Genomic DNA, 288,358 nt, shown 5'->3' with positions numbered 1-288,358 from the left:
TCGGCCCCTGGCCAGAGCCAGATAAAAATCCCTAGGGGACTTTTATGTAGCAGTCTTCTTCATTCACCCTGCTTGCAAAGAAACTGTTCACTGTGAACTTGGACTTGTGAGTCTGCCTCCTGTCTACTAGGCTGCTCTGGGGCCACCGCCACTCTGGGATTTAAGAAGCTGCCTGGTGTGGTTCACAACATCCAAATGCACCTTGCAGTCCACAAAATACCCTCCCATTGATTCTTGCCTCTGAATCTCAGGGCAGCTCAGCTAAGCAGAAGATATAAAATTGTAGGGGTCAGAGCACAGGCACAGGGTCCCCTATGCTCCCAGGATGTCATAGAGAATCAGCAGTGGGGGATCTGGACCCCCTAAGTCTCACTTCACTGCTGGTTCCCTCAGAGATCCAGAAAAGGGTTTTCCTCCCTTATTTTTTGAGGAGCCATGAGCTGTTCATATCCATTTAGCATCTCTTCTTTTCCTTAGGGAATTACCCCTGTTTTTGATGGTGCTATCATGGTTATCAAGAGGTGGGCTCAGAGTCTCCACAACTGAGCCAGAGCCTTTCTTCCCACATAATGTATCCTGAATAGGTGACATCTACATGGAAACTGAGATTACAGGCTTTTCCGCTATTTACCCAAAAAGGAGAGTTGGATTCTTTCTGCGATCAAGATCCCCAAATGTCCCCGGTGTTGTCTTTTCTGAGGACAGGAAGTCATATTTTGCTTAACTTAGCTGAACTATGCCAACCTAAAGATTCAACTTCATTAATGCCATTAATCAACTGCACTGGGGGAGGAGAAAACTTTGAATGTTAAGTCCTAGAAAAGCAAACAAACAAACTTTAGTTTCTGGGAAAGGTGTCAAAAATCATTTTTTTGTAGGCAGGAAGATACTTTCTAAGATCTGTCTATGTGTGCAAACTTGGCCTGGAGTCAACAATCTAAGTTTATTCAGGTCCTACAGCATCAGCAGAAAAGGCTTCACAAATCTGTCAGGGAATAGTAACACTTTTCAGACAGTCACTTGTGGAAGTGCAAATAGTCATTAAACATCTTTGTTGACTAGTCAGATCTAAAGAAGCTTCTGAGCTGAGAATGCTCAGGATATTTTAAATAACTACCTTGCCAAGCATTTTCAAAAACACATCATGCTCTCTGAATTCTATTTGGCCCACAAGATTGGCATAGGCCCAGTTTCTCTTCCTTTGCTCTTGGAAATCTTCCCCTTCTTCCCAGTGCTAGTGGTAAGCCAAATGAGAACCCAAGAAAATGTATGTTTGTTTCCTCTAAACTCAGTCCATCACTGGGGCTGTCACTTCTTCCTGGCCTTCCTTATATCACAGCAGGTTCCAGAAAAGGAGACAATATCTATTATTTATCCTATAGCACACATTTATATCTGAGTTACCTATCCCAGGGTAGTAGGAGGCTCACTTTCAGATATTTGCCAGCAGATGAAGGAAACAGGAGGGCTGGTGTTGACACAAAGGAGGTTATACTTCTTACTTATAGCCAAGGCTGATGTCACCTTCAGAACTCTGAGAACATATCTGAGTGAAGCCATCACAATCTCTTCACATGCAAAGATCCTTATCCCTACTCCCCACCCCAAAAAGAGAAAAAGCAAGAGCATGTTAATTTATTTTTATTGCCAGGTTTTCTCCAGACCTACTCTAGTTTTTTGTTTTGTTTTGTTTTGTTTTTGCAGAAGACACAGTTGCTTTCACGGCAAGAGCAGAGAAGTTCAAATCACAGATGAGAGGAGCAGATATCAGCAGACTTGGGTTCTGGTCCTTCTTTTCCTCTATGCAGCAAACCACTCATGCCCATGAGCCCCATGCTCCTCACCCTTCAAAGGCATATACACACATGTCATTACCAATCTAAAGAAGTAGGGTAACCACCAGATGATTCCAGGAACATTTTCCGTTTGGTGACTACAAGTTCTGATCACAGCAGGGGAGAAAAAATAATTTTCCCTCTACCCTTCTAAGTTCCTAACTGAGACTACCCAGTTGTAAAAAGACAGACTAACAGGAGAAAACCAAATTTAATTATGTATATATGTACAAGAGCCCCATAAAGATATGAGTCTCAAAGAAGTGACCAGAGCAGGAAGCTTTCATACCTTTTGAACAAATAAACAATGAACTTGTGAAGAATTAACAGGGCAAAAGGGCTTGAGCTAGGGACAGTAAAATGGTGAAGAAGTAATAAGATTTGTTTATATAGCCTTCCTCAGACCTAAATTCCCTGTGTCTAGTGAGAAGGAGGCCTTCTACATTACTGCTGCAGGAAGATTACCTTTCACATGGGAAATTTATCTCCTGCTTTCAGAGTGTCCTTAGTGTACCAGCTGTTTCTCAAATACCTTTAATTCAAAATAATCAATATTCCAAAGTGGCATATTTTGGGGGAAGCCATTCTGAACCCCTACATCACCAATTCCAAGGTATAAGGGTTTTTCTTCCACACCAAGCAATTCTCAGACACCAGTTGGGTGTCCTACAATTCAACTCAATTCTGACACTATCTACCTGGAGATAGCATCAGATTCTGCATTTTAAGCGTTCAGTTCTACAAGAGTGCCCCCTGTTTCAGAGACAATCACAAATCCAGGTTATTTCCTGTCCTTCTCACTGACTGGCCATAAATCAGAAATTCCCACAAACCCCATTTTGAGTTAAATTAGTTTGTTAGAGCAGTTCACACGATTCAGAGGAACATTTTACTTACTGTATTACCAGTTTATTACAAAAGGACATACCTCAGGAACAGCCAGATGGAAGAGAGGAATAGGGCAAGGTATGGGGAAGGGGCACAGAGCTTCAGGCCCTCCCCAAGTGTGCCACTCTTGCCAAATCTCCATGTTTTTGACAATGAGGAAGTTCTCTAAAACCCATTCTTTTGTATTTTTATGGCGGTATTATTATATAGCCATGATTGATGAAATTATTGTGAATTAGCAATCACAAATTCATTGCCCTCATCACTTAGAAAATTTCAAGGGTTTTAGAAGCTCTGTGCCAGAAAAGGGGACAAAGACCACATACATATTTCTTATTACAAATCACAATATCACAGATACTGACTCATCAAAAGCACTGTCTTGAGGCAAAATTTTAAAGGCAAACATTTTGACTTTGCTTGCCCTGCAATAGTCTTAAGGCCCCTGAAATCACATTGTCCTATATGACCTCATGCTGAGACATGATAATAAAGTGAGGGGGGAGGGGAAAGAGCAGTGGGAATCACCGTGCTGTGGATGAGAAGAGCAGGCTCCGGGTTCATCTCCACCACCAACTCCAAGACCTTGGCCAAGTCACTTGCCTTCTCACTTTAGTGCTGCATGTCCAAGTTGAAAAGATTGGAAATGAAGAAAGCTAAGATCCCTTCAACCACGACCATTCTGCCCCACACTGTCTACACTCCACAGGCAAATGCCTCTTTTTTCTGTGATGGCCATGCCTGGCTGGCCTGTGAAAAATGGGAATACAGCAAAACAAAGCAAATAAAAATCACCCCTGGCAGTGCCTGCGAATTATATGCAATTATTTTGCACAAGAAACAAAAAGCTAACCATTTTCTACATTAACGGTGCTGAGACATATTAAGAGGCACTCATGGGTACCTCAGGTTCTTTTAAGTTGAGGATTAGGACAAACGTTAAAGATAATAATTCATTCATGGGCAACGGTTGGGAAGGGCAGGAGTAGTTGCAGGTGGGGAGTGCCTGGAATAGGAACTATCTATAGCTCACCAAATTATCTCTAAAAAATAATAATAATCTGAAGAGGGTAGGTGGCTTTGATATTTTAATCCTTATTTTGAAATTTTTAAGAATTGACTTTAGTGATTTTGGGGTACAGAACTCAAACCAGTCTAGTAACATGTCAGGTGTGTAGTGGGCTGACTGGTGGCTCCAAAAAGATATGTCCACATCCTCATCTCCAGAGCCTGTGATTATTACCTTAGATGGCAAAAGAGTGAATATTACTGTATTATGACAGAAGATGTGGTTAAATGAAGAATATTGAGAAAAGAAGCCTGTCCTGGTTATTTGGGTGGGCCCTGAATGCAGTCACATATATGTTCAGAAGAAAGAGGCAGGTGGAGTTTTGAGACATACACACTACTATGAACTGAATATTTGTATCCTTCCCCAAATTCTTATGTTGAAATCTTAACTCCCAATGTGATAATTTTAGGAGGTGGGGGCCACTGGGAGATGATTAGGTCATGAAGGTAAAGGCCTCAGGAATGGGATTAGTGCCCTTATATAAGAGACTCCAGAGAGCTCTCTCACCCCTTCCACTGGGTGAAGACTCAGCAAGAAAAAGACTGTCTATGAACCTGGAATGAGTCCTCACTAGACACCAAGTCTGCTTTGAAGAAGAAAGAAAGAAAGAAAAAGATTCCCTTTAGAGCCTTCAGAGGGAGCACAGCCCTCTCCACACCTCGATTTCAGACTTCTGACCTCTTGAAAACTGAAAGAATAAATTTGTTATTTGAAGCCACTTAGTCATGTAATTTGTTACAGCAGCCCTAGGAAATGAATACAGGTAGCAAAGGTGCTTTAAGAAAGAGATAGTAATTATTCATAAATATCAGCAAAATAGCTTAAGTAGAATAATATTTGACTTATATTATCGCTTGATCAGTTATCTTAGAATTATAAATGTATACAAATTTCAAAATTTTAATAGACACATAAATCAATGGAACAAAATTAAAGAGCCTAGAAAAAAAAACTCATGCTTATATGGTCAATTAATCTACTGCAAAAGAGGCAAGAACATACAATGAGAAAAAGACTTCTTTTGGTGCTGAGAAAACTGGACAGCTACATGCAAAAGAATAAACTGGATCACTTTCTTACACCATGCACAAAAATAAACTCAAAATGAGTTCAGGACCTCTGGGTGAGGCCTGATTCCATAAAAATTTTAGAAGAAAACATAGGCAATAATCTCTGACATCAAATTTAGCAACATTTTTCTAGATATGTCTCCTCAGGCAAGGAAACAAAAGCAAAAATAAACTATTAGGACTATACCAAAATAAAAACTTTTGTACAGTGAAGGAAACCATCAATCAAATGAAAAGGCAACCTACTGAATGGGAAGAAGATATTTGCAAATGATATATCTGATAAGGGGTTAATATCCCAAATATATAAAGAACTTCTACAACTCAACACCAGAAAAACAAACAATCTGATTAAAAAATGGGCAGAGGACCTGAATAGACATTTTTCCAAAGAAGGCATGCAGATGACCAACAGACACATGAAAAGAGGTTCAACATCACTAATCATCAGGGAAATGCGAATCAAAACCACAATGAGATATCACCTCACACCTGTCAGAATGGTTAGAAACAAAAAGAAATGACAAGTGTTGGCGAGGATATGGAGAAAAGGGAACTTTGGAGCACAGTTGGTGGGGGTGTAAATTGGTGCAGCCACAATGGAAAACAATATGGAGATTCCTCAAAACAATAAAAGTAGCAATACCCATATGATCCAGTAATTCTAGTACTGGGTATTTACCCAAAGAAAACAAAAACATTAATTCGAAAAGATATATGCACCCCAGTTTATTACAGCGTTATTTACAGTAGCCAAGATATGGAAGCAACCTAAGTGTCTATTGATAGATGACTGGATAAAGAAGATACACACACACACACACACACACACAGCAGAATGTTATTCAGCCATAAAATTGAATGAGATCTTCCCATTTGCAACAACATGAATAGACCCAGAGGAAATTATGCTAAGTGAAATTAGTCAGACAGAGAAAGACAAATACCATTATTTCACTTACATGTAGAATCTAAAAAACAAAACAAATGAACAAAACCAGCAGAAACAGACCTATAAATACAGGGAACAAACTGGTGGTTGTCAAAGTGGGGAAGAATGGGCAAAATGAGTGAAAAAGAATGGAAGGTACAGGTTTCCCATTATGGCATGAATAAGTCATAGGAATGAAAGCTACAGCATAGGGAATATAGTCAACGGTATTGTAATTGTGTTGTATGGTAACAGGTGGTGGCTACCTGAGCATAGCATAATGTATAGAGTTCTGGAATTACTGTGTCGTACACCTGAAACTAATGTCACATTGTGTGTCAACTATACTTTAATCAAAATAAAAATTTATTTAATGAAAATAAAATCTCAAAATTTTGAGAAGCTGAAGAGATCACTTAACTTTCTACACACTCTTTTTTTCCCAAGATTGATTTATTTATTCTGGAGAGATGTGTATGAGTGTGGGAAGGGTCAGAGGGAGGAAGAGACTCTCAAGTACATGCACCCTGAGCATACAGCCGGATGGGGAGGGGAGGGCACTCGATCTCAGGACCCTGAGATCATGATCTGAGCTGGAACCAAGAGTCAGACCCATGACTGACTGAATCCCCCAGGCGCCCCTCTACACACACTCTTTAAGAGTCTGAAAGATGAGTTCTGTTTCAAATGCCATCTGATTAATGTCACCTAATGCAGCATTCATTCTAAAATAACTTGGAAGATACTAGGGAAAAAAAAAATCGCCCAAGTCTAAGGCTAACAGATAATCTATTGTCAGAATCTGGGATCTCTTTTATCAGATGTTTGAAGTATCTAGAATTTCAAAGCTAAATGCTTGACCCCATTAGTAAGCATGGGAGAATAGGACAGCCCCAAGAAATTTAAAATTTCAAATAAGATATAGAAAAAGGCCGAAGAAGTGTTTATGAAATGAATGTAATGTAAATGTTTCCATCCACCCTAGCTATGCACTACTTACAAGAGACGTAGTTAATACATAATGGCGTGTAATAGTTAAAAGAAAATAGACTGAAAACAAACATATGCACACATGCACATACCTCACACACCAGGCAAGTATAACCAAAAGAAAATTGATGTCGCTCCTACAATTACAAATAAGATAGGCTTTGCTGGGGAAAAAAAAAAAATCATTATTAGTAGTAAAGTTAATCACTACTCAATAATAAAAAAGAACAATTCACCATGAAGACTTAACAATTTTGAACATACATGTACCTAAGTATATATGTTCCAAATATATGAAGTAAAACTTGCAGAATTATAAAAAAATAATAACAAATGCCCTGCTGTGGTCAGATGTTTCATACAATGCTCTCCGTAATTGCTAAATCAAGCAGACAAATGATTACTAAAACTGAACGTTGGACAACACAATGGACACGTTTTCTCTAAGTCATAGGAATGAATTCCTGAGGCTAAAAAAATCTTTCCAAAGATATGTACAGTATTTACAAATTTGTTGATGCACGATGCCAATATTCTATCAACAACATTCTCTGACCACAGTACATTCTCTGAAGAAGAAGAAACAGATAAAAGATGACCCCAAAATGCTTATATTGAGAAGTCAAAAAACTCTTTTCCAAATAATCCATGGGCAATTGAAAAAATAATGGAAATTGGAAAATAGCAATACATATAAAACTTGTGGGATGAAGCTTGCAAAGTATCAGAGGAAAATACACTTAAATACATATACTTTTAAAAAGATTTCATTTATTTATTCGACAGAGACACAGTGAGAGAGGGAGAACACAAGCAGGGAGAGCGGGAGAGGGAGAAGCAGGCTTCCCGCGGAGTAGGGAGCCCGATGCGGGGCTCGATCCCGGGTCCTTGGGATCATGACCTGAGCCGAAGGCAGACGCTTAACGACTGAGCCACCCAGGTGCCCCACACTTAAATACATATTTAATGAAAGAAAAATCATTGAAACTATGAGCAAAGCATCCAATTTTGAAAAGAATATCAGTGTAAACCCTAAGGAAATAGAAAGAAAAATAATAATAAAGATAAGGCAAAAAAATAATTAAAGAGGCAACAAAAAAATATAAGAAAGTCTGGTTCTTTGAAAAGACTAAGTTGAAAAAATCATAAAGCTGACTTAGAAACAGTAGAGAGGGTAAAATAAGGAATCAGAAATGAAAGGGCAAGAGTATAGGTAGAATAGACAGTTTTCCAAAATACAAAACAATGCGGGGCGCCTGGGTGGCTCAGTCGGTTAAGTGTCTGCCTTCGGCTCAGGTCATGATCCCAGGGTCCTGGGCTCGAGCCCCGCATCAGCTCCCTGCTCAGCGGGGAGCCTGCTGCTCCCCCTGCTTGTGCTCTCTCTCTGTCAAATAAATAAATAAAATCTTTAAAAAAAATACAAAGCAATAATATGAAATTTTTATGCCAGAAAAATCTTTCTTGTCCACAATAGCCAAACTGTGGAAAGAGCCAAGATGTCCATCGACAGATGAATGGATAAAGAAGATGTGGTATATATACAATGGAATATTATGCAGCCATCAAAAGGAATGAGATCTTGCCATTTGCAACGATGTGGATGGAACTGGAGGGTGTTATACTGAGCGAAATAAGTGAATCAGAGAAAGACAGGTATCATATGATCTCACTGATATGAGGAATTCTTTATCTCAGGAAACAAACTGAGGGTTGCTGGAGTGGTGGGGGGTGGGAGGGATGGGGTGGCTGGGTGATATACTTTGGGGAGGGTATGTGCTATGGTGAGCACTGTGGATTGTGCAAGACTGTTGAATCATAGATCTGTACCTCTGAAACAAATAATACAATATAGGTTTAAAAAAAAAAGAAGAAGATAGCAGGAGGGGAAGAATGAAGGGGGGGAAATTGGAGGGGGAGACGAACCATGAGAGATGATGGACTCTGAGAAACAAACTGAGGGTTCTAGAGGGGAGGGGGGTGGGGGGATGGGTTAGCCTGATGATGGGTATTAAAGAGGGCACGTTCTGCGTGAAGCACTGGGTGTTATGCACAAACAATGAATCACAGAACACTACATCAAAAACTAATGATGTAATGTATGGTGATTAACATAACAATAAAAAATTAAAAAAAAAAGAAGCAGAAACAATGCCCAGACCTTTCTGAGGTCAACATAATTTGCATGAGATAAGGGATTCAGCACAAATCACCAGTAGACAGAAAATATTTTCTAGGAATAGGCAATATGCACTTCCAAGTGTCAAAGGAAAAGACTTCTAGATATTTGTGTTTACTCCTTTTTGTTTGTATTTTCATGTTTTTCATGAACTACAAGATTTACTATTATATAACTTAACACATAATAATATGTTTGGCTTTATATTAGAGTTATTTTTTTAAGTCCTTTAAATCTGATTTTCCACAATGGAATTCTTCTGTGAGTAATCACTGATGTCCGTGAATGACAAACACTATGAATGGTGTCACAGAATCCAACAAGTGTGCTGAATGTTTGGAACATAAATCATATGTCAAGTTTTTATGCTAATTCTGAAAGATTTTTTTAAATTAAATATTAGCAATGACACAAATTTATTATGTCTATTTAAGTCATCCATTGAGGAGGGGGAAAATTATTTCTAATTGCAATTTGATTCATTATGACAGGGCTTTTGTTTCACAGGAAACAATGGGACGTTTTAAAAAAGAGCATTCTTGAAAATTCAGTCAAAACAATATTTGTCCTAATATTTTATATAAGCTATTTTCAGAGTTTTCACTTAAATGGAAGTATCAGTAAAATATAGAAATTTAAAAAAAGAAAAATCTTTCTTGTATTGAGTGTATGCATTTATATGAGAAAGGATTTTATAATCATGATACTAGAAACAAGTTTTTTTTTAAAGATTTTATTTATTCATTTGAGACACAGAGATACAGAGAGAGAGAGAGAGCATGAGCAGGGGAGAAGCAGAGGGAGAGGAAGAAGCAGGCTCCCTGCCAAGCCGGGAGCCAAACGTGGGGCTCAATCCCAGGACCCTGGGATCATGACCTGAGCCGAAGGCAGACGCTTAACCATCTGAGCCACCCAGGTGCCCCTAGAAAAGCAATTAATCAAAGTGAAAAAATATAAAACTAAAACTTACCTTGTAAGTTAAAATAATAATTCAAAAATGTTTTAAATTTTTAGAAAACTAGGAAATGTTTTGACAAATATGTCAGATAAATGTTAATATATTAAATGTTCAAAGAATTCTTTCTAATAGATAATAGGTAAACATCCCAGTGGAAAATAGAAAAGATTTGACTACGTAATTCAGAGGAGTAGAAACCAAATGGCCATTGGAATTTTTTCTGATTCATCCTTGGCTCACTGGTAACCAAATAACCCCAAAACATAGCAACAGCAACAAAAAGACCTGAGAAACATTTTGCTCCCAGCACAACCATAAATCTACAGATAACATAAGACATATCTAAGCATTGGTATAAAGGTGCACTCTCATCTAGTGCTGGCAAGAACTTAATTTGATATATTTCCAGATAGCACCTCAAAAATATATAGGAAACACTTAAAATATGTGCATTCTTTAGAATCAGCAATGCTAGTCCTAAAACTTACCCTATGAGAAAAGTCATGGGTTTGCATAAAGCCTTATTTCTGGGAATATTCATGCTTAAAATAGAGAAAGTTGGTAACAAACTAAATATCTAACAATGGGAAAAACAAAACTTTGCAACCATTGAAAATGGTGCTGTAATGTCACAAAGATGTAAACAAATAGACCAACAGAAGAGAAAATAGTGTTCAGAAAGACTCATACAAACAGAGCCACCTGAGTAAATCAGCAAAGATATTACTGAAATTCAGTGGGAGAAAAGATGAACTTTTCAATGAATCATATAAAAGCAATTGAATATTTGTATGGAAAAATGAACTTTGATCTTTTAACTTATACTGCAGACAAAAATTAGTTTGTGGTGGATCATAGAACTAAAGGTAAATGGTAAAAAAAAAAAAATCAAGCTTCTAGGACAAAACAGACAAATGGCTTCATGACCTTGTGGTAGCAAAACAGGACACTGTCCTGGTAAGCAGGAGGCTAAAAGCTTTAACCAAAAAAGAAAAAGAATTGATAAATTGGACTTTATTAATTTAAAGCCTTCTACTCATCAAAAAACATCACTTCACAAAAAAGGTGCTTTACAGAAGAGGATTCCCACACAACTAGTAAGCTACAAAACATATTTGACAACATTACTCATCAGATATGTACACACTAAAACCAAAGCTTGTGTTCATGTATGTGTATATACCTGTGTCAATATATGTTTAAAATAAGCATACAAAAAAGACTGGAAAATTTTAGAAGTGGTATCTGTTTGGGGGGATTACAAGTAATTTTTATTATCTTCTCTGTGCTTTTATAATTTTCTACAATGAGCATATATTCCTTTTATAATCAGGAAAAAGTATTATTAACAAAACGCTTAATGCAGGCATGTTGGTTCTTGCTGTTTCTTAGCAGAAGGACAACATCAGTACGCTCCCTGAGAATTTGTAGTGTATTAGTTTTGACAGCTGTGTAACACCTGGAGCAGTTGCATACAACCTGAATGAATCTCTTCAAGGCAATTGATGTAGAAGTTATATTAAGAGAGGAAAGACAAAGAGTCATCCAGAAAAAACTTTTTAATTGGCATCATGAAATAGTCTCTGCAGGGATTATTTGCCAAGCCAGGATTTTTCATCGAACGTTAGGTCAAAGTCATTAAATCAGAGCCAGGAAAGTATATAAATTATAGTGGAATGTTTGTCCAGCCTGCTAAATCATATTTGCCTCTGTCATTAACTTGTAGAGTATCCTTAGGTAAATTCATACAACTTGATTTCTCATTCATTAAATGGGGAAAATAATCTCTAGATGAGAGGTCTGCTGCAGTTTTCCACTTGGCTGTCACTGACCTAAACTGTACTCCTCCTGCCTCAAAAGATCCACGGTGGGGCACACACCCAGATCTCCAAACGACTACAGTTTATTTCATGCTTGGGCCCCTTTACAAGCCACATCACAGATAAGTCATTATGTGAAAAGTCATTATGTGAACACGTTTGCAATGGAATTTAGATTTAAAAATCCACAATCTGTGATTAATCTGATCAGTTGGTACAGAACAAGTAGGTGAGATGTTAACTCTGGATGTTAGATCTTGCTGTATGTTCACCATTATTTTTCTTTGTCCCAACACATGGAAGCATTCAGCTATGTGAATCTGCTTCAAATTGCAAGCTCTTTCTTTCAGAGAAAGTCCTGTGTTCTATAAAATTATTCCAGATAGCACTTACATTAATTGTAAAATATGTATACACACACACACACACACACACACACACACACACTGTGATGCTTAACTTTATGTATCAACTTGACTGGGTCACAGGAGGCCCAGATATCTGGTCACACATTATTCTGGATGTGTCTGTGTCTGTAATGTTGTTTCTGGATGAGATTAACTTTGGAATCAGTAGATTGAGTAAATCAGATTGCTTTCCCTCATGTGCATGATCCTCATCCAATCAGTTGAAGGCCTGAGTAGAATAAAAAGCTTGAATAATAGGAAACTCCTTCTACCTGACTGCCTTTTTTGTTTTTTAATGCTTTTTTAAGTAGGCTCCCTGTGCAACATGGAGCCCAATATGGGGTGTGAACTCACGGGACTTGAACTCACAACCCTGAGATCAAGACCTGAGCTGAGATCAAGAGTCGGAAACTTAACCGACTGAGCCACCCGGGTACTCCTCTACCTGACTGCCTTTGAACTAGGACATGAATTTTTTTCCTGCTTTCGGACTCAAACTGAAACACTGGCTTGTTGCAGGTCTCAGGCCTGCCAGCTTTCGAACTGGAACTATACCATCGGCTCTCCTGGTTCTAGGTCTTTGGACTTCAGATTGGAACTATATACCTCCATCTCTCCTGAGTCTCTGGCACACCAACTACAGATCTTGGCACTCCATGATCACGTGATCTGATTCTATATAATAAATAAATACATCTGAGAGTAATGATCTTGACCATCTTTCATATATTTACTGGTTCTTTGGATATCCCCTTTTGTGAAATGATGCCTTTTAACAAACAGAAGTTTTTAACTTTAATAAAACCAATTTGCCAATTTTTCTCTTTGTGGTTAAAGATTTTATTGTCCTGATTAAGAAAGTCTTGCCTACCACAGCCCACCACAAGATCATTTATTATATATACATATATATTTTTTTTAAGATTTTATTTATTTATTTGACAGAGAAAGACAGCGAGAGAGGGAACACAAGCAGGGGGAGCTGGAGAGGGAGAAGCAGGCCCCCCCACTGAGCAGGGAACCCCATGTGGGGCTCAATCCCAGGACCCCGGGATCATGACCTGAGCTGAAGTTAGACACTTAATGACTGAGACACCCAGGCGCCCCTATATATGTTTTTTAAGATTTTATTTTTTTACTTATTTGAGAGAGAGAAAACACAAGTAGGGGGAGGAGCAGAAGGAGAGGGACAAGCAGACTCTGCACTGAGCATGGAGCCTGACATGGGGCTCAGTGTCATGACCCTGAGATCATGATCTGAGCAGAAATCAAGAGTAGGATGCTTAACCAACTGAACCACCCAGGTGCCTATATATATATATATATACTTTATATCAATATAAAATTTCAAATCATTATGATAACTTAAATACTAGTTTCTGGATCTGTCCAGGAAAGAGGTGGTTTTTTAATTTATTCACTTGACATGTTTTAATACTATAACTGCTAAAAATGATTGTAAATTAGCTATGTGAATATACTAAAAACTTCAGAGAATGTGTCTATAATTATTGGACCTATTGTAGATTAGTTTTCTCAAAGAAATCATTCATATAAATAAGATTTTTGTGAATGTCTTCAACATGATTATCTTTATTTACATCCTTTGCTGGTTCCTCTTCATTTCCCTGAATTCTAAATGTTGGAGTCGCCCATGCTCTGTCCTTGGACCAATTGTTTTCTCTGCCTATACTCAGCCCCTGGATGACTATATCCAATTTTATATACAATTCAAATTAACACGTTTTACTATCCAGCGTGTATTTCATGAACCCAGACATTTCCTTGGACATTCCCACTTATAAGTCTCATGGACATCTCAAAATTATTAAGATTGAGTCAACACTGAGCTTCTGATATTTGCACACTGCCTTTCCACCTTCTCAGTCACTGGCAGTTCCAGTCTCCCAGTTGCTTCTTTTTCCCTGATATCCTATCTATAAATAAATGCCATCAACTCTACGTACAAAATATATTCAGAAGCCTAGCACATCTGTTGCTGTGACACTAGTCCAAACTACCATAATCTCTTGTTTAGAATATTGCAATAGCCTCCTACCTGGTCTGCTTATTTTTTCCCCTTTCACCATTCAGACAACTCTCAAGAGAATAGTTAGGTAAATACTGTCTAAATGTAAATCAGATCATGTCATTCCTCTGCTCCAGACCTCTGGTGCTTTTAATCACATTCAGGGAAAGAGTAAAATTCTTTACAATACTTACAAATCTGTATTGGTCTGTGGTCACTGAGAAGCAGATCTCAAGATGGAATTAAAAGTGTAAGGATAACCCTGAGTGATATCAGCAAGATGGGAGATGAGGAAGCCCCAGACCATTATTCCCTCATGGAAACATTAAATACACAACTAGAAACTGAGTAAAGTAGCTTTATCACAATAACAGAAATCAGTCATAGAATTTACAGCAACTAAGCAAATGTAAAATCACAGAAAAAAAAACAAAACACATTCAAAATGGCAGGAAATTTCATGATGTATACACCTACCTCTTCCCTGGTGTAGTGCAGTTTGGGGGAAGCAATGACCTAGTCCCCAGCCCCTGTCCGTGAAATGAATTTACAATGTTTTAACCTGCATGTGGGCTGCCTGTGGGATTGGTCTCAGTATTGTCTAACTCAGAGTCCAGACAGCAAAAAGTGGCTTGGATCTTAGGCTAGAATAACCTGCAGTAAACAGCAGACATGGCTCATGAAAATTACAAGAGTGCAGCAGACCTACAGATACCCAGAGCAAAGATCACTGATTGAGGAATACAATAGAACAGCTAAGACTCCGAGAAGAAGCAGTGGGGGGGCTCTTCGGGAAATTAAGATGTTTAAATGCAACTGCATATACAGAAGAATGGAAGTGGGGGAGACCCACCCCAAGGAAAATGCATGACCAGTTTATGTGATGACAACCATAAACTTTACACTGGGCTGATAACCAATCTGGGAGAGGTAGCTGTTCCTTCTTCAAATTCCCAATTTTATTTTTATTTTATTTATTTATTATTTATTTATTTATTTATTTATTTATTTTAGAGATAGAGAGCATGTGAGTGGTCAGGGAGGGGCAGAGGGAGAGAAACAGAGAGAATCTCAAGCAGTCTCTGTGCTCAACGCAGAGCCTGATGTGGGACTCGATCTCACGACACTGAGATAATGACCTGAGCTGAAATCAAGAGTCAGATGCTTAACCAACTGAGCCCCCAGGTGCCCCTGAGCCCAATTTTCAACAAAAGATCACAAAGCATATAAAGAAACAAGAAAATATTACCCTTTCAAAAGAACAAAATAAATCCCCAGAATCTGTCCCTGAAGAAACAGGCATCAGACTTACTTGACAAAGACTTTTAAAAACTATCTTAAATATGCTCAAAGAGCTCAAGGAAAACACAAACAAAACCTAAGAGAAATCAGAAAACAAAATATAAATGAAAAAAGAACGAGAAATTCTGTAGCTGAAAAATACAATAAGTGAATTGAAAAATTTTCTAGAGGGGTTCCTAACAGACTCAAATAGGCAGAAGAAAGAATCCATGAACTGGAACATAAGTCATTTAAAATTATTGAGTCTGAGGAACTAAAAGAAAAGAAAGAATAGTGAAAAGCCCAAGGGCTTAATGTGACCAAATGAGATATATTCTTGGAATGCAAGGATGGTTCAACATACAAAAATCAAAATAACATACCACATCAATAGAATGAAGGGAAAAACCACATGGTTATCTCAATTGATACCAAAATTTTAACATCTTTCCATCTTTAACACTTTACCAAACTGAGAATAAAAGGAAACTATCTCAACATAACGAAGGCCATATATGGAAAAACTCACAGAAATCATATGCAATGGCAAAAGACTGAAAGGTTTTCTCCTAAGATCATGAACAAGTCAAGGATGCCCACTCTTACCATTTCTGTTCAACATATTGAAAAATGGACAAAGGACTTAAATAAGCATTTCTCCAGAAAAGATATACAGATTGCCAAAAAGCACCAAATGAGATTCTCAACATCTCTAATTATTAGGGAACTAGAAATCAAAATCAAAATGACATTAATTGCAGCAATTAAGAGGACCATTATCAAAAAATAAAACAGGGGGCACTTGACTGGCTCAGCTGGTAGAACATGTGACTTCTGATCTTGGGGTCATGAGTTCGAGCCCCACATTGGGTGTTGAGATTACTTAAAAATAAGATCTTTAACAAACAAATAAATAAGTAAATAAAATAAACAGAAAATAGCAGGTGTTGGTGAGGATGTTGAGAAATTAGAACACTTATGTGTTGGTAGTGGTGCAACCCCATGGAAAACAGCTTGGTTGTTCCTCAAAATATGAAGTAGATTTACCTTGTGACCCAGCAATTCTGCTTCTGGGTTATATACTCAAAAGAATTGACAGCAGGAATTTGCACAGAGATTCACTCATACAGATTGAACACCCATGTTCATAGCAACAGGTTTCACAATAGCCAAAAAATGGAAGTGACACAGGTATCCATCAATGGGTGAGTGGATAAACAAAATGTGGCATTTACATACAATGGAATATTATTTAACCCTGAAAAAAGAATGGAATTCTTACACATGCTACAACATGGATGAACCTTGAAGACGTTATGTTAAGTGAAATAAGCCAGTCACAAATGGACCAATACTTGATAATCCCACTTATTTGAGGTAACTAGAGTAGTCCAATTTATGAAGACAGCAGGTAGAATGGTTATTGTCAGTGGCTAGGGAGGTGAGGGAAGAATAGGGCATTTTTGTTTAATTTCATTTTGGGCAGATGAAAAAAGTTTTCATGATAGTGGTGATGGTTGCACAACTATGTGAATATACTTAACTTAAAACCTGCTGAAATGGTAAATTTTATGATTTGTGTCCTTTTTCACAATAAGAAATTATCTTGGAAAAACAAAGTGCAAATATTTTATTAGGAGAAATGTCTGTGAGGGGAAAAGAAGAGGGAACTGGGAGATGTTGAGATAATTATTAGACCACAAAGCAAGTCTGACTCTCAGGAAAGGAGATAGGAAAAGAAGACTGAGTGGAAGCATCCTAGACCTCCATTCAATCTAAGGAAGTTCCAGCAAGTCCATGAGCCACAGTCAACCATCAGAGGAGTCTGTTTTCTCCTAGAAACCGGTCTACTTTAGTGTCATTGAACTATTGGTGTTAGCTGGGGAAGGGAGTTGCCCTAGAAAGTGTCAATGGGTTTCAGAACACAGCAGCTGGTGCCCTTGGTCAATGACACTCTTTGTAGTTGGCAGTTAGTGAGACATATTCTAACTGACATCTCGAAGGCCCCAATCTACCTCTTGACCCCCACTTGACCCCTTGCATCATGTGTTCCAGCCACATTGGCCTTGCCAATCCTTGAAAGCACTAAGCATATTCCCACTGTAGAGCCTTTGCCCATGTTACCATCCCTAAATGCTCTTCTCTCAAATATCTATATGATTTGTTCCTTCACTTACTTCAGATTATCAAATATCAATTGTTACTCAAATATCACTTTCCCAATGAAGCTTGCTCTGGTCACCCTATGTAAAATTTTAACACCCTTCCACTAACCCCCATACACATACACATACACATACTTTCTATCTCTCTCTTCCACCTTATTTTTTTTTTCCTTAGCACTTGTCACTATAACACATACTATACTCATTTATTTATCTTGTTTATTTCCTGGTTTTCTTACTATAATGTAAATTTTATTTTAGCAGGGGCATTGATTTTCTCGGTTATTGTTATTTATTCAGCAAGTAGAATAATGCATAGAAAATATTAAGCATTCAATAAATATTTGCTGAATGAAACATTTAACACAGAGAAGAAAAAAATTGAGAAATATTAATCAATTTACTGCTAATGTGCAAATGAGTCATTACAAAACATCCAGAAGGACATCTTCTCGGCAACATTTAATTCACAGTTAGTCCAAATTTCCATGTGTACTTGGAAGGAAGAAACATCATGAAAAATTCACTATCCAAACATTTCTCAAGTTTAGAATGATTTTCACGAGAAAAATACAAGGAAGCTTTCAAAGATAAAAATTATAAAACAAAATAGTCATCATCAAAGGGCACCATAACCAGTTCTGTGACTCTTCTGGGTCAAGAATGGGACAATTTGTGCCTCAAAAATGTTAGTGAAAACAATTGATTTAAACACATCGAACTTCTTAAAATACCCACAGTCCTGGGGTGCCTGGGTGGCTCAGTCGGTTAAGTGTCTGACTTCAGCTCAGGTCATGATCTCGGGGTCCTGGGATTGAGCCCTGCACCAGGCTCTGTGCTCAGCAGGGAGTCTGCTTCTCCCTCTACCCCTCCCCCTGCTTGTGCTTTCTTTCTCTCAAATAAATAAATAAAAATAACCACAGTTCTTAATGATAAAAAGAAAAAGTCAAAAAAGGGCAACATCAAAAACAAAAACAAAAACCTGCCCTTTGGGACACGAGTAGGAAAACCAGGGTGCCAACTTTTTATTGTGGAGATTGGCAATTAAAATACAAAGATTTGTCACTTATCCTAATTTTGGGATAATCAAGTTGCTTTAGTTGATAAGGAAATGTCTTTCTTTTCAGAGAACATTCAGCGAATGAATGAAGAAATATAATAATTTATACAGTTCATCATTTTGGAAGCCATAGTGAAATATTTAATTCAATCAAACACCATCAGTGAGTGAAACAGAGAAGAAATTGATAGGAAACTTAAAGCACACGTCATGCTATCCCCCACTGAAACAAAGAGTAGATCGTAGCATCACTAAAGGTAGAACAGACATTTTTGTGCTTCCTGTTGTGATGCAATACAAAACATACAACACCACTTATGAAGTATTCTGGCCAAGAAAGCAGAACCTGAATCTCATCAAGCTCTAAAGCTAACTTCCATTTACAGGAAAACATTAGAAATAGAGGAACAGGGACAAGTGAGATGACACCACCAGGAAAATCAGACAAATCCAGAAGGTGGGACAGTCTACAAGACAACTGACCTGGCTTCTGAATCAAGTAAACAGCATGCAAAAACATGACGGGAGATTGTTCTGGATATTTTTTTAACTTAATCACACTAGACAACAAAATAAAATGGGTAGACTTCTTTTTGGATCCTGACTCAAATGAACTAAATACAAAAATATACTTTTTGAGAGGCACCTGGGTGGCTCAGTCAGTTAGGCATCCAACTTTTGATTTCGGCTCCTTTAGTGATTTCAGGCTTGTGGAATCAAGCCCCGTGTTGGGCTCCTCAGTGGAGAATCTACTGGAGGCTCTCTCTCTCTCTCCCTCTCAGATAAATAAATAAATCTTAAAATAAAATACTTTTTGAGACAATTGAAGAAATCTGATTATTGTCTGGTTATCAGAAGTCACCAAAGAATTATTATTATTATTATTATTATTATTATTAATGTTGCTGGATATGAACAATGTCATTGTAGTTAGGTGAGAATATGTCCATATTTTTAGACCCATATTGAAATATGGAAGAAAGAATGATGCATATTTAATTACATTTAAATGACTTCAGGAAAGAGGAAAATAGATTAATCCAATGGGGCAAAATCACAATAATTATTGAATATACATAATGAATGTATGTGGTTTATTTTCTTATTCTCTCCTTTTTGCATATGTTTGGAAAATTTAATGAAAAAATTAAAAAGAATGGATTATCCTATTTAATTCTAATGAATGAGAGTTTATAGTGAGTCATAATAGCCACAATTAAATCATCCTCTTAACTAAATTATGCTACAATAGTATCCTAAAATATCTATTCATTTAACGAGAGGGAAAATATAGCATGAAACTATTTAACCTTAAATCAAATATTTGGAAGGTCTGACATCCATTAACTCAATGTATGTTTGTTGAACCCTTACTATGGTTGCATAGTTTTAGATGCTAGGAATATAGTGATGAACAAAATTAAGTCCCTTTTCTCTTGGATCTACACACTAGTAAGAGATATACAGACAAATAAATGATCATAGTAATCCCGAAGTAATAACTACCATGAAGAAGATTAAAGCCAGAAAACAGGATAGAGGGACGGGACAGCAGGAGTGGAAGACTTCTGAGATGAGGTGGACAGGAAAGGAATTTCTGAAAAGGTGATGCGTGAGCTGAAATCTAAATTGTACTAGGTACATATATTAAAAAGATCTAGGCAATGAAGCAGGGTGGGAAGAAGAGCAAGTATAAGAGTCCTGCACTGTAAAAGAGCTAGATGTGTATGAAGAAGAGTGTAAATAAAGAAGAGGAAGAAGCAGGGGGAAGGGTAAGAGAACATCAGGGGTCAAGTAGGGAACAAAATATGTGGAGCCTTGCCAGCCATGGTAAGAAGTTTAGATTTTATTCAAAATGTAATGACAAATCATTTAAGAATCTGAAGCAAGAAAATGACATGATTAGATTTAATATTTTTAAAATATATAGCTTCCTAGATTTAGAATTTGTGCATCTGAGTTCATAACAAGATTGGCCTAAAACTTTCTTTTCTCATTTCGTCCTTGAATGTTTTGGTGTCAAAGTTATATTAGCATAATAAAATGAAGGAGAGAACATTCCTTCATTTTTTATCCTCTGGAACATTTTGTATAAGACTAGAATTATCTGCTCTTGAACAATTTATAAAACGTTGCCTGTAAAGCTATCCGATCCTGATGTTAGTTTATGCACAGATTTATGTTTTAATTTATTTAGTAGCTTAGCTATATGTTTCTTCATGTTTTCTAGTTGCTGAGTTGAATTTGGTAAGTTATATTTTTCTGAGAACATACATATTTCTTTCAGAGTTTTATTTTTTTAAAAGGTTTTATTTTTACTTATTTGACAGAGAGAGAGAGCACAAGCACAAACAGGGGGAGGGGCAGAGGGAGAAGCAGACTCCCCGCTGAGCAGGGCGCCCGATGCGGGGTTCGATCCCAGGACCCTGGGATCATGACCTGAGTCAAAGGCAGACTCTTAACCGACTGAGCCACCCAGGCACCCCACTTTCAGAGTTTTAAAACATATTTACATAGCCTTACATTTCTGAAAAAAATTGAGTAAAAGTCAGTTTTACCTCTTAACCGAAACAACTGTTAATTGTTGGAAAAATATAAACAAAGTCTTGAACACGTCGGAAAACAGACAACAAAAAACAGTACCCCTGAGAGACGGAAAGTAAGATGGACACTGCAATTGACTAGTTTATGCCCCTGGAAGATTTTCCAGGCTGCAGCCCAGGGTGGGAAATCCCAAGTGGGGCATGGAAGACTCCCAGATTTGGAAGAGAGCTGAGTGCACAGTGGCACAAGTTCACAGGCAGAGTACCAGAGATGAGGGAGCGGGCGCAGAGGACCCCTAGTGGAGTGAAAATCAGTATAAACATGTGAGAAAACTATCCTAGGCTGAAGAAAGAATGACTTGAAACGATTAAAAAGAACAGTTCTCCCAGGGCTCAGAATAGTGCCTTGTCCTAACAGCCAGTCAGGAACACCTCATAATTCATGGGGCTTTAAGCAGGGCATTCATAAGAATCTTGCTTCCATAGTGGAAAATAACTAGATCCAGATTAAACACCGCTCTGGTCCTACCTAATAAGCAAGAACCAAAAGAATCAAACAGTGTCCATGGAACCTAACTATATACCAAAATAAACCTCAAGAATTTTTATGGGAATGCAAATATATCCAAGCATAAAAGAAGCTAAAATTCACAATGTTTGGTATCCAATCAAAATTTATTAAGTAGGCAAAGAAACAGGAAAATATGACCCATGGTGAGGGGGGAAAATCAATCAATTAAAGTCAACACAGTATTTATACAGATGTTAGAATTAGCAGATAAGGACATGAGAACAGTTATTATAACCATATTCTGTATGTTCAGAAAGTTAGAGGAGAGAGTGAACATATTAAGTAAAGACGCAGAAGATAAAAAACGATATGAATCAATGAAGTAAAAAAACTGGTATTTTGCAAATATCAGTAAAAACAATAACCGTCTAACCCAGTGATTCTCATTTGGAGGTGATTTTGCCCTCCAGGGGCATGTGGTAATTTCTGAGTGGCACATTACTGAGTGCCACAACTCAGAATTGCTGGCATCTAGAAGGTAAAGGCCAGGAATGCTGCTAAACATCCTACAGGAAAGCCCCCATAACAAAATTATCCAGCTCAAAATGTCAATAATGCTGAGGTTGAGGCTGAGCAGAAAGAGAGAGAGAAAACACAAATTATCAGTATCAGATATGAGAGAGATGACCCCATTATAAGTTTTACATATATTAAAAGTACAATAAGGGGCACTTGGGTGGCTCAGTCAGATTAAGCATCTGACTCTTGATTTTGGCTCAGGTCATGATCTCAGGGTCATGGGACTGAGCCCCGTGTTGGGCGCTATGCTGGGCATGGAGCCTGCTCAAGATTCTCTCTTTCCCTCTCCCTGCCCCTCCCTCCCTCTAAAAAAGGTACAATAAGCTAATGCTATAAATAACTGTATGCAAATAAGTTTGAAAATTCCGGGGCGCCTGGGTGGCTCAGTTGGTTGAGCATCCACCTTTGACTCGGGTCATGATCTCAGGGTCCTGGGTTGGAGACCCGCGGAGGGCTCTCTGCTCAGCAGGGAGCCTACTTCTCTTTCTCCTCCCCACTCTTGCTCTCTCTCGCTCTCTGTCTCTTTCAAATAAATAAAATCTACAAAAATAAATAAATAAAAAAGAAGAGAAAATTCAGGCAAACTTGATACATTTATTGAAAAACATAAATTACCAAAGCTCACTCAAGAAGAAATAGATTACTAAGTCACCATATATCTATTAGAGAAAATGAATTTGTACATTAAAAAACATAAGCACAAGGAAAACTTCAAAATCAGATGGCTTTCCTTATGAATTCTACCAAACATTTGAAGAATAAATAATATTAATTCTACAAAAATATTTCTCAAAAATTGAAGCAGAGCAACTACTCCCCAAATCATCCTATGAGACCAGCACTAACCAAAACCAATGAATTATTTAAAACAACAACAACATATATTGGTCCTTGATAAAAGACGTATAAAAGACATCTATGAAAACCTATAGCTAACATATACTTAATGATAAAACAAGTAAATCCTTTCTCACTAAGATGAGGAACAAGGCAAGAATGCCCACTATTCAACATCTATTCAACATTGTACTGGAAGATGTAGGCAGTGCAATAAGGGAAGAAAAAGACCCGGACTGCCATTCCCACCCAGCAGAAATTAAGAGCCTCCCACTCATAGAGCTACAGAGGCTGAGTGAGGAATCTTGGCTTCTACCATCTGGTAGTAACAAGTAGACATCTCCTTCCTTCCCTAGCCAGACCAGTGCCAGAAGAAGCCAATTAAAACAGATGGTTTAAATAAGATCCAGAGTCTCATAACATAATACCTAAAATATCCTTGTTTTAACTGAAAAATCACTTTCATATCTAGGACCAGAAAGATATCAAACTAAATGAAAAAACACAATCAACAGATGTCGATACTAAGATGACAGACGTAATAAAATTATGTGATGAAGATTTTAAAGTACATATGATAAAAACTTAAATGAGCAATTTGAACGGACTCAAAACAACGGAAAAAACAGAAATTCACAGCAAAGAAATAAACAAAGAATCAAATAGAAATTTCAGAACAACCAAAATAAAGAATTCACTGGAAGGACTCAATAACAGAATGGAGGAGACGGAGGAAATAGTGAACTAGAGCTTAGAGCAATAGAAATTAACCAGTCTAAAACAACAGAGAGAATGGAAAAGAAGAACAGAGCTTAAGGGACCTGTGGGAATAAAACAAAAATTGAACCTTTATGTCATTAGAATCCCGAATGAGAGGAGAAAGAGGACAAATGTAGAAAAGCATTCAGAGAAGTAAGAGGTGAAAATTATCAGAATTTGGCAAAAAACTTAAACCTATAGATTCAAGAAATGAGCTGTCAACCTAAAAAAAAAAAAAAACAAACAAAAAAACGAATTAGCCAGTTATTTTATTAGCAAAATGAGTTTATTTGGGAATAGCTGAGGAACTGCATTTTGAGACCAGCACACTATGGCAAAAACATAGAGGAGTCTGAAGAGACAAAGGGAAAGTCAACATTCGCTTTTAGGAGGAAATTGAGGAGAGTTGTTTTGAACAAAATTCATTGAGAAGAACGTGAGTTTGAGGTCCTGGCAATTTCTTACTGGCTGTAAGTGGTAGTTGGCGTATTGTTGCTGAGTCAAGGAGGGAATCTTCCTTCTTCCTGCTGGTTATGTAGGCTGTAAAAATTGTGTATGTGTGAGAGCTGCCCTTTCAGGGCTTCCCAGCTTCATGACAGATGAGATTTCCTTAACTTGTTTTCACATTTCTCCCTTTTGATCAAGATCTGTCCTTGCAAGTTCCACTGATCAAGAGTTAGGTTTTCCACATTTAGGGATCTTGTCCCTCGGCGCCAGGAAGGACACTTCCTGTCATGTCCCATGTTGCAGAGAAAGTACACAGAATGGAAACTGTTGGGGCTACATTTGAGTAACAGGAAAGGGTAGGAAGGAGAATTCTCAGGCATTGTCCCCCTAAGTTCTATATCCTTTCGAGGTTGTAAGCGTTGGAGAAAGCCCTCAAAGCACTAGGTTGTCTTTCCACTTTGTTGGTAGTGTCCTTTGATGCACAAAATTTTAAATTTTGATAAAGTCCAATTTATCTCTTTTTTACACTATCACTTGTGGTTTTGGAGTCATTTCTAAGAAACCACTGTTTAACTTGAACTCACGAATATTTACTCCTATGTTTTCTCTTAAGAGTTTTATATTTTAGCTTTCAAATTTGGGTTTATGATCCATTTTGAGTTAATTTTGTATATGGTATGAGGGAGGAGTCTAACTTCATTCTTTTTCATGTGTCTATCTGGCTGTCCCAGTACCATTTGTTGTAAAGACTATTATTTCCTCCATTGTAGTGTCTTGGCACTTTTTTTTCAGTGCAGGTTCCACACCCAGGGTGGAGCCCAAAGCAGGTCTTGAACTCATGACCCTGAGATTAAGACCTGAGCTGAGATCGAAAGTCAGATGCTTCACCAACTGAGCCACCCAAGTGTCTGGTGTCTTGACACTCTCGCTGAAAATCAATGGACCATAAATGTTAGGATTTATTCCTGGATTCTTAATTCTGTCCCACTGAACTATAAGTCTATCCTTACACCAGGACCACACTGTCTTACTTACTATAGCTTTGTAATAAGTTTTCAAACCAGGAAATATGAGTCTTCCAACTTTTTCTTCTTTTTCAAGATTGTTTTGACTATTCTGGGTCTGTTGCATTTCTATATGAATTTTAGGATCAGTTTTTCAATTTCTGCATACATAGCAATTGGCATTTGAATAGCCACTGCATTGACTCTGCAGATAAGTTTGAGTAGTATTGCCATCTTAACAATTTTTTTATTTTATTTTATTTTATTTATTTGAGAGAGAAAGAGAGAGAACGAGCAGGGAGGGTGGAGGGGCAGAGGGAGAGGGAGAAGCAGGCTCCCAGCTGAGTAGGGAGCCCCACGTGGGGCTTGATCCCAGGACCCTGAGCCGAAGGCAGACTCTCAGCTGACTGAGCCCACCCAGGCACTCTGCCATCTTAACAATTTTAAGTCTTCTGATCAATGAACATGGAATGTCTTATCATTTACTTAGGTCTTTAATTTCTTTCAACAATTTTTTTTAGTTTTTAGTAAAAGCTTTGTATTTCCTTTGTTAAATTTATTACTAAGTATTTTATTATTTTGATGTTATTGTGAATAGAATTGTTTTCTTATTTTTATTTTTGGATTGTTCATTGCTAGTGTATATAAATACAACTGATTTTTGTATATTAATCTTGTATTCTGCAGCCCTGATAAGCTCATTTATTGATCCTAATAAATTTTTGTGGATTCTTTAGGAGTTTTGATGTACAATCTGGAAATAGAGATCATTATATTTCTTCCTTTCTAATCAAGATGTCTTTTATAAGAAAAAGAAAACCTCAGAGGTCAGACTTGTGATTACCAGAAACAGAGGGTGGGGAGAGAAGGAAATAGAAGTTGGTCAAAAGATACTAGGGATATGATGTACAACATGATGACTACAGGTAACACTGCTGTGTGACATATAGAAAAGTTATTAAGAGAGTAAATTCTAAGAGTTCTCATTACAAGGAGATTTTTTTCTATTTTTTCTTTTTTTTCCTTTTATTATATCTATATGAGATGAAATTTAGTTGAACCTATTGTAGTAATCATTTCACAGTATATGTAACTCAAACTAATATAGTGCTAATATAAATATATAAATATAAATAAATATATAATATTATATAATATATAATAAATATAAATAAATATAAATATATTTATAAATATAAATATATTTATAAATATATAAATATATAAATATAAATAAATATAAATATAAATATAGTGCTAACTCAAACTAATATATGCCCTAAACAAATATAGCAATGTATGTCAATTATTTTTCAATAAAAATGGTGGGGGGGTGGAAATGTGCTTTTTATTTCTTTTTCCTGTATAATTACCCTGGCTAGAACCTTCAGTACAATGTTGGAAAAAAACAGTGAGAGTAGACATTCTCATCATGTCCCTGCTTAGGGGAAATCAGTCAGTTTTTCAGCATTATGATGCTAGCTATGGTCTGTTCATAGAAATCTTTCATCAAGTTGAGGATGTCATCTTATATTCCTAGTTTATTTATTGTTTATACAACAAAAAATGTGGATATTGTCTAAGACCTTTTCTGTATTATGGAGACTACCATGTCATTTTGTGTTTTATGCTGTTAATATGAATTCTCATACAGATTAATTTTCATATGTTAAACCAACCTTGCAGTACTGAGATAAATCCTATTTGATCGTGGCATATAATCATTTTTATGTTGTTGGATTCAGTTTGCTAAGATTTTGCTGAGGATTTTTGCATCTATCTTCATAAAGGATATTGGTGTGGAGTTTTCTTGTGATGTCTTTTGGTATCAAGTCATACTGAAGTCACAGAATGAGTTGAGAGGTATTATCGCCTCTTCTTTTTTGGGAGAAAATTTGTGAAACCATTGGTGTTAGTTATCCTTTCTATGTCCGTTAGGTTTTACTAGTGAAACCATCTTGACCTGGCTTTTACTAATTCAATCGCTTTACTTGCTATAGTTCTGTTCAGATTTTGTATTTCCTCTAGGTCAGTTTTAGTAGCATGTGTCTTTCTAGGAATTTTCCTTTCATTTAGGCGATGTAATTCATTGTCATACTGTTCATAGAATTCCTTTATATTCCCTTTTATTCCCATAAAATCAATAGTAATGACGCTTGTTTGATTTCCGAAATTAATATGAGTCTTTTCTCTTTTTTCTTATTCAGTATAGCTAAAAGATTGTTAATTTTGTTGTTCTTTTTTAAAAAAAAAAAACAGCTTTTCTTTCATTGACTTTCTTCATTGTGTTTCTTTCTCTATTTCATTTATTTCCACTCCAATTTTTATTATTTCCTTCCACGTGCCTACTTTGAATTTAGTTTGCTCTTATTTTCAGGTTTCTTAAAATAGAATGTTAGCTTATTCATTTCAGATCTTTTTAAAAACTTTTATTGTGATAAAAATATCTAACATTAAATGTACCCTCTTAACCATTTTTAAGTCTACAGTTCAGTAATGTTAAGCATATCTACAATGTTGTGCAACAGATCTCTGGAACTTTTACATCTTGCCACACTGAAACTCTATACTCGCTAAACACTAATAAACACTTCACCCTTCCCCAGGCATTGGCAATCATCTCTATACTTTCTGTTTCTGTGATTTTGACTGTTTTAGAAACTTCAGATGACTGGAATCACACGGTATTTTTCCTTTTGCAACTGGCTCATTTCACTTAGCTTAATGTCCTCAAGATTCATCCGTGTTATAGCATATGACAGGATTTCCATCTTTTTTAAAGCCACCTAATACTCCATTGTGTGGACCACATCTTCTTTATCCATTCATCCACTGATGGACATTTTGGTCGTTTCTACCTCTTGACTATTGTGAATAATGCTGCAGTGAACATGAGTGTGCAAATATCTTGCTGAAAGTCTGTTTTAAATCCTTTTGAGTATATAGTCAGAAGTTGGACTACTGAATGTTACGGTAATTCTATTTTTAATTTTCTGAGGAATTTCCATACTGTTTTCCATGTGGCAGCATCACTTTATATTCCTATCAGCAGTGCACAAGGGTTCTAATTTCTTTACCTCCTTACCAACATTTTTTGCTTTCCTTTCTTGTAATAGTGGCCATCCTGATGGGTATGAGGTGATATCTCAATGTGCTTTTGAGTTGCATTTTTCTAATGATTAATGACATTGAGCATATTTTCATGTGATTACTGACCATTTGTATGTCTTCTTTGGAGAAATGTCTATTCAAGTCCTTTGTCCATTTTTAATCTGGTTATTTGTTTTTTTTGTGTTGTATTTTAATTGTAAAGTTCCTTCTATATTTTGGATATTAATCCCTTATCCGATATATGTAATTAGCAATATTTTCTCCTCCATTTTATATTTTTTCTCTTATTCTATAACAGTGATCTACCCAGTAGCAATGATCACACTTAGCCCCCAAGATGTGATCTTAAAATATCATTTTCTATTAAAAAAAGTCAAAACTTCTTGAAGAAATTAATTCCAGGACTTGGGCAAGAAACATACAAAACAAGCCTAGTGTATCTTGTCATAGCAAGTAAGCTATCAAAGAGTGCTGGAGTATTATCAGAAAGACACAAGAGGAACTTGAAGAGGCTTCCACCAACCAAAGGTGGACAGGGTGAACATCAGTAAGGATAAAAAGAGTAAAATATTTTAAATGGTCCGTGAATAAGAAAATTTATCTCTCTGAAAAAAAAATACACTGATTTAGGAAAAATGATGAAAACCATATTTTGTGTTCTTAAATATGCTGGCATGGTTTCTGGGATTCTAAAGTAATTACTTTCACCTAATCTAAAGTGCAAGTTAAGGGGTGCTTGGGTGACTCAGTCATTTAAGTGTCTGACTCTTGGTCTCAGCTCAGGTCTTGATCTCAGGGTCGTGAGCTCAAGCCCTGCATAGGCCCCACACTGGGCATGAAACCCTACTTTAAAAAATTAATTAATTAATTAATTAATTAAAGTGCAAGTTAAATATATGAGTTTGTAATAATGCTTTAAGAATTTGACTACCAGGCACTTGGGTGGCTCAGATGGTTAAGCGTCTGTCTTTACCTCAGGTCGTGATCCCGGAGTCGTGGAATCGAGTCCCGCATCGGGCTCCCTGCTCCTTTGGAGCCTGCTTCTCCCTCTGCCCCCCTCTCTCTCTGTCTCTCATGAATAAATAAATAAAAATCTATAAAAAAAAGAATTTGACTACCTCTGAAGGATGGTAGGGAATTAACTCATTATTTTGTAAACTTTTTTTTTTAAAGAAAAAAATCAAGCATTTCTCCTGACTTTCCTATAGATGGTATACTGGATATTGCTGAGTGCATCTACATAAGTATTGTAAGAATTCACTCTGTCCTTTGTATTGCCTATAAACTGATATTTAGAGCTATGACCTTGATCATATTTGAAATGGTCGGGTTTGAAATTTTTGGTCATATTGCCTGATAATCGGAAATACTATCAGGACAAAGACCCAATTTTTTCAACAAACACAATGAACAAGTAAAAGATGATGATAGAGGGGGAACTTTAGATTAAAAGAGACTTAAATAACATTTTTTAAAAAGATTTTACTTTTAAGTAATCTCTGCACCTAATGTGGGGCTTGAACTTACAACCCCAAGATCAAGAGTCACATGCTCTACCGACTGAGCCGGTCAGGCTCAGTAACATATTTAAAAAAAAAAAAACAGACAAAACTAAACTTTTTTTTTTGTTTAAAGACACCCAATGGGGTGGGACAACTATAAAGTGAAGCAAGGACATGATTTTTATATTACTTGGATAAGTCTCTGTCTTCCTGCCAGAGGGACGAGGCATGTGGTAGGGTATTGGATGGCTGGTCAACTTCTATCCCTTGACCTGTATGGTAGTTATAAGTGTTTGCTTTATAATTATTTTTATTATATATATATGTACATATATATACATATAATGTGGTTTATGTATCTGTGCTATATTTTAAAGTGAAAATTAGAAAAATTGGTCAGGACAGTGATTAATTTTGAAGGCAGGGTTTAAAGAGGGCATGTAGATTCTGAGAACATGGTGGCACTCTCTTTTGGGTCCAAGTGGTAGTTACATAGGTGTGTGTAAAAATCTGCCAAAATAAACATCCATGATTTGTTCACTCTTCTAGATGTATGTTTTACTTCAATAATAAAAGTTATTTTTAAAAATAAAAGGAAGAAAGCACAAGAGTCTTCCTTAGCCACTACTTAATTTAGCCTTCATTTTTTATTTTAGGAAATGTTGCCTTTTGGTCTCATCTGTGTCATGGGAGAAATACATAATTTCATACTCGATTTAGAAGGCATCCAGATGCTGTTACATTATTTAGTTGGCCCTGTGTGGAAGTGTTGCTTAAAGAGAGATTTTGAGTGCCAGAAATTTCTTTGCAATATATCATGTTAAACACCAATGATTTGTGTTCTAAATTTTGCCTAATGCTTTTTGTAGTATTTGAATTCTCATTGTAAACCATGAGAGCTATCTGCAGGGAATCAAGGCCTTTCCTGTTTCCCATTTCCTTCATTTGGGGAGATAACATCACGGTATATATAGAGAGGACCCAGTTATTTCCAAATCCATAGATTCAGCGGGGCTGGGAAATGTCAAATCAGCACCTGAATAAATAAAACACTAGCCCATTAGTGCAAGCTTATGTGACCTGTCAGCATCATTAGGCTTTCCTGTGCACGGGAAGCCAGCTGGTATAAGGCCTTTAATAATGATGGCATCTCTCAAGAGAGCCTAACAAATCCAGGCTTTGCTTTTTGAATAAGCATTCTGATGTTTACTTTCCAGGCAAGAGTCTCACTTCATCTTCGGGTTGCTGTAATTCAAACCTTGCCCTCCTAGGAGTCTTCCCGCCCTGCTGTGAATGGATGCACCCAACTAGATTCCATAGTGGAACTCAATTTGCACAGACCTCACTAACACACACAATGACCCAGCAGTCAGACTCTTCACCAGGCTTTACATCCTTGACGTTGGTATTTGAAAGGCAATCTCTGCAAGGACCCCCTTTGTTTGAGAGAGTAAACTCGTTAGTTTTACAATACAAGCTCACGCAGTGAATATTAATGTTTAAGAGTGCAAAGTTAAGGAGCATGGACTTGGACCCAGACTGTCCAGATTCAAATCCCTTGCCACTTACTAGCTGTGTAACCTTGGGCAAGTTACTAAAACTTTCTGGCCCTCAGTTTACTCATCTGTGAATGGGCAGCATGATCTCTGTCACATAGCATTCAGGAGAGAATTAAATAGTATTAATATGCCTATAGCTCATAAAACAACACATTTAATAAGCACTCCAAGTGTTTTGATTATTATTATTAGCTGTGTGAGTTTGCACAAGAAACCTGACCTCTCAGTGTTTCCTTATCGATAAAATGAAAATAATAAAAATAGTACTTACTTTTTAGGGTTGTAATAAATATTTAGTTAATTAATTCATGTATAGTATGTAGTAAATTGCCTACAACATAGTAGGCATTCAATGAATGTTAGCTATTATTATGTGATCTTTTCTCTTTTCTTACCTATAGAAATGCAGATATGAAGCTGGGCTGAATATAATTCATGTCACACGTTTACCAATTTTCAGGAGAAAATTATTGATTCCTTAACATAATCTATTTAACATAATTCATGTTTCAGATTACAAAGGAAATCTATTTTTATAATAGTACATTTGTAAAATAACAGAAAAAATAAAATTTCCATAATCTCACTACTCAATTATATGTATTGTACATATTATGTATATATATATTTTTAATTATGTTATGTTAATCACCATACATTACATCATTAGTTTTTTTTTAAAGATTTTATTTATTTATTTGAGAGAGAGCATGAGAGGGGGGAGGGTCAGAGGGAGAAGCAGACACCCCACTGAGCAGGGAACCCGATGCGGGACTCGATCCTGGGACTCCAGGATCATGACCTGAGCCGAAGACAGTCGCTTAACCAACGGAGCCACCCAGGCGCCCACATCATTAGTTTTTGATGTAGTGTTCCATGATTCATTGTTTGCATATAACACCCAGTGCTCCATGCAGTACGTGCCCTCTTTAGTACCCATCACCAGGCTAACACAGCCCCCCACCCCACTCCCCTCTAGAACGCTCAGTTTGTTTCTCAGAGTCCATAGTCTCTCATGGTTCGTCTCTCCCTCCAATTTTCCCCCCTTCATGCTTTCCTTCCTGTTATCTTCTTCTTCTTCTTCTTTTTTTTTTTTTAACATATAATGTATTATTTGTTTCAGAGGTACAGGTCTGTGATTCAACAGTCTTACACAATTCACAGCGCTCACCATAGCACATACCCTCCCCAATGTCTATCACCCAGCATATTTTTTTTTTCATTCTGGTCCCTTCTCTACCATATACAAACTATGAGCAGGATAAAAGAAAATCATAATTTTAACACTTGGCCCTTGAATTCCTTTTAAAGGAAAACTGTCTTCCTTTAGCAAAATCCCTTAATAATATCACTTGGGTGGAAAGTGAGACTGTTAGGGCTTTAGAACTGTCAAGGACACAGAAAGGAAGCTAAAGCACTCAGCAATAGGACTGGATAGTAAATCCAAAATACAGAGCAGGCAAAGTAAAGGGAAAAGAGAAGCAAGGCTGAGAAACATAGGGAAAGGGATGAGGGTCTTTAAAGAACAAGAAGATGTGGTAGGATAATTTCCAACCTTTGTGACATAAATAGTATCTATCTTTCCCAAACTAAGTATTCTGTTATCACCAACAAAAGCTTTGTGTGAGTGTGCGTGTGTTTCTGTTTGTCTGTGAGTCCCGAAAATTGAATTCCATGACTGGACCAGTGTGGTGTAGAAATGAGACATCATGCCTGAGTATGGCCAAGACTGACTAATTACTCACAAGTATCCTTCATCTACATTTTTAATAACAGGACTCCTAAGTTTTAGGTGAAGGCAGAGCTACTCAGTTCAAGTCTACATTTCCTGTTCTCTTGCAGCCAGTTATATCCACATGAAAAGTTCTAGCCAGTGAGATGGGAGAGGAATGGCAGATGCTACTTCCTAGCCGGATGATAAATCCTCCAACACACCGTGGAAAAGTCTGTGTATCCATCCAGGACCCTGGGCTTTGACCCAGATGGAATGGATCTGGAGGAGGGGCCCAGTATGTCCTGTACCAGCAAAAAGCAAGTTGTACATGTGACACAGACTTTAAGTGGGCCACACTCTCTAGGTGTCCACTTCATTATAGAACAAGGGGAGAGAGAGAACAATAGATAAAAGAGTTCTGCCCAGAGAATAGAACCGGAGTCTGCCCTAAAAGTCACTCTACTGCTAAGGCAAGGAGCCTTCACAATTGGTTCTGTGAGAATTAATCAGTGCTATGGAGCATTGTTGGCTGGTGTTTACAATTCTTTTCTTTTCTTTTCCAAATAAGGATTTTATTGCAGTTGTCCTTGACCTAGCCTACCATTTCAATGTGCATCTTTAGGAAGGATACAAACCTGTGTTCTTTGTTTTATGAGTGTTGGGGAAGGCAGCCTCATGCATGCAGTCTTTCCACCCACCCCCCCATCTGTTGCATAGGAACTGGCCTTGGGCCTGGAACACTTCCTACCAAGAGATAAAGATCCCACACGGTCTGTGCAGGCTTATCGCCCTGTGTGAGAATATCTTTTCTTGTTTCAGACTCAATAAGTACTCTCTTGTCTCAACTTAAAGCATGTGTGTCAAATGGCACCTGGCCAAGCCCATTGTTATATCTGTCCTCCTTGAGAAGGGAACAGAGTTTCCTCAACTGTGGCATAGGAGGGGTCAGCAGAGGCCAGCTGCCCTGTGTCACTGCTGGGAGAGACCCTCTGGTACACTACTGAACTTAATCTTGCTCTGTCCCCCTTCTAGGTAAGTAAAGCATTGTCTCATTTAGTGTTGTCTTCCTTGGCCACTTCGATACCAAGATGCAATGGGCAGAAGTGTTTGGACCTTCTATTCCTGGTGGTTGGCATGGCAATGATCCTCCACATATTTAGCATCCTTCCCTGGGACTGGTAAGTGGCACATGGTACTCTGCTCCACAGTAGGTCATCAGGTCATGAGAAGCCACAAACTTGATGGAGAAGAATGCATATCAGCTTGAGATCCAAGCTATTCATCCAGAAGAGCCTTTTGAGATGTCTCATCTGAGGAGGTGTGAGTATGTTCATGACATTGAAAGACTGGAGTGCATTAACATTTAGGTATCCGGAAACATCAACAGTGACAGAATGCCAGTTGTTCCCCCACTATATCTATATCCATGTTCCCCTTCTTCCATAGAAATAACTATAACTGGACTCATGTAAGCCAGCTAAAGCTACATTTCCCAGCAAGGTATGGTCATAGGCTATGAGCAGGATCGATATGTGCACTTCCAGAGCGTTTTTTCCAAAACAGTTGGGCATGCACTGCCCTGGCTCTTTATTCCCCCTTTCCAGAAATGCTTGCAAGATGATGAAAACTGAAAGCACTAACCAAATCTCAGGTTTTTATCTCTAGACAAGTGCTTTTCTTACTATCTATGGTGAAGGACAATCTCTCATAGATTGATTCTTTTGAAAAATTTTATAAAATTAAATCTCTAGGAAACATGAAATGAATAAAAAACAAAGACAACCCTCAAATATTTTATTGTTAGATTCCATAATAATAAAATTATATTTCAAAAACTATAGTAATAGCAACATAGAAAAATATAAAAATTTGGCACATTAAAGTTAACAAAAGACATACAAGACTTCTTCATTGGAAAAAATGGAATACTGCTCTGAGATATTAAAGAAGACCCAAAGGGAGCAATATGGTATGTTCATGGATTGGAAAACTCAGTATTCTTAATTTTCCCCAGATGGATTTATAGAGTCAGTGCAATCCTGATTGCTATTCCTGCAGGCAATTTGGTTGCTATTGACAGGTTAATTCTAAAATGTATAATGAAAATTCCTACAGACATGGAAGAGCAAAAGCCATTTTTAAAAGAAGAAAGTTGGATAAAACTATCTGATTTCATGGTTTACTATAGAGGAATAATAATTAAGACAAAAGTTCAAAAATTAAGGTTTTGGTAAAAGAATCGACATAAAGATCACTGAAACAGTATAGTGACTCCAGATATAGATCCACTAATATTTGGTAAATTCGTTTTCCCCAAACATGTCAAAGCAATTCAATGGGTAAAAGGAAAGTCTTTTCTATAGCTGCTACTAGAACTACTGGATATCTGTATTTTTAAAAACTGACCATTAATCCCACTTCACACCATTACAAAAATTAGAAGTGTATCATAAACCTAAATAAAAAAACAAAATTTACAATGTTTGTAGAAGAGAGACAGAGGTGAAAATCTTAGCTAAGACATAAAAACATAGACCGTAAAAAATTAAAAAATGGGGCACCTGAGTGGCTCAGTTGTTAAGCATCTGCCTTCGGCTCAGGTCATGATCCCAGGGTCCTGGGATCGAGTCCCACATCGGGCTCCCTGCTCAGTGGGGAGCCTGCTTCTCCCTCTCCCACTCCCCCTGCTTGTGTTCCCTCTCTCGCTGTGTCTCTCTCTGTCAAATAAATAAATAAAATCTTTAAAAAAATTTTTTTAATTAAAAAATCGTTTTCTTTACAACAGACATCATTAAGACAATAGGAAAACAAGCTGCAGGATGGGAGAAAACATTTACAATACATACCCGACATAAAACTTGTATCAGAATACATAAAAAACTCTTAAAAAAATGCAAACTTCCAGTTATAAAATTAATATATCATGGGGATGAAAAGTATAGCATGGGGAATAGTCAATAATATTGTAATAATTTTATATGGTGGTAGATGGTAATTACACTTATTGTAGTGAGCATTGCATAAGGTATAGAATTGTCAACTCACTGTTGTACACGTGAAACTAATACTAATATAACATTCAATGTCAAGTACAATGAAAAAAGAACTCAGTAATAAAAAGATGAATAACCTAATTTTTCTTTCTTTTTTTTTTTCTTAAAGATTTTGTTTACTTGACAGACAGAGAGAGAGCACAAGCAGGGGGAGCGGCAGGCAGAGAGAGAAGCAGTCTCCCTGCTGAGCAAGGAGCCCGATGCGGGACTTAATCCCAGGACTCTAGAATCATGACCTGAGCCGAAGGCAGATGCTTAACTGACTGAGCCACCCAGGCACCCCATGAATAACGTTATTTTTCAAAAAAGGCTTGAACAGATATCCAAATGGCTGATAAATACACAAGAATATGTTCAACATAACCAGACATCAGGGAAATGCAAACTAAAACCACAATGGAATACATGTATATACTCATTAGAATGGTTAAAAATTAAAAAGATTAACAATACCAAGTGTTGGCAATGATGTGTAGCAACTGGAACTCTAGCACACTGCTGGTGAGAATATAAAATGGTACAACAACTTTGGTAAACATACACCCCCCGTACAACTCAGATGCAGGAGCATGAAGCTAGCTATAGACAATACTTAAAACTGTATTTACAAAAGCAGCAGGTAAGCTGGAGTAGGCCAATGGGCTAGAGTTTGCTGCTATGGTCTAGAACATCTTTTTGTGCCAGAGAGAAAGGAAGTGCCCAAAGAATGAAGAAAACATATCTCAATGACCCAACCTGGGACAATCTGAGCATAAAATAATGATTAAGTAACAGATTAACACTTTGCATAAAATAAGAATCACGAGTCATATGTACATCCATAAGAAAGGAAAACTCTCATTTGTAATAGAAAGTCAATTAATACATGTAGAAGAAATAATGGAATTAGGAAATCAACATTTAGCAGCCACGATAGTAGTAACTGATTAAAGCAAAGAATCACCAATGGACACTAAAACTGGTGGGGTAAATTTTGCTGAAGAATGGGAAATTTACACAAAATACCAAGTACAAAATATTTATCAACTTTACAATAGAGAAACACAGCAGACACAATTTTAACCAAGTGAAAAATGTTAAAAGTGTGTGTCCCCTAATATAATACACTAAGAAGAACACAGAATCACTTTTGTGATATTCCTGAAAATATTATACAACCTGAATGTAATCATGAATAAATATCAGACAAACCAAAACTGAGGAACATTCTACAAAGTAAGTTGCCTACATTTTTCAAAATTGTCAAGGTCAGAAAAGCCAAATGAAGACTGAGGAACAGTTCCAGATTAAATAAAACAACCAAATACAACATGTGATTGTGGATTGGATCCTAAATCTGTATGGGACATTTTGGGGACAGCCAGTGAAATTCGAATGGGATCTGGGGGTTAGAAGTGACTATTGTCTCAGTGTTAATTTCCTGACTTTGATGGCTGCTCTGTGGTTATGCAGGAGGTTGTCCTTGCTTTTAGGAAACATTAACAGGTAATGGCTTCATACCCGTAATTTGTTCCCTAATGACTCAGAAAAAAAGATTATTAATGTATTGTTCTCCTTATTATAGCTGAGTAATTACCCAAAACTTAGTGGCATAGAACAACCGGTTATTATGCTCATGGATTCTGTGGGTCAGGAATTCAGACAGCACACAGCATAGGAGGCTTGTCTCTGCCCCATGAAGTCTGTGACCTCAGCTGAAAGATTTGAGGGCTGTGGGCTAAATCATCACTCCCTTGTCTGGTGGTTGATGTTGGCTGTCAGCCAAGCTGATGCTGATGCTGTTGACTAGAAAATCTCTGTGTGGCCCAGCCATATGTCCTGGGCTTTCTCGCAAAATGACAGTTGGGTCCTAGGGTATCTCAAGAGAGATAACTGGGCCGAAGGTGTATCCTTTTTATGACCTAATCTGAGAAGTCACATAACCTCACTTATGCTGTACTCCATTGTTTACAGCAGTCACACACCCATGCAGGTCAAGAACAGAGGACATAGACTGCTCTTCTTGATGAGGAGTGGCAAGGTTCTAGAAGAGCGTATGGAACAGTGACATATTGCTCTGGCTATTTCACAAAGTCTCACCTGCCATGTCTCTACACTGAGAGAGACAAAGAGAGAATGATAAGACAAATGTGGTGGAATGTTAACCACTGGGCAATATGGGTGAATACAGGAGTGCTTTGTATTAGTCCTATACCTTTTCTGAAGTTATTGTTGTTTCAAAGCTAGAAAATAAATAATAAAATTGTATTTCATTAAGCTAATAATGTTCAACAATGAATTTAAGAAGGCTTGGTTAAGAAATAAAACAATTATTAATACTTATTAATAATATAATAATATAAGTATTAATAATTATTAATTACTAAAAATTTAAAAAATATTTACGTCATTACATTTTCTCAAACTGAAATTTAAATATCACATGTTGTAATAGAGTCCTACTGCCCATAACCTTCACCACACACCATGCATTCTCAACCTCCATAATGCAATATACTCTTTTCGAAAAGACGATCATGCACTTGAAGGGCACAGCAAGGTCAAATCACCATAGAAGTTTCTAAATGCTCACACTCAGTTTCAGGACCTTCCTCTTCATGGACCACAAACACATAGTATGTGGACCACACATGGAGCAGCAACATTCTAAGCTTTATTTCCAGTGTTTTGTAGAAATGGCTGAGCTGTATCTCAATATTACCATTTTTTGAACACATTGTACTTCCTCACCTAATTTGAAGTATCATTACATCATAAACCAAGTTCTCATATAATTGGCCCTTTTCTAGGTCCTATCTTTTATTCCATTGGTCTTCACTACTACCACTTTGTTTTAATTACTATAACTTTAAAAGATGTTTTACTCAGTACTCTTCATTACAAAATTTTTGTAAAATTCTCTCTCCCATTATTCTCTCAGAGGACCTTTAAAATACCACTTCAAGGTGGGAAAGAATCACACTTGTATATTTATGGGAATGAATCAAATGATTAATTGATTTAGAGAAAAGATATTAAATGGTCCCTTCCAGGAACAGAATGTGTCTTTTTATTTATGTTTTTGTATATTTGTATATTTCCTTCAGAAAAGTTTCATAATTTTCAGAGTGCCTGGGTGGCTCATGGGGCCCCTGTGTGGCTCAGTCGGTTAAGCATCCAACTCTTGGTTTCGGTTCAGGTCATGATCTTGGGGTTCTGGAATTGAGCCCCATGTGAGGCTCCCCACTCAGTAGGGAGTCTGAGGATTCTCTCTCTCCCTTTCCCTCTGCCCCTCCCCCCAATTCACATTCTCTCTCTCTCTCAAATAAATAAATCTTTAAAAAAAGAAAAATTTCATAATTTTCTTCTCATAGGGCTATTCATTTTTAGTAGATTTATATTATTCCTGGACATTCAAGAAGGTGCTAACAGATACTGGCAGCATGAATGTGTACGTGTTCATCAAGGTCCTGCTCCAGCCTGAACTGTGACAGTGGTAGGATTCAGACTGTTGGATGCAGAGTTCCGGCAGAAGTAGGGCACTTTATAGTCCAAGAGGTGGTCAGGATATATTCAATGTAGGGACAAAAGGGAGGCGTGAAAAGTTTGGGTTTGTGATGATACCTCAGTCATCAGAGGGAAAGAGCACAATGAAACTATCTAAAACCTAAAAAAAGAGAATATAGTGAGTGAAAATGGGGGAGAAGCTGATTCTACAGTTTATATATGTAAATAAGAAAGCAAGAGCCAGAATACTTTTAGGGAAAAAACAACAACAACAAAGCAGTGAGTAAAGAATTGCCCTACTAAATATTACATGTTTTTTAAACACAAAATTTAAATTATTTTAGTATTAGGACACGAATAAACAGATAAATAGTAGTCCAGATGTTAACCAAAATATATGTGAGAATTTATTCTCCCTCTGCCCCCCCCACCCCCACCTTCACCACACCCCCCCACTCGCACACATGCTCACTCTCTCTCTCTAGAAAAAAAAAAGTATTCATTGCAAGATTGTTTGTTAATAGTAAAAACCCAAAAATAACTCAAGTACTCATCAGTAGAGCAAGGTAAATAAATTATGGTAATCCATAGCGGAATATTGTATGGCATTTTTCACAATGGGAAAGTTTTTTCACAAGGCTTCAGAAAATCTCTGCTATATTAAATGAAAAAAAGCAAAGTGCAGGTACTAGTTCACTAGGTCTACGCTATCAAAGTGCCACAAACTAGGTGGCTTAGAACAACAGAAATGTATCGTCTTATAGTTCTGAAGGCTGGAAGTCCAAAATTAAGGTGTTGGCAGGGCCACGCTCTCTAAAGCCTCAAAAGAAGTCCTTTCTTGCCTCTTTCAGCTTCCATTCTTGGCTGGCCATCCTCGGCCTTCCTTGGCTTGCGGGTGCATTACCCCAGTCTCTGCCTCTGTCATCACACAGAATTCTCCCTCTATGTCTGTGGCCACATTTCCCTCTTCATAGAAGGACACCAATCATATTGGATTAGGGTCCACCCTAATGACCTCATCTTAACTTGATTACATCTACAAACACCCTATTTCCAAATAAGGCCATATTCACAGGTGCTGGAGCTTAGGACTTTAACATATGTTTTGGAGGGATCCAATTTAACCCGTAATTGTCCAGAATAATACACAGTATGCTGCCTTTTGTGTAAGAAAAGGAGATAAAAATACATTGCTGGTTTCTATGAAGAATTTCCAGAAGAATTTAAGTTATATATAATATAATAATAATATCAGAAGCTAATATAAGTGTTTATCCTGGAAAGGAGGAGTAGGGCACATGTAGGCAAGCATGGAAACCAGATTGTATGTTTTCTTATATTGTTATGTTATTTGTTATAACGTGAACATTTTACCTTTCCAAAAAATAAAAACATAATTCAAAAAATCATGATGAGGGGAGCCTGGGTGGCTCAGTTGGTTGAGCGTCAAGCTCTTGATTTCAGTTCAGGTCGTGATCTTGGGATCATGAGATCGAGCCCCACATTGGGTTCTGCTCTCAGCGGGGAGTCTGAGATTCTCTCTCTCTCCCTCTGCCCCTCCTCCACACCCCCCTGCATGCGTGTTAGCTCTCTCTCTTTCTCTAAAATAAACCAATACATCTTTTTAAAAAATCACTATGATATACTGAGAGCTAAAGGCAATGGTACTTTGGGTCCAGGGTAAAGGAGGATGACATAGCATGACTTCAGGGGTGTCAACCGCCATGCCCAAGCACACACCTCAGAGGCATGGGGCCAAAGCAGTGCCCAAAGAATAGACACCAGAAGCCACACTGAACTCCAAGCTCATAGTTCTGATGGGCCCCAGCAGCTTTGGTAGCAGTGAATCAGTAACAATTGAGTCTAAAGTAGGTAATGATTCAATATCAAAAAGAGATGACACCTGGGAGGTACCTTTATGTGACTTTTACATTGCAGAGACCTCATCAACTCGTCAGGGCTGAGAGGATCTCTTTGGGAACACACATGAGACACCCCCTAAAAACTTCCAGAAATAATGTGAAAGGATTTTGAAGGGGGACCAGGGCCTACAACAGAGAAGTAATGTTTGTTTCTCTCATTTATGTGACCCTGGAGTTCAGTCCTACCTCTTAGAGGCTGTGTCACCTTGGGCAAGTTGCTTGTCTTCTCTGTGTCTCAGTGTTGTCACCTACAAAGTAAAGATCTCTTCCAATTTCCTTTTTTGTACTCTTCTTATAGGTGAGTACCCTTGCCCACTTCACATCAGGCGTGGCCATGCCAACTGGCCAATAGAATAAAAGAGGAAGTGATGGGCAACATGTCCGAGCAGAGGTTTTCAGAACTGTTACCTGGCTCAGCCACCTCCTTCCCCTCTGTGATGAGACCAAAATAGGGGCTGACCTTGACCTTGACCTTGATGTCAAAGTGAGGAAGAGCTGCTGAGCTACAGCTGACCCACAGCAACCATGAAATACAAGTGAGAAATGAACCTTTGTTGTAGAAAGCAATGAAATTTGGGTTTGCTTGTTACCACAGTGTTACCTAGCCAATACTGTTTGACAGAGAGCACTTTCTCCCTCCTAGGGTTGTCATGAGAATTAAACGAGTTAATTTATAGAGCATTTATAATCATGGCTGGCAATTATCACCAGATAATTAACATTATCATCAGGCTTGTGTGGTGATAAATGTATGGATGAATGAAAAAATGAGTAAATCTTAATAAAACACTAAATTTTGCATTCACTGTATGCACACTTTACCTACACGATCTCATCTAAAATTTTACATCAGTTATGTGAGGTTGGTCTTTTGAGCTCAGTTTTACAATGAGAAAACTGAGAAGCTTGAGAAGTTAAACACAAAGCTACAGAATAATAATAGAGCTGGTATTCAAACTAGCTATAGTTGTCTCCTCCCACTCTATGACACAGCTCCTCTCTGACCTAGAACAATGTTGAGGAACTCATAAAGTTGTCAACTTTGTGCCATCCCTTAGAATGCACGGTCAACTCTGATCCAGCAAACCCAAGGGACTTGGAATGGTATTCTTCCCCCAGATCACTGCATGAGATTGTCTTCTTTTGTCTCCTTCCTTTTCAGCCCACTCGCTCCCACCTCACCTCTCCTTATCATATCAGCAAGTCCAGAGTTGAATTTTCAGAAATTGAATTGGTAGAAAATGGACCAAATAAAATAAACAGTAGAGCCCATGGCCAGGACTTCCTTGCTCCCCCCACCCCCACCAACCAGTCCAACCAGACTGATCTCAACAGCTGTGTCCCCAACTCCTGCCGCTTGTCCCCACTATTCTCCACAGATCTACTTTGCAGGAACTTCTGCCCTTGAGGAAATGGGAACTGTGACAACATACCAATTCATGCAAGCCCCACTCCCTTCTCAGATGTGGATGGATACCGTGACTCTTAATTGCTCGTCAACTCAAATCCTCACAGTCTTTTCTCCACTAAGTGGTGAGAATGACCCTTACAGACTAATACCAAATCATATTGCTTCCTGACTTCAAAGTTCCAGTGCCTCCTATCACACATGGAATAGATCTAATGTGCTTATCATGTCATATGTAAACTGGCCACTGGATGCCCCTCAATCTGATTTTTCCCTTCCTCTCCCTTTTGTTCTCAACCTATTAGGCACACTGTTTCCTTTGCTGTGCACAAATAAGAAGGAGCACATGAGCGAGTAGTGACTCAGGAGAATAGGTTGCTTAGGAAACAGAAGAGAAATATTTAAAATCTAATTAGTATCCTGATGGAAATCCAAAAGGCTATTGCATCCATAAAACAAGAACAGGTCCCTGTGAAACAAGAATGGAGAGGGCACACAATAAAAGAACAAGGTTTCTCGCAAATTAAAAGCACAAATATCAAAATAAAAGATTTAATAGTTAGGCTAAAAAAGTAAAATAGAGATAAAATCCAAATTAGTGTCCTGAGAGCTAATATTAGAAAAACCTTACAGCAATTAAAGCAAATATACTAAGAAAGATATGAGACCTATAAGATGAATCCAGATGGTCCAGGTCCCATATGGTAGGTATTCCAAAATAGAGAACAGAAAATGAATGGAGGAAATAATCAAAGAAATAATAGAAGAAAAATGTCCTGAGTCAGGGAAAACTGAAGAGACGTGGGTCTTCCAGTTTAAAAGGAGCACTAAGCATGATCTCAGGGTCATGAGATTGAGCCCTGCCTCAGCGTGGAGACCACTTAAGATTCTCTCCCTTTTCCTCTGCCCCTCTTCACCCCAAAAATAATAATAAAAAAAAGGAGCACGAAGAATTAAGCAAGATGAATGGGGGAAAAAGATCTAAACCTAGACACATCCCAGTAAAATTAAAGCGCTTCAAAAAAAAGGAAAGAGAATTTCCCAAAATTTCCCGAAGAGAAAAATAAAAGCTCCTATGAAGAAAAAGCAACCTACAGGTGTCAGATTCCTGATCAGCAACAATGAACGCTACAAGAAAGTGAAATGATAACTTCAAGATTTTGAGAGAAAGTTTGGCACTAAGTATTCTATCCCTGGCCAAACTCTTAACTGAACATAAGAAATGATTATCAACACTCAAACAAGCAAGGACCCAGAAAGCTAACCTCCACGGCATCATTTCTGGAAAAAATTATTTGAGGAGTTATTTTAGCAAAATGAAAAACGATTCCAAGTAAGAACACATATAATCTAAAAAATAGCATAATGCATTCAAAAAAGCAAAGAAGAGATTCTTGGAAAGACTGTATGCAGCTTGCCCTGAAAAAAAGTTGCTCAAATTAAATCAGGAAGTTAGAAGGCTCTTTGAAAAAACAAACATGGAGTTCATTCGGTACATATTTTGAATACAAAACTAAAATTTCACTCTTCTTTCCTGTGAACATGAAAATAATAAAAACAATACAGTCCCCAGTAAAACAAAAGCTGTCCAAGAAAGTCACAGGTCTATATGAGGCAAATTAAAATGTGAACCAATTTTGAGTAGTTGCTGGGTGTGGGGCAGGGGGGATTCCATTGACCTTGAGCCTTGGAATTTTTTTTTCCAAGAGGTACAGTTTTAGGGATATAGAATTGCATTTTCTTTTTTATAAGTCTGATCACCTAGGTTTTTTCTTCAGTGATTAATACCTTCAGAATCATCATATTGGAATCACTGTGTTTAATTTGAGAATTAATCTATAGACATATAGACAAAGCACATGGAAGACTTGATTATAATTATAGAAAAATAATTCTTGACAATAAAAAACTAATGATATCACTGACAAGCCAAGCATAGAAGAGTAGGAGGAAACAATATAGAGTAGGGGGAAAAAATATAAATACAGCCAACTCTTGCATCCTACTTATGGGCAATCAATAAACAATGTCAAAAGTCAATGTCAAGTCAGTTAATTAGAGGAGTAAGGGAATGTTTAGGAGGAAGAGAAGGGAGGTGAGTGTGTTAAATTCAGTATTTATCAACAAGTAAAAATATCAACAGATATTTTTTAAAATTTACCAATCAAGAACTAGAAATATATAAGCATGCTATTTAGAGTTTGGTAGCAAACAAGCAGAAGAACTTAGAACAGATACAATTAAAAATTATTTGGGGGATGATTTGACTTTTTATTTTATGTCCTCTATACCACTTAATATCTTTTTAGTAAGTGTGGTAGACAGAACAGTGATCCCCAAGGATGTCTATTTACTCATCCTTGGAACCTGGGACTATGGTACTCTACATGGCAAAAGGGATTTTGCAGATGTGATTAAGTGACAGATCTTGAGGAGGAAGGGGCCAGGAGCCAAGGAGGCTTCTAGAAGCTGGAAAACATAGCAAAAAGATTCCCCCTTACAGTCTCCAAAAGGAATACAGGTTTGCTGACACCCTGATTTTAGCCCCTAAGATTCATTTTGCACTTCTGACCTGCAAAACTGGAAGAAAATAAGTTTGTGTTGTCTTAAGTCACTCAGTTTGTGGTCATTTGTACAACAGTAACAGGAAACTAACACACTCCGCGTGTATTACTTATACTACTTTAAAAAATTTTTAAAGAAATAGAAACAAACAGATGTAAGCCTGTTGGTGGAGGGAAGGTGGGAAATGGGATGAAATCCCACCCTCTTTCCTTGGTGAAGGCAGGGAAGGCCATGTTTTGATTTTGCATGTATTGGTTTTAAAAGCTTTAACCAGGCTGGAAAAACTGCAGGAAGATTCATTGTCATGGAAACCCAAACACTGGATTAGTAGACATGGTTCTGTTTTAAAAGACTTTCAACCTGAAGAACTTTCTGCCATCTCACCCACCACGGCTGCCCAGGGACGTTGGCCCAGGGACCAAGCTGATGCCTGTGCATAGGGATGTCTCTGAGGAATCTAGGCCCTATGAGGGGGTGATAGCCTCACTCATGGCCTTTTATTTAGAAATTGTGTGGTCATCAGTTAGAAGGCTTGGTGAGAGATCCCAGGACAGTGCCTAGGAGACAGGGGCATAGCACTGTTTCAGCCAGGTAGGCAAGACACCTCCCTTCTTTCATCCCATCTCCTCTCTACCATTCCTCAGGGTGACTTTTTACCCCAGTGCTGGGACTTTACACTTAAGAAGTACATAGCAGGATGACTTCTAAGCACATCACTAATGGATATTGATATAGTGATTTGGAAAGTACCACAACTCTCAGACTTACTGGTGATTACCTAAAAAGGAACTCTTCACCCCTACCCCTTCACTTTGATCACAACTGTGTGCAGGATTTAAAACCACCAGAGATGTCCTTGGTCATCAGTCCAGGAAATCTGGTTGGTGTAACTCAAATGAAACACAATCTTTCTTCCACTGAAAAGTAGGAAAAGAAGGTGGTGACAGGGCAGGTGACAAGCCTAATTGGGAATTTGGAAGTGTACTTAGGGGGAGGTGGGGGACTAAAAGATTGCATTACAGCTCCTTTTTGAAAATTTCTTTATCACAACACTCAACGCCACTTGAAAGGATCTGTGTGTATCTGAGGCCCTGGAGTGTTGATGTTTTTGCTGCACCTGCCAAGTCACTCCTGAAACTGACACTCTTTTTCTCAGCCAATGGAATCATTCTATTAAAAATTGGAATGAATTGACTTTGTGGTGCTTTGGTTCATGGAAGAAATAGTCATTCTTAACAGGAAAAAAACAAAAAACAAAAAACAAAAAACCAACCCCATTTGGCGATTAAGTACCAGGACAAAGACAATGTTTAGTCAAAGAATAGGGAAAATAAAGTATTCAATCTAGGGACAAGAATTTCTCCTTTAGGGGCGCCTGGGTGGCTCAGTCGTTAAGTGTCTGCCTTCCGCTCAGGTCATGATCCCAGCCCCGCATCGGGCTCCCTGCTCCGCGGGAGGCCTGCTTCTCCCTCTTCCACTCCCCCTGCTTGTGTTCCCTCTCTCACTGTGTCTCTCTCTGTCAAATAAATAAAATTTAAAAAAGAAAAAAGAATTTCTCCTTTAAGGGACTGTTATTGTATGATTGAGCCAACATACAAGGTAGCAGGTTGAAAGGACACTGACAGATCAGTATAAATCCATCATGGAGCCCATTCGGCCAGTGAAAAAATTCCCTTCAGGTGATGCCCAAGGATCAGCCCAAGATCTATTAGGTGGTAAGTGGCCGAGCCAGGAATTGAATGTAGATGTCCTGACTCCAAACCAGTGCTGCCTACTTATCAAGCTGCCCAGCTGTCAGAAAGACAGTGATGCAAGCTGTTTGTAAGCGTCTATCACTTCTGCTCACACTTTCTTAGCCAAGCAAGCTACATATCCATGAGGCAGGACATATAAACCTGGGAGTGTAGTGAAAAAATGAGAACAATGATACAATCTATACCATTTCCCTCTGTCCCTTGGGCCCAGCGGTGGTAGCAGCTGTTGATAGTCTGTAAATTAGCTCACCATCCTCCGTTTGGCTCTTCCAACCTCTCGGTCACCAATCTCCTGCACTGGCTCCACTCTGTGTAAATATTCAAGTGGTTTCTGCTTCTTAGTTAGGCCAACAGTATCTGCCACATCCACATTTGAACGCTTTCTGCATTTGAGGATGTCCTAGGCACAGATAACAATGTGTGGTGTGTTTTGTTTTTTTTTAAGTAGTGTATCTGAAAATACCATGCGAGTAATAATCATGACTGTGATCAAACTTGTATCAGTTATAGTTTGGTTCCATTCTGAAAGACAGAAAATCCAAGGCAACAGTGGCATGAACAAGAAAGAACTTGCTCCTGCACATAAAACATGCCTAGAAATAAGTGATCCAAGGATCTGATTTGGTAACGCTGGATTCATCAGGGACCCAGGATGATCCTTTGGCTTCCACTTCATGCTCCAAGACAGACTACAGCAATGACAGAATATTCTGGAACTTAGTTCAGATGGCAGCCTCCTGCCACCCCCTCTTCCAATTATTTTGAAAGTGGCTAATTGCCTATATTAACATTTTTTTTTCTTTTTGGCTTAAAAAATATGTAGACAGACACAACTTCAGTTGGCCGAAACTCCATACCTAACCACAGCTAGCCACAAAAGAGGCTAAGAAACACTGATCTTTATTCTAGGCAGCTATGTGTCCAGGTAAAAAAAAAAAAAAACAGACAAAAAAAAAACAAAAACAGGAGATCTTGTTATTAAAGGAGTAGAGGGAATAGACATCCAGGAAAAACCAGCAATTTCTGGCACCCTCCACAGACATTTTCACGAGTTGATAAATTTTGAGTAACTATTTCTGTATTCAAAGTAGCTATAAACCCCAGGGAAGACAACTATTTTTCCATTTCAATTTGAGAGGAGAGAACCTACTTTTCAGAACCCTGAAAGACATGTGATAAAGAAAGCATGCTATCCTCTGAGTTATAAAAAGAAATGACATATAAACGACAAGTTGAAACAGAAATTTGCTACAAATGCTATTATACTGATATTCACTAAAACTAATGTAGTCAGTGTTTATATAACTTTTTTTTAGAATTTACAATTACTCTCATTAAATCCTCACCAAAAATTTGTAGTCTGCATTATCATCCTCATTTGATAAATGAGAAGGCTGACATTTAAAGAATTTAAGTGATTTTCCCAAGTTTAAAAACAATGTACTAAAATTAGTGTCCTCGGAGTCCAGAGTTCAGAATCTGTGTTCTTTCTTCCGCTGCAGCATGCCTCCCTTTGTGGAATTTGACAAAGCACACATGTCTCCATGTTGGAAGGAGATGAGGATGACTCCCATAAGATCTCTGGGTGACATATAAGGACACTAGAGATCTGAGCTATGTGACCTGCATGACTCACTGAAGAAAAATTCCAGCCCTTTGTTGCAAGTTTGTCTTTCTGTAAACCCAAGGGGGTCATGCCAAAAGCTACACTTTCTTCTAAGTGAAATGTACAGGCAGTGAGGCCTGGCAGCCAAGAATTCTGCCCACATGCTCTGCTTCCTGAGACACTTAGCTGCTACTGAGCATCTTTCTGCCTCAGTTTCCATCAACGCTCCCTAGACTGCTAGACTTCTAGGTGGGGTAGTTTGGGTTTTTAAAAAATAAGCACCACACCCATGTTCATTGCAGCATTCACAACAGCCAAGAGGTGTGATCGATGGATGAATGGATAAAGAAAACGTGGTATATACACACAATAACATATTACGCAGTCTTAAAAAAAGAAAAAATTCTGTCACATGCAAAGACACGGATGACCCTCGAGAACATTATGCTAAGCCAGTCACAAAAGGAAAAATACTATGTGATTCAACTCATATGAAGTATCTAACGTAATCAAAATCATAGAAACAGGAAATAGAAAGGCGGTGACCAAGTGCTGGAGAGAGGAGGGAGGAGGAATTCGTTTTAATGGGTATAGAGTTTCAGTTTTGCAGGATGAGAAAGTTCTAGAGATCTGTTGCACAACAACGTAAATATACCTAACGTGACTGAGCTGTGCACTTAAAAATGATTCAGATAATAAATTTAACGTTATGTGGGTTTTTTTAACCACAATTTTTAAAAAAGAGAAAAAAATTTACAACTAATACACATGTAAGAGGTAGGGTTCTCCAGGCCAGAAGTAGGAGGCTGGCCCAGGAATCATTAGGAACTTGGAGATGCCAATCTAGGCTGTAACTAGGTAACTAAACTATAGCTTTTGGGCGAACCATGTTTTATCAGATTGGAACTCAGCCACTGAGCTTTTCCAGTCTTTACAGCTAGATGGCATTAAATGCTGCCAATGCAAATCTGCAGAGAGGACAGGGAAAGGAGGTCTGTTGAGACAGATTTTTGACTACTCACAGTGCACAACTACCACAGTGCTTTTCATACCAAAGGCACTGGATAAATATTTATACAGTTGAATTAACTGGACTCTAATAGTATCTGGTGTTGACTCTCTTGATTTGAAAGATGATGTCCTCCTAAGAACCAACACACGCTGTCATGGAGTTCCCAACCGTGGGCTTCCAACTGGTCTCAACTCCACATCACTCCAGTTGTTTCTGCAGCTCATGGCTGCGTGCTGACACTGGATCTCCAAATTTTGCTTTTCCTAGGAACTGGATCCTGGGTACGCTTTCCTGACTTTGCTTCTCTCCTCCAAATGGATTTGCTACCAGGCCTGTGTCTCTCTCTACTTTTCCCCTCTGCCTTCCTAGACTCCATCTATTCTATATTTTTCCATTTGTTTCATCTCCTCTCTGTTTTGTGTTTGCAAACCTTGGACACAAAATACCATTCCATTTAGCACAAACCCAGGGATTCATTGGAACATAGTACTAAGTTTTTAAGCATCTCCTTACAACAGCCAGTGAAGGTTTGATAACACGCCTTCTATACAAAATAAGGACCAATAAGCCATTCTTGCCCCCCGATAAAAATACAATGGTGGTGGAACCCTTAGTCTCAGAGCGGGTGCCTTTCAGGGAAAATCTGACCCATCTTCCTGTCTCTCACTTACGGTTATCTGAAAATATCTAAATACAAGTTATCACTGTCAGACACGCAAATTAGCACAAAGGCATATAATGGCCTGAAACCTGATACCCGTTTTTTATTAAAATAGGAAGGACCACCCAAAATAGCCTGCAGACCCTCTTTTTTGCTCTAACAGTGTTTTATAATAATTCATTCCTCTGTGCGAGTTCTTCTGAAGATAATAAGCTGAGACTGAAGTGATGGAAACATATATTCTGGAAGATCTCCCACAAGGGAGATCCCAAGACATAGGCATGTAGCAGACAAAGACAGAATAACAGCCTTGAGGTTGATTTCTGATCAGAAAGTTCTACCCCTGGCTCAGTCAGTCACCACCTATGGGACCTTGGCTAAGTTATTTAGTGACTCTCAAGCTCTGGTCTGTTCGTCTATCCCATGGGGATAAAAATACTACCAGCCTGATAAGAGTTATTAGGACAAGTAAATGAGAAGATCTATGTAAAGCTCTTAGCACAGTAATTCTTTTTTTTTTTTTACAAATATGATTTTTTTTATTTGTCACCATTAAATGTCTGACTTTTAAACAGATTCTTGGACTGGTGGCTCATATCCATCAGCTCGTTCAACTTTAGCACCGGTCTCATCCCCAGTAGCTTTTCCAGAACTACTACCTTCACCATGAAGCTCCATGAGCTTTCCCAATTCAAACTTGGGCTTCTTCAGCATTTTTACTTTTCTAACGAAGACATCAGGAAGTGGACAAATAGACTGACAAGCCTTTTCTATATCTTTTCTGATGCTGTCTGGAATCAATTTATTGACCACTTCTTTCAAGTCACTTGCACCTCTCGGGTCATGATTTCCATCATCTTTTTCCGAATTTGACAGACCTGTTGGTGCTGAGCGTAAGAGGTCTTCCAAATCTGATTATTGCATTTTTTAGTAAAACCAGCACAAAATAGACGAAGCAAATAACCATCGGTAGTCTTGACATCAACATGAGCTTCAATCATGGTCTGCCATGTTTTGACCGTGGAGCACATTTTGTCACAGGTAAGATCCATGCCGTGGAAATTAGTCAGGCAGTTTTTGCCCTGAACATCCTCAGTAATTAGCTTGAATTTTCTAAACGCAACTTCATCATTCTGCAAATCAGCAAGGCTCACTTCAAAAACACGACCCTTGAGGTCATCAGATGCGATTTTGGTTCCTTGGGTTCTTGTGACTAACGTTTTTCCAATATTTCTTATATTGAACATAGCTGGTGCTTTCACATCATACCAATCTTTCTTGGAAAATGGATCAACCACTTTCTTCTTGGCTCCCTTTTTGCCGCCTTTCGTAAGGCGCTTGTTCTTGCCCACAGCCATGGCGCTGCTCAGAGAGCCAAAAGGAGCACAGTAATTCTTAATACAATTTAGGTAAGTGGAAATAGTGAAAGCAATACAAAACACTTGTTCCTGCCATGAGAGCGCAGGTTTTAAAAGAATTCTGAAAATTCAGAACGAATCGGCTATTTGCATAGCTGCAATTTATACTTACAACAGTGGGTGGCACTAGTACCATATCTATAGAGCATGACTCCCCCCCGACTTTTTTTTTTTTTTTTAACAGCATTCCTTTTCAGCTTTCTTTTCCAGGAATAGCAGCATTTCCCCTTGATCTTTTAATTTTTGTTATCCCCATATAGCTTCATAGGCTATTTTCAGTAGCATAGTAAATTATTTCTATTTTAAAATGCAAACACAAATTGCCATGGGCTGATTTCATGAAATTTAAAATTTTATTTTGAAGTTTTGCCCTCTTTCTAATTCATTCCCGAAACTTGATTGTATTGTTCTACTATGGGCATTGAAACAAATATTTTACATCTGTGGACATTGTCAATCCCAAGAAAGTTTCAAGCCCCTTCTTCTAGGATACCATAGGATGTGTTTACTTAGGAGTGTTTGAAGAAAAGACTTTGAGCATGGCAATTAAACTACCAGTGGTTCTGAAATCATCCCTCAGTTGCTTGGTGGATATGCTCATGGTTAATTCAGCAGTGATTATAATTGTATGTTCTTTTTTCTTTTTACTTTTTACATCTTTAAACAATTTTTAAAGATTTATTTATTTATTTGAGAGGGAGAGAGAGAATGAGCGTGGGGGTGGGGGAGGGGGACCGGCAGAGGGAAAGAATCTCAAGCAGACTCCCCGCTGAGTGGGAGCCTGACTCAGGGCTCAATCCCAGGAGATCATGATCTGAGCCGATACCAAGAGTGGGACGCTTAACTGACTGAGTCACCCAGGCACCCCTATAATTATATTTTCCAATTCAATTTGTGTTGCTCTCACAAATACCTTTGTGAATTTTATTTCCTATGCTGTTGCCATTGCAACTAAGTTCAGATCATTCTCTAGCCCAGCCTGGAAGCTACAGGTTGGACCTTATTTTGTGCATCAGGCTTGGACGGTAACATGGCTCGGGGTGCCTTTGCATCACAGGGTTTAAAGATTCTCTAAGTTAACTCGGTCCCTAAGGGTAAGAGGCTCCCCCAGAGCCAACTGTAGGCAAACACACGCTCAGTGCAAAACATATTTGTGCAACCACACCCCAAATTCTTGTTTGCAGTTTGTTCTGTGGTCTGAGCACAAAGGGTGGTGTTAGCAGAGATCAACAACAGGGGCAGGGCTGTCAGCTCACCCTGGGCTGGGAGGTGAACTCTGAGGGTCCTCCTAATGCCTCTTAGGGGAGCAGCACACCAGCCTTGCAGAGTTCAGAATGGCATCCTACAACCCACTGAAAGGCCCATTCTACCCAAGAGAGCCAGCTACAGACAAAATAATAGCAATCGGCCCGACCTATTTAAACTTCTCTGTGACAAGTGAAATCATTTTGAAGTGAAATTCTCTTCTGTGTTTAAAGATGGGTTAAGTTTAGGGGCACCTGGGTGGCTCAGTCGGTCGAGCGTCTGCCTTCGGCTCAGGTCATGATCCCAGGGTCCTGGGATCGAGCCTACATCGGGCTCCCTGCTCGGCGAGGAGTCTGCTTCTCCCTCTACCTGCTGCACCCCCTGCTTGTGTGCCCTCTCTCTCTCTCTCTCTCTCTCTCTCTCTGACAAATAAATAAAGAAAATCTTTAAAAAATAAAAAAATAACGATGATTAAGTTTAAGGGGGGGAACTGAACTTTGCAGAAACTGAAATATCACACATTACCAGGTAGTAGTAAAGAATCCCAGTGTTTGGTTTTTTGTTGTTGTTGGTTTTTTTGTTTTGGTTTTTTTTTGGGGCTGTGAAGTCCCTTACATGTACAGCAAAACAAGGGAAAAGAGTTAAATATATTACATGATAAAATTCTGATTTATTTGAAAATATTCATTGTTGATTCTGTAAACCAGTTATATAATCAGCAACAATAACAATTTGGTCTCAAATTCATGTCTCGCATTTCCTTGCATTGGATAGAGCAATCCTCAATACTGCTCTAACCAAGTGTTACAGCACCTCACTTCTGATTTGGGAATAAAAATGACAGCGCTTAAGTGTGATGCTGTCTGCTAGTTTCCAAGTTGAGGTTATATGTCTTATTCTTTGTTTACTAAGAGTTTGGATTGCAAGCGAATGTTAATTTTAATCAAATGCCTTTTGCATATCCACCCACATGATTGCTTATCCATATTGAATGCTTGATGAGATGCACTAATACTTCATTCTGAATCTCTATTTATAGCTGTATTTGTATGATATTTGCACACATATCAATTTGTATTTTTTTTTCCTCCCACATTTTAACAGGTTGTTCGGCCAGGGTTATGTTGTTTCATACGATAAATCAGGAAGCATTCCATCTTTTCCCATGGAAGAGTTTATATTACATCCTCAACTGATCTCTTCTTGGAATATACAAAAGTATTTGCCTTTATGGCTAGGCCTGCCACGTTTTTTAGATGTAATATTTTGACAGCATTTTCTATGTCTTCTATGCTGTTTGGCCGCCTGGGGTTGTCTATTTCTTGGCTCAATTTTGGTCATTTACATTTTCCCAGTGAATTCTGTTTGTAATTTTTACAATTTATTAAGTAAAAAATAATAGGAATAATCTTATGGAAATTTGCTCCTCTAACTCTGTGGTCCTGTGTCCTTTTGCATTCCTACTTTGCATATTTATGTTTTGTTTTGTTTTGTTTTTTAAGTGGGCTCCAGGCCCAGCATGGAGCCCAACACAGGGCTTGAATTCATGACCCTGAGATCAAGGCCTGAGCTGAGATCAAGAGCCGAACACTTAATCGGACTGAGCCACCCAGGCACTCCTGTTTTTCTTTCATTCTTGGCTGGATTCACTACAGGTTTATTCATTTTATTGGTATGCTTCTACTTAAAATGGCTCACAGAACATTAAGTAAAATACATGGCTGCTGGAATTTTCCTGTTGTTCATATTCTAGGTGAATAGTAGTTTTCTGTCTTCAAAGAACATACTTATTCTGAAGAATACTAATATTTGAACCCAGACAATGAATTACAACAACAGGTTCACAAATAGGAAGACTGAAGTCAAGAGAGGCCCTTTTGGCAAATTAAAGGAGAAATCAAAACACAACTCCCAGGGCCAGCGCCCATTTGGCATGTGAAGTGTGGGCCAAACCCAGTTAACAAGGACATTAGCAGTCAGATCATTTCTAAATGGAGTCGGCCTCCATAAAGAACATAAGTGAGCTTACTTCTCCTGAAAGATTTTTTGCCTCTGTGGTATGAGTGGTTCTGAGAAGCGAACCCTGAGGCATAATTTTATGGGAGGGAAGGGCTTGTTTAAATAAGAACATTATGCCACAGTAACATGACTAAGAAACTATGTAAGTAGAAAGCCTCTGGGCGCCCTCCCCTGATGCAGCTGAGCCAGGTGATTTAGGCAAAGTATGTAGACATTTCTTGTTATCTTGAAAGAAGTGAGCTCGGGAATATTGCCCAAATAGAAGGCAAAACAACCTTGGGATGAAGCCATACCCTGAGATTGCAGACTATTGCTTTAGAATGTTGTCTACATTTTTTTTTAAAGATTTTATTTATTTATTTGACAGAGAGAGACACAGCAAGAGAGGGAACACAAGCAGGGGCAGTGGGAGAGGGAGAAGCAGGCTTCCTGCTGAGCAGGGAACCCGATGTGGGGCTCGATCCCAGGACCCTGGGATCCTGACCTGAGTGGAAGGCAGACACTTAACGACTGAGCCACCCAGGCGCCGCCTGATGTCTACATTTTAACATTAAAGGTTTGTTAAATTGTCATTAATGGGTTTGGCAATCACATATGGGCTTGATTCAAAGAATAGCTTTCAAATGATCCCAACTTAAAATTTTGCTGTCCCAATGAACAATCCCTAAAACTTGGAGTTACTTGTCCTGTGGCACTAACGATTCCATGCTAAATGTAGGTTCTCTCAAGAGAATAAAAAGACTGATGTTCAAAAACCTGAATTCTGAGGCCAAGGACAGTTAAAGACAGCGAATAGCGGTCTCAGTTTTAGTGAACTAATGAATGTGAAAACATTTCAGAATATTACTCATCTACATATCCGAAGGAGATGAGAACAGGATATTGAAGAGATATCTGCACTCCCATGTTCACTGCGGCGTTATTCACAATAGCTGAGATATGGAAACAACCTATCAATGGATGAATGGGAAAAGAAAACTTGGTGTATTTATGCACAGTGGAATATTATTCAGCATGGAAATAGAAGGAAATCCTACCATTTGCAAGAACGTGGGTGGATCTTGAGGGCATAATGCTAAGTGAAATAAGTCAGAGAAAGACCCAATACTGTATGATCTCATATATATGTGGAATCTAAAAAAAAAAAAAGTCAAACGTACGGAAATAGAGAGGAGATTGCTGGTTACCAGGGCCTAGGGTGAGGGGAAATGTTGATCAGAGGGCACAAACTTCCACTTACAAGGTGGATAGATTCTGGAAATCTGATGCATAGCATGGTGATTATAGTTAACAGTACTGTATTATGTACTTGGTACTTCCTAAAAGTAAATCTTAACTGTTTTTACCACATACACAAAGTTGGTGGAAGTGCCAGAGGTGGACCTTATTGTGGTCCTCATCTCGCAATACAGAAGTGTATCAAATCATCACATCACACACCTCAAACGCATGCAATTTGATACATCATTATATTTCAGCAAAACTGAAAAAAAGTTCCTATCAGTCACTGGTTCTACAGTTTCAACACCCTCCTTTCCCTGCCAAGTCTCCCTTCTAGCATTTCTGGAAAAGCCCAGAGGGTATAACTCAGAATTCACACCAATCTGCCCACTTTGCTTTCTTTTCTTCTGCTCTGCCTTTTGCCAGGTGGTATCATCGGTAACTATCTGGTTATGCAAACTTTTTCACAGAGGTTGTCATGTCTCCTGGCACCATGATCTGAGAACACCCATTGTCATTTCCACTAGGATACTCATGAGAATGCCTCCCTTCACTCTTTTCCCCCTCAGCTTAACTGAGAGATAATTCACATATAACATTTTGTAAGTTTAAGGTGTACAACATGTTGATTTGATCCATTCATATATTGCAAAATAATTATCCCCACAGCCAAGGGTAACACACACGTGATGTGATCACATAATTACCATATGCTTTCCTATATAGTTCAGGTGAGAACGTTTAAGACCTACTCCCTTAGCAGCTTTCAAGTATACAATACAGTGTTGTTAGGTATAATCACCATGCTGTACATTAGATCCCCAGAACTTACACAATTCCAACTGTAAGTTTGTACCCTTTGTCCAAGCTTTCCTCACTTCTCCCAACCCCCAGACCCTGGCAACCATGATTATGCTCTCTTTGAATTTGGCTTTTTTTAGATTCCACCTTTAAGTGAGATTATATAATATTTATCTTCCTCTGTTTGACTTATTTCACTTAGCATAACGCCCGAAAGGTCCATCCATATGCTATCACAAATGCCGGTCTTTCTCATGGCCGAACAATATTCTATTGTATGTACACACCACATCTTTATCCACTCATCTTTGGATGGACACTTAGTTGTTTCCATATCTTGGCTGTTGTGAAAAATGGGATAAATGTGCCGCCCCTGTCCGCCTGTAGAAGTCTACTTGTTTAGCGGGTACCAAAGCAGTTGCTTGTGTGCTGTCTTAACAGGGGTTTAGTTATGTTTTTTATTTATAGTTCCTGTCATTCAGAAAAGAGTTCAGAGGGGTTAGGCCAGGAGACCATTCCCCCAAACAGATACTGTTTCCAGAAGTGCCCCAACCTCTAAGGCAACTCCTTCTCTTCAATGACTTCTATTCCAGGAGCTTCTCCCATACTCTTATGCAGCAGACTTTGGGTGGAAAGGTCCTACACTGATGTCTCCCTTGTTACCCTGACCCTTCTCCTGGTGGCACCCCCAGCCTTTCCACTCACTTCAAAAGGTGGCGGTCATGGATTTGAGCAAGGGATTAGCCAACTATGGCCCTCGGGCCAACAACAACACACAACCTGTTTTTGTACAAGCTTCAAGTTAAGAATGTTTTCTACACTTTTAAAATGATTGAAAAAAAAATATTTCATGACATATGAAAATTATATGAGATTCAAATTTCACGTCTACAAATAAAGTTTTATTGGAACACAGCCACACTCGTGTTCACACATTGTCTATGGCTATTTTCCTGCTACAATTACAGAGTGGAGTAGTTGCAACAGAGACCAGATGGTCTGCAAAATCTAAAATATATATATGGGCCCCCTGTAGCAACAGTTCACTGGTTTAGAGCATGGACCCCGGAGCCAGTCTGCTCAGGGTTTGAATTTAGTTCTGCCACTAACTCATTATATGGGCAATATCTTAGCATGTTCTGGGCCACGCTTTCCACATTCGTAAGGGGAGGGATGACAATAGTTTGACTACCTCATTAGTTTGTGTGGGGATTTAACAAGTTGATTTAAAAAAGTGCCAGGTGCAGGCCATGAATATTATTATTGTTACACTACAGCTGGTGACCATGGAAAATCTATCTGGTGTTAAATAAAAATTCTGGATCAAATGTGTGTTTCTTAACTGACCATGACGTAATGGGAAGACAAATCTGCTGACTATGACAGTGTCCTAAACAAAATAGTCGCAGCGTCACTGTTACCAAGGGGCTGCTGAACGAAACTTCGCTTTTGTCCCAAATAAAGGTTAAATTTAGGCATTTAACTTCCTGTTTTCCTATATTATCCAGGAATCTCAGCAACCAAGAAGAAGTGTTCTTTTGTTTATTTTATTTTGGAGAAGGTTGAATAAAATTTTCCGTTTTTTAAAAAAATTCTTTATTTTTATTTCATTTTTATTTCAAAAAATTAAAAAAAATTTTTTTTAATTTGTCAGAGAAAGAGAGAGATGGAGCACAAGCAGGGGGAGCGGCAGGCAGAGGGAGAAGCAGGCTCCCTGCTGAGCAAGAAGCCCGATGAGGGACTTGATCCCAGAACTCTAGAATCATGACCTGAGCCGGAGGCGGATACTTAACTGAGCCACCTAGGTGTCCCAAAACTTTGCATTTTTTAATGTTCCTCTGTAGTCATTTTCCATTTAAAATATAATTTTATATAGTTTTATTATGGCATATACAATTTATTTTTACTTAAGCTGACATTATAATTTTCCACATTGCTTCTTAGTTCCTATCATCTCTTGTTTTAAAGAGTTTAAGGAAGACAAATTCTCAACACATATAGGAACTTTTCAAGATATGTCTATAAACAAAGTTTTGAAAGCTCAAGTGATGTTCATTGCTTCTCACGTGAATATTGATCCAATTCTCATCAAACTGATGACTTTGAATTGCTTATGTCATTGGTTTCTCCCAAAGGTGATCCTGAAGCACATTTTGATATTGGCAGCAGTGAGCATTCTAGAAACAAAACTAAAAGCTTTTTGCTGCATTCGTGAAGAGGGTGAAAGTGCTTCCCAAGCATAAATCTAGCAGCAATGAGGAATGAGGATAATGACTGGCATTAGAGCACTGACCATTATTTCCCGCTCATCAGAGAAACGGGACCTATAACGTCGCATGGCAGAGGCAAGAACAGACCCAGAGATCCTCACCAGACAAATCATTTGGGGGGCAGAGAGTGGATAGTGATGTGAGTTTGTAGGGTGTATATATATATATATAAAGTGCTTCTAGGGGTGCGGCGGTCTGTTCCTTTGTCCTGTATAGCTCACGGGTCCCGAATGACAATGCATCGCCCAGCACCTGACCTACATACAACCCCCTTGTCCTAAAGCATTTGCCCTTAAAGGGGTGGTTAGAGCCAATTACATTTTTCCTCTTTTTTGGCGGGGTGGGAATTCTGGCAACTACACTCACTCATATGTAGGCTCCAAGAATGAGCTGCTTCTATCTAGGAAAAAAAAAGAGAGAGAGAGAGAGAGCAATGCTTTTTAAGCAGAATCCATAGCTTCTTTCAGAGAAGCAATCGAATCAGCCAGATTGGCAAAATAAACCTGCTAATCAATGGAGGAAGTGAAGCTCTTGCCAGTTATCCTTACATCCATCTATTCTCTTAGGCATTGTAAGGGACAGCCACAATTTTCACGTCAAACTAGCCTCCAAAATCATTTATATTCATTTCTTTCTCTAAGACACCTTCAAACAGAGTATGCTAATGCTGGCATGTGCATAAATGTGTTTGTATTTGTGTTTGTTTTGGAGTTCTGAATATCTCTGGTTGTGGAATATGCTTACTGTTTCTTCTGAAAAGATATCAGAGGAAAAAGAAAGTGATATTTCTGGGAATCATGGTCTTATTCCACCTACCCATCTAGTTGACTCTAATTTTCAGTTTAATTTTAATAAAAGACATTGAATAGCTCTGCTTTTATGATTTAAATGTACTTTCAAATTGGAATTTAACCATCTGATATAACGAAGTGGGTGGACTTCAGTCTTCAGAAGAAAGAGAATAAACATACTGAAAGCTGTAATTAAAATTTTCCATTTGCCTCCAACCCTCTTAATGCAACTATTGTCAAACTTGAAATATCCAGTGCCCAAATTCAAACCTCAAGTTTTACAAAAAGTGGTAGGGGGTGGCAGCTGAAAACATTCCAGAAAAGGCAGATTTTGGTAGAAATGATTTTGGTAGAAATCCATATCCACTGGATGAGCACGAACACCCTGAGGTGTATTGAATTCAGAGTATATCAGTAGAGAACATTGGTCAAACAATTTCCTTAAACAGAGGTGATTAAAATAACTTTGTGAAGCTCCCATTCTATAATGCAAATGTTTCAGCTCCTAATGTTTCAGTGGAGGCATCACTGAGGAAGGTATGACAAAGTAAGTCCTAAAGAAATAAGAAAGGAAAACTTCAATACAGAACAACTTGGATATATCTGCCAGTTACTCAAGCCCCCAACCTTAGAGTCAAACTTGACCCATCTTGTCTATCACACCCAGGGACAAGATCCAAGGTCTCTGGGGCACGGTAAAGATCTTAAGAAAAAAAACACACACACAGAGAGACACACACATTTTCTTTTTCTTTGCAAACTTTCCAAAAACATAAGCTAATGAAAGCGTCCAGAAGCCTCACAGTAAATTCCCCTCTGTGCACACTGCACTTCTGTTGGTTCTGCTTTCAGTGTATGTCAAGAATCCAAACTCTTTTCCATCTCTCCCCCACCATCCTGGACCCAACTACTTTTATTTCTTGCTTGAACTACTGAAATATTACTATGTCTTCCCTTGGGCCTTTATAGTCCATTCAACTCACAGTCAAGCAAATTAGATTGTGTCCTAGGTTGGCTCAAAACCCTCCAACCTTGTCTTCTGTAGTAATATGTAAGTCCTTACTATGCCTTTCAGAGTCCCGCTCTATCTGGCCACCCTGTGCCTCTTGGACCAAGTTTGCTCCTTACTCATCTCTTACCAACCAGGAGTCCTTGTTGTTTTGAGAACCTGTTAATCATGCCCCCAGGCCTCTGCATTTGTCGTTCCTGATGTCCAGAATACTTTCCCCTGGAATCCATACTTCCTTCCGGTCTATACATCAATGTCACTTTCGCAGGCACACAATATAAAACAGCAGCAGCCCGCGCCCCCCAACCCCCAGACATCTTATCCTCCCTGCTTCGGATTTATCTCTACATTCTTAGCCTCATTTGGCATATCTTTATTTGTTTTGTTTTACTCTCCTCTTCCAGACTGTAGGCTCTATGAGGGTAGGGATTTTACTGTATTCACTGCTGTGACCCATTCTTAGAACAGTGCCTGACATCTAATAGGCACATAATTAACATGTGTGGAAAGAAGGAGAGATTATCTAGCCTGGGAAATCAGGTTAATCATGATGTCATTGGCAGAGAAAGAAAAATTATATTCAGGGAGATGGTGGAATGCCTTCTGAAAATGACAGATTCTTAAATTATGGTTACACTCTGTGAGTAAATACCTATTTTTGATGGAGAAGAAAGTAAACCTGAGGAGTAAGTCCTAGAACAGGACCTATTTTTTTAAATTTCAGATCTCGTTTTGCAAAAGTTACCAAAGTTACAATGCACTAATTCTCCAATCAAGTTTCACTCCCTTTTACTACGTGTTTATCTTTCTTTCATGTTCCAAATAGGCAAGGAAAATTTCATAGACTGCAATGACAAAACAATTAATTTCGAGAGGTATTTTCTCAAACCGTGAACATAAATCAGCTGGTCATTTACTCTGAGATTTTACTTCTATGGGTGAGGTAGCAAAACGTCCCTCCCCTCTCCCCCAACTCAGGTGTCTCTAATTCCATCTTCATTCCCGAGGTCTCTCCAGGAGGAAGTGAGTTCCAGGAGAGGTTTCAGAGGGCTCCAAAAAGGAGGAAACTTAATGCGGTTCGAAAGAGCAGTCCCTGCATTTGGCTGTTGGTCAAAACTATACAGACAGTTAAGGAGAGAAGACTAGGATGTGCCCTATTCCCCTCTCCGCAGGGATGCTCTTTAGGCTGCTGGTCTCTTGGAAAAGGGGGGATCTTGGAGGGAAATTTTCCCTGGAGCATAAGGGTCTGCATTTCTCCAGCTGGGGAGGAGTCCCGGTGTTTTGGGGGTACAGGATTTCCAAGTTAAGGCTCTCTAAAGAATTTTTCCCAACGGAGCTCCCCTAGGAAACTGACACTTGAGGAGCACGTCTCCCTCGCATCAGGTCTCTATTTACCCGAAGACAAATGAGCCTGTTTTGAAAGCTATAAACGGTGGCCCTGGGAGATCATGTCTGCCCTGGAGTCTGGCTTCCGGTTCTCTCTGTGTCAGTTAAAGCTCTAGGGGGTGAACGCGGTAGTCAACTGCTCATTCATTCAACAAATATTTATTAAGCGCCCGCTGAGTGCCAGGCACTCGGGGTGCCCGGGGCCAAGAGACAACTTAAGAATTTCTACTCGTTCCCCCAGAGGCGCGGCGCGCAGTGGGAGCGACCCCGCACTCCTCGCCCACCCGCGCGGTCCGCAGCCCGCCTGGGTGTGCCCCGCGCCTCCAGCGCTGCCCTCCCGACGCCCCCCGGGATCCATCCTCGAGGGTTTAATCCGGGTGAGGAAGGCGGGGAAAAACGCCAAACACTGAAAGGAAAAAACCTGAGCCCAGTCGGCCCTGGGAAGCCGCTCCCGGGAAGTGCGCGAGGCGGAGCCGGGCGAGCGCAGAGCCCCGGGGCGGGTGGGAGAGGCCGGGCGCCCGCGGGTCGGGGCGCGGAGGCGGCCCCGGCGGGCGGAGGGCGCGGCCGGCGGGAGGGGCCGGGGCGGTGCCGGGAGGGGCGCGCACGGCGGCGCGGCCGCCGGGCCCAGCAGGTGACCGCGGGCCGGGGCCGAGAGGGAGCGAATCCCGTGCGGGCGGCGCGGCGGGGAGACGGCTCGCGGGGTAGGCGAAGTTTGCTGGAACATGGCGGAGGAGTCCGGGGCGCGCAGGAGCGCAGCGCGGCGGCGGCCGGGGCCCCAGGAGCTGTAGCCGCCGCAGCTGCAGCCGCCACCGCCGGCGCCGCCGCCGCAGTCGCGGCGGGGCGAGGTCGCCGCCATGGCCCGCTGGATCCCGACCAAGAGGCAGAAGTACGGGGTTGGTGAGTGCTAGCCCCACCCCGCCCGCGCCCGGCTGCCGCGAAGTTCGCGGGAGCGGCCCTGCCCTGCGCAAAGTTGGACGGCGGACGCCTGGCCACTGGGTACCCGCGCTTCCCGGCACCGGGTTCGGCTCCCGCTGCCCTCGCGGGCGCAGTCAACACTCAACTCCCGCGACGGCAGTTCCCGGTTGGGGACGTCCCTCCGGGTTTGGGGAATCCGAGTGGCTAAAAGTGCACTCGGGCTCCGGGACTGGTAAGCCGGCTCCCGAACCCAAAGCTCCAGCGCTCCGCAAGGTGGAAATGTCAAAGACGAGCGCTCGCCAGCTATTCATTTGGGGCACCCGGCCCTGGTGCTCGCCTTTCTCCTCCCCATCCTTGTGGTTTCATTGAGTAGTTTATGATCCTCCGCCGTCGGCGGAATGCGGGTGCCGCTCGCGGACCCAGCGCTTTCTGCCTTCCCTCTTCCTGGGTTCTCTCTGAGGTCCCAATGTGAGGGTTTGGGGGTAGAAAGCCGCCCGCCCCCCTTACCTCCCAGGGACTGGGACCCTGCTAACAGTTTTAAACTGATGTGGGAAACTGAAGTCGTGGGGTGGAGGTGATGGAAGAGACAGGAAGTGTGTGACCAGGCAATGGGGGTGGTTGCCCCCGGGGGCTGATTGTGCAGACACGCTCGTTCCTAACGGAGCTTGTTTGAAGGCGCTGTAAGACTGCCTTCTGAGCCCCGAGTTTCATCGTGGGATAACATGAGGATATGTTGTTAAGAAAACTGGGACAGGTCCTGGCCAGGCACTTGGCATTCCCAACAGCGGTACTGGAAGAGCCCCCACCACCCGCGGAGGGATTGGTGTTGTGTTGTTTTGGACCCGAAACGCTGGCTGTGCCTGGTTTGGACCCAGGTGAAAAGCCATGGTCCTTGAACCTTTTATCCAGGAGTGAGGTTGCTGAGGTCTCCTGGAAAGACTGCCATTTGCCAGGCGATTACAGGGGCAAGTAGACTTCCGAGCGGTTCCCTAGAAGAAACACAGTTGTGTGTGTTGAGAATTGTATCACTTGCTCTCAGGTTCATTCATTTGGCCCATTGGTAATTTAATCTTTTATTTTCGTCCTTTCCCTGCCCCCCCCCATTTTTCCTCACCGCTTCAGTTAGTAGGGAGTGGTCGGTCCCTGAACAACTTCTATGCTTCTGCGTTTTCTGACAGTGAAGTCCTTTTTATTTTTTTTTTAAAGATTTTATTTATTTATTCATGAGAGAGAGAGAGAGAGAGGCAGAGGGAGAAGCAGGCTCCCAAGGAGCAGGGAGTCTGATGCGGGACTCGATCCCAGGACGCTGGGATCATGACCTGAGTCGAAGGCAGACGCTTAACCATCTGAGCCACCCAGGCGCCCCCTTTTAAAAGATACTCTTGTTTTTTTTTTTTATCCTCTAAGTGTTTTTCAACTCTAATCACGAGTCAGTTAAAAAAAACCAACAACCAAACCCTTTCACATTTACTATAGTATTCTTAATTATGACCCTTTATGTATGTGTCTGTATATAAGAAATTCCTTGTTTTCCCTCTATTCCAAAAAACTTGTTTCCTCTTAAATTTTATTTAGAATCCTTGCACTCTCCTGTCGCTACAACTCTGAAATAAGTATGTGTTTCTTCTCCCCCAGACTACCTGGTTATAATTTGGTCATGAGGCTTCTCGCAGTTGCCAGTAAGTCGCCAACAGTTATGGAGGTGAAATGGTCTAAGATAGAGGGAATGAATTTCTTTATTTTTGAGCGTTACAGAGTGCTACTAAATTAAAGCATATTTAGCAATGCCTAATCATTAATTACTAACAAAATTATCGGTTTTAATTTTAACGGGATCCAAAACTATTAGGACTTTTGTGTAGTTCATGCAAGCATACCCCCCAAATATGGTTTTAATTGCCACAGTCATAGGGGCAAGTATGACATGTTTTCTTTTTAATATACTTTTTTTTTTCCTGTTCTGGAGTCAGTTTACCCAGTTATTTATCATCAGTCAGAAGTATTTGAATTGCATTTCCAGGGCATCGGTGGTAGAAAAATTGCCCCAGGATATAATTTGGCACACTTATTTTACTAGACACAATAGATTCTGATTAATCTTGGTTTGACAAAAGGACCCACTGTTAGGACAGATTAGCCGAGGAGATAAATCACCATTGTTTATTCCTAAAACTCACTGTTGTTCGGAACACCTCCTCCCTGCTTGGAAGCCTTCCTTGGCCTACAGGGTAAAGTCTAAATTGAGCCCAACTTTCAAGGTTATGAAAATCTTGTTCAACCTGTCTCTACCAACCTTATCTCTCCTGGCTTCTTTCATGAACTCACCAGTGCAGACACTGCCCTTCTTTGCTCTTGTGCAATATGCAGTGGAGGGTCTCTCCTTTGGGAATTTGCTCCGTTGTGCCTGTCCCCTGTCCAGAGTGCCCTCCCACGTCTGCATCTTCCCCAGTCCGGCCTTTTCCTCAGGGCTCAAATCTATTCCCATTGCTTCCCCAGGTTTGGTATGAGCCAGACCTTCCCAAACCTTTATGCCTCTCCTGACAATCATGACATTGTGCCATCCTTTGTTACTTATCCTTTTATTCTTGGGCTCACTCAATCAGAAGGTTATGGTTCTGTATCCCTGTCACAATACCAGATATAGAGCATGCATTCAGTAACTGCTCGTCCTTGGTCTTGAGGTGACACTGTAAAGCCCTAACCTAATTTCTATGATGATTTAAGGCAGCTCCTCTCCCCACATTCCCATTCACCACAATATGATTTGGTTAAATGCGCGAAGTGAGAGCCTTCAGTCTGTCTTTATCTTTGCAAGTTAAAAAAAAAAAAAAAAAAAATGAGATGTGCTGTTGAGAAAATAAGAAAGCATAGAGTAGACAGACTCATTTAAATATAATTAGGAAAATTGGCTTGTTGGACTTTTGGGGGGATAGTTATCACTTGTGAGTGTCTGCTGGTTGGATTGCGTTTCTAGGTGAAGGAAACCATATGATAGACATTTTGAACCATTTTAATGACTCACAGCTACTCTGTGTGAAGGTAGCGCTTTGATCTCAATTTGAATTTTGCTAAGGGAGGCTGGCAGTCTCTACCCTTATATTATCTTGGTGCCATTATTGGCTGCTCCTGACATAGCCTAGATTTTTCTATGGGGACTGAAATGTAATCTGTCTGGGCTTTCTTAGTTCTTAAACATAGCTCTTTTGGCTCAATCTCTAGCATTTGGAAGGGCCTAAGTGACCCATGTGTGTTATCTCTCTATCAAGGGAGAGGACCAATAGATTTGCTTCTTTAAAGTTCTAGTCCATTAGTATCCCTGTGTGAAGTGTTCCATGCCAAGTGCTTAGAAACAAGTGTGCTTCCCAAGCCACTCTTTTCTTCCTTCCTTTTTCTTTTTCTTTCTTCCTTTCTTTCTTCCTTCCTTCCTTCCTTCCTTTCTTTCTTTCTTTCTTTCTTTCTTTCTTTCTTTCTTTCTCTCTTTCTCTCTTTCTCTCTTTCTCTCTTTCTCTCTTTCTCTCTTTCTTTCTTTCTTTCTTTTTCTTTCTCTCTCTCTCTTTCTTTCTTTCTTTCTTTCTTTCTTTCTTTCTTTCTTTCTTTCCCTCTCTCTCTCTTTCTTTCTTTCTTCCTTTCTTTCTTGAAATTTTTCTGTTTGAGGATAGGAGGGTATAATCGCTTTTATTTAGACTTAAAGCAAACTTTAGTGATATATATCCAGGTTACTCTTCTGATGATTTGAAACATTTATGTTTAAGTCTGCACCCAAACAAGCTATTTATATCAATAACAGTCCCTGATTATGTTGATGGTTGATTTTTTTTGCAAAATAATTCATTATTGTTTGTGATCTATATTGTTACAATGCAATAAAAGGTAACGTGGGAGAACCTTTGTTTTCACCATTAGCTCTTCATCTGTTTGGTTCTGCTAGGCCCCATTAATCTGAAAGCATTTAGCTTGGTAGGGTAGTCCCTCAAATGCTGGTGTAAAGATTGAAAGCAGACCCTTGTAGCTCTTTGTTAATAATGCATTCAGGTGTGCTGTGGGTTCCCATCCAGCTCTTGAGGGGAGGGTCTCAGAGAATAACTAGTCCAGTTTCCTTTTAAAGAGAGGAACTTAGTGTCTAAAGAGGTAAAATGAATTGCTTAACGCAAAGTAACCTTTTGAACTCCTTTGAACTCCCTTGGTCATCTGGTTAAGCCGGTGGATCACTTTCTTAGAGTAATGATTTTAACTGCATAAAGTCAACTATGAAGGATTGAAAATGAAACCCAGTTGTACTGAAATACAGCTGTCAAGATATTTTTCAAAATTTGTGATATTGTAATATATGTGCTTATTAATGCACTAGATAACAAGATCTAGTGGCAGGTCTCATAACAACCATGCTTTTGAATTAGTGGTGAGCATATATGATTTTTTTAAGATATCTGCAGTAACCGTGATATGATATGAAAATACCTATGATTTCAGTTTGGTACAAGTGGGGCTTTATTGCCTACAGTCATAATTAAAGTAAATGCTGAGGGTTAGAAAATAGAGATGTATTTTTTTCCCTTTTCAAGTCCATGGATCTCTGAATTTGAACACAGATTAAAAATCTTTGGCTGAAGATCACACAGCTAATTAGTCATGGAACCAGAATAAGCTGTCTACAGGAGTCGTGGTACTGCTAGATATTATACATACAGCTGAAGAAGTCTTTTCCCTAATGTGTTTGTGTTCTAATAACATTGAGGCTAAGAATAAAAGGAATAGAGAATTAGTATTATTATGAATTTACTTTGTGACTGTTTTAAACCCTTTAATTCAGTACGTTCCGGGTACGTGTGGGTGTTTTGGAGATATTTTCAGTGGGTCCATGAGATTAAAACCTTTTTGGCAATAATACTAAGATGTTATTGGCTTGTTTCACTCTACCTGCTCATGAGTATACAATACAGTTTCCCAGAGACTGCATGAAGTGTGATATCGCAGCAGATTGAATGCCGAAGTCGATGGGAGAATCCGGTTGCCTTTCATGAAGGCAGACATTAAACAGATTTACAGAGATGCAAAGCAGTGCCTCTCCTAAGTGTTTTTGTTTGGAAAAATACATATTCATAAAAAAACATTCATTGGGTTTATTATGATTATTTTATTTTTTATTTATTTTTTTAAAAAATATTATTAGAGAGAGTGTGTGTGCAAGCAGGGGGAGGAACAGAGGGAAAGGAACGAGCAGACTCCACACTGAGCGCAGAGCCCGAGGTGGGGCCTGATCCCAGGACCCTGAAGTCATAACCTGAGCTGAAATCAAGAGTTGGTAACCCAACCAACTGAGCTACCCAGGTGCCCCATGATTATTTTATTTTTAAGGTTTTATTTATTTATTTGAGAGAGAGAGAGCATGAGCGGAGGGGGAGGGTGGGAGGGGGCAGAGGGAGAAGAAGACTCCCCGCTGAGCATGGAGCGCACTACGAGGCTCCATCCCAGGACCCAAGATCATGACCTGAGCTGAAGTCAGCTGCTTAACTGACTGAGCCACCCAGCTGCCCCTATTATGGTAATTTTAAATTAGTTAAATAAAAAAGTGTAAAAAAAAAAAAAGTGTAAAATGTCTCAGTTTTATGTTCTAATATGGTAAATAGTGATAGATGTAACCCACATAAACTAAAGCTCTTTGAGATTCTCAGTAACTTTTAAGAGTAAAAAGCGGTTCCAAGACCAAAAAGTTTCAGCTTTGTTTCTTTACCTGTTGTTTAAATAAACTGAGTAATGCTGTAATTCTCATATATTGTCCCCTTTTCCAGATAAGAAAACTGAGGCTCATGGAGGATACATTTTTCACCTATGGCTCTATAGTCTCACTCCCAAGCCAAAACTCTACTCTGTATGTTTCCCCAAACTTCAGTTGTTCATTGTCACCTTGATATCTGCTGTGTCCAGGTGCCCTTGTGAAGCCGCTTCATGTCTGATTCCATACCCATTTGCCTGGTCTGTTTCGTAATTCATCTTCTCTCTATGTTGCTGCCTTTTTTTTTTTTTTTTTTTTTTTTTTTTAGTTTTTATTGAAAACAATTATTGGAAAAGAAAATCCTACATTTCTACCATTAAAGGAGAACCAGCATCACATGCCATAGGAAAAAGCAACTATAAAAATAACACCAACAAAAATAAAACAGTGTACTGGAGTCTGGCTAGAATCCAGTACCTGTCAGGCCATTTCTCATTAAAAAGTGAGGATGATGCCCAACTGAGGCGTTCTCCTTGTTATAATGTAGATCCCTGTGATTGGTGGTAGTTAATATTCTATAAAGTAGCCGGGAACACTGACTTAGGGAATACTAAGCCATTGTTCTTAGGGGAAATTCAAGGTCAGGTTCCTGTGAGCCTCTGGTCATGTTTTCATCAACTGGTCAATACATAACCTTATTTTATGTGTGTTTCTGTGTAAGGTTTAAAGACCTTTAATATACATCATTGATTCACTAGCAGTGAACTCACAGCCTGAACAAAGCACAATGACTCAAGCCTGAACAAAGCTTATCTAACACATGTATTTTCTCCATTAGACAAATCACAGCTTTTTGGGCTAGGAGCACTACACAGGACTTCAGCACGAAGCTCGGGGCCATTTCAAATAGTGAAGTCATTAACAAAAAGTGTAATATGAGAAGAACATGGCAGTACCTTTAAAACTGCAAAAAGGATACTTGTTTGCCATATGAGAACTGAAACAAAAAGAGGGCCTGTCCCCTTGTTGGACCTCAGGTGGAAACTTGCCTGTTATGTTTTGCCCCTCTGCACACATCTGAGAGTGGCCCTGGAAGTACCAGGAATATTCATTTGAGGCTGCAGATGCATTTTAGCGAGTAGGAGAATTCTCAAATACAGAATCTGCAAATAATAAGCATCAACTGTAGTTAGATAAAAAGAGATTTAAAAATCCCTCCTTAGATCCTCCTAAGAACCTAAGGGTACTTGCCCACACCTTGCCTGCCCCACACCTCTCAATGTCTCTCTTTCCCCCTTTATTCTCTTTACATGGTCTGTAATTGTCCTATTTATTTATTTGATTGTGTTTTCTGCTTGTCTCCTGTGCTAGAATGTAAAGTTATGAGGACAGGAACCTTGTCGTTTTCATTAGTGAACCCCAGCCCTGGGAAAAGCACCTGACACGTGGTCAGCACTCAGTAAATACATGATGGAGTAATAAATGAACACTGAACCCATCATCTACCTCAATTTGTCTTGTCTACCATGAGAGGGCATTTTCTCCTGGCTATGAGGTTTACTGCCCTATGTGTCCTTCCAGTGAGGTGCAATCAAAAGCAGTGAGAAGAGGAACATTTAAATAATAAAATAGTTTTAACACATTGCCTAAGCAGAGGATTGTGTGAACACGGTGGGGTGGGAGAGGAATTGAAATCCTAAAGGATGCCTTATTAGATAGGAAAGAAAAATGGGAATAGTCCTCTTCCCCTCCCCCCCTTCCTCCTCCTCCTTCGTTATTTGTGGAGGCTTCGTGGAGGAAGGTGCTTGACCACAGTGGTAAATAGGGTTTAGGAGGTTCTGAGTCACTGCATTAATGCTGTGTTGAGCACATGACTTGGAGAGAAAAGAAGATGAAATCTAATGAAAGAAACAAGCTTTTATTTCAGAGATTTATATATGTATTTATTTATTTATGAGCGAGAGAGAGAGAGGGAGTGCAAGCATGAGGGGAGGAGGGTCAGAGGGAGAATCAGGCTCCCCGCTGAGCAGCGAGCCCCGCTTGGGGCTCGATCCTGGGACTCTGAGATCATGACCTGAGCCAATGGTAGACGCCCAAGATGCCCCGAAACAAGGCTTTTAAATGCATTTGTTCCTTCCTATTACAAAAAATGAGTTGAGATCCCTTATAATAAGCACAGTATATACTGTGTACAGGGTAATTTAAAAAATAGGAGATCACAAGTCATGTGGAGAAGAAAAAGTAATTTAGAGTACTGGCAAGGGGCTTGGCCGCAAAGGGAGGAGTTACTCAAGATTTAGTTTGTCCTTATTCGTAGAAGGCCTTTTGTGGTGGTCATATCTTTCAGCGTGTTAGCTGAAACTTAGCTTGTGGTTTCTCCTCATCCAAATATTAAGAGACAGACCAGTGGAGTTTGGGGGGTAAGGAATCAGATCTCACTGTAATGAATTTTCCCATAAAGGGAAAATTTTCCAACTTCTAGTCTATTCCCAGCAATATTCAATGTGACAACAATTACAACTCTATACATAGAAAATATTTTAGTACTGTCAAAAGAATAAAGAAAGGAACATGGGTCAACCTATTACCACTCATTTAAATTGAGAGTTATAACAGAATTGTAATAGAATTTGACCTGTATCTGTGGCTCAGGAAATTGATTAAGGTCACATAGTCTGTTCTTCACTAAATATTTGAAAGGAGGGAAAAATAGTTTTCTCCCTCATCAAAGAGATAAAATCACCCATGAAATGTCCACTGTCTGTGGGTGTTAAAGGTATGACAAATCCTTTGGGAGTCCTTTGACATTGGTTTATAAGTAGCCCTCCAGCATACCTCAGGAATCGTGGGCTTTTATTTTTAAGTTTAAAAAAGTGCTTTTGAGATCAGGCTAAGAAATGACTTTGAGGCAGAGATTTGGGTGAGCAAGGGAAAGTGGAGGATGGTTGTGTTAATTTTATTTTTGCAAGTGATGTTCAGGCCATGTCCTCTGGGAGCCTGGGCTGGCAGTTGGGACTCAAACGATTGTTTGAATTGCTGGCCACCAGTTCCCAAGCAGGAGACAAAAGTGGCTTTTGTCTTTTACAAAGCTCTGTGCCGTCGCAAAGCTGCTATTGTTCCAGTGGCTTTATATTCATGGATCCACGTTTCCAGATTGTGCCATTTTCTCCTACTTTTCCAACTCCCCTTTAAACTCTGGGACCATCCATGTCAGATGCAGTCGTTGGACCCCTTGGGTACCCTCTCTAAGAATCCTAGGCATCCATTCCTTGTCAAATAACCTAACTTGAGGAAAAGAAATCAGAGCAGCGATTAATTCCCTCTTGAAAATAGCTCTTTTCTGACTCAGCCAAGGTGAGTAAGACTGCATCCTGCTGACTGGTTTGTATGTGTACCTGGGACAGGATGCACTGTACTTTGTACTTTCTATGAGTCTGGAATGATAGGGCTCTCCCTCCCCAGACTTTCCTGCTGGAGACTGGCTGTAAGTCATAAACCTCAGTTATAAAAATCTGACAGTTTTGCCCTTTTGTATAGCAAATCATAAAATATTAAGGGCTAGAGTCTGTCTGTACGCATCCCCTCATACCTAACACCCTCATATATTGGAAAAATATGCCCCAGAGGCATAAAGTGATTAACCAGAGTCACGGGGCTACTAGCAAATTTGTGCTTCAGCCTGTTGTCTTCTAGCTGCTTCCTCTCTCTTTGTAACTGGCCAGAGCAAGTTTCTTTATACATCTACTTAGGGGTCTGACAAGTAATTGCACCCCACACGGTCCTAAAGGGAAAATGCCTGTCTTCCCTGGGTTTTTTCTAGGTGGAGGTTTTGGTATAAGTAAGATCCAGCTATTAAATCATCTTCTCCTCCCTTTTATTGAAATATCATTGACATATAACATGATAGTAGTTTCACATGTATAATGTAAAGTGTCTATAATGTGGAGTGATCACCATGGTAAATCTAGTTAACATCTATCACCACACATCCTTTCAAAGTTTTCCTCGTGTTGAAGACTTTTTTTAAGATTTATTTATTTGTTTTAGAGAGAAAGAGCATGAGTAGGAGGGGCAGAGGGAGAGGAGGGGAGAGAGAGAAAGAATCTCAAGCAGACTTCACGCTAAGCACGGAGCCAAATGCGGCTCGAACCCATGACCCTGTGATCACGACCTGAGCTGAAACCAAGAGTCAGACGGGTAACCAGCTGTACCGCCCAGGAGCCCCAGGATGAGGACTTTTAAAAGCTACTCTCAACTTTCAAATATACAATACAGTATTGTTAACCGTAGTCCTTATTGCTGTATATTACATTCCCCAAGACTTAGTTATTTTAAAGAATTGGAAGTTTGTACCTTTTGATCGCCACCCATCCCCCACCTCTGGTAGCCACCAATCTGTTCTGAGTTCTGTTTTTATGTTTTTTTGTTTAGATTCCACATGTAAGTGATAACATACAGTATTTGTCTTTCTCTGACTTCTTTCACTTAGCATAATGCCCTCAGAGTCCATCCATTTTGTTGTAAATGGCAGGATTTTCTTCTTTTTTTATGGCTGAATAATATTCCTGTGTGTCTGTATCACATTTTCTTTGTCCATTCATCCATCAGTGGACCCTTAGCTTGTTTCCAAATCTTGGCTATTATAAATAATGATGCATTAAACGTGGAGGTGCAGAGATCTTTTCAAGTTAGTGTTCCTTTGAGTAAATACCCAGAAATGGGATTGATGGATTATATGGTAGTTCTATTTTTAATTTTTGAGGAATCTCCATACTGTTTTCCATTCTAGCTGCACTAATTTACATTCCCATCAACAGTACGCAAGACTTCTCTTCTTCTTCACCAATACTTGCTTCTTGTCTTTTTAAATAACATTCTAAAAGATGTGAGGTGCTAGCTCATCGTGGTTTTGATTTGCATTTCCCTGATGATTAGTGATGTTGGGTATCTTGTCATGTGTGTCTGGGGCATCTGTGTATCTTCTTTGGAAAAATGTCTATTCAGATCTTCCCATTTTTAATTTGGATTTTTTTTTTGCTACCGAGTTTATGATTTCTTTATATATTGGATAACGCCTTATCAGATAGATGATTTGCAAATATTTTCTCCCATTTGGTAGGCTGTTTTTCATTTTGTTGGTGGTTTTCTTTGCTGTTCACCTTCCCCTTTTTAAGAGTTCTGGGAAGGAAGAATGTTTGGAGGTTTGAGCCTGCAAAGTAGAAGTTATGCTGTGGGTTCATGGTGGTCATATTTCAGACCTGGTATGGGCCCAGTGGGTCTTTGGTCCCCAGCACCATGGTATTGACATAATGTCAGTCGCAAAATTAATAAGCAGCATGACATTCTTACAACATTACAGGCATGTTTGAGAATGAATCTTACTGTGGTTTACCTAGTGTTGATGGGTGAAAGAGAGGTCATGTATTGATCATAAAGGATTATAATATTGACCTGGAAACGAGAGAATATTGGTCTTAATTTAGACCTCTATTTTGAGCAAAATAATGATGCTCTTTTCAGAACACTTAAGCTAGGAGAATTTTGAGTAAGGCTTCCTGCTGTCGTGGTGGATGCAAGTCCTCTTGCCCTGTTCTGATGGGAAGGGACAGCTTGATACGAGGGAGGCGATGCAGCCTCATCCCAGGCCGAGAGCTACTGTGGACTTCGCTTTGGAGCAGACTCCTCCTAGAACAGGGCTGGCGTCTGTCTACTGGTTTCTGAAGCACTCCAGCCAGGCTTTGAGCTCCCTTATGAACAGGAGCAAATAAACAGGGAAGGCCTGCCTCCCACATCATGACAACATTCATTTTAGTTTTTCCATCTCACAGGATTGTGAGGCACAGTTTCTATGAACTTACATGCTTGTATATCTGTTCTCAATCAGTGGATACTTGAAGCATAGTTACATGTTTATTGTCTTTGAAAAAGGGATCCTAAGTCTCAGAAAATATTGGGAACTTTGGTGTAAGTGAAATTCTAATGTGCTGTGTCTTATAATAATACTGTGTGTGCCATATCATTGTGGTCTGAAAAAATCCAATTAAAATTGGTATAACCTCTGTCAAATATTGATTAAAATAAAAAATGCATATGCCTTTTGACTTACCAACTCCATTTCTATGAGTTTATCCTGCAGATGTACTGGACCCTTACGTAATGCCATAAAAAATGATTCAAATTTGTCTGTGAAAGGTAAAGACTTTTAGAAGAGAGCATAAGAGGGGCATCGGGGTGGCCCAGTTGGATAAGCATCTGACTCTTGATTTGGGCTCAGGTCATGATCTCAGGGGCATGAGATCGAGCCCTGAGTCCGGTTCTGTGCTCAGCGAGGAGTCTGCTTGAGATTCTTTCTCTTCCTCTCCCACTGCCCCTCCCCACCTCTTTCTCTAAGAATAAATAAATACATCTTTTTTAAACAAAAGAGAACATCTTGACCTTGGAGTAGGCAGAGATTCTTAAAAGGGACACAGAAAACACTAATTAAAATAAATATACCAAGTCTATTAAAATTAAGAGCTTCTGTTCATAGAAAGACACTATTAAGAGATTAAAAAGACAACCCACAGAGTGTAAGAAGACATTCCCAGTATACATGTCTGATCAACAGATCGTATTGCAAACATGTAAAGAACTAGAAATCAGTAAGAGAAAAGAATGACCCAATAGAAAAATGAGCAACAGATTTGAATAGACACTTCATAAAAAATGATAATCCAAATGTCCAGTAAGCATGTGGAAAGGGGCTGCTTTCCATTTGTCATCGTGGAGTTGTAAACACAACGGCAGCCTCACCAGAAGAGCTAAATAGAACAAAACCATGGAGGGCGCCTGGGTGACTCAGTCGGTTAAGTGTCTGCCTTCTGCTCAGGTCATGATCCCAGGGATCGAGCCCCACATCAAGTTCCCTGCCCAGTGGGAAGTCTGCTTCTCCCTCTCCCTATACCCCTCACTCCTGCTCGTGCTCTCTCTCTGACAAATAAATAAAATCTTTAAACAAAACAAAACCATGGAATCATTCCAGCTGTTGGTGAGGACATGTGGCCGTAGGAAGTCTCACATGTCGTCAAAGTGTTCATGGGTACAACCATTTTGGAAAGCAGTTTAGTAGTTCCTAAGAAAGTTAGACATGGACCTCCTCTGTGTCTCGACAGTTTAAGGGTTAGGGGAATGACAAGTTTCTACAAAAGTCTTGTGTAGAATGTTCAGGTACACTATTTAAAATAGCCCCTAATTGGAAGCCACACACCTGCCCGTTGGCAGTTGAATGTATGTATAAATCATGGTGTCCCCATCCAGTGAAATACTATAGGGCAGTGAGAATGAAGGATTTACATGTCCTCACAAAAATGCAGTTAAATCTCACAAAAGGCTATGGGAAAGATGGTGAACATAAAAGAGTACCTATTGTTTTATTGAATTTCTATAAATACCAATACAGGCAAAACAAATTGGTTTTTAGAAGTCAGGGTAGTGGTTACTCTAGGTGTCTGCAGGGTGAAAGGTGTGCTGGCAGTGAGGATGAGCAGACCATTTAGGTTACTGGTGTTTGTCCTTTCTTGATCAGGGTGCTGCGTAGCTAGGTGATTCAGTTTATGACAGCTTGGTGCACTGTACATGTATGGTGCGTGCATTTCCTGTATGTATATTACACTGAAAGAAAATTTTAGAAAGGAAGAGTGAGGCAGCTCTCTATACATTGATATGGGCTATTTCCAAGATATATTTGAATGCAAGGGCAAGATGCAAAAAGTGTCTATAGTATTAATTTTGTTAAATGAGTATTTGTGCCATACCCACTGTGTCAGGCACTGTTCAAGGCACTGAATGCAGTTGGCAGAGAAAAGTGTGTGTTTGTGTGTACTTGTAAATGCTAGACCATTTCTGAAAATATACATAAGAAATTGTCCATCAGTTGTTTCTTGGAAGGTGATGGTGGATTAGATGTCAGACGTAGAGAGGTTTTATTGAGTATTTTTGCAGCTTTTAAAGTTTGTGCAATGTGGATTGATTACCAGTTTGAACAAGTAAATAAATTGGACTTAAGGATCCTATGATTATTAATATAATGTGTGACTTAAAGGCAGTAGCTGTTGTAACCTCTGTTTTAGAGGTCTAGCAAATGAAACAGAGTATTTTGGTGGTTTGCCCCAAATCATACAGGATGTCTTGGCTGGGTTAGGCAATTAGGTCTTTGACCCCATCTCTCAAGCTATGCTGACTTTTGCATATTCTAGCAAAAAATCTAACTTTATGTGTCCCCGTATTCTTGAGGACCATCTGTAATTTAGTATATTTTGTTTTCTACGGTTGGGTGAATTACTTATGACACACTCTGTTTCTTTGTTCACAATCAAAAACCAATTCCAAGACTGTTCTTCAGTTAGGGGCAAAATGGAATTTTCATGTTTACACTAGTCTCATCTCTTTATAATCCTAACACTAAAAACTTGTAGAATCACATCTCACTAATTTTAATCTGTTGGCTGTTCTAAGGATCTAGATGACTGTTTTATGGCTGGTAAACCATCAGTCTCTGGCTTTGACTCCTTTATCTGTTCAAAGACAGTAGGTGTGAGGTCAGGGCCTTTTTTTGATAAGGTAATGGACAGTCCCATGGCATACACAAGATTTGGTCTTGCATTACATAATAAAATATTTCACTAACAACACAGAACATCTATATATGATGATTTCTATAGTCTAACAGCTTCGCTCATAGGGTATGCCTTTTAAAAAAAATAAGTCATGTTCTGAGTGAGCAAGTTGATTTGCTCAGTGCCACAAGCTACATGGTAAGCTAACACAGTTACCACTTCCAGTGGCCAAGCCATGCTTAAAATCAGAATCAGATGCAAGAGCCTTTTGCTACAGAGTGAAGTTTTGGAGGGTAACTTCTTGTGGCTCGGAATTTTGAAGTTCACGTCTACTAACTTTTATTACTCTTTGCCTTTGTGAAGTTATATAAGGCTCTAAGCCAAGTGAGAAGGTAGGAATATGATTAGCATACTTCCTGGTACCGCGGACAGTATGGCAATCATTATCTAAAATTTTGCTAGGCAGGAGCCTGCCTGAGAGTATGTTGGCCTGGCAATCAGGTGCTCTTGTTTGTTGAGCAGGGTTGATTATTAAGTAGTTAATGTTGGTTAGCTCTGAACCCATCTTCAGAGGTCCAGACTAGACTCTAGTGTATTTCCAGTGTCAAGGCTCTTATGGCTAGAAATGGCCTGGTCTTGCAAAAATTGTCATAGAAAATATTTGAGTTTCCAGGGGTCTCTGGGTGAGGGACTTCTGTTCTCTGTTTCCTGTAATTTTAGAGTAGCACTCACTCACTGGCTCAGATCAGTCTGGGATCTTAAGAGGTATAAATAAATAATAAATTCACACATAACTGACTGACTAACATGGGTGTTTTGAGTCAGGCCAACTGGAATTCGGATCCCTACTCACCGTGACTAACTTACTGCTCTGAGGAAGTACCTGTTCTCGGAGTACCTGCTACGTTCCAGGGGCTCATGGGCTGTGAGGATTATGTAAGATACGAAATGTGTGGAAAATACATCGAAAGAGTAGGGGTGCTTCCTAAAGGCTGGCTTCCCTCCCTTTGGCTTGATAAAATGCCACAAAGTACATCTTTTCCAGCCTCATCTCGTCATGGACTCACAGACGTTTGTGACCAGTAGCCCACCATTTCTGGCCCTATCACACAGGGTGTCATAGAATCTGAAAATAGGAATCCATTGAGGACAGAATCCTGAATGATTGTCTTGTGGGTCTGTGCGCCTTTCCTAAAGAAGACCGATGCCTACTTGAGTCAAAGAGTTGACTGAATATAGAATACTGTGGAATATTTCAGAAGAACCTTAGATACCTTGGGAGAGGCTAGTACCCAGTTCATGTTGGGTAAGGCAAGGTTTGCAGCTCCAGCTTTTTTTCCAATCCCTCAATAACTTCAGGGAGGTCTTTTTGGAAGCTCACAGATTCAGAAATGGTTTGACTCTGGAAGAATTCCTTTCATGTTTGAGCTCCGATCTAAGCCAAGAGCCTTGGAAATTTTGAATCCATCTGTTATATTTTCTTTCCTGAGTTAGATATGAGCCTGCCTGCTCCGTTCAGGTTTGACAGCAGAACTTATTTCAGAAGCAAATGGCTCACTCCGTGAAGCCGACTGTAATCCCGCCCACTTTCCTTCGGTGGCATTTGGATTCTGATTTAAGGCAGTGACATGAGGACAGATTTCGGACCCGGAAAACAGCCCCTCCTTTGTTGCCCAAAGACCTACATTTGTAAGGATCGGATCCGAGGGTTTTGGGGAGGACCCATGCACATGTGGATTTTTGCTTTCATTTGCTTTCTTTTCTCCCCTTCTTTACTTTTGATTTCTCTTAGATCCCTGGGGGCTAAATTCCAGGTTGAGGAAGCTTTAGCTAATGGTTATAAAATCTTAGGGAAAGTACAGTACTTCTTTGGTCCTATCCTCCTAAAACTGCTCCTATCAAGAAATGACAGATGAAGGAAATACACGTGTTATCTACAGTGAAGCCTGCATTCTCTGTAATATGTCTTTATCTTCTTGCATTTATCAGCAGCCTTGGGTGACAGGGTTTTAGACTTTTGGAAGATTAGAGGGCTTGTTTTCTTGTTGAAATAGGCACTCTACCATGTTCTTTTGTCTGCCTTAGTTCTGAGGTGTCTTTTTTTTTTTTTTTTTACTAGTTTTTAACACCACGTGTTTGGATTAAGCTTTAGGAATGATCCGTCTCATAAAGGTCACTTGTTTTTTATATTCTGGGGCACTTAGAGTTTGGAGGGATGATGGGTAGAATGAAACCCACAGAGAAGGATTGAAACCAGGATTAGGAAGCTGGGTTTGTATTTCAGTCTCTGTTGCAGGTACAATCAAGTGGCTTGACTCTTTTTCTTTCCATTTTCCATCTGTAAAATAGAGATAATATTTTCTGCCACCTTCCACATTCTCCAGAGTGTGAAGAATTTTCAATTTGAATTCAAAAATTTGAAGAATTTCAAATTTTTGAAAATTTCTACAAAATAATTTGATCAGTGCCGGTAAGACCACATACATTGACCAAGAATTTCAAGATCTAAAGTCGATATGCCATTGAACTTTCTGCCTAAAACCTTACTCAGAAGGTGTTGTCTAGGAAAAGCTTTGGGGCAAAGAAGCCCATTTCTTCAGGGCTCTTTTATTCACATGCCAATTGTAATCTCATAGTTTTCCTTTTAACTACTTGGTGGCTTTTATATACTCTTCAGGTTGGTTAAGTGATTCATCACATAATGAACTAATTTTCTCTTGACAGTGAACTTGTGATCTTGTTCATCTGGTTCCTAGTTCTGAGATTTCCCCTAACACTCCGAATCATCTTTCTCAAAGTCTTTTTTTTTTTTTTTTAAAGATTTTATTTATTTATTTGGCAGAGAGAGAGCATAAGCAGGGGAGCGGGAGAGGGAGAAGCAGGCTGTCTGCTGAGCAGGGAGCCCAACTCAGGGCTTGATCCCAGGACCCTGGGATCATGATCTGAGCCAAAGCAGCCGCTTAAACAACTGAGCCACCCAGTCGCCCCATCTTTCTCAAAGTTTTAAAGGGAGATTGGTTTTAATAAGGGGTTGATCAAGTTCAATAGGTGGTTTGAAGTATGAATCTGCTGTTGCTAGGCCAAAATTTAATCCCTATGTTATATCCTTGTTTTTTTTTCCTTCTCCTACAGGTATTTAGATCTAGTGAAAGTAACACACACACAGACCAGATACATGCCTTTAGGTGGCATCTGTGGATGCTTTCATGAATTCTTTTGTTGCTGATTCGGTTGTCAGGGCTCATCTCTGTTGGGGAACTCATGAGTTAGCTGGTCTGGAATGGTAGGTGTGTGAAGGTGAAGGAGAGATGTGTTACTGGCCAACTTGTGGAAATGATTGTTTTGTATTCATTCACCATGTGCTACCAGGTATCCAACTGAGAAGCATAATGCTCAGCCTTTGGAAGGATCTGGAGGAGAAATGGACATAGATCTTGTTCATGGGAAGTTTATAATAAATGAAAGGAGCCAAAGGTATGGAATGAGTAAGTCACGGGTATAAAAGGCATAGCATAGGGGATAGAGCCAATGATATTATGATAGCAATGTAAGGGGACAGCTGGTGGCTACACTTGTGGTGAGCACAGCATGATGTATAAATTTGTCCAGTCACGATGTTGTACACCTGAAATGAATGTTCACATTGTCATCTATACTTAAAAAAAAGCAAAAAGGAAACAGGAAAACCAGATGGAAATTGAGGAAGCTGATTGATAGAAGGGAGCAGCTGTGGAGAGCAGCCCTACAGTCTCTGGGGTGCGGTGTGGGGTGCGGGGGTGGGGTACACCCAGGCCCCAGAGCCCTCCTTGTTCTCAGCAGCTTTCCATTTCCAGGTCCAGAACATCCCTTTTCCTGATGGAACTTGAGTGGGTCTCTGTTCCTTTCAATGCAATGGCCTAACTGAAAAAGTCGATTTGGGACCTCAGAGTTCCTTGCAGAGGAGATTTCTGTAAGCATGGAAAATCAGAGGCGAGGACAGGGCATGTGCTTTTGACTGGAGTTCAAGTATGCCCTGTCCTTTATTTCTCCGCACGCCTCCCGATGGCTTGTGAATATTGGTTTTCATTCCAGCATGGCTGGTTTGGAATCCATGACGTTGAAAGAATAGCCAGTAGGACATGTGGAGGGGGGTGATATTTTGTGGGCACTCACCATGATAGGAAATCATGAGAAAATCGGAGCCGTTGGCAGTAGGGAGAAAAAGAAGTTCTTTATTTGCAGAGGGCATCTGGCGAGCGAGGGGACATGAAGATGCCCTGTACTGCATCGGTATGAAATGCCATTTGAAAGAGGCTTAGGGGCAAATTTGAGCCTTTCACCTCTCTGATGTTCTCTCTCTACACGCAAATTGGTGAATAATTAAATTGTGAGGGAGGGGGAGAGCATGCAGCACTATTTTTGCCCAAGGCTTAGTCATACACACAATGAAGTAGCCGCTCCCAGAGCCCAGGGTCCAGGGTGGCAGTCTGGCATTGTCATGAGGGGGGAGGGTCCTCTCTTTCTAGGGGACATGGGGGGAGGGGTTAAAGAGACTGCTTGGGGGTCAGCAGATGTGTACTCTGCTCACAGCTCCGTCACTAACCAGCTGTTTGGCTGTTCCTAAGCTGCTTCTTTGGGGGCCTCCATGTCCTCATCCATAATAAAAGATTCTGCTGAGAGAATTTTTAACTTTTTGTTTGAGAAATAAAACTCCTTCGAGACCCTAATGAGAACTGGGGATTCTTGCCACAGAAAGTTGTGCATATTGCAAGCAGACAAAATTTCATGTACAGTTTTAGGAAGTTTAGAAATCTTCAGGGACTTACGGACCCCAGATTAAGAAGAACCCCTGCATTTCTATTTCTAAAATTTCCTTTTTCTAAGCCTTGGGATCCTGGAAGGAACTTGGAAAGTCAGCGAGGCCCTTCTTTCTGTCACAATGAGAAATAAGACTCTTCTGAAACACTGCAAACAGAAGGCTTAAACAGCAGGAGAGGCTTGTCGGTTTTCCTCAAAGAATCCATAACCTTCTGGAGTGTGTGTTCTAAGCGGGCAGGAACAGACAGCAAATTTGAAGTATATATAATATAATGGCAGTTTATGTTAAGGGCTATGAGAATATTGGGTAAAGGATTGTAACACCACCGTGAGTGATAGGGGCAGGTGCTGTGGTTGACATAGGGCCGTCAGAGATCACTTCTCTGAGGAGGTGACATTTGGGAGAGAGCTGAAGAAAATAAGGAACGAGGCATGCAAATCTAGGGTAGGAGTGTTCCAGGTAGAGGGCTTGGCACAGTTGAGGAGCAGTAAGGAAGGCCGGCATGGCTGGAGCTGAATGAGGGAAGGAGGCAGGGAGGGAATGGTGGGAGGTAGGTAGAGGGGTTGGCAGAGTTGGGGGGGGGGTAGTTCCATGCCCACTTGAACAACAGTTGTATGTATCTTAATTGACATCTCGTAATAATGGCTATTCAGTAAACCATTCATTCATTGGGTAAGTTTTGTTCATTGTACACAACGTGCAAAGCAATGAGCTGGCTGAGTAGGACGGTGGTTCTCAAACCTGGTATGTGTCAAGAGCACCTAGACCGCTTTCTGAGGCTAAAGGTTCCAGAGCACCAGCCAACAGCCAGAATCTCTAGGGTGTGAGGCCCAGGCCTCTGCTGTGTTTTGTCTGAAAAACTGCCCAGGTGACCCTGATACGCAGTTGCTGGGCCTGCCTTGGCAGTACCACAGGAAGAAGGTAGCCCCATCTTCAGGGCACTTAGAGTGGAGCAGAGGGGACGGGATGATGCTTGAGTTATTGCTTGTACACGGGAGAGTGCAGCATGTCTCATAGGAGAAGCACAAAATGTGCTAAATGGGGTTTCCCAGGAGGAAGTGCATTCTTCCACTGGAGAGGTCAGGGAGGCCCAACCGAAAAAACTAAGCCACTTTCCTCACCTATGCAATGGGGATGACAGCAGAACCTACTGCAGAGGCTTGTAAGGACAAAGTGAATACGTGCCTGAGAGCTTTCCAGACAGGGTCTGGCACATAGTAGGCACTCAGGAAATGTGACCAGTCACTTTAGGTGGGTCTTAAAGAATGGCTAACGTTTTCTACAGTTTATCATCTAGGAAAAATTTTCCTGTAAAGCTTCCATGTAAAGAACCATTCAAAGGGAAGTCACCAAGCTATTATAAAAAAATTAAAAATCTTCACTAGCTATTATAAAAAATAAAAAATCTGGCTGTTAGCTTGATGAATAGTCATAGTTAACAAGGGGATTAAGATTTTCCAAATCCAGATCCATCTGTATGACCTTATACAGGACACATTTTGTTCCTGACTTTGGTGCTTAATCTGATTCATTGAAACTTTCATTGTATCTATGTATTGCTTCATTTGTTGGACCAGCTTTTAAGGACCAGCTGCGGTCCAAGCATTGTGCCCCGTGTAGTGGGCAAGAATGCCACGCCCAAGGCATGGAGGAGCTTGCATTCTAGTAGCAGAAGTAAGAAGTACACATAAAAATCAAACTAAGTTGAGTTTTCATTACGTAGGTACCTCCTAGGAAGGGGACTAAATATGCATCTGCTTACAACATCTGGATCCCATTTCAGTTGGAAAGTCTGTTTTAAAAGGAAATATCCAGATGTGTCATGTGACTGTGACCGATTCATTCAAAGTAGTTTGAGGGCGTCTGAGTTGTTTTGCTTATGTTGGTGCTTGTAAGTGATAGGGTTGAAACCCCCTTTCTGCCGGACTGTAGGATAACCTTGGAAAAGGAAGGCTGTATAAGGCTGGTGTGATTTCCAGCAATATCTAGATGGGACTGACAGAATCCTCTACCTCTTCAGGCATTGCATGTGAATGCTCAGGAAGCAGATTAAGACATTAGTTCTTGGCTCTGTTTAATTGACCCCTGAATTTTGCCTGCCAAAACTCAATGAGGATTAATCTGCTTTTTAGAGAATATTCCCTTGCGATTCAAAGGCCAATTTCTCAATTCCAAGAAGAAGGCACGGTTAATTCTTAGCATGAACTTTGTAGCTTGCCCGCAGTGGTTGTGGGTGGGCGGGTTTGTTTGAAAAGGCCCCCTGACTCTGTTCTTGGTGGAGTGGCAGAGTGTGTGGATTGGAATGAAAGATAGGAAAGCTGAACCCTGGGCTCAGTGGGAGTCTAATCAAGGGAGAAGTTTCCTGTGGATCGGGCCCAGACCCAAGACATGGAGGGGGGCCTCTCTGTTTCCGGCCTGAAATGAAACGGCAGTATGGAAAGGCCTATAGGAAGGCCGAGTGTGTTACAGCACATTCCCTGGGGTAACTCTCTTGTTCAAAGAGCTCTGCTCACCTCCACGTGGTTGTTTGTTTCACACAGAAGTTGCCCCCCCCCCCCCGCCCCCAGAAATGCAGGATTGCAGTAAACAAAGCTGATAATCTCCAGGCTTCTCCCCCTTCTGGCTGGGAGAACGTGTGTAACTTTTACTTTGTAGGACGCCTGCATAGTGCCTCGTTTCTGAAGGCTTTCAAGATGTGGGATGCTGGAGACCTCAGAGGCAGAGTTTGTTTTTACCCTCTTCTGGGCTGTCCTCATGCTATATCAGGGCTTAATTAGAACCATCTGCTAAGTAGCCTTCCGGAAGGAATCAACTTTCTTTGTGAATACCTCCCCCCCCACCCCAAGGAGAAGTAATAACGTAAATTAAATGCATATCCAGAATTGCACTCATTCTAATCCTGACACCGTAAACACATTTATTCGTGAAAGTGACTGCAGTGGAGCTGGGAAAAGTCCCGCTTCTTACTGTGGCCACGGTGAAGGAGGCCCCTTTAGGACGTTCAGAGAAGGGGGCGGGTTGATGCTTTGATAGCAAACCTGCTAGCTGGTTCTGTTTGCTCCCCCACCCACCTCTCTGCTTTTAGAGAACTAATTCTTCCCTTCACATGGCTTGTTCCTCTTTTGATTTTAACCTTGGCTACTCTGCTCATGCTCCCAGCAAGTTTGGTGTATGGCGGGCGTAGCAGGATGAACTGGGACAGCCTATCTGGCCTGTGAGTGGGAAGTGGTTTAGGGTTAAGTAATCTGGGGGTGCGAGTCAGACAGACCGTTTCTGAGCACCTCTGATAAAGGAGAAGTGGCATTTTCACACCTGAACATAGGTTGCATCTGATCCGGTAGTTGTTGATTTCAGTCTCATATTTGTCTCTTCAGTCTCAGTATGTATGACAGTCACTGTTGGTACCTCTAGTTTCGCACAGTGATTCTTGCTCTAGGGGTACTAAGGCAAGCCCTCACTCCAGTTCTGACAACGCCCCCACCTCTGCCCCCCCCCGCCACTGAGTCCCCTGTTCTGCCTGTCTCAGGGCTACTTGGCGAAGGTTTGCTCTGGTCTTATTTATAGCCCACCTTAAATGCCAGTCCCTTGCTTCTCTTTTCATGTGTGGAACTAGGTCAGATCAGTTCAGTGCACACTGGATGAGGGTTATCCTTTCACAAGCCGTACCCTGTGTAAATGTGGGGGGGACAGAGATGAACAGGACGTTGGGTTATGACACGTGGGAGAGGCCCATGTGTCCCAGGCCTGCTGGCTGAGGTAATGGCACGGCACAGAGGACCCGGATGGGGTGCCTTGAGCCAGTGTTCCTAGCCCACCTTGTTTTTAGTCCCCCACTGGCCAACTCCAGGTTTGCTCTTACCAACAGCAAGCTGAGGACTAGAATGAAAGGCATCCTACAATTCTGGCTGGACACATTTCTGCCAAGCATCACCAGACGGCTCTTTTGAAGGAAGTGGCATGATCTGTGAGTGGGGTTATGGGAAAATGTGCAGGTCGTGCAGCCAGGGACATCCTGGGCTCTATGTCTGTGACAGAGTGATTCTCTCCACCACTGGGATATGGTTCTTCAGACCAGGCACTGCCCTAACAATGGTTCAGCTGGCTCTTTGTTTCTATTTCAAAAGCATGGGGGAATTGGGTGACCAGTTTGATTTCAGCTTTAAACCATGGATAAGCTAGAGTGACATGGCAGTCAGCATATTCTGTGGGAATAGAGCACCTTTGAACAAAACGGAGTCAATTTGTGTGAGGCAGGGGTGGGTGTGGGGAGGTTTTTTGTTTGTGTGTCTTGGATTCACAGACACTGAAGAGAGAGAGGTACAGAACTTTCAGATCAAAGTGCAGGAATTGCTTCTCCGTGCCTCTGGACCCCAGCACCTAGCCCACGATCAGGTGCAGAGTCAGGTCTCCACGGAGACTTACATGACGTGTTATGGTGGTAATTCATTTTGAGGGAGAGATGACACTTCTCCAGAATGGCACAGACTGGGGAGGAAGGAATTATTCTTCCCAAAAGCAGGGCAGGAGAACATTTTGCAATCTACCCAATGTCTTGGACTGTTTGTTATTTCTATTTCTGGCAATGTTTCTGACTACGGGATCATTGGAACATAAAGTTTTTTTAAACCTTAATAAAGACCACCTATTAAAGCAATGTTGTTTTATTATTGAAGAATTTACTAATAGAAAGTGACCACTGTTAACTTTGGTAGCACTTCCCCAACTTGGATAGAGTAAAAGTTTATGTGATTTCTATATTAAATAATTAGAAATAACAAATCTCAGGTTTTTCTTAATTTTTTCAAACCCTGGAAACCCTATACTACACACGCACACATACACACAATTCATGTGATGATTGGGAGGGGATTTAAAGAACTATTTTGTGTTTAAATGAGTAATTATACTGATGATCTCTTGACACCTAAATAATGGGCATCTTAAAAAGGAGCAATTGAAATTAGCTGTTTGAATCACCAACCACTTTCGACACGCCCTGATCGGTGGAATTAGCTTGTTTGGGAGTTTTGGGTTCTTCTTTTGATGTCAGCTGATAGCAGCACTGAATATGCCAGATGTCGGGCATGTCCTTCTAGTACCTTTATTCCACTTACCCCGAACGCAGAAATCAAGCCTGAGCTCTTGGGTGGGTTGGCCATCAGGGAATATTATTGCCCAGGCCAACACTTGCAAGAAGGGAGCCATGTCTATGATTTCAAAGAGCCATAAGATAATTTTAGATGGTCCAGTACATGGCATGAGTTTAACATTGAATCGTATAGTGAGGAAACGATTCCTTTTGAAATCTCTTTCAATACCTCTGGTTTCACCAAATAGGAAGTTTTGGTGTAATGTGTTAGTAGTACCTCTCAAGCATTGCAATTTCAATCTCATAGGCCACAGTAGCTCCTAAGACTTTATTTTTTCTTAAATACAAAATTTTACTATTTGTTTTAATTCCAGTATAGTTAACATACAGTTATATTAATTGCAGGTGTACAATATAGTGATTCAGCACTTCCATACAACACCTGGTGCTCATCACAAGTGCACTCCTTAATCCCCATCACCTGTTTCACCCATTTCCCTACCCACCTCCCCTGTGGTAACCATCAGTTTGTTCTCTGTAGTTAAGAGTCTGTTTCTTGGTTTCTCTCTCTCTTTTTCCTTTGTTTGTTTTATTTCTTAAATTCCACAAATAAGTGGGGCACCCGGGAGGCCCAGTTGATTAGGTCGTCCGGCTCTTGATCTTGGCTCAGGTTGTGTTCTCAGGGTTGTGGATTGAGCCCTGTGTCAGACGACACACTGGGTGTGGAGCCCGCTTGGGATTCTCTCTCCCTCTCCCTCTGCCCATCTCCATCCCCTACTCACACTCTCTTTCTCTTTAAAAAAAAAAAATTCCATTTATGAGTGAAATCATACGGTATTTGTCTTTCTCTGACTTATTTTGCTTAGCATTATACTCTTTAGCTCTATGCATGTCATTGCAAATGGCAGAATTTCATTCTTTTTTCTGGCTAAAAAATATTCCATTGTGTGTATGTGTGTGTTTGTATATATAAACACTACATTTTGTTTATCCATTCATCTATCAGTGAACACTTGGGCTGCTTCCATAATTTGGCTGTTGTAAATAATGCTGCTATAAACATAAGGGTTCATGTATCCCTTTGAATTCGTGTTTTTTGTATTTTGCAGGTAAATACCCATTAGTGCTGGATTACTGGATTGTAGTGTAGTTTTTTTTTTAAGATTTTATTTATTTATTTGAGAGAGAGAGCATGAGAGGGGGGAGGGTCAGAGGGAGAAGCAGACTTCCTGCTGAGCAGGGAGTCTGATGCAGGACTGGATCCCGGGACTCCAGGATCATGACCTGAGCTGAAGGCAGTCCCTTAACCAACTGAGCCACCCAGGTGCCCCAGTTTAGTTTTATTTTTAACTTTTTGAGAAACCTCCATACTGTTTTCCAGAGTGGCTGCACCAGCTTGTATTCCTACCAACAGTGTGGGAGGATTCCCCTTTCTCCACATCCTCTCCAACACTTGTTTCTTGTGTTTTTGATTTTAGCCATTCTGACAGGTGTGAGGTGATATCTCATTGTGGTTTTGATTTGCATTTCCCTGATGATGAGTGATGTTGAGCGTCTTTTCATGTGTCTGTTGGCCATCTGTATGTCTTCTTTGGAGAAATGTCTGTTCATGTCTTCTGCCCATTTTTAATTGGGTTATTTGTTTTTTGGGTGTTGAGTTGTATAAGTTTTTCATATATTTTGGATACTGACCCTTCATCGGATATGTCATTTGCAAATATCTTCTCCCATTCAGTAGGTTGCCTTTTGGTTTTGTTGATTGTTTCCTTCACTGTGTAGAAGCTTTTTATTTTGATGTAGTCTTAGTAAATTATTTTTGCTTTTATTTCCCTTGCCTCAGAAGACATAGCTAGAAAAATGTTGCTATGGCTGATGTCAGAGACATTACTGCCTGTGCTGTTTTAGGATTTTTATAGTCTCAGGTCTCACATTTAGGTCTTTAATTCATTGAGTTTATATTTGTGTATGGTGTAAAAAAGTGGTCCAGTTTCATTTTTCTGCATGTTGCTGTCCAGTTTTCCCAGCATTATGTTTTGAAGAGACTTTTTCCCATTGGATATTTTTTCCTGCTTTGTCAAAGATTAATTGACCAAATAATTGTGGGTTTATTTTTGGGTTTTCTATTCTGTTCCACTGATCTATATGTCTGTTTTTGTCCCAGGACCATACTATCTTCATTGCTACAGCTTTGTTATATGACTTGAAGTCTGAAATTGTGATGCCTCCAGTTTTGCTTTTTCGAAATTGCTTTGGGTGGCCAGGGTCTTTGTGGTTCCATATAAATTTTAAGATTGTTTATTCTAGTTCTGTGAAAAATGCTGTTGGTATTTTCATAGGGATTGCATTAAATCTGTAGATTGCTTTGGGTAGTATAGACATTTTTTGAAAAGATTTTATTTATTTATTAGAGAGAGAGAGAGTGAGAACTAGTTCGAGAGTGGGGTGAGGGGCAGAGGGAGAAGCAGACTCCCCACTGAGCGAGAAGTTCAATGTGGGACTCGATCCTGGGACTCCGGGATCATGACCTGAGCCCTGACCTGAAGGCAGACGCTTAACTGACTGAGCCACCCAGGCGCCCGGGGTAGTATAGACACTTTAACAAGATTTGTTCTTCCAATCCATGAGCATGGAATGTCTTTCCATTTCTTTGTGTTAGAAGACTGTACTTCTGATACTTGCACCACTTTTCTGTCTGCTAGATTCTTTTTTCTTTTCTTCTGCTCTAATTTTTGTCTCTTTTCATTTCAGTGTAGGACTCTTCATTTTGGAGAATCTTCCCCAAATGTTTTCTGATCTTTGACCACTTATTCATATATGCAAATGAGAAACTCTGAACTGGCTCTTTCCTTTTTCTTTCTTTTCTTTTCTTTTCCTTTCCTTTCCTTTTTTTCTTTTCTTTTCTCTTTTCTTTTCTTTTTTCTTTTCTTTCCCTTTCTTTTGGAAGACCTTCACATGTCTTCATCTGTAGATATTTCTCTGGGCAGGGCAGTTTAGATTTTCCCAGAAAAGATTTTGCTCTTGGACCTCAGTGGGAGAAGAGGGCTGGGGTCATCAGCACAACTTGATATGTAACCCTCTTTGTCCTGTTTCACCCCAGCCCCTCTCCTTTGCCTGGTGTCCCTGTCATTCCATTTTTACAGAGGAGAAACCTGTTGTCTCCTTTTGGGTGGAGAAGGGATTGCTATCTGGAAGTGTATGGGGGTGGAATGTCATTCATTTATCCGGCCTCTCAAATTTCCCCATCTGGACAACCTACTTCTCCAGTCTCTCTATAATCATTGTCAATCTATCTATATTGCTTTATTTCTACATGTTATTTTTCAAAATCTACACTGTAGCTAGGTATTTATTTTGTTTGCAATTTTTCCAAATGCAACTACATTTTATATTTAAATTCTCGTCTATTGCTCTGTATTTCCAAAAGAATATTTCTAGTAAGTGAAATTACTGGATCAAAGGGTAAGAAGCAATGTGCTTGGGTTGACTATAATTAAAAACAGTATTTCACCTCTCACTATTTTATGTGTAGACAGGGCCTTTGGGATAAGGTGTGATGTAAATAATAATTTAGGATATTCACATTTTAAAGTGAAGCATACTCATTGCAAAGCATTTTCTAGGTTTAAGGATGTTACATTAGTTTGATTTTTAGGTTAGTCTATATAGTCAAGGTATAGTAGAGAATCCTATAGGTTATTTATTTTCTGCAGTGTTACTGTGTCACATGGTTGATATTGTGATGTTCTTTTTCTGTTAATTGTTCTAGCCAGTACACAACTTTGACATTGATTTTTTTTTTAAAGATTTTATTTATTTATTTGAGAGAGAGAGAGAGAGAGAGAGAGAAACAGCATGAGAGGGGAGAGGGTCAGAGGGAGAAGCAGGCTCCCCACTGAGCTGGGAGCCCGATGCGGGACTCGATCCCAGGACTCCGGGATCATGACCTGAGCCGAAGGCAGTCGCTTAACCAACTGAGCCACCCAGGCTCCCCTTTGACATTGATTTTTAAAAGTAATTATGCTATAAAGCCTTATAAATGTGTATTTGTATTTCTTAACTATTTCAGTCATCTAAATGTGATATAGTTCAAGTTTGTTTTCTATTGCTGTCAATATTAAGGAAAACCATAAAGTCATCTATTGTACATTAAAAAAAAAAAAAGAATACATAAAGTAAGTGAAGCTTTTCAAAAGCTTTAGCTGCATTTTGCCAAATCTTAAATCCCAGTGCCACCACTAATGGCTGTCATCATCATCATTGACGATCACCATCACCATCATCATCTCTAGGTGAACACTTGCAGGGACTATTCTAAGCATTTTACATTCCCATTTCATTGAATCCTCACAGCAATCCTGTGCAAAAGTCACAGTTATTAGGCATTTTGGTAGAGGAGAAACTGGAGGCTTAGAGAAATTTAGTAACTAGTAGGTGGTGGAGCTGGGATTCCTATCCAGACCCACCTGGCTGCAGAGTTGGGATGATCCTATCAGCTCACCATTCCCAGGGCTACTCTGTGCTCCTGTTTACCTGAACTTGTCTCTAGGCCATTTGGGAGTGAAGAAATGCCCTCATCGCTCCAACTTAGCAAGGAATGCTGGCTTTTGTTAGGGTCTTTGCTGTTTGGGTGGGGGGGACACTATTTTCTCTCAGGGAAAATTGAGTTGATGTTCTTGCTTGCTTCATGCTACTTGAGTCTACCTTGCAGTGTAGGAAGACTCTCTCAAAGGCCCTGGCACGGGATAGTGCTTTTATTTGGTTTCTAGGGTGGTTGTAGATTTTTCTTTCTTTTAATAATCCTGATATTATTTCAAAAGGGATCTGAAAGGCAGACCTTACCCATGAGGACCCCTACCTTATCACTTATGAATACTTCCCAAGCCCCTTCTTTAAAATAAATGGAAATATAATTCAGTGGGTCACATCATGTTCACTTCTGGGTGGGTGGATATGAGAACTCTTAGGAGACAGGTGGCCTGAATCTCCCCCTGACTCAGACACTCCTTTATCTTCTCAAATACAACTAAAAGAGTGATATGCCCTCCCCCTAGCTGTTTCACAGGAGTTCCCTGAGAATAAGTAAGAAGATCTCTGTCAATTCGCTTTTCCCCCCTCTAATCAGATAGGATGAAGACCAGGAATTGTAATTATTGCCACATTACCACACTGAGGTAGAGATCATTAGAATTCATGCCTTTCTCTCTCATCTCTTGTTGTTTCACTTGTCCCTACCTTTCAGCAGAGGCTCCTGGTGAAACCCACAATGCTCTCGCTTATTTGTAGCAAGCACAGAGCCCAGTCAGCATCAAGGCCGAGGGACATCAGTATTTCCTTTACTATAAGAAGACTTCCCATCTGCAGGAAGGATGGAGTGTTGGAGGAAATTTGCCAAAAAATGTCTTCCACCCTTGGTGCCACTGACCACTACCTGCCCAGCAAACGATATGCTGTGTAACCTGATCCACAGAGAGTATAGCTCACCTGGACTCCTGCCTGCTCTGGGGCCTTTGATCTGGTCAACTGATCGTTTCTATTGAAAGCTCTGGAACTGAGTAAGCTAATTCTTCTATCCCTGGAGGGCTCAGTGGTTTACCCATGGGTCGAGATTTGGAATATGCACACTGGGTCTTCATCCTCCAAACAGGGTACATGTGCTGAAATGTTTTATGATCCAAAAAAAAAAGTGAGTAAGTGAAGGACTTTTAATGAAGCATAAAAAGTGAAATGACAATGAGTGGTAAGAATGGATTGCTATTGTCAAGAGAAGTAATGTCTTAGTCTGCTTGGGCTGTTCTAACAAAACACCATAGACTGGGTGGATTAAACAGTAGGCATTTGTTTGTCACAGTTCTGGAAGTTGGAAAGTCTGAGATCAGGGTACCAGCATGGTTGGATTCTGGTCAGGGCCCTCTTCCTGATTTGCAGATGGCCTCCTTTTGTGTCCTTAGTGGCTAAGGGAGGAGCGAGAGGTCTGGTTCTTCCTCCTCTTATAAGGATAGAAATCCCATCGTGGCAGCCCCAGCCGCATGACCTCATCTAAACCTGATTACCGCTCAGAACCCCATCTCCAAATACCATCATATTGAGGATTAGGGCTTCAGTATATGAATTTGGGGAGAGAGACCAATATTCCTTCCATGACAAGTAACTTCTTTTTAAAAAAATCTTAAAATGCATACTTACATATTAAGATAGATTTAGGTCCATTTTGGGAGATGATTATTTAGATCTCTCAAAAATCTTTAAACAAAATTAAATTTCTCTTAAGTAGTGAGACCCTGTACCTTGGGGGTGAAGTGTGGACATTTGTAGTCTGTTACAGCTGACTCATCATAAGAGAAAGTTTCCCTGATTGTCCTATCTGAATATTACCCCACCCTTGCTTACCCAGCATTACTTTTTATAGCACTTATCACTTTCTGACTTTTTCTGTTTTGTTTCCTGCTCTGTCTCCAGCAACTAGGACAAGACCAAGTTGTACTTGATATGTTGAATGAATGAATGAGGCATTTTTATCTTAAGCATTTTTAAGCTTCCTACATTTATATAATATTCTTGAGTTCTTATTTTTTATAATATCTATATATTAACAAATGTATCTTTTTTACCCTATGATAAATATTATTGGTATATTTTATATCCATAAGAAAAAGAACAAGTGAGTCACTCTGAATCTCATTCCCTTGCAGTTGGAAAAGGTAGAAATGAACTGAGAATAAATCTATCTTCACTAGGAGTGGGAAACTAATTTAAAACAGTGAGGTGGGCAAGAACTTGTAGGGGTTGGCAGGAGGCCCCTCTTGGCAATGGGACACAGATTCATCTTACTTTCCTATAATTCATTAAATATAAAAATAATCTGAAAGGCATCTGTCTGTTTCATAACAAACTAAATAATACAGAGATGAATAAAGAAAAAGTTACTGCCTTCGTTAGCCTCCACCCCCGCCCTGGGACCCCCTGGCACCCTTCTCAGGTAGTCCTACAACTTAACAGTGAAAAAATCCCAAGTCATCCAATTTAAAAAATCCACAAAGGATTTGAATAGATATTTCTCCAAAGATGTACAAATGGCCAACAAGCCCATGAAAAGATGTTCAACATCACTGATCATTTAGAGAAATGCAAATCAAAACAAAATGACATATCACCTTATACCCATTAAGATAGCTACTATATAAAAAAAAACAACAACAAGATTGGCAGGGATATGGAGCAATTAGAACGCTTGTACCCTGTTGTGGGAATGTAAAATGGTGCAGCCACTATGAAAAGCAGTATGGTGGTTCCTCTAAAATTACAAAGAGAATTACCCCTATGATCCAGCAATTCCACTTTTGGGGAAGACCCCAAAGAATTAAAAGCAGGGTCTCTGGGGGCACCTGGGTGCCTCAGTTAAGCATCCAATTCTTAATGTCAGCTCAGGTCATGATCTCAGGGTTAAGAGATCAAGGCCCTCTTGGGGCTCCCCGCTTAGCACAAATCTGCTTGAGATTTTCTCTCTCCTTCTGTCCCCCTGCCCCCATGCACTTTCTCTGTCTCTCATTCTCAAATAAGTAAATCTTAAAAAAAAAAAAAGCAGGGTCTCTAGGAGATATTTGTATATCCGTGTTCATAGCAGCATTATGCACAGTAGCCAAGAAATGAGAAGAAACCAGATGTCCGTCGATGGATGAATGGATAAATAAAATTGTGGTATATACATACAATGAATATTATTCAGCTTTAAAAAGTGAAATTCTGACATATACTACAACATGGATAAACTTAAGGACATTATGCTGATTGAAGTAAGCCAGTCACAAAAAGACAAATGCTGTGGGATTACCTGTATATGAGGTACCTAGAGTAGTCAAATTCATAGAAACAAAGGGGTGCCTGGTTGATGCAGTCCATTGAGTGCCTTACTCTTGGTTTTGGCTGGGGTCGTGATCTCAGGGTCGTGGAATTGAGCCCCATATGGGGCTCTAGGCTCGGCACAAATTCTGCTTGAGATTCTCTTTCCCTCCATTCTGTGCCTCCGGCTCATGGTCTCTCTCTCTCTAAAATAAATAAATACATCTTTAAAAAAAATCATAGAAACAGAAAGTACAATAGTGGTTACCAGGGGCTAGCAGGTAAGGGGAAATGGGGAGTTATTGTTTAATGAATAAAGAGTTTCAGTTTTGCAAGTTGAAAAAATTCTGGGAGTTGGTTGCATAGCAACGTGAAGATATTTAACAGTACTAAACTGTATACTTAAAATAATTAAAATGGTAAATTTAATGTTATGTGTATTTTCCCACAGTTAAATATCTTTTTAAAAAAGTAAAATAAGAAAAGAAGGTAGCTGTGTCATCAACACCTATTTCAGTGCTCAGACAAGCCAGATGTGTGGATAGGCTAATTTTTGCTTCCTGTTTGTTTAAAAAAAAAAAAAGTAGGGGGGATCATATTACACATATTACTCAACAGCTTGCTTTCTTTTTTCTTCCTTTTAAATCCATTTAACAGCATATGATGGGCAAATGTCCAGGTCAGTGAATGTAGATGTGATTCACATGTCTTTCAAAAATGACTAATTATTCATAGGGTATGTGTCTGATGATTTATTTAATGTTTCCTTTTTCTGAACCTTCTGGTTGTTTCCAGTTTGGTTACCACTACAAACAATGCTGCAATAAACACCTCTATTTGAATTTCCTTATACACTGATGCTCTTATTTCTGCTGAATTCCAAAAATAATTGCTAGGTCAAGAATATTGTCAGATTATTTTCTAAAAAATTTTAATAATTCACATTCATACCAGTACTTTATGAGTTGTCAACCTACTGACCGGTTAGTACTAGATATTGTAATCTGCTGGTGGATAACGGTTTGCTATTATTTTTCAGACTTGTAGATGTGAAGTTGAGTATGTTTTTAAAGTGTACTAGCCCTTTACCTTTACTTGTACATGGAGTAAGATAGGGCGTCAAATTTTGTTTCTTTCAGATGAATAGCCAGCACTGTTTATTAGATCATTTTTCCTCACTACATTAAAATGATGTTATTATATTTATTTGTACATTTTCCTAAACCATTTGATGCCATTTATTTTTTTATTTTTGTATCAGTGCTAAACTGCTTTGAGTATATAGAAACTTTATAGATAGTTTTAATGGGTCAAAAGAAAAATCCCTTTTCAAAATGTTATCAGTTCTCAGATATCTTTTCATTCTTATAAACTTTTAAACCATTTTGTTCAGTTAGTTTTTTTAAAAGTCCAGTTGTGATTCTGATCCGTTTATTACATATAATCTGGTGTATGTGTGTTTGTATACCTCCATTTGTTCCTTATGATTAAGGAAACAATATATCCTCATCATTTTCAACCGAACCATAAAGCGCTAGATAATGCCTTCTCTTATCTCTTGAACACGTTAACAATTTATTGTGTGAACTTGCAGATATTTTCTGTGCTTTTGAAACACACATTGAATTACTTAACAAAAATGGGACATGATAGGTAGATAGATAGATAGATGATAGATATTACAGTATACTCTTTTAAGGAAAAATTATGGACATTTTATTAACAACTTTAATACAGGGCGCCTGGGTGGCTCAGTCAGTTAAGCGTCTGCCTTCGGCTCAGGTCATAATATCCGGGTCCTGGGATCGAGCCCCGAGTCCAGCTCCCTGCTCAGTGGGTAGTCTGCTTCTCCCTCTCCCTCTGCCCTGCCCCCTGCTTGTGCACATGTTCTCTCTCTCAAATAAATAAAATCTTAAAAAAAAAAAAAAAACCTCTAGTTCAATACCCATGCATATACATACTTCACTTTTCATACAGACTCTGTAGTATTTCACAGTATGGGTGTACTCTAATTTATTTTAACAATTTTTTTTCTGGTAGATATATTGATTGGGGTGCCTGACTGACTCAGTTGGTAGACTGTGTGACTCTTGATCTTGGGGTTTTGAGTTCGAGCCCCATGTTGGATATGGAGATTACTTAAAAATAAAATTAAAAAAAAATCGAATGATGTATTCTTGCCCCTTCGCTTTTATGAATGTATTAGTTTGCTAGGATGGTCACAGCAAAGTACCAAAGAACTGGGTGGCTTAAACACCAGAAATGTATTGTCTCACAGTTCTGGAGCCTAGTTTGAGATCACGGTGTCGGCAGGGTTGGTTCCTTTGGAGGACTGTGAGGGAACACTGTGTTCCTGGCCTTGGCTTGTAGATGGCCTGCTTCTCCCTGTGTCTTTACACCATTTCCCCCCTGTACATGTCTGTCCATATTTTCCCTTCTTGTAAGAATTCTAGTCATAACGGATTAGAGCCCACTCTAAAGACCTCATTTTAACTTAAGCACTTCTGTAAAGGCTTATCTCCAAATATGGTTAAATTCTGAGGTTCTGGGAGTTAGGACTTAAACATATGAATTGGGGAGGGGACAGATTTTAGTCATTAACAATGAACAATACCACAGTGATTATTCCTGTACATGTACCTTTGTGCATTTAAATAAATACATCATAGACTAAATTCCTGTAAGTGCTATGTCAGAATTGATGTACATTTCTAATATTCATGCATAAAAAGAGTTGTGAATTTTGTTTTCTTTCTGTAAGATTGGTAATTCTCCTTAAAGGTTATGTAGAACTCACCAGGGAAGCCATGTGTGCTTTGAGTTTGGTTTGGGAAAAAGTATTAATGATTCAGTTTCTTTAATAGTACTTCTCGGTTTTTCTAACTCTTCCTGTGTCAATTTTATTAAGTTGTATTTTTCAAAAGAATTTCTGCATTTCATCTAAGTTTTGTTGACACTAGTTTTTAATATCTAACAACTTTTGGTTTTGTTGGTCCTTTTAATTGAATGCATGTTTTTTGTATTATTTAATTTCTGCTCTTCTTTCTATTATTCTCTTCCTTCTACTTCCTTTGAATTTAATTTGCTTTTTTTTTTTTAAAGCTTTGTGATATGGATGATTTGATCATTGATTTTTTTAGTCTTTCTTTTCTAGAACCAAGTGTTGGTTAGGATGTGGAGCAACATGGAACTCTTACTGTTGGGTTGGGTGTGTAATTTGATACAACGACTATTAAAAGCTGTTTGGTGATATTTTTTACTAAAATTGAACATACATATACCATGTGATTCAGCAATTTCATTCCTTTGTAAATATCCTATAGAACTGAGTATCTACACATACTGAAAGACATGTGTGAGGGTGTTTATTTTATAGAAGCATATAGCCGAAGTACCCCAAATTGTAAACAACCCCCGTGTCCATCCAGCATGGATGGATAAATTGTAGATTCACAAAATGGAATACCGTGTAGCATTGAATATGAGCAAACTACTAGTAAAAGCAAGAGCATGAATGAATTGCATGTATATAATGTATCATTCAGATTCTATGTACTGTTCAACCACAGACTCGGGGAACCTATAGTGTCAGGAGAGTGGTTATATTTGAGAAGGAAACTGGGAAGGGTCATGAAGCGAGCTTCTGGAGTACTTACTCCTAATGTTCTATTTCTTCACCTGGGTGCTGGTTACATATACAGGTTCATTTTTTAATAATTAATCAAACTGTATACCTGTGATTGTGTGTCTATTTTACTTCAGTAAAAAGGTCTTTTTAAATGTACTGCATATTTCCTAAATGGCCTCCAAGAAAATGACTCCTTGGTATTCTCACAGTGTTTGAGAGTACCAGTCTCCCACGTTCTTCCAACCTTGAGTATTGCCGTATTTTAAAATATTTCCTAATCTGATAGGAAAAAAATGGATTGCTGCTTTTTTCATTTTACTATTTTTGATGGAGATATTATGCACTTATTGGACACTTTTATTTTGTAATTGCTCCGTGTTCTTTGCTTATTTTTCTCTTGAGTAAAAATCTTCATTTTTCATCATTATTGTTTTATGGCATACAGTTTTCTGTCTTTGCCACGTATATGTTGTAAGTTTTTAAAAGACTCTTTATAAAAGAGTATTTTTAGGTTCACAGCAAAATTGAAAGGAAAGTACAAAGATTTCTCCTCTATCCCTTGCCCACACATGCATATACTCCCCTAATATCAACATCCCTCTGGCATGGTGGTACATTTGTTACAATTGATGAGTGTACATTGACACATCATAATTTCCCCAAGTCCATAGTTAACAGGGTTCACTCTTGTACATTCTACAGGCTTAGACAAATGTATGACCTGTATCTGTCATTACAGTATTATACAAAATAGTTTCATTTTCAAAATCTCCAAATAAAAATCATCTAAAAATACTCTGTGCTCCACCTATTAATCTCTCCACAACTCCTACCCCCAACCCCACCCTCCAACCCCTGGCAACAACTGCTCTTTTTACAGTCCTCATAGTTTTGCCTTTTCTAGAATGTCACATAGTTGGAATCATACAGTATGTAACTTTTTCAGATTGGCTTCTTTCACTTAGTGATATGCATTTGGGGTCCTTCCATGGCTTTCTGTGGCTTGATAGCTCATTTGTCTCTATTGTCTGAACATTCCAGTTTATTCATCTATTCACCTACTAAAGGACATCCTCGTTTGCTTCCAAGTTTTGGCAATTATGAATAAAGTTTCTGTAAACATCCCTGTACATGTTTTTGTGTGGACATAAGTTTTCAATTCATTTGAATAAATACCAAAGAGTGCAATTGCTAGATCATAGGATAAGAGTATTTTTAATTTTATTTTTATTTATTTATTAAATATTTTATTTATTTGACAGAGAGAGAGATAGCGAGAGCAGGAACACAAGCAGGGGGAGTGGGAGAGGGAGAAGCAGACTCCCCGCCGAGCAGGGAGCCCAATGTGGGGCTCGATCCCAGGACCCTGGGTTTATGACCTGAGCTGAAGGTGGATGCTTAACGACTGAGCCACCCAGGCGCCCCAAGTATTTTTAATATTTAAACAAATTGCTAAACTCTCTTCCAAACTGGCTGTACCATTTTGCATTCCCATCAGGAAGTTCCTATGGGAGAAAGTTCCTATTGTTCCACATTCTCACCAACATTTGGTATTGTCATTTTTGGATTCTGGTTATTCTAATAGGTCTGTAGTGGCATCTCATTGTTGTTTTAGTTTGTAGTTCCCTAATGACATATGATGAGTATCTTTTCATATGCTCATTTGTCAGTTACACATGTGTATCTGTTTTTGGTGAGATGTCTGTAAAAATCTTTGACCCCTTTTTTAATTGTGTTGTTTATTTTTCTTATTGTTGAGTTTTGAGTTCTTTGTATATTTGAAATAAAAGTCTTTTATCAAATATGTCTTTTGCCAATAGTTTCTCCCAGTTTGTGGCTTATCTTCTCATTCTCTTGAGAGCATCTTTTGCAGTGCGGAAGTTTTAATTTTAATGAAGTCCAGCTTATCAGTTATTTCTTTCACGGATTGTGCATTTGGTGTTGTATGTAAAAAGTTATGACCAAACCCATGGTCATCTAGATTTCTTCCTACGTTATCCTCTGGGTGTTTTATAGTTTTGCATTTTACACTGAGGTCTAAGATCCATTTTGAATTAATTTTGTGAAGAGTATGAGGTCTGTGTCTAAATTCTTTTTTTTTTGCATGTGGCTGTTCAGGTCTATCACCATTTGTTAAAAAGACTGTCTTTTCTTCATTGTATTGCCTTTGTACCTTTGTCAGAGATAAAGATATATTTTGACAAAGATATATTTGTGTATGTCTGTTTCTGGGCTTTGTTCTGTCCATCTATTTAATATTTTGTTAATACCACACTGTCTTGATGACTATAGTTTTATAGTAAGTCTTGAAGCTGGGTTAGTCTTGCAACTGTGTTCTTTTCCTTCAATATTGTTTTGGCTATTCTGGGTCTTTTGCCTCTCCATATAATCTGTAGAATCAGTTTGTCAATATACACTAAATAACTTGCTGGGATTTTGACTGGGATTGCATTGACTGTAGGTGAATCAAGTTGACCTGACAACTTGATAATACTGAGTTTCTATCCACAAACATGGAATATCTCTCCATTTATTTAGTTCTTCTATTTCTAGTTCTAACTTCAACTCAGTTCTGACACTATCTGCCTGAAGATAGTGTCAGATTCTATAGGTGAAGGGTTCAGTCCTACAAGACTTGTAGGACTTGTGTTACTTGTGTTTCTTATGGTCCTGCTACAAATCAGAGATTCCAGTGACCCCCTCCAAACTTAGAATGCCAATTGCAAGTCTGGGTTGTTACCTGTCCTACTGACTGACTGGATATAAATCAGAGGTTCCCATGACCTCTTCTTTGGGTTTAATTTGTTAGAGTGGCTCAAAGAACTCAGTGAAACATGTTACTTATTGCGTTACCAATTTATTATAAAAGGATATAACTCAGGAACAGCTACATGGAAGAGATACATAAAGCAAGGTATGTGGGGAAGGGTGTGTTCACATGTTCACCAACCTGGAAGCTCTCCAAACTCTGTACTTTGGGGATTTTATGGAGGATTTATCAAGTAGCCTTGATCTATGATTAACTCCATTTTTAGCCTTTCTCCCTTCTCAAGAGAATGGGGGGTTTGGGGCTGGAATTTCCAAGCTTCTGATCATGACTTGGTCTTTCCAGTGACCAGCCCTTATCCAGGAGCCCCCCCAGAGTTACCTCCCTAGAACAAATGGCATGTCAGTCCCACAAAATTACGAGGGTTTCAGGAGCACTGTGTCAGAAATCAAAGTCAACAACCAGTAATAGAACGAAAGATGCTCCCTAATACTCTTATCACCCAGGGAATTCCAAAGTTTTAGGAGCTCTGTGTCATGAAGAAGATGAAGATTAAATATATATATATATATTTATTACTATAAATCTCAGTATCACAAATGGTTACTGGATTTTATCAAATGCTTTTCCTGCATTTATTGATACGATCATACCAGCATGTTGTAATTTTTTTCCGTTTGTGATTGATTTTTCATGTCATTATGGCTTTTTGTTCTATGGGAGCTTAAATTTTTTTCTGACCAAATCTGCAGTCTTTTTTGCTATCTGACCTGGCCATCAACTAAGAAAGGCTTTCTTTTTTTCCAGAGTTATAAATATATTGCCCTGTATTTTTCTTTTAGTACTTTTATGATTTTTATTTTATTAAATCCCTAATCCATCTAAAATTTGTTTCATATATGGTACGAGGGCACATCAAACATTTTTTTCTCTACCCAGGAAGGTGATTATTTTGGCAACACATATTAAATAAATTATTTCTACTCTATCTAACTTAAATCGCCAATTTTATCATTTACCGCTTTCCTATATTTGAGTCTATTTCTGGATTTCACAAATTCTGCTAACTGATCTATCTATTCTAAATAACCACCTTGGTTTCATCATTGTAGCTTTTTTAAAAAACGTGTTGGGGGCAAGTATCCTTTTGTTAATTCTTCATTTTCAAAATATTTTTAATTTGAAGACATTTATTCTTCTAGATAAATTTCATTATAATTTATGTATTAAAATCTTTAAGACTCCATTGGAGTTTTAATTGGAATTTAATTTAGTATACCTTGTATTTAGAGCATTGAGATTTTTGTTGAGAACTAATATTATTATCTTTTCTTACAGGAACTTGATATGTTTCTGTTTACTTGGGTATTCTTTTTGTACTTGAATCTTTTGAACAAAAGGTTTTTTGACTCAAGAATTCTAAACTCAGTTGACCTTGAAGGCTACGATAACTCACAGATGCAAGAGCCAAGAAAGAGTTCTACATACATGCTCAAATTAAATGAATTCCTAGGAGATTGATTGTCGTAGTCCATTTGGGCTGCTGTAACAGAATACCACACACTGGGTAGCTTATAAACAGCAGAAATTTACTGCTCACAGTTTTGGAGGCTGGAAGTCTGAGATTAGAGTACCAGCATGGTCAGGTGAGGGCCGTCTTCCTGGTCAGACTTCTTGTGTGTCCTCATATGGTGGAACTGGCTAGGGAGCTCTGTGGGATCTCATTTACAAGATACTAATCCTCTTCATGAGGGCTCCACCCTCATGACCTAATCACTTCCAGAGGCTCTGCCTGCCAATACTATCACCTTTAGGGGTTAGGATTTCAACATACGAATTTGGGGGGGTGAGCGGCAGATAGAAGCATTCGAACAATAGTAGAGATTTAAGATTTATTCTAGGCGACCTAAAGATCATCCTGAATAATGCAAAAATGAGGAAGTAATGCTATAAAAAGGTTAGTAGTAAATCAGAAATCAATTAGACATAAGACTCCATAGAACTAATTAGTTTAAGTACAGGTACAAAAGAACATGGAGCAGTTATTTTTGTAAAAGCAGGTAAAAAATATAAAAATAATCAATTAACTCTAAAGTTATGTAATAAAGCTGCCAGATGATGAGAAGAAAAACTAAGAAGGGGTGTGGATCTGAGGATGTAGAAGTGTTTTTCTTACATCAGTTGATTAATGTCTGATTAAAGATACTGATAATTAAGAGAAATTCAAGAGTTTTTTCAAAGTGGCAAAGCAATCATGAGTAGAATAAACTTTTTGTGCTTTTTAATTAAAATTTTTAAAAAGCAAGGTATAATTTACATAGAGTAAAATTCATCTTTTTTTAGCACATAGGTCTGTGAATTTTGACAAACTCATTCATTTGTGCCAACTGCCCCTGCCGTAAAAATGTGAACTACTTCTATCAGCCCCCAACTTTTTCCTGTGCTCCTTTCTGGTCAGCTCCCTTCCATCGCTTTAGCCAGTACTGGCCTGTCTTACTCCTCTATAGTTTAGTCTTTTCCAGAATGCTGTGTAAATGGAATCAGACAGTGTAAATATCCTCTGTTGAGTCTAGCTTCTTTCACTTAATATAATGCACTTGGGATTCATTCATATTGTGTGGTTGTTCCTTTTAATTGCTGAGTAGAATTCCAGTGTATGGATGTACCACACTTTGTTTACTTATTCTCTTATTGAAGGACATTTGGGTTGTTTCCAATTTTTGAGAAATACAAATAAAGCCTCTCTATACAGAGAATCACCTTATATTGCCAGGAGGGGAAAAGGGAAACCAGAATCCACAGAGCAAGAGGTAAACAAAACAAAACAAACAAGAATATTTTACAGGAAAAAGAAAGCATAAGATGACAAACATGAGATTCAAATGTGTGTAACAAAAACAATATTGTTGAACTTTCCATTAAATGACAGAGAATTGAAGGGGGAAAATGGCTCTCAGCTTAGGCAACCAACTTTACTCTTTCTGAAATTTCTTGAAAGGTCCTTTCTTGAAAGAACTATCAAGGTAGAGAAAACCTGGAATCAGCCCTATTTGTTAAGGGAGCTATGCACCCTTGGCCCCTTTTCACATATCACATATTCATGTACATGTCACTCTACACGTACATCCCTAACCCGTCCTCCTACCCCAGAGGAACTTTTTTTTTTTTTAACAGTATCACAGCATAGTGTGGGTAAGGAGAAAAAAAAAAAAGAAAAACAGAGACTGTCTACAGTAGGGTACAGATAGCACTTGACTAAAGGACACTATCAGGAACGTTCTTAGTTCCCTTTCGAGGAGATTCAATGAGGGGAAGAAGCTGTTGTAATTTAGATAAATCGAGACAAATCTACATAGGGCCTCTATTGTCACCTCTTCAAGAAGACAGGTGTCAAGAAAGCCATGCCTGATGTGAGCCTCCTTTGCACAGAGCCCCAGGAGGGACCTGGGCAGGTCAATTCACACAGCAAACTCTGAAGTGTGGAATAGATGGAGCATTGTAATCCCTCAAGTGGTAAAACCATCAAAGGCTGGGGTAATCCCAGTTAGTGTGTAGTTGAGCTTTTGTAAGTTTACTTTATGGCTAGGATGTAGTCAAATGGAAGAAAGTAGAGAGGGCTATTTGAGCAAAGGGCGTTACCAAAGAAGACTCAGGAAGGGATGAGCTTTGAAAATTCTTAAAACATATGGCATCAGTAGAAAATAGAGAACCACGGGAAGATTTTTGGGTGTATTGTCAGAAAAGTGCTAGAGTGGCATGATTATGCAGAATAGGGTTGTAATGCCAGTAACAGCTAGTTCTTCCCATGGTAAGTCTTGTCTTAACTTAATCTCCACAACAGCCCTGTGATGTAGTTGTCATTTTTTGTCATGTTTCATACCTGAGGAAAGACTGAGAGCAGAGCAGTCAGCAAAGACCTAAGGGTAGTAACCTGAGTTCTAGATGATGAACAAAGATGAACACAGCCAAGAGTGGAAATGGGGAGCAGTAGGTCTAAGATGACTCTGCAGGTGTCATGTCATTCATGACTCTATGAATAAAGTCTCCAGTCATCTAACTGAAATAGACTGATCTTTGTTTTTTTCTCCTTACCTATACTATGCTCTGATATCATAAAAAATGCCTAATGAGGCAGGGCAGGAGGGTGGGGATGTGAGTGGGGAGTGAAGTGGGCGTGAGAAGGTCGTATGTACAGCTCATCATAAAATGTGTTGCCTTTTGATGGTACATGATTTTGTCCTCTCTTTGTGGTTCACAGCATAGAAGCAAAAGTTGGAATTGTAACACTTTACATTGGAGCAGATGCAAATACCATAGGTCACTGCTTACTGCCTAGTGCATTATATTGAAATAAAATATAACATGCTAATACGGAAGACCAGGAAATATATTTTTCCACTAGCTTTAGAGTGATTTCTATTTTTAAATGCCAAAAAACAAAGAAGCCGAGATTTCTGGTTGGAAAAAAATGTTATTTTGCTATTAACATTTAGATTGTGTTGTAAGGGAAGTTAGATTGTTATATTTTATGAACAATATTTTTTTATGATTATGCATGCCTAAAATTTTAATGCTTTGGGGATAACTTGAAAGGCATGTTGAATTGGAAAAACTTATCTACTCTACTTCTGGCATGTTCAAATGTATGTGAAAAGAAAGTGGAACTTGGGCGAATTTTTTAAAATGTAAAATGATTATAGTGAAATACAGTCCAAAATTTAGATTTTTCTTTTCTAAAATTAAATCAGAGAAATAATATATTCACCTTTCTTCAGACTGCAGGAAGAAACGAGATCGAGATCGAAAGACTTTCCCTATCTTTGCATTGAATTGACTCCAACTAATTGTATCTTTTTAAAAAAGGATTTATTTATTTATTTTAGAGAGTGAGAAAAAAGGGAGTGGGGAGGTCCTGAAGTGTTGGCCTGAACCAGCAGCCTCAGTGCTGCCTAGGGAACGTGTGCAAATGCAAATTCTCAAGCCTGACCTGCTGAATCAGAAACGCTAGATGTAAGGCCCAGCACTCTGTGTTTTAACAATCCCTCCAGGTGACTTTGCTGCATGCTAACACTTTTGATCCACTGGAATAATATATATGAAGGTATATGTTACCCTGTAATAAGTTATGTAAAAGAGGTTTTTTTTTGTCATTATGAATACGCCCCATGTATATGTACGTGTAGATCTATCTGTCTAGCTGATTTTCATTGTTTGAATTAAATATTGAATACATAAAAGAATAGTCGCAACACTTGTGAAGAGTATAAAGAGAAACAGTAATAAACCCTCCTGTGTATCACTGTCCAATGAATTGCAAAAAAAAGGTTCTCTGGCTATTGGCCACATATCCATGCTTCCTCCAAAAAGTCTTAACACTCCAGTCCTAGCTTGGATATAAAAATATTCTGAAATTAGTGTGTTTTATTTCCAGTTTTTTCCTATGGTTTTACCATATATACATGCGTATTTTAAAAACCTAATTCATTTAGTTTTGCAGGATTTTGAATTTTCTCTAAAGCATCATCTTGTGTATATTTCTCCAAAGATTCTTTTTTTATTTGCTCAACATTTTGTTTGTGGTATGTGTGCAAATTTGCATGCATTCATTTTCTTTGTTGTACCTTATGTTTGAATATATCATTTATCTCTCCATTTTCCTTTCAATGGACATTTAGTGGTTCCACTTTTTGCTGCTACAAACACTGCTACTGTGAACATTCTTGTACCTATTTCTTGGTACACTTGTGTAAGAGTTTACCTGGGACACTGGTTTTCAAGCTGTTTCACTGAGAATCTGTGGGAAGAAATGCATATTACATCAGAACCCAGTTTTAGTTTGCTGGTTATAGTGTACAACAATACAATAGATTTCTATATATTGACAGAAATTGAGTCCTGACACCACCTAAACTCATTCATTGTTCTGGTAACTCTTTTGTAAATGCCTTAAGATTTTCTATATAGATGATCATGTTCTTTTCTAATAACATGTTATTTTCTATGTCATCCTTTCCAATTAGTAAACTTTTTATTTCTTTTTTTTTTGCCTTATTACACTAGCTAGAACCACCATCAAAATGCGGAATAGAAGTGATGAGAGCTGATGTCCTTGCCTTGTTTCCAGTATTAGGGAAGCACACTTAATATTTGACAATTTGAAAAAAAAATTTGACAATTTGATATGATATTATCTGTAGGTGTATCTTGTATGCTTTTTATCAGGATGAAGATATTTCTAATTTGCTGACAGTATATTTTTTAATCAGGCGTGGATATCAGATTTTATCAAATGCCTTTTCTGCATCTGTAGAGATGATCATATTTTTTTTTTTCGTCTTAATGTGGTAGATTACACTGATTTTTGAATGGTCCTTGGGCTGGTAAGAGGTATGTTGCTCAGTTTCAAATGTTTTGGGATTTTTAAAATGTCTGTTACTGATTTTTAGTTTAATTCCATTGTAGTCAAAGAATATACTTCGTATGATTTGAATCCTTTAGTTACCTGAGACACGTTTTATTGCCTGATCTTTGTCATTTCTAGGTCTTTTTCTATTGATTCATTTTTCTCATGACTTTAGGTGATATTTTCATCCTTCTTTGGATGCCTGGTAATCTTGAAGTGGATGTCAGACATTGTACATTTTATTTTGTTGGGAGTTTGAATCTTGTTCTGGGATGCAGTTAAATTATGAGGAAACTTTTATTCTTTCCATGTTTGCATTTGATCTTGCTTAGGCAGGACCAGCACAGCCTTTACCTGTGGGCTGGTTGTGTTGCACTACCAAGGCTCTGCTCTTCCAGTACTCAGAGCAGTGGCCACATAGCGCAAGGTTTCTCCATGCTGGTTGTAGAAAACACGAACTGTCCCCAAACCTGGGTGAAGAGTGGGAATTGCTCCTTCTGTTCTTTTCTAGTGGTTCTTTTCCTTGGCCTTGGGTATTTTCTTGGCATGCATGGGCTGACCAGTACTCAGCTGTAGACTCGGGAGGAAACTCCTCTCTGATTTTTTGTCCTGGGTATCTTGGTCACCTGCACCTCCCTGAATTCTCAACTCTGTTTCCTCATCTTAGGGTGACTGCCACATGCTGTTTGTGTTTCTCCTCCCTCTACTTGTGCCTGGAGACTCTTTTCAAGCAGTAACGAGAGGCAATTGTAGACTTACCTCATCTGTTTCTGTCCTCTCGGGCATCCCTCTCCTGCACTGCATGCTGTTTGGTACCTGAAAACCATTAGTCATATTTTGCCTATTTTTTAGATCTTTTAAGACGAGAGAGTTTGTTTGATCCCTGATGTGTTCTCTAATCCACTATAGCCACAGTAGAAGTGAAAAGCATACATAAAATAATTTTTTAGAAACAAATATTCCGAATTCATAATGATATTTCTAATTCACATAGATTAGCCCAGATTTCTTTATCTTTTTTTTTTATTTGTACTTGTCTTCTATGCTGAAATATCTTGGTTCCAAAGACATTACTAAAAATTACTAATTTTTATATTTCGGGCAGAGAGAGAGGGAAAGAGAGAATCTTTTTTTTTAAATTTTTATATTGTTATGTTAATCACCATATATTACATCATTAGTTTTTGATGTAGTGTTCCATGATTCATTGTTTGTGCATAACACCCAGTGCTCCACGCAGAATGTGCCCTCTTTAATACCCATCACCAGGCTAACCCATCCCCCCACCCCCCTCCCCTCTAGAACCCTCAGTTTGTTTTTCAGAGTCCATCGTCTCTCATGGTTTGTTTCCCCCTCCGACTTACTCTCCTTCATTCTTCCCCTTCTGCTATCTTCTTCTTTTTCTTTTTTCTTAACATATGTTGCATTATTTGTTTCAGAAGTACGGATCTGTGATTCAACAGTCTTGCACACTTCACAGTGCTCACCATAGCACATACCCTCCCCAATGTCTATCACCCAGCCACCCCATCCCTCCCACCCCCCACCATTCCAGCAACACTCAGTTTGTTTCCTGAGATTAAGAATTCCTCATATCAGTGAGGTCATATGATACATGTCTTTCTCTGATTGACTTACTTCGCTTAGCATAGTACCCTCTAGTTCCATCTATGTTGTTGCAAATGGCAAGATCTCATTCCTTTTGATGGCCGCATAATATTCCATTGTGTATATATACCACATCTTCTTTATCCATTCATCTGTCGATGGGCATCTTGACTCTTTCCACAGTTTGGCTATTGTGGACATTGCTGCTATAAACATTGGGGTGCACGTACCCCTTCGGATCCCTACCTTTGTATCGGAAAGAGAGTATCTTAAGCAGACTCCACTTCTGAGTGTGGAGCCCAACACAGGGCTCGATCTTACGACCCTGAGATCAGAGCCTGAGCCGAAACCAAGAGTTGGAGGCTTACCCAACTGAACCACCCAGATGCCCCTCATTTTATTCTTATAACAACCCTAAGAGGCAGGTAAAATACCACTTCACAAATGTCATTTTATTGATGAGGACATTGAAGCCTGAAGATTAAATGACTTGTGTGAGCATCCAGGATGGTAGTTTTCTGGCCAAGCTATGGGAAGGATCTTCAGTGGCCTCACTGTAAGCAGGTTTCACCTTCCTGTCACTTTTCAGCTACACACACACACAAACACACTCATGCGCGTGCGTGCGTGGCTTTCAATTTCTCATTTATGAAACAAGGAGATTTGACCAAATGGTTTCCCAGATTTTTTCAGCTTCTGGCCTTTTCCCTAGCTGTCTGCTCTTCTCATTCCCTCTTCCCTCCTGGCCACATACACACACACACTCTGTCTTCTCACTGTGCTGGCAGCAAGACGTGACTGTGGTGGATATAAGATGGAAGGGGCCCAGGGGCGCCTGGGTGGTTCAATTGTTAAGCATCTGCCTTCGGCTCAGGGCATGATCCCAGGGGCCCCGCATCGGGCTCCCTGCTCCGCGGGAGGCCTGCTTTTCCTCTCCCACTCCCCCTGCTTGTGTTCCCTCTCTCGCTTTGTCTCTCTCTGTCAAATAAATAAAATCTTAAAAAAAAGAAAAAAGATGGAAGGGGCCAGGGTTCAGTTCTAGGACCCTTCTGGATGTGGTCCGTGGTGGGAAAGTGACCAGTCAAGCTTGTCCTGGGACACGCCCTGCTGAGATGTAAGCCCAGGTCCCAACCTGCTACTCTTGTTTTCTCATTTTCAGCTTGATGTTTTCGAAGTAATGGGTTTTATAGTCTGGTTGGGGATCATTCCTTTTTCTCAGTGAACTGTGTTTTGTCTCAAATTCATGTATGTATGGAGAAAATAGTCACATTTTTGCCTATCATTTCAGGGTGCTTGTTCCAGATTCCGCAGTAATCTGTGGCTTTTATCTTCAGATTCTCTATTCCTCAGTTGTGATTTCTGTCCATAAGTTAGATGCAGTAAACTGGACACAGTCTTAGATCTGATCATTTTTTATCTCAGATCTATTTAGTTTGTATTTAGTAAGAATGCATACCAAGAAGAACCTGATTCATACCTTATTTTGTTGGGGGGAAGGTGTTCTGGGCTTAGTAGTAAGTCAGGTTTTTTTTACTTCATCATTAAAACCCTGCCTTAGGTGCCCTCAGATTTTTTTCTCTTTTACTTTTTTTTTTTGTAACAAGAAAGAGATCAGTAGAAAAGAATAAAAGCTAATAGAACTGTAGGCATGAGTAATATTAGAATGTGTTTTAATGTTGTATCCAGATTGAGAGTACTATAGTGAGTACATGATTGAGGCATCTTTCTAAATAAAACCTGGTTCCTCAGTTGAATCACTGTAGAAATGCTAGAAGGGACGGCAAGAAAATGGTTAAAGTATTAAAATATTCCCTCACTCTCGTGCTGCTTCTTAGGGGAACTCTGTTCTTAGCTGCCGGCAGTAAAGTGGTGTTGCTGTCCTTAGAGACACCTGCCCTGCATTGCCCAGCAACCTTTACCCTGGAAGGACTGCTGGGCTAGCTTGTTCTGCTTCTCCACACGTCTTCCTGATTTCCAGTCTTCACTGAATGACTTCCACTGGCTTATTGGTGAGGGTGAAAGTGTCCATCTTTGAGGACATGGGTACCACCATGCTCAAAGTGGGGAGCTGGACTGGGCAAGAAAGGGAAGTTGACTGCCATTTTTTCAGTGTCCACCAGGTATTGTTCATGGTCCTAGGGATTCTGCATACATTTTCCTCTTCGGGCTTCACAAAACCTTATGAAGAATGTACTGTTGCCTCCACTTTTTAGATGGGGAAGCTGTGGGAGAAAGCTCCACATGTTTGTAGAATACAGACTTTCCCCCCATAATTGTGACTTGCCTTGTTTCAGCTTTTCTTCTTCAAACATTCCATGTAAATTTAATTTCATATGAATTTAAATGAGATGGCATATAGTAATCACTTGGTAACAGTGAGACAGTAAACTACAGTTGAAATATCTGTGAAATATTTCTCCAGTTAAGGGTATTTATCAATTCTGTCTACAAATAGATATAATCCTTAAAATAGAGATTTCTTAAAGAATTACCAATGAATTGGTCAGTATTCTCCTCAGGAGTCTAGAAAATGAAGTTAAGAATCCCATAAGAGCCTGCTGCTGTGGAGTACTATGGGTGAGAAATATAAGCTCCTGTCCTCATTTGATGGCCCCTGGCCGGGATGGTTCTGAGTAGGGAGGCACCATCATGGTCATCTCATCCTTAAAAGATTAGGTTGGAACCTAAATAGAATGATCAGGGTAAAACCATAGATTTTTACTTCTTGGGGTCAGACCTACTGTTGAATCTGATTCTCTGATCCTTACAGTAGACTGGAATTAAAGAGCAAAAGAAAAAATCCACTTGGCCTTTGGGGACATCATTGCATTAAATCCAGGGCAAAGATCAAGGGTGAGATGTGCCTTTTTTGTTTTGGTAGTTCTAATGGGTGAAAGTAGGTAGATCAAGATAATAATGAAAAAGATGAAGTTTGGTCATCTTTTTAATATTCTGAATAGTAAACAGTTCAAATTGGGACCTTGGTCTGTGTTTGCTGGATCTTTCTTTTGTAGATTCTACCAAATGACTAACAGGAAATGTCATGTTTTAGTTATTCTTCAGGGGGTTGTAATTTGAGGATTCATGAAAGAACCTAACTTATTAGAAAGATTAAATACTAGTAACGCATAGACTTTTCATTGTCGAAACTGATCCTTGTTTTGGGCCCTATTAGTGAATTCTGTTGTCTTATTATTGCATAATCTTAAGACCCCAACTTTCTTTTTACCTCTCTCATATAAGTCTGGTTTAAAAGAAAAGGCCAAATCAAAGGTTTGGTAAAATGCAAACTATTTTACATTTGGAGACATACTGTCTTGTCTACTTGGCTCTGCAAAATTACACTTTCATGACATAAGCAGTAAGCTGCTTAGGGAAAAATTCCAGCAATTCGTCTTTCCCAACCTTGCACATAGCAGCCAGCAAGGCAATTTATAATCAGCAACTCCCTGTTCTTGTTTAATTTCCTCAGACAAAACAAGAGATTGTGGTGGGCCTGCTAGTTCAAAACAGCACAACTTGTTTCTCTTGCTTCTTATCATCACTTCATGAATCAGAGGATGTTTTAGCCAAAGGGACCCTTAGAGTCATCTGATCTGTTGCCTAGTTTACAGATGGGGAACTGAGGCTCAGACTGAGAACTCATTCAAGGTCATGCGTGTGTAAGTGGTATAGTTGAGTCTTCAGTAGTGTTTTGTTTAACCCTCAGAGTTTCCCTTATTTTCCCTTTATCTGTCTTTCTCTGTAATAATTACTCACATTCCAGGAAGAAAGCACCATCCATTGAGAGCTAGCTGTGTGCCTGTTCTTCAAATAGCACCAGACTAGCAGACAACATGATTACCAGTCACTGATTCATATAATAAAGCTTGTGTTTGGAAGTTGGATTTCCATTTTATGAGGGAAATCTTCAGGCAGACACATCCATACTGAGAATCTGTGAGGCTCCTGTCTTTGTTCCCAAGCTGTTCCTTCACCATTCTGGAGCAGCCTTGTCAAATGTGATGAAGGCTTCATCACCAGAGTTAGGAACAGCTTTGCTGCTTATAAAGCTGGATTACTTGGGGCAAGGTGTTTCCCCCTTCTGAATCCGTTTCCTTATTAAATAATGTGGTGCATGGCATGTACTTCTTATAGTTACTGTATTACATATGGAAGTAAAAACATAAAATACAATGGAAATGAGGGGTAGTAGGGAGTGGGAGAGGGAGGGCAATGTTCAAAAGTGCATCATTGGAATGAAGAGATGACAGCTCTGAGTGGTTGGGAATCTTGTTGGTACTTCTGCCCAAAGACATGAAACTGATGAATGTCCCCTTCCTGGTGACTTTACTCCAGTGAAAGGCATTTTTGAAGGGTTGCGCTTCCCATAGGAATCTCTTTGGAAGCTTGGGTTGGAAAGGCAGATTCTGTCTTGTGTAATAAGCAAAAAGTGGCAGGAAAGATGATTTTGATATCTCTTTCATGAGTGGTGGGGAACCACAGCTGCTGCTTCTCAGGAAAACAAAAGTATCTTAAAGTTTGGGGAAGAAGTGGCAAATAACTGAATCGATTGGTAGATTCTATAAAAGTCACCGTTGTGCCTTGAGCATGTTTTTTGGGTTTAATCCAGTGCCTTGAAATGTGAAAGACACAAAAATAACGTGCAACCAGATCCACATGTGTGAGGAATTTACCTTCTGACTGGGGACAGATGATAACCAAGATTATCTGAGATTAACAACCCAAACTGTATTGGAAGGAAAAACTGTCAGATGTCAGAAGAAGCAGATTCATGCAGGGTGATAGGGAGTCAGTAGTTACTTGTCGAATGGAATTGTGAATGTAAGCCTTGGATTGTTATGTAGCAAAAGATGAGCTGTTGTTCCAAGCGGGCATAAACCGTGGGTTGAACACAGAATTTAGGGGACACTGTGAGAGTCTTGACTGGAGCAGAGGGTGGAATTTGGCAGATGATGGAGGCTAAGGTGGATAATTAAGGCCAGGATAATTTTGGAGGATTTAGGAATCTAGGAGTTAAGGAAACATATTGGTTTAAGGTGTGTGTGTGTGTGTGTGTGTGTGTGTGTGTGTGTGTGTGTGTGTGTGCGTGTCTGTGTGTTTATAACAGTCCTTGGTATGTGTTTGTGCTAGGTGCTGCCTTTGAGAGTTTCTGCCTACTTTCCTGCTGACAAGAACGAGGAAGGGATGGAGCTTGGTCATTACACAACACATTGTGACACAGCAACCTCATTACTTCCTGTTTCCATCTGCGAGCAGGGCCACTGGAAGGAACAGACCAGTTCTGTGGGAGTCAGTGAATGGGGACTGGGGGGAAGTCAAGAACATGAGATCTATATTTTCTATGGAAAACCAGACATATACTTAGTGGGCAAAACCATTGAGTCACCCGACTCTCAGATGAAGGAGGAGAACTTCAGTGGAATGGCAGCCGTGGCCCGTGGCCCAGTGGCCAAGAAGAGGTCTAGGAGTCAATGGGGAACTAACTGCTACATCTCAATCCAGTGTAGTTTCTCCGAATCCACTTCATTGGCCCAACCTTGTTCTGAATTCATAGTCTAGTCCAAAAGCTCAACAGTAAATTAATATCAACATAATTTGTCCAGGCTTCTGTGCCAAGACTACAAAAGAACACTCTTTGGGTAAGTCCCTCCAAAAAGAGAGACCACTTAAAAAAGATGTAGCTGGAGGTGTGCTCCTTCCGTTCATGGATAGACTGCGAGGTAAGGAAAAATCTGCAGTCAGGCTGCAGACATAGGGTGAATTGCATGTTCGAGAAAGAGGAGGGAGTACCCACAGTTCACAGTGCGGGGACAACTTTCTTCATTTTTTTAGTGACCCTTGTGTGATCTGGCAGATGGACTGAATGACCATCCTCATGCGCTCATTAGAGCTGCAGATATGGGGAACGTCTTTGTTCCTTGAATCGTCAAGTGAATGGCTAGAACTGAATCTCTGAGGTGGTTCTTTCCTCCTGGAAGGATGCAGATTCCTTATCAAGAGAGTGAGGGTAACAACTAGACCTACTTTAAAAACAAACAAACAAAAAACCCGGCTTTATTGAACTCTAATTTATATACTATAAAATCCACCCCTTTCAAGTATATAGTTCAATGAATGTTAGTAAATTCACAGAGTTGTGTAACCATACCCTCAATCCGGTTTGAGGATGTTTTCACCTCCCTGAAAACCTCCCTCATGACTGCTGTGTTCAGTCGCCCTTCCCTCCTCTCCCCTGCCCAGGCAACCAGTAATCGGCGGTACTATCTCCCATAGATTTGCCTGTTCTGGACATTGCTAATAACTGGAAGCCTAAAATAGGCATTTCACATATGGTTGTCATTTAGCATAATGTCTTTTAAGTTCCCCTATGTTGTAGCATGTGTCCGTATGTCATTCCTTTTTGTTGCTGAGTAGTGTTCCATCGTACGGATATATCCTAGTTTACATATCTATCCATGCATCAGTTGATGAATTGTTTCCACTTTTTGGCTATTGCGAATAATGTTGCTATATTGGTTTCCTATGACTACTGTGACAAATTCCTACAAACTCTAGTGGCTTAAAACAACAGAAATGTATGCTTTCACGGTTCTGAAGACCAGATGTCTAAGGCGAAGGTGTTGACAGCCCACGCTCCTTCTAGAGACTCTGGGGAGAGTTCATTCCTCGCCGCCGCCTCTGGTGGTGATGCCAATCCCTGACGCAGCCTTTTCTTCCATCTCCATGTTGCCTTCTCTTCTATGCATCTCCCCTAAGTCCCTCTGGCCCTCTCTCCCCAGGATACATGTGATTGCCTTTAGGGCCCACCCTGATAATCTAGAAACAGCTCTTCCTCTTAAGATCCTTAATTTACTCAAATGTTTGGCCACACACGGTAGCATTCACAGGTTCCAGAAATTTGATGTGGCTATCTTCTGGGGGGTTATGTTTCTGCCTACCGCAGCGGTTGGGAATATTCACATAAGGTCGCTGCACAGATGTGTTTTCATATCTCTTCATAGGTAACTGGGAATGTCATTGCTGGGCCACAGTGGAAATTTAGGTTTTGCTTTCTAAGAAACTGTCCACCTGTTTTCTGAAGAGGCTGGGCCATTTTACATTCCTGCTCATGATGTCTGAGGGTTCCAGTCTCTCCACATTCTTATCAGTTGTCTGCCTTTTTGAAACTATAGCCATTCTAGTGGGGGCGAAGTGGTAACTCATTGTGGTTTTAATTTGCATTTCCCTGGCAACTAATGATGATAAGTATCTTTTCATGTGTCTTAGCCCGCATATGATTCTTGGTAAAATGTCTCTTCAGAGCTCTTTTTTTTTTTTTAAGATTTTATTTATTTATTTGACAGAGAGAGAGTTAGTGAGAGCAGAAACAAGCAGGGAGAGTGGGAAAGGGAGAAGCAAGGCTTCCCACTGAGCAGAGAGCCCGATGCGGGGCTCGATCCCAGGACCCCGGGATCACGACCCGAGCCGAAGGCAGACGCCCAACTGACTGCGCCACCCAGGCGCCCCTCTCTTCAGAGCTCTTACCCATCTTAAAATTGGGTTGTCATCTTTTTGAATTATAAGACTTAGCCTATTTTTCATAATCTGGCCCAGTCACTGCCAGTCCTAACGATGTGGTGATTGAGGTGACCTTGATGAGGAGGCCTGGGACCATTCAGGTTCCCAGGATGCCTGGAACTGGGATAAGGCAGCCATGTCTGCAGCGTGTCCTGTCAATCCGTTCTTCCCAGGTAGATGAGACTCACGGTGGCCTTTTGACTACCGATTACTATGTCAGAGAAGCAAGGAGATGACTCGTTCTGTGTCTTAGAGATCATAAGCTCGGTGGTGGTGTAGGCTGGCTGTTGCCTGATGAACAAGGGGACTGATCTAAAGAACCCCACAGCATATTCTCATTGTAGCCTGTTTTTTTTCTTTTCTTTGTTTCTTTCTTTCTTTCTTTTTTTAATGGTTAATTTATTTTAGAGATAGAGAATGCTAGCAAGAGCATGAGTAGGGGGAGGGGCAGAGTGAGAGAGAGAACCCTGGAGCAGACTCCCCACTGAGTGTGGAGCCCAATGCGGGGCTCAATCCCAGGACCCTGAGATCATGCCCTGAGCCAAAGGCAGATGCTTAACGACTGAGCCACCCAGGCACCCCTAGCCTGTTTTTTTTTTTTTCTTTCATAACTTGCCACAATTTAGGTAGTTTTTTTCTGTAATATTATACATTGAATATCCTCCTCCCTCTCCTAGATGATTGAAAACCCCTGGGATAAGGACCACATCTGTGTGTTTTGTCACTGTCACCGGTCTCTAACACAGTGTGCAGTAGGCAACCAACCAAATTTTGTCAGATGGAAGAATGACTGGAACATACCAGTCATGGGGGGTCGAGGAGGATGTCCTCTGCTTTGCAGTGGGTGATTCACACGAAAGCATGAAATAGAGGGTTGTTTGTTAAATAAGTAATTCATTAGCCACTGCATGTGCTGCTTAGGGACTTGTATTTTAACTGCCACTGATGCCATTTCCCCCATGTATTTCTCCTTTCCAGCTATCTATAACTACAATGCTTCTCAAGATGTGGAGCTCTCCTTGCAGATTGGAGACACGGTTCACATCCTGGAGATGTATGAGGGTAAGTCTGGATGGCCTTCTGCCAGACGGGGAAGGGGAAAAACGGTGGAAGTTACTTATTAATAAGGCACTTAGAGCAAACATCAATATGCTTTACTTCCTAAAGTCGTGCTAGTAAAAATCCAGGAAGTACTTTAGGTTATACAATTTCCTACCGAGGATGATTTCAAAACAGCCTGTTGAATACAGGAGTGCAAATGTGCCCAGACATCCAAATCTCAAAGTATGTGAGTCGTTGAAGCCCAAGCCCTGGATGCAGAAGGATCCGCCACAGGGCTGGCTTGGGAGGAGCCACGTGGGACACCAGATTGGCTGTCATGCCAAGGGGCACTGCTGATTAAGTGGCTCTTTCTACTCAGCACTAACTGTTGCCAGATTGGGGGAGAAATGAGGGAGAGACCTACTGGTGTTGCTGAGATTCTTTCACAGAATTAGGTCAGGGCTACGGCTGATCCAGAAAGCCCACTAGTATATTCCTTGCAACTAGCTCGGGCCACGGAGGTGGTTCCAGTTAACCTGTTACTGGGCTGTAGAATAGTACTCAGGATTCCTGATCTGTCCGAGAGGGACGAGTCATGTCTGCTTCCACTGCATCCCACCCCACCCCAAGCTTTTAGCTCCAACTCAAACTCTCGGATTCCTAGCAGGACTCTTCCATGTATCCACATTTCTGATTCAGATCCCCAGAGTACAACAAACATGTATCCAGGCCACTGAAGTTGAGGACCAAAGCAAAGACCAACTTTTAGGGCCCATTTATTCTCTCTGAAGATTGAGACAGGAATGAGGTAGGACGCTAGGCAGACTTTCCTCATAGAGTGAGGCTTGTGAGAATCAGGATCTCTAGATTTTCAGGATCTGCACTCCCCCTCACCCCAGTAAATGCTCATGATGGTGGAATGGCAGAGGTGGTCAAGAACCTAATGTGGATTCCTAGGATGGGGAAGAAAAGATGTGAAGCCAGGAGGAAAGGAAGCAAGGTTTGGCCATAGAAAAGCTAAGTCATTCTGCCCAATTGCACAGAAGACTGTTATTCCTGCTGCCTCCCTTTATTTTTAGGCAGAGGGCAGGGGTTTGCTTCTCCCTTCCACACAAATCAAAGTACAATCATGCAGCTCTTAGGGGAAGGGAAAAGGCGGGGGGGCTGTGTGGACTCTTCCGCTACTCTCTCTTTTCTGTTTTCATCCTCACCATCTCAGGTCCAGCCCAACATCAATTCCATGTAGTCCCTGAGTCTCTGAGACGCAAAGGACAATCCACTATCGTCTCGTCTCAGGACTCCTTTGCATATTGAAACCATAGTCCCCTCAATACTTACTAGGTCATACCTCTTTGTTAGGGGTCAGATTAATCCATTCTATTTAGTGTATCTATGGGCACACATTTTTGCATTGTACAGGTGAAAGGTGTATATTCGGTATCTGTAACTCTTCCAAATGGGCTTGAAAAGAATGTTAGGATCATGGGGTGAGAGTTCTAGATGACAATCAGATTCTGATTTCTCCATCTTTTTTTTTTTTTCAAATTTGCTCTATGTTAATGTTTTTCTGCATTTTCCATCACTGAGAGAACCATGTTAAATCTTCTACAGTGCTTGCAGTTTATGGCAGTGATGATTTACAGTGATGTCAGTTTTTTGCTTTATATATTCTCAGACCTGTTTTAGGTACATACAACTTTAACTTTAGTATTGTTATATTAAGCAATTTTAACTTTTAATTCCTGTTTATTACATCTTTTACCATTATTTTTGTCTGTAGCAATGCTTTTTCCTTTAGCCTAGTTTGTCTGAAATTACAGTTAACTCATTGGCAGTCCAGGATTCCAGTTTTTGTTCTCTTGGACTCATGAGGCCATCAGAAATGCTGCCCAGCCATTCAGTACACTTTTTTTAATTCAGCAGGAGCCCCAAGAAGAGAGCAGCCTCGGATGCTGGTTTCATCTTTCTGAGTCTTGTTCTTTTTCAGATCTTTACCTCATAATTCCCATTTTACCATGTTAGATTTTCAGTATGTGTGCACGTGTGTGTATGTGTTTGTGTGTGTTGTGTTGTCAAGTTTTTCTAAGTGTACTGTGTGTGTAGGAGGGAAGAGTGGAGAGTTGATTGGAAATAAAGTAGATAATGTCTTTTGAATACATTTTCAAAATTCTTTTTCATCTCTATGTGACCCCAGCATATTTTTTGAAATAGCTAATTGGAGCACTTTGTCCTCATAGGATTCATATTAATGACCATTTTATATTTGCATCTTCTCCGTACTTTACTGAGTAATCTCCCAATTGACCAATGAACATTCCTAAAGGTAGCACTCCTCTGGAGCAAGCTGAGGGGGTCACTGAGCTTGGTTGAATATAAATGTAATCAGAGATGCACAAACACATTCATTTCAAGTCCAAAAGCCACAGCGCTCCCAGCGTTCTGCAGCTCGGACAGTGGTATGCTTGCCGGTGCCGGCCCCGCTGATAGAGGTCACACAAAAACCTGCCACTTTATTGATGCTGCATCTTGAATATGATGATCCTGGTGCTCTAGTCCTGACAGCAGGAAGCTTGTATGCCTGTTAATTGCTACCATAAAATACTTGATCTGCCATAGGACTCCTTGATGTCGAAAAAGGATGTCTGTGCCCAAAACTGCTGCGTGTCAAGGTATGAATGGGCAGACTTAGAACATGAGCTTACAGAGTTCATTTACCACCACCAAGTGGCCTGTCAGTTTTACAGAGATTCTTATATTGGATTAAGCTTTTATATAGTGCTTATTTTATGGGATTAATTTTTTTTAATAGTGCCCACCTTGCTAGATGCAGTGATAGGTTCTTCTATCTCCTAAGTACTTCGAATTCTTGGCTGGGTTCTCAGATTCCTTTATTATTTCAGGCAATGCAGGACTAAGTGAGGGCAGGAGTACTTTGCAAACATTAAACACGGTGGAAAAGCTGAGTAATAACTTGAGTTCTCTCCCTTCCTCCCTCCCTCCCATCTCTTCTTTCCTTTAAAAAAAAATAATAAACAGAATGGAAACACCCAGAGTACTGCCAGATGGCATTTAAGGCTAATGCTGGCACTATCTTCCAGCTTCCTGTTGAATTTGGCTCCCAGGGCTCCCCACTGCACGCTCTGCCCACCCACCCCCCCCCCCACCCGCCTTTGCGATATTCACATACCAGACCAGTGGGTGCTTTTTCCGGTGTGGACGGGAGTCTACCTTTCTGGAGCCCAGATACAGAAAATTCTTTTCTGCCCACAACCCGCCACAAAATACCACTTAGGACTCTTCTTTTGCTGTTTCCTGCCCTGTGGTTGAATGAATAATTACGAAAGTGGTAGCTCCTTGAAGGCAAAGCCCGCTCCTCTTTCATTTCAGGGCTGGTGCCTAGCATAGCACCTGGCATAGAGTGGGTGTTCTGCAGAAGTCTGCTAAGTGAAGATAAAATACGAGACCAAGGCAAACCCATTGGAGCAAGGCAAGCTAGTGTGGAGAGTAAGAGGGGTAGGGGGGTCACCTCCATAAAACCCCAGATATTATAGGCAAAGCTGTTCTTCTCCTTCCATGAGGGAAATACAGGAGGTTCCAACATTTCTCCGCCCTTTGCAGACTGCAGAAGGATTTGTTATTGCATGAGTTTTTTGCTTTTGTTTTTAATAACAGCTTCATTGAGATCTATTTCAAATACCATGCAATTTACCCATTTAAAGTACACGATTCAATGGCTATTTACAAAGTATGCCATTCACAGAGTTGGGCAACCATCATCACTATCTACTTTCAGAACATTTTGATTATCCCAGAAAGAAACCCTGTACCCATTTGGTGGTCATTATCCCCCAGCTCCAAGCAACCACCAACCTAATTTCTGTCTCTGTAGATTTGCCGAGTCTAGACATTTCATGTAAATGGGATCATATAATATGTGGTCTTTTGTGACTAGCTTCTTCTACTTAATGTAGTGTTTTCAAGGTTCATCATCATTGTAGCATGTATCAGTACTTCCTGTCTTTTTATGGCTGAATAAAATTCGTTGTATGCATATATCACATTTTATTTATCCATTCATTAGTTGATGGACATTTGGATTGTTTACACTTTTAACCTATTCTGAATAATGCTGCTATTAACATTTATGTACAAGTTTCTGTGTGGACATAAGTTTTCACTTTTCTTGGGTATGTTCCTGAATTGCTGGTCATATAATAGCTTTTATGGTTAACCTCTTGGGGAACTGCCAGACTGATTACTTGAGTTTTGCCACTAAAATAGCCCAAATGAGTGAGCTGTTATCACTTATCACTCATGTCTTTCTGTCACCTTGCCCCTGAACTTCATTTGTTACTAAAAATAGGGGCAGGGAAGTAGAATTGACTGAGAAGCTATATACTGCTCATCTTTCACAGGCCCCCAAGAACTATTTTCCTTCAGAGGCTTTTTCAGGGAACAAAAATCCTCAAGGGCTGAAGCAAGAGTCCTCTCTCTTTTCTTCATCTTTAGTACTAGCCTAGCCTCTAGTCATTGCCTTGTCTTTGCTTCTTTAACCAGACAAGGGATTTGATAGTGAGACAGCTATTCCCCATCTAAAATGTTCTTTCCCACCCCAGATCCATGGGCATGGCTGAAAAGAATCACTGCTACCGGGAGATTCCAGTTGTGGTCATTTGTTCATTCAAAAACACTTGCTGAGCAAGTATTACGCTCTTTATTATATGCCAGGTACCTTTATTGAGCACAGGAGATGTTCTAGGCACTGAGGTCACCTGAATGACGAAACAGCAAGGTTCCTGTTCTCACAGGGTTTCCATTCGAGGGATAGACAAAAACAAGTGAACTAAGTAAGTAAACAAAACAATTCAGATACTTAAAAGTCCTACGAGGAAAAAAGGTTGGTATTTCCAGGCCCAGAAGAAGATGAGAGTGATGGACAGGGAACAGAGGGATAAGGCGGGACTACTTTTGTCCCTTTTGAGGGTGACCATCCTGGGCAGGACACTTAAACTCTTTTTGTGTCATGGTCATTGCATCTAGAACTGGGTTACTTTTTGAATTGAAAGTGATTAAATGAAAGTGCTCTGAAAAATTAAGTTTACAGCATTCCTTTTACCATTAAGCTCTCCTCTCCTGCGATTAACCAAATTCCAGTCATAAGTGATTTAATGCTCAGGGTCTGCTGTTCCACCAATGGATACTGGTTTCCTGCATTTGATTCATATCCATTGCTAACTCGTTTTCAGCTCTATAAACCACGCACAAGCTCAAGAGAGAGGGTAGCTGGTGTTAACAGTGATTTCTGGGGGTAAGCATAACACAGTTGGCCATAACAAAATGAGATAATGTCTCAAAGGCGTTCCAAGCTCTACAGAAGCAGGCAGAGCATAAAGCTTTGTACAGTTTTAGTGTTATATGTAAGGACCCAAAGGATAGTACAAATGCTTTCATTGGAACCAGACGAAACAGGCAATCTTGAAAAGTTGAAATAAAAAGAAGCATTTGTGTATATACAGGAGGTCCCTAATATACCCATGTCATTTCTTCTGTATAGAATGAGTCCAGTTTTCAAATGCACCTTAATCAAGAAATCCATTCCCTTATAGTAAAGGGAATTAATATGGATTATGACTTGAGCTGTACATATCTTGAATCTTATCTTGATAAAGCAGGCTTTTTTTGTGAGCACGTATAGAGGGCAGGCTTATGGCAGATAGGTAGAGGTACATGACTCTGAACTTGGACTCCTTGGTTGACAAAACAGAAGCATGAAAAAGAAGAGAGTGCTTCTGAACTTGTTTCAAGCAGGGGCTTAATCATCTCTCTGAGATGTGCTAATTGGACCTGCATTGGACCATCTGACACAGAAAGGTCTTACTGAACTCTTTCAGAACGTCCGAGTCAAGAAGATGGGTTGTCACATCCTATGGTCCTGTACAACAGTGTCCCAACCCAGTAGCCTTGACATTCCTTGATTGTACCTCTTTTCTTTGCCTTCTTTATTTGGTCAGCCATACCCAGTGGTCATACACAGGTGAGAGATAAGGAAAATCATAACTAACTTTTAAAAATCAGTTCTTAACAGCACGTGTAAACTTTTACTGGGTATAAGCTGAGATATGGCATTTGATGTATTTGTAACTTTCATTTACTTTTGTTACCGCATTAGTCAGGATCATTGAAAGTTTATTATAATTCAGAATCCATAGTCTCGCCATTTTCTAGTTATAAAAACAACTGCCGTTCACAAACATCGGTGGCAGTGAGCCCAATAGCTTGGATTTTATGATAAGGGCTGTGTGTGAACATTCTGGCACCAGCCTGGAAAGCAAATGAGGCCGTGTGGCATTTTGTTGAGTGTGCTGGTCACTTCCCACATCTGTTTGACCTTTACCTTAAGTCCTGCTTGTCAGCCACTACTGCTGGAGACATATGTTCCCGAGATGTGTTTTTCAAAAGATGAGTGTGGCGGCAGGAGTGTGTTTACAGAAAAACTAATTAAAAAGTGGAGCCAGTAAGAAGTCTCCTCTCAATCTTAGCAAAAGGAGAATGACTTTTCTTGTTCTGTCTTTTGAGATATGTGTGAATGTGCTTCTAAAATGCCATCTTCAAAATGTCTGTTCTTTGTATATTAGGCCTACATGGGATCTTCTAGGATTGGGGTCAGAACTTTTTTCTGAGTGGTGCCTTCATTCACTTACTTTGCCATGAACTGGCGCCTGGAGTTGGCCCATTCGAGCGGCTGCCCACGCACCAAAGGAGGCAAGCTCAGCCTGAAAGCAAAGGCGTTTTAGGGGATACTCTGGAGGAACGTTCTCATGAGCTTTCAGTGTCCCATAAATTTTGGTCCTCAAGGGATCCTGGGGGGACCAAGGGGTCAAGAAGGTGGCAAAGTGGTGGGTACCTCCTTCCATCCCATGCATAATACATAACCACTCGTGACTCCCTTCACACCTCTGAATGTGGGGCCATTCACATTATTTGGTGTATAACTTTTATCAAAAATGCGTTAGGTGTCTTATCTCCATTGGGAAATCTGGCACATCAAACCATCGTGGGGCTAGGTACGACTCAGTGAAGGACGAGGGTAAGGAGAAAGTCCTAGAGGGAGGTTTAAGATTGATTGAAGGCAAGCAGGGATAGGATTTTTCTCCTCTTGTTTATATCTGGAGAGAGAAGATTAATGTATGCCTCTACTTTGCTCATAGTAATGTGAGAGCAATTTATGATCTCAAAAAGCATATAAGGGGACTTGGGCATCCTAAGTACCCACTCTGTGCTGGAGTGTCCCATTTTACTCAACCCGTGCAAGCAAATCATTCAGTAGAAAGTGTTGCAGAGAGCATGCTGCCTGAAAAAAACTAGATGCTGCGAATTAGTCTTAGAAGCGCAGAGAACTGTGGTTCTTTCCCTGGCCTCACCTCCATGTGTAACCAGGCTACACAGAGCTGCGGCCAGGGCAGGAGAGGAAGGATTCTTGTTATATATGGATTATTAGTCTCACTTTTATGTTCTGCATGTGTGTCCCCAGCTAATATTCCTCTGAGCAATATTAAATATGTGTGCACTTAACTTTGACAACAGGAATATGAGTTTCAGCAACCGTACCGAGCACGTCAGTCCCTCTTCTAAATGGCAGGAGTAATCGACACTGAATTCCTAACCTCGAATACTTGCTTAGTGCTCACCGATGCAGACTGAAGAGTCTGTCACTACAGTTGGAATTGAAGGAATGGGAGGGGGCAGGTGTTTGAATTAGTCTTACTATCACATTCATTGCCCACTGAATGTCAAGTCAGGCCTTAGAAGCCCCTATTTGGGTAACTTCTGGGGTTTTTTTTTTGGCTGCATTCAGTATCTACTCAGGCCCTGAGTTACTCAGCACTATTTTCTCAATTATTCAAGCCATCGTCATATAGTTTTTCTGTCACCCAAGCTGTTTCTTCTACTTTTTCTTGTTACCTTTCCCTTAAAGTCATCTTTTCTATGGTTTTCTTGGGGGCAAGGAGCTTATTCTCTTGGAAGAAAGAGGTATGTCTTAATCAGGTGCTACAGTTATGGAAAAAGGCTTCCCCCTCGCCTGGTATCCCAGCTGCCTTATGTATATTTCAGCTTTGTCGTCAGTAACTTGAGAATAATTTAGAGAGGTTCTTCTCCTTCTTGCAGGAAGCACAGACACATTCCTCACAAAACAACAAAAAGAGAACTTTAGTCTGGCATCATTAGCCCGGGAACCAGACAATGGCCCTAGAAGTAGGAGATACTCCCTGGATTATGTCACTGGTACCCTCGGTTCCAAATTTGTCTGGCATTTTACTCTCCTCTGTTCGCCAGGCATTGAGCTGAGGACTTTCATGTACTGAATGTTAGCTCTTGCGATCATGGGAGACTGGAGTTCCCGATGCTCGTTTAGTAAATGTGAAAATCAGGTTCAGAAACTTGAAACTTCATATACAGCCGTTAAATGCTAGAGCTGTGATTCTCACCATGGTTTTTTGGAATCCAAGTAGAATGTTCTTTCCACATTGTGAGGCCTTTGAGGAAATGACGCTTCTCTATTTTGGACCTAACCTATAGTGTTTCAAAGAGGGTGAGGTTCTTTTGCTTTTTAAGTAGCTGTCAGACAAGCTTCCCACCACCCCGAATGTGTCTGTGTTGGGGTGAGCTCTTTCAGAACTTCCTTTCCCCCATGGCTCATCCACACTCGCTTGCTGCTCTGGCCAGGGGGGAGTCTCCTCACTGCTCTCCAAGCCCACTGTGTGCTTGGGCCCCCTGCACCCCCAGTGCCAACGTGCCTCATCTGCCCCTCCGCCTCTCCTCTGCCTGTTTTCGAGAGCTGGCTTTCTCTGAGCAGGTGGGCACATCTGTTCCAGGGGAGCACAGCCCTGTCATCTCCCCCACCCAGAGATAGGGGCCCCCTTCCTCCGGCCCACACACTCCAGGTCAGAATTACTGAGGGGCTGGGCTACAGTTACCCACAGTGTGCCCAACCCCCTTAGGTGTGGCAGGCAGGTCAGAGAGGGAAAAGTAAGCAGAGAGGTCTCTCTCTGGAGGGGTCTCTGACCACCCCAACCTGAAGCAGTCTCCCTTCCCAATGTGTTTGTGGCAGTGAGTGTCCAGCTGGTGTCCCCATCTGTGCCCTCCTGCTTGTATTAGTCCAGAAGGCATTTGCACTGAACCCAGTGGTCTTTGGCTCACACAGTCTTGGAAAGTCCCACCTGGTTCACGTTCGTGCCCTTGCTGCTGATCTTTTGCTACCAGGACTCGTACTGCCATCACCACTACTGGGTCCCCGCCTCTGTTTCTGCCACTGTTGATGTCACACCCCCGACAGCATCTGCTCGTCTCTGTCTCGGTTCTCAAAGTGGAGCCCAGTGGTTCACTTTCAGAGTCCGTAAGTACAGCTTTGCCCTTTCATTTTTAGGATGCATTCCACTGAGGAACTTGAAGCAGGTTTCTAAGTGACCGGACTGATGGGGTCTTGGGACAGCGCCATCCGTGTCACATGCGCGCTAAGCTAAGGCACGCACGCTTCCATTGCCTCTGCACGGGCGGTTTCCTCTCTTGCTGGGGCCTCCATTCTCCCTTCAGAAAGGAAGGCCGTCTGTATCCGTGCGCTTTACCTTGATGTCCTCCTCAGGAGGCTTAGATGGTCGCCTGAGAAAAGCAGCGTGCGCTACAGTTTCAGAAATCCTCGGTAACTAGCTGTGCAGGTTTGTCTTCCCTCACCTGTGTCTCTGTTCCACTGGCGATCAGATTGGAAAGGCTGAGATGGGGGGTTGGGGTTTATACTCTCAAACTCCTGGAGGCTCCACAGAGCCTAGCATAGGTGTTTATAAAGATGGGCCCCCTAAATATATATCTTGCTTGTTGAATTGATTCCTCATTCACAAACCTGCATCCCTCTCTTGTCCATCTTGCAAATTGGTGCTGATGATAAAACCAGTCTTTTTTTTTTTTAAAGATTTTATTTATTTATTTGAGAGAGAGAGTGAGAGAGAGCACAAGAGGGGGGAGCGGGAGAGGGAGAAGCAGACCCCCTGCTGAGCAGGGAGCCCGATGCAGGACTTGATCCCGGGACTCCAGGATCATGACCTGAGCCGAAGGCAGTCGCTTCACCAACTGAGCCACCCGGGCGCCCGATAAAACCAGTCTTAACGGTGAATTGCAGCGAAACTATATGCCGTATCCTGTCATTTCAGCTTTCTCGAACTGGTTGGATAAGCTTGAGAGAGACGTGCGTCGCAGAGGAGGGCAATTAGAGCCAATGGCAAGATGACTGGCTGCCAGCAGGATTACTTTGCTTTAAGAAAAAGAAAGAAGGAAAAAGGCACATCCAGGAAATACAGCGGGAGTTGGCAAACCAGAGTGGTGATGTAGATTAGCCTAGAGGAAATTTTATTCCCCCCGTGTCACTGAGCTGCAGGGTGTCTGTGAATCCAAGAGACCTTTCCTCCTTTCGCAGTAGCCATTTGGCTGTCATCTCCATTCTGCCAACTGCATCTGCCCCCACCCCCACCCTGGACCAGGTCCTCCTGCCCGTCTCGGGGGATGTTTGCTGCTTGAAAGAAGTCTCTTGTAGGCAACAGGAGAAACCTCAGCGTTTTTAGCTATGGAGTGATAAGGTTAACAAGATGGGGAAAAAAGTAGAATGTTTTTGTGGAAGGAAATTGAAGCCACAAAAGCCTTAATTACTTGAACAGTTGAAGAAATGGGAGTCCCACAGAACGAGGCCTGTGCATTTCAGATGAATCCTTTTCATTAGGAACAATGCCTCCTCTTCTCTGGACATTCTGCCCTCCGGGGAGGGGCTTGGGCCCCGCCCAGCTCTGCCAGTGAGCGTGGGATCCCAGGGGGAGAGGAGGGTCTCTGGGACCTTGCTGTCAGATCATGCTTTGGAGATGCAGATTTTTTCGTGCAGCCCTTGCATCATCTGTTCTGTCGTGACCACCAGCTCACAGGACCTTCTCTTTCTCTTTGATGAAGTTATTTAAAGTTTATGGCTTGCCTGCTATGTTCCAGGCACCCCAAAAACAGGCCTCTTTCCTGTTCACTCAAGAAATAAAATGAAAGATGGAAACCTCGTCTCTTTCTTTTCCACTTACTTGGCATGCTTGCCTGCATGGGTGTTTTATATTGTTTGGATTCCATGGCTAAGCTTCCTTCCTATGAGAGGCAGTGCCTTTGCCTTGAGCAAGAATCGCATATGCTGCGTGGCCGAGGAGGCAGGTGGTGGAAGGCAAACAGTGATGAACCCGGTGGGAGGCGACCTGTGTTTGCATTCCCAGCTTAGATAGTAAGTCCCTGGTTGACTTTGCACAACCTTTCCAATTCCTTGCCTGTATTTCCTCGTTTTTAAGTAAGGTTGTTAGACTTTGGGGAAGTCTGAGTTCTTTTGGAGCTCATGCTTGTAACATCTATCTGTGTGTCGTAAAGGCATAAAACTGAGCTAAGATGTTTGACTGGGAAGACTGATTTGTTTCCCAAAAAGGTATAAAAGAATAGAGTCATCTTTTACTATCTTTGCATCCTTTTCCTTTCTGCCTTTGAACTTATTTTCAAAAGCACTGGTGAGGCTGGTGGGCATGCAAGCTGGTGCAGCCATTCTGGAAAACAATAGGGAGGTTCCTCAAAAAGTTGAAAATAGAGCTATCCTATGACCCAGCAATTGCACTGCTGGGTATTTACTCCAAAGATACAAATGTAATGATCCGAGGGGCACCTGCACCCCAATGTTTATAGCAGCAATGTCCACAATAGCCAAACTGTGGGAAGAACCCAGACGTCCATCGACAGACAAATGGATAAAGAAGATGTGATGTATATATACACAATGGAATATTACTCAGCCATCAAAAAAAAAGAAATCTTGCCATTTGCAATGACATGGATGGAACTAGAGGGTATTATGCTAGCAAAATAAGTCAATCAGAGAAAGGCAATTATATGATTTCACTCATGTGGAATTTAAGAAACAGAACAGGAGCATAGGGGAAGGGATGGAAAAATAAAACAAGATGATATCAGAGAGGGAGACAAACCATAAGAGACTCTTAACTATAGGAAGCACACTGAGGGTTGCTGGAGGGGACCAGGGGAGGCACGGGGTAACTGGGTGATGGGCATTCAGGAGGGCACGTGATGTAATGAGCACTGGGTGTTATATACAACTGATGAGTCACTGAACTCTACCTGTGAAACTAATAATACATTATATGTTAATTACCTGAATTTAAGTTAAAAAAATAAAAACACCCGTGAACTGCCCAGTGCATTTGGAAAATGAGCATCCCGTAGTTGTAGGACAAGGCTCCAACAGCTGAGCTGTTTGTCCTCTGAGGAGTTTGTACCCAGCTGTTTCTGCTCACCAGCTTCCCTGGAGGGACCTCAGCCATCTCTCCGAGGGACATTCGCTTGGGGATGGGAGGGCAGGCTTTGGCCATGGAAACCAGCCAGAGGAACCCAGCGGGTTTACCTGGCTCGCAGGGGATGGACCTTTGGCCTTGGCCTAATTAACTGCCAGACCAGTGACACTTAAAGGAAAAACAACAGGATTTAGCACCTGCTCTTCCTCTGTGGACCCTCCCCAGCATCCCTTCCCCTCCCCCACGTCATGGTGCATGTAAACAGTGGCTCCCTGTCTGTTTCTTGCCTTTAATCCCTGGCAGGTAAACAGTATCACAATATTGTGAATGTACTTAATGCCACTGAACTGAACACTTAATAGTTAAAATAGTATATTTGATGAATATTTGACAACACAAAAAGGGTTTATTGTTCTGAGGGTGGGACTAATTTATGTGGGACTGCGAGGAGAGCTTTTACAAAACTCCATGAATTACACATCTAGATAATGCTTTTATGGTTCATACAGTCTTGAGACCCCCTCAGTAATTGCCTTCGGAGTCTAGCATATTCGTAGTTCTCCCTTTGTGCGCCAGTGTCTTCAAGTCTGCCCATTAGAAGCCCTTTGTATTCAATTATTTGTTTATGGATCTATTTGCTTCCTCCTTGAAGACAATGTCTGGCCTGCTGGTGTTCAGTGTTTTTATGTATAATAAATGAATGGCCACATTAGCGATGTAAGCCCTTGGCTCCAGTAGCTCCTCCAAGAGTCTCTAACCACTTTCTAAAGTAGCCCCACCCCCATCCATCCCTCTCCCACGGTACTGTCCTTCCTTAATACCTTTTAGCCTCCTGTGCAGTTACTTTGTTTATTTGCTGGGTGTTTACAGGTATGTGGTTTTTTTCTTCCCATGATAAAGCAAGACTTAGAAGGATGGAGACACTATACGTCTTGCTCTCTTGGCATCTCTCTGTTGAATGAGTAAATGAATCTCCAATCTGTGATTGATCTTTTGGAAATAGCAAAACTCATTCAGATTAGCTTTGGCGCATAAAGTGAGAAGGGAAGAGGGATAATGTCTTAAGGAGGCACGATAAAAAGTAAAAATGATGGAGAAATGGTCCCGTGATTTTTGACACATGGCTCACTCTGGTTTCAGAGGCAGTTTCAGACAAAAATATTTAGTAATATTTGAGCAATGTCACTATCATGGAATTCTGTATCACCTTGAAGGGCTTACTTTGTAATGCTTATATGATAGTGTAAAATTTTGTATGGCTTTTAAAAATTGCAATAAAATTTGTATACAGTAAAATATACTCAGGTATTCAATGAATTTTGACAAATGAATGCACCCCATGTACCTGATACTCCTGTCAAGATACAGAACATTTCCCTTGCCCTAAAGAGCTCCCCGTTGCGTTCTTCTACACAGTTCTCACCCCAAAAAGCAACTACTGCTCCAACTACTGCGTTGGTTTTCCTGTTCTTCAACTTTATATAAATGGAATTATACATGTCTGTTGTCTTTGGATTCTTTCATTCCACGTAATGTTTTAAGGTTCATCGAGGATGTTGCTTATGACAGTAGTTTATTCCTTTTCATCACTGAGTAATACCCTATTATGTGAATATACCACAGTTTGTCGATACTCCTATTGATGGACATTTCAGTGGGTTCAAGTTTTTGACTATTAATAATAAAGCTTCGATACACATGCTTGTAAAGTGTTTTTATGAATGTAAGTTTTTACTCATCTTTTTTTTATTTAATTTTTTTATTTGAGAGAGAGAGTGTGCATGAGCGGGGGGAGGGGCAGAGGGAGAGGGAAAAGCAGGCTCCCTGCTGAGCAGGGAGCCTGATATGGGCCTCCGTCCCAGGACCCTGGGATCATGACCTGAGCCAAAGGCAGATGCTTAACAGACTGAGCCACCCAGGTGCCTGGTTTTTACTGATCTTGGGTGCATACTTAGAAGTGGGGATATTGCTAGGTCAGGTCATATGTATATATATTTTTTGGTGGTTTTTTTTTAATTTAAATTTTGTTAATTAACATATAGTGCATGTATGTTTAATCTTATGTGTAGCTACAAACAATGTGAGAGAATTCTAATTGCCCCTGTTTGTACCAGCTCTTCATAGAGACCATCTTTTTAACTTTAGCCATTCAAGTGGTTGTAGAGTAGTATCTCATCTAGAAAAAAAAATATTTACATTGAGTTGAATTCACCCTATTTAGCATACAGGTTTTGAACAATCCATGCAATCTGAAATGCCACTACAAGATAGAGAACAATTTTATCAGCACCCCCAGATTCTCCCATGTCCCCTGTACCAACCTCACAGCAACCTCTGCTTTGATCTGTTTCCTTTCTCTATAATTTTGCCTTTTCTAGTCCTGGCTTACCAGGACTTATTAGCTGTATTTTTTGTCTTAATTTTCAAATTTATCATTGTCATAAATGCATATAATTTTAAAGGCCAAGTCATTTCTGTCAAGTTTATAATGATAAACAGCCATCTCTTCCCACCTCCTCTTGGTTCCTGATTCTACTTTGAACTCTTTCAGCCCTTTGTTGTGGTGTATGCTTTTTCATTTCTAAAGAATCGTGCTTCTTTACTTGATATTTCCATTTTCATTTATTAACTGCTTCTAATGGAAGATAAGGATTTAGCTCTCTTAAAATTCCCACCAGCCACGCATATACCTGTCTGTGTCTGATAGAGACCTCCCAGTATAGATACATCATAATTTTTTCAAAGTTATTATTTAGATTACTGAGTCTATGTAGTATAAGCAGCAGATGCTGTGGAATGTACCTTCATTCTATTTCCTGTCTTGAATAATGTTTTTCTAGAGGTGTTAATTCTTCTTTTCTTGGTTCTCTGTGGACCTACTTCTTTTTCGTATCCAGACTTTCTGACAGAAGTCTTTACCTCCTTCTCATATGTTCAGACAAATGAGACAATTTCGCGGTTCCACTTGCTTTCTTGGATTTGTTCTCCATGGAGTCCTCTGCCCTCCTGCTCCGTCCAGAACTGGTCACTCTCCCGGCCACTTACATGGCTTCTTTTCTAAGTTCTCCATCATCATCTTTCTCAGGGTCAAAAAAAAAAATAAGAACCAGTATGTATCAGCAGAGCCAGGGATAATGTGCATCTGTGTATAAATACAGGTTAACACATCTATTAATTTTGACCTACCTATTTTAGGAGTCATGCGTACACGGGGGTACCTGCAAGTCCAGTTCAGCATCTTGGGTTCATTCTAGTTTTTTCCCTTTCTTGTAACTCTCTCCTATGACAATAAGAAACCTGGCTTCCAGGATTAATGTATTTACTTATTTCATCAGTTCCTCAGCATGTAACCAATCCGTCTCCATGACCACACCTCCTTCCACATGGTCACCGTCCTCAGTCTGTTCTCTCTCTGATAGCTCATGTCATTCCACTGCCTCCCCCCCGCCCCCCCCCGGCCTGCTGAAGTCGTGGTTGTGGATGCCCTTCTCTTCACCCTCTTCTTGTGGAGCCCCTGCCCCCCATGGATGCCCACCTTGTTCTGCCTGGCTCTGACACGCCATGCCAGTCCGGCCCCCTGTATGGATGCCGTCCCCACCCCCCTTGCAAATGCATAAGTTTCCCTGTCCCACTTCATGGTTCAGGGCTCAGTTGTTGCAGGAAAGGAAGCAGAAGATACATGTCTTGCTTCTGTCTCCCATCCCCCAATGCTTTCCTTTTTTCAGTCTTCCTATCCCAAAGAATTAATTATGGCCTTTCATTTGCTTAAACCCAAGATCTGAATGCCCTTGAATATTTGCCTTTTGTGGTGTGTGTGGGGAGGGTGGGGGGGTGGGCTCGATCTCAGGACCCTGAGATCTTGACCTGAGCGGAAAACAGATGCTTAACCAACCCATTGAGCCACCCAGGCATCCCAATGATTGGATATTTGTGTTTATTGCAAAATGTTCATCACAATAAGTCTAGTTAACATACATTAGCATACGTAGTTACAAAATTCTTTTTCCTTGTAATGAGCAGTTTTAAAACTTACTCTCTTAGCAACTTTCAAATATGCAACACAGTATTATTATCTATGGTTGCCATCATGTACATTTTACATCCCCATGACTTTGTCATTTTATAACTAGAAGTTTGTGCCCTTTGACTTCCTTCACCCATTTCGCCCTCACCTCCACCCCTGCCGCTGGCAACCACCAGTCTGTTCTATGTATCTGTGGGCTTGCAAACTCACTCTTTGAGACTGACATTTCAACTAAATCTAGGTAAGACTTGCCCTCTGGACTCACCATCCCCCACTGTTCTCTTCATTTTAATAATGTACTAATTTTAAAAAGCATCCAAGATTCTCCCCAGTTCACACTACTTATTGGTTGTAGGTGCTTGTTTGATAGAGCCTTCACTATCTCTTTGCATTGTGACGCATTTGGAAGCCTTAAAAGCATATCGTACTTAACTATAATTATCCTGTCTTAAATACTGGGATCAATTGGAACACCGTGTTCTTGCTTGTATCCCTTGCAGTTATTAGCAATTGAATTTATGGGATCCTGACAGCGTATGATTAAAACCCCAGAGATAGACACTATTCTGCTAGTACCTAATGCCAAGCAAAATGAACGTTCTACAAATTCAGTGTGGTAATTTTGTGCCTTTAGATGGGGGTTTTACACAAACCACAATTCTAGAGGAGACTTAGGAGGTAAAGAAAAAAAAATCTTTTTTTTTTCAAAAATGACAGGTTTCGGGGGGCGCCTCGGTGGCTCAGATGGTTAAGCGTCTGCCTTCGGCTCAGGTCATGGACCCAGGGTCCTGAGATGGAGCTCCACATGGGACTCCCTGCTCAGCGGGAGGCCTGCTTCTCCCTCTCCCACTCTCCCTGCTTGTGTTCCCTCTCTCGCTGTGTCTCTCTCTATCAAATAAATAAGTAAAATCTTAAAAAAAATAAAAATAAAAATAAATGACAGGTTTCAGAAGCATAATTCTGTGATGAATGGCTGTGCAAAAATACTGTTTACACAAGGACAGAGAGATTCCCCTGTGACAGTGGAGCAAAGTCCAAACTGTTGCATCTTGGTTTTGTAGGACACAGGGATGTGGAAACTGCTTGGAAGACACCATGTTCCTCCCCTTGCCTGCCCCTCCCCCGTCGCAGGATGAGCCTGAAGCCAGTCATTCATGCAAAGGCACTTTCCTGTGGCAGCAGAACCAGCTAGCGATGTCTAGCTCGGTGTTCTTCTTACACCTGGCTTTCTCGTGCACTTTGACATCCAAAATTGGGAGCAGTGTTTCCTCTTCAAATGTCTTTTTCTCAACTGTGGGCCTTGATAGAAATCTGTGAATGATTTCACAGCATAGTATCCTGTTCTTTCCTGTAAAACAAAACAAAACAAAATTCTTTAAATTTTGAATACTGACAGTTTAAAAATTTGTGAAAATATTCTTAAATTTATGCTCAAGGTGAATTCAACTTTCTTCTTGTAACATATCCAGAATAGATTGTGTCCTTTCTGGATGATTTCATGTAGAACAAATTGCAAGATAGTTCTAGAACCCTACTTAAGGCAAATGCCTTAAGTTTTAATTACAGTTTGCATCTACTCACTGTATGTAGATGGCTGTTTTACACATATGTACCGCTTACAGCTGGGTTTGCTTAGGCAAGATGACCAACTTGATGCCTGATGGACATGGGAATGAGGGAAATCATTACAGTAAATTACTTCTAACGAGTGTTCAATAAATATTTAATATAAGTTGTCTGTTTATGGATCGATTAAGTTGTGTACTCCCTTTACCAGATAGAGGGTGGAAAAGCATCCATAAATGTATGTGTATTTATTGGAATTTTTATAAAGAAGTTAAAGACTTTATTTAAAGCTTCATCAAGCCAACAAATTTTTTTATTGTCAGGGGTGTGAATAGCATTGCCAAGAATTGTTTAAAATATTCTTTTATTGTTTGTTTCAACTCTGTTAGGTGCCAATATTTATATATGTAAGATTTACCATTCCAGTTTAAAATTGTTCCAGAAGAGTGGTTCTTCACCTGAGAATTTAGATAAGAGAGAGACTATATAAATTATTTTAAAAGTATTTATTTTAGTAGTATAGGGTGACTTGTAGAATGTATATATATGGATGAAAGACCCTCTTCATTCATGCAAAAACGCTTACTGAATGTCTAAGGTATTAAGGTATTAAGAGGTTGAGCTGCCTTCTGTCTTGTTTTTTTGTTCTGTCTTTCTCCAAAGGAGCAGAGATGAGGCGTTGTTCTATGTGAATTTTAAATCTTTTACCTCTGAAGAGAATAAAGCTCTAGTACAGATCTAGATTTTGATTGTGTAAATTTTGATTGTGTAATCAACCAAAGCTTTCATATTCTAATTAGTCTGCTAATTGCCTTTTGGATGCCATCCCAATATTCCAATAGAATATGAGGATGCATATTGCTCATATCTTTATATTATCTCAGATAACATAAAAGATTGTGTTTTCTTATTCCCCGGCAGGTTGGTACAGAGGATATACCCTCCAAAATAAATCTAAAAAGGTATGGTTTATCTTTTACTTTTTACATTTGAATCTGTCTGCTAGTTTTGTGTTATGCTACCTAATCGCATTTTCTGCTCCTTGCTGTCTCTAGACCTAGTTTGTGTTCTCTGGGATGGCTGTTCTTTAGATCTGAAAACAAATTCTCTGACCTCAATGTATAAGTAAAATAGCACAAGTCCCATGGACGATATTTCCCACCAGCCAACTTAAGGAGAAAGGCCAGAGGTGAATTCACACACCAGGTAGGGCCCTTGCAGGCCTGTTGCTGCTCCCTGTCCCTCCAGCTCAGCAGGGTGGTGACACAGTGACATTGTTATTGTTGGCTGTCTCCTTCAGGGGGGACCCGTGCTTCTTCTTTGTCCTTTCGCTCTGGTGCTAACATCCCAGAACTAAAGCATCTCCCCATTTCTACTTGAGTCCATTCTTTATTATAAAATAGATAAGCTACAGTAGTAGTTTTGAAACTGTGAACCTCACAGCCAACCCCAGTAATACATCATGAGATCAACATTGTGGCTTATTAACCAGCATCTTCCAAAAACCAAAATTCTGAAAAGTAGAAAAGAAAACGGAATGCCGTGATAAATACTGTCTCATGAAACTTTTGTGTGAGGTACATATTTTTTAATGTATTTTAAATTATATTTTATGTATATAGTTAAGGACTGGGTTGTCATGAAAATGTATCTATCTCATCATGGGTGGAGAGTTTGAAAAATACTGACCCTAGCAGGTTCCTGTACCCAGTGCCAAAACTACTCATCATCAAGCTAAAGAAAATCTATTAGTTATGTTAATACCCCCTCAGTTAGTTTTAGGTCAGGTCAGGGCTTTTCCTTTGACGCTGCACTCTGGGGCAGCAATGCGGGTCAGCACTTTGTTTTGAAAGAGCAAGGATGATAGGACCTGGTAGGACCATTGTATTTCACAGTTAGTTCACATGCAAAATAGCTAATTAGGAGAGGGGTAAGAGAAACATTTTAGAATTTATCAAGAAGTGAGTGAAAAAAGAAAAAACCCACAGTTCTTATTTTTCAAGCATGGCATGTGATACAAGTAATCTGAGCACACAACTCTTGAAATTGCTCAGGGCCCAGAGAAACCCCTTTCTACAAGGTTGTAATCATGAGAAACCAGTGCTATTTGGATCAAGCTTTCTATATATTTGGCTCTGAAGTCACTATTTGCACATTTACGTGTCCACACACACCATTTGTTAACGTTGACAATTTAATACTCCTCCAAAATAAAGGGGTGTTTGCTTGTCAGGTGAGGATCACCTCCCACAATTTTGGTCTTTTTATCCCTCCCCAAATCCTGATGCTGAATTTTTCTGCCCACAGTTCAATTCCTCTGTTTTCCCACCTGTTTTCATTTCCAACTTAATTACTTTGATTTAATCTCTTGCTAACTTTAATTTCTCCAGGCCTTCAAATAGGGACCGATGACGGGGACATTCTGGCATGAATGAGAGCATAGTAAGACAAAAGCCTTTCTTTCTTTTAGGATCCTTGTATGTGGTTTATAGATACTCCCGCTTCTTGATTTGGGTTTAGCCCTATCTTTGTTTATTTTATTCATAATTATAGAAATGATACTTATTTTGAAGTGTGATTGGAATTAACCATTTTGAAGTTCTGAATTTATTAAAGAGCAGGAAGACTTATGCCACTTCTCAGTCTGCTCAAAAAACATGTCAACTTAAGAAAAATGAACAAAACCCCATTCTCAGATAAGATCACACGAACTTAACAAACACAATTCTTGATTTTTAACTGGTGATTGTGAATCATGTTGGAACAAGGTCCCCCGCCACACTTTTTCCTTTCAGAGAGCTACAGTATGTAAGGATCCTTTTTGTACGTAGAAGGCCTCGGTTTGTAAGGCATCCTGTGATCTCCTAATAGATCTATCCAGCTTATAGCCTTGTTGTTGGCTTTGAAAAGGAAGTAGCATGCTCCACTAGGGTCTAAATGACAGGTTCTGGGTGTGTTTTTAATTTTGTTTTCGTTTGTTTTCATTTTCTTAAAAACCCTTATTTAAACTTTAAATCTCACCCATAAGAAGAATTATTTCAGGAAGAACTTCTTTTAGTTCTTGATAATTCAACTTTGTAATTCAATGAAATGATAGTACAAACAGGGATGGTGCATTTAGTTGTTGATTTTTAAGTTGAAATACCTTCCTGGTGGAGAGCTCCAGGAAACATCAAGGGAATTCAAATTCAGTCATCATGAATTATGTTCAGCTTTGACACCCTTTCATTAAGAGATCCAGCCTATTTGAAATCCTCTCCTAATGCCGTTACCCTGCGTTTGCCGGTCTTTAGGGGAGGAGCTATTTGAAAGGCCTATTATTTTAATGGAAATTTTTGGTGTCATTTATCAGCCGACCTAGTCATTTAGAGTGGTGATAAAATGAGCTAGTGGTTTTGCGAATTGAAGAAGCCAGGAGCTTTGCAGAAATTGATTATTGATCTTGGCAGGATTGTGGAAGTGTGGATAAGGGCAATATCTAGAATAATCATTAGTTGATTTTTTTTTTTTCCCTCAAGTGAGTGGGTTGCATTGAGAAAGGAAAATCAAAATTGAGATAAACTATAAATTAGTAATCTATCCCTCAGGTTTATCCTGCCTTTCTGTGTGTCAAATGGCATAGGAAAATTCTACAAGGCTCAGATTTACTAGAGCAATTAAATGGATGTAAGTGGACATATGTTATCATGGAAGGATGGTGCCTACAAATAACAGGGAGGTAATGCCACAAAATAAATATTCTCTTAAAATGAAAGTCATCATGTCTGAACATTCAGTATAAATTATCTGCTTGTAATCTGCTTGGGTGTTACAACATAAGACATTGTTTATGTTTCAGATGCTTCTTATAACTACTGCTTTGAGTGGTTCATCATTTACCAAGTGTCCATTCCCCATTCCTCCCCCACCCCTGGCAACCCCTATTCTACTTTCTGTCTCTATGGATTTGAGTACTCTAGATCCCTCCTACAAGTGGAATCCTAACAGTATTTGTTTTTCTGTGCCTGGATCATTTCACTTAGCATCATGCCCTCTAGGTGAGTTCTGGATGATCAAGTCCGGTTCTCCACCCAGATGGCAGTCAACAAGACATTTACCTCAGCTTAGCAGAAGGAAGAAACACCCAAAGTTCCTTAAACACCCTAAGGACAGATCTGGAGCTTCAGAACACCAGAAATTAGGCTCAACAGGGATTATGAGTACATTGAATTTTTGTTTAATTATTTGATCAGTTTTCCAAAATCACTTTGAATCCTGCCCCTGTAATGAAAGAGGTCGGTGTCACCTTGCCTCTCTGTGTGTTCTGGGTCTTATCAATAACAGATCAGCATAGTACTTTCTTACTTATACACCCCATGCCTACCCCCCCTTTTTTTTTTGGTTCTTCCTGCCTGGCAGGAAAGGATGGTCATTTTGCTTTTGACTCAGGCAGTGGCAGGATCTACCCTGTCATCACCAAGGCTGGGAGCAGCTCAATCTCAGATGTTCTTACTGTTTCCTGTTTTATTGGTGAAGGGCTAAGATGGAGAAAGAAGAGTATTAGATAAATATAGCACACGAAGCCAGACACAAGACTGACCCCAGTGGGAATTAACTAGTTTTCTGTCTCTGAATGGATTAAGGATCACTGGGTACACACACATCTTTGACCCAGTCCCCTAGGTAGGAAGATCTTCCTTTCCCTCCTTTATGGTCAGCCAGCCCCGACAGAGAATGTCTACAGGGTCACACTGACCTCCACAGGTGCAGGGCTAGGAGCAGTCGAACCAGTGGTGCCGTGGTAAATAGGCTCTTCTACCTCTGTTGGTCTGGCATGCAAAGTACCCTAAAACAAAGAACAGCAGTGCCTTTTCCAGATGGCAGTTTCTCTATTTATCGATGAGCGTATCACACAGTTAAACAACAGAAGCCGTTAGCATTTAGGAAAACTCAGATTCATGACTTGCTTTCTATTGGTTCAAGCTGATCTTCACTTCTTCAGTTTCTACCGACCAGTTTCCAGTCTTTCTCTTAGGCCCTTATGGAGCCTTAGTTTTCCCATGGGCAGCGTCTCAACAGTGATGTAGAATCGCCTCTTAAGAGCATAGAATGGAGAGCAATTTGAGACTGGGAAGGGCTAAAAATAACCATATAACTAGTACTAAGTGATTTGGGGCACATTTGGTTTAAGTGAAAGTGCTGGGGAGGGACTGTTTCGGAAAATCAGTATAATTTTATGGGCCACTAAGTACATAGCCTTCCATGTCACTAATTATGCGAAACCCTTTCAGGGCAGCAGCTCCTGGCATTAGGATCTGGAGGGTTTTAGGAGCTGGACATGTTTGTCCACTTCCGAAGCGCTTCTCCCGTGCTCTGTGAACCCCGATCTTAACTTCTGTCTTCCCAGCCACGCTTTCATGGAGGCACCGTCAGTGTGGTCGGGCCTGCAAGCCTGAGCGCACACTCTAGCGATGCTCCCGGTATCCTGCCTCCGCCTCGTTCATTCCCGATGCCAGTTGTGCTCTTTGCCCTGTGGTTTTTATGGCCGTATAACCGATGTTCTTCTCTCTGTAGGGGATTTTCCCTGAAACGTACATCCATTTGAAGGAGGCAACCGTGGAAGACCGAGGGTAAGTTCCAGTCCCGGAAGGACCCCTCAAAAATGGTGAACGTGTCAAGTTATCATTAAAGAGTTTCTCGTGTACATTATTGCTCTCATCTTGTCAGTTGCACTTCTCACGGGCGAGAAAAGTGAATACAAACTTTTTCCTGAGATGAGTCCTTCTTTTGTAATTGCTCCTCTCTGGCACCCTTCCCCGGGATAGTAAAGACAGACAATGAATGAATGGAGGGCCTTCGCCTTCCTCTTGTGCTACCTGCTCACTGAGTGTGCGCACGTACACATAAATGTGGGGCACTCTCGCTGGTAAGATCTCCGAGAGCCCCCAGTGTGGCAACCGTGAGAGAGAGATGAGCAGGCTGCATCCTGCAGTAATCAGCTCTGAAGCTTAGACAAGTCGGTTAGCCTTCTTGCACCTTGGGCTTTGCCCGTACAAATTGGAGGAAAGAAATCTGGCCCTGTGTTGGCCATGAGTTTAATGTGAAATTATGAAAGAATGTGTGTGATCATGCTCTGCAGATCAAATCCATTAAGTTTTGGATATTCTAATTTCTCATCCACCTTACCAGTTGTCCTGAAAAGTACTGCCTCTATGGAGACTGAGGAGGAGTAAGAAACTCAGCCAGAGGCAGGAGAGAGAGAGGCTGCTGGGTTGGTGAGCCCAAGGGCAGGAGAGTGAAGGAGGGAAGGAGAGCCCGGAGCAGGACTGGATTCCCAGGGTTGATAGAGAGGAGAATGGGTCAGAGTCATGCAGACTCAAATCAGCAAAAGAACATTGTCAGTTTTAAGTTCTGCACCTGCATTTTATAGCCGAGAGATGGAGACATGCCCAAGTTCACACAGCTCTTCGGGGGCAGAACCAAGACTGAAAACCAGGTGTCCTTCCCTCCTGGAGAATCTTCTTTCCGGTGGGCCATTCCTGGGCTGCCTCCATTGTCACTAGCTGAAGCCACGTTGGCGGAAAGGCATGGAGGGAGGTGTATCCCCACTAACCAGGGTTGCCGGGTAAGAATGCAGGGTGCCCAGTTAAATTTGAAATCCAGATAACCACAGGTAATTGTTTACAGTAAATAGGTCCCACGTATTTCATGAGTCATACTTCCACTAAGAAATTATTTTAATCTATCTGAAATGCAAACTTAACTGGGCATCTTGTAGTCTTATTTAAGTCTGGCAGTCCTACCTCTCTTTTCCATTTGTTCGCTTGCTCTTACTGTCCTTTTGCTCATCATAAAAATACCAGAGGATTGATGTGAATAAATGTTGGGCCTGCCTTGTTGTGAGTCTCCTTGAGTCATTGAGGCGTATGGTATATACACATTTTCAATGCAGTGAGGCAGTAGATGAGAAGAAAATCGAGCCCCGTTCCGTAAGAGTGCAGAGCCTCGGTCCCCACCAGCAGATCCTGTGTGAGATTCCCAGCCCCACGCCCCTCATGCCTTGCACACTTCTCCACCCACCCTCCCCAACGAAATGGCTGCTTGGCAGAACCAGCGAAAATACTGGATTTGGGCTTCCTTCCCCGGGAGTCACTGAAGCTGGCCTGGCTCAGCGAATTGCTCCTATAGAGATGTGAAATGGGGTGGTCCAGGCTGGGCCAACGCCTTTGTTCCATTGCAGAAGTGGTTTATTTTGAGAGTTGTGTTGGTAAGCCCCTTCATTTCTCACAGGCTTAGGTGTGATGAAGTTTGCTCAACGAATTTCCCCACAGTGGGTACGTTTTATTTCCAGCCGAATCAGCCTCACGCCCATCTTTGTGTTGTGGGGAGTATGACCCCTGTCAAGAAAAATAGTGATGATCAGCTCAGAGTAAAGTGAGCATCTGTCTGGTTCTCTTTAGGCAGCACGAGACCGTGATTCCTGGGGAGCTCCCACTGGTGCAGGAGCTCACGTCGACGCTTCGAGAATGGGCTGTCATCTGGCGCAAACTCTATGTGGTGAGCTTTCCCCCGGGTCTTGAAGTTGGTCTTTTGTTTCTGGGCTCTTGGCCTGTCGGTTCTGCTGCAAGGTGTCAGCAACACATTAGCTCTCTGCATGGAGTAGGGTGCGTGTTAACTGGACCGTACAAGGGCTGATAACCAGCGGATTCTCGTTGTCCTGGAGTAGGGTCATTGATGACATGGGATGGTGGAAGAAACATCGGGACAGGCTCTTAGCCTCGACATGTCTCCCAGTGAATAGGAATTTGTCAGCATTTCACTGCCCAGCCACATGAGGACTCCCAGGAGGGCAGCATTCTTTACTTTCACCAGTGTGTCTTACAGACTCTGCAACTTGAGTGGTACCAAGCGGTGGTCTGAAGAGTCTTTCTTTTCAAGGCCAGCTCAAAGTACCATGTCTTGCAACAATGGTTGGACCTCAGAATGCGAATAAGATACACCAGCTCAGTGGAAAATGACACAGGAACCAGCACGTTCCCTCCATGATAAACCATAATCACAAGTTGCATGTAGGTTTGCAATTAGGAAAAGGTAGATCTGGCCTTTAATATTATCAGAGTGAAAACACCTGGGCAGCTATCTTGCAAGAGGCCAGGAATGTTCCAAGTCCCCTGGCAGCAGCTCTTTCCTTGACACGGGAATGCACAAACACCTTTTTCTCAAGTTCCCTCTTTCCTCGGGGACTTGGAAGTAAGTAATCATCACTAGGTCCTGCGTCTGTAAGCATCTTTCCCGGCTGACCAGGAATTCCCAGGCAGAAGGTATATTTTCTCATTCAATGCGTGAATAAGGGCAGCAAGGGAGTAGACTAGACCCAATAGCCTGGAAGCCATTCTCATTCCTTTATGTGACTTTGTTTATCTAGGTTTTTGTTCAGTCATGTGTTGATTCTTCGTTTGAACGCTCAAAAGCCAATCTTAATAACTTATGGAGAATACCTTCCTCTAGACGCTTAGTACCAAAAACAGTAATCAGAAGCTCATTCTAGCATGACTTCCAAGAGTTAATGTAGGATTTCATTTCCATCCTGGGCTGTTGTTACCCATGATGGATCACAGCAGCAGAAATCACCAACCCCTTTGTTGGAAAAGCACACGATTTTTCTCTGCCTGCCCATCTTTCAAGGCCTAATTCAAGTTCTTTCTTACTCATAATGTAGCTTCTAAACACAGCAATCTATAATGTTTCTTTCTGGACCATAGGAACACTTACTGCTGAGCCCATCTTCTGGCCCTTGGGGCATACTGCCTTGTAATGCAAGTGATCTTTTGATCTCTTTATGTGTAATTGAGGAGAGAGCTACCTGTAAGTTCTTAAATCATGAGGACAGACGTGCTGTTTTAAGCCCTTTGGCCTACATCGATCATCTGGTATGTTTGTTGAAAGCACTCTCTGGTTCTGGTTAATTGATTGGTTAGTGGCAGATGCAACAAGTCTGATAGATGAGGAATGCATATACACACAGAGAACTTCCTTAATGCATTCTCTCTGGAAATTGGTGAGTTGCGGAACATACCTGATTAAAGCGGCTGCCTTCCACTCTGGTCATGATCCCAGGGTACTCCTCGCTCAGGGGGGAGCCTGCTTCTCCCTCTGCTTGTGCTTGCTCTCCCCCGCCCTGCCCCCATGTCAAATAAATAAATAAAATCTTAAAAAAAAAGAAAGGAAGAAATTGTAAACAAAAAATAAAAAAAATAAATAAAGCGGTAATGTTGGAGAGTGGAGAATATGGATGAGGTAGACTTTTCTTCTTGTTAAGACACAACTGTTCTGCTCACTTCATTATTTCTGTCTTCCACATGTTCACAGGTGACTGTTCCCCGTCTACTATGGATAGAAATGAAAAATAAGTCAACTAGGGAAGAGGAAGCCTGATTCGTGAATTTAGGCTTCCAAAATCCCTTAGTAGTTAGGTGTGGGTAAGCGCAGGGTGAAGATTTCCTATGTGGGCATTTCACTATTTAATAGCAGAAATGGGTGGGTAGGAAGGAAGGAAGGAGAGAGAGAGGGATGAAGAGAGGGAGGGAGGACCTCTATCTTCTCTCAGAGAGCAGCACATTTCTCATCTTGATTTTGACAGCTAATCAAATAATCATTGTGTTAATTGTGAATATTTAAGAATGTCTGCTAGCTGCTGTAGACGACTAAAAGGTATTCATTATGGGAATCTGAATCAGTTGGTAGGGCTCAGCAATCTGCTTCTGCTTTTGATACATGCTTATTTATTAAAAAAATAATTCACTTAAAAATGGGTTCGTTATTAATCATGACTTTCTCTGTTGTGTTCCTGTTCCTAAAATACTGACACTTCACTTCAGGCAGAATTTCTGAACTTCTTTCTAAAAAATTTGCATCAAAGTAGCAAACCTCAAAATATTATGCTTCACTGGGTAAAAGGTAAAAGGACCCCAAATCTGTAGTTTTCATCCCCCAACACACGATTTTATCAGTGTTTTTGTTTTCTGATTCTGTAAGTTCTTTCAGTTTGCATAAAGATAAATACCACTTTTACTAATCTACATCAGTACTTGTGTTTCTCTCATGCCTTTCCTTCCTCAGATTATGAGACCAGGTGTTCTGTTTGATATCTTTACTTTTTTTTTTTTTTTTTTTGAGAGGGAGAGAGAGAGCATGCACATGCACACAAGCGGGGAAGGAGAGGGAAGTGCGTGGTAGGGGCAGAGGGACAGGGAGATAGAATCTCAAGCAACTCTGCACTGAGCAGAGCCCCACACAGGGCTTGATCTCACGACCCTGAGATCATGACCTGAGCCAAAATCAAGAGTCAGACGCTTAACTGACTGAGCCACCCAAGCACCCCCTGTTTGATATCTTTCAGGACCCTTGTAGAGGGTCCTGAACCTCTACAGAACCTCTTAGAACCTCCACAGTTCTCTACAACGCATTTCCTAGTTCTCTCCTTTTCAGTCTGTGCTCATGAGAAATGTATGTAGTAGATCCAGAACCTTATGTGAGAGGAAAATGCCATCCACTAACCAGTGTAAGCCCAGCCACGTAGACTCAGGTAATTGTTCTAGTTCTAGACAGGAAGGACATTTGGATAGCTGGGATTTATTTTTAGCAGCCACGGGTTCTGCTGCAAGGTTTAACCTGGTGAAATAACCATAAATATGTTTTAAAGGGGGGTGGAGTTCCTCATGCTGAAGAGGGGAGAACCCACTCCTCCAAAGCAGAAAAAGAAATGATGACAACCCCCATATGCCTTCTTCCCCTCTTTGTTATATTAGTATTATTTTGTCTCATTTAACTCTTGCTTGGTGATGTTGGCTTTATGCTTTTGGGAGGAAGCAGGCTGTAGAAGACAAACACTGGACTAGAAATTTGGAAGCCTCATCCAGGCCCTGCCCTAGCTAGCTCCGTTGTCTGGATTCTACCCCCGTGTGAAAGCGATGTAAACTCTGCCTTGTTGACTCCACGGGGTTGTGCAAGCACGAAGAGAGGTGCAGGCCGACAGAGCATCCAGGACTCTGCACATGGCATTCTTGCTGCTGTCTTAGCTTGAAACAGTAGCCTCTCTGGACGTCCTCCCTCTGGGCAGCCTTGACTTGGCATCCCTCTGACCCAACTCGGAGTCTCTGAAGCTCCCTTGTGTGTGCCCCCTGCCCCCTATCCAAGGCCACTTCCTTTGCCTTGTGTTATCATCTTAGGCGGAGTGGCCTTGAGCGTTCAGTAAGCAGGCTAAGTGTTTCTTACCGCAGATAGCAAGTCTCCTTGGTTTAGGCTCAAGTCCGGGAGGCATGGATCATTCCAGCAAAGAAAGGGGAAGCCTGCCAATGCAGAGTGCAAATTCACAGCAGTTTCTGTCTTTGTCTATACTGCTCTTCCTCAGTTGGAGCCTGTTTAGTGGGTGTGTTTTCAGTGGTTGATCCAGAAAGGGGGAAACATTATGAATGAGGAGGTGGTCGCCTTAGTAAAACGATGAGACTGTGGACACTGGGGTCAGACAGGCGGCAGGTTCTTAAAGTCTGGCTTGCTTCCTTACTTGGTATGTACTTTTATATTCAGAAAAAAATAGCAAACCCAATAATAGTTACTGCAAACAAACAAACTAAAACAGAAAGAACTCAGATCCTGAAGGCAGGGATTTGGGTCCAGGGTATGCCTCTAAGCTGATTCTGCAGCCTGAGACAAATCCTTTGACCCCTAAGTTGTACTTTCACCTAAAACGGTAACTGTATATTATATATGCCCTGCACATTTGCTGTAAGGATTCAGTTGGATAATCTGGATAAAACTTCCAGGACAGTGCCTGGCGCTTTGTCATCAAGTTGTGACGGCCCCTGACTGTCCCTTACAGCACTGCTTCATGTAAGAGCTCACTAATGGTAGGAAGTGTTAGAAGAACTAGATTGCACAGTGGAGTTCTGCCCCAAAGTTGTTTTAGGGTGTGCCCTCCAGCTTGGGGCCGATGGGTGGGCTCCCTCCTGGCTCTGTGTGAATGTAACTGCCGTAGGTCTGTGGTTTATAAGTACTCTGCCCGTTATTCTCTGCTGCCTCTCAGGATCATTTGTCTTCCCCAGCCTGGGAAAGTAGATCCAGTGAGCTGAACTCTGGCCTTCTTTCCTTTCTAGCAGCACATCTCCCTTGTTCCACGTGAGTTCCGCCAGCTGGAGGGGCGGATGCCTCTGCATTGATTTAGACATGATTGGCCCGATGTAATATCCATATTTCCCTTCTCACTAACAACCCAGCTACACTTTTTGAATATGCACGAATCCACATCCCACATTATATTTTCTCAACCAACTATCAGGACTTGAAAACTGAAGAGTTAGAGTGTATTTGTGGGGACAGAAGGAGGAACATTTCTGAAAGATGGACTGTCCTGGAAATTCTGAGGTATTTGGTGATGTTAAACATACTCTATAACTTCTCACCCTGAGATTTAACTCAATGCTCTTCCCCACCTTCCAATTGGAGAAATGGTTCAGTGAGTTTTGGCCAGCCAGGCTGTGTTCATATAATTTTGGGAGACTAAATCTAATCCTTTTTCCTTACAGAAAAGAGATACGAGATAAGCCTGGTGTGGAAGGTGGTTAATATGTATTGCTGAATCAAGTGAACATAATTGCTAAAATGTAGTTCGTAGAATGGACTGATCTCCTCATTTATTTATTTTTTAAAAATGATGTATTTATGGGGCGCTCAGTTGTTAATCGTCTGCCTTCAGCTCAGGTCACAATGCTGGGGTCCTGGGATCGAGCCCCACATCAGGCTCCCTGCTCAGTGGGAAGCCTGCTTCTCCCTCTTCCACTCCCCCTGCTTGTGTTCCTTCTCTCACTTTGTCTCTCTCTGTCAAATAAATAAATAAAATCTTAAAAAAAAGAGATGTATTTATTAGAGAGCACATGCATGTGAGTAGGGGAGGGGCGTAGGGAGAAACAGAATCCCAAGCAGGCTCCGTGTTGAGCAGGGAGCCCCATGCAGGGCTCAGTCCCATGACCCTGTGATCATGACCTGAGCTAAAGCCAAGGGTTGGACGCTCAACCGACTGAGCCACCCAGGCTTCCCTGATGTCCTCTCATTTAAAATTCGCCAGTACAATGAAACCTTGAGCTAGTCTGTAGTTGTATAAAAAATCTGGAGGGGAGAAAGTGCCCATAACTGAGGTGCGGGTAGAGAATTTGCCAGACACAGTGGATTGATTGCCTTTCTTCTCATCCTTGCATATCCGCGCAGATTAAAGCTACTCAAGTCTAATCTTTTTTGAAACTGGTGGTTATTACTGGCTGCTGGAGCATATGCTCTGAAGTGTAATTAAGCTGGTCTCATGGTTGGAAACCAGCGTCTGACTGCTTATTACCAGGGATAGAAAATTCCCATAGCAAACTTAGTCTTGTTGTCAGGGCATTCCATCTGTGAGTGGGCAAGGCTTGGGCCTGGCTCTCTCGTGAGAGACAGGATGAGATGGGTGCGCAACCAGGATGGGGCAGGGGGAACACGCTTTGGGTATCTTTCCAGTTTTGTTTTACCCTGTCTTGGTTGCCTGCCTCTCGGGATTTCTTGCGCTACTTCCTGAGGCAAAAATTGTCTTACTGGCATCTTTTCTTCAAAAATGAAGCCTTTGCTAGTCGGGCAAAGCCTCTTTGTGGCGAAGAGAAGAGGCACTCGGATGGAGAGGAGGGGTGTCAAGGGACCATGCAGACTCCCTTTCCCCCAGAGTGCGGGGGCGGTGCAGCGTGAGGACACACAGGAACCAGGATGCCACTTCGGACCCCAGGAGTTAGAGAAGGACAGGAGACTCCCTGCAGAGAGCTCTGCACAGGTGAAATTTGATATGGAGCCTCTGGAGCCTGTGAGCACGTTGGGAGGGACAAGGTCAGAATCAGATACAGTGAATCAGGAAGTTGCTTGCGGGAGTAATTAAGTTTAAGGTCTCAGACCCAGTCCCTTTGTTTTACAGATGGGCGAATCTCAGAGGGAATGATTTGCCCAAAGTCATTTAGCAAGTTAATGAGAGAATGAGAGATAGAGACCAAGTGCCTGTAGTTGGTGTCCAGCCCTTTTGCCTCCTGCATGCAAGAGGAAAGGTTGGTGAACAGAGGAGATGGGGAGGACCAGAGAAAAGTCTTTTGCCTGTCTTCTGCATTCTTTGGGAAAGTGAGGAATAGAATCCGGGTTTCTGACACCCCGGGAGGTGGTGCCATTGTCCCAACGGTCTCTAGAATTTCTACAGTACTCATTGGAGGGCTTCTGTATCCCTCTTTGCCATTGCTGAAGGTAAAGCTGTCTTTTTTTTTTTCCCCTTGTGACTCTGTTTTTATCTCTAGAAATTCTTAGAGAGAGCAAGCACCATTCAGAATGGAAATGTAAAAAGTGAGACCTTTGAGCTCTCCAAGTGGAAAAGAGGGAGAAATTCTAAGCAAGTGCAGGGATGCCTTTACTCTCTGGTGGGAGAATATTTAGATTTCTCTTGTTCATGCAGCTCTAACTGAAATTGAAACCAGAGTAGCATTTTACATTTGAACTGTCAAAATTTGTTTTTGAGTCGCACCTATGTCCCAGGGTTGTGCTGACTGTGGCAGAGACAAAGAGATTATTAAATAAATTCCCTGCCCTCTTAAATTATGTGACAGTGGCTGCTAGTGCAAAAAAGGTTGGGATTAATGGTAACAGAGAAGGTACTCTCAGGCTTGGGCAGTGTAGGATTCAGGAAAGAAGACAGGAAGGGGGGCGTGACAGATGGAGACTCAGGTCCTTGGCTCAGGGTCTTGTGGGTGGGGGGTGCTTGATTTTCTCCTCACCTGTCCTCATGTGCTTCCCTGGAAACCCGTAAAGTATCTGGATCCAGCTATTGCACAGAACATCCCACTTAGAACAATTTTAGAAATGTGGCAATGAAATCCATTTCCTTAAAGTCATTGGCAAAATTGCTTCCTTTGGTGTATTCCAGCTTGTCTATTCAGAATTCACTTGGCACAGTGAATCAGAGAAGAATGGCTGTCTTCATCCTTCTTTTGGGGGGATCTTGGCAAACAAGGCTGATATGAACAGGCAATAATTAAATTCCCTTGGATAGTGTCTAATATAATTGAGACCAAGAACTTGTGAACGTGTGCCACAGACAAAGCCTTGTCTCTCAGAGGAGTCTGAGCTCCCCCCTTTCTTTTACTATAATATAAAGACTAATATCTTCATTAAAGTTAGAAAACACTTTAAAAAAATCTAAGTAAGAGTAGACAGATTGGTTGCAAGAAAGAAAAAAGATCTCCTTTCTGCCTAGCAGCTATGAAAGGCAAAATTTTATGGGCTTAATTTCTCACTCCCTTTTTCAGGTCAAAAGAAAATGGAATGGCAACATTTTGTACAGAATTACATGAAAAAAAAACAAAACAAAAAAACCAAACAGGGTTTTTTACCTTTGCTTATTAACAAAAACAACAACAAAAAAATGGAACTTTTTGAAGTCCCGTTTTTATGCTTTTTGAAGAAAGACTGGCTGATGAGAAAGAGGCAATTCAGAAAATGCTAAGCACATAAAATGTAGGTAGTTACAAAATTTTAAGCAGGTTTCGTGGTCTGTATTTTTCAGATCCAGTAGTGTTAATGGAGAATACAAGGGAGTTCTTCAACTCTCTCCTTTGTGTTCTCACAGAACGTTGACCTTCTTTTCGAGCTTTTATCACACTCGGCTAATCTTTGCTCTCTCCCCCTGTCCCCACTTCTGGGCTGAGGGATCTTGGCTCCACGTTTACTCTTTGTTCAGGAGTATCTTGGATATTTTCAGTATCTTGATTGTACTTGATAATTTGCGCAGGAATCTGCCCCAGGGATTGTTGTAGAAGAAGATCACAAAAGAACATGCTTTACAGCCATCCACAATTTCTTTGGGCGTGTGTGTGTGTGTGTGTGTGGGGGGGGGGTTTGCATTATTTTTATAGCAGATAATATTTCCTATAATTTTAAAGTATATAGTTATATAAATATATCATGACTTTTCACCTGTAAATAAAAAAGAAGTGATCTCGTAGTATTTAAGGGGTGAGTGGAATTGTGTAGGTTTTTATTTTTAAAAAAGCATGTTTCAAAAGTGATACACAAACCGGTTTTTCTTGATGACTTTATCTCAAGTGTTTTCCTTCCCCCATGTACACCCAATCATATTGCCCCCATTTATTTTCCTTCTGGCACTTTTCACAATTTAAAATTATCTTGTGTGTATAAAATGATTAGATATATGTTATTTATGTAAACAATGTATATGTTAGTGATAAGATCTATTACTTATAATAGATCATTATTTATATTTATATAGAGATATAATATATATCTGTACATTAATCATTTAGATAAAACCGAGGTCATAATGGCTTGGACATCAGATATTTGACTCTTGAAAATGATAGAAGTCTGTATAATTAGTTGGTCATAAGTTAGTTTGGTTCAGGTATAGAAGTTCTCAGTGAAGCCCAGAATAATGGTTTAATTATTGTAGGTCCGACGACTTCCAGGATGGTCTAACAGCTTTATGAGGACCTTAAAACAATATTCTCCATTTTATTTTCTATTATCCTTTATCTCTGAAATTACAGTTCTTTCTTCAACCATAATTCACACATGTAGTACATCCGTACCAGCTCCTAGGGATACAAATATGAGCAAGCTCCTCATCCTATCCTGTAGGACCTTAACGTCTAGGAAGAGAGTCACACGGGCGAGGATGGTCTGGGTTCTGAGTGCCGGGATGGGAGGAAATTCCAGGAGCAGTGGGAGGGATAGCAGCCGACAGTTAGGGTTTCGAGCAAAAAACTTCTAAGTTGAGACCAAAGAAGTAAGAATTAGCAGTTGGCGGAGGTTGTAGTATGTGAGGAGGTGTGAAATGGGGGTAAGTTTGGGAAAAGAGGAGAGAAGTGGTTCTAGGGAGAGGAAGTACCATATTGAGAAGGTCTGGAGCACTCAGGAGAAATGGACATAGCTTTTGCATGGAAGGAGTATAGATTTTCGAAGTAGAGATTGGTGTAAAATGCAGCTGGGAATGTGGGCAGGACCCAAGATAGGAAGGGGTTTACAATGTGATTTCCTGTGTCTAGAGGACAGAGGAAATCTCTGGAGGGTTTAAAACAGAGTAGGGCCATGGGTTGAACATGGACAGTTTGATATACTGATGAATCAGGTATAACCATCCATCCTACAATGGCTTCTCTGATTCTAAAGTTGGAATAGAAGATGGAATGGGAGTGGCCTAGAGCAAAGCCATCCCTATTTAAAAAAGAAAAAATCCCTTTGAAGTGCACCGCTTACTATATGGCAAAATTAATTGCTTAAGTAACACCTTAGAAAGTAAGGGTCAAGTCAAAAGATGCCGCCTTCCTCCATCACACCTTTATTTTCTGTTCTTTCCTCCACCTCATTTTCCCATCCTAGAACAACAAGGCCATACTCTTCCACCAGCTGCAGCAGATGACGTACAGCCTGATTGAATGGCGGTCCCAGATCCTGTCTGGAACCCTCCCCAAGGACGAACTGGCAGAGCTCAAGAAAAAGGTCACAGCCAAAATTGATCATGGGAACAGGTAAACCAGGGATGATTTCAGCGAGAACTTGGAAAGAGATGGGCACGTTCATGCTAAGGACGTGGCTCGCCATCAGCTTTTGACCTTAGAGTTGTCAAAGAATGATACTTACTGCTCTCTTTTTGCATTGGGAAACATTTAACTTTGTTGGAAAAATTTGGCAGTCCCTTGCATAAGCCAGACCTTGTGCGGGATTACTGTGTCAAGGAGATGACATGATCAGGGAAGATGGGACTTCGCTGTCAAACAAGACTGGAGGGGACAGCGCATCGGAAGGCACATTTTCTGAGGCCTGCATCGATCTCGGTTTTTATTCCGACAGTGGATTTTAAATCAGCATCAGACTCATTATCTGTCTTTCTCTCCATGTTCCCTAACTGGGACCACGGTGTGTAGGTGTATGGAAACCAAATTTACAAGAAGAGCCTGTTGATTACGTCTCCAGTAACCTCTAAAGAGTTAATCACTTTGTTAATCTTCTGATTAGCTCAGGCAGATACATAGGTTCTAGACATCACTGCCCTTCGGAAAGTGAGAAATCAGCCAATTCATCAGTTAATGGTGGCCTGGGATGCATCCCTCCTGACCAGCTCCTTTTTTAAAAGACTGGGTTGGTTGCTCAGTTTTGTTGATGATCCGTTTGACATTTCCTTTGGTTTTCTAAATACCTTTAAGTTGTGCATATGTGTTTTTTTTCCCCCTTCCGCCTTTGCCTCAGGACTCTTGAATATACTTCTGACACCTGTAAAAATACAGCTCATTATCCTACTCACTTAAATGTTACAGACTCTGACAACTGTATTCGGAAGTAGCTGGAGTGAATATAGCATACAGGATTCAGATTCAACCATTATTCAAAATCTCCTATGTGGAGATTTTGAGAGATCATAAGCGGGGAAGTCGAAATTTGAAGCCCAAACTTATGATTCCATGTTTAATGCTCCCTTCCTACGGTTAAGAATGAACTGTTCCCTCCCTTGTCACTTGTCCATTCATAGGACTATAACCACAGGGGGTTATATTGCTAGTCATGTGCTAGGGCATTTCTTCACAAACAGCTGTGGTGGGCTGAGTCAGGTCCCTCCTTGCACCTGTGCTACCCCTGTATTTTTGAGTCTTGTCACAGTGTGACATGGGCCTAGAGGACTCTGGTCTTCAGCATAGGATGTTAATGTCCCACAGACAGTCAGACACAGCTGCTGTCCTACTCCAGCCTTTAGAAGCAGCTCAAGAAATGAAACTCCTTCATCAGTGTATCAGTGCTCAATGTCTGAGCTGTCAGCAAGACCCATAGCTCCTGCGTCTGGGTGGCCTGTGGGTCTGGCTGCCATGGAAAGGAACCTGCCAGATGTAATCTCCTTGATGAAGATGCTATAAAACAGGGAGGGGAGGGTAATTAGACATTTTTGCTTTTTTCCCAAAGACTTGGCACATTTCACCATTATCCCCCCGCTTTCTCACTGTTTGGACATCCCTGCTCCCAAGTCGCTGGTTCCTGGAATGTACGCTGGGCATTCAGATAGAAGTATCCTGTTTCCACCACAGTCCCCAACGTCTTGGAATGAAGCACATCTTTTTTTCTACTTCTTTGTGCACATTGGGCATAAGAGCCTGGGTTAGGGATTGTGCCCTGCATAGACCATATGGCTCTTCTCCTGTGTAACGCTCAGAGCTACAACTTAACACAGCCAGGCGTGTTCTTGTGCCGGTTGCTGCAATAAGACCTGCCATGTATGGAGAGTGTACTATATACTAGATACTGCGTTACGTGCTTTACATGTTATCTCATTAAATTCTTGCAGCAACCCTGAAGGGTAGGGAATATTTACAGATGAGGAAGTCAGGGCTTTGCAAAATTAAGTAAATTACCTGGAGTCCTCTTGCTAGCATGTATTCAAGCCAAGAGTCAAATCCTGATCTAAGTGATAGCAGAGCCCATGCCATGAGACAGGTTATGAGATTCCACCAGCCAGGACCCACTTCACTGATCACCTTGAAGACAGTCTTGAATTAAGGGCTGTCCTCAACATTGAACTTTCAAGGAAAGCAGGCAGAGCCCCTGGATATTTGGTCTACCATTGTTCTTATGCCAAACAATAGAAGATCAGGGGAAAAGGCATTGGTCAGAGGAATCTGGTCAGAAGGGGTGCCAGTTTTGCCTTTCCTGTGGAGGTTCTGTGGAATAAATTACTTTGCATATCATCTGAGTTTGGTTAACATTACCATAAGTTTTCATAACTTACCATAAGTTATGTGGAAAGGAGGCAGAAATCAAAAAGAGAAGTGAAGGAGCTGTTCTTAACTTGACTGGTCCAGCACCCAACTTTCTAACCATGAAAGGGTTAGAAGAAATTCTCTGGGTTCTTCCCTGGGGACTCATCAGGAAGGGGTATGTTCTTAATGAGGAGAACTCGCTGATCACTCCTTTCTTTCTAGAATGCTTGGGTTAGATCTGGTCGTGAGAGATGACAACGGGAATATTTTGGACCCAGATGAAACCAGCACCATTGCCCTTTTCAAGGCCCATGAAATGGCCTCAAAAAGGATTGAGGAAAAGATCCAGGAAGAAAAGGTACGCTTCCGCCAGTGTGCAGATTTGAGTCCCTGAGATTCCATTTTTGCTTTTGTATTTAATGAGAGAAAGGGAGTCGTTGGCAACCAGAGGTAGAAATGTTTAGAAAATCATTCATTGCCTCATTGAAAAGCAAAACATAACCAAAAAAATGAGGCAGCAGTATACTTTCTGATATGGAAAGATTGCAAAGATATGCATTAACAGAAAAAGAACAAGATTCAGAAGTGTGTACAAAACACTAGTCTTTGTGTTTCAAAAAGGGATATACTTACCTCTGTGTTTGCATATGCATAGGCTAACTCAGAAAAGATAGGCAAGAAATTGATAATTAATCGTTGCCTCTAGGAAGGAGAACTGGGTGGGAGGGAGCCTTTGTACTGTGTAACCTTCTGTATTTGGTATATGTAATACAATTTCCAAATTAAATAAAATAGTATTTAAAAATAAAGCATTTGATAGGTTTTGAAAGTAACAATTAGACATTAAATAAAAATTAGAAAAGTACAAAGAAAGAACAAGAAAGATCCCCCATAGTATGATGGCACAGACTCAGCTGTATTGATATTTTGGTATATAGCCTTCCAATCTTTTTGTTCTAATGAGTAAAGGCTTCTGTTTATTTAGTTTGTAGTTTTGTTTCTTTGGTACAGTTGTGATAATATTTAATTGTGTTCCTGGATCCAATGGCTAACCACACTTGAGAGTGAAGCCTTTCCAGTGGAATCTCTTGTTTGCAGTTATAACTGTTCTCAAAAAAGAGGGATAATGGATCATGGTTTTTGTGCCTCTGAGGTTCATTCAGAAGCCGTTGTGAGAGAGAATAAATTCTTGCAGCTACTAAGCCATGAGTTGTCATCTTTAGACAGCACTTAACTGAATTTGCTGGGCTCAAGGCCCTGAACAAGACAATCTTTTTTTTTTTTTTAGGATTTATTTACTTATTTGAGAAAGTGAGAGAGCGAGAGATAGAGTATGTGCATGGGGGTGGGAGGGGGGAGAGAGAGAGAGAGAGAGAGAGAGAGAATCTCAAGCAGACTCCCCGCTGAGTGGGGAGCCTGACATGGGCCTTGATCTCACAACCCCGAGATCATGACCTGAGCCGAAATCAGGAGTCGGATGCTTAACCAACTGAGCCACCCAGGGGCCCCATGAGCAGGACGGTCTTGATCATCCGAATCATAGTGATTGTATTTTGCTCACTTGATCATCTGGCCACGTACATATACTTCCTTCTCAGTTGGTGCTTCTCCCCTCAAGTGGCAATTATACTTGTCCCCCATTTGCTGGCCTGTGACTTTGCCATTATTCCCCATTTGCTGGCCTGTGACTTTACCATTATACCCCATTTGCTGAAACCAAGAGGCTTTTCTCTCTTTTCCTCTGCATTCAGTCAGTTCTTCAGAACCTGGACTTGCGGGGCCAGTCTGTCTTCAGTGCTGTCCACACCTACGGCCTCTATGTGAACTTCAAGAACTTTGTCTGCAACATTGGGGAAGACGCCGAGTTGTTCATGGCCCTCTATGACCCGGACCAGTCGACCTTCATCAGGTAGTGGAGTCCCAGGCCATCTGCTGTTGACCCTGCAGAAATGCCCAGCCCTCACGTGCCACCCACCTGAGGAGCCCTTTGCTTGGTTTGAGAGTGGGAGCTAGAAAAGAGGGTAGGATCTCTAAGCGGTAGAAAATAAAATCCTTTGACTACTGAGCCTTTCTTTGTGGGAACAGTGCAGTGACAGTTTGTGTACTCTCTGGGTCTTAGAATCACATAAAACTCATCAGAACATGGAGACAGGGAGAAAGGGTTCAAAAGACCATTGGGGGCAGGGTGAGGGAAGAATGTGTCAGCAGAGCACAGAGGATTTTAGGGCAGTGAAACTACTCTGTATGATTTCGTAATGATGGATGTGTGTCATCCTACATTTGTCCAGATCAGTAGAAGGCAAGCGCCGAGAGTGAACCCTAAGGTAAACTAGGGACTCTGGGGGGTAATGAGATAACAGTGTAGGTTCTTCACTTGTAACAAATGTACCATTGTGCTGGGGGATGCTGATAGTGGGTGAGGCTGTGTGGGGGGCCAGGAGGCCGGGTATGTATGGAAACTCTCTGTCCCTTCCACTCAGCTTTGTTGTCAACCTAAAACTGCTCTAAAAAATAAACTCTGACAAAAAAAAATTTTTTTTTTTAAACTGGAGAGAACGGTAATAGGCTTCATTGACCCACAATCACGCTACTACTTAGCTGAGCAGCTAAGAAAACAGATTGATTTTTGAGCAGATGGTTAAAAGTAGTTACTGACAAATTGTTTATTTCTATAATAGCAATTTTATCTGAGTGTGGTGGAGTGGATTCCAGGGGATGGATTTGCAATGATTATTTTAAAATTATATTCCTGATTCAGCAAAGCTGAAACTCTTATACAAAGAATTGGAGGTAGAAGAAAGATGCCAGGCGGAATCTGGTAGAATCTGCTGTGTGTGTGCCCATCCCGAGTCGTGCTCATCTGGGGTCCACCCTGGGTGTGCCTCACAGAGCTGGGCTGCGGCATGCTCGGCATGCTCGCTTCTCCAAAGCCGGGAAACCAGGGAGCCGCCCCTTGGGTGTGACATTCGCACTTGCCTGATAAATTCAACGGAGCTTTTTGGGGCCTTGTACCCTGCAAAGTCTGTGCCGAGGGCAGCTTCATTGCCAGTTAGCCCTTCATTAAGGATAATTTCTTTTTTTCCTTCACCAGTGAGAATTACCTAATTCGTTGGGGCAGTAATGGGATGCCCAAGGAAATAGAGAAGCTTAATAACCTTCAAGCAGTTTTTACTGTAAGTCCTACCTTGTGTTTAATCATTTTCTATGCTTATGATATTAGCAGATGCACATGGTAAGTATATGGGAAAACCTCAGAAATGGAAAGCTGAAAATAAAAATCATCATAATCCCCCTAGCAGGAATAATCACTCGTTTATTCAGCAAATATTTATCGAGCACCTCTTAGATGCCAACCATGATCCTAGGCACTTGAGATACAGCAGTGAACGCATCAGAAAAAACATCTCTGGTCAAGGAGCTTTTATCCCAAACGGGGAGACAGTAAGAAAGGATGATCAAATAAATGAGTATATTGTATAGAATGTTAGAAGTTGTAAGTACTTTGGTGGGGGGGGCAGTTTCTGGGCTGGGGAAGGGGTGCTGTTTTAAATAGGTGGGTCAGGGCAGACCTTTGTGAGAAGGGGCCGTTTGAGCAAGAGCTTGAAGTTGACAAGCGAGTGAGCAATGCTGATAAAGAGAAGAAGCATTCTAGACCAAGGTTACAGCTTAGGCAAAGACGGGGATCTCAACTTTATTGTTTGCTCGTATTTTAATGGACTTTACCCTGAACTCCTCCTCTTTTCCAAGGAAGGAGGAGTGCTGCCCTATATGGGTCAAGAGCAAGGAAATTTATTGGGTTATAGCTTGGGGCGTGATGACTCTCTTTCTCTTGGGCTAGAATTTTCTTGGGGTTCTCTCACTTTTTTACGTCATGGGTGCTTGAAATGCCCTGGAGCACTGCCGCCTGCTCTCCAACAGACCTATAGGAGACACTCTCTTCCTTCTCTGCCTTCTTCCCTTAAGCCCACACGCATATTTTATCTCCTTATTTCTTACCACTCATACAGCAAGGAAAATAGAGTCTAAGGGAAAGCACCTAAAAACGTGATGCAGAGCAGTGGACCCAGTACAGGTTTGTCAGCCTCTCATTCATTCTTTCATTTCTTCTTCTCACTATTCATTCCTTCTGTTAACATCCTGTTTCTGGGACAAGGCGGGGTGTGATTACTGCTCATGCGCTGACCCACCTATGTCTTTACCACCTGGTAAACAAAGAGAAGGAACTTGAACTCTTCCTGAAACCTCCCTTCCTCAGTTCACAGACATGTGGGTTTTTCCCTAAAACCAAAAGGCATTTATCAGTCAATGTGTACCTTGAAAAAAGCACTTTAAAAAAGGAATTATTGAATTTTTGGGCCATCTTCTGGCCAATAGCATTTTAGAAAATCTGCATTTTTATCCCCTTTCCCCCACCCTCCTACCGATCAGGATCTTCTTGGGATGTAAATTTCATGTCTAGCCTTTTCAATTAAATAAAATGTGGTGACCACTTCCTTGATCACTCAACATTCTACAGAAACTTCTTTTACAAATGATTGTACTTTAGTAAATGGTATCAGTGTGCCACAATTTATGTAACTAGTCACCCAGAGTCTGTCTGTCTATTATTAACAGAAGTCTCACAAAACCTAGAACAGAAATTCAGAGTTGATGCTATCTATCATTGCTATGTATTCCTATCTTGGAGACCTGAGTTAACTAAATTATGGAGGATGGATTTGGAATGACTATTTAGAAAGTAGTTCTTGATTCAGTAAGGAGGCCTTAGACAGCTGTTTCATGAAAGGAATTTGAGATGCAATTAAATTATTTCTGATTTTAAAAAGAATGAGATATGTGAGCTCATTAATGGGTTTATTCACCCATCCTTAAGAATACAAACAAGTGTAGAACACGAACCACAAAAAAAACCAGAGACATCTCATCTACACATCTTTTATTAATCAGTAGATACCCAGAAGCTCTCAATGAATACCTCTCATAAAACAGATGAGTAATTACAGAAACCAGCTCTGTTATGGTTGCCTCACAGGATTATTTGGAAGATGAAATGAAATATCACCAGCATGTGTAGATCCCCAATAAATGTCAGCGTCATGCAAGCTTTGATTTCATTTGACACTGAAATGCATCAGGTGCTCAGCCATGTCCTGGCAGAATATAAAGCAACAGTGACAGGTGTCCTGATTTTTAAATACCCTGAGAGACTTTAGATTGAAAATGATTCAATTTCTCAATTTGAAGTAGGAACTGGGAAATCAAACAAATTCCTTCCTTTTTTGAATACAGTCATTTTTCTCTGATGCCATGGTAGTTCTTGGCTGGGTATGGGGGAGGGAGGGAGTCATTCTGCTATTCCAGCATTAGGAAATACGCTCGAGACGGTGTTCTGTTGTCGAGTGAAAAGAGAAACAAAGGTGACAGGGTGATGCAGCATCATCTCCTTTTTGCATGCTCTCTGTCCCTTTAGGACCTCAGTAGCACAGACCTCATCCGGCCCCGCATCAGCCTTGTGTGCCAGATTGTCCGGGTGGGCCACATGGAGCTGAAGGAGGGCAAAAAGCACACGTGTGGGCTCCGAAGACCGTTTGGAGTAGCAGGTACAGAAAGACCCAGGGAGGAATGTAAATGGTATCGTCACTGTAAAGGACAGCATGGCAGGGCCTCCAGCAGTTAAACGTCGAACTTACGACCCAGGAACCCCACTTCTGGGTGTCCACCCAAAAGAACCGGAAGCAGAAGGTCTCAAGATCTTGTACACCCAGCTTTAGAGCAGCCTTATTCACACTAGCCAAAAGGTGGAAGCAACCCAAGTGTCCCTGGATGGAGAAATGGATAAAGAAAATGTGGTCTGTCCATACAGTGGACAGGCTGAGAAGGGAAGGAAATTCCACAACGTGGATGAACCTTGAGGATGTTGTGTAAAGTGAAATAAGCCAGTCACAAAAAGATAAACACTGCGTGACCCCACTTATATGAGGTACCCAGAGTGGTCAGATTCATTATGCGAGACAGAAGGCAGAGTGGGGGGAAAATGGGGGGAGCTAGTATTTAAGGGGAACAGAGTTTCAGTTTGGGAAGATGGAAAAGTTCTGGAGAGGAAGGGTGCTGATGGCTGCTCAACATTGTGAATGTACCTAATTCTGCTACAGTGTACATTTAAGAATGGTTAAAAAAGCAGATTTTACCCCCACCACACGCACACAAAGATAGGAGGGAGGGAAACCCAGAGACAGTGTAAGATGAATGTGGTTGTCAACGTGAGTATCGGACACACAGCATTTGCTTGGGGCTCCCAGGTATCTTTTCTCGGGGGTTCTGTGTCCTCACCTAGACCCTGCCTCCTTTGTTTCTCCCTCCGTGCCCCGCACAGTGCCCTGTGCACAGTAGGACCATAGTAAAGGCTCTGTTGTGACTATTGGCATTCTCCCTGACTGCAGGCTGCATATTGATTTCAGTCCAGTAAAATTCTCCCTGGAAAGTGGTTTGCCTGTCCGGGAGGTTCACTCTTCAAAGGCAACACTGGGTTTGTAACCTCTTTCAAAGAGGGTCCTTGGCTTAAATCAAGCCCCACAGCCTCCCAAGAGGCCCTGCATTTTCTTCTGTAGTTTCTTTTTTTTTTTTTTTTTAAGATTTTATTTATTTATTTGACAGAGAGACAGCGAGAGCAGGAACACAAGCAGGGGGAGTGGGAGAGGGAGAAGCAGGCTTCCCGCAGAGCAGGGAGCCCGATGCAGGGCTCGATCCCAGGACCCTGGGATCACAACCTGAGCCGAAGGCAGACGCTTAATGACTGAGCCACTCAGGCGCCCTCTTCTGTAGTTTCTTAAATTAAGGAAATACATTTCTGGTCATACATTGACGTTTTAGTCACTAAGGAGTTTTGAAAGCTATCAGTGAAATGCCTTAATTCTCTTGGAACAAATGGCCAGAAAATGTCAGCAAGACTGACCTTGTGGGTTGTGTGGGTAACGAGGCTTCCTCTGCGTGAGACTGTGTATGTTGTCATTCCTTGACCAACCTTGCACTCCCACTCGCTGCTCAAGGTCTGCCAGTCTCTGAGGAGGGCACAGCATTACTCCTGATACACAAATAAAATGAAATCTCAGAAAAGGGAAGGAACCCTGGCCTAGCACAATTTAGCCATCTGTATGAGAGTCCACTGAACTAAGAATTTAGGGCATACTTAAATCACTGCCATTCAAAATGGGCCAAAGAGATTTGAACACGAAGCTTTTGCTTGCTTTTCTGTTTCTGGGTGGGTGTGTGTGTGTGTGTACGGAGAGAACAGTAATTTACTCTGAGCCTTGATGCCAAGCATCGATCAGCAGAGATCTAGAGTAACTATATGACGGCATTGACAAATGAACCACCCCTTGGAAGAGGGGGTGCACCAGATACGGATTTTTCAGTATTTTTTTGGAACACTGTTTGCAGGCGTCTCTTAAGGGCTGACAGCAAGCTTTTGCAGCACCCTTTCACCAACATTATGATTTCCCAAGCCTTACCCACTATGGTTTGGGTCGCTTTGAGAAGGCATTTCCTTCCTTATCCTTTAGTTTTTCCTACAAGAAATGTCTCCTATCTCTGTACTTCTAATCTCCAAACAGGTTATCTGGGGAGTGGATGGTGAGTGTGTGTTTTATGGCCAGATTGTAATTCATTAACCCAGGGCTCGCCTCTTGGCTGTGGGCCCTGCCTGGTCTGAACAGCTGTAGGATGGCCCACTTACTAGTTCTCCGGGCAGCAGGGCATGATTGGCTTAAGTGATTTGGCCTCATAATCGCTGTTGGGTTCATACCTTGGCTTCACCACTTAAAACTCCTGATCTGGGGCAAGTTACCAACCTTTCCTGTGCTCAGTGTCATCTCTCTCTCTCTCCCTCTTTTTTTTTTAAGATTTATTTATTTGAAAGAGAGAGAGAGAGAGCACATGAGAGGGGGGGAGGGTCAGAGGGAGAAGCAGACTCCCTGCTGAGCAGGGAGCCTGATGCGGGACTCATCCCAGGACTCCAGGATCATGACCTGAGCCGAAGGCAGTCGCTTAACCAGCCGAGCCACCCAGGCGCCCCCCTCTCTCTCTTTTTTAAAGATTTTATTTATTTATTTGAGAGAGAGAAAGCGTGTGAAAGGGGGTCAGAGGGAGAAGCAGACTCCCTGTGGAGCAGGGAGCCCGATGTGGGGCTCGATCCCAGGACCCTGGGACCATGACCTGAGCCGAAGGCAGACGCTTCACCGACTGAGCCACCCAGGCGCCTGTGTTTCCTCATCTCTTAAAGTAGGGCGAATAATAGTATCAGTATAAGTAAGGTAATAGACACAGTAGACCCAGGACCGTGCTGTATTTGTTGCTCTTCTTGTGCACAAAGCAGCAAATCCCTGTGTGATCTTTTGTCCTGCACTGCCGAAGCCCTGGCTTCCCTCCGTGTATGTGGAAGCCGGCTGTGGCCATGTCAAGTCCAAGGGACAGTTGACCCCTTTGAGCCTTGAGTTTCTCTCTCAGGTCTCCATTCTGTTGACACTCCTGACAAAAAAATATGTGTGCTCTGTGTATTTGAATGCAGGCTTGCTAAAACAAAACAGAACCAATCTGGTTTCCGATTTCTCAAGAATTTAGCACTTGGTCGTGTAGAAATTTAAAAAGCAGGTAGTCTGCCGGATTGATCTGAGAAAAATCCAAACCTGTGCCCGAGCTCCCGATGAATTGTTCTGCAGGCTGGGCACTGAGAGTCATTGCTAGCAAAGACCTTGTGTCCCCACATGGTATCTCTCTTCTCTGGTGTCCTGTGTTTGCAGATACCGTAGTTTTCCATAGTAACTTACTGAAGCCTGAAGCAATTAAGTTCTTTAATTAAGTTTTATCTTTTTCCTAGTGATGGATATTACTGATATCATCCATGGGAAGGTGGATGATGAAGAAAAGCAGCATTTTATTCCCTTTCAGCAGTAAGTACTTTGGCCTTGATCCCAGGTGACTTGAGACCTGGATTAGTTCTTTGAATGATCTGTTAACACAGAACCAGGTGCTAGGAACCATTTGCTCAGTTACAGAAGGAAAGCCTCGTAAGCTGGAAGACTGTGAGATAGAAGCTGACAGAAGACTTTGTTCAAGGTCCTTTATATTGGGATCACATGGAGGAGTGTAAGCCTAGCTTTTCTGATTCTACAGAAAGGACCGATGGAATAGAAGGGGCAAATCTGTATCTGCACCAGAAGCTGGAGAATGGTGCCCCGTAGGTGTCAGGAAGGCCAAACTGTATTTGCACTCTTGTCTGGAGCAGGTATCACAGAAGACAAGGCATCCTGTTCTCTGCAGATCTTGTCAGAATGCAGAACGTGGTCTGGTGGGTCTGAAGGCTGGTGGCTGACAGGCTACCAGCTGCTGCTGCCGGGCTGCAGACCACGCTTTGAGTAGAAGGAGTTTAGGAGGTTTGAGAGTGAGGGGCTGACCAGTAATGCCAGGGCTCCTGCTGGCGGAGGGAAAGCCAGCCTGGGACGACATAGGAGGATTCCTTGAAACGTTCCGCTAAGGCCTCCTGACTGAGCTTCAGGAGCTGGAGCCCTGCGTGGGCGCCTGGGGAGTCATGAGCCAGCAGATGTGAACCCACAGGGCTCTGAAGAAGCATATGTGTGAACATCATGGCTCTAGCAGTCATGCTCGCCTTACCCCGGGCGCCAGTGGGGGTGGCCTCGGGGAGGCGGCCGACGATGCTGGAACGGAGTCCTAACAGGGCGGTCGTGCCAGGGAAGGAAGATGACTGTCTCAGCCAGCCTGCAGCTGCCACAGCGGATCAGTACAACCGCTGAGAATTCTGGAAACCAGCCCAAGGATGCCGGAATTAATAGATGATTTTTAAACAATCATAGCGCAAATCAGTGGAGAAATAGCAGCTATGCAGAAATGAATTGTTTGACACAATTAGCTACCCATTTACGAAACCTAAGTTAGAGCCTTGTCACACATCGTGTGCCCCTGGAAATTCCGAGTGATTAAATGTGTAAGTGTAAGAACTAAAATCTTAAAATACTACAGGAAAATAGAGGTTTTATGGAATAGTGGTATGTGGGAGGCCTTGCTGACTCAGACTGCAAAGATCTGACCGAAAAAGAAAGATTGACAGGTTAAACCACACAAAAGTGTTAAATAACTTAGGTACAGCATAAAATTTAGTAAAATCTTTGCTATGTGTATGAAAAAAGGATGAATATTGTTACTCTGTAAATAATAGAAATTCGTAAAGATATGAACAGAAAATAATATATGTGTGTATATATACACACACAAACATGCACACATACACAGAAAGAAATGGCCTATAAAATTCATTGAGAATCAATGCAATGCAAATTAAATAAGGAGGTTTGGCATTTGGTTTGACCGAGTTTTAAAAATATATACAATATCCAGAGTTTGGCTGGGTAGGAGGAAATATACAGTACTTATAAGACTATAAATTGTTACAGTGCATTGGAAGCCTCAAAATTTAGATACTTCAGAGAATATACTCCATAATTAACAGTGATTACTTCTGTTGATGTAACCAAAGGTGATTTTGCCCCATTTTTGTTTAACTCTGTATTTCTATTTTTTGTACAGAAAATATGTATCATATCTAATTTTATTTAAAGTGTAAAAATCTTTCTCTTTCAGTTTAAAGCCCGCTACCTTTAGACCAGTTTCTAAATATAATAGTACAAATAGCTCTTGCTAAGTAGTACTTCCTTCCTTCATCCAGAGGCTTCTATTAATAATTTTTAAATGCGCTTATCTAGTATCCTACCACCTATATACTGACCCTACCAGAATGTGGTGAGGTAAATATTTTATATAGCTTAATGCTAATTTGAATTATGAAGTGACTCAAATTCATGAATGCTGATCCCAGTATAAATGTTTACATACCCATTCAAGTGTGTTAAATGTATTAAGTGTAATAGATATATAATAACTATAATATTTTATTAATACGTTAAGTTAAATGTATCATTATATTAAATATGACTATATCTTAAGCATTATGAGTAAAAATAATATATATAGAATAAATATGAATATATATTTAGATATATTAAAATGTATATATTATAAACATAAAGAACTTTCACATCCATGGATGTTCCTATTATATATATGTATAATGTTATTTAGCACTATTATATGTGCATTATGCATATATGCATATTATATGTGTATATACATAATAGCAGCAGCATGCATGGATGTGAAAAGTTATTCTGTATGTTTGTTTCACTTCTGACGTGGGTTTCTTCCTTAGATTTTGTGCCCCCCTGCCTAATTTCTGAACCAGCTCCCATCGCGCAGCCATGTTGAACAGTGAGCCCTGAGATCGCCTTCACTGTATGATAACACATGCTTTGAGTTTCCAAGGAGCCCAGCCCCCTAATTTGATTACCACTCACTGTGCAGCCAACGGCCACTGTAGAGCATTCATGATGCAAATCACAGTCTCTGGTTTTTAACTCCTAAGATTTATGGCAAATGCTTTCATAGCTTACCTCATCAATAAGCTTTACAGCGTATCGTACGAGGAGAGTCTCCTGGATGGATTCTGCTAGTCCATCTAAGCGAGAGTCCTTTGAAGACAGCCACTCAGATCCCAGCCATATTTGGTATTTGGTTTGACTGAGACATGGCAGTACATTTCCCCGCTACTATCAGGGTCGAGATCAGAAGCCTGCAGAAAAAGCTAGCCTGCGTCATGGGCAAGAGAACAAAACCACAGCAGAGGGGGAGACTGCCGACCTGCACCGGCCTGATACGTAGTTCATGAGAGTGCTCGTGCTGTCGGGAGGGGCTGTGTTTGGGTCTTGGATCTCATTAAAATGAAGCTTGTTTGCCGGTGGCTGTACCATCATCACTCTAAAGAGAGTTTGCCATCACGTGAGAATCTAAGAACGCCATCCAGAAGCTACTGCGTGCATGCTGCTCTTGTCTGTGTGTCGAGTGTTGGTGCCAGATGGAGGCCTTTGAAGGCATCTGATCTAGTCCCAGCATACAGATGAGGCTACTGAGGCCCAGAGCTTATGTCAGGTAGAACCAGGACTGGAGGCCAGATCACCTGTCCCATCCCTCCTGCGGCTTCACTTCCATTATGTCAGCCTGTCCCACCGCAGAAAGAGCATTAGGTCTTGCCTCTGATTTTGTTAACATTTGGCTATCAGTTTTGTTTGTCCTTAGGAGGTTTGTTTTTTCCTTTTTCCATGGGGGTGCCTGTCTTAGACACCGAATTCATCTTGGAAATGACCAAGATAGGCACCCCATGGAAAAATTAAGGAAAAGGAGAGTCCTCTCGCCAGGTGGGTCTAGTGTTTAGATTTCCAGATTATTCCCATAGGACCCACCCTATCTGAAGCTGTGCTATGGAAACTTCCTCTTTTTTCCTTACCTCTCATTTCTGACTTTCCCAGAATTGCAATGGAAACCTATATCCGGCAGAGACAGCTAATCATGTCGCCCCTGATAACATCCCATGTGATTGGGGAGAATGAGCCACTCACTTCAGTCTTGAATAAAGTGATAGCAGCGAAGGAAGTGAATCACAAAGGACAAGGTACACAGCCCTGCGTACTAAGCTGGGAGGGGGCTTGGGGGGTGGCATTGGAACTGGGTCCTTGGACTCTGGCCCTTTTCCCTATCTTTCTCTGATGCAAAGCAGACCCTGCTGGGGATTGCTCACCTCAGCTTCCTACTGAAGGCATTTAACACTGAAGAGTGCAGAGGCTGCACTCAGCACTGAATTGGATCACAGCTGTATTTTGTAAATTCTGTGGAAAATCTGTGGAACAAATTTTTATCCCATGAGTCCTTTTTCAGTTTTCTCTCCCCTTACATTAAGTAAAATTGAGAGGAAAGAGACCAAAGTAATACAAATGAACAGATACTAATTTTAAGATTTGATTTATTTATTTGAGGGAGAGAGAGAGCGCGAGCTCAAGTGGGGGGAGGGAGAGGGAGAAGCAGACCCCCTACTGAGCAGGGAGCCCGATGGCTTGATGGATGCGATGGATTGATGGATGCGGGATCATGACCTGAGCTAAAGGCAGATGCTTAAAGCAACTGAGCCACACAGGCACCCCTGAACAGATATTAATATGAAATAACGGGCTAGCTAGCAAAACATTTCAAGTTGTTTTTAGTGCCTCCATATATTGTTCTGTTGACAGTTTTAACTAAGAAATTCCATTCATTGAAACTGCATTTTAAATTCAAATAATATTTTAAAAACTAGTTAAAATTTTAAAATTCAAATACTGTAATGGTGATGATTTGGGGATAATTTTGAAGATTGGGTCACTTTTTCTTTTCTTTTTTTTTTTAAACCACTCTGTAACCATCTTCTACTGAAGTGGAGGCAATCAGGAAACACATTATTTTCAGCATATTCCATTTTCCATGTATTCACAGTTGTTCTGGGTAGGAAAGACATGTGAGGAATCATTAAAGAATCTGAAATACATTTGTTGTTTTAGAACTCTTAGCCTAGGATATGATTTATTAGAGTGGAAAATCCTTATACTAAATAAATTGCTGTGTATGTGTAATTTCTTTTTTTTCCCAAACAAAAGTGGAAAAAAAAATATTTGCTTTCTTGCTGCTTAATGAAGCAAGTACTTTCCAAATGTTTTTATGCTCATTACAAATATTTTTTGGTGGCTGTCTGCATGATATTCCATTGCTTGGATTTAAGAAAATTTCATCCCCCTAGGGAAACACTTAAGTGTGTTTTCTATTTTGTAACCATTATAAACTTAAATAACTGCTGTGACTACTTTTATACATGAAGCTTTTTCCATATTTAGGATTACCTCCCCAAGAAAATTCCTACAGGTAGGACTCCTAGGGCAGATGATGGGAACAAGCTCAAACTCAGAGATAACACATATTACCAGATTGCTTTCCATCGACTTCTGCCAGTGGGTGCTGATTACCACGGTGCCTGCTTGGCAAGCTGATAGTTAAAAATCTTTAACTGTTTTTTGAGTGCCTGGGTGGCTCAGTTGGTTAAGTGTTTGCCTCTTGATTTTGGCTCAGGTCATGATCTCAGCGTTGTGAGATCCAGCCATGTGTCAGGCTCCATGCTGCGTATGGAGCCTGCTTAGGATTCTCTCCCCTCGCTCGTTCCCTGCTAGTCCTGTGCAAAAGTGAAAAGTAGACTTCCATAGTTCTCTTGCAGTTTAAAAAAAAACTACTTGGGGGGCACCTGGGTGGCTCAGTCGTTAAGCATCTGCTTTCTGCTCGCATCATGATCCCAGGGTCCTGGGATCAAGCCCCGCATCGGGCTCCCTGCTCCGCGGGAAGCCTGCTTCTCCTTCACCCCTGCCCATGCTTGTATTCCCTCTCTCGCTGTGTCTCTCTCTGTCAAATAAATAAAATCTTAAAAAAAAATTTTTTTTTAATTTAAAAGACTACCTGGTGGTGAATTACCTACCCTTCCTGTGCATTCATGAGTTTTTCTAAAGTTTTCCTTCTCAGTTTTTATGAAGATAACAATGTCTTATATAGAACATGTATTTTTCAATTTTTGATTTGTCAAATATTTACCAACTTCGTGTACTTCTTTGTGAATTGTCTATACATGTTCCATTTATTTGATGTTTTTCTTGTAATTTCTTATAGGTATTTCACCATTTGTAGCCTGCCTTTCACTTCTTTATAAATATCAAAACTTTCCATTTGTGTATAGATAATTCTTTTTTTTTAATTTATTTATTTATTTTAGAGAGAGCATGCACATACACACAAGTGTGGGAAGGGGCAGAGGGAGAGGGAGAGAATCCTCAAGCAGACTCCCTGCTGAGTGTGGAGCCCCATATGGGACTTGATCCCAGGACCCTGGGATCATGACCTGAGCCAAAATCAAGAGTTGGACGCTTAACTGACTGAGCCACCCAGATGCCCCTAGATAATTCTTTTTGCGTGTGATTTCTTCATTTGTCTCTATACTTAGGAAAAAGGTTCATTTTATTTCTTTATTATATTAGGAATTTATTTTAATGAAAACGTGAGGTGAGAAATTTCTCTTTTAAGTAGCAAGAAAATTATTCCAGCACATTTATGAAATTGTTTTCTTTTTTCAGGATTTGTTATGCATCTTTACTATATATTAAGTTGCTATATATTATAGTACTTAATCTAATTGTTTCCACTGATTTATATGTATCTTTTCTACCACTAATACAACACTTCATTACAGCTCCATAATATTTTGGTATCTGATAGGGGCTGTCTTTACTCGTGTTTTTTTTCCCCCCAAAGTAAACATCTGTTCACACCTCTGTCAAATTCTCAGGGAAGTCTTGTTGTGATTTTGATAGGAGTGTCATGAAAATTATAAGTTAACTGGGGGAGAATTTACATTTTTACAATAAAGTATCTGTATATTACTACAATGCATTTTTTTTTCAGCGTTTCTATGTGTGTTTATGGTATAGATCATAAAGAGAACTGAAAGTGCATCCTTTGTTTCTTTTAAGGACTTTGGGTATCTTTGAAGCTTTTGCCAGGCGACCTCTCACAGGTTCAGAAGAATTTTTCACACCTGGTGGATAGATCAACTGCAATCGCCCGAAAAATGGGCTTTCCTGAAATAATACTTCCAGGTAAAAAGCTTTTACATGGTTCACCTGTTATGCATTCCTTTAGTTCTTCCTTCCATGCAGCAGTTACTTCTAACGTGACAGTTGAGGCAGTGCAAGAACCTCTGTGGCCTTTGGTGACCCGCATCTGTGGTATCGAGACAGTGGGAGACTCCAAGAGGGTTGCAGTACCCAGTGCACGAGCCCGAGATGATGCTTCTACACGTAACTCAGAGTTTCCTTGTCACTCTTCCTTTCTGCTCTGCAGGAGCCCCTCTGAAATTCTTCCCTACATTATCCATTAAGGATCGCTAATGGTAGCACAGGTTTTGTGCCCCAAGAGTGATTTGTCTTGTCGCATGTCCCTTTCTCAGGATGACATCACCAGCATTGGGGGCTGCTGGCCAGGAAGCTCCAGCGAGGTCCCTGCTCAGCACAGTGTCTGCCAGAACCTTTGCCCCATTTGCTTAAACTCCGACTGTGTGCTTGGCTCTCCCCATACATGTGGTGACAAGAATGTAAACATTCTACAGTTTTCTTACTCGTTTTGTCTTTTTTGGCACCATATATTGGTGATCTGCATATGTGTTCTCTTGATTTTGCTGACTTAACCCATTTGCTTTCTTTTTTCTTTTTTGTTTAAAGATTTTATTTATTCATTTGAGACACAGAGATACAGAGAGAGAGAGAGAGCATGAGCAGGGGGAGGGGCAGAGGCAGAGGGAGAAGCAGGCTCCCCGCTGAGCCAGGAGCCCGATGTGGGGCTCGATCCCAGGACCCTGGGATCATGACCTGAGCCGAAGGCAGACGCTTAACCATCTGAGCCACCCAGGTGCCCCCCAGTTTGATTTTACATATATATATGTATTACATGAAGCATATGTGTTATAAATATTAAAAGATGATATTACATATTTTATAGATAGGCAGATAGAATATATAAATAAATAACCTTTGGCATGCTAGAAAAATTTTAGAAAACCATGCTGTTGTCTACTACATAAAAATTGGGGCTCTTTTAAAGTAACACAACCTCTTATTCCTCTTTCTGGAGATGAAGGAGCAGTAATAATGTGTTGCCACACACATCGTCTGCACATAGCAGGCATTAAAAAGGATGAATGGGAAGAAGAGCTATCTGTAAAATGGAGACCATCTTTTTCTTTTCTTGTGAAAGAAGGTGGTTCTTCGTCTGCTGACGTTATCCCTTCTGGACTCACTCAGCCCAGTGCATCTTCATCTTTATTCTGTGAAAGTGTTTGTCTTCTTGTTTAAAAAAATAAGCATCAGTAATATTCCTATAACCAATGGCAGTGTTATTACTACAGGAAGAATGAAATCTGAAACAATAAAATGGAGAAGTTTATTTTTTCGGGCAAAGTGAACTTCTCTCTGCAATCTGCCTAGAAGATTCTTTCTGATCTTGCCAGTCAATAGGATTGGCTCCCGGACTGCCAGAGCTGTCATAGGCTTGGAAAGTCATCTCAGATGATGGCTCCCAAATGCTGGTCTTTGGATCAGCTCAGAAACATTAAAATACAGGTTCCCACAGTGTTCCAGAGACTCCGATTCAGTTTGTAAGACCAGGGCTCCCCTGGTGATTCTGGTGATCAGCCAGGTTTGAGAAATAAGAGGTCCAGACCAAAGTTCCTTACCTTGTTGCTCCTCATCACCATTTGAACAGGCTCCAGAGACACCTTAAGTCCTTCCCTCAGCCCGACTTTCCCCTCTAGCCCAGGTGCTCCTGCTGTCTGCCCCCAGCTGCACATCCAGAATCTCAGAAGCCATCGCATAACGTACTCTCTGTCTCTCTTTCTGCATCTGTCCTGTCCAGAATGGTGTCACTAGAGAACCCCTAGAGTGTAATGTCACTAAGTCCAGTGGATATTTTTTAGCCTAAAGATTGTCTCAGGTTCCCTTGGCAGCATGTAACATTGTTGACCACCCCCTTGTGGAACGGGTCCTCCCTCATCATCAGGGACCCGCACTCTTCTCTTTGTGTCCGTTCCCCTTTGCCACCGTGTCACCTTCGACCTTGCCTTTAAATGTTAGAGTTCCCCAGTGTCTGGTCCTTATGTCCTCTGTTAGTTTGCTCGGGCTGCCCTGATAAAGTGTCACATGCTGGGCAGCTTCAACAACAGACATTTATTTTCTCACACTTCTGGAGGCTGGAAGTCTGAGATGTCAGTGGGGCTGGTTTCTTCCGAGCCTCCCTCCTTGGCTAGGAGATGGCCGTCTTCTTGCTATGTCCTCACATGGTCACCCCTGGGTCTACTCCCTTCTTGTAAGGATACCGGTTATATTGGATTAGCGCCCACCATATGACCTCATTTTACCTTAGTCACCCAGTTTAAGGGCCCCGTCTCCAAATACAGTCGCATTTGGAGGTGTTAAGGGTGAGGGCTTCGGCATATGACTTTAGGGGAAACAGTTCAGCCCCTAACAGGTTTCTTTCCTTCTCATGCCTGTATTCTCTTCCTGTGTGATCTCATCCACTCACTTTGCCTCTGTGTGTTAGTTGCTTCTAACTTCGTGTCTGTAGCCTCAAGACCGCTCCTTTGAACTCCATTACCATAGATCCAGCTACTTCCTGCCTTGGGACTTCAGTAGCTATTATTCCTACCTGACTGGATCTCTCTTCTCTCTTTAACTGGTTAATTCTTACTCACACCTCCAGACACAGTTGGGACTTAGTGTTATGCCTTCACAGAGCCTGACCTTTTCCTTCATTTGTAATGATGCATTTTGTCCTGTGATTATCTGCTAATGCTTCTCTCCTCCACTAGACCGTAGGCTGTGTGAGAGCGAGGCTGGTGCATGGCTCACCATTGTCTCCCAGACACCTGGCACAGTGGTTGGTACAGAGTAGGTGCTTGGTCAGTTTTTTAAATGAATAAATGAATATTATCTCATCTGATTGTACCATATTCAGACCGCTACCTATTATTGGAAATTGAGGATTTTCCAAGTTTTCACTTTTGTAAACAACACCACAATGAATATCCTTATAGATAAATTTTTGTTTACATTCTTAATACTGTGGGACAAATATTACCAGTGAAGTTCTTTGTCAGATAAGGCTTTTAACACAGATTTTCCATCTCTCTATTGACAAAGTGTATGTCAATTAAGATTTCGAACTGTGTTGTATGAATAAGCCCCTTTTGCTTCACCTTAACCAACTGTGGTCAAGACCTTAATTTTTTTTCTAAGCAGATGAGTGATGAAAATAAAAAGTGCTCTAACTGTGCACCCCTGTTTTCTTATAGCGCTAGAAGGTTTTATTTTTTTACATTGGGAAGCAGTTTAATATAGAATAGATTTTGGAGTCCTTCTTATAATACCGAGCCTTCCTGGCCAGGAATTTGGCATGCCTTTCATTCATTGTAGGTTTTGTTTAAGCATCTTACTAACATTTACTTTTTTTCTTCACTGTGGGGGCTATTCATTTGCTAATTAAATTTTAAAATTTTGTGCTGGACAACCAAGAATATGACAAGTGGAAATGATTCTGATACTGATAAAAACAATTAAGCTGATTTAAATAAATGTAATGATTACCTGTAAGACATGTTGAACAGTGCCTAGCACAGAGGAAGCACCCAATAAACATTAGCTTTTGTTTTTTTCAGATGTGTTAATATACCGCCCTCCAAGGCATTATTAAAAAAGAATCTGCTACCGTAACCTAATAAAATACATTGTGTACTTATTATTAGAAAGCAGTTATTAATAAACAACAAAGGATCACTATTGAAAAGAGTTCGTTTTAAAACACTGTATTTCAGAGACACTTTGGTATGTATGGAAAGATAGGCTGAGGGAAGCTGAAAAGGACAATACATATAAAAACCTCTGCTGTATGAATAGCTCCCTATAAAGTCAGAGCATTTCTTTTGTTGCTGTTAAGATTTTATTTATTTATTTGAGAGAGAGAGAGCACAAGCGGTGGGGGGAGGGGCAGAGGGAGAAGCAGACTTCCCGCTGAGCAGGGAGCCCGACGTGGGACTCGATCCCAGGACCCCAAGATCATGACCCGAGCCGAAGGCAGATGCTTCACCGACTGAGCCACCCGGATTCCCCAAGTCAGATCGTTTCATATTTTATCTACATGTTATATCTTATGTAATCCTGAAAATTCAAAATGACTTCTCTCAGTACCACTCACAAGATGGGTTGTCCCTTTGCAGGGGATGTGCGGAATGATATTTATGTCACCCTGATCCACGGGGAGTTTGACAAAGGGAAAAAGAAGACGCCAAAGAACGTGGAGGTGACCATGTCTGTGTATGATGAGGAGGGCAAGCTCTTGGAGGTAGGTGAAGCTGCCCAGAAATCCTGCTGCCATCACACACTTCTTTCCAACAGGGGACTTTGGTCTGAGGTGACTTGCTGTCCACATTAGTGTGCATTTGCTTTTTTCGTAAGGAAAAAGGATGAAACCTGCTAGATTTGTGATTATCAATTACCAAGTTTACTAAGAAACCCATTTAGACTCTTATTTTCATTATTTCTCCCGTTCTAAGAAGTATCTCCAGCCACTAGTGATTTCATGTGTATGCTTCTGATCCAGAAGTTCTATGTCATTGGCAAGTTACTTGGCTGCTTTCAAGCGAGGAAGGTCCCTGTGGGGCTGGAGCAAAGTAGTGTGGATGCCCAGAAGGCACTGCAGGGCCCCCTTCCTGTACCAAGTCCGCAGAACCAGAGGAGACACAACCTGTAGAAAGCTGTTAAACATCGACTCCCACTGGTCTTTAGGTTTTGTTTTAGTAATCAGCAAGCTGCAACCCAAAAAGGGTAGGATGGTGCTGGTCCCTCAGTGACTACCACAGTTACACCCTTAGACCCTCAAAGAAAGGAGTAGAAACTCATTCCTACTCTACTCTTCAGCCTCCAAATGCGATTGGTGGATGTGTGCCAGTGTGAGACACGTGCTGGCTGCGTGGAGGGTAGGGGGCTCATGCATGGTGTGTGCAGTTCTCTTATTTTTCTATATGAAATCATCCCTTTTAAGTATTTACCCCCAAAATACAAAAACACTAACTCAAAGGGACACATGCACCGCTTTGTTTATAGCAGCATTATTTTCAATAGCCAAGTTATGGAAACAGCCCAGTGTCCATGGACTGATGAATGGATAAAGAAGATGTGATGTGTGTGTGTGTGTGTGTGTGTGTGTGTGTGTGTGTGTGTGTGTATACACACAATGGAATATTACTCAGCCATCAAAAGAATGAAATCTTGCCATTGGCAACAACATGGTTGGAGCTAGAGAGCATTATGCTAAGTGAAATAAGTCAGTCAGAGAAAGACAAATATTATATGACTTCACGCATATATGGAATTTAAGAAACAAAACAAACAAGCAAAGGGGAAAAAAGGAGAGAGACAAACCAAGAAACAGATTCTTAACCATAGAGAACAGATGGCTACCAGAGGGGAGGTGGGTGGGGTGATGGGTGAAATAGGGGATGAGGATTCAGAGCACACTTGTGATGAGCATGGAGTAATGTACAGAATTGTTGAATCACTGTATTATACATCAGAAACTAATATAACACTGTATGTCAACTATACTGGAATTAAAATAAAAAACAATTTAAAAAAATCCTCTTTTAATTTTTTCTTCCCATCCAAAGAAAGCAATTCATCCTGGTGCCGGATATGAAGGCATTTCAGAGTACAAATCAGTAGTCTATTACCAAGTCAAGCAGCCCTGTTGGTATGAGACTGTCAAGGTGAGATGCACCATTTGTAATCTCCATCATATATTAAACCTTGTTTAGATTCCTTTCTTCTTTTTACCCACAAATCATTCCTTCTTTATCCTGAAGTTATAGATCGGTTGCCTGTGGTGTCCTATAAGAAATGAATTGATACAATTCTGCATGAGAGTATTTATCTTTAACTCAGAATTCTTAAATAACATTCTCATTGATAAATGTGTAGAAATTTGACTAGAGACGCTTGTGGTTGTAATGATGTAATAGGTTGCCAAGATGATCTAAAACCAAGTGGAAATTTTCACACTCTGCAAGCAGTTGCCTAACATTTTTTTCTTCTTGGCCTCTGACCAAGTTTTCTGGGCCTCTTTTCACTTTAAATATGTGTATTACAAATTCCCAAGTGCTTTTTAGATAAGACATCCCCTGTGAGTCGCTCAGTAGCCCTGTGGCTAAAACAGTGTCGTAATGCCCTTTCTGATTAGGTAACCAAGACTCAAAAATGGTCAGGTGACTTTCCAAGATCCTGTAACTGCTTAATATCCAAACCTAAATTGGAGCCCACTTCTTGATTGTCAAAATCAAATCAGATTGTCAAAGTCTTATGAGCTCTCCCTAGAAAACTAAAAAAAAAAAAAAAAAAAAAAAATTTTGCACTAATATCTCAATGCAGAAGTAACCATTTTCCACAATTTTATATACTTCATATGTTTTGGAATGTGCTGTTTCTAACAAGTTTATGTTGTGCTTTTTAAAACTACTTATCTCAAGGCATTAAAAGTTCTTCAGAAATGGGTCTCTAGGTACTCGAATAATATTCCATTATATGATCATGCTATAATTTATTTAACTATTTGCCACAAATTCTCTGCTCTTTTCATTGCCATGTACTTCTGTTTACCTTATCCCCTCTATATATGGAAACAGCAAAAAGCTTCCTTGTCCCCAGTATATTATCTTTTCCTTCTGTTATGGACCCTAATTATTACCATATCAATCAACCTACAATACACCTTGCAGTCTGGAAGCTCCTATATAGACCCCAAAGTCCTGATCTTTTTCCTCTGAAGTCCTTCCTCTTTCATACTTGAGAAAGTACTAGAAACTTATAATATCGCCATCCTCAGAATCCATGATAAACAGCAAAGATGATTTCTCTTGAGATTCTTTAGGTTTTGAAAATAACTCAGTCTGTTTTGAATGGAACTTTACTCTCAATCTCACTCTGTGCTGTAATAAGATACTAAAAATGAACCAACTCTATAAAGTGAGCTAAGAGTGCAACATACTGTGGATATATCAATTGTAAGTTCCTTATTATTATGCAGGTATCCATTGCTATAGAGGAGGTTACTCGCTGCCATATAAGATTTACCTTCCGACACAGGTCATCTCAGGAATGTAAGTACTAGGAGATCTACAACATATTTCTGTTAAAAAAAAAAGATTTACTCTTGCTCGACAGTACTTTTGTGGGTCTGGAAAACAAAATTTTTGGAAACTACATGCTTAGCACCATTACTTCAGGATTCATTAGTGTTAAGGAAATCAGAGTGTCACTCATATGTCACTCATATATGGAATTTAAGAAACAAAATAGAGAACGTAGGGGAAGGGAAGGAAAAATAAAATAAGATAAAACCAGAGAGGGAGGCAGACTATAGGAGACTCTTAACTCTAGGGAACAAACTGAGGGTTGCTGGGGGGGGGGGGAGGTGAGGGGGGATGGGGTAACTGGGGGATGGGCATTAAGGAGGACATATGATGTAATGAGCACTGGGTGTTATATACAACTGATGAATCACGAAACTCTGTGCTTCAAACTAATAATAAATATATGCTAACTAAATTGAATTTAAATAAAAAAAATTGTTTTAATAAATTTCCCCAAAACATGTTCTGTGAATATTAAGGTTCTGTATGATGTTAATAGATGTTCTATAAGGGTTTCACAGGATAGGACATGGGTAGTGACCTGAAGTCTCTGCTGGTCTGGTTAGGAAGATGAGCAAGAGAAAAGGCAACTACGGTCAGTGTGGTCGGTGCTACACCAGCAAAGAGTTGTAAGGAGGCACGTAGCAAAGCATCCAGCCCTGTCATCTATGCATGATTTTGACGTCCTGAGACATACAGGTGTAGAAGGAATCGATGTTAGCCCAGTGAAGAATGATGGTGGAGAAATGTGTTTGAAATCCACAAAATGAATGCAGTAGGGCTGAAGTGAGAGCAGTGGGAGAAGTCCTAATATTAGGTTGAACCCCACAAAATTGCTGTTTTTGGAGGTCAGTATCAAATAGTCAAATATCAGCAATTTCCTGTGGTTCTACATAATACTAAGCTAGCATTTATCAAGCCCTTAGTTTGTATGAGACACTAAGTGAATCTCTATTTATTCACTGTGTAGTGTCCACACTCACCTGATAAGGTACGGAATGCTTTTATCCACGTTTATACAAAAAACAAACTGAGCACAGAGAAATGAGATCCTTGCCCAGGGCCACAGGGCTAGGGAGTGACAGAGCGCTGTCAGTCACCTCAGCAGTCTGAATCAGGCAGGCTGGAGCCACATCATGAAGGATGAAGGTTATTTTGAACCAGGTTATGGAGGAGCCCTTAAAAGGTGTTTTATGGGTGGTAGTGGTGGTGGTTGTGGTTTAGTGTATGTTTATAACAGCTTTATTCATAATATCCCCACATTGGATATAGCCTAACAGGTACCAACAGGAGAATGGATAAACAAATTGTAATGTAATCATATAGTGGTTTACTGCTCAGCCAGTCTAGGGGCACATGAGCCACTGCTGACGTCAGAGTTGTGCGTGTGATGAGAACAGGCCACAGGTTGTCCCAGGCATCAACACCTAGCTAGGGGATACCCTAGAGGCCAGAGGCCAACACCTAAAGATCCAGAGGGAGGTGCTCTGCTTTCTTGGGGAGGCTGGACCCTCCTGGCACCTGGGCTACTCTCTGGGAAGGAAGAGGTGGCATAATAAACCTTGGAGTATAATTAAGACTTCACTGAATCTATCTTAAAGCAAGAGAAATGAGGTGTCTCATGGATGTGTTTTGGAGCAGCGTGGTTGACCTGATTAGATAAGCTTTTGGAAATCTCCCTCTGTCTGCAGTGTGGAGAAAAGGACTGCTTGGAAAGATCCTCTAGAAATACAGGGAAGACACGAATGGAACTAGGGTAGGAACAGAAGGGAGGGGGAGAAAAGGCACAGGTTTCAGAGGTCTTCAGTACATGGAGTTGACATGGTGGGAGGAAGTCAGTGTCAACATCCACATTTCTGATTGGAGTGATTGGATAGTTGCTGGTCTCATTCATTTGCAAATGTAGGAAGAAAAACATACATGGAGGTACTAGAAGATTTCAGTTTGGGGAATATTTCCTTTGAGGGGCCCGTGGCATGCACACTACACACAACTTATTGTAGCTTGCTGAACAGTGTTGATTATGGCATAATTGAATGTCATACCCTGGAGCAAAATGGGAACTTGTCCATCCCAGCCAGCGCTTCCTGCTGTCTTTCTGCACTGCTCACACCTGTATTTCTGTCTTTTCAGCCAGAGATAAATCGGAACGAGCCTTTGGCGTGGCCTTCGTGAAACTGATGAACCCGGATGGTACCACTCTGCAGGATGGGAGGCATGATCTGGTGGTTTATAAGGTGCTGCTAACAGAACAAAGCTCAGAAAATGGCTTAGGAAATATTTACTCCCTCTGAAATGGGTTCTCAAGGCTCTAGTCAGAATTATGTGGATAAACATCAGAAACTTGTCGAGAGCTAGAAGTGTTTGCCCCTTAAGTCTAGAAAACCAGAGGGCTCCAGCTGCATGATCTCCCATCCCCTCTCTGTAAGGAGTGATTTGGATCGTTATCACATCTCCCTCCCCTGCAACGGCGTTCGGTGGCAGTGACTAGTCAAGGGCTGACCTCCTGCCTCTCTTCTGCATCGTCCTGTGTGGAACAGGGCCAGTTGCACTGTTGGGCTTGGTTGGGGTGTGGTGGGCGTGGTAGGATGTGGTTTTTGTATCACTGAGAGCCAGGCACCATTTCTCGGCTCGGGGGGCCTCGCTTCCTTCCCTAGCAGTTTGGTCCTCACTCTTTAACTGCTACGGAATTATCTTCTGAGATTTTCAAGTGGAAAGTAGACACAGGAAGGTCTCATTTATCTAATGATATCACAGAACCGGTAGCTTCTTTGAGCTGCCTCTACCTGGTGTGGGTCTTCCTTATTTCACAGCTAGTTTTGGAAGGCGTGACAAGCTATTTCCTCCCAATGAATCCAGTCAACCCCTCAACCCAATGACATATTATTATGACCATTTACAGGTTCAAGAAAATGGACTCCAACCTCATTCCTTCGTATTGATTTATTTATAGCAGAGATCTAGGGTGTTCTCAGTTTGGAGTTCACAGCTTACTCCATTTTTATTCAGTGTTGAAATTATTTCTGGGCTCAAACCCTGGAAAAGTATCACAGCATCTTAGAGTTGGAAGGAGCGTAAGTATAATTTGAGAAAACTGTGTTTCACACCCTGGAAGGCACCATGCTCATGATAGAAACCAGTTTTATTTGCATCTGAGAGATTTTGCCCATCATTTGGTGTCCCTCACGTGCTTCCTTTTCAGGGTGACAACAGGAAAATGGAAGATGCTAAGTTCTATCTGACCCTGCCGGGAACTAAGGTAGAGATGGAAGAAAAAGAGCTCCAAGCGTCCAAAACCCTGGCCAACTTTACCCCAAGCAAGGACAGCACAAAAGACAGCTTTCAGATCGCCACCCTCATTTGCTCCACAAAACTCACCCAGAATGGTAGGTGTGGTGACCACACTGGGTTTTCTCTTTGGTCCCCTTGGGTTCCTTTGTTAGACCCAGGGGGCTGGGCCACATGGGGCTGTGTCTTCTGAGGCCAGATACTGGGCACTTCGGATTCTACTCCCCATTCTTCACATGATGTTCTGGGTGCTACTGATCACAAAGCTAATGCTCGCTCTGAGGTTATCTTGCCTGTATTTCAAATAGGATGAAAAGTAGTTTGGTATTTTTTAAGATCATAAAACCTGTAAATGTATTCATTAACAGAGGCTGGAAAATTTTTAAAGTCTTATGTTTCCTTCCTTCAAGGCAGCAAAGAACTTTAATAACGTACTCTGTATAATACATGAAACAACAGATATTGGTAATAAGGGGGAGGGTACTGGTAGAGAAGAAGAATCAGTCTCTTGCCCAAAAAGGTGTGGCCAAGAGCAGGAAGGGTTTCCTGTTAGAATTCCATCTGCCCTCCCCCCCCACAGAACCTCCTCTTTCCCATTTTTTTCCCCCAAGCATTCAGGGGCTTTTCATAAAATCAGCTGAATAGTTCAAATGGGCTTCACTTTGTTCCTTCTTGTAATCTGTGGTATGAATTTTAACTTCTTTTGTGTATATGATGGTATTTGATATCCAGTAACAGCTTCTCATTCAGTTAACTTACGAGTAAGGGGTCCTGCTGAACTTAGTGAGCCAAGAATGAGGAACTCTGGGAACTTGCCGTAGAAATCCTATAGCCCCTATGATGGAGAGAGGATTAATCACTTTGGGCTTTTAGAAGATTTGGGTGAGGAACATGGCCGGGACTCTGCCTTTCGGAAGTACTAAGGGATAGACAAAACAGTTTAAACATAAGGTACACTCAGGGATCAGATGTTGGTTGATCTTTAAAAGGGGTCAGTATTGTTTGTTTTGATGAATCATGGTTGGCTAGAGAACATGGATAGTATTTCAACTTGGACAAGTGGCCAGACTCAACAGAGTTAAGTGCAGAGCTGATACACATGTGAAAGTAAAAACACACTCACCAAGAATTAAGCCAGAAAAAAGGCAAATCTGTGGAGGCAGTGAAAATTTTCATGGTTGCAAAGGCCTCAGAGAGGAGGAGGGATGACTAGGCAAAGCACGGGGTATTTCTACAGCAGTAAAGCCATACTATATGATACTGGGATGAATACATGGGTGCATGTCATTATACATTTGTCAAAAGCCGCAGAACGTGCTACACAGAGTAAACCCTAACATATACTGTGGACTTTAGTTCATGAATGGTATTAATATTAGATCATTACTTATAACAGATGTACCACACTAATGTAAGATAGTAATAGTAGGGGGAGGCTGGGGAGCACTAGGAGCATATGGGAACTCTCTGTACTTTGTGCTTAATTTTTCAGTAAACCTAAAACTGCTCTCAGAAAAATAAAGTCTATTAAGAGGAAAACAAAAATTAAGCCAGAAAATATTCTGAGCTTCATAGAAGACATGACAAAACTGTATCAGTGACCTAATCCTTCTTAGGGAAAAAGCAAATGTGATAAACTGCTGGTACCAGGTTAAATGGTACAGTATTTATGGAAGATGATTTAGAAGGTGTATCAAAGGTTTTGAATGTATTCAGACCCTTTGAGCCAGTCGTCTCATCCCTGGAAATTAAACCTAAGTAAACAATGAAAGATGAGCACAAAGATTCATGTATGAAGATGTCTCCGTATTACTCATAATAGGGGAATAGCAGAAACAATCCAAATGTCCAATAATTGGGGGCATTATCATGTAATTAAATGACACATGTGCAGCTACCAAATATATTTCAAAATGTAATCAAAGACATGTAAAAACTTTGCATTAGCCAGAGTATAATCCTAGTTTTGTTTAGATACATGTTGACGATTTGGAGCCAATCGCCTGGGTTCAAGTCCCAACTCTGCCACTAGCTGTTTCCTCTCGGGCAAGCCACATGACCTCTTTGTGACTTGGTGTCCTCATCTTTAAAATGGGAATGATACTAGTGTATATTTCAGAGAATGAAGTAAAATAAGTAAAAGCGAAACAAGTGTCTCGCGCATTGTAAACACTGTGTGAATATTAGCCACCACCACCACCATCACCATCATCATATGTACGCAGAAAAAGACTAAAAGGAAAGACTCCCGAAGTTGGAACAGTAGTTTATTTTCTGTGCTCTTTCTGTTATTTTCCAAACTTTTAACTATGAAATGTTAAAATGGTATTTTTGTAAGTGTGGCAGCAGACAATACAAAGCATTAATGTACTTTTAGGACTATTAAGGGATAGTCAAGAGAGATGGCATTTATCGAATAGATTATCCTTTCCAGAGATTAGACTTCAAGTAAAGCAAGTGATCAAAGTAGCTAAAATTAACTTAAAATGAAAAGCAGAAGGAATTTCCATGAGAGAGAACCATATGGTTCACTTGTTTATTATCCCCAGTCAAAAATACAGGAAGCGTATGGACAGGTGCCAGTACCCGGCTCAGACGCTAGATTTGCTGACATCTGCCTCGCTCATCTTCTAGATGTTCTAAAGGCGCGCTGTCCCCCTGTGGCGGCCACCAGGCACGTGGAGCTTGCGAAATTTAGTTAGCATAGAGGAAAGTACGGTTGCACTAGTCTCGTTTCAGGTATTCCATGGTTTTGTGCTTCTGGAGGCTTTCGTGTTGGCCAGCAGACCCACAACATTGCCATCATCCCAGAAAGTTCCATCTGATGGAACTGCCCTGGCTTTGTTGTCCTCCCCATTCCTAACGTTTAGGTCTCAAAAAACTCAACATACCAAACTGAATGAAAGTCTTACATAATAACATATCCCAAAGAAGGTTGAAAGAGGCAGATTCGCCCAAACCAGGGAGGAGTGATGTGCTGTCCTCATGGCCTGAGGTGGGGCTGGGAGGGAGGGCAGATGTGAGAAGAGTGGAGAGAACCGTAGGACACCGCAAGCATCAGAGGACACAGGGCCTTCCGAGGGCCAAGTAATGATAATAAGCGTTGCAGGTGGTTCGTGTATTCTCTTTCTTCTAATTCGATGGAAGTTCCAAGGAAGCAGTTTAATGTATTCTGAGAAAGAGGAAGCTGAAGAACAGTAAGAAACCCTCCACTCCAAGAGGGCACTTCCTGACAAAGAGGGTAGCTGTTCTTTCACAGAGACCATGACCAAGGGCATTTCTCCTTAGCTTCACAAAGAACTATTCAGACTCTAAAGGTGAAAAGCCACTGGCCTGTGTTACAGACAGAGCTCGTAGACTCTTCATTTATAAATTTTTTCAAAACTAGATCAGACCCAGTTTATATGGATCATTTGTTGCTGGGCCTGTATAGAGGGTGAGAATAGATTTGTGGCTCCAACAAAGGGAGAGGGGAGTTCAGGTCCTTGTAGGTGTGGGACAGTTTCCAGCATCATCTTATTTTACCCTCCAACACCCTAGCGCACGAAGACACCAGCATCACCATTCTGTTCACTGATCAGAAAGTTGAGTTAAGGAGCACCTGGGTGGCTCAGTCACTAAGCGTCTGCCTTTGGCTCAGGTCATGATCACAGGGTCCTGGGATTGGACCCCACGTCGGGCTCCCTGCTCTGCAGGGAGCCTGCTTCTCCCTCTCCCGCTTCCCCTACTTTTGTTCCCTCTCTTGCTGTGTCTCTCTCTGTCAAATAAATAAAATCTTAAAAAAAAAAAAAGAAAGTTAAGGTGCCAAAATTTTTCCTAGGTTCATAAGTAGTGGACATGGGTCTGAAAATAGATATTTGCAACACCAAAACGTATGGTTTTCCTTTTCCTTTTTAAGTGTTATGGTCTCTAATCCTTTCTCTAAAGTAGTCACTAGCCTAAATTTGGGGATTGTCATTCAGAGTACCCTGAATTCTTAAATATTTTGGGGAGGGACGTAAATTGAGAGAACCTTGGATAACATTGGGATGGTTATTTCTGATGATCTGGAAATTCCATTCTAGTTTTATGGCCCAGAGAAGCTGCTGTACCTGGAAACCAGAAGATGCAGGAGAATGTTCATGGCAGAATTGTTTGTGATAAATAGAAAAAACTGCAGACAACTCAAAGGTTTATCAGCAGTGGAATGGACAAACACATGGTGGTACATCTGCACAATAGGAGAGATACTGTGTAGCAACTGACAGGAATTAACTAGAGCTATATGCCTCAACCTGCATGAAAGAGCCCCGGAAGTCTGGGGACTTTGCTCTAACATGGGGCTGCTACTTTTCTAGCCCCAGGACCTCTGATTCACCAGATGCCAACTCTATTCCTGACATGGGCAGTGATGTGGTATGCAGATATTTCTAGGGCGTAAACCTCTGGGCTGATAGAAGGGTTGTTCGCAGACTCTTAAAGCTGCCGGGTGACTCCTGGGTGAAGTATCTAAATCCTTTTTCCTCAGGCAGGAACTGGTGGGGTGAAGTAACAAACGGACCCTTACCATTGACTAGCCTCCAGCAGGAGTAGGAGATGGGAAGGGGGAAGTGGACAAGCCCAGCACAGTGTCTATTACCAAATGCTCCCTGAACAAACGAGTAAATCCAAGAACTGTGATGAGCAGGCCACCGGTTCCTTTTCCACCCATTCACTCATTCTTGTAGCAAACACGTATCGAACACCTATGAGGCGCCTGGCACCATGATGGCATAAAACAATGAATGCAGTATGGTTCCTGCCCTCAAGTGGCTCAGGTCTACGGGCTGAGCCAAAGAGATACCAAGTGTGTATTTACCATTCGTTATGTTTGTCTTTGTGTACGTATATGTAGGAAAGAGTACAATAGCACAGAATGATTGGGTCAGTCTCCCCAGAGGGAATACAGTTTGAGGTGGGTCTTAAACATAAGTATGAGCTTACCAAATACATAGTATTAAAATATTTCTGGGCATTTGAGACAAAGAGAAGAATATATGCAAAGACATGGATCTAGCAGAGCATGCCATAGTCTGGGGAGTAGTGAGTTGATCTGTCTGGCTGCTGAGGGGTAACAGAATGGTGGGTGATGCCCTGGCAGAAAGGCCATGGGTGGGGCCTCACCACCTTCTGTGAGTGGTATGGGACTTTCTTCTCTTCAGAGTGGGGAGTCTCTAGGCGCTGGGTTTTGGAGGTTTCCCAGGGACTAAACCATAGGCAAACTAATAAAAGAAACACTCATGAAGCAAATTGACTATTCTAATGAACAGTATATGTTTTTAACAACTTCTGTATATTATACAAGTCCATTGATTAAAAAGCATGTATTGCTACTTATACTGGCTAATGCTCTGTAAATGGGAATAGTAGCTTAATGTACTAAACAAAATGATAAAATAGTAACAGTCCAGATGCCTGTTCTAGTTCCCTGTGACACTTTCAACATTGGTTAAAGCTATAAATGGCTTAAAGATCCATAATTCTACACTTTAAGTCCAAATACACCTCAAGGTTTCTGTCCCAGTCTTGCTCTAAGGACCATGAGCCTGTTCTGCCTTCCTTTGAAATAGCAATCTATCTAATTTGCTTGTCTGTTTCTTTGAAGAACCCTGGAAGGCAGTATGATAGAGTAGTACGGACATGGTTTTTTGGGATTAAATTAAATTCCATTCATAATGCTCCTGGCCATTGTGTGACCTAAGGCAAGTTATTTAATTTCATAAGGTCTCAGTTTCCTCAACTCAAAAATGGAAAAAAATGAAATCTCTACAATGTGGATGCAGTGTTTAAATGGATTAGTGTGGGGCACCTGGGTGGCTCAATTGGTTAAGTGTCCAACTCTTGGTTTCGGCTTAGGTCGTGTTCTCAGGGTCAAGATCGAGCCCCACATCAGGCTCTGTGCCTTGCACAGAGTCAGCTTGAGACTCTCTCTCCCTTTCCCTCTGCTCCTGCTCTCTCTCTCTCTTTAAAATAAATGAAAAAATCTTAAAAAGAATAAATGCATCAGTGCATATATATATATAAGTTCCCTTTTCCCTTTGTATCCACTGAGATACACATAGTGATAAAGGACGAATTAAGCAATGCAGCAAATTGAAGGTATGAAGTTTACTTAAGAGTGTCTTCAGGATGCCTGGATGGCTCAGTTGGTTAAGCATCTGATTCTTGATTTTGGCTCAGGTCATGATCTCAGAGTTGTGGGATCGAGCCCTGAGTCAGGCAGAGTGCAGAGTCTGCTTCTCCTTCTCTCTCTGCCCCAACCTCCCCCAACCCCCGCTCATGTCCACTTGCTCTCTCTCTCTCTAATAAATAAAATCTTAAAAAAAAAGTGCTTCCAACTTTTCATCTATATGGCTATGATGTCATTATTTCAGAAATATGAATTCCATTCAGGAATTCAATTTTATGTTCTCATATATTAGTGGTTAATTTTTTTCTCTGAAGACTGAAAGACCACAAGGTTTTTTCTGGTTTAGATAGGAGACAGTAAATTAAAAAAAAAAAAAATACATAAGGAATTAGCCACTATTAAGAGCAGTTATCTTTTCTAGAGAGTTCTATAGTTGTATCCTGAAATAGTGTGCATTACTTCTTTCAATCAGTGTCTAATTTTATGCTTTGTGGTCGTTCTTCCTAGTTGACCTGTTGGGCCTGTTAAATTGGCGTTCGAACTCCCAGAACATTAAACACAACTTAAAGAAGTTAATGGAAGTGGATGGAGGCGAGATTGTTAAGGTTTGTTTATGTATTTGTGGTTAGAAACACAGTCACTGTATCATTAGTTCAACATTTCAAATTAAATCAGTGGTCAGAAATATAAAACTTGTTATGTACACTGGAAAGCCCAAGTGCCAATTTTTAAGAAATGCTATTTTTAAACTCATTCTATTGTAACCTAACTTCTCTGAATTTTTACAGTATGGAGCTGAACTGAAAGCATGAAATAACCTCTCTCTCTTTTTTTTTTATCTTCAGTTTTTGCAAGATACACTAGATGCACTTTTTAACATAATGATGGAAATGTCAGACAATGAAACCTATGACTTCCTTGTGTTTGATGCACTGGTAAGCAGTTAAACACATTAACTAGTTTATTCTCACAACAGTGTAGTGTTTAGTATTTTGCTATTATAACTGACTGCGACGAATATCCTCCTGCATAAACGCTTGCATACATCTCTCTGTTTCTAGAGGTTAAATTAGAAACAACTGACTCAGTGTTCAAAGACTTTATTTTTCTGTTACCTGTTAGATCTTACTTACTGATATGCTTTCTTTCTCATTAGGGTAAACGAGGTATTGTATCACATTAGAAATCAAGAATCACTTTAACTTACTTTAAAATTGCCTAGTTATAAACCAGGAGATACGTTTAACAAAGGTCACTGTGGCTCTGTTGTGTGTGCTTGTGTGTTCATACAAGGGAGACTGAATTCCCACATCAGAAACGAACATCAGTCTCATTCTGTACAAATCACCCAGCCCACTCCAAAAACTGAGATCCAGACAAAGAGAGATGATGTTAGAATCTTGGAAGGTGGGGCACCTGGGTGGCTTAGTCGGTTTCTACCTTCAGCTCAGGTCATGACCCCAGGGTGCTGGGATTGAGCCCCATGTCAGGCTTTCTGCTCAGCGGGGAGCCTGCTTCTCCCTCTCCCTCTGCCGCTCCCCCTGCTTGTGTTCCCTCTCTTGCTGTGTCTCTCTCTGTCAAATAAATAAATAAAAATCTTAAAAAAAAATAAAAAAAACTTTGAAAGGCTACAAATTGTGGTGGAGTGAGCGGAGGAAGCTGATACATCCAAACCAAGAACGTTTTCTCGTTGTTGGGGTTAAAATTCTGTGCAGAATTTACCTGGATGTTGCAGCAAAGGAATGTTAGCTGTTTTACCAGCTTGGAGAAATTGATACATTCAGGAAGTGGTCAGGGCATTAAGGATATAAGATAAAGAGAGGAAATCCTCCAGCTAAGATTGCGCTTGGCCAGATTCATGGGGAAGAACAGGTCTGGGCTCTGTGGACAGAGCAACTGGCATTGGGTCTATGCAGGCATCCCTGGGGCCCTTCTCCTGCATTCTTCTGTCAGCAGTAGGTGCAGTGTGGTGGTTGGTAGATTATGTGCCTGATAGGGATGCCATTCACAGAAGAAGGGGAAATTGAGAGGCAAAAGTCTGATGAAGTTCAATTATTGGGGGCACTCATGCTGCACTCAGGAGAACAAGGTCACGAAATAATTCATTAACTGCATCCTTGGGTTAGAGTTTCTTTTTCCCACAGGAGACCCCTTCTGTATCTTTCTCCTGCCTCTCCCCATCTTCCTCCCTGACTCATCTTGCTTGCGCACTGGCCTCTCTTTGAGACAGTGAGCTCCCTGAGGCCAGGGGCCGGCTCTTACTAGATTCTCCATAGCATTTAGCCCAGTGCCTGACACATAGTTTCTCTATTGGCGTTAAATAAGAGAAACTCCAAGACTTTACTTCAGCTCTGGAATAGTGAAGTGGGAATGCTGCAAAAATGGTCGAGAAAGAAAAGAAGGCACCAGGATGCTAGCATCCGGCTTGTTGACATAATGAACGCCTGGGGTCGCACAGTGCTGCTATCTGTATTTTTCACCTTTGGCAGGTATTTATTATCTCACTGATAGGAGACATCAAGTTCCAGCATTTTAATCCTGTCCTCGAAACCTACATCTATAAGCACTTCAGTGCCACTCTGGCATACGTGTAAGTATGACTCAAGGCGACTACCTGCTGTTGGGGTGTTGGGTTTGTACTCTTAGGGTTGAGTTGTTAAGAAATGCAAGGGACATAAGCTGAGTAAGTGTGCCCCTAAGTGCGGAAGCTTGTTGTAAGCTTCCAGTGGCAAGAGAGAACCAGCTAAGTGTTCCACCCCTGGGAAAGGCATTAAAGGCAATCCCTGCCTTCTGGAAAGCTCCTGAAGAGATAAGGCTGTATGTCTTTAAGAATCCAGAACACAGAGAGATGAGGAGTTGAAGGGAACACAGTCAAGGATGGAAGATCATACTCGGGATCTTAGGAGAGTTGGGCGTCAGGAAGACTAAGTCTGGTAGAACTGAGGGTCATGTCCTCAGCCCTATACCACAAGTGCTTTGTAGACTTTATTACTTACAGGATATGAGATGATGTAATTTTTCTTTCTTTTATATAAGGGAGAATGGTCTCTGCCTTTTCCATAGTGCAGTCTCCTTTCTGTCTTTGGTTTATGAGCCTCTGACTCGGGAAAGCAACTAACTTCAGCCCACCTCACCGTGGCATACTATGTAGCCTGTCTCCCCCACCCCTGTGCATTCCTGCTACTGTGCAGAGCAATGTGATAAAGAGTGACAGGAATGTAGTTGAGATCGGCAGAGGTCTTTCTGACAGCAGCTTAGGCCAGGTCATGCTAGCTGATTTGCTGATCTCTCAGGTTGGGTGCCGACCTGATTTTTCAGGTCAGATTAGAGATTCCCTTATGTCCTTTCTGAGCCAAACAAGAAAGCTCTTGGTTTTATGTGCATGGGAGATCCAGCAATGTTATAAAATGTAAGTGACAGAAAAGAGGTGTCATGTAGCATAATCACCAACGAACACGATGGACATGAAGCCCGCTGGGTTGGGAGAAGCAGCGGATAGGCTCATGACAGGTTTCTTTGCATCCAGTAGCCTCACTTTCCAAGCAGGTGGTAGCTTCAAGTGAGGAACTCCTATTGCTGGATCTTCGTTCCACAGAGCCAAATGCAACATTCCGGAAAGTAGTAATTTGGGTTTCTTTACAAGACTTTAGCAGTTCAACATGTGTGCTGTGGATATTACTTAATACTGTGGAAACTCAGAGATTTACAGAAAGAAAGGTCAAGTTACGAGTGCTCCCAGAAGTGTAAGTTAGCAAACGATTAAGAAAATGCCTAGACTCTGGAAAGGCACAGAGAGCAATCTGACATCCCAGCCCAGTGTTATCTGTTGGGATGCTCAGAAACCATGGTTGTTTTTGTCAGATTGAGCTTCTCTTCCCATCCTCACCATTGTGTGGATCCCAAAGAGTTTAGGCAGACTGGAGGGAATTAGACTTCTTTTAAGGTGACTACATTAAGCAGACAGTCCCTTCCTTACAGGAACGTCTGAGGGTATGTGTGTAACCTACTAGAGATTTAGATGCCTTCATGGTTTGAATCCCTTCAGCTTTCATTTTTGATCCTTTTTAAAAATCCTGCTAAAGTAAAGAAACCACGCCTTATTTCTAAGCATTAGGGAAGCTCCAAACCTAGACTGCAGCAGTGAGGAAAACCCAACTGCAAAGGAGTTACTTTTCCTGCTCAAACCTAGACTGCGGCAGTGAGGAAGCCCAACTGCAAAGGAGTTAATTTTCCTGCTCAAGGCATATTCTAGAAGGGGTAATTATAGTTGTGATTTCTGCTTCCCTGGTATGCCAAGTTCCCTTCTTACAGAACATACCCTACCACTTTGCCCCACTGACAATTTTCTTTCTCACCCTTTTAAGGAAACTCTCCAAGGTACTGAACTTCTATGTAGCTAATGCAGATGACTCCAGCAAGACAGAATTGCTTTTTGCTGCTTTGAAAGCCCTAAAGTACTTGTTTCGATTCATCATCCAATCTAGAGTACTCTACTTGAGGTAATGGTAGCTGTAATAAAATGTTTATGCTGTCTCTTCTCTCTCCACGGACTTTTCCTTAATCTTCATGCTCTATGTTCAGCGATCTGATCATGGTCGGGTCATGGAATTGCCAAATTTCAAAACTCCCAAGGCTGAAGATGGTGGTAGACTTTGATACCCCTAGAGAAGGCCCATGCAAAGTCCTTTTGAGTCAGCAGAATTTCTAGGGCAGTAATGGCAGCAGGACTTAGGGATGCAGGTGGCTACAGTGTGCAGCTTGATGAAAGCCCTGGTTGGTGATGACAGCTCTAGAAAGCAAGGTTCCTGTGGCAAGATTGTGTTTAGCACAGCAAGGGACCTCATGATGTTGGGTGTACAAATCTAGGATCGTGAGCGCTTGGTGGTGGTAGATGGAGAGTGGTGGCAGGTGTCGTCAGAGAGATGTTTCCTCAGGTATGTGTTTCTTCGCTGACATCATGCTTAGCTACCTGATGAAACTAAGTCAGCTATGATAATTCCCAGCTTGAATTTCTAGAATAACAGCTGCATCAAAAACAAGAGAGACGGGGCACCTGGATGGCACAGTTGGTTAAGTGTCTGACTCTTGGTTTCGGCTCAGGCTGTGATCTCAGGATCATGAGATCAGCCCACATTGGGCTCTGTGCTGAGTGAGGAGCCTGCTTGGGATTCCTGCTCTCCCTCTCCTTCTGCCTCCCCCGCCCCCCCACCCAGCTCTTTCTCTCTAAAATAAGTAAATAAATACTTAAAAAAAAAAAAAAAAGCAGAGATGAAGAATGAGGAAGTAACTTGTCTGGGAATGCCCACAACCCTGCTGCCATCTCTACCTTTCAGTAACAGCTGGATTTCCAAACTGTTCAAATGTATTGCTAAGGCAGGTTTGGAAACTGGACAGATAGCATGCTAAAAAATGTTATTAGGACTAAAACTATAGTAAGAGGGTTTCAAGTCTAGATTTGAGCATTTGTATCGCTTTTTAACTTGGTATGTGTAAAAAATCATAAAATTAAAGGAAAACAATTAACATTAAAAAGGTCTGCAACATACAGTATAGATCAAGGCCTTTAATTAAAAGGCTCTTACCAATCAAAGAATCATAAACATCCTTAAATAATAGAAAACAAAAACAGATAATTTATAAGAGAAAAATCCAAATGGTAAATTAAATTCCTTAAAAAATATTCAAGGGCACCTGGGTGGCTCGGTCAGTTGGGTGTCAAACTCTTGATTTTGGCTCAGGTCATGATCTTGGGGTCCTGGCATTGAGCCCTGCATGGGGCTCTGTGCTTAGTGGGGAGCCTGCTTGGGATTCTCTTTCTCCCTCTCCGTCTGCCCTTGCCCCCACTCTCTTTAAATAAATAAATAAATAAATAAATAAATAAAATATTTTTTAAAAAAGTCCATATGATCAATATGCCCTACACACATACTATCTTTTTCTATACATTTGATAAAGATTAAAAATCTTCATCCTTTGATGAAATTGGACAAAAATTGTTCCTGCATTTTAATGCTGATAGGAATATAAATTTCTTAAGGGCAGAAATTTGACACCATGAATAAAAGGCAAAAACAAAACAAAATAAAACCCACAAAAAGCAAAAGAAAACACCACCTTTGTCTGGTAATACCCCATCTAAAAATTTATCTGCTGGAATATAACCCAGCAGGTGTGAACAAAGATGAATGAGAAAGGGTATGTTAATGAGCAAAGATAACCATGATAGGTTCTTAAATAATAAAACTAAAGGGTAAGACATAAGTGCTGTATGATCCCATTTCAAAAATAGAGGTTTGGGAACTAAAATTTTAGTAGGAATAAAACTGTAGGTAAGAGGGTTTTAAGTAGTTTTTATTCTTTCAGCATTTTAGAGTTCCCACAGTGATTTTGTACATTTTTACAGTTTTTAAAAACGTTTAATGACTTAAAAGTTCAGCGGGGTGAATGACAATTCCTCCTTGCCTAGCAGAAGCGAGTGGTGTTTACCCATTGCGGGGTTTATACAGAATCTCTAGTCCATCTCTCTTCAGACAGGCTTCTTTTATAGCTAGCTCCTCGTTCTGCAGTTATGTTAAATTTCCACAAATTCATTTAGGGCCTGGAGTGTCCCACTGAGGGAACATTTCCCTTAACCTAAACATTTGTATAGTAAACCCTGATGTCCAGGAATAAAAATCCTCATAAAACCATAGAACGGAAATCTTAATTTATGAAATTGAAAAATATTTTTCATTGATGACTCAGTAGTGTGTCACCCTTCACAATGTTGCAGTGCATCTGAGCCATCGTTTTCAACATCATTTAGGAGAAGAACAACGGAAAAGCCAAGATTCGGGTGGTTAAGTAGCCCATGAAGTTAACTAAGGGAGTTGCTGTGTTGAACTTGGTCCCTGAGCACCTGCTTATGGTTATCCCCACCCCTCCAATTGTTTCTACCCCTCCAATTGTTTCTCGTTACACAAGAGCTTGATCAGAGAAAGCAAGCCTGGAAATCTACATTCTCTGATTGCTTAGATCAGATAGACATCAATTTACTGGCCCTGTCCAGGAGCTACAAATGAAATGTCACCCCCCCAGACCCCCACACCCCCTCCATTGCCCCTTTGCCCTCCTCAGAGCTTAAATTCCTTTCTGAGCTCATTTCCTGGCTGGAGTTGACCTCCATTCAGGAGACACCTAGGGAGAATTAAAATTGTAAATTGCCCATGGTAGGGCATTGAGAACTCCACCTCAGTCTTGTATTGGTGTCCCCCACCCATGCCCTTTTTCTTAAAGATTGATTGATCGAGTTTCAAGAGAGAGAATGCACGAGTGGGGGGAGGGACAGAGGGAGAGCGAGAGGGAGAGAAGCAGACAGCCCACTGAGTGTGGATTCCAATGCGGGGCTCAACCCCAGGACCCTGAGATCACAACTTGAGCCAACATGAGAAGTTGGACACTTCACTGACTGAGACCCCAGGCGCCCCTAGTCCACTCTATTTAAATGCCTGGCACCGAGGATGGCCTGTATTGGTCTGGGTCCTGGGGGTCTAGAAGCAGACGAAACAAGGTTCCAGCTCTGATGGTGCTTGTGGGTTGGGTTGAAGCCAGGGAGGCGAATAGTGAAGAAAGAAACCTTAAAATTATTTCAAATAGGTAAGGGCTAGCTGGGGAGGCCTTGGGGGGATAATGACCAGGGAGGGAGAAGGCGTCTCCGGGAATTGGCATTTGAGTTGAGACCAAACAGGAGGAGGCCACCTGTGAAGGTCTCAGGGAGGAGGAGTGCCAGTGTGCACGAGGTTCTGTAGGGCCTGTGTGAGAAATCGGGAGAAGCCAGTGCTGCTGGAGCATGGGGAATGGGAATGGGGGAGGGGGGAGTGGCAGGCGAATGACAAACGAGGTAGGACTTGGCAGTCCATAGTAAGGAGTTTGGATTTTACCCAAGTGGACTGGGAAGCCATTGAAGGGTTTCAGTTAGAGAAGCGGTAACATCTGGCTTACATTTCCAATGATCATCTCATCTCTTAAGTGGAAAGTGGATCATCAAAGGTGAAGAGCAAACCCTGGGTGAGCACACAATGGGTTGCTGCAGTTCAAGTGTGAGACACAGTGGCTCCGTCTCCAACAGGTGCAGAATGCAAGGTGGCCTTGCTGTTAGATTCCGTGGGAGGATGAGAAGAAGGGAAGAATCCTGATAACTTCCAGGTTTTGGGTGCTGATTTGCCGAGACTTGGAATACTAAAGAGGATCAGGAGAATCGGGGATTCTGCTTTGTGTAGGTTAATTTTGAGATACTTTGTGGACTAAGTTGCAAGTAAAGTTCTTTTTTAGTTCTGCTAAATGGATGAATTGAGAATGACCAATAACCCTCTGACTGAATACTTTTCTCAGGGGAGTTGGCATTCCACGAGTCCCTTATAAGGTGTAGGTGAATTCAGACAAACTTAAATATGTGTGCGTGTGTGTGTGTGTGTGTGTGTGTGTACAAAATCCTGATTCCAAATGATCCCTACTCTTGACCAGTTGGTGGTAATATTGCCACCCAGTGTAAATGCACTTGGACTACAATTTGGGACTTTCATGTTTCTGAGAAATGGGCTAAAGACCTCTGATTTCTACTTATAAGAAAGAACCAACTTTTCAACAGATGGACAAATCCTGAAGACAAGCAGAGTGCCTTAATCAAAACCAGCATGAATTAGTGAAGGCGAGGTGGACCTGTGTGCCGCAAGGCCCGATTGTAGAACAGGTCAGCACCCAGCTGGCCATTTCAGTGTAAAGATTGGCTTTCCTGGACTCGCAGACTGGATTGGGTTCAGAAGGTTGCTGGTTCGAGGAGCTTCTGTACCCATTGTCTGAAACCTCAGCTCAAATGATCAGGGCTTGAAGAGATGAGACGGAGAGAGTAGAAGTGGAGAACGAGGGAGGAGGGCAGGAGGGATGCTGGAGGATAGGCTGTGGCAAGAGTGTGGGCTGGGAAAGTGAGCTGGGGGAGTCCCCTGCATATCGGGCGTTCTGCTAATGAGCTGAGGAAGGTGGGCATGCGCACAGGGCTCATCTGCTCCTTCAGGCAGAGCAGCTTCCTGCTGTTCCCCCCTCTGCTGGAAGTGCCCATACACCGCTAGGACAGACAGCTTCATAGAGCTTCAAGGGAGTCCTTCCCGACTGGCTGACCATAGTGGACCAAGTGGAGAGCTCTGTGGTAGGACTTTATGTAAAAATTCCTACCTGCTCTTGTCCAGGTGGTAATATCTTGTCAGCCTACTGGGCGTCTCCCCAAAACCATCTTGGAGCACCCTCTGACCTTCCCTTTGCACAGTCTCAAGTGGTGACCAGGGAGGCATGGGCCTGCAGCATTGCTTAGGCGACAGATCTTTTCAAAAATTTCTTTTTAAAGATGGAAAACCTGGGGCGCCTGAGTGGCTCAGTCATTAAGCGTCTGCCTTTGGCTCAGGTCGTGATCCCAGAGTCCTGGGATCAAGCCCCGCATCAGGCTCCCTGCTCGGAGGGGAACCTACTTCTCCCTCTTCCACTCCCCCTGCTTGTGTTCCCTCTCTCGCTGTGTCTCTCTCTGTTAAATAAATAAATAAAATCTTAAAAAAAAAAAAAATCAGTCGTTAAAGATGGAAAACCTGATCGCTTTTCTCTTTCTCCTATTAAGATTTTATGGCCAAAGCGAAGATGGAGATGAATTTAATAATTCAATCCGCCAGTTATTTCTTGCTTTCAATATGCTAATGGACAGGCCCCTGGAGGAAGCTGTCAAGATCAAGGTCAGCATGGTATTAGCCTGGGTACCTCGTTTTTGAGGTTCTGTGACAACATAGAACTGGACACGGTAGGAGAGAAGCAAAGTGAATCATCATTCGCGGAAAGCCTGTGAATTTTAGTACTTACAAAAAGTAAAAGGAGAACCTGTGTTTTAACTTTTATGTCCGTTTGTATTCTCAAATGGCAGTTTGCCACAGACAAACTATGCTTTTAGACATCCCACCAAAGGCTTGTGTGGCGTGTGTAAATTCAGCCAATTGATCCCAATGTTACAGACAACAGGTTTTTATTCTGAGTTCCCCCATTCTTCCCAGAAGCCCAAAGTCACCATCATGTTCATAATTGGTAATTTTTTCATGTAAAATATGCCATCGCTAAGGATTCAGATCTAAACTTCATGATTTATTCTTTGTTCTTTATGGCCACCTTGTGACGGAGATGTCAAGATCTTAACTACCTCCTTAGATAGAAAAATGAATTCCAAACAAACAGTACCTGTTGATAATGAAGAAAAAGAAAAGGCCGTGCCATCTGACCTCTTAGGAAAAAGCTTTTAGGCAATCACCATTAGCAACATTTATCTGTCCTCTCTACTGCGAGAGCATCTATGTGCAGTTTCCTATGTAGATGCAAGCCTTTTCTTCCTGGGATTAAGTAATACATTCTGCATTTGTCCTGCTTGGCAACTGAATTTGCCTTTCGGTATTTTTCTTACAGGGGGCAGCTCTGAAGTACCTTCCTAGTATCATTAACGACGTCAAACTTGTGTTTGATCCCGTGGAGCTCAGGTAAATAGCAGAGCACGTTCACTGACTTTAACAAAGAAGCAGCTCCCCTGCTTGGCTGGGGCCTGGGCTGCCGCACATTCTCTTATTCCTCTAACACGTATTAACTGAACCCCTTCTGGTGCTCAGTTTTTGTGGAAAATGTAAAAGAAGACACAAAGCCTGCCCCTGAGAGAGGTTTGCACTTTTCTCTGGGGAATCAAGACACGCAGACGTGAAATTAACTCCAGAAGAAAGTACATAATACGCTTCCAGCCCTGTCCCTAAGCACCCAGCAATGCAAAGTCAGATGGTGAGCGACACCGGGGTGGAGTTAGCCAGAAAAGGGTTGTGCAGAAGAGGAGTGTTCAGGCAGATCCACAGAGCCCGGGTGGCCGTGACTGTGCTTGGGCGGTTTAAATAGAGGCGGCTCTGAGGCTGAGCGCTGCAGCGCGTGTGCAACCCAGTCTCGGCTTTACCTCCAAGGGGCAGACTCGCAGGGCATTGGGAGAGATTTCCAGGGAAAACTCTCCAAGCCCGGATCTCAGAGTCGAGGAGAGCCGTGGAATGTTACCTTCAGTGTGACAGAAGGAAAATACTAACCTCTGGGATCTCTCTTGCAGCGTGCTCTTCTGCAAGTTCATTCAAAGCATCCCTGACAACCAGTTAGTTCGCCAGAAACTGAACTGCATGACCAAGATAGTGGAGAGCAATCTTTTCTGGCAGTCCGGTATGTCCCCACCAAAACTACCATGCACCGAAATTCTTGCTGCTAATGACATTGCCAGTAGTTGGTTGGCACTTAAGGACCTCCTGAGAAACCAGTTTTAAGGTGCAAAGTCAGTTTAGTATTCCCAAAAGGATCTAAGAGAATAAAACCGTGCATTTTTTTAATGAGAACAGTCCAGTCTTTCATTAATTAAGAGAACTTGGTCCTCAAAATGGGCCACCCCAGAAAGTAGCAGGCAAGCAGGAAAGATGGTTCTCTTCAACAAATGTGTCTTCTTCGACCTGTACTCGTTGCATAACCTGAAAAGCTAGGGGGCAGCCGCGTAGGGGTGTGCTGGCCCCCCACCCCGTCCTGGCTCGGGGGCGGATTGTGTGTGTCTCTTCTTAATTTCCATGCTCGGTCATGTCACATGAGGAGCTGAAAATGGGTCACAGTGGTCATATTTACACCACAGAAATTGGCAAACGCTGGAAGTCACAGGTTTTGGTCAGGGAGGGCTTCGTGGGGGAGCCAGAAGGCATGGAGGAGAGAAAAATTGTACGTGGGTGAGATGCTCTTCATTTTGTAACTAGAGGCAAGCATACAGCCAGCAAGTCTAAATCATTGTGCTCCTGTCCCAAAGCTGATATGGAGAAGAGGTCCAATATCTGGTCTTTCTCCAATAAACCCAAGACTGGCTAGAGAGGGGCTGCTCTGGGAATTTCTTTTGGAGCTACCACTAGGTCACAGGCTCCCAGAGGGTGACCCCATGTTGCATGTATTGCCTGGAGGGTCTGAGGACCAATAAGACTCTTCAGAAATAGGGAAAGGTGAGTGGGTTGTTGGTGGCAGGCCTCCTGGCCTTGCACCTGGCTGGTTATGTAACTTTGGACACACGAGGAACTTTTGTAAGTCTTAGCCTCCATTTCCATGGAGGGAAGAATTTGAACTAGATCATATCAGTAGCCTCTTTTGGCTCTGATACTTTCTGACCCTATGAATTTTTGCTTAGAAATTCCATCTGTTACAAGGGCACAGTTGGGGATGTGCATAAAGCTAGTGAATGCTCTCAAGTAGAAAACATAATATTACTAGACATCTTAATATGCTATGCTATCTCTGCCTCGAAGCATGCAGAAAGGATACGTGAGATGATAAAAATGGGGTGTTTGAGCACCAGAGTAAGCACGCACTATGTGTTCCAATTAGAGGAAGTATTCTCACTGTTAACAGTCATTTCCGTTAGCGTCCAGAACATCTGGCCTCATCATAATAATGTCTTCTAATAGCAAGGATCCCAGAAGGAAGACATCATAGAAAGATAACCCCTTATGTTGTGAAGCCCATTTGCCTGCAAAAACATGATCAGAATGTCCTTGAAACACATTGAAATGTCCTAGGAAATCTCACTTAGTATTTATACAAATTTTAGAGTAAATTCTCTCCATCAGGTGGAAACTTTCCAATTTTTTAAAAAAATGTGACCTGCTTAATTTATTCCTTTCGTAGGACTTAGCCTTTAGCTGTCAAGTTGGCATTTTTTTTTAAAAAAGCTAAAGACATTGTTGAATACGCTAAACCTTTTTGTTTATGTGCCTGTGATCGGTGTACTTTTCTTAGCTTTTAAAGTCAAGTCACAGGGCTGCAGTTCCATGCCTAGGATGCTGTGCCCCTGCTGGGTGGAGCTCAGAGGTCAGCTGTGGTATCAGGCAAGGGAAAGTTGCAGGCAGAAGTGGGGCACCTCAGGGGAGGCTGCTGCAGCTGGTGAGCTGGGTGCACTTTCTCCCCCAGAGTGCAGAGAGGTGCTGCTGCCGCTGCTGATCGACCAGCTCAGCGGCCAGTTAGATGACAACTCCAGCAAGCCAGACCATGAGGCCAGCTCGCAGCTTCTGAGCAATATCCTGGAAGTGCTGGACAGGAAGGATGTGGTGAGTTGAATCATCGCCTGATGCAGACCACAGCACACACGGGTCCCTCTGCCTCGGGCAAGAATGACTTCAGGGCCTTCCTCGTCTCAGGGCTTGGCCCAGGCCATTTAGAACCTGGGTACTGGGGCAGGCTGGGCTGGTTTTGAGGTGATCGGAGGGGCTGCCTCTTGCCAGAGCCTGCGCTGCAAATCTAGGTCCAGGAGATGTCCGCTTACTGGGGTACCTGCTGTGGGCTGGTTTTCCCCGCTTGTTCACCACTGAGATCCCTGAGGGGGCTTTGAGGAATCAGAGCCCTGTTTAGATTTTTTATGCAGAAACCTCGGCCCTCTTTTACCTCTGGTATGATAGGACTGTTGTAGATGTGCCCGAGCTTCTGAGATGCGCTCATTTTTATACTCTCCCTGACACCGATCCTTCCTTTTGGAGCCTAGTGGAAATGATGTGTTCTCTTACCTCCCATCGTCTCTCTGACCTGGGCACCCATCCTCCCTGAAACCCTGGGGCTGCATCAGCCTGGATTTACCTTGCTCTAGAGATAGCACAGACCATAGCCTAGGCAGGGTCGCCTCTCAGGAGGCTGGACAAGTTGGCAGAATGTGTCCAGCTGAGCACAAACCATACTTACCCCCCTCCCCCCCACAATGGCTACCTGGCACCGGTGTTCCCACAGAACAGTGAAAACACTCTTGGCTTTGCCTACGCCCGTTCTCTTACCAATATCTTTAGATTCACTTCTGCTAAAGGAGCTGAAGAACACTCTGTCAGTTTCCCGTAGCTAAATACTTAGGTCACCTTTCCCGGTCCACCCCAGTTTGGCCTCATCTGCTCATCTTCACACGGGCACGTCTGCATTTGTGCTAATTCGCGCCTCAGCCGTGGAGGTGCCGGAGAACGCCATTGGCTTCTCTACCCGAGCCCCTGAAGCACACCTTACAATTTGTATTATTTATTGGATATTTATTAACTATAGGTCATGTTCCCCCTTTTTTTTTTCTTAAACGTGTTTCTAGAAACCACATAAAATATAATAAATTTCCCCGAGGAATTTTATGATTGGGGATTTGATTCCTAACCGAAGATTTTACAACAAATAAATAAATGTGACCAATCAGCTCATAATGATAAGAATATTTTTAAAAAGTAACTCTTATGACTCGGTAATCAAAATACTAAAATGAAGCTCCAAGCTATGGTTGGCAACAGTGTGCCAGGGACTTTGGTTTTGGCAGGGCTCCAGTGTGTTCTAGAAGTGTTTATGTATATGATCCAAAGCTAACCTGAAACATGGGAATCAGGCTGTTTGTTTTCTAGTGCTGGTATTTGCATGTGTAGCTCTGTATCCTTAGACAAATCTGCAGGTGCCTCAGTTTCCCATTCCATAACATGTAGGGATTGTTCTAGATGGCCTCTTAGATCTCTTCCACATCTGATACTGTTTTGTTTTGTTTTTTAAAGATTTTATTTATTTATTAGAGCACAAGCTGGTGGGGAGGGGCAGAGGGAGAGGGAAAAGTAGTCCCTTAACTGACTGAGCCACCCAGGCACCCCATGTTTTGTTTTTAATATATCTTTTTTAATATAAATTTGTTATAGTAAATTTATATTTACATTTAAATATGTATTATTATATATTATATAAAAATAATATTATTATATACTATATATTATATTGTGACAACACATAAATTATAAAAATATTTATATTTATATAAATTTAATATAAAATCATATTGATTTATCATACTTATAAATATATAATTATGCATTGTTAAATATATATTTACATATAAATAAATAATATATAATATAAATATATAAACATAAATTACATATAAAATATATAAATGTATATAAATAATTATACAATTATGTTTGTTTAATATAAATTTAACATAAAATTTATATTTAATATAAATATATTTATATATTATATTTATATAACATAAATAAATATAAAATTAATTAAATGTGAAGATTTATATTTAATATAAAAATTTTAATATAATATCTTTGCCTGCCTTCTTACCACACAGAAGGACTCTTTGGAAATGACTTGAATGTATTTACATCTTATGCTGGAAGATTTAATTGTGTTGAAGAAACTTTTTTTTTTGTCTTCCTGATAAGGTTCCCTGTAATGAGCAGAAGCATTCAAGATTATTGATCCTGGAGCGTCTGTTAAAGTAGTAAATTTGATAATTTCTTGGTGTTGATAATGATACAGTTTTACCCCCCACCATAAGCATTCTTAAATGTTCAGACCAACCCTGTATGTCTTCCCCTATCCCCTCATCTCCTCAGTTAATTCCCGGCTCTAATTACTGACATGATTCCTATGCCTTTTTTTTAATAGTCCAGGATTCCTCTTTTCCCAAAGCTGTGTCTGCACAATGTCCAAATTCTTCAAAGTCTAGATGCAGTAAGCACCTCCATGGGGTCACTCCTGGTGCAGTCCTGCCCTAAGTCCCCCAGTCTGCTGCTTCCCTTTGTGCTCTCCTCACATCCTGCTTAAGGTCCTTATTGTTTTGTATCTTGAGTTATGATTCAGTTCGCAGACAGGTCTTAAACAGCTCCCTCGCTCTGGGCACTGTGATAGGTCTAAGGGTGCAGCAGTGAAGAAGAGAAGCAAGAGCCTGCCTTCATGGAGCTGACCTTCTAGGAGGATCCAGTGTTTTGCTTATTTATCTTCAAGCCCCAGCTCTCCTGCTGGAGGTGACTCCCTGAAGGGCCGAGAATGCCTGATTCCTTCTCCTACCTCCACGCGGGGCCAGCACAGGACTCACACACCTAGCCAGGTCTGGGGTGTGGTCTTGTTACATAATAGAGGGTAAAATGCCTCAACAGAGAGGCAGCGTTTATGGATCACGTTCCCTCAAAGAAATGGGAAGCAAGTGAATATATAATAAAAACAAAGAAGGAAAGAAGGGAGGCACGAAAGGGAAGCTAACAATACTTGATATTTTAATAAAACTATATATAGTAGTGATTTAGTTATTTGAAGCATTAACTAGGAGTTTCAAAATATGTATCATGAAGCAAGAATGGATAAAAGTTTTGAAAGACAAGGTTGAATATTGCTAACTTGGAGCTGAATGAGTATAACATCGAGTCACAAGAAGGAGAGAAGGAAAAATAAAGAATACGTATTTGTGGGGCCCCTGGGTGGCTCAGTCAGTTAAGCATCTGCCTTTGGCTCAGGTCATGATCCTGGGGTCCTGGGATCGAGTCCCACATCGGGCTCCCTGCTCATCAGGGAGTCTGCTTCTCCCTCTCCATCTCTCTCTGTGCTCTACCTCTCTCTTTCAAATAAATAAACAAAATCTTAAAAAAAAAAATACGTACTTGTGAGGCACTCTCTGTTGTGTACACCAGCTCAGCTAATTCCTGTAAGGGAAACTTTTTTATCCCAGCTATGAAAACAGAGGCTCAACAAAGTTAAATAATTGCTCAGAGTGACACATGACAAAGTCAAAATATTAAATTCTTGTGTTATTCTTCTCAGGCTGCCAAAACAAAATACCCTAGACTGAGCAGCTTAAGCAACAGATATTTATTTCCCGTGGTTCTGGCGGCTGGAAGTCCAAAGTCAGGGTGCCCGTGCAGTCCAGTTCCTGGTGGGGGGGGGCCCCTCCTGGCCTGAAGACGGTTGCTGGCTCTCTGTCCTCACGTGGCTTTTCCTCAGTATATGTGTGGCAAGAGAAAAGGCCAGCTCTCTGGTGTCTCCTTATAAGGACACTAACCCTTAAGACTAGGGCCCTGCCTTCATGACCTAATTGCCTCCCCCAAATCCATCTCTAAATACCATCACATGAGAAGTTAAAGCACCAGCATATGACTTTTGTGGGGTTTCCAAAACTTTTTTTTTAGCTAAAAAAAAAATTTTTTTTAAGTAATCTCTGTGCCCTGTGTGGGGCTCAGACTCAAAACCCCCAAATCAAGAGCCACATGCTTTACCGATCGAGCCAGTCAGATGCCCCCAGCATATGACTTTTGAACACATACATTCAGTCAATACCAATCTCCTTGACTTGAATTTCTTGGGTTTTTTTTCCTCCTACACAGAAGGTGGCAAGAATGTTGAATTTTTACCTTTTCATTCCCATGCACATGCCTAGTTCTCCTGGGCCACCCCATGTACTCAGCATCAGGACTGACTTCTCATGCCAGGGGTGTCCCCCCAGAACTACATTGAGTTGGTGGTCACAGTGACCTTGTAGTGAGCGCAGATGGTCTGGGTTACTAGGGAGGTGTTCTCCCCTGCATCCCCACACTCAGCTTTTACATGGCATACCTAATCATTTTCAACTGATTCCCAAGTAACAGTATGTGTTCATCTGTGAACTTCTTTTTCCCTTTTTGGACAAGAGATTGCTTTGCAGGGAAGAGCCAGAATGAGACTTAAGAGAAAACTCACCTTTCAAAGGTCAGTTGATGAAAAGTGAAGCTGAGTCAGAAGAAGTGGGGTCAATTCCCGTGTTTCCTCCACAGGGCCCCACGGCGATGCACATCCAGCTGATAATGGAACGGCTGCTGAGAAGGATCAACCGGACCGTAATTGGGATGAGCCGACAATCTCCCCATATTGTGAGTATCATGTTGGGACCAGGCAGCCACTGCGGCTTCTCAGTGTCCCACCTGCCCATTGGGAGTCCTCTGGACCAGCGTCTTGGGACCAGATTCCCACAGGCCCCACTCATTCCAGTTCACCGTCTGCTTGCACGCTGTGTGTCACAGCTGCCAGGGGCAATGAGCAGGCTCTAGAACTTTCCAGCCCTCCAGGATGAGTGACCTTGGTTCTAACTGCCTGCAGATCTTGATTCCAACACTGATTTTTCTCTCGAGGGAAAATGCTCCAACAGGATGGTGGGAGAGGTTAAGGGGGGAGAGTTATTGGGGACCCTGTAAACACAAAGTGTACAGATCCGTTCTGAACATTAGACAAGCCTGTTGTAATACGATCCAGCAGAGACTGAGATGTGTGGGCTCCCCAGGTAGGCAAACTCAGTACCCATTTGACCTCATGCTCTTTTAATATTTGTTGACTATTTCTTTTTTTTAAAGATTTTACTTATTTATTTGACAGAGAGAGACACAGCAAGAGAGGGAACACAAGCAGGGCGAGTGGGAGAGAGAGAAGCAGGCTTCCTGCTGAGCAGGGAGCCCAATGTGGGGCTCGATCCCAGGACCCTGGGACCATGACCTGAGCCGAAGGCAGACGTTTAACAACTGAGCCACCCAGGCACCCTTTGTTGAATATTTCATTTAAGGACAACATGAGCTTTTGTGAGCAGAAGATGAAGGGTTGTGGTGGCTACATTCAGTCCTTCCTCTGTTATCTCAAGTAATTGCGTTCTAAATCTCACATGCTCCTCTGGATCTACCCTTGTTAGAATGATAATAGGAACAGTATTAGTACTCCTAGCTGTAGTGATGATAATACTAGTAGTCATTAGCTGGTTTGGGTCTTTTTTTTTTTTTTTAATCAAATTATTTTAAGCACTTTACATTTCTTTCTTTTTATTTTTTTTTAAGATTTTATTTGAGAGAGAGCACAAGTTGGGGAGAGGGAGAAGCAGGCTCCCTGCCGAGCAGGACCCTGGGATCATGACCTGAGCCAAGGGCAGACGCTTAACTGACTGAGTCCCCCAGGTGCCCCACCACTTTACATTTCATGGAAGCCTCACACAGATCTCAGAAGATAGGTCGCCCTTCAGCTGCATTTTTCAAATCAGGAAACTTGCAGAAAGAGGCTAAGAAACCTGCCTGAGGTTGCAAGACCACCAGGGGGTTGAATGGGGGTTTGGGTCCCAGGCAGCCAGTCGGCTGCTGAGGCCGTGCATGGCGGCCGCCCCCACCCTGGGCAGCTTACCAGGTTATGTTTTCCAACTATGCACTGTAGTCGCGAGGAGAGGAATTCTGATCAGTTCCATCTTCCCCTGCGTTGCATTTCCACTGCTGTGTAGCGTGCTTGTAGATTGGTGCCCTGTGGTACCATCCAGCCCTTTTGGTTCAAAGAAAAAGAAATGTTTGAAAGAACTTGTGATGAGCATGTTTTTAGAAACATCTGGTTGCCCTGGTCTCTCCCTCTCCACCTCCTGGGCCTCAGTTAGATGTCAAAGAAGTACCTTTGCAACCAGAGGTAGCTGTTGGAAGACCATACTGTATCATTAAAATGAAGCATCTTCTACTTATGCTGCTAAAAGCTACGATTTGATCTTATTTAGAGGACAGAAGGCAAAGAACCATTCCAAATGGTGATAGTCAATAAAAGCCATTTATTTATTCAACCAATAGGTGTTAAGAAACTACTATAAGCCAGGAACTAATTCTAGACACTGGAGGGAGATTAGGGAACAAAACAGACAAAAATCACTACCTTAGCGAAGTTTATATTCTAGCAAATACCAGTAACAAAAAATAGGATACGTGCCATGAAGAAAAAAAATGAGAGGATGAGGGCAGTCAAGGTGGGAGAGTTACAAATTTAAACGAGGTGATTAAGAATGATTTTCATGAGAAGGGAAAATTTGGAAGAAGACTTGGAGAAGGTAGAGGGGGTAGTGTGGAGGTGTGGGGAGGGGCCTTTCAGGCAGAGGCAAAGGCCAGGGCAGAAATCTCAAGATGTCCCTCGTGTAAGAGTCACATCTGGTGACAGAGCTGGTCCAAATAGGAATGTAGAGAGGTACCCACTAGGTTAAGACTCCAGGCGATCCAAAACATGAAAGGATTCAGATCCCGTACTAAAGGTGTAGACCTAGACCCCTTCATTGTTATTGTCAACCCATTGCTGCCATGTGTTTAAAGAACATATAAAGAAATAAATAAGTGAATGAATATAGATATATGTGGCTTAATTGAGCTTATTCTCATACTCAAGAATAGTTAAGTATTAGAGGACCTGTTAGAGGCGCCTGGGCGGCTCAGTCTGTTAAGCATCTGACTCTTGATCTCAGCTCAGGCCTGGATCTCAGAGGCGTGAGTTCAAGCCCGGCACTGGGCATGGAGCCTACTTAAAAAAAAAAAAAAGAAAAAAAGAAAAAGAATATTTTCAGTAAAGAATCTGTTAATAAAATACATCAGTTGAACAAAAGGAAAAAAGCTTTATGACTATTTCCATAGATGCCAAAATATATGTGATGGATGTAACATCTATTCCAAATTAATGGAAGGAAATGTTAACATGCAATCACTAGGCAACCTATTACTTGATGGTCATAAAAAGGAGAATCAAGATGTTAAATGTCAACACTGTTTAGCATTTTTCTATAAATTGTAGCCAATGTAATAACACAAATGCGTACACATACACACATTATATGTATGAACTTAGTATGACTATTGAAAAAGGAGAAAATAATTTCATAATTGTTATTTTTAGTGAAATGACTACCATTTCTAGGAAACCCAAGAGACCTAACAAAATTTTAACAGAAGTAATGAACAATTTATTAAACTATTCAATGGCCTTTCTATATAACTACAGTAGCTATTTAGGGGTTGTAAAAGAAAAATCCCATTTAACTCAGTCACAAAAATATGAGAGTAAAAATAAATACAAGATGGGGTGCCTGGCTGGCTAAGTCAGAAGAGTGTGCAACTCTTGATCTCGGGGTTGTGAGTTTGAGCCCCATGTTAAATGAAGAAATAAATTAAAACTTTTAAGAAGATAAATACAATATACACATAAATGAATAGCCACATAGAAATAATAGTGGGGGGGCTTGCCTGTCAGATTTATTATAATTAGCTACATTATATTTAGCTACATTATAGTTAGCTACAATATACATTATATTTAGCTACATTATAATTATAATTGGCTACATTATAATTAGCTACAATAATTAAAATAGTGTCAGACTTATGGAATAGACATAAATCCACAGAACAGAACTGAGAGAATTTAAAAGGCAACTTTAGATTATATGAAAATTCTATTACCTTTCAGTAGGGAAAGTGAAGATTTTTAGTAAATGTGATTTGGAAAATTATGAACAATGTGGAAAAAAGTTTGACTTTTATTTCATGCTATATCCAAAAAAATAAATTTCAGATGGAATGAAAGTTCAATGTAAAAAAAAAAAGAAGCACCTAGAAGAAAACATAATCTATACTTCTAAAAATTCCATTATAATTAACACAGTGTTATATTAGTTTCAGGTGTACAGAATAGTGATTCAGCAGTTCTAGGGGCACCTGAGTGGCTCAGTCGTTAAGTGTCTGCCTTCGGCTCAGGTCATGATCCCAGGGTCCTGGGATCGAGCCCTGCGTCGGGCTCCCTGCTCAGCGGGAAGCCTGCTTCTCCCTCTTAACACTCCCCCTGCTTGTGTTCCCTCTCTCGCTGTCTCTCTCTCTCTCTCTGTCAAATAAATAAATAAAATCTTTAAAAAAAAACCAAAACGATTCTACACACTTCTCAGTGCTCGTCATGATAAGTGTGCTCTTAATTCCATTTACCCATACCTCTTTTTCTATACCTATTTTTAAGAAAAAAGAGATTCATGAATTTTTAAAAATAGAAAGGCTACTATGAAAAAAAAAGATAAAGTTTACTAGGTAAAAAAACTAAACCCCTATATGGGAAAATATATATGTAAGCAAATTAAATGTCAAGCACCAAACTCCAAAAATTATTTTGTAAAATCTGTGCCGAGTGGCTAATAGCCTTAATATACAAAGACCTATTACAAACCATTAAAAAAAAGGATATTTTAGTAGAAAAATGGGTAAAGAATATGAGCAAACAGCAAAATGAGAAAAACAAATGGCCAACCAACAAGGAGACAGAATATGTAATTCGGAACAAAGGAAATGCAAATTAACCAAAAATGAAATTAAATAAAACGCAGAGACCTAGAATAGGCAAAGGCCTGGAGAAGCCAGTAGTATGATAATGACAGGAATGCAAACTCTGTGGTTTGGCACTGTGTGTCAGAAGTCTTCGGACAATAAATTTCCATTGCTTTTATAATTAGAAAAATTAAAACTTTTTAAACCAAAGAGACTAAGGCATTCATTCAGAGAGTATTCTTTCATTGTGTTTGTGTTTAGGAAGTCATTCCTTCCATCCCCAAAATAGCTGTGTATTCATCTTCTCTATGCCAATTCATTTAAATAACTCTGTAAATACAGGAGGGCATTCTCCCCTAGATAGTTGCCCTCTGGCCAGAAAATTAAGTGTGTGATTCAAATATGATTGGATGAGAGGAAAGCACATAGAATGTGTAATGCCTGACTTCAAAAATATAAATTGATGTTAATCATCAAGTTATTCAGTCCCTTTCTTCAAACCCCATCTGTAATCACACACGCATAACATGCTGGAAGTAACTGTCTGAAGGATTCTGTTACTGGAAGAACGACATTGAAGTGCTCTAGCTGGGAGCACTCATTTCCCCATCTCTATGCTCTTCCGCTCTCAGTTTTACGATCTCTTTTTTCTCCTTGCATTCCTCCAAAATTAAATTTGTACTATCTCAGACATTTCTCCATGGACTACAACTCTGTCTCAACAAGAAACTCAAAGGTCCCAGGTGGTGGTATTTCAACTAGTGATCTAGCTGAGATCTCAGAGTCAGTGTCCGTTGACCTACGGGATTCTGCAAGTCATACTATTAAAGGGCCGAGCAGAGCCCTCCACATTCCTTAACTCAAACCTGGAAGGAGGTTATTTTAAGCAGAAACAGCAAAGTGTGTGCATTTTAGGCCTTCAGCACGCACAATGTTTCCAGGTTGGTAGGGTCCCTGTTTTTGGTAACTGGTTGGGAGACAGCCAGAGTACCTGTGCACAAACCTTGTTCTGTCAGCTGGTGGTCTGAGGGGTCTTGGATCTGTTGTCTCCTGTCCTTCCAGGGGAGCTTTGTGGCGTGTATGATTGCGACCCTGAGGCAGATGGATGACAGTCACTACAGCCACTATATCAGCACTTTCAAGACCAGACAAGACCTCGTTGTAAGTTGTCTTCACTGGGTCCTGGTAACGCTAAGACTTCTTATATTGGGCAAAAACAAAAACAAAACTGAGCATCATGAGTCCCGAATTCCCTTCCTACCCACCTCCAGTCCTGCATGACTGTCCACAGTGAGTACAAAAAGGGAAGGATTGATTCTTATTTTCTCTCTGTGATAGCATTTGAAGACTACAAAACGTACCGAGAGGCCCTCACCCACCCTCTGAGTCTCTTGGATCTAGGGAGAACCCTTACTTGGAACCATTTGGGAGATCTGTTTTGCTCTCAGAAGAGAGTAGTACCTCATTTTCAGAGCTAGCTGTTACGCCATGGCAAGGATTCTAGGAGGCAGAGAGTGCACGGTACTGCTTCGGAGATGTGGTTGGCATCATCCTTTTCAGTAGTCCCTGGAAAGGGAAACAAGAAGAGGTCATACTTGCCCCTTATAACACCTGTAAGGTGATATTTGCCCTCTGGCAAGTGTCAGTCACCTTCAGTTGACAATATTCCATTCTCTTTTGTTTTCAACCAGAAAATTGTTCCCATGATTACTATTCGGCATACAACCAAAGGTTGCCCAAGACACAAATTTAGGCCTCTGGCTGCTTCCCCAGGATCCTTCCCCTTAGGGAATTGTTAGTGGCGTTAACAAGTGCCTGAAAGTATCATCTTGTAAAGCAGTGGGCCTGACACAGCTGGCTCAGCAATCCAGTGTCCTGTTGCACTAGTCCTTGCTGTGGACGATCTCCCACCATCTGTGCATTTTCCAGTCTTCTTTCTATTTATACTATACTGGTAGTATGTAGCCTGTACACCCAAGGATGTTCAGCTCCTTCTCTGCCAATCGCCTTCCTTTCTGTGAGGTCCACATGATGGAAAAACACACAAGGAACAGCAGAGAGAGCGCTCTTCTCTAGTAGTAGTAGTCTGTAGTAGTCGTAGTGGTGGTAATGGCATGTGGCTTAATCTGGAGGCCTCCATGAGCCTCCACTTAAGCCATGCTCTGGCAGGCAGGATGGTATAGGGACCTGTAGCAATATGTCACTGTGCCCGCAGAGACCAAGGGCAAGAGAATTAGGAACAGAGGAGGGAAGCTGAGGGTAGCAATATTTCTCCTCCATAGGCAGAAGGTATAGTGGTTTAAGAGCACAGGCTTTAGAACATCCATTCTGGCCATTCTGCTTCCTCCTATGAAATTTTGGCCCAGCTGTTTAACTTCAGTAAAGCTCAGGTTCCTTGTCTATAAGCTAGCACTTATTTTGAGGGTTAACATAAATGAGTATCGATTGACTCAACACCTGGTAATTACCAAGCTTTGTGCTTGGCATGTGGTTAATGCCTATGAAGCCAGCTATTTATAATAGTAATTTTAATATTGTCTCTTTTATTATATAATAATAAAAATTTTATTATTATAGTTTAGTGACTCTTTATTCCTTCAGAAAGCAGGTAGAATAAGGGAAGTTAAACTAAATTCAATCTTTTGACAATTTGGTTCCATTAAGTAAGCAAAAAAAACCCAGGTTTAACTCCTGTCTTCCAAACAAGGGTAAGCTCTTTCCCCTGTATTATCTAATTTAAAAAGGATTATTATCCGCATGAGGGAACTTTTGTCGTCAGGGGCAAGCCTGCGGCGTACAGCTAGGCCATTTGACTTCCAGTGGACTGTCCTTTCCCTCCCTCCTGCTGCCTTCTGAGTAAATCACTTGGAAGACATTGGGAAGCGGGAGATAAAGTAAGGCCTGGGACAGTCTGTGAATTACCTTCATTATACCATCACTATTTCCAGTTAAATTAGTTTACCAGGAGTTGAATGTAGAATCGAGATCAGGAGTGGATGACCAGCCTCTAAACATAATGCTTGCTTCACAAACCACGAATACTTACTGATTTGGGAGAGTTAATAGAATAGTTAATAAATTGGTGGGTATACTTCAAATATATGATGACAAAAAATTTTAAAACTCATGAGGTATGTCTATGATTTGAGAATTGAAGATAGAAAAGTTTGACTCTCCACTGAACCGGAGGAAGAGTCAAAGGTCGCAGAGACTTGACAGCCAGGATTGTTGGCACTCCGGTGCTCTGTGGCGGCCATCTTGCCCACCGTCTCGGAGGAACAGCGTTTGAAAACAGAACCCAGGCTTCCCAACTCCCGCACTCCTTCTGCTACATGATGTAATCCATGAGATAGAACTGTGCGGTTTAATGCCAGAGGAATTGGCCTGGATTTTCAACTCCGGAATCCAAGTGGAAAATGTCTAAATTTAACTAACTAATAAATAAAAGGCTTTCAGAACTTTTTAGCTTTGACTTTTAGTCCAGATCGTTCTAAGTTGCTTTTTGCTCACAGTCCCCTTTTGAGTCGAATAGCTGTTCTGCAGATACTGTGCTCTCTGTTCTTTTGTTATTAAGCTATTACTGTCATCGCAACCCACTGCTACTGATGCTTTTTAAGGACCCTTTAGGCCCCTTCCCCTGGGCTACCCGTGGGAATGTTTCTGGAATAGGAAGAATTATGACTTTGCTTTTTATTTATAGTGGTTTTCTTCTGTTCTAACAATAATAAAGGAGAATTGGGCTCAGAGTTACAAGAAGTATCACAATTGCTGGTAAATTCATTTTAAGTGCAGTAGATCTGTTTGGACAAACTTGGCAGCAGAGGGCCAAAGTCACCATGGCTCTAAATTTGGGGTCCAGAACCCCACATTCTCTTTCCTGCTCTCCCACCACCCGGTCTCTACAGCCTTCAGCAAGTCTTTTACCTTTTCACAGCCTCAGTTTTATCATTTTTGTCCTTGTCAGGTCCCTAAAAACCCTTATTTAAAAGATAGGCTGTAATGATGGACCAGGGACGTCTTGTTCTGATGCCATGCTCCCTCCTGTCCCCTAGTTTTCCCCCAAATGTTTCTCCTTTGTTCTCTGCAGGACTTCCTCATGGAGACTTTCATCATGTTTAAGGATCTGATTGGAAAGAATGTCTATGCCAAAGACTGGATGGTCATGAATATGACCCAGAGCAGGTAAGACGGCCCAGGGCTGGGCGTGCAGCCTTTGACCCTGAATACTTGGCTCTTATGACCAGGTGACCAGTTATCCGACCTTCAGAGAGTGCTGTTGAATCTCTGGGCAGGACACCATGCTCGGTAGAGTAAGGAGCCTCCAGTTGCTGGGCTGCTCGTTCTGGACTCGTGTTCTTGCTTTCCCCTGGGCTGTCGTAGCTGCCCTGCCTCGGGCTCTCAGCTTTGGTGGAATCTCTTCATTGCCCTCCTGTCTACCTCCTCCTGCTGGCTCTCCCACAGCGCCCTTCCATGGCTCCCTGTGGCTTTCATCGTCAGGACAGGCAGGGCCTCTGTGGCCTGGCCCACCCTGCTTTTCTAGCCTTACCTTCCACTATTTCCCTCAGTGTACAGCCTGCACTCCAACCAAACTGGCCTCTTCCTGGTCCCTGGACGTGTTCTGTGCCTTCTGTTGGGCTGCTTCTTCCACCTGCGGTGCCTTCCCATGTAACCACTGGCTGTCAACCTGCCACCATTCAACGTCCTTCTCAAATGCCATCTCCAGAGGAAGCCTTTCTGACCGGGACGTGGCATTCTCTTCCTTTGATGTCCCGTACCTCTTTGATAGCCCCTCCACTGAATTTTCCATATTCTTTATTGTTGTCATGGTTAGATTTACAGATTCACAAGTGACCCCCACCAAGTTATAAACATCTTCAGCCCAGGAACCCTCTCTTTCAAGGCGAAACCTAAGCCAGTGCTTTGCAGTTGTTGGACTGTAACAAATACTTGGTGAATGGGAGGAAAATGAACTGAATATATGTATCTTTTCAGAGTTTCAGAATTTTATATATGTGTATATATGTGTGTGTGTATATATGTACATGTATATATACATGTACATATACATATACACACTTATAGATATCAAATAAGATTTCAGAATTTTTTGAAAGAACTAAATAAAGTAAACCTTTCTTAGAGTTGTTAACTCCACATACCTGATTAGAAAAACCCTTCTGAACTACGTACAGATTAAAGAAAAACTCTCATCAGTATCACTAGACTTGCAAAGAGAAGCATCACAATAGAGTGCAAGGAACCCTGTCTGAGGCTCAGGGCACCTGTTTGATCATCCCGGCTCTACCCTCAAGTGGCTAAATGGTGATGCAGCCTTGAGTGGCTCTTGTAGTCAGTTCTAGAAACTGCACTTGAGCGTCGCTGTAGTCTACTTTGGCGTTGGTCTCTGATGACCTTGATAGAGCTAAGGGTCTCATGTTGCCAAATCCAGGTTTAGATTGCTTTGGTTCTTCACGTAGATGGGAGATGTTTGGAAGAGCAGGAAGTTGCCTTCTTTATCTGATATTTTCCTTCCACAGAGTTTTCCTCCGTGCGATAAATCAGTTTACTGAGGTTCTCACAAAGTTCTTCATGGATCAGACAAGCTTTGAACTTCAGGTAAGCATGCTGCTCATCTAGGAAGCTCCTTGAATTCTCAGCCACAGCAAGACAACTGTGGCATTTTGGAAAATGTCACTTCAAATTTTATCATTTTCAAGTGCAAACAGTTTTCTTGTTTTTTCTCCTTTCCCTTAAGCATACATTCCTGTCACTCTGTCCTCCAGACACAATCAAGTAGAGTTTTTTCTTTCTGTATAACTAATACAGGTTTTTTTTTTAAAGTAATAGTAGAAAATATGGCTAAGGAAAAAGAAAAAAATTGAAAGACAAATAGTCCTACCTTCTGCTGTTAACATAACACAAATACACATATACACATGTGCTTGCAGATGGACATGCAGACATTTCTCTGCCTACGAGTGGTTTCGTTTCTAAGGAGGGGTTCATATACACACTTGTGTGACAATCCGAAGTGGTAGTGAAACAGGTGACCCCTAGCTCCATCTTCATTCATCCAACAAATATGAGAGTATTTATAGGCACAGGGCACCATTCTAGGCCCCGGTGAAGGCAGACAAGTTCCCCGCTCCCGTGGTGCAAACAGTTCTTGGTGATGTGCTTTTGCTGTGTCATGTGGCTTTGTTTATATCTGTGGAATTTAAGAGTGGAGAGTCACCAGAAGAGGAGATTATATATGTATTTATATATACATACATATGTGTGTGTTTGTCTATATGAGCTAAAATGGAATATCTAGACTTGCTGGTTAGAAATAATATATGTGTGTGTGTGTGTGTGTGTGTGTGTGTGTGTGTGTCTATATGAGCTAAAATGGAATATCTAGATTTGCTGGTTAGAAATAATATATGTGTGTGTGTGTGTGTGTGTGTGTGTGTGTGTGTGTGTGTGTGTGTGTATGCCAAAGTGGAATCAAGCTGTGCAGTTCTTTGGCAACCTATTAATATAATTTTTTTCTATCATCTTTTCAATGATATTAAATGTTTTCACAGTATTTTTAATGGCTGAGTACAGTCCATTGCATGCCTGGGCCATGATTTATTTAACCAAATTCTTCTTAAGAACATTTAGATTGTTTCCATCTTCTGTTATTTAAATAACACTGTGAAGGCCTTCCTTGCTTTAAATATTTTTAAATACCCATGATTATTTTGCCAGGATAAAGTCCTAAAGTATTTACTATTTCAGAAGTTGGCAGAATTTTAGGGCTTTTGATACATATTGCCAAACTACTCACTATAAATAGGTGCACTTCTTGGCAGCAGTTTTCCCCTATCTCAGGAGTAAAGACAAATAGAATAGTCTGGATTAAAAAAAAAAAAAAAAAACTTAATAGTAAGTGTTAAAACTTTCAGGGCTGAATAACTGAAACACGAGAAAGGAAAAGGGGCCTGGTGGATTTTATTTTGTTTCTTTCCTTACTCCCTGTGAGTAAATTTCTACCATGTGGCACTGTTTTACTCTGACCCATATTAATGTTATTTTCCATTTCTTTTCACCCACACAATCAATTTTGAGCAGCTCTGGAACAATTACTTCCATTTGGCAGTAGCATTTCTCACCCACGAGTCCCTTCAGCTTGAAACCTTCTCTCAAGCCAAGCGCAACAAAATTGTCAAAAAGTAAGTGCCCTCTTAAACTCGCTTAAGATTGGCAAGGTGATTCTTCCATTTCTACTTTTTTTTTAAAAAAGATTTTATTTATTTGAGAGAGAGAGCGTGTGTGAGAGAGAGCGAGTGAGCGAGTGCACAAACGGGGAGTGGGAGGGGGAGAAGCAGACTCCCCGCCAGGCAGGGAGCCCAATGCGGGGCTCAATCCCAGGACCCTGGGATCATGACCTGAGCCGAAGGCAGACGCTTAACCGACTGAGCCACCCAGGTGCCCCGATTCTCCCATTTCTATTCAGAGCAGGATTTTTGGTATCACAGAAACATTACTGTTCAGGGGCTCCCCATGTTGTTGGTGGGATAGGTCTTAATGGAATCATTTAATAGGCTTCAGATTTCCTCTAATTCATGTCTCTTTTCTCAAGGCCCCCTTCATTTTCCCATCAACCATTACAATTTTTTAAAAAGATTCTATTTATTTACTTAGAGAGAGAGAGAATGAGAGGGAACGCTGGGGGAGGGGCAGAGGGAGAGGGAGAGGCAGGCTCCCCGCTGAGCAGGGAGCCTGATGCGGGGCTCAATCCCAGGACCCTGGGATCATAACCTGAGCCAAAGGCAGACGCTTAACCAACTGAGCCTCCCAGGCGCCCCACCCATCCAAATTTTTAAAATGGAATCCACACTTGGAGAGGCACTGAGGCTGGCCAGGGCTCCCATCCCCAAGAACAGCACTTACCCACACTGCAGGCACAGCACCTCTCGCTCACGCTTCACAAAGCAGACTCCTGTGGCCTCACCGTTTCACCTCTAGGGCACTTCAGCAGAGGGTCCAAGACTAACACATCCCCTAAAAATGCCCTCCAGATTCCTGGCTCAGAATTTCACGTGAACATATGACCGAGAGCGATGAGAGATTTAGGGAAGCTTTTCATTGCTTTCCTTCCTGGTCTGTTTCAGAGTTCACGGGGAGCCTGGAAACTCAGGACTGTGTAGTTAAATAGAACGTGAGAAATGTGTCATTTAAAGGCTGTGAAATTTGAGCTCTGTTCCCTTGCCGGGATGTTGGGGATTCTAGGCAAATTATTTGGTGTCTCTCTACCCCTGGTTTCTCCCTAAAACCCTGATACGGTGGCTGAGAGGTTGAGATTTAAATCTCAAAGATAAAAGTAAAACCGGTTTTACAGATTTCCCTATGGGGTGGGTATGGAGAGAAAATTGAGTTTTTAAGATGGATCTCTTATCCTTTAGACTATCTTAAGTGACATAACTTCTTTCAAGGATGGATTTGATTTTGGTTAAACAATCAAAAGTGAAGTTAGTTGATGCCAAGTCTGATAAATAAACTGGCTAGTTAGGCTTAATGATTCTGGTTTTGATTAGAGGGAAGTGTGACTGAGGACAAGCTGTATAAAATATATATGCATATGGGCAAAGGTGCACCTTGGGAAAACATTTTTATTAATGTTATAGAAATACAAATCAGTTTTTTTCAAGATTTCTCTTATTTTTAGTAGCAGTAGCATCAACAGCAGTATTAATAAACAATAGAAGTAATTATCATTTATTGTTTATGTGCCAGACATTAACTACATATGCTTACCTAGTATAAATTAATAAAATTAGGTGTTTTTGTTAAAATGGAATAGTAAGAGAAGTTTGTTTTTGTTTTGTTTTTGTAGAAGTCTTTAAATAAAAATTTTATACTGGTTTCTGAAGGCATTTACAGAGGAGGAATTTGAAAACAATGTTTGGTGCAATGAGCAGAAAATGTCGAAATACGGTTGTAGGATGGGCCATAGGTCCTTATTAGAGTTCCCTGGGAACATTGGCCATATTTCTCGTTTTCCCAGCCCCCAGCCTCTGTGGTTGCGGTGTGGGGTAGCCTCAGGCCTGTGTATTCTTTAAGAGATATCCAGGTGATTTTGATTTATCTCCAGCCACAAACCACTGTCTAGATCAATGTTTCTCTCTCTTTCTTTTTTTTCATTATCGACTCCTATAAGGAACCTTTTCAGAAATTTTTTTTTTTGGTTTTCTAATCACACCCCCCTGAAATATTAATACCATAGATATACTGCATATCTGTTTGTATGCTATATGTATATTTGAACTTCATATGTAAGAACAGTAAGCCTGCCGCGCCCCAGAGGACCAACGTTCATTCCTCTGGGGACAGCACCCCCCCGCCGACTGAGAAAATATATCTCGAGCTTCTCAGTGTGAGTACTTTGAAGAACGTACTGGTTTGCAGATGGGTTACTCAAATAAAAAATGTATAAAGTCAGTATGTTTGTTAGACATTAATCACATGACTATATAAATCATATCTCATTCATCTTCCTTTTCATTCATGCTTGTTATGTTTTGTTTTGTTTCTTTGCTTAATATTGGCCAGAATGCTTCTCCCCCTTCTCCCTTCAATAAGTTTGACAATTTTATTTTTCTGTTACTTTTCAGTGTTCTCATTTGGCCCCCTCCTGCTAGTAAAGTCCCCCTATCCATGTGGCTCAGTTCTCTTTGGGGGCTCTTTTTGGTATTGACTGCATTTCTTAAAGTGACCTTGCTTCAAACCTGTCATAAATGTGACCGAGAGGAGCAAATGGCCATCTTTACTTGCCTCATCATTTTAATATATGCACTTATTTCCACTGCAGATCTCTTTCTTGTTTATGATCTTCTTCCTAGATACGGAGACATGAGAAAGGAAATCGGCTTCAGAATCCGGGACATGTGGTATAACCTGGGTGAGTGTATGACCTTGAACCGGCCCACGCACAACTCCTATGTAATGAGCACCCCATGATGGGTTCTTTTGATTTTAAGTCTCAGTAACCCTGAGACCTCTTTGTCGGTGTGTCTAGAAATGAAAGTTGACTTGTAGCTCTTGTATTATGACAACAGAATAAAATATTTAGGCACTCATTTCTGAATTGAGTTGATTTACCCACGTGACCTTTTTCTTTTCTTCTGGCCCCATGGAGGAGTGTGGTGACGCTTGACTTCCAGTGAAATCACTTTTCAATACCCTCACTTACTTTCATTTCAGGTCCCCACAAAATCAAATTCATCCCCTCCATGGTGGGTCCAATTCTAGAGGTCACCCTGACCCCTGAGGTTGAGCTCCGGAAAGCCACCATCCCCATTTTCTTTGACATGATGCAGTGTGAGTTCAACTTTAGTGGGAACGGCAATTTCCACATGGTAAGTGGTAGAACTGGAATCTTCCGGATGCACAGATAGTCAACACTTGCTCTTTCTTTCTCTAGAGAGAAGCAGTTGCCTGAGTAATACAAATCCAAGTTGGTCTAAAAACTGTTTACTTTTCATTTTGTAAAACAATTAGAGACAGAATCGGATGTTCTAGAAACCATCTTTTTGCTACATGTGTTTCCTAAAACGGCACTGCATCTCTGGGTAATTAAAATTTGACATCACACATCTTAGTCCTATCTGTTGCAGCACAGCTGCAAAAATAATGCCATGGATTGGGGGACTGATGCGGTGGTCTCTTATTTTGAGGTCTCCTTCAGAGGAAGAAAGGGCATTTTTTTTCCTGCAACGTAAAGCAAAATAACATGAGACGAGTTTAGAGCGTTTTGGTAGAGCCCTGGTACATGATTAATGGATGACGTGAAGTACGATCTTCCCCTAGAATATGTTGGAAAGCGTTCACAGTTCAATAAAGGGGTTGGGTCGAATCTAGGAAGGTTGGCTGGGTGTCTTACATGTCCTCTTCTAAGGATACCTGGCATTCTCCTGTGAAAGTCTGACTCTGCTTTCAGTTTGAGAACGAGTTGATCACAAAGCTGGACCAAGAGGTGGAAGGGGGCAGAGGAGATGAACAATACAAAGTCCTTCTGGAAAAACTGTGAGTATTTCAGAAACAAAGTCTCAGGTGGATGCATCATTTAGCAAGGGAGAGAAGCAAATTTCTGCTACCCTTACAGACTAGTCGAGTAGTTCCAGAAGCACTGGGGTCACCACCACAAATGGTCCTCGGTGGGGTTAATGGAGTTTCCACCATCCACTGCTGACATTTGTTTGTCTGAGGGAGTCAAATGTCTGTGTTTTCCTGGCCAGCCGGCCCCTCGAGAACAGAGCAGATGGAGGAGAAGGGGGAGATGTACAGAGCAATGGCATTTTGCCCAGTGTTTGAATCGCTGAACTTCACCAAAAGTGCTAGTGCCTCTAATTATGGCTTCAAAGCACCATTTTAAAGGAGGAAGGAAAAAAAACATTTCAAGGTCCACTTTACCTTTAAAAATATCTTCTGCCCTATAGAGGGCCTCGAAGAACACCTGTTATATCTCCAGCCGGCTGATCTTTGCACTGCCCTGCCCACCTCCCCCACATCCACCATTTCTATTTCCTCCTGTGCTCACAGTATCCCCGCCACTCCCTACCCACCCACACATGCCCCGCGCACCCCTCCTGCCCTCTGAATTCTCCTTTGCACACATGGGATTACAACATAAAAAGGTGGTTAAAAACACTTGGAGGTTGGAGTTAGAGAAACCTTCAAATCTCGTTTTCACCATATCCCAGGAGCATGACTTTGGACCAGTGTTCTGACGACCTCTCCGATGGCTCTCTCTTTTTCATTCGCACGAATGGCGCGTACACTTTGGTATTGGTTGAGGATTAAATAAGGTGATGCGTTAGCACAGCATCTGTTACCGAGCCTGTGCTGATGGAGCGTCGCTGCTGTGGGTTTGTGCTGGTCACGGCTACCATCCTCAAGTCCTCCATCATCCATGGTGCTCACCACCTGAGCCTACTCATTTTGTGGGTTCTCTGAGCCTTTGTGATACTGACCAGCTGTGTCACCTGTTGATTGGGCATATGCCTCCGTCATTTTGTTGTCCACCTCTTTTGTGGGAGTGGCACGCACTAGACTATGCTTGGGGACAGGGACTCCCAACTCTGTTTTCTTTTTTGTTTTTTTAAGATTTAAGGAACCAGCACACTGGCTGCTCAGAAATGGAACTGAATTGATGACTCAACTATATTTTCAAGAACCAGAACTCTTATCTTATTTTGCTTTTAGTGGATGACAAGACCCATTCGTTGGTCTTTTTATCCTGTTTCCGTTAAGTCTACTTGTTTGAGTTTCAAACCTTCCCACGTTATCACTCTTGTAATTCAGATCTCGTACAGGAATTAAATGGAGAAATTACATACATATACACGTATATACACACACAATTTACAAATGATAAACTACCCTTTTTTTTTAAATCCCAATCTGATTTTTCACTGTAAGATCTTTTTTCTTCATTCTTCCTGAATCACTAACTCAGAAAAATGTGACTACACCAATCTCCAGTGTTCAAGAGTAATCCTAAAGTCTGGGCTAATTCTTTGAGCCCATTTCTTTCTTTATCTCTTGTTCGCCGAGATTTCTTCTTGTCAAATCCAAGAAGCCCCCATAGAGTAGCTTTGCTCTATTTGGGTCCAGCAGGAGAAGGTTTAGATCAAAAGTTTATCCTCAGCTTATTTACTTATAATTTTGCAATTTTGTTGTTGTGGCCTAAATAGCACTTTCATCTGAAGAGGAATGTGTGTGGATGTGCACTAGATTCCTAGGGTCCTCTAGACTGGGCACTGATTCAAGGCTTTCCAGAATGCCCACGGGATGCCCTTGAAGTGCTAGGCTTTAGGGAGAATAAAGACATAGGAAGATGGTCTCTTTCAGTTTCAGTAGAGTGATCAGATAGGCTACATAAACCTTTTGGGCAAAGGTTCTCATTTCTGTGGTATTGACAAAAGACAAAAACAAAAAACAAGTACAGATAGAAGTTCAAAGATGGGCATCGTGGGCTGGGATTCTAAGTGACAGTGGGACTTGAGCCAAAGCCCTGAAGACAATGTAGGACTTGAGTCACCAGGAGAGATCACCAGGAGGGTCGGCATAAGCGAAGCCGTGGGATAGGATGGCCTTACACAGAAAGGTGTGTGTCTCCTGGTCTGGCGCCACCTGCTGCCAGGACCTTGGACAGTGCTCATTAACGGTGCTGGAATGACAGACAGTATGCAACATGGGCATTTGTCTCTACCTCCACCCTTCCAGGCTCCTAGAACATTGCCGGAAACATAAATACCTCTCCACCTCTGGAGAAGTGTTTGCATTCCTGGTCAGCAGCCTGTTAGAGCACCTGTTGGACTACAGAACCATTATCATGCATGACGAGAGCAAGGAGAACCGCATGAGCTGTACTGTGAACGTGCTGGTAGGTGCCAGGCCCCCGGGTTGACCACCCCTGCAAGCATGGCTCAGCTCTCAGTAGGCACAAAGGTACCCTGGGGCCACCTGTATGGAGTCTATGTCCTGCTGAGTCCAGTTGGAACTGCTGACTCAGCTTTGGACTCAGATATCCGCTCCCACAGACATGGGGATGGAAAGTGAAACATAAGCTCTTGGCTCAACTCTTACTCGAAGGCCATCCTTCACCTTTTTCTCTCTCTTGTTTATATGTGGTTGCTTTGTTGTTGGAAATATTGCATCAGAAACTAGAGGAGGGAGTCTATGGAATCCTCATGGTGGTAGAACTCTGTGGTCTTGCCTTTCCCTAGATATATATAACCGGGACCACAGACCTCCGTTTAGGCTGCTATGCTTTGCTTAATATAAATGAAGAACCCCACTCCACTGACCCTTGAGAAAAAAAAAGACCATCCATTGACTTGAGTATCGGTTGGCTGTCTGTTCACTTAGAGGCCCTCATGTTTTTTAGATGCATGGTCCTAAAAGAATTCTTCTACTTATCTTTATCAATGGTCACTGCCTTTCTTTGTGGGAGTATTTGATAAAGGAAAACAATAACCTCTGGAAAAGTGACACTGTTGAAAAGCAAAAGTAGTGGTTTGGCCATTTCTGTGGCTAGCTTCTCCATAACTTTTGACTTACATTGATATTTTTGCCACCCTTTTTTTCGGTAGAATTTTTACAAAGAAAAGAAGAGAGAGGACATATACATAAGGTAAGCTGGAGGAGGTTTCTGCTTTTGCCATTTATGTCATGGCTTTATTATTTATTTCTTCGTAAGCAAATACTAAGTCCCAACACCATGCTTGCTGCTTTGAGAGACACCAGAAAGTAGGTGATCTACCCCCTTCCCCCAAAAAGGTAAACTGTTTAGACAGATAAATAAATACAGTCTGAGGGAGTGCATGGGGAGGATAGTGTTCGGATTCCAGGGAAGGAAAGAAGACTGGCCAGAGCAGTCAGGAAATGCAGCATTGGGCAGAGGCAAGGATCGACGGGTGCCTTCTGTCAAGGACCATCAGCCTGGGATGCTGGAAGCCCTGAGCATGAAACAGACTTGGACTTTAACTATATGCATTTCCTTGGGGAGAGATTCGATAGCTCTTACTAGCTTCCCAAAGAGGTCCATGACATTAAAAAAAAAAATTAAGCACCACTGCATTAAAGGAAGAGTATAAACTAGAGCAGATGGAGTGGGAAGAGAGGGCTAGAGGGAGGGGGAGACAGGAGGTGATGGATTCCTTCATCTGTGAGAAAGGAGGAGGGAGGGAAAGACGGGGAAGCAGGCTGCGGCCTGGTTGTGGAATGAGCTGAACCCGAGCGGCAGAGTGCCTCCTTCCTCCCCTTCTGACCAGGTACTTGTACAAGCTGCGGGATTTGCACCGAGACTCTGAAAACTACACAGAAGCCGCCTATACCCTCCTCCTACATGCTGAGCTGCTGCAGGTAAGTGCATCAGGGATGCCTTTTTCCATTGGAGGGAAGTCAACTGTCCAAGCCCTTTGGGACGAAATCCTGCACGCTTCATGATTTTGGTTGGGAAGGAGCCTTATTCAGGAGAGATCCTTTTATCCAAGAGCGCTCGTATGCCTTCTAAACAAGCACAGCTAATTTTCTGACCAAGATTGGGAAAATGTCAGTTATCATTTATTTAAAAATCCTCTGGAAGCAGAGCACAGCCTTATGGGCCTCCAGTAATTGACAGTCTGATTGAAAACACAAAATACACGTTGATTAATGTATGTAAAAAAACATTGTAGAACTGCCAAGAAATGAGTTGTAAATGAGTATAGCAGTCTTTCCTACTTATACTCTCTTACAAAGTCCAAGTAGTGTGCCATGGATATAAATACACCTATATGTTATGGATCCAGAATGATGCTTTCTAGCTCTGACCAGTCCTCTGATTTTGCATTCACGTATGAACTGTTCTTTCCATATCACAATCCGTGAGCGGCTAATAGACAGCTCGCACTTCTCACGGCAGTAACAGAAACTGTCATTCCCCACGGTGTTCTTGGATCCATTCCTACCCTCTTCTTTCTTCCCATTTTACTAAAGGTCACTTCCATCTAGCCAGGCGCTCAGGCAAATACCTGTTGTCATCTTTTATTCACCCTCCTACTTCGGGGCCGAGCTAGAATCGCAGACCTGTAGCATCCATGAACACCTCTCTCAAGGCACATACTTACCTTTATTTTTTTTTCAGGGTGGGAACGATTAAGATCTAGTCTCCGAGAAAATGTGAAGTTTGTGATACAGTATTATTGTCTGTAATCATCATGCATTAGAGTCCAAGATTTATTTATGCTCTGGCTCTACTTCATCCTTCAGTAACATCTCCCCCGAATCCCAGTAACCACCACTGTGCCCTCTGTTTTCATGTGTTGGGCTTTTCTTAGAGTCCATGTGGAAGAGCTATCGTATAGTATTTGTCTTTCTCTGTCTGGCTTGTTTCGCTTGTAACACCCTCAAGGTCCATCTGGGTTGCCCAGAATGGCAGGATTTCCTTCATTCCCGTGGCTGAATGACATCCATTGCATATTTATCCCACATCTTCTTTATCCATCGTTGGATGCTTAGGTTGTTTCCGTGTCTCAGCTGCAGTGAGCACGGGAGTGCAGGCATCTCTTAGGCCTCCTGATTGTATCTCCTTTCTATCCACTTTTCTTTACCTTCATTGCTGTGCCCTGGTCCATTGTCTCTCCCCTAGAGCACGACGGTAGCCCCCTGTTACATCTCCCTGTCTCCATTCTTGCCCCTAGCAATTCATTTTCTGGTATAATTTAATTTTTATACTAAAATAACACATGTGCATCGTTCTTAGCTTTGTCATTAAAAACAGGAGTCCTCTGCCTCACCACTTCCCAAGGCAGCCATTCACAATTCATATTCAAGTTCAGTGCACTGACAGGCTTATTGTATATGGGATGGTGGGAGGGCTTGTTGACCGTGGAATGATCACAGAGACTCCGGTGTCTCGGTGACGGTAGGTCTTTTCATCTGTGCTGCTCAGAAAGTTTAACTCTCTACGCTGGTATAAAGTATGAGGTGTGGATGCAACTCCCCACCCCCCCCCCCCCCCGCCGCCCCCAGCTAGCTACTGAATTTAGGGCTGCTGTTTATTAAGTATAGTCCGTATTTTCCTCCTTGGGATGATATTCCATCTTTATCATGTAGTAAATCGCTACACAAGGCAAGTCTCTTGCCAGATTGCATATACTTTTGCATGGTCTGAATGAACACTCTGTCTGTTCACGCACCAGGACCACACTGTTTTATGGTACGTTTTTACTACCTGGTAGTTACTCTTCATTGCTGTTCTTTTTTCAGAGTTTTCTGCCCTGTTCCTTTTTGTTTATTTTTCCATATGCACTTTGGAATCATGAAATTGAAACATTGATACAGGGAGAATTTCCATGTTTATGGAGCAGCATTTTCTTATCCAGAAACATAATAGGACTTTCCATTTGTTCAGGTCTGCTTTCATGCCCTTCAAGGGTGTATTAAACTTTTTGTATAGAAGTCTTACATATTCCGGGGCACCTGGGTGGCTCAGTTGGTTAAGCGACTGCCTTCGGCTCAGGTCATGATCCCGGAGTCCTGGGATCGAGCCCCGCATCAGGCTCCCAGCTCAGTGGGGAGCCTGCTTCTCCTTCTGACCCTCTCCCCTCTCATGCTGTTTCTCTCTCTCTCTCTCTCGCTCTCTAATAAATAAACAAAAATAAAATCTTTTAAAAAAAAAGAAGTCTTACATATTCCTTGTTATGCCTTTTCTTTTTAATTTAATTATGGTAAAATACACAGAACATAACTTTTACTGTTTTAACCATTTTTAAGTGGACCGTTCAGTGGCCTTAAGTACATTCACGTTGTTGTGCCTAGATATCTTCTCATTTGGGGTTTATTCCTGTTGGGGTCTTCTCTCTTCAGCATGGTTATCTATTCCTGGGAAATCCGTCTCTAAATTATTTCTGAATTTGTTAATTTTTTTGCCGCTGCTTAATTCTCTCATTATCCGTGATAGTCGTTCAGTTGGCACGCTTTGTGAAGGGATGGATTACGAAGAATACGGTCTTCGTACACGGTCATAGTTTTACCCCTTCCTTCCCATTTTTATACTTCAAATTTTTTTCTTTCATCCTGTTGTCTGAATGATACCTTCAGTGACCAGCAGTTGTGCTGGGCAGCCCTCTCTGCCCCCTTCCTGACTATTCACAGGAATGCCTCACATGGTTGCCCATTTGGTGTGACACTTGTTTTGAAGCTGGCATATGTCTTGTGAGGGGGGGAAATTTTTGTGTTTAATAAATAATATAAATAATATGGCCGAATCAAAAATATATACAAATATGTCCATGACTTTGATTGGCTAAATACTTTTTACATGGATTTCCTTTGGTTAATGAATTTAATTAATCAATATGTTGTGTTAATCTCTTTTGTTCCTTTTGTTTGTTTTTCAGTGGTCTGATAAGCCCTGTGTACCCCATTTGCTTCAGAGGGACAGTTACTATGTCTATACCCAGCAAGAGCTTAAAGAGAAGCTGTACCAAGAAATCATATCATACTTCGACAAAGGCAAAGTGAGTATTGGGCTATCTGTTTCCGTATTAGGGAAAGGAAGAAACTGACTGCAATGTTGCAGTGCAGTTCTTTTTTTTTTTTTAATTTTATTTATTTATTTGACAGAGAGATAGAGAGCACAAGTAGGCAGAGTGGCAGGCAGAGGGAGAGGGAAAAAGAGGCTCTCCGCTGAGCAGGGAGCTGGATGTGAGGCTCGATCCCAGGACCCCAGGATCATGACCTGAGTCAAAGGCAGCCGCTTAACCAACTGAGCCACCCAGGTGCCCCTGCAGTGCAGTTCTGATGCTAACTCCCCACAGTTAGCACAGTTCCCTCAGGTTAGGGAAATAGTCCCCAGTAAGACAGCCCTCACTTCAGACACCAGCCACGGTTCAGGGATCTCTGGGCCACCCACCCGTATCACCAACTGATGATAAATTGGGGGAGGGCGTCCTATGAATCCCTCAGATTTGGTAATATGCTGGAACAACTAACAAAACTTGGTAAAGTGCTGTGCTTACAATTACAGTTTTATCTTAAAGGACACAAATCAGGACCAGGCAACTGAAGAAACACAGAAGGCAAGGTCTAGGAGCATACCAAATGCAGAGCTTCTGTGTCCTCTCCCCAGGGGTGGATTCAGGGCACATCACCCTCCCAGCAAATTGATATGTTCACCATTAAGATTTTACTGGAGCCTCTGTGCATAGTTTTTGTTGCGGTTTCATTTGAAGGCTTCGTTGGTTGAATCTTTGGCCGCCTGAGTGAACTCAGTCTCCAGCAACCCTCTCCTCCCTGGAGGTCCGGCTGATACCATGTTGCTCAAGGCCCCGATCTTCTAATCCCGTGGGCTGCGGTTCTGGCAAGGCCAGCCCTGTTCTGAGACCACCTGGAGGCCCACTGTGAGTCCCCTCATTAGTATAAACTCTGGTGTGGTCTGAGGGGCCCATCAGAAACAACACAGACACTCCCATCACTGGAGAAATTCCAGGGGTTTAGAAGCTCCCTCCCAGGAACTCAGGACAAAGACCAGATAAATCCTTTATTTTCAAACAATGACTCATGACTTACTCTTTATTATTCCCATGTGTTTCTTTGAATTCTGGTACTTTTAGTTGGAGAGCAAATGAATAGATAAATTAGGCTAAAGAAGTCACTAAAGATCGGTTATGTTGAGGACACTTAACCCAATGGAGAATATAATGGGCAGCCTGGGGCCCCACTCTCCATAACCATAATTTCACCTTTTATTTTATTTTATTATTTTTTTAAGATTTTATTTATTTATTTGAGAGAGAGAGAATGAGAGACAGAGAGCACGAGAGGGAAGAGGGTCAGAGGGAGAAGCAGACTCCCTGCTGAGCAGGGAGCCCGATGTGGGACTCGATCCCGGGACTCCAGGATCATGACCTGAGCCGAAGGCAGTCGCTCAACCGACTGAGCCACCCAGGCGCCCCATAATTTCACCTTTTAAATCTTGTGAGTGCCAGGAGCTAGTACCATCATTTTCAGTGCATTCCCTAGAGATTGTTGGCCAGCCCCAGCTGCACATCCCATGCCCAGGCCACTACTCGCCTAACACTGTAGGTAAGAAGCAACCTAATTAATTGCCCCAGGGGCTCTCAAAAAGGCAAAATAAACATGTGAACTAGGCAGGAAGTTGTGGAGTCTCCTGTCAACTGGACAAAGCGTGTCTAGCTGAAAGGCTTTTAAAATGGGGGAAGAAGGTGGAAGGGGTAGGGGGAGGAAGATGAAAACCATGTGCTGTCCAAACAAAACAGGTCCTAGATTTGACTCACTTCAGAGGTCCGGAGAGTTCTTATGGACTGCCACTTGCAGCCACTGTTCCTGGTTTAGCAGTGGAACCTGTTGGTTAAATAAATAAGCCAAGACAGCCTTTGGAATGGGAAAGGATATTTGCAAATGATGTATCTGATAAAGGGTTGGTATCCAAAATCTATAAAGAACTTAATCAAGCTCAACACCCAAAAAACAAGTAACCCAGTTAAAGAAATGGGCAGAAGACATGAATGGACATTTTTCCAAAGAAGCCATCCAAATGGCTAATAGACACATGCAGAGAGATACTCAACATCACTCATCATCAGGGAAATACAAATTAAAACCACAATGAGGTACCACCTCACACCTGTCAGAATGGCTAAAATCAACAACACAGGAAACAGCAGAGGTTGGTGAGGATGTGGAGAAAGGGGAACCCTCTTACACTGTTGGTGAGAATGCAAACTGGTGCAGCCACTCTGGAGAACAGTATGGAGGTTCCTCAAAAAGTTAAAAATAGAGCTACCCCACGACCCAATAACTGCACTACTAGGTATTTACCCAAAGGATACAAAAATGCTCATTTGAAGGGACACATGCACCCCGATGTTTACAGCAGCACTATCAACAATAGCCAAATTATGGAAAGAGCCCAAATTCCAACAGCTGATAAATGCATAAAGAAGATGTGGTGTATATATACAATGGAATATTACTCAGCCATAAAAAAGAATGAAAGCTTGCCATTTGCAGTGACATGGATGGAGCTAGAGTGTATTATGCTAATAAGCAAAATAAGTCAGAGAAAGACAAAGACATTCGCTCATATGTGGAATTTAAGAAACAAAACAGATGAACATAGGAAAAAAGAGGCAAACATAAAACAGACTCTTAACTATAGAGAACAAACTGAGGGTTGCTGGAGGGAGGTGGGTGGGGGATGGGCTAGATGGGGGATGGGCATTAAGGAGGGCACTTGTGATGAGCACCGGTTGCTGTATGTAAGTCATGAATCACTCAATTCTACTCCTGAAACTAATATTACACTATATGTTAACTAACTGGAATTTAAATAAAAACTTGAAACAAAAAAAAATTTAAAAAATCATCATAATAAAATAATCATCGTAATAAAATAGCTACAATCTATTTAGTGCTAGTTACTGTTTTGGCTTATTTCCAGACTTTTTTTCCTAATTTAATTGTCCCTAAAGCCCTATGAGGTAGATATTACATCTCTTTTACAGATGAAAAACTTGCTCAAAGTCTTTGGTCTCTGTGCCCCTTGACCCTCTCAGAAATCACTGAGGATCCCAAAGAGCTTTTTGTCACATGGATTATATCTACTGATACTAAGAGTATACTTAGAAATTAAAACAGAGAATCTTAAAACATTTACTTACTTGTTCTCTGAACAAACTTTTTACTATTATATATCAATCATATTTATTAAAAATTACTATGTTTTCCAAAAAATTAGCGATTTGAGTGGCATTGTTTGACATGTTCGCAAATCTCTTTAGCATCTGGGAGATAGCGGGATCCTCCTATTTGCTTCTGAATTCAGTCTCCCGTGGTATTACACGTTCGGTAGCCTGTGGGAAACCCCACTGTATCAGAGCATGAGGACTGAGAAAGGCAAGTAGTATGATTATTACTAAGAAGATAATTGTGACCTTACGGACCCTGTGTGAGGATCTTGGGGACTCCCAGAGACCAGGGACCACACTTTGAGAAGCTCTGTGCCAGGCTGTCTTCCTGTTTCTGACATAACTAACTTAGTATTTGGTGAAATGAGGAGAGAGCTTGACTTCTTGGATACTGTTAACCGGCTTCCTGCTCCAGGCCCAGCTGATCTGGAACGGTTTCCATATGGCACGTTTCAGAGCCCTTTCCAGGGATCCTGGCCCTGAAATTTCAGAGGGGGCAAATCTGGCAAATGATGATTTTAAAAGACTGAATTTTTTTAAATGTTTTACAACTGCATGAACTGCTCATACATTCTTTCAGCAGCTAGACACAATGGAACATAGCACCTGGTTAATAAGAATCAAGTAGGAAATTACCAGGTGCTGTGTTATTAAGAGCATCTATCTAAAAGACATTTTGTGAAATACCAAAGTGAACAGGGGGTTCAATCTGGGATGCTAGCCTCAGATACCAAATATGTGCAGGAGGCTGCAACTTCCACGGTCATCAGTGCTTTAAGGAATTTTTCTTAAAATTCTCTTTGACTAAGTAGATAGTTTGGTCAGAAATAGAGAATCAGTTCTCAAAATTGGAGGAACAGTTTCCCAGATTCCACACAACAGAATGGTTAGCCTTTCTTCCGTTTTCCCCTCGTCCCAAACAACCTAATAATTGGAAGCGCATGCACATGCACACACACGTGCGCACACACACACAAATGCACACACACCCCAGAACCAGAACTAGGGCCCTCACTAACTTCCCTTCCCCTCCAACAAGACTTCAATGATCTCAAAACCCAGGCTTTAGAACTGGTTCCTCTCAGCTCTCAATGGTCTTTGTGCTTTGCCCTTTCAATACAGTATGGCTTTGTTTGGGACACATGGTGTTCTTCATGTTCTCGCAAACAGAATTACAGAACATGCCCCCTGGCAAAGCAGCAAGCTATAGTAGCTTTATCATGTCAGAAGAAAAGGTGTAGTTGATCCAAGAGGTGAGGCGTGGTGAGAATATCTGCAGAAACTCAACCCACCTGACTCCTTAGGTAACTGTCAGCATGGCTTTCCCAGACAGATCAGTGACTGATTGGTTCTCTGCTTGTAACCCTACTTTTCTTTTTCTGAAGATGTGGGAGAAGGCCATCAAACTGAGCAAAGAGTTGGCTGAGACTTATGAGAGCAAAGTATTTGACTACGAGGGCCTCGGAAACCTGCTGGTGAGTCCGGGTCAGAATATGTCAAGTGTCCAACAGAGGTGCTAAGATTTGTGCTCGTGAAAATGTTTTTGTACATTTGAGGAAGTCAAGATAAACGGTGTTCTTAACAGTGGCAAAGCAAACCTTGCTTGAAAGAAAAATGAAAAAAAGATGAGGTCCAAAAGCTGTTATCATTATTCCTCCAGATTATCTTTGATAAAAGGCTCAGGATCCTTGCCTACAGACCCTTCTCTCTTCTCTGTGCATTCTGTTTCCCTAGCGTAGGGACCCTCTGTATTCCTGACCCATCTCCTCTTTACCCTCTCAGTTACTCTGCCTTCTGTGATGCCTTCTGTGAACACTGTCCATATTTCAAATATTTTCTGACATCTTCTGTTCATCAAAATTACTTGCTCTGTTCTGTGGTCCACATCCTCAGGGTCCTGCTGAATGAATGAACTGCTAATCTTTGAGCCTTGTTTTGTTGTTTTTTTTTTTCCTTGTGCACATTTTAGTAAGTTGTTAAATGCTTCTTCTGGATCTTGAGTCTCAAATTTTGCCTCTCTCCTCCCAAAATGTCACTGGGCTGCTGTACTTTCACAGTTCTATGAACTTGTGTGTTATGCCTGGCCATTGGCACAGGTCAACTATTTAAAAACAATATAGCAAAACAAAAATCACCCTCTGAATGCCCAGCGGTAGGCCAACACACATTACATTTGATAATTTTTAGTAGTGGAATCACAAAAGGTCAGGTCACCCGTTGTCACGTAATAATACAGTTGACCCTTGAACAGTGCAGGGTGGGGAGCTTAGGGGCGCCAACCCCCCCTTCCACCAGTGAAAATCCACATATAGTTTTTGACTCCCCCAAAACTTAACTATTTATAGGCTATTGTTGGCTATTGTTGACTAGAAGCCTCACTGATAACATAAACAGTTGATCAACACATATTTTGTATATGTGTTATATACTGTGTTCTTATAATAAAGTAAGCTAGAGAAAAATGTTAAGAAAATTGAAAGGAAGAGAAAATACTCCCAGTACTATACTGTATTTATCAAAACTGTCTGCATGTAAGTGGATTCATCCATTTTAAACACATGTTGTTCAAGGGTCAAATGTAGCTTTTTTGAGGGGGTAGTTGTCAAGATCACTTTGAGAAAAGAACTTGCCGGTGTGTTGTACCAGCCCCTGCTATCACACACACAAAATCACTTCTTAATTTCATAAACTAAATGGAGCGGTTAGTGATATAACACATTACCCTACTAAGAAAATGTGCTAGAAACCTTCACCTAAATAAAGTAATACAGTCATGGGACCATTGTGAGAGGGGCCTAGGGACATGCCCTGAAGACCCCAGGTCTGGCTACCTATTTTGCTTTCTTTAAGGCTTACTCTTAGCCCTGGCTGGGAAACCTGTTCCCATGGGAAGGATTAAAGCTAGGGCTGGGGTCAGACACTGAAAAACAGAACATCACCACCACCTTCTGGGCACTTGTAACTGAACCAAGGACGTTAATCCAAACCACCTGCGTGAACCAGAAAGTTCTTTATCATCTTTTCTCATGTGCAACCACCCTCTGTGAATCTCAGAAAGGGCTTTTAACCTTTTAAGGGTCTTTGAACCCTCTTCAGGAAACTGGTGAGAGCTAAACACTGCCTCCCTCCACAGAGGAACGCACACACGCGTGCATCTTCCCGCAGGCAACTCCAGAGATTGCCAGACCCTCCAAGGCTCCTTCACGGACCCAGGTCCAAACCATTCGCTCCAAGAAAGGGATAACTTCTTGGGCCTGCAGGGTATTTTCCAAAGGCTTTCCATTTGCCTGTTGGCCCATGGGAAACAACAAAGCAAATAGTCTGATCTTCCCCACCCCTCAGTGGTGCCCTTGTAACCTCCCTGTGGAATGTCTTATTTTGTTTTCCAGAAAAAAAGAGCCTCGTTCTATGAGAACATCATTAAAGCAATGAGGCCTCAGCCTGAATACTTTGCCGTTGGATACTACGGTCAGGGCTTTCCTTCTTTCCTCCGGGTGAGAAACCTCAGGGTGGTCCTCGGAGCCATTAAGCCGTGCAGTCTGAAGGAGGGGAGGTCTTCGTCTCTTCTCCAGATGGGCCTAGGGTGTGAACAGCTGGAGGCCCGTGTTCGCGCTGTGGGAGGTCGGCGGTTGGCGGGGGGGACCACTTCCTGCGTGGCCGGCCACTTCACCGCACACCCCCAGCTCGGGTATTCTGGCAGCTCCTTTGTAGAATGACTTTTCCCAGGTGGAATGAAAAAGGGAAAAACAGAACCATCGCCTCCGCTGCTCAGCTGCTACAGGTCAGGCTGGGGAAAAGTGTGGATTGATGTATTTAGCTGTTTGTTTTATTTCCAGCCAGAGCCGGTTGGAAAGCAAATATCCCGAGGACAAGACTGCAAAAGTTTCACAAAAATAAAAACAGGTGTTGTAATCGTGAGAAGGACCATGTTTTTCTTCCTTCTCAAAATTTTCTGTAACGTGATACTGATTTTAAAATCTAAAAAACAAACAAAATCTTATTCTCCCCCCCCCCACAAAAAAAAAAAGGAAGCCTCTTTAGAGCTGGCTGTGTTTAAACATACGACTCATTTTCCTTCCCGGATTTAAGAAAAAGTGAGAAAGGAAGGACTTTACGTTCCTCATAGTGCCCAATGAGGAGGTAACCCATTCATTCAGTAACTGTTTACTGAGTGCATGCTGTATGCCAGGAACACACGGGGCAGAATCGAATCAGATATGGGCCTTACTGTCATGGAATTCACAGCCTCACGGGTGTAACATTAATAATCACGCAAAAGAATGGAAATTGAAACTGACCAAGACGGGTATCACATGATTGTTTATTATTTATAATCGCCAACAACTGGATACAACTCACATGTCCCTCAATTGGCGAAGGGGTAAACAAACTGTGGGATAGCCATACAATGGAACAGTACTCAGTAATAAATAGGAATAAACTCCTGATACACACAAGCGTGTGGCTGAGTCTCGGATGCATTGTACTAAGTAAAAGAACTGAGACCACAAAGTCTGCATGCTCTGTGATTTTATGTACACGGCATCTGGCCAAGCCGACGCTTACGATAAGGGGTAGAAAGCAGATGAGTTGTTGTCTCGTCATTGAAGGGGAGGGTTGGGCTTCAGAGGCATGGAGAAATTTTGGATGGTGATGAAACTGTTCTGTATTTTGATTGTGATCATGGTTATGTTTGTCAAAACTCAACAGAATTTTACACTAAAGAGGGTAGATTTTACTATATGTAATTTATGCCTGAATTTTTTTTTTTTTTTTTAAGAGTCAGGAAAGACTTCCCTGGGGAATTTCTGCTTTGGCTGCAATTTAGAGGCGAGCTTGGAGTTTTGGAGATAAAGGTGGTAGGAGAAAAGCATTGCAGGCAGAGAAAGTGGCAAGCAAGCACATGGCAGTACCCAGGAAGGGAGGGTATGGGGCGAGCGGGGAGTTGAGGCCTGAAGCATGGGGAGAACACGCAGGGCAGGGCCGTGGGGCTGCCCTGGCTGTGTTGTCAGCACCCCAAGAGCAGGAGGGAACCATGGCGGACTCTCTGTGTTGGCAAGGTCATCATCTGGCTGATACGGACAATGGTTGGATGTGTACAGATAAGCCACTTAGAGACTGTTGTACATGTTGGGGAAGGGATGGCTGGTTGTCCTAGGGAGGTGGCTTTAGAGAAAAATGGAAAGATTTTGAATAGTAAAGTAGCAGTATTTGATGATTGTTGTTGGGACATGTGGGTGAGGAAGGAGGGAGGTGGCAAGAATGATTTCCTTGATTTCTGGCTGCATAATGGGAAGGGCTGTGGAGCCATCCACTAAGACAGCAATACTGGAAAATAGAGTCATGGTAGAGAGCTTCAGTCCATTCAGTGAATAACTATTTATTGAACTCTTACTCTGTGCCTTGCTGTATTATAGGCATGGAGGCACAGTCCAAAACAACCCAAATCCTTGAAATTATGGAACGTATATTCTAGCTTGGAGACACACAAAAAGTAAACACACTTAGTATGTCCAGTAGCCTAGAAAAATGCCTCACCCTATGTAGACACTCTGTACGCATCATGGAGAAAATGTTGGGGCGGGGGAAGAAAGAAGCAGGTGATGGGGTTGGAGTTGTAATTTTAAATAGAGTGAATGGGAAGGATGTCAGTAAGAAAATGACATTTGAGCAAGGACCTGAAAGAAGTGGGGGAATAAGCCAGGTGGCCATCAAAAGATGAGATGGGGGGCCAGGAAGTGAGAACAGCGGGTTCAAAAGCCGTGAGGCTGGAGGAGTGTGAACAGGAGGGCAAGTGGAGAAGAGGGGGCAGGTGGCTTGGGGTCCCAGATCGCAGATGGCCTTTCAGATCTTTATACGTTCTTTGTGAAAGTCTGGTTGGGGCCATACTCAGTGTGAGGTAACGTGGAACATCCAACAGATGTAAGTCAACAATCTGATACCTGGACCCAGAACTCAAAGGAAAGTTCCAAACTAGGGATAAAGTTGGTGGGTTATTTGAGTGTGGAGGAGATAGCGCAGGGAGAGAGAACGGAGCACCAGAAGGAGAGGGTCTGGGAAGGCGCCCTGCAGTAGGTTCTAGACCGAGATTGGCGGTCAGTCTCGGTGCTCCAGTCCCGATAAGGCAGGGATGCCTGCCGTGCGTGTGTGTGTGCGTGTGCGTGTGTGTGTGCGTGTGTGTGTGAGAGAGAGACTGCTGTGTCACATGCATCTGGGGGCATGAGCTGGAGACAGCACTGGTTCAGGGCAAAGGTTAGACCTTCAAGTTGAAAAAGGGGGGTCTCCATCATCTGCTGGGTGACTGTATGATTTCGACCAAATCATGTAACCTCCCAAGTTTTCTGATGTGTAAGTTAGAGAAGTACTGCCCACGTCACAGGGCTGCTTCAGAATTAAGTAAATAGCATACAGGAGGGCTTTATAAACTGTAAAGTGGTTTGTGGATGTCAGGTGTTGTCAGAGAGTGCTGAAAAATATAAAAGCCTCTGCATGATGTAACCTCCAGGCCCTTCTGTGGTATGGACCATTTCCCCAAACTCAGAATATCTAAAATCGTGTTGTCCTCTCCCCCCACCCCTGGCCCAGCCCCAGCCAGGCCTCCTTCTTCCCTGCTTCTGTCAGGGGCCCCACTGAGCCTCCGGCTCTGGGCCCAGCAAGCTCAGAATCCTCGGTGATTCTCCCCATCTTTGCCCTTCACCAGATACCAGGGTCGCACACCAGATCCTGTAGCTTCTCCTTCTCCCACTCAGTCCTGCCTGGGGGTCCTGCAGTTAGATGCACACCCCACTGTCCACTGAGGTTGTCTAGGCACTGCCTCCGTCATGTCGCTCCCTCCTAGAACCTCCAGGGAATTCCCCAGGCCTCAGGAACTGGCGCCTGCCTTTCAGTGCTCTGGCTCATCCAAGCTTATTTTCTTCTACTTCAGTTCCATACTTTCTGCCTCGTGGCCCTGTCCTTCCTTTCACTCTTCCTGCTGGTTGTCCTCCCCTTCTCTTTTCCTCTCCTTACTGTGTCCGTGCATCTGGGCCCAGGCAATGCCACGTTCTCCTCGAAGCCCCTCGTTCACTCCTTGCTAGTGTGTGCTGACCTTGTGCTTGTCTGCTTCCATTCACATTGTTGTCCACATCCTATGATTAGTGCTGCCGTACACTCTGCTTCCTTAGCTACCACAGCTTTGCCTGCATGATGGAATTACGTAAAGCATGGATTAGTCATGTAAATCTTTCCCAGCTTGGAAAACTTCATCATCTATTCCAAAAGACCTGGCATTTGTTCCTGCCATCAGTGTTTCTCCTAGAAGGTATATTGCCATCCTGTTACTTATATAAACTATCATACTTACTTGTTTTCTGTTTCTGCCCACCAGAAGGTAAGTTTTGTGAGAGTAGGGTCATCATTATATCCCTAGTGTCTTAGCATATCTCCTGTTTGTCCAATACCTATTTGCTAGATGAATGGGCAGGTGATTTTTAAAAACATTTTCCAGGACAATAGGGGCCCAAGGTTTAGTTAAAAAATGGATCAGGTATGGGCTGCCAATGCTAAGTACTCATCTGAGCAATCATCAGATGAGCAAGAACCTTTGAAACATGGCTCCATTTGAACTTGCGTGGGCAACAGCAGTTATGAGTCAAATTACTCCTATGTCTGGAGCCTAGGAAATTTCTTTCTAAAAAAATCGAATTTTATTAATTTTATTAAACAGAAAAAGAATGTAGATTAGAAAGGAGAGAATAGGACTTAGTGGAGTTATAGTCTGTGAGCCTTTGACATCGCCGTCCACAGTGATTTTCAGGATTGCAGACGGACTGCTGTATGTTATTCCTGTTCTCTGTTAATGGAGATTTGTTGCGTGGGCTCTCTTCATACTTTTCTGTTCTGTAAGTCAGCGCCACTCCAAGTGCTGGTCCACAACTGGATCATGATAAAACAAGGGCTTGCATGTGAAGCAAATTCATGTACTTCCTTCCTTTGTTGAGAATGTCTTGCTATGAAAATCAGGTAAATTTCAACAGTGTGCCTGGTGACATTGCGGATCTACCTTAGGGCACAAGCTCATCTCCCTGTGGGTCAGTGCGGACCATTTGCAGACCGGTGGTGGTCATGGGGCCGCACTCTGAGAAGCACTGCTGAGGCAGCTTTATGCCAATGACTTATCTCCCCCAATAAACCATGAGCTCTTGCCAGATATGATGGTTGCTGCGGGGCACGTAGTAGGTGTTTAGTGAGAACTTGCTGGTGGAATGCACTTCGGCCAGGGAGGGCCGTGGCTTCCTCAGCACCAGGATCTCCAGTTGCCCCTTCACTCTTCATATGTAATCACTCCCCTTGCTGTCTCTGACCTGCAGAACAAAATCTTCATCTACCGGGGGAAGGAGTATGAGAGGCGAGAAGACTTCAGCCTGAGGTTGCTGACCCAGTTCCCCAATGCCGAGAAGATGACCAGCACCACGCCCCCGGGAGAGGACATCAAGTCGTCCCCAAAGCAGTGTATCCTCACCTCGGGGAGACATGGCCCGGCCCGGCCACAGAAGCTAAGGGTTCAGTCCCGTCTCTGCACGTGGATATGTCCTGCCCTCTGACCACTCATGTTAACGGTTCTGACTCAGTTTCCCATTCTGTGTAAAAAGCTTTGGGACCCTAACGTCCTTAGCACATAGTTATGAAGTAAAGGAGAGAGGAGATAAGGAAATCTTGAATATGAAAGGATATGTTTTATAGCCATATGGGGAGCTTGAGGAGGACATAGACTGGCTGTAGAGAATTCTGGATTCTGGATAAAGATGTATAGCTCTTCTTTTGTAACATACAATGACTTAAAAAGAAAACAAGAACAAAACACTAAGAGCTCCATAACAAAATTATTTTTAAAACTTGTTCATGTGTTTTGTGCTAAAATAAAGATGTTCTAAAATAGAACACTATTCAAAGAGAGGTAGATAAGCCAGAGCTGGTGTGACAGGGTAGATAAGAGAACGGGCTCTGGAGCCAAGGTGCCACGGTGCGAGTCTCAGCTCTGTCACTTACTGTGTCCCTTTGAGAAGTTCCTTAATTTCTCTGTGTCTTGGTTTTCCCATCTATAAAATGGGGATGATGTTCATCCTTTCTCACGGAGTTCTTGTAAAGATTGACTAAATACCTGTCAAATGTTAGGAACAGTGCCTGGTACGTAGTAAAAATTCAATATATATTGGCCATTATTATACATACAGCTTGGTAAGTAGGTTGTAAGTAGATGATAAGAAAGATTGACAATAATAATAACAGACGAATAGACAGGCACACCTTAAGAGAACGGCAGCCTGTTAATACATAGCAGATGCTTGGAAAAGAATAGTCTTCCAGGATAAATCCTTGTTTGGGTTATGTGGGTTCAGGAGACAACGAAGGTGCCTTCGTGGTGTGGGAATGACAAGAGGTCTTCAAGAACTGGATGTAGGATTTCCTTTGGCTGGGCCCTCAGTCCTTTTTGCCTAGCCCCTTGACCTTTCCCAAACGGCTTCCTTCCTCCAGGCCTTGGTTTCTCACCCATGAGGTGTCAGTCTGTTTTCCCTAAATACCCAATAACACTTCTGGAAGGATCAAAATAAAAAGGAGGTCATTTCTTTGAAAATGCTCTGTCAACTAGACCAGGGTAAGGCACAGCCCAGTGGTCCTCAGATTTTGTTATACCAGAGACTCACCGTGGAGAGATTGTAATTCGGCAGCTGTGAATTCTCATTGTGCGTCCTGAGTAAGCATCGTGTGGTTCTGGTTCCCCAGGGCTGCACACCACCCAGAGATGCTGGGAGTCACTGTTCTGTCCTGACCCAGGGCCTTCACCTCGACTTTAAATGCTGTCGATTTTGAAACAGTATATCTGTACTGGCAAGGACAAAAAAAGTCATTATTTAAATTATCAAGTCAGAGAGACAGGTCTCCCCCTGAGCTGGATTAAAAGCCTGACTTCATTATGTACCAGTTATGCACTCTGGGTTTTCTCAGAGCCTCAGATTCCTCATCTGTAGGAGATTCATAACATCTGCCTATTGGTTGTTGTGTTTATTATTGGCGAGAACATATTGAGAACCTCGTTCAGTGCCCAGCTATGGCCGTCCATCAACAAGTGATAGCCACAGATACCAGACGTTCCTGCTGCGCAGGCTCTGGAGTCCGGCTGTTTCAGAGGCATGCGTGTCCAAAAGAAATGATTTAAAACTGATTCAAATCCCTCTTCACCTGATAGTTCATTGATGCCTATTTTCCTATGGCAGGGTTGCTTGCCAGGTGTCTGACCAAAATGTCCTAAGATTATTACTTAATAAGGCATTTGGGTGACACCTCAGGGAACCCTGTTTTGAATGCAGTCCTGGCAGTCAGGAAAAAGGAGTACGTCAGGCAGGTACCATTTCCATCTGCAAAGCAGGAGGAATAGGTGGTACGTTCTGCCTGAAACAGCTTCACAGCCCAGCCCCTTGTCCTTCCTTAACGAGCTCCTCAGACATGCAGTGTTTCACCGTAAAGCCGGTGATGAGCCTGCCACCCAACTACAAGGACAAACCAGTTCCAGAGCAGATCTTAAAGTAAGTGGGGGTTTTTTGCTTCTTTTAAAAAACATTTTCTAACACATTTTCTCTAGAAGTACATCAAAACCCAAGCGCTTGGGTGGCTCAGTCAGTGAAGCATCCGACTCTTTATTTTGGCTCAGGTCATGATCTCAGGGTCATGAGTTCGAGCCCCACGAGTGGAATCTGCCTGATGTCTCTCTCCCTCTGCCCCTCCCCCCACTCATGCTCTCACATGCACGCACACACACTCTCTAAATGAATGAATGAATGGATAGGTAGATAGATAAAATATTTAAAACCAAAGTCTTAAACTCATTTGGAAGACCTGTTGTCTTACCCCTCTGGGGCTGCTGTAACAGGATCCCACAGACTTGGTGGCTTATAAACAACACATTTATTTCTCACAGTTCTGGAGGCTGGGAAAGTCCAAGGTCAGGTGCCAACAGATTTGGTGTCTGGTGAGGACCTGCCTCCTGATTCACAGACACTGACTTCTCTCTGTGTCCTCACATGGCAGAAAGGGTGATTGAGTGCTCTGGGGTCTCTTTTATAAGGGCACTCATCCCATTCATGGGGGCTCTACCCACATGACCTATGTACCTGCCACAGACTACTTCTTAGTCCCATCACAATGGGGGACAGGATTTCCACACATGAATTTTGGCATTCAGACCACAGCAACTCTTTATTGTATTTTCAGTATAAAGAGCTTGGTAATTCAAAAGGGATTTGGGGGCCTTGGGTTTTTTTTTAGACAGACAGGGGGAAATCAGGAATTTCACTGTTAGGTTTCAGATCTCCTGGATCTTATTTCCACTCACAAGCACTCACTGAGGAATGGCTGACCTCACCTTGCCTGGTGGGGTCCCCAGTGATCAAAAGCCTCATTCTTTTTTCTGAGAAGCTAAAATGCTAGTAGGATTGATAGGATTGTGATAAAAATACACAAATGAAATAACAAACATGGATATAAATACATATACCTATTTAAATGGTGAGCTGTGGAATGGATTCATAAATAAGGTAAAGATGTGCAATAAAATCAAATCGTGCACCTCCAGCCTTCATTGTGGAGACTGTTTTGAGGTCGCTTAGTGGATAAGGCCCGGTCTGTGCAAGATGTGGTCCGGGTTTTATTGAAGTCTGATCAAGGACTGCTTGTTCTAAGAGAGAAGCTACAGCATTGTGGCCATGTCTTTCTCCAGCTACTATAGAGCCAATGAGGTGCAACAGTTCAGATATTCCAGGCCATTCCGGAAAGGAGAGAAGGATCCAGACAATGAATTTGCTGTGAGTCTACCCCCTTTGCCTCTAAAACAAGGTAAAGTAGGCTTTCCACCTAACCAAAGCAGATTACAGAAACGATGGCAGCCGTGGGGAAAGAGGACAGAGGTGCTGTGCACTTACTACCTAGACAGCAAGCCCATCTCAGTGGAGAACTCTAGACTGGACCCCCCCGCCCCCGCGCCAAGACTGGGCTCTGCTGTTGCACTCCAGTGTTGATGCTGGTATGACCTGAGCAAGTCCCACCTCTCTGGACTTCACATGTCCCCTGTAGAACGTGAGAGGGCCCAAGCAGATGATCCCTTGCAGTTTTAAACATCCAGAACCCTCAAAATGTGGCCCGTTCACCAAGGAAGCATTTGGGAATAGACTCTCCCTGACCTCAACCAGGGAGCGTTGCCATTGTGCCTGGGAACTGACATTTCTAATTTTCCTTCCTTGCACCAGACCATGTGGATCGAAAGGACCACGTATACAACTGCGTACACCTTTCCTGGGATTCTCAAGTGGTTTGAAGTCAAACAAATTTCAACGGTGAGTCATTTGAAATTGGAACAAAGAAAATTCTTTGTGTCTCCAGATATATAATAAGAGCCTTTGTTAAGCCCTCCTCCAGTTCTCACTAGCTTCGCCAACCTCCTCTGGCCAACTTTGTTTTCTGAAAGAGAAATAAAAGGCATGCTTGTCTAATAGAACTCCTTTGTACAACTGATGTTACAACACCAACCCTAAAGGTTACTCACAGTGAATGACTCTTTTATGAGTAAATGAGTCTTGTCTCCTCATGATCCTGCCAGTGCACCAGACTTTTTTCGGAATGTCTCCTTTGAGTTCGCTGTCAATCACATTCTCTCCCGGAACGTTCGCTGTCAATCACATTCTCTCCCGGAACGTTTCCTCTTCTTTCATCCACGGCTAATCACATCACCAGTCATCCCAGACTCTTCCTTCTCTATCCCTCCCCAAAGCTGCCCCTTTTACCTTTTTAATATTTATTAAATCTGTTTTCTTTATTTCTAGCTCTCCTACTTCTGTACCCCATTTTAGTCCCTCGTTCATCTCTTGTGGACGCCACGGAAAAAACCCCCTCGTTGGCCTCCTGCCTTGGCCTTCACAGGCCTGTTTTCCTCACGGCCTCTGAGCGTGAGTTCCACAGTGGAAAGCTGACCGTATCCTTCTCATGCTTAAAACCTTGCCGTGGCTCCCCAGTGCCTAGAGCATAAAGCCCCTGTTCCTTAGCACACACATGCAGAGTCCTTATGACTCAGCTCTGCCACCTCGTTTCCTATGGAATCTTCTGGAACTAAACTGCTCATTCCATGTTATTTCAACCCTCCATGACAGTGGGCCATTTTCTTTGCCCGAAATGCTACTTCTCAACCTAACGACCTCCCATCCAGGCTTCGCCTGGAAGTCATCTTTGAAACTCCTAAGTGGGGTTAGATGCCCTTTCCCTGTGCCCTGCCACAACCCGGGCTTATTTCTAGCAAGTTACTCCCGTGCTTACATGGCTTGAGACTCCACTACGTTTTATAAACCGTAGGCTCCTCCCAGCCACGAATTCTGTCTTAGTCACTTCTGTAACTGTGGAACATAGCACAGTACTTGGCATGTAATACATCTTCAAGAAATACATCTTGAACAGATCTGAACTGAAATCTGATGTGTTCCGTACCACTGGTAGTAAATTATTATTTTTCAAGTATGAATATGATTCTTGGACAGAGACTTTTGGCATCGAAGCTGCAGTAGGCGGTCATGCTGGCTGGCAATGGGTAAAACGAAGAAGGCGATCTTTCTTGAAACCTGGCTTTGAAGACGTTTCCACAGGAGTTGCTCTTCTGAATGTGTATTAAATCTTACTTCGTTTTCATCCAAAATTTAGCTTGAATATTCTAATACATCCTCTTATTTCTGACTTAACCACAGAACCCCTACTAAGGTGACTTATATATGGTCTGAATGCATGGCGTCCAAAATCATTTCCCTTTTCTCATGGAAGAAGCATCAAGCCTCTTGCCAAGGAACATTCTGGGTGCTGCAGAAGTATCTGGGATCAGATAACCCATTACTCTGTTGTCGTTGAGCTTCTCAAAAATCTCTGAGGGAGCTCTGCCTAAAAATCAATCATTATTACAGTTCCAATTTTTATTCCCCAAAATTTCTCTAGATACTTTGCACCAAGAAATAGTCACTGCAATAGCTCTAATTTTTAGGTCACCCCTGGACTTCCTAAGGAGATTTTAAGTCGCTTATTTTGCACCTTAGCAAAAGCATTTCCAAATAAGTGTGGTATCCAAATAAATATAACCTTGACTTTTTTATAGCTTGGTGAGAATGTTAAACCTTTTAAAAGGGAACACTTCAGATATTTTGTTCTGTCTTTGCTGTGAGCTCACAAAATGCCCTTCCTCTCCCTGGTCCTCTGTCACAGGAGGAAATCAGTCCCCTGGAGAATGCCATAGAAACCATGGAACTCACCAATGAGAAGATCAGCAACTGTGTGCAGCAGCATGCCTGGGACCGAGCCCTCTCTGTGCACCCTCTCTCCATGTTGCTCAGTGGCATCGTGGACCCGGCTGTCATGGGGGGCTACTCCAACTACGAAAAGGTGAATCCCGTGTGTCCTCATGCCTCTCTCTGTGGCACCGTGCCCCCAGTGAATTTGTTGCTTACAGCTCCCCTGAGATTTTTTTCAGTCTGCCTTCTTCACTTCTTTTACAAGTGAAATTAATGAAAAGCATGTCCTTGGCCTCACACCTCCTAGAGACCCTCAGCAACCCCACCAGGGTTAGGCCACGGCCTGGTAAGGAGTCACTGAAAGATCAATCTAATATACCACGTCTGGTTGATCTACCTCCTGTTCCCTCTCCCACTCCCACTCTCCCTGGTGGGAGACGCAGAACTCAGGATGCTCTGGAAGTGAAGAAGCATCTGTGGGAGAGGCAGAGCTGTGCTCTAGTTAAAATGAGCTTCTAGAAACACCCACCCCGACTTGGTGTGCCGTAGGTTGTTTGGACAAACGCTGGCCCTGGCTGCACAGTTACATTAGTTCAACTAAGTGTCATATCTTTTATTCTGGAGAAAAAAGAAAAGAGTGCTCACCAGATGTGAATCCATTGCATAGGATTTGGATGTGGCACCATTTAAAATAGAGGTAATGGGGGCACCTGGGTGGCTCAGTCCGTGAAGCATCTGCCTTCGGCTCGGGCCGTGATCCCGGGGTCCCGGGATTGAGTCCCGTATCGGGCTCCCTGCTCAGCGGGGAGTCAGCTTTTCCCTCTCCCTCTGTGCTCTCTCTCTCTCTCTCTCTCTCTCAAATAAATAAAATCTTTTAAAAAAATAAAAATAAAATGGAAGTAACGTATTCAGTAGATAATTCATAACGTAATTAATCAAGACAGGATTTTTAATTGTTCAGCTGTTTTCAGTGGCTAGGTAATTTTGGAGTCCTCTTCCTGAATCCAAATAAACATTTGGCTACCGCCCTGTGGGGTAGCCTGGAGAATGAGCGGGAAGTAAAGGAGGAAGACAGGAAGGGTGAGCAGACAGTCGATGGGCCGATTCTCTTATTTCCATTTGTGCACCAAGTCCTGAGAAGACCAGGGGCGTTAGAATCAGCCACGCCTGTGACCTAATACCGGCTTCCCATTGGCCACTTTGTGCCCTTGGGTGAGATAATTCACCTCTCTGAGCCCCAAGCTTAGTATATGAAAAAAGTGAGGAAAATAACTAACACACAGGAGAGGCTCATAGCTTAGGAAGGCATCTTGGGTGTCGGGAACATCACAGAACACTTGCCATACAGTTGCGGCTTGCTGAGGGTCAGTTTTCTCCCTCCCTCCCATCGCTTGGAGCCAAATGTGATCAGAACGTCCTTCCTGAGTGGGGCGGCCAGTGCTCTGTGACTGATGCTGTGACCATCTTTCCCATCAACCTTTGCGCCTTCTTCAGGCTTATGACCCTTAGCAGCCGGGAAAGAGTCCACACTGGAAGTCACTTCTAGCGTGCCCATGCCAGGTGTCAGTAATAATCTCTGGCGTCATCACAAAATTCAAGGCAAAACTAGGATCCAGAATATAATACTTTTTTATACTGTAATGATTTTGGTGTGTGTTTTTTCATATAAGCTAAGCTATCTAGTACTAACTTTCCTGTTTTTCCAAGTGTGTGTGTGTGTGTGTGTGTGTTTTTTTTTTACAGAATGCCTCTGAACTCAAATTCGTACATGCCAATATCTGTGAATAGTATGTAATTTCATATGAAGGTCTTTCCAATGTCATTGTCTTCTCATTGAAATTTTTAAAAAGGGAATGTAGGGTATGTAAACTAATAAATTTCAGGAGCTTTAGCTTAAAATACTAGTTTGTACTTTTAATTAATATGTATGAGTGTGTGCATTTCTAAACGTAAGAAAAAGTTAAACTCCTTGATCACCAGTGACCCCCATGGCAGTCCGTTGGGGAATCCATCATCACTTACCTATACAGGCGACCTGTCTTAAAGCAGGCCATTCATCATTGCCTGCCTGATAGGAACCCAAGAGCTGTTTGCTGTAAGTCATCAGCCCCTTTCTGTCGCGAGGCAGGACTCTCCTAAAAAAGTGAATTTCAGAGCACCCTGCTCCAATATTTCTTGACTCAACCAATGTTTGGGGAATTTCAGTGCATTTTATCTTATCTCAAAAACTTTTTTAACTTTTGAAGATTTAAACTGCTTGTATTTGGAAGGTGAGGGTGGATGAAGTTTTAAGCAATACGACTTTTTCACTCATTTCTTTCTAAACATGGATCTGGCTAGAAGGAGCGCTCTCCGGATGTGCTGCCCAGCTTCCTGTTTGTGCTACTGGGCCTGCAGGCCCACACGTCTTTGTATCCCTTGTTGCGTTCCTTTGCTGGGGCCGCCAGAACAAAGGCACACACAGGGTAGCTTAAGACAATAGAAATAGATTGCCTCACAGTTTGAGAGCCCGGTTTTCTGAAATCCAGGTATCAGCAGGGTTCATTCCCTCTGAGGGCGTGAGAAAGAATCTGATCCTGCCTCTCTCCTAGTTTCTGAGGGGTTGGCAAATATTCCTTGGCTTAGAGCTGACCATGTTCTCCTTGTGCCTCTTCACAGTGTGTATTCCCTGTGTCTAAACTTCCCCTTTTTATAAGGACTTCAAATACATTGAATCGGGTGCTTAGGTGGCTCAGCCATTAGGCATCTGCCTTCAGCTCAGGTCATGATCCCAGGGTCCTGGGACTGAGCCCAGGTCCTGCTTCTCCCTCTGCTTCTGCCCCTCCCGCCACTCATGCACACTCTCTCTCTCTCAAATAAATAAATCTTTAACAAATTTATTTATGAAACATTTTCACATCTATATCTCGTGTTGTCTTCCAGAAAGACTTTTAGATAGATGTGTAATGAGAAAATGTGGATATTAATCTTTACCTAATACAGGAAAAAATGTGATAGAGCCTATATCAGATGATAGAGCAGGAAAACTATTGTCCACATCCAGCCTACTAATTTTTTGCTTTTTCCTCTATAATAACTGCACACTTTAATGAGTAACCTTTAGGGATTGTCATTGGCCTTAGTCCTTTGGAAAAGTTATTTCACTGAATGCCATTCTGCTCTACTGATGATATTTGGTCTGTGCACTTGTGTGTGTCTGGGCGTTGTTGAGAAGGTACTTTGATTAGGCATTGCACAATTCCAGAAAAACCACAAAATAGCACATACCTTTAGAATTGTCCACTGTGGCATAAGGGCTGCCCCAGGAAAGGAATGATTGTTCCTTTAGTTGTTCCTGATTTATCAGATAGAACAGAACACACTTTTCACCCTTTCAGGCTCTCCTCCCTCGCGGGTCAAATACACAGATAGGAACGTGTTCTAATTAATACTCGCATGTGCTCCCCTTTTAGGCTTTTTTTACAGAAAAGTACTTGCAGGAGCATCCCGAAGACCAGGAGAAGATTGAGCTGCTAAAACGACTGATAGCATTGCAGGTATGTGTCGTGGGAGGGGTGTGGCCAGACAGCCTTCCGCAGCACTCCATGGGGTGCCTCAGAGCACAACCCCAAGATATTCTCTAGGGCTTAAATCCACAAGCCCGCTTTTAGGGGGTTTTGTTTTGTTTTGTTTTTTACCCTTTGGAATCACAGCCTACCTCTTTGTTTGGCAAAGTGACCCTAGGAATAGCATTCTGTTAGACTGTACAGTGCAGAGAGGGACCTTCCTAGAGAAGAGATTAAAGTCCCCACATTGGTTTGCTGAGCTGTGTTTCCAGCTGAGCCATGTTGGCCTCAGTCTCTCTCTCTCATTACTTCAGTGAACAGTGGTAGAAAATGCAGCCATCCGATTCAGCTTAAGGTTTTAAAACTAGCAGTGGCTTAGCCACAGACATGCCCCCGGGCTCAGGTGGGTTTGTCTGGGCTGTCAGCCCTCCCCCAGTTGAGGGCCTGCTTGTCTCCTTGTGTGTCTCTCTCTCTGTGTCCTTGACCCAAGGGCGGCCAGTGCCCAAGCCCCACACAGAGAAGTAGTGCTCTCACATGGTCCGTGCTGTGTCTGCCAGCTTACCTGCCCGTCTCCACCCCCATCCTTGCCTAGCCTTCAAATCTGAAGTATCCCTCTTCCTAAACCGTATTCCCTTCCTTTCATGCCCTTTTGTTCAGATGCCCCTGCTGACAGAGGGGATCCGCATCCACGGGGAGAAGCTGACAGAGCAACTAAAGCCGTTGCATGACCGGTTGTCTTCTTGTTTCCGGGAACTCAAAGAGAAAGTGGAAAAACTCTACGGTGTCATAACACTGGTAGGCTTTGTCTGGGGAACTTGTTGACCTTTTTGGTCTCTTTGACTGTTTTTGATCTTGCAGAGTTTTTCAGCTACCAGATGAGTCAAAATAGCAGAGGTGTGGCATGGAAATACCAGGGGCAGGGAGGAGAGCACATGGTGAGCTTTTGGTGACCTTCTAACAGTGACGTGCTACATAGGGGTTCTCAGACTTGAGTGACTGTCCAAACCACCTGGACGGCTTGTGAAAAACACAGACCACTGGACCACAGCTCCGGAATTTCTGATAAGAAGTCTACAGTGGCCCGAGGGTTTGCCTTCCTCACGTGCTCCCACGTGGGGCTGAGGCCACTGATCTGGGCCCCCAGTGTGTGCGCTCCTCTCCTAGCAGTTGGGGCGTTCCTGCTCCCAGACGCGGATCATTCCTGTCCCGTCTAGCCCAATTCTTAGTGTTTTTCCTAGTGTTTATTTTTCATTTTGATGAAAGGTTTCCACTGTTGACGACTTTGAAGGAGATAAAGAATGGTGAAGTGCATTTCACAATGCATATAGCTGATTTCATCATTTTTTTCCAGCAGTTCTAACACAGTTCTCCCAGTGACAGTTTTCTTCTTCCCAAGAAGTTGGGTGGGTTGGTGCATGCGCTCAATAACCTTTTGTCTCTGAGGCAAGGCTCAGAGACAGCCAGGGGCTGGCTCAGTTGGTAAAGCATGCAGGTCTTGATCTTGGGGTCATGAGTTCGAGCCCCACGTTGGGCATAAAGGTTACTTAATAAAAGAATAAACAATAAATAACCTTTTCTCTCCAACAGTCGATTAAATGTTTGGATGCAGCTTCATTTTTCCATTTTTTTTTTTTTTAAGATTGATTTATTTTTTGAGAGAGAGAGCCTGTGCATGCGTGAGCAGGGGGAGGGGCAGAGGGACAGAGCAAGAGAGGCAGAATCTCCGCTGAGTGCAGAGCCTGACACAGGGCTCGGTCTCATGACCTGAGCCGAGACCAGGAGTCGGATGCTTAACTGACTGAGCCACCCACGTGCCCCATGTCTCCTCTTTTTAATATGAGTTCACCTTGCTTTCTAACTGTCTCACGCTTGAACTCCTGATTTTCAAATTCTCTTTCCTTGGGTCAAAGCTCTGAAATTCCTTTCGTGCCCTCCTGCCTCCCATTCCCACACCTCCGTCTTTACTACCCTTTGCTCCAGAGTTTCTTTGTGATCATTGCTTTTAATCAAGTGTTCAGTCATGTCTAACCTCCTAACCTACTGCCAGTTAAGAGCTTTTTCCTAGGAACATTTGTCTTTTACACAAGTTCCTAGATGGGAAGGACTGTGACTTTCACCTAGTGAGTAGTTTTTATTAGATCCAGGCCAGTGGTTGCATGTGAATTTGATACGGTGGCCAGTTGGGGCAATCAGTCCTACTGGAGACATTTCTAATGAAAGTAGATCAATATCAATGTTCCTTTACTTTTTAAGATACACCACTTACTTCCTAAGCATCAGGTCTACAGTTTGGATCTAAAACTTTCTATTAGGCCAGTATTCTATTTTTCTAGTGGCTGAAAGAAGCTAAACTGGAGAAGCAGACCGAGGGTTTTGCTCTTCTGTTGGGGGGTAATAAACAGCTTCCTTTTTCTCTCTTATGTGGCTGGCAGCAAATTATGGGGAATTTTTCTCTAGCCTTAACAAGGTAGATTTAACCTAGTTGTGTCTATACTTAAGAATAGGAGTAGCTGCGATACCTAACAAGTGAGGCAGCAGTGGGTGCCGGCCAATACAAATGGCAGCCACAAACGGATGGGGGTGCACCAGTCCATATGGGCTGAGTTCCAGGCCAGCTCACCATGAGATGCCATGTGTTCTTCAGCCACCCACCTTGACTGAGAGGAAGCAAAGCCGCACAGGGTCTATTGTACTACCCTACATCATGTCATCTACGCTGCGGAGATTGTCCATCACCTCAGTGACTTCCTCGGTGATTTCCACCTCTTCTAACTCATCCGATAATGCTCCTTCCAGACCAGGATCTGATGGGTAAGGGTTCAATTTTTAATTGGCGGTGGGGTGGGGGATGCAGTTTGCCTAACCTTTGCCTTTTGTCACCAAAGGGAGCCTTGGTCAGTGTAGATGCATCACTGTTAGAAGGGAAATAATTCAGAGCATATGGCTGTTAGCCTCTGGATCATTCTCATTGTCTTCCTCATGAGATCATAATCACCCATCATCCCGTCACATCCTATCACCCACCCTATCACATTCTGATTTATTTTTTTCATATTAACTTATGGTCTGATTTTTTTATATGAATCAATTTTCAAAAGTAATTTTAAAGTTTATATTTATTTTGTAAACAGGTAATGTAATTACATGATACAAAATTCCAAGGTACAAAAGGGATCTCATGAAAAATCACCCATCGGTCCTTGATTCCTACCCTACCAGTACCCCTCTGCGGAGGCAAGTGACGTTAGCCTTCAGGTTCTTGGTGCCTTTCCAACAGCTCTTCATACGCACGCAAGCAATACCTAAATATATATTCTTCCTCTCGCTTTCTTTTTATATGAATGGAAACGTAATACTTTCTTTACCTTGCTTTTTTTACTTAACTGTGTCTTGACAATCATTCCATTTCAGAATGTAGAGAGCCTCGTCTTTTCCTTGAGGTACAGACATCTTGGGATATGTCTGCACCCTGATACATTCCACTGGTGCCTATTGGTGGATGTTTAGTTGTTTTCAGTCTTTGGCTGTCATAACACTGTGGCCGTGCGTAAGCTTAAAAACTAAATTTATTCTGTAAATATACAAATATATCCATATGAGAAAAATTCCAGAAGTGACACTACTTTGTCAAACATTTATAGTTGCAATTTTCAAAATTATTCCTAAACTGACTTCCACAGATATACCAATTTAGAGTCCTACCAGTAGCATACAAGGGTGCCTCATCACCCCCACACCCCAAATTGTGTATTATTGGCTTTTTTAACTTCGCCAGTCTGATAGGTGGAGAATATTTTCATGGTCTAGGGTCTCATTTTGGTTTGGTTTTATTTCTCTTGTTTTGTGTGAATCTGAGCTGCTTTTCATTTTTTAGTAGCTATTTGTATTTTATGTTCTGCAAACTATGGTCAAGTATTTTGGGTACTTTTTTTTTTTTTTTAATTTTATTATGTTAGTCACCATACAGTACATAATTAGTTTTTGATGTAGTGTTCCATGATTCATTGTTTGTGCATAACACCCAGTGCTCCACGCAGAATGTGCCCTCTTTAATACCCATCACCGGGCTAACCCATCCCCCCACCCCCCTCCCCTCTAGAACCCTCAGTTTGTTTCTCAGAGTCCATAGTCTCTCATGGTTCGTCTCCCCCTGGGTACATGTTTCTGTTGTGTTTTCTCTGTCTGTAATATTCGTTGAAATGCATCCTCCAGTTTCTCCTTTATCTTTTGACTTTGCCTCTCATTTTTTATTTAGTTGTGCTTTTTTTATGCAGTCAAATAAATTAATGCTGGATTTCAGGGCTTCTGGATTTTATATTATAATTAAAGGCCTTCCCCACTCTAAGCCTGCAAAAAATTAATTTTAGAGTTTCACTATTCACCACTAAATCTGTGATTCTTTGAAATTTATATGAGTATAAAGTGTGAGGTATGAAGTCAACTTTTTTTTTTTTTTGGCCATGCAACTACTCAGTTTTCCCTGTAACCTTTAGTGAGCAAACCATCTTTTCTCTACTGATTTGAAATGTCAACCTTATTACAAAATCAAATTTTTATATGTTCCTTAGTCTATTTGCAGACTCCCCCCCCCCCGTTTCTTTGATCTCCCTGTGTGTTCATGTACTAGTACTATGTATTTAAAACTACTGTAGATTTGAAAGGGTTTTATTTTTTAGTTATCCTTCTCAGAATTTATCTGGCAACTTTTACTCACTGCTCACTTTTAGATTCATTTGTCTGGAATCCTATGGCTATTTTTATTGGGATCATGTGAAACTTCTGGACTAACTTTGGGAGGACTGATGGCTTTTTGATGTCAAACCTTTCTTGCCAAAAACCTGGACTGCCTTTCCATATGTTCAAATTTAAGATATTTTTAAAAAATGAATTTGTAGTTGCGTTCTTTCTGTTTAAAATACTATTTTAAAACAGTATTTTACGAATTATATACTTAATATATGTACACATAGAAATTTTTCGAAGTACTAAGAAAAATGCTTATCACATCATCACTCAGAAGTAATCACTGTGAAGGTTTAGTTATATAACAAAAAAAGCATATATACATTTTATACAATTGGAAAAGCATCGCATGTACTATTTTGTGACCTGCTGCTTAATTTAATATACATGATGGGTATTTTTTTTTTCTTTTGAAAATGTGTGTGAGCGGGGGCGGGGGACACAGAGGGAGAGAAAAATCCTCAAGCAGACTCCCTGCTGAGCGTAGAGCCCCATGCAGGTGTCTGTCTCACGCCCCTGAGATCATGACCTGAGCCAAAATCAAGAGTTGGAGGCTTAACCGACTGAGCCATTCACATACCCTTTTTATCATTTCTGTTGGCTATTTACCACTGCATCCTATGAATGCACCATACTTAATCCTTCTCTTACTGTCAAATATTTAAGCTCTGTCATTATTTCTAAACAGGTAATCATCAAAGTTCATTATAAATTTCTTATGAAAACACGTAGCTTCTGTCAATATAAACTGCAGTTTTATTATTAAGAATTGTACCAAACATATGTGTACAGACTGCTTTCCAGTTATTTAGGATGCAGTCTCATATCCCTTCTTGGCCTTTTGGCTAAGATCAAGTGTAGGATGCATTTCTAGAAGTACACATTCCCTAGTCAGAGGATGAAATTTATCACAATTCTGATGTCAAACGAATACCGATATGCAGTGCCATATGCAATATGAGTACTGGGTATTTGCACTATTTTTAATCCTTAGTGTAATAAATATTAGATAGTCCTTGATTCATTTATTTTTCTCTTCTATGGTTTTTTTAATGCCATTAAGAGATACTACCTACTCTGAGAAAGCATAAAAGTTCTGTTCAGGGAGACTCTTTTCTTAAATAAATGGTCTCACTCAAAAAAAGAAAAGATCTGAAACAGCTATTGAACATCAGAGACACCATGAGTGCTGACACTCAGGGCAATAAACAGAGAACAGGTGAGTGGGGCCCTCCTCATGCCTCAACCCAAGTAAGGTAGGTTATTGACCTTGCCCAAATTTCCCCAATGAGTAATAAGTCATTGATACTATTTTCTAACATTATTTAGGATGTTTCTTTAAAGCAGCTCAGACTGATTATCGGCTAATGACCCTGAGTCTCCCATTCCTAATGTCATACCACAGTATTTATTAATGCTTTCATGATGATTATTGAGGGTGCCATCTGTAAAGGGCCAGTTCTCTATTGGAAGAAAGTAGAATGTATCCATCCTGTCTGGCAAATGGTAGGCCAAGGCTCAGAAAGAGAATTACTTTCTGAAACACAGCTCATAGAGTTAAGGGAAGCCAGAAGGCCAACTAAGTCCATGCTTAGAGCACCAGCAAAGTTTGGGACCCAGAACAAAATTGTTTAGAAAAAAAACTAATCTTTGATATTTCAGGAAAATCACTGAAGTAATCATTATAAGAAAAAAATAACACAGACCCCGGGGGACCACACTGTAGTTACTTTATGTTTTAGTTTGGTTCCTAATTAGGCCCTAGTGAAACTTGCGTCTTTGACTGTCGACCTAGTGACCCACAGCCTTCATTCTCAGTCTCTGAGGTAAAGTTATAATTGATTCCATATAATCTGGGGTGGTGGTTTTCTTTCTCCCTGACCAATTACTGTTTAAGGTGATCTTGTTTGTTTGTCTGATTTGGCTTAGTTGGTTTTAAGAATAATTAGAGTCTTGGGGCACCTGCCTGGCTGAGGCGGAGGAACGTGCAACTCTTGATCTCAGGGCTGTAAGTTCGAGCCCCATGTTGGGTGTAGAGATTACTTAAAAAAATAAAATCTTAAGAAAAATTAAGAATAATTAGTCTTTTTTGGAATTTGGTTCTATATTTCTTTAACCGGTACAGAGTTAAGATAAATAATAATGAGTGGCTTCCCCTTAAGTATATTAATGATTGAAAAATACCAAAGGAGCACCTGGGTGGCTCAGTGAGTTAAGCATCCAACTCTTCTTGATTTTAGCTCAGGGCCTAAGCATTTCAACCAAACATAGCGAGTGAATCCTGTTTGGATCTTGACTCAAACAAGCCACTTCCAAGAAATTTATGAGACAATCAGGAACTGTAAGCATTGGATGTTCAATGAAATGAAGGAATTATTCCTTTTGCAGGACAGATGTTGGGAGTGTAATTTTGTTCTGAAGTGAGTCCTTGCCTCACTGAGGTATACACTGAGATATTTATGGATAAGATGATATGACATCTAAGAATCACTTCCAACCGATCCAGTGAGGGGCAAGGAATGTGACTTAGGTGTACATAAGAAAGCAGAATGGCCGTGGGTTATCATTATTGACACTGAGTGATAGACACGTGGGAGTTTTTCGTGATTTCTTCACTTTGTTACGTGTTTGAAATTTTCCATAATAAAATGTAAAAAAGTCTTTGCCCCCTCCAGATATCTTGTTTGAGTATTTGATAACTTGTGACACTAACTTTTTAAAATTCTTTGGATTTCCGTTTTCATAAAATACCTATTTATGTCCTTTGACGATTTGAAAAAACTGAACTCATATTTTTCCTTTTGGTTTGTAAAAATGTCTTCTATATTAAAGATACTTGCCATCTAAAATAGGTTCAGCAGATAGTTTTAGTTTACTAATGATGCTTTCTGCCAAATAGAAGCTTCAATTTTTTTTTACTTTTTATTTTTTTAAAGATTTTATTTATTAAAGAGAGAGCACAAGCAAGGGGGAGGAGGGGTAGAGGGAGAAGCAGACTCCCTGCTGAGCAGGGAGCCCAATGTGGGACTCGATCCCAGGACCCTGAGATCATGACCTAAGCCGAAGGCAGATGCTTAACCGGCTGAGCCACCCAGGCATCCAGAAGCTTCTATTGTTTTTTTTAAATACTAAGAGCTCATCTCTGTTTTTATGTTGTCTTATTTCATACCACAGCTTTTGTCTGTGTGTGTGTGTGTGTGTTTTATGGACTTTATTTTTTAGGGCAGTTTTAAATTCACAGCAAGATTAAGAATGTAAAGCAGAGCGGTACATTCATTACCACTGATGAACTTACGTTAGCACATCACAGTCACCCAGAGTCCATAGTTGACGATAGAGTTCCCTCTTGGTGTACATTCTTTGGGTTTCGACAGATGTATAGTGACAAGTATTCACCACTGTAGTATCATACAGAATAATTTCACTGCCCTAAAAATCCTGTCGTCTGCCTATTCATTCCTCTGAGTTTTTTATTTTTATGGAGGAAAAATCTGTCAATTTTTAATCAAACCAGGGCTTATTGAATACCCATCCAGAAGCTCTAAGCAATACCCATCATAAAGGTATAAGATCTTTTTTAACCGTCCTTGCTTTTACATTTGGCTGCAGTCATTCCCTCTCTGTCTCTCCCCAGCAGCCCCTCTCCCCCATTTGAGAGTAGGTTATGTACTTCCTTCATGCTGTAAGAGCAAACGCCTTGTCTTATTTAACTGCATACTACCTATAGCCTGTCCATTCAGGAGATTTGGCATTGATGCAATACTGCAGACTCTAACCTGGCTTCCAGTTTTGTCAGTTGTCGCACTGTGTATTTTATACAGAGCAATTTCTGATACAGGACCCGGTCGGGATCACATGCTCTGTTTGGCCACACCTCTTTATTCTTCTTTAATCTGAAGTCGTTTGGCCTTTCCTTAGTTTGTCTTTCATCATATTGACATTTTTGAAGGTTAAGGGCCAGTTATTTTATAGAATTTCCCTTCGTTTGGGTTTGTCTTATGTGTGCTTGTGCTTAGGAGTCAAGTGACAGACTTTTGTGTCTTGTTGTGTCCCTTTAGGTATCATACCCAGGAGTGCATTATGTCCATTTGTCCCCCATGGGTGATGTTAACTGACCATGTATGTGGTTAAAGTTTTGTCCATTTTCTTTTCTGTCGAGTTACTATTTTTTCCTTTGTATTTAAAAAGTAGTTTATGGGGAAATCTTGTGAGACTGTCCTGTTTCTCATCAAACTTTTCCTCTCTCTAGCACCTAATCACGATCCTTTTTTTTTTTTTAAGTATATTTTAGGGTGATGTCTCTTTAAAGACTTTTTTTTAAAGATTTTATTTATTTTGACAGAGAGAGAGAGAGCAAGAGAGGGAACACAGCAGGGGGAGTGGGAGAGGGAGAAGCAGGCTTCCCCCTGGGCAGGGAGCCCGACGTGTGGCTCGATCCCCGGACGCTGGGATCATGACCTGAGCCGAAGGCAGACGCTTAACCGACTGAGCCACCCAGGCGTCCCCTAATCATGATTCTTAAGTGAAACAGTTTTCACTATGGTGCTTGAAAATCTGTCATAGTAATAAAAGCATTTCAGGAGCATGCATATATGCTAGACCCTTGTTCTAAGCATTTGTGATAGCCTTATGAGGTTAGGTACTATTATTGTCCCCATTTCATAGATAAAGAAACTGAGGTATGAAAAGATTTTTCTGCCCAAGATCACCCAAGAGGTAAGTAGAAGTAGGATTTGAACACAGGTTGTCTGTCTCTGGGATATGTGCTGTTCTCCACTGTCTAAAGCTGCTTATTCGTCTTCTACGGTGTGAATTCTATCTTTGCCTGTAAATTTAATAAGACTTTCTCTTCCTGGGATAAGATGAATGTTCAAAGATACTTTCCTTTCATACTTTGATGCTCTCAGTTCGTGGATACCTTGAGATGTCTAATTGGCAGTTGGAAATTCAGATTCAGAACCTGAGAGGGAATCACAGGCCAAGATGAGGTTGAGGAGTCCTAATCCCTGGTCTTGTGGGAGTACGTTTTGACTGCCAAGTGGTCAGTGTTTTGTAATTCCATCCTTGCCCTTGGCTGATAGGTCAATCCTGGAGCCACTTTTGGAGCGCAGGGCTTCATCAGGTGCCAGAGTTGAAGATCTGCCCCTCAAAGAGGACAGTGAGAACCGGATCAGCAAGTTCAAGAGAAAAGACTGGAGCCTCAGCAAGTCCCAGGTCATTGCAGAGAAAGCGCCAGAACCTGATCTGATGGTAAAAACAATAACGGGGTTGGGGTCGGTGGGGGGGGAGGCAGGGACAAGCTGAGGAGCACCAGAGACTTGCTAGTGCTTTCCCCGCAGCCTCAGCCGGGCACAGCACCCCTCACTGCAGAGCTGTGAGTCACACCTGGCAGCCTGTGACAGTGTCTGATCTTAGACTGCTTAAAAAACAAAACAAAACAAAAGCACAGAGGGAGAATTTGAGTGTCTAAATCAGCAGTGGTGCAAGATCTTGTACCCACAATGTAAACACGTGGGCTGACGCTTGGAGTTGTGGCTCTCACCACCATGTTCCATGAGTCAGTCCAAACATTGTCATTTCTCTTCTTTTAACTTAAAAAAAAAAAAGTGCTTTTTCTTCTTCCATGAGCCACAGCAAGTTGTTGAGGGTGGCAAGACCAGCCTTCCCTAAGAATCGGGGTGGCTCCTTCCCAACCCAAATAACACGGTCTAACCGTGCTCAGAGTCAGGCTCATGGCCGGCCAGGAGAGAATGTCAGCTCCAGTGAATCCCCGTCAGTGTCTTCGCCGTGCTTGCCGCATGACCGTGCGTGAAGCTCAAGATTGGCTTCTGGAATCTTCCCTCTGACAAGCTGGTGCTCAGCAGGCGAGGTTGTTCGGAGCGTTGATGAGCTCACCCTTTCTCACTGCGAGAATGTTTTGCTGTGCCCTGCCCCCCACTAGAGCCCAGCCCGAAAAGCGCAAAGACCAAAGAGTCTCCAGTTGTCGGACAATCGGCTGACGCCATTTCATGGTTCTTCACCTCTTCAGTCGACGCCCTTGAGCCCACCTCCACTCACTCCTAAAGCCACCAGGACCCTAAGTAAGTTTTATACACACACACACACACACAAACAGAGATGTAGAGAGATACAGGTATATCCCTTCTCTTTGCTTCAGTAGGGAAAGGAGTATGTGTATGGATCTGGACCATATTTAGCCAGAACAGCCACACAGTATATGAGATTATTATAAAGTTGGCTCACTCCATGGTAGAGGGTATAGCAAAATTAGAGTTCGACAAGGAGTCTTTGGGTCACTAGGATTCATTAACCTTCTCTGTAGAGTGACCCAGAGGGTCTCACGACTCCTTTTCCATTTGTGAAGGTACAAATGAAGTAGAGCCAGACGGGGACCAGACAGGAAGCAAGTAACTTACAAACTACTGAGTAGGTAGCCCTGTCCTTCTATAGGAAAGGGTCCCAAAAAAGGATAAGAAATACACCCGTTCCATATACTGCTTACAGTCAGGCCTGGGGAATCAGCAATACACAAGGCCTGAGAAGAATTCCAAGGTACCCTTGGTACAAAGAATGGAGGGGTAAATCATCATGCCACGTGGGACATGGGAGTCAACCAAGAGTTAGAATGAAGGTGTCCTGGAGGAAATGGAGATTGCACCCTTTAAATGATCAAACTAAGACAGCTCAGTTAAATTTAACCAGTATTTATTGGCCGCTTACTTTGTGACAGACATTTTTTCTAAGCACTTGGGATAGATCAGAGAATAGAGTCATACCTAAGTTCTAGAAAATGTCTTCATCTCCAGCTTAATAGTAAAAACCCTAAGCAAAAAAAAAAGTGGGGGGGATGGATTTTTGCTTCAGAACTTCTTGTGAAAGCTTCTGGTGAGCAAACAGTGCAGCATTTGTCATGAGGGCTGAGAGGACATTTCCATTCTGTCCATGGAAACTATAGAATATCACCTTAGCAATTTGATTGGCCAGGTTGGTTTAGGTGTTAAAATGGCAAGCAGAGGTTCTGTAATATTCCTTGATGAATTCTTCTCTCCGTCTTCATCTACTTTGTCTCATTTCTAGGCTCCCCATCTTTGCAGACAGATGGGCTGATGACTACTACTGTCCCACCTCCCCCTCCCCCCCAAAAGCAAGCCCTACGAGAGCAGCCAGAGGAACTCCACGGAGGTAGGGAACAACGGCTGGGGTCAGAGCGCCCCACTCACGGGAGCGCAAAGCTGGTTTTCCAAGCTTTTTGCTAGGCGGGTTTCCCGTAGATTTGTTGCTCTAATCGCTTCTTGACTCATGCCTGCAACCATAAAAAGATAGGGGAGTTTCTAATGGGAAGTAACACAAATACAGGCAGACCTTTTCGTCAGATCGAAGGTAGAGGCTTTCTCTGTACCTCACCCTTGGTACAGGTGAGTGAAATCAGTGGGTTCGGGTTCACATGTGAAGAGTTTACTCCTTCTGAGTGAGTGACAGTCATTCTGGAATGGCCTCTGATGGGTTTCCTGCATTCGTCCAATGGAATATCTATAGATACGCCAAGAACCCAAGTGTCGGGGATATAACATTTTGGTGTATATCTGATTAACCCAAGGAGAAAAAGGGAAGTTAAATGAGGGTTGTTTCCCTTTTCTCCTTGCCAAGGCTGCATAGATAGATCAGTTAGAAGCGAAAGCACTATGTCAGAAATGTGGACGAGAAAGCGAATCAGGAGGAAAGATAAGACTCATTTGACTTCCGTTGTGTCCACTCCCTCAGATTGCCCCTCCACTTCCGGTCCGCAGAGAAGCCAAAGCCCCACCCCCGCCACCTCCCAAAGCTCGGAAATCTGGCTTCCTTTCTTCTGAGCCTGGATCCCAGTAAGGATCTCGCCACCCTGTCTCTGGAACTCTGAACACCTTGAACAGCTGAGAAGATGCCCTGTCCTCATTCCCCAGGGCCTCTGGCTGACCACCCCACCCCTTCCTGATCTGGGGTCAGCTGCACCAGCTCAAAACTGGTTGTTCTTTGAAAGGCTTCTCTGAAGGAGGCTGAAGGCCACATCTCCTCCCGCCCACATGAATTCCAGATTTGGTCGGGTCCTCTGTTTCTCAAAGGAGAGATCTCTCCTCACCGTGATTAAATTAAAAGCCTGGCTACATTCTTCTGTGGCGGTCTTGGAGCAACCCCAGGAACCTCCACTTTGGAAGGATTTCTTGCTTTGCTTGTGAAAAGCTATGCTTGAGACTTGGTTTTCTCACGTGGACACACTGTGTCCCGAATAACATTGGAAGAGACGTGCATCAGGGATTTCGGTAGCCGAAATAATCCTATCTTCCTGAAGTCTGCTTGTGTCTCCTTTAAGGAAAAGAACATCTTTGTAATGAAGATGGGCTACTTTCACGTGTGACTGGCCATCGTTGTTGAAAAAACATGGACTCGACTGTGAGGTCCGAGCTCCTGTCTGCCCCCACGCCAGCTACTACGTGTGGTGTGGGAACCCTCCTGGGAGGCCCTCACACTACCAACTCACCGGCCGTCACCACACCGAGTCACTCCTTCCTGCTACAGACTCCCTTGAAGCTCTTTCTTTTGCACAGTTTCTTGCCCTGTTACCTCCTCTGAGCGCAAATCACTGGACAGAAGGGACTTCAAAGCCCGGGTTCAGCCGCTTCTCTTCCAGATCCCATTTGGATGGCTCAGTGGCCCCTCTCTGCCACCTGATTTTACCCTGGAGAATACAGTGCAATATCTTCCTTTGATTATTTATTCCTCGTGATTGTGGAATTAATTTGATTACATGTTTATGGTACTAAGTCAGTAGTCCTTTCGGAAGAAGAAACGGGGTGATTTAGATGATCAAATATTACATACACCTACACAAACCCCACAAGGTTAGAGACGTTTTGAGCTAGAAGGACCTTAAAGGTCATACAAACAACCCCCTCGTTTTGTAGACAAGGAAAGTGAAGCTAAGCACAGAAAATCTGACTACAGATTCTTACTAACAACCCAGCTTGCTAATTGAGGCTCTATCCCCAGATAACACTTCGATCGAGAAGACAACCCTGACATACTCCATGATGAATACCTACCCCTAGTTGGAACAACAATGGAAATGTCCCGGATATTTCTATACCACTTTGACATTTATGGCAAAGTAGAAAGCTTTATGTGGATCCCCTAGGTCAGCATGTGGGGAAGCTCACCAGGGTTCCTTCTGTAACTGGGCCCAGTCCCCTTCCCCACCTACCCAGCCCCAAGGTAAAGAGAGAGAGGAAAGAGAGATTTCACCTCTGAGAATCCGGATTTGCTTGCCTGCTTCTTTGTGTACCCGTTTCAATACCACCCTTCTTAGAAGAGACATACTAATGCTTCACAGAGTCAGGGAAAGATGTGGCCAGCATTCCTCAAGCAGTTAGTGTGCATATTTAAAAGTGGTGAGGAAAAGGTGATTCTTCACCTCCACTCAGGGGGACGTTCAAGGGGATAGACTAGAGAAGAGCTGGGCTTTGGGAGTAAGCCATCTGGTCTCCGACCATCCCAGCTATGTCGTCTGGTAACTTTGCAAACCCCCTAAATTCTTTGCAATCATCTGAGCCTTCATTTCTTCCCCTTCTGAAACAGGGAACAGTACCTGCCACACAGATGAGGTTCAAGTGAGATCGGCTGTGTGGAGTAGTAGGGACGAAATGATCCGCCCTTTCCTCTGCTCGGCCTGAGTAAGATCTGGAATTCTCTAAGAGCATTATTGATTTTTTCCCCTCCTGAGGTAATCTGGAAAGTGAGTGCAAGTTAGCTGTGCACATACAGTCCCTTTTAAAAAAATGGCATCTTTTGGAGTCTCTTACATAATTATTTATGACTAAAGAAGAAGTGTTAGTAAGAACCAAAAAGGCTTTTAGTGGAAAGAACTCAAAGAAGAGAAGGAACGGGAAGGTTATACGGGGCTTCTGTGGAGCCCAGAGCAGCTTCTGAGAAGTAGCCTCGCAGACTGGCTAGCAGGGATCTGTAGGCCTCACTCACCCGATTTTTCAGGCTGTCTTTCAAATAGAAAGATGTAAGCTGGTCACAAAAAATACCAAACCTCAAGCATGTCCCTTCAGAGCAGTGCAAGTGAGTTCTGCAGTGTGGTCTTTGATTAGGGACTGGGGAAGTCTGATACACTGGTGCCCAAGTACCTTCCCTTTTTTAATAGAACATTTTTCCATCTGATTCCCCTCCTATCTTAATGAAAATACTAAGTCTTTCCTGCCTGAATAGAAAGGATTCTAGGTAATGGTGTGGATAGCAGATTATAGGGAACATGGGGGAAGGCATTGGGTCAGAGTCATGTTTGACAAAAGATCATAAATCATGTCTGTCCTGAAGTCAAAGAGGAAGACTGCAAGGAAATGCCTTATGATTACCTTGCATATAGGAGAGATGAGGGGCCGGGAATAAAAGAGGAAAGAACTGGTCTTTATTTCCCTTGATAAGAACTCTGGAATATTGAAGGACATTGAAAGTAGCCCCCAAACTGTCACAACATTTGTGGATGTCACAACCTTATGGGATTTTTTTTTTAATCCCTTATTTTCTCTCTCTCTGTTCTGGTGACTTGTCTTCCTTTGAGATTTTTTTATTTTTTCAAGAATCATTTTATTCAACATTTATTAAGCTCTTATTGAATGCCAGACACCGTACGAGACTCTCAGGATGTGGCAATTCAGTGTATCCAATGGGAGCAGCCTGGTATGCAGAGACTGTGTTGTGCTGTGGGGTTGTCAAGACAGTAGGATTAGGAGAAAGTGAAAGCCTCAGTACGGCTGCTGGGCCATGGGCCTCCCCTTTTCCACCTCCCATCTGGATTCCAGAATTGTAGTCCTCTCCCGTCAGGGAGACCCATGAAAAATGCCGTCACCCTGCAGATCCCTAAAACAAACAAGAGATAAAGCGGGATTTGAGATAACAATCTACCTTTGTTAACTTTTCCCAAGCTGTGGGAGTCCTTCCTCTCTACTGGCCCCCAGATCATGGGGTTTCGTCCTTTAAAATCGAGGCATGTCTTAACATACATATGGGCAAGTGCACAAATCTTAGGGGTACAGATGGATGAAACTTGACCTAGGCATGTACTGCATCACCACCTCTCAGATCCAGACCTAGACTACTTCCAGAACCCCAGAAGTTCCCCTCATGTCCATGCTGTCCTTCTGCAAAAGGTATTTAGAAGACCATTCATAGCTGTACCTTCCTTCCTCTCACTGCTCGGGTAGAATGAAAAAAGGGGAAAAACCCCACCATCAACACAGAACAGGACAGTAAAGACCATGTACCGTTTGGCAAGTCGATTTATGGTCAGTCCCTGGGCCTCATTTTCCCCATGTAAAACATACATATCCGAAGCTATGTGATTTTTGGAATCCTTTCGGCCCTCGCTTTCTTTGATTCTAAGTGAATGAGAGAGAGAATCAGAAGGCAACGAAGTTTCCATACAACGGCTTTTAGGCCCACACGCCATTGACCAAGTGGGATTTTAGAATTAGTTGGAAAAGGTAAGTTCCGTTTTGGGTGGGTTGAGTGTGGAACCACACAGTTCTAACCTACAAAAAGAAAAAGTTTTCCTTTAAGTTGATGATTTCAGGCTGACCAATGCTGGTTTCCCACATATGCTGCCTAAACTCATCTATTAGTCAGATTTTGTAAGTTGTTCATCCATACTTTGTCAAAGGCTCTGTTGCCAGGATTTTGTAAACTAGTTGGGTTTCAAACATGGACCGTTAGGAAGATGTGCATTGAAGTAGAAAAATTTTGTTCATATTTGCTGTTATTTATTTTTTAAATTAAAAAATGGAAACGTATTTTGAAGCTTATCGTGTTTAGTCTGTTTTTACCCTTACGTTAAAGAAACGAAATCATTCCTGAACTTTTCTTTATCGACATCTCCTTTGTGACACATGACACCCAGTCCCTCTGGCCTCCTGTCATTATTACAGGTCCTGTTAGTTTAGACTCGTGCTGTGGGGTCATGGAAGCAAGAAGAACTGCCGACCATTTGGTTCTTCCCTCCCCTCAACTCCTCTCCATGCATCCCTTTGGCATCGGAGCTGATGGCTTCTGACAATAATTCATTTAATGCGATGGGCTGTTTCTTCATTCACTGCAAAGAGAAATCAAAGGAGTAGCTAGTAACTTACTTGGGAAGGATAGGAACCAGTTCTCAAACTAGGTTGAACATTAGTATCACCTGGGAAGAGGTCACACCCCAGACCAATTAAATCAACTTCCAAGAGCAGGGAACATGACCCAGGCACCATATTCCTTTTACGTCTCCCCAGTGTTATTCCAACGTTTGGCCAAGGCTGAAAATCACCACTACCTTAGAGGAAATAACACCTTGAGAAAATCGGTGTTCAAAATGGATGTTCATTTCTTAAACTCCCTGCTGGTGGTGTGTCACACTGGGGAGAGGGGACAGACACACTTCGGATAGAATAGCCACACTGTTTTAAGTCCTGGGCTTATGCCTAAGATTTTTTTTTGTTTGTTTAAGAAAATGTCCCAATGCTTTTAAACATCTGCCATCTATTGCTTTTCAGGGCAATAATGTGCCCCCGCTGTGTACATAAGAATCCCCGGCATGTGAAACATGCAAATGGTTTGAGCCGCCAAGACTGAATCAGTAAGCCTGGGGAATCATTTTGGATCTACAGTCCCCAGTGAAAAATACTACCTTAGAGCACCGTTCGCTGTCAAAATGTAATAAGCACTGTTATTTCATACAGTGATTCTTGGCTTTTTCCCAGTGACATCCAGGATACTGCAACTTCTAAACCCATTGCTAAAATAGTCTAACTTCAAGCCACTCTTTTTGATGCCAGATCATTTAAAGCCATCTATATTTGAGAACTTATTTTTTTCTTAAATTTTTTGTTATGTTAATCACCATATTACATCATTAGTTTTTGATGTAGTGTTCCATGATTCATTGTTTCTGCATAACACCCAGTGCTCCACACAAAACGTGCCCTCTTTAATACCCATCACCAGGCTAACCCATCCCCACCCCCAGAACCCTCAGTTTGTTTTTCAGAGTCCATCGTCTCTCATGGTTCGTCTCCCCCTCTGATTTACTCCCCTTCATTCTTCCCCTTCTGCTATCTTCTTCTTTTTTTTTCTTAACATATATTGCATTATTTGTTTCAGAGGTACAGATCTGTGATTCAACAGTCTTACACAATTCACAGCTCTCACCATAGCACATACCCCCCCCCAATGTCTATCACCCAGCCACCCCATCCCTACCACCCCCCCACCACTCCAGCAACCCTCAGTTTGTTTCCTGAGATTATGAATTCCTCATATCAGTGAGATCGTATGATGCATGTCTTTCTCTGATTGACTTATTTCACTCAGCATAACACCCTCCACTTCCATCCACGTCCTTGCAAATGGCATGATCTCATTCCTTTTGATGGCTGCATAATATTCCATTGTGTATATATACCACTTCTTCTTTATCCATTCATCTGTTGATGGACATCTTGGCTCTTTCCACAGTTTGGCTATTGTGGACATTGCTGCTATAATCATCGGGGTGCACGTACCCCTTCGGATCCCTACATTTGTATCTTTGTGGTAAATACACAGTAGGGCAATTGCTGGATCGTATGGTAGCTCTATTTTCAACTGTTTGAGGAACCTCCATACTGTTTTCCAGAGTGGCTGCACCAGCTTGCATTCCCACCAACAGTGTAGGAGGGTTCCCCTTTCTCCGCATCCCCACCAACATCTGTCGTTTCCTGACTTGCTAATTTTAGCCATTCTGACTGGTGTGAGGTGGTATCTCATTGAGGTTTTGATTTGGATTTCCCTGATGCCGAGCGAAGTTGAGCACTTTTTCATGTATCTGTTGGCCATTTGGATGTCTTATTTGGAAAAATGTCTGTTCATGTCTTCTGCCCATTTCTTGATTGGATTATTTGTTCTTTGGGTGTTGAGTTTGATAAGTTCTTTATAGATTTTGGATACTAGCCCTTAATCTGATATGTCATTTGCAAATATCTTCTCCCATTCTGTCGGTTGTCTCTTGGTTTTGTGGACTGTTTCTTTTGCTGTGCAGAAGCTTTTTATCTTGATGAAATCCCAATAGCTCATTTTTGCCCTTGCTTCCCTTGCCTTTGGAGATGTTTCTAGGAAGAAGTTGCTGCGGCTGAGGTCGAAGAGGTTTCTGCCTCTGTTCTCCTTTAGGATTTTGATGGACACCTGTCTCACATTTAGGTCTTTCAACCATTTGGAGTCTACTTTTGTGTGTGGTGTAAGGAAATGATCCAGTTTCATTCTTCTGCATGTGGCTGTCCAATTTTCCCAAACCATCTGTTGAAGAGACTGTCTTTTTACCATTGGACATTCTTTAACTGCTTTGTCAAAGATCAGTTGACCATAGAATTGAGGGTCCATTTCTGGGCTCTCGATTCTGTTCCATTGATCTATGTGTCTGTTTTTGTGCCAGTACCATACTGTCTTGATGATGACAGCTTTGTAATAGAGCTGGAAGTCCGGAATTGTGATGCCGCCAGCTTTGCTTTTCTTTTTCAACATTCCTCTGGCTATTCAGGGTCTCTTCTGGTTCCATACAAATTTTAGGATTATTTGTTCCATTTCTTTGAAAAAAGTAGATGGTATTTTGATGGGGATTGCATTGAATGTGTAGATTGCTCTAGGTAGCATTGACATCTTCACAATGTTTGTTCTTCCAATCCATGAGCATGGAATGTTTTTCCATTTCTTGTGTCTTCCTCAATTTCTTTCATGAGTATTTTATAGTTTTCTGAGTACAGATCCTTTGCCTCTTTGGTTACATTTATTCCTAGGTATCTTATGGTTTTGGGTGCAATTGTAAATGGGATTGACTCCTTAATTTCTCTCTCTTCTGTCTTGTTGTTGGTGTATATGAATGCCACTGATTTCTGTGCATTGATTTTATATCCTGCCACTTTACTGAATTCCTGTATGAGTTCTAGCAGTTTTGGGGTGGAGTCCTTTGGGCTTTCCACATACAATATCATATCATCTGCAAAGAGTGAGAGTTTGACTTCCTCTTTGCCGATTTGGATGCCGTTTATTTATTTTTGTTGTCTGATTGCTGTGGCTAGGACTTCTAATACTATGTTGAATAGCAGTGGTGATAGTGGACATCCCTGGCACGTTCCTGACCTTCGGGGGAAAGCTCTCAGCTTTTCCGCATTGAGAATGATATTTGCTGTAGGTTTTTCATAGATGGCTTTTATGATATTGAGGTATGTACCCTCTATGCCTATACTCTGAAGAGTTTTGATCAAGAAAGGATGCTGTACTTTGTCAAATGCTTTTTCTGCATCTATTGAGAGGATCATATGATTCTTGTTCTTTCTTTTGTTAATATATTGTATCACATTGATTAATTTGCGGATGTTGAACCATCCTTGCAGCCCAGGGATAAATCCCACTTGGTCATGGTGAATAATCCTTTAATGTACTGTTGGATCCTACTGGCTAGTATTTTGGTGAGAATTTTTGCATCCATGTTCATCAAGGATATTGGTCTGTAATTCTCCTTTTTGATGGGGTCTTTGTCTGGTTTGGGGATCAAGGTAATGGTGGCCTCATAAAATGAGTTTGGAAGTTTTCCTTCCATTTCTATTTTTTGGAACAGTTTCAGGAGAATAGGTATTAATTCTTCCTTAAATGTTTGATAGAATTCCCCTGGGAAGCCATCTGGCCCTGGGCTTTTGTTTGTTGGGAGATTTTTGATGACTGCTTCAATTTCCTTAGTGGTTATAGGTCTGTTCAGCTTTTCTATTTCTTCCTGGTTCAATTTTGGTAGTTGATACATCTCTAGGAATGCATCCATTTCTTCCAGGTTATCTAATTTGCTGGCATAGAGTTTCTCATAATATGTTCTTATAATTGTTTGTATTTCTTTGGTGTTGCTTGTGATCTCTCCTCTTTCATTCATGATTTTGTTGATTTGGGTAATTTCTCTTTTCTTTTTGATAAGTCTGGCCAGGGGTTTATCAATCTTGTTAATTCTTTCAAAGAACCAGCTCCTAGTTTCGTTGATCTGTTCTACTGTTCTTTTGGTTTCTATTTCATTGATTTCTGCTCTGATCTTTATTATTTCTTTTCTGCTGGGTTTAGGCTTTATTTCCTGTTCTTTCTCCAGCTCCTTAGGTGTAGGGTTAGGTTGTGTATTTGAGACCTTTCTTGTTTCTTGAGAAAGGCTTGTATTGCTATATACTTTCCTCTTAGGACTGCCTTTGCTGCATCCCAAAGATTTTGAACAGTTGTGTTTTCATTTTCATTGGTTTCCATGAAATTTTTTTAATTCTTCTTTAATTTCCTGGTTGAGCCATTCATTCTTTAGTAGGATGCTCTTTAGCCTCCATATATTCGAGTTCTTTCCAAGTTTCCTCTTGTGATTGAGTTCCAGTTTCAAAACATTGTGGTTTGAAAATATGCAGGGAATGATCCCAATCTTTTGGTAGTGGTTGAGACCTGATTTGTGACCTAGGATGTGATCTATTCTGGAGAATGTTCCATGGGCACTAGAGAAGAATGTGTATTCTGTTGCTTTGGGATGGAATGTTCTTAATATGTCTGTGAAGTCCATTTGGTCCAGTGTGTCATTTAACGTCTTTATTTCCTTGTTGATCTTTTGCTTAGATGATCTGTCCATTTCAGTGAGGGGGGTGTTAAAGTCCCCCACTATTATTGTATTGTTGTCAATGTGTTTCTTTGCTTTCGTTATTAATTGCCTTATATAATTGGCTGCTCCGATGTTAGGGGCATAGATATTTACAACTGTTAGATCTTCTTGTTGGATAGACCCTTTAAGTAGGATATAGTATCCTTCCTCATCTCTTATTACAGTCTTTGTTTTAAGATCTAATTTGTCTGATATAAGGATTGCCACCCCAGCTTTCTTTTGGTGTCCATTAGCATGGTAAGTGGTTTTCTACCCCCTCGCTTTCAATGTGGGGGTGTCTTTGGGTCTAAAATGAGTCTCTTGCAGATAGCATTTCAATGGGTCTTGTTTTTTAATCCAATCTGATAGCCTGTGTCTTTTGATTGAGGCATTTAGCCCGTTTACATTCAGGGTAACTATTGAAAGGTATGAATTTAGTGCCATTGTATTGCCTTTAAGGTGACTGTTACTGTATATTGTCTGTGTTCCTTTCTGGTCTATGCTGCTTTTAGGCTCTCTCTTTGCTTTGAGGAACCCTTTCAATACTTCTTGTAGGGCTGGTTTCGTGTTTGCAAATTCCTTTAGTTTTTGTTTGTCCTGGCAGCTTTTTATCTCTCCTTCTATTTTCAATGACAGCCTAGCTGGATATAGTATTCTTGGCTGCATATTTTTCTCGTTTAGTGCTCTGAAGATATGCCAGTCCTTTCTGGCCTGCCAGGTCTCTGTGGGTAGGTCTGTTGCCAATCTAATGTTTCTACCATTGTAGGTTACATATCTCTTCTCCTGAGCTGCTTTCAGGATTTTCTCTTTGTCTCTGAGACTTGTAAGTTTTACTATTAGATGTCGGGGTGTTGACCTATTTTTATTGATTTTGAGAGGGGTTCTCTGTGCCTCCTGGATTTTGATGCCTGTTTCCTTCCCCACATTAGGGAAGTTCTCTGCTATAATTTGCTTCAATATACCCTGCCCCTCTCTCCTTCTTCTGGGCTCCCAATTACTCTAATTGTTGTTTCGTCTTATGGTATCACTTATCTCTCAAATTCTGCCCTCGTGATCCTGTTGTTGTTTATCTCTTTCTCACCTTCTTTATTCTCCATCATTTGGTCTTCTATATCGCTAATTCTCTCTTCTGGCTCATTTATCCTAGCCGTTAGTGCCCCCATATTTGATTGCACCTCATTAATAGCCTTTTTGATTTCGATTTGGTTAGATTTTAGTTCTTTTATTTCTCCAGAAAGCGTTTCTCTAATAACTTCCACACTTTTTTCAAGCCCAGCTAGTATCTTTAAAGTCATGATTCTGAACTCTAGGTCCGACATCGTACTAATGTCCGTATTGAGGGGTCCCTGGCAGATGGTACTACCTCTTGTTCTTTTTGTTGAAGTGATTTTTTTCATCTTGTTATTTTGTCCTTAGGAAAACAGATGAATGAGAGAACAAAATGCTAAAAGGGTACCAACGTCCCCAGAAAATATACTCTAAACAAATCAGAAAAGACCTGAGACCAGGGGAAAAGAAAGGGAAAGAAAGAAAAAAGAAAGAGAAAAAAAAAGAAAAAGATAAAAACAAAAACAGAACAAAACAAAAAAAACAGAATATGATCAAATATGATCAGGCTAGTGCATAGATCAGTGCCACACACTAGAATTTGGGTGTACTTTGGTCTGTTAGAAGAAAGTGCCTCATAAAATTTTAAAGAAAGAAAGACTTACATATGTACAAAATAAGGGTTGATACAATGAAGGGATGGAATATGAATGTAAAGATGAAAACTATAAAAAATTTTAAAAAAGGAATTGATAAGGTGCTTGAAAAAAGAAAGAAGAGGATTAAAAAAGAGAGAGAAAGAAAGAAAAAGGGGAGAGAATGTGATTAGGCAGGAGACTAGAACAAATCCATACACTAGAGATTTAGAGTATATTTTGATATGTTAGAAGAAACTGTATCTCAAAATTTTAAAGAGAGAACAACATATATATATATATATATATATATATATATATATATATATAAGCCAAAAATAAGGGTAACTACTATGAGGGGATAGGATATGAATCTAAACATGAAAAATAAAAATGTTTTTTTAAAAAAGGGATTGATAAGATGTTGGTTGAAAAGGGGAAAAAGAAAAATTCAAAAAAAAAAAAAAAACAGTTAAAAAAACCCAACTTTGAAGGACTAATGAATCATGGTAAAAAAAGCCATGAATTCTATGTGCAGTGTTCCCCTAGCGCTGGAGTTCTCCCGTTCTCATTGATCGGTAAACTTGGTCTTGGCTGGCTGTTCTTGCTGATCTTCTGGGGGAGGGGCCTGTTGCCGTGGTTCCCAAATGTCTTTGCCGGAGGCGGAATTCCCCCGCCCTTGTCGGTCCGGGATAAGTAATCTGCTCGGATTTGCTCTCGGGAGCTTTTGTTCCCTGCAAGCTTTCTGTTACAGCTTTGGAGGACGAGAGTGAAAATGGTGGCCTCCCAATCTCCGCCCCAGAGGAGCCGAGAACTCGGGGCCCTACTCCTCAGTGCGCCCCTAGAGAAAAGCAGTCAATCACTCCCATCTCCCTGGTCTCCAGCCGCACTCCGTGCTCACCCGGCCTGTACCTGAGTGTTTCTATCTCTGGCACCCGACCCCGTGTGGAGTCTCCAAACCCAGCAGATCCCTGCGGTGTGCTCCCGCGCCGCTCCTCCCGGGGGAGGAAGGGGAGTCTCCCCAGCTCTGCCACTTGTTGGGTCCCTGCTGGAGGAGCAGTGGCCCGACTGGGCCGCGGATCACAGTTTATGGCAACCCCAACCTGAGAGCCCGCGCCTTGGCTCCGTGTCTGCAGCCGGCTTCCCTGCTCCGATATCTGGGAGCTCTGCCGCACTCAGGCACCCCCGGTCTTTCTGTGACCCCAAGGGTCCTGAGACCACACTGTCCCAGGAGGGTTCCACCCCCCGCTTAGCCACTGGAGCGACGTCCCTCAGTGGAGCCGACTTCTAAAAGTTCCGATTTTGTGCTCCGCGGCTCTATCACTTGCCAGAAGTGACCGATGGAGGCTCCCTCCCCCGCCATCTATCCTCCCGAATATCGCCTCGGATTCACTTCTCCGCATGTCCTACCTTCCAGAAAGTGGTCGCTTTTCTGTTCCGAGAGTTGTTCCTATTCTTTTCTTTGATCACCTGTTGAGTTCATAGGTGTTCAGGGTGGTTTGATCCCTATTCAGCTGAATTCCTGAGACTAGACGAAAGCCAGGTCTCCTACTCCTCCGCCACCTTGCTCCACCCCCCCTGAGAACTTACTAAAGGGAGCTTTTGGTATGTTTCCCCACCCTTTCTTTTAAAAGGCTACAGGCCTTTTTTTGAAGTTGCATTGAGGACGTAGAGTTCTTCAAATCCAGGAAGATGTGTAAAATGTTAATAAAGGGGTCATTTGCAGTCTCCTCCTTTGGCATTTGGCCATTCGAGAATCAAATTCCCAACATGTTCATGTGAGTCGCAAACCCCTGGATGCCATCCCGAGTCTCTCACATCCGCATCAGGTTGCTGCATGAGCATCTTTGTAGCCCATTCAGGAAAGCCCACAGAATCCAACAGAATGTAAAAAATAAGTGACTGAGGGGTGCCTGGGCGGCTCAGTTGGTTAAGCATCTGCCTTTGGCTCGGGTCATGATCCCACGGTCCTGGGATCGAGTTCCGCCTCCGGCTCCCTGCTCAGCGGGGAGTGTGCTTCTCCCTCTCCCTCTGCTCCTAACCCCTGCTCGTTTTTTCTCCCTCTCTCTCAAATAAATAAATAAAATCTTTTAAAAAATAAGTGTTACCCTGTTCTTTTAATGTGTTAACTAACATAAATTTTGTAAATGGTATTTTTTTAATTTTTTATTTTATTTTTTAAAGATGTTATTTATTTATTTGATGGAGAGAACTCAAGCAGGGGGAGCAGCAGAGGGAGAAGAAGAAGCAGATTCCCTGCTGAGCAGGGACCCCGATGTGGGGCTCGATCCCAGGACCCTGGGATCATGACCTGAGCTGAAAGCAGACACTTAACTGACTGAGCCACTCAGATGCCCCAATGGTATTGTTTTTAATAACAAAAAAGTAGTTACCGAGTGATTGGCAGATGGAAGCCACTCATCCTGCCTTGTATGTATTGATTAGTGAAAATATGCAGTTTTGCCTTTTGTTCCACAAAGTAGGTTGTGAACTACATCTCTGTTTAATTTTATTAAAGGAGGAGTAAGGAAGTTCTTCGACTGAGTTTTAAAAGATTCCTCAAATGGAGATATTTGGGGATTCTAGCATTGTGCTGATCTGTATTTAAAAAGGAGGGTTTTTGGACTATTTCTGACCCTAGTTCAAATTCCTTAACACAGGGCGCCTGGGTGGCTCAGTTGGTTAAGCAACTGCCTTCGGCTCAGGTCATGATCCTGGAGTCCCTGGATCGAGTCCCCCATTGGGCTCCCTGCTCGGCAGGGAGTATGCTTTTCCCTCTGACCCTCCCCCCTCTCATGTGCTCTCTCTCTCAAATAAATAAATAAAATCTTAAAAAAAAAAAAAACAAATTCCTTAACACCGACCCTTTTTTGAGATGGAGGGGCAGGGAGAGGAGGTGGAAGGTACTGTCTGTCTGAGTGAAACAGGGAAAGGGCCCTGATTGTTGCCATGTGAACGTAGGCTCAGTTTGTCACTGTGCCATCAAGCAGCTTATTTGAAATCTGAGTTTTTCAAATGGTCTCATAATCACTTGGAAGTTAGGAGGATAATTGAGAACTGGTGTCATAGTGTCTGGGACCCCATAGCAAAATGGCCACCAGTAAATGAAGGTGATACATGAACCCCGGGATCCTGTTTCAGCTCCAATTAACAAAATATAATGAACTAACAAAATACGTTCTGGCTTTCCAGTCCAATGCCATCAGCTGTTCTTCCTAGTGTGAGACAGGAGCCCTGCCCACGTACCCTGACGGAACTGAGTGGGTCCCTTAAGCCCTCGTCTCCTCCTTCTAAAGGGAAGACAAGAATGGCTAATTTCCAAGGTCACTGCGAGGGTTAATGAAAATGTTTATGCGTCTGTCCCTGCACAAACCTGATGCTGGTCTTTGTGGAGAGTGAATGGTGGTAACACTATTTGACCAGGGTGCACGGGAGTACCTGAATTCTGTCTTCAACAGACTCTATGCTCCAAAGCCTTTCTCAAGAGAGGTTACCAAGATTTGGCAGATGAACACTATTATTTTCAGGCCCGGGTCCCAGGCCCCCACCTGCACCGCTGGCTGTGGTGAGCACAGGAAGGCCCCATGCAGCAGCAGGAGCATTGGACTGGGGACCCAGCACAGCCTCCTCTCTCCTGAGGCCTCTCGGGTTCCAGCTGACTTCCAAAGGGATCCGAAGGCAGTCTGGGAAGGGAAGTGCTTCCCAAGTGGGAGAAATGGCCGTGGCCTCACTTCTGTGGAGTATAGTAAAAAATCAAGCCACAACCCCACAGAAAACTGTTGCTGTGTCAGATCTGGGGGCCTGGCCCAATAGGTGGCTGTTCTTGGGGCAGGGTGGCAGCAGAGGAGAGCCATGGGATTTCTTCAGTCAACAGTAATGTCAGCTTTATGTTCTCTCCTGTCTCCTGGGCCCCACACTTGGAGTTCTCCCCTTCGTGGGCTTATGGTGCCCCTCCCCCACCAGAGTTCTGCCTTAGAGGAAGGCTTAACATTTATGCCACTTTATTCACAGCACAGCACTTCACCATGAAATATGTGAGTTTAGCGTAAGCATATCTGAAATTCACACAATTTACAGATGCTAAATGAGTCACAAGTTTCAACATCAGAATTATACTTGTGTTGTCAATCCTTCTGGTTCAGTGGGTTTAAATCCTCTTCTGCCCAGTTTCCTCTTCAATCAGACTTTCCTAAAATATACATGAGCAAAAAATATATCATGGTTGATTTTACTAGCTGAATTTCACTATGCTTTTGATATCTTAATTTCCAAAATATCGATATAGAAAGAACAGATCCACTTATTTTTGTGCACTAGAAAGTCTTGGAGAGCCTGGTGATGGGTATTAAAGAGGGCACGTTCTGCGTGGAGCACTGGGTGTTATGCAGAAACAATGAATCATGGAACACTACATCCAAAACTAATGATGTAATGTATGGTGATTTACATAACATAATAATAAAAAAAAGTCTTGGAGAGATATAACAGATCGTGTGTTTCTACGTTGTTTCATAAACATAAGATCTACGTTAATAGTTTAAGGATGGGATGTGATGGAGCTGAAAGAAAGGTTTGATCTCAGTTTTTTTTTTTTTTTTAAGATTTTATTTATTTTAGAGGGAGAGAGAGCATGCGTGTGAGTTGGGTGGAGGGGGGGCAGCAGAGGGAAAGGGACAAGCAGACTCCATGCTGAGCATGGAGCCTGATGTGGGGTTCGATCCCACAACCCTGAGATCATGACCTGAGCTGAAACACACTCAACCGACTGAGCCACCAGGTGTCCCTGATCTCAGTTTGTTATTTATTAACCCAGCTTTTGCCTCAATACCTTCTTTCTAAGGTCACATTTGGGAAATGTCACTGCTTGCTATTATTTTTATTATGTGGTAAGTAGGAGTAGACACAGAAAGCCAATAAAGATGTCTGTCTGCTTTTTTTTTTTTTTTTTTTTGAACTGTGGGTGTGGAAGTTGAAGTCAGTGGACGAAATGAAAGCTCTAGCTTTTGTTTATATATGATTTATTCAGGCTTTCCCTGCTCCTGGGCATAGCTGCTAAGTAACTGTAGTGCCCCCTTACTGCTGCAAACAAATGGACCATGGGAGCTCAGAGAGCACCAACGGTGAGCTCAAGATTCAACCTCTATATTCAGCGCTCTGTGTACTTTCTTTCTTGTTATCGAAAACCTGCATCAAGTTAGCAGATTCCCATTTTTGGTGGGAATTTGGAGTTTGTTAGAATCCAGTCAGAAAACTGGAAATCAAATATGTGGCTCTGAATTACAAATTTACTAGTTCAGAATTTTTTATTCCAAAGGGGGAAAAGAATAAACTAGAGCACCATTTTTGATTTCTACATTTTTCCAGGGGAAAACCATGTCATACCAAGAACACTGGTGAAGAATTAAGGAATGCCGTGGAGAGGTGTGGATTAGCCTAGATTAGAAGAATCGGGTGGCGGGGGGGGGGGGGGGGACAGTGGTCGATGAACATTCCTGAAGAACTGATATGTAACAGTGGGAAGAAATGTAATAGTCATCCCAAAGGCTAGAACCAAAATTAGGGGGATAAAGTTTACAGAGAGATTTCAATTTAAGGGGTAAAAGGTTCTAACCATTAATACTGTCTACCCACTGAGAGAGGGTGTCACAAAAATGGTGAGGCCCTACCCTGGGAGGAATTCAAGCAGTCAGGAAGGTAAGCCCCACAGAGGGCGAGAGGTGGTTGTCCTAAGTGGCACCAAGGACCTTTCCATCTCTAACGTTCCATGTTGTTACCGCTGTAACTCACCAGAGCTCCTTTCAGGTCCCTGAGGGGAGATTGGGGCTGGTGGATGGTGCATTCCAAGCGCTGAGGTTCTGCTGGTTGATCAAGCTCTTTGGCTATCTGAGGAAAAAGAATGTGATTCTTGCTGTTGGAGATAAATGGAATGGAACGGTACTTTCCACTTTCACCAAGAACTGTGTGTGGAGAGTGAGGTCAAGGGAATTGTGGAATGAGGACTTAAGAACATAGATCTGCCCTGAGGCATTTATACAGAGGGGGTGGGACGTTCTGGGGGGTAGTGGTAGTAAGGAGAGAATATTTGCTCCCTAGAGATGATGAGAATGAAGTACTTTGAACCTCATGAGGGGATAGTATACAAAAAGTCCAGGAGCTTCTAGTTATGAATAGGGGTGATCTTTATTTTCTAGTCTTTACTAAACATGTCATAGTTAAATAAGAGTTACTTCACATATAATCTATGGAGAGGAGACTTCAGATTCCAGGACATCTTTATTTCATACTAAATTATCTTTACTGTTTCTCCAGAAAGAATGCTAAATAATTTTAAGTTTTTCTAGTTTCCTTTTCTTGGCACTATATTAAGTGTCCCAGCCCCGAATTGCTCATCCTTTGGGTTCTGTTCGTTTTCCATTAATTTAAGAAACCAAAAACAACTGTATTTTTATTAATCCATTATCATTTTGGGAGGTAGCCAGCTAATATCTAAGGCCTCTCTCATGTGATCCTCACATGACCCCAAGAAGTCTCATTTTATAGATAAAAAACCATGTACCTATGTTAGTGCTGGTACTAGTACTGAAATCAATGTATATGAAATAAAATCCAGGATATTTTCCAGTATATATTTTGTATCCTTGAGCTTGCTAACCCCATCCCCACTAGCAGACTCCAAGTTCTTTGCCTAAATGCCCATTTCAGTAAAAAGAAATGATAGGGCATGCACTCTTGATAAGAATACTTATTTATAAGTTATGAGAATGTACACTGACCTAGTATCATAGATATTTTAAAAGACGAAATAAGAAAAAAAAATAAGCAGAAGTTCTAAGATTTTCTTTCCGAATCCCAAGGAATCATCTTGCTCTGGAGACCTTGGGTCCGTCCCGTCATTTTGAATTCCTTTGGCAATTCTAGGTATTCCGAGTGCAACACACTACTTCGCACCTGTTGCTGTATTCTCTTGGAATTGTTCCTGTCTGCATAGAAAGCAGGGATGGGACTTGCCTTTGCACATGTCTCATCTCCCCCAGAATACCAGGGGTACCTGGAGCCCAGCATAGCACGGTTGGGGCACACACAGAATGTTAATGTGGACTGAATCACATAAGCCACGTCTTATTTTGATGATGAAAGAGCCTTACCTCTTGGAAAGATTCAATCACATTTTCAGCATTCCTCTTCCCCCCAGGACGTAGTCCATAGGACCAGTGTTGGCCTTGGCAGCCCACCACACATAAGGTCAGCAGGAGAAGTCCAGCTACAAGTTTTGGAATCAGCTCCATTCTAAGGAACATCAATGCAACAGTGAGAATAGACCCAGACTGAGTTGAGGGAGAAGTCAAGACCTTTCTGGTGAGAAGCCTAACGTTTCTATGCTAAGCCTGCAGAAGGCGGAAGGGGCAGTTGCCTGCTTTCACACGCATGCTGAAACACACATCCCCACGTGCTTGCCTCGGGTTTCCTAGCCACCGGGGAGAAAGGCAGTACTCGGAACTTCCATGCTCAGTACATTTTTGTACTAGGCTAGTCTATTTTTATTTTTAGTATTTATTTGGTTACCCAAACTCCCTGATTCCTTCCCTTATCAAGTTTGCCTTTTTTGCCTTAACATTCCCCCCCACACACACACACACACAACTCCCCCATAGATTCATTTTCAACTGTATCAGTTCCTGAGATAAAGAGAATTGGGCCATCTGCTTGGAAAGGTAGCTCCTGCTAGGAATCTCTGGCTAATATAAAGTTGTATGACATCAAATGCATACACTGTGGCACTAATTACATTTTGCTGAGTGTCTTCCACGCGTAAGTGCTGGCCGGGCCATCTGTGAGCGTGAGAGAGAACTCAACACCTCTCAAAGCACCAAGCCCCAGGCCAGATGCCTCCGTGGCCAAGGCGGCCTTGAATTAGTTAATGACAGGAGGAATTCTCACACGGTCTTCAAGTTAATTTTCATCTGATGGGAAAGAGACTAAAGACAAAATCAAATACTGGTCGATGAGCTGTTGTAATTATTCCCCAAAGCCTGGATCTCTGTGGCCCTGGGTGACAAGGACCACGAAGGTCAAGGTTTCTTTAGATACCATCATGCCTGGATTTAGCCCTTTGGGTGTAAAATGCCCTATAGACAGACGAAAGCATGTGGTCTCAAAACAAGTGCTAGAAATACAAAGCATTTTACCTGTTCGCGGACAAAGAGCCAAAAGAATCCCGAGCTGCTTTTCGAGTTTGTAGAGCACTGTGATTTTTCATTTTCTTAGCTTCCTTTTTATATGAAACTTTTCCAGGACTGAAATCTTCCCTGCTGGTAAATTAGACTGCACATGGACTATGGGGTTTTTTTAAATAGTAATTTTTTTAATCCTATTCACATAAAGCCCTTTAATAGTGTATGTAATTGGAACACCCACTGATGTATCTATTAAATGTACTTAAATCTTGGCCATTAAAACCTCAGCTAAGACTTTTATAGCTGAGACCCCAATTCAGAGATTAAAATCTAGCTAGGTTGTATTCTCTTGAGGAAACTGACAGACGTATCCAGAGTGGAGGGAAAATAGCTGTCGTACATCAAGTGATGTTAAATGTGCACAGAAAAGCTTTCACAAAGGAGGCCATTTGGTAATTAGAGAAAGAAGCTGAGTCAGGATGCCTGGGAGCTGGTCTCAGCTCTTCGATTCTTCATTTGTAAGAGGAGCTGATTTATAAATAATAAGTGATTATTGGCACTATACCTGTATGCATATAGGATCCTGCAGTAAGTAGATCATGTGAGTCTGAAAATTCTCCAGTCTCCTACCAACCAGGTTCCTTCCTTGACTTATCTGTAAAGCCTTCTATAGCATCAAAAAGCTAAGGAGAAACATTGTAGTTAGGATACACTAAGCCCAAGACCACCTGGTGGGTGGACAGTTTGACTCATTTCAGTAGATACTTATTGAGTTAAAATATACAAATCACTGCGCTAAAGACAGTGGGAACACCAAGGTGAGAAATAGTAGTTAACTGGCATGTGAATAAGACCAACCTCTCTCATTACAACAGTCCTGCTAAGTGAGTATCATTATCCAAATTTACAGATAGATATTCCTACCCAGTGGCGAACCCGTGGGATATTTTATTTACACAGTATAAACATTTACCAAAAAAAGAGAGAGCCATTACTCTTTATTACATTTATCTGAATGCATGATTATCTTCCCCTAATTTACCCCTGGGTTGTAACTCATGACAGTCAAGGATCCCATCTTATTTAAACACCTATTAAATCCCTAACATGTAGGAGGCAGAGCAAGATGGTGGAGGAGTAGGAGACCTGGATTTCGTCTGGTCTCAGGAATTCAGCTGAATGGGGATCAAACCATTCTGAACACCTACGAACTCAACAGCAGATCGAAGAAGAGAGTAGCAACAACGCTCTGAACAGAGAAGCGACCACTTACTGGAAGGTAGGACGTGCGGAGAAGTGAATCCGAGGCGATATTCGGGAGGATAGATGGCGGGGGAGGGGGCCTCCGTCGGCCGCTTCTGGCAAGTGATAGAGCCGCGGAGCACAAAATCGGACCTTTTAGAAGTCGGCTCCGCTGAGGGAAGTCGCTGCAGTGGCTAAGGGGGGGGGTGGAACCCTCGCGGGACAGTGTGGTCTCAGGACCCTCGGGGTCACAGAAAGACCGGGGGTGCCTGAGTGCAGCAGAGCTCCCAGGTATCGGAGCGGGGAAGCCGGCTGCAGAGATGGAGCCAAGGGTCTCAGCTTGGGGTTGCCATAAACTGTGATCCGCGGCACAGTGGGGCCACTGCTCCTCCAGCAGGGACCCAACAAGCGGCAGAGCCGGGGAGACTCCCCTTCCTCCCCCGGGAGGAGTGGCGCGGGAGCGCACCGCAGGGATCTGCTGGGATTGGAGCCTCCACACAGGGTCGGGTGCCAGAGATAGAAACGCTCGATCACAGGCCGGGTGAGCACGGAGTGCAGCCAGAGACCGGGGAGACGGGAGTGACTGCTTTTCTCTGGGGGCGCACTGAGGAGCGGGGCCCCGAGTTCTCAGCTCCTCCGGGCAGAGAGTAGGAGGCCACTATATTCACCCTGGTCCTCCAAAGCTGTACCGAGAGCTTGCAGGGAACAACAGCTCCTGAGAGCAAACCCGAGCAGCTTGTTTAGCCCGGACTGACAAGGGCGGGGCAATTCTGCCTCCGGGAAATACATTTGAGAACCACGGAAACAGGCCCCTCCCCCAGAAGATCAACAAGAACAGCCAGCAAGCCAAGACCAAGTTTACCGATCAATGAGAACGGGAGAACTCCAGCGCTAGGGGAATACTGCACATAGAATTCATGGCTTTTTTTCACCATGATTCATTAGTTTTTTCAAAGTTAATTTTTTTAACTGTTTTTTTTAATTTTTCTTTTTCCCTTTTTCAACCAACATCTTATCAGTCCCTTTTTTAAAAAAAATATTTTTTTTATTTTTCATGTTTAGAGTCATATTTTATCCCTTTATAGTAGTTACCCTTATTTTTGGCATATATATATAAGTTATTTTCTCTTTAAAATTTTGAGATACAGTTTCTTCTAACAGATCAAAATATACCCTAAATCACTAGTGTATGGCTTTGTTCTAGTCTCCTGCCTGATCACATTCTCTCCCTTTATTTTTTTCTTCTTCTTTTTTTTTTAAATCTTCTTCTTTCTTTTTTCAAACAACTTATCAATTCCTTTTATAAAATCTTTTATAATTTTCATCGTTACAGTCATCTTCCATCCCTTCATTGTATCAAACCTTATTTTGTACATATATAAGTCTTCCCTTAAAATTTTAGGAGGCACTTTTTTCTAACAGACCAAAATACGCCCAAAATCTAGTGTGTGGCACTGATCTATGCACTAGCCTGATCATATTTGATCATATTCTGTTTTTTTTTTGTATTGTTCTGTTTTTGTTTTTATCTTTTTCTTTTTTCTTTCTTTCTTTTCTCTTCTTTTTTCTTTCTTTCCCTTTCTTTTCCCCTGGTTTCAGGTCTTTTCTGATTTGTATAGAGTATATTTGCTGGGGATGTTGTTAACCTGTTAGCATTTTGTTCTCTCATTCATCTATTCTCCTCTGGACAAAATGACAAGACGAAAAATCACCTCAGCAAAAGGAACAAGAGGTAGTACCGTCAGCCAGGGACCTACTCAATACGGACATTAGTACGATGTCAGACCTAGAGTTCAGAATCATGACTTTAAAGATACTAGCTGGGCTTGAAAAAGCATGGAAGTTATTAGAGAAACCCTTCCTGGAGAAATAAAAGAACTAAAATCTAACCAAATCGAAAACAAAAGGCTATTAATGAGCTGCAATCAAAAATGGGGGCACTAACTGCTAGGATAAATGAGGCAGAAGAGAGAATCAGCAATATAGAAGAACAAATTATGGAAAATAAAGAGGCTGAGAAAAAGAGAGAGAAACAACTACAGGATCACGAGGGCAGAATTCGAGAGATAAGCGATACGATAAGACGAAACAACATTAGAATAATTGGGATCCCAGAAGAAGAAGAAAGAGAGAGAGGGGCAGAAGGTATATTGAAGCAAATGATAGCAGAGAACTTCCCTAATGTGGGGAAGGAAACAGGCATCAAAATCCAGGAGGCACAGAGAACCCCTCTCAAAATCAATAAAAATAGGTCAACACCCCGACATCTAATAGTAAAACTTACGAGTCTCAGAGACAAAGAGAAAATCCTGAAAGCAGCTCAGGAGAAGAGATATGTAACCTACAATGGTAGAAATATTAGATTGGCAACAGACCTATCCACAGAGACCTGGCAGGCCAGAAAGGACTGGCATGATATCTTCAGAGCACTAAACGAGAAAAATATGCAGCCAAGAATACTATATCCAGCTAGGCTGTCATTGAAAATAGAAGGAGAGATAAAAAGCTGCCAGGACAAACAAAAACTAAAGGAATTTGCAAACATGAAACCAGCCCTACAAGAAATATTGAAAGGGTTCCTCAAAGCAAAGAGAGAGCCTAAAAGCAGCATAGATCAGAAAGGAACACAGACAATATACAGTAACAGTCACCTTAAAGGCAACACAATGCCACTAAATTCATACCTTTCAATAGTTACCCTGAATGTAAATGGGCTAAATGCCCCAATCAAAAGACACAGGCTATCAGATTGGATTAAAAAACAAGACCCATCAATATGCTGTCTGCAAGAGACTCATTTTAGACCCAAAGACACCCCCACATTGAAAGTGAGGGGGTAGAAAACCACTTACCATGCTAATGGACACCAAAAGAAAGCTGGGGTGGCAATCCTTATATCAGACAAATTAGATTTTAAAACAAAGACCGTAATAAGAGATGAGGAAGGACACTATATCCTACTTAAAGGGTCTATCCAACAAGAAGATCTAACAGTTGTAAATATCTATGCCCCTAACATGGGAGCAGCCAATTATATAAGGCAATTAACAACAAAAACAAAGAAACACATTGACAACAATACAATAATAGTGGGGGACTTTAATACCTCCCTGACTGAAATGGACAGATCATCTAAGCAAAAGATCAACAAGGAAATAAAGACTTTAAATGGCACACTGGTCCAAATGGACATCACAGACATATTCAGAACATTCCATCCCAAAGCAACGGAATACACATTCTTCTCTAGTCCCCATGGAACATTCTCCAGAATTGATCACACCCTAGGTCACAAGTCAGGTCTCAACCACTACCAAAAGATTGGGATCATTCCCTGCATATTTTCAGACCACAAAGCTTTGAAACTGGAACTCAATCACAAGAGGAAAGTTGGAAAGAACTCAAATACATGGAGGCTAAAGAGCATCCTACTAAAGAATGAATGGGTCAACCAGGAAATTAAAGAATTAAAAAATTTCATGGAAACCAAGGAAAATGAAAACACAACTGTTCAAAATCTTTGGGATACAGCAAAGACAATCCTGAGAGGAAAGTATATAGCAATACAAGCCTTTCTCAAGAAACAAGAAAGGTCTCAAATACACAACCTAACCCTACACCTAAAGGAGCTAGAGAAAGAACAGCAAATAAAGCCTAAACCCAGCAGGAGAAGAGAAATCATAAAGATCAGAGCAGAAATCCATGAAATAGAAACCAAAAGAACAGTAGAACAGATCAACGAAACTAGGAGCTGGTTCTTTGAAAGAATTAACAAGAATGATAAACCCCTGGCCAGACTTATCAAAAAGAAAAGAGAAAGGACCCAAATCAACAAAATCATGAATGAAAGAGGAGAGATCACAACCAAACCAAAGAAATACAAAGAATTATAAGAACATATTATGAGCAACTCTATGCCAGCAAATTAGATAACCTGGAAGAAATGGGTGCATTCCTAGAGATGTATCAACTACCAAAATTGAACCAGGAAGAAATAGAAAACCTAAACAGACCTATAACCACTAAGGAAATTGAAGCAGTCATCAAAAATCTCCCAACAAACAAAAGCCCAGGGCCAGATGGCTTCCCAGGGGGAATTCTATCAGACATTTAAAAAAGAATTAATACCTACTCTTCTGAAACTGTTCCAAAAAATAGAAATGGAAAGAAAACTTCCAAACTCATTTTATGAGGCCACCATTACCTTGATCCCCAAACCAGACAAAGACCCCATCAAAAAGGAGAATTACAGACCAATATCCTTGATGAACATGGGTGCAAAAATTCTCACCAAAATACTAACCAATAGGATCCAACAGTACATTAAAGGATTATTCACCATGACCAAGTGGGATTTATCCCTGGGCTGCAAGGCTGGTTCAACATCCACAAATCAATGTGATACAATACATTAACAAAAGAAAGAACAAGAATCATATGATCCTCTCAATAGATGCAGAAAAAGCATTTGACAAAGTACAGCATCCTTTCTTGATCAAAACTCTTCAGAGTATAGGGATACAGGGTACATACCTCAATATCATAAAAGCCATCTATGAAAAACCTACAATGAATATCATTCTCAATGGGGAAAAGCTGAGAGCTTTCCCCCGAAGGTCAGGAGCGCGGCAGGGATGTCCACTCTCACCATTGCTATTCAACATAGTATTAGAAGTCCTAGCCACAGCAATCAGACAACGAAAAGAAATCGAAGGCATCCAAATCGGCAAAAAGGAAGTCAAACTCACACTCTTTGCAGATGATATGATACTGTATGTGGAAAACGCAAAGACTCCACCCCAAAACTGCTAGAACTCATACAGGAATTCAGTAAAGTGGCAGGATATAAAATCAATGCACAGAAATCAGTGGCATTCCTGTACACCAACAAAAAGACAGAAGAGAGACAAATCAAGGAGTCGATCCCATTTACAATTGCAAACAAAACCATAAGATACCTAGAATAAATTTAACCAAAGAGGCAAAGGATCTGTACTCAGAAAACTATAAAATACTCATGAAAGAAATTGAAGAAGACACAAAGAAATGGAAAAACGTTCCATGCTCATGGATTGGAAGAACAAACATTGTGAAGATGTCAATGCTACCTAGAGCAATCTACACATTCAATGCAATCCCCATCAAAATACCATCTACTTTTTTCAAAGAAATGGAACAAATAATCCTAAAATTTGTATGGAACCAGAAGAGACCCCGAATAGCCAGAGGGATATTGAAAAAGAAAAGCAAAGCTGGCAGCATCACAATTCCGGACTTCCAGCTCTATTATAAAGCTGTCATCATCAAGACAGTATGGTACTGGCACAAAAACAGACATGTAGATCAATGGAACAGAATCGAGAGCCCAGAAATGGACCCTCAACTCTATGGTCAACTAATCTTTGACAAAGCAGGAAAGAATGTCCAATGGCAAAAAGACAGTCTCTTCAACAAATGGTGTTGGGAAAATTGGACAGCCACATGCAGAAGAATGAAACTGTACCATTTCCTTACACCACACACAAAAATAGACTCCACATGGTTGAAAGACCTAAACGTGAGACAGGAGTCCATCAAAATCCTAAAGGAGAACACAGGCAGCAATCTCTTCGACCTCAGCTGCCGCAACTTCTTCCTAGAAACATCGCCAAAGGCAAGGGAAGCAAGGGCAAAAATGAACTATTGGGATTTCATCAAGATAAAAAGCTTTTGCGCAGCAAAAGAAACAGTCCACAAAACCAAAAGACAACCGACAGAATGGGAGAAAATATTTGCAAATGACATATCAGATTAAGGGCTAGTATCCAAAATCTACAAAGAACTTATCAAACTCAACACCCAAAGAACAAATAATCCAATCAAGAAATGGGAAGACGACATGAACAGACATTTTTCCAAAGAAGACATCCAAATGGCCAACAGACACATGAAAAAGTGCTCAACTTCACTCGGCATCAGGGAAATCCAAATCCAAACCTCAGTGAGATACCACCTCACACCAGTCAGAATGGCTAAAATTAACATGTCAGGAAACGACAGATGTTGGCGGGGATGCGGAGAAAGGG

At 41.6% G+C, this 288,358-nt stretch overlaps 2 protein-coding genes and 2 pseudogenes across 2 annotated transcripts; 2 read left to right on the top strand and 2 right to left on the bottom strand.

Moving 5' to 3' along the window:
- Positions 1 to 51,248: 51,248 nt before the first annotated feature.
- Positions 51,249 to 52,073, bottom strand: LOC113925108 (annotated as a pseudogene).
- Positions 52,074 to 63,477: 11,404 nt separating this feature from the next.
- Positions 63,478 to 266,323, top strand: DOCK5 (dedicator of cytokinesis 5). Its single transcript, XM_027597925.2, is given in 53 exon segments — positions 63,478 to 63,772; positions 118,765 to 118,848; positions 137,704 to 137,744; positions 142,336 to 142,391; positions 144,222 to 144,318; positions 154,207 to 154,355; positions 156,792 to 156,927; positions 158,321 to 158,478; positions 159,661 to 159,742; positions 162,040 to 162,169; positions 165,442 to 165,514; positions 168,998 to 169,140; positions 172,064 to 172,189; positions 176,356 to 176,480; positions 177,805 to 177,903; positions 179,217 to 179,289; positions 181,456 to 181,559; positions 182,525 to 182,708; positions 189,266 to 189,363; positions 189,604 to 189,693; positions 191,248 to 191,348; positions 193,123 to 193,257; positions 198,399 to 198,510; positions 199,226 to 199,296; positions 199,896 to 200,002; positions 201,773 to 201,909; positions 206,398 to 206,493; positions 211,762 to 211,860; positions 214,787 to 214,881; positions 216,237 to 216,315; positions 217,798 to 217,898; positions 220,569 to 220,627; positions 220,930 to 221,084; positions 221,666 to 221,751; positions 223,954 to 224,113; positions 224,823 to 224,863; positions 225,504 to 225,594; positions 228,615 to 228,734; positions 233,312 to 233,401; positions 235,316 to 235,420; positions 240,275 to 240,416; positions 242,407 to 242,488; positions 243,679 to 243,763; positions 244,205 to 244,291; positions 246,192 to 246,368; positions 249,670 to 249,753; positions 250,420 to 250,557; positions 252,407 to 252,573; positions 259,587 to 259,755; positions 260,447 to 260,585; positions 261,583 to 261,638; positions 261,640 to 261,687; positions 262,267 to 266,323. Coding segments are annotated over 53 exon segments (5,610 nt in total). The 5' UTR covers positions 63,478 to 63,729; the 3' UTR covers positions 262,372 to 266,323.
- On the top strand, positions 255,331 to 255,491 carry LOC113926157 (annotated as a pseudogene).
- Positions 266,324 to 276,891: 10,568 nt separating the features above from the next.
- Positions 276,892 to 280,175, bottom strand: GNRH1 (gonadotropin releasing hormone 1). The gene is made up of 3 exons (XM_027600755.1): positions 280,023 to 280,175; positions 278,665 to 278,760; positions 276,892 to 277,066 (listed from the first exon to the last, which is right to left on the bottom strand). Exons 1-3 carry the CDS (start codon positions 280,173 to 280,175, stop codon positions 277,025 to 277,027), a joined length of 291 nt encoding a protein of 96 aa, XP_027456556.1. The 3' UTR covers positions 276,892 to 277,024.
- Between the last annotated feature and the right edge of the window lie 8,183 nt (positions 280,176 to 288,358).

The sequence above is a fragment of the Zalophus californianus genome, chromosome 2 (genome assembly GCF_009762305.2).
Source record: "Zalophus californianus isolate mZalCal1 chromosome 2, mZalCal1.pri.v2, whole genome shotgun sequence".
In the NCBI taxonomy this organism is placed as follows: Eukaryota; Metazoa; Chordata; class Mammalia; order Carnivora; family Otariidae; genus Zalophus; species Zalophus californianus.
Note: the sequence above shows the minus strand (reverse complement) of the source record. Positions and strands in the feature narration are given on the sequence as shown.

What these genes read in the sequence shown, in the direction of transcription:
- GNRH1 (XM_027600755.1), bottom strand. Translation starts at nt 280,175, where the DNA reads ATGTTCCTTAGAATGGAGCTGATTCCAAAACTTGTAGCTGGACTTCTC. An exon ending in TGATTGAATCTTTCCAAGAG is followed by an intron (nt 278,761 to 280,022) that starts GTAAGGCTCTTT and finishes CTTTTTCCTCAG; the next exon opens with ATAGCCAAAGAGCTTGATCA. An exon ending in GGGACCTGAAAGGAGCTCTG is followed by an intron (nt 277,067 to 278,664) that starts GTGAGTTACAGC and finishes TGTATATTTTAG; the next exon opens with GAAAGTCTGATTGAAGAGGA.